Raw genomic sequence first — 288,358 nt, 5'->3', positions numbered from 1 at the left:
ATCTGCAATAAGTATCAAAAATATAGATTTATTATACTGCCTATAGGTAAGGCAATCATCACCATGATCATCACTTCTGGGACCACAACACTACCATTATTGAATCCTAGGCGGCATGCAACATGCATTAAGAAAAAGCCTAAACCCAATTCAATTCTGTTTCTGAAAAACAATCGTCACCACCTAAATGCAAACACACAACATATTGCTTAGTGGGCTGTTGATGTGTCAGAATGTAGAGGGGAGTCATAACTGGCAGGAACCATGACTGGCAGAACTTTGCTGTCAAGTCTACACTTAGAGTCTAGACCAGTATTTCACAACCTTTTTCTGACGGTAGCCCCCTTTCAACATTGTTTCCTTCCTGACAGCTGCCCCCCCTAAAGTAAAAATCAATGCAAAGCTGAGGTTCTACCCCCTCCTAATAAAAGTCCATGCCCCCCATCCTACCAGTAGAAAGGTACCTATTTAAATGTTTTGCTTGTAAATAGAACATGCTTTTTATAATTTATACAAAATACAATTACATAAAATGATAGGAACATAATGAAACGTTGTTAAAGCAGAAAAACATAGAATCCTGGAGCTGAGGGCCATCTTTCTAGTGCAACCCTGTGCAATGTAGGAAACTCAGCTAAAGCATCCATGGCAGATGGCCATCCAAGCTCTGCTTAGAAACCTCCAAGGAAGGAGAGTCCAGAAACTCCCGAGGGAGATCCATCTTCCCTGTATCATAAAAATTAAACACTTAGGGGACGCGGGTGGCACTGTGGGTTAAACTGCAGTTCGAATCCCCACAATGGGGTGAGCTCCCGTTGCTCTGTCCCAGCTCCTGCCAACCTAGCAGTTCGAAAGCACACCAAAAAGTGCAAGTAGATAAATAGGTACTGCTCCGGCGGGAAGGTAATCATGTAATTAAAAACATAATTAAATTATATTTGTTAGTGCTATAGCAGTATAACATAGACTTTAGCAGGAACTGTAGTGGATCAGAAACAGTGCTGATTTCAATGATGGGATGGACATTGCTGCCTTCTTACATCTCTACCCACAAAGCCCATTGGGCTCGATCCGTGTAAAGAACATTGTTGGTCCCAATGAAAGCAAAAGGGCTTAATTGAGCTGCAGTTCACTCATTCCGTTAGGGGACGCAGGTGGCATTGTAGTCTAAAGCACCGAGCCTAGGGCTTGCCGATTGGAAGGTTGGCGGTTCAAATCCCAGTGACGGGGTGAGCTCCCGTTCCTCAGTCCCAGCTCCTGCCAACCTAGCATTTTGAAAGCAAACCAGTGCAAGTAAATAAATAGGTACCACTCTGGCGGGAAGGTAAACGGCATTTCTGTGTGCTGCTCTGGTTTCACCAGAAGTGGCTTAGTCATGCTGGCCACATGACCCGGAAGCTGTACGCCGGCTCCCTCGGTCAGTAAAGCAAGATGAGTGCCGCAACCCCAGAGTCGTCCGCGACTGGACCTAATGGTCAGGGGTACCTTTACGTTTACCTTTTAAAACAACACTTATTTGACCCCAGTTGTTTGACACAGAGGGGAAACCTACAGATACAGTCCAAAAGCCACACAGGGAGTTTTAAAAATGAAATGGTCCTCACTGACCTTGTGCAAAATGATTTTGTCATCTGGGGGAGCCCCAGGAGAAAGCCATGCTCCCAATGGTTGCATTCTGGCATATCACTAAAAGTAAATGAGTCTTGATATCATACGCTCTCCCCCAGCATAGTCACAAAGAGGAGAGGGGAAGCATTTGCTCCCATTTTCATGCGTCACCACATCTGAACTGAGACAAGTGGTGGTGAGTTCTTTCTATGGTTTGTCCAGAGTTCTGAAGAAGTCAACTTCAAACTGTGGTTCACAATCCTGTCTTCTTCAAATGACCCATAGATAACACTAACTGCAGTTTTCATTTTGGATATGGCAAACCACAATTAGTTTAACATGGGAGCAAACGCAAACTCCTCAGGGTGTTACCGGAGGAGGAAAGAGCAGGCTAGTTGATTTAACGATAAATCATGGCTCTGGCATTATATCTGAGCCAGTTTACTTCTCCTGAGATGTTCCTTTCCTCAACTTGTGGCACCTGCTTTGTAGAACACACTGCCATATGAAGTTAGGCTCTAGCATTGGGCACATTTCATTGGATGCTAAAAACTTGACTATTTTTGCAGACTTTCCTAGAAGAATACATTGTCTTGTGAACGTTTAGAATTGTTATTTTACATGTTTTTACTTCTTTTTTGAGAACTGTTTTGCCTATTTTTACTTCTTGCATTTTTACTGATGTGTAATAGGGTATTTTGTAATGTTCAGCAAGTTACAAAGATTCCAGATAAAATAAACTCCATCTTTCCAACCAAGCACTTTCCCAAGGTCCCTGCCTACATTATATCACTTACCCATATTTTTCGCTCTATAAGACCCACCAGACCACAAGACGCACCTAGTTTTTGGAGGAGGAAAACAACAACAAAAATATTCTGAATCTCAGAAGCCAGAACAGCAAGAGGGATCGCTGCGCAGTGAAAGCAGCAATCCCTCTTGCTGTTCTGACTTCTGGGATAGCTGTGCAGCCTGCATTCGCTCCATAAGACGCACACACATTTCCCCTTACTTTTTAGGAGAGAAAAAGTGAGCCTTATAGAGCAAAAAATATGGTAATCACCTTGTCTCTTCACCTGCCTCTGAAGTATTACACATTCTTTCCCCTCCCACACAGTTTCTTAAGAACCCTCCTTTTTATTCACCCTTCCCTGTCCCAGTTCTGCTTCTCTGTCATTCTCCATAAGCATCGTCGTTTAGTCGTTTAGTCATGTCCGACTCTTCGTGACCCCATGGACCAGAGCACGCCAGGCACTCCTGTCTTCCACTGCCTCCCGCAGTTTGGTCAAACTCATGCTGGTAGCTTCGAGAACACTATCCAACCATCTCGTCCTCTGTCGTCCCCTTTTCCTTGTGCCCTCCATCTTCCCCAGCATCAGGGTCTTTTCCAGGGAGTCTTCTCTTCTCATGAGGTGGTCAAAGTATTGAAGTCTCAGCTTCAGGATCTTTCCTTCCAGTGAGCACTCAGGGCTGATTTCCTTAAGAATGGATAGGTTTGATCTTCTTGCAGTCCATGGGACTCTCAAGAGTCTCCTCCAGCACCATAATTCAAAAGCATCAATTCTTCCATAAGCATACATTCTACCTAATCCTTTTTCAGATTCCTCATTCTTCATCCCTTATCTCCCTGTATTTCCCTTCCACCCTTTTATGCTCTGGAGTCCCTGTTCCTTAGCTTCTGTACCCTCTGAACTACACACATGAAGTTTTAATCCCCAGCAAATTGTCAATAGTGTCTTCCCCCACATTGCAGGTTGTCTTATTCCGAAGCATGCTATGCTACCATATCAGCTCAGCCTACATGTGACAGACGCCAACTGCCACAATAAAACAAATTTGTTTTAAAAACATAAATTCATCCCCAACCAGTTTAAAAAAAAGAATAACCCAAAACAAATAATCAAATTAGACATCTATTTTAAGAGCAACAGAGTTCAAACACCATCAGAAGCAAACTTATGAATTCAGCGGTCAGGACTAAAAAATAATGCCTTCACTCGACAACAGATTTGGGGGTCAATGAAGCTGCAAGGCAGACTTCTCTGGGAAATGTGGAGTGCATGCTTTCAAATCACTGGAAAAGAGAAGACTGAGAGGAGATATGATCTCTCAAGGGCTGTCACATGCAAAGGGGAACAAGCTTGTTTTCTCCTGCTCTGGAGGATAGGACTTGAACCAATGGCTTCAAGATAAAAGAAAGGAGTTTCCAACCTAAACATCAGAAAAAAACTTTCTGTCAGTAAGAGCTGTTCCACTGTGGAATGGTCTCCCTCTGGAGGTTGTGGACTCTCCTTCCTGGAAGGCTTTTAAGCAGAGGTGGAATTGCCATCTGTCATGGGTGCTATAGCTGAAATTCCTACATTGCTGAGATGATCCTTGGGGTCCCTTCCAACTCTACAATTCTATCATTCTATGGGCATACAAGGTGATAGTGTATACACTAGATGTCCCTAACCCAGTGTGTCAGGAGTGTGTGCAGGAACCAGGCCCTGTGACTGGTAGGGCTTTGCAGGACTGGGACTTTCCTGTTTGTTCTGGAGAGGCAAGGCATGGCTGCACAGGTGAGGCTGATTGGTAACTCACAGCACCTGGTGGCCAGAGCCGGGAAGGGATATAAGGTCAGCATTTCCCTTTGGCTCTTTGCCACAACAACATGCTTCCTGCCTTGCTGCATTTGGCTTCTTGACTCCTTGCTTCCTGACCCTCGGGCCCTTGGCTTCTTGACTTCTTGCTTCCTGACCCTCGGACCCTTGGCTTCTTGACTCCTTGCTTCCTGATCCTTGGGCCCTTGGCTTCTTGACTCCTTGCTTCCTGACCCTCAGACCCTTGGCTTCTTGACTCCTTGCTTCCTGATCCTTGGGCCCTTGGCTTCTTGACTCCTTGCTTCCTAACCCTCAGACCCTTGGCTTCTTGACTCCTTGCTTCCTGACCCTCGGACCCTTGGCTTCTTGACTCTCGGCTCTCTGACCCTTGGCTTCCAGACTCCTGGCTTCCAGACTCTCATTCCTGCTCCCACCTTGCCGTCTTGCCCCCAGTCCCGACGTCCTCCTCCAGAACTTTGACCGCCCGTAAACCAGACCATGACAGTGTCCTCTAGATGTTTTGGAGTCCAACTCCCATCAGCCCCCGCTAGCACAGCCATTTATCACGGATAATGGGAGTTGTAGTCCAACAACAACGAGAGTGCAATAACTTGGGGAAGGTTGTGAGTCATCTTGCCTGGTGCAGTCTTAAAGCTGCTGCTCTCTGTGGTCCAAGGCAGAAGCCTTTCCAGTTCGAACCATTTAAGAACTGTTAATGGAGTTTACACCTGGAAACAGTCACTGGAAAAAAAGAGAGCTGCAGCCCACTCTCCTGCAAGCAGAGCTAGTGACAGGATGTGCATTAAAAAATAATATAGGGCAAGCAGCATTTGTGTAAAGTGTATAATGAAATAATGAAAAGACATCATGCGGGGAGAACAAAATGCCAGTGCTTTAAATAAAGAAATATGTACATTCAAGGGGATGCGAAATGAGTACTGCAGAAGTAAGGGGGGGGGAGTTCTTAAGATGCAACTACTGCATATGGGAACACTGCTCTCTAGAGTTGGAGGCTCCAATGTTTGCTGGCAATGCTCCTGACTGTTGCTGGCGATCATTTATTGGTGTCTGAGCATAGCCAGTTGTGTTTCACTTTGGGTACGCCTCTTCTTCGGTCTCCACTCCTTACTGTAGTTGGGCGGTGAATGGGCAAGTGGCAAAGGCTGGACTTGTTTTTCAGATAAAACACATGGCCATCACCATTTGCTGAATTATATAGAATGAGCTTCTAAGGAACCTCACTACACTCAAGCAGATTGTTCTTTTCAAATCCACCGATACGTTAAATTTTAAAATGTTAACGATAAACAAAGAGAGACACACTCTAAATCATCTTGGGCTTCTGGTCTTATCAAATCTGCTCAGGTGCATGCTATGGGCAACCATATCCACCCCCCCCCCTCCCAGTTTGCCTTGGGACTGCCAATTTTCTCTCTCTCCAGCTACCTCTGTTTCATATCACAGTTTTTATGTGACCATTGGTGTTCCTGGAGTGGCAGATGAATGATATTGAGGGCTGAGAGGGGTATGTGTGCAGCCATGATGCACTGATCTCACTTGGATGCAATGTGAATTTAATATACATCCCACCTGCGCTATGTACACCAGGGATGGATAGCCTGTATACCTGCATATGTTGCTGGACTCCCAACTTCCATCAGCTTCAGCCAGCATGGCTGGTGGTCAGAGGTGATGAGAGCGAGCAACAGTCCAATGACTTCTGAAGGGTTATAAGCTTATATAAAGGATATAAGCTTACATAAGGGATATAAGTTTAGGGAAACTTTTAATATTTGATGAATTATTGTATTTTAATATTTTGCTGGAAGCCGCCCAGAGTGGCTGTGGAAACCCATGTGGCGTATAAATAAATCATCATCATCATCATCATCATCATCATCATCATCCCCAGAAGCTTATATTTATTGTGGAATTTGGGTGGTTTAATTTGCCATGCTAGCAAAAGTTCCAGAACTGAAGTTGCACCGTTTCCATATAATGTGTCTGTGATCATTGTGGTTAAGAACATAAGGGCTGCCCAGATGAATGAGACTGAAAGTGGCAAGTTAGTTGCCTTTGGGAAGATTACAAGCAATATAAATGAGGTCCCATTTAACTGCCATGGGTAACAGCCACTAATAAAGCTCCATGCATTCGTCTCTCTCGTCTTTGATTATTGATGTAATCCTCCAGAATGTATTTTGTATAGTTAAGCATTTACTTCTATCTTCAGTACATTGTATTTTATTTCATTGCTATGGCTAGTGGCTGTCAGGCTTCGAGGAATCAGATCTCTCCCCGGTGGCAGCCCAGAATCAGAGAAACAACAAAAGTTCTCATCAAGCAATTTATTCAATAATTCACAGAGAACGGCGAAGGAATGCAGCCTTCCCTAATAATGGCATTGTTCCAAGTAAAGTCCCACTCCCTACACCTCCCCTATTTGATGTCACTCCTGCATAGGTTAATCTGAGCTTTCTGCCTATCAGCTCTCTGTTCTAATACCCTCAATGCCTGCCTGGTTCTGGGAGAGGGGAGGGGGTCAGGAATGCTTTCCAAGGACACTGCCAGCTGTCTGCCAGCTGTCTGCCAGCTGTCTCTCCCCTGGTGCTTCTTCTACTTCTGCTTCCTGCTGCTCCTCTTCCAATATTTCCCAGCTTCTCCTCTCTGCAGCCTCTGAACTATGCCCTTCTGCAAACCACTGTTCTAAATCTATGCTGTCCTCCTATTCTTGGGAAGGTTCAGGAGAAGGTTCAGTCCACGCTATTCTTCCTCAGTCCAGCCCCTGACAGTGGCTGATGCAAATAAAGATTCTCCCTCCCCCCCCCCCGTCACCAGCACATCTTGAGTTTGAGAATTCCATAAATTAGCAATTGTGCAATGTCAAAAGAAGTATTTCCTTTTTTCCTGTCCTAAACCCACTGGCAGTCAATTCCATTGGGTGACTCAAAGTCCTAGCACGATGAGAGAGACATTTTATTAAACTGGCTCTGCACTTACACCAGTCCACCTTCATGTGTTCTCCCAATGTCAACTCAAAACTGAAATGCCACCATTCAATTTTACTTCTCCTTAATTGGTATTATGTTGTAAACCACCCTGTGATCCTTGGCTGAAGGGTGGTATAGAAATTTAAATAATAGTAGTAATAAGACATTATTTTCCAAGCATTTTGCAATACATTTGAGTGTAGAGTACTTGGGATTGGTGGTGTGGTTGTTATATTTTGTAATTCTTTTATATACTATACTATCTTTTGTGCCGTCTTGTTTTTTGGACAGGTGGCATCAAAATGTTTTAAATAAGTAAATAGGACGTGACATTGTTAAAAAAATGTTTTAAATAAGTAAACAGGTCTGGAACTGGCATTCATTTCTCACTCATTTAATTTCTACATCTGTTGTGAACATGGCATGTAGTGTGAAAAGACTCTGCTAAATTGTTGTGGGCACAAAGAGCAAGCTAAAAAAGCAGTGGGCTGATTTTAGAAACTGCCATGATCCAATTCTATCATTGAGCACATGTTAGCAGTCAATACAAAACATCTAACCCTGTATTTTCATCATTCTAAACAGCAGCATTAACGCAGCCCCATCTGGATCAAACCAAAGGCCCATCACATTCAACAGTCTGCACTCTCAATGGCAAACCCGAAGCCTAGGGGAATCCCATAAGCAGAACCTGAGCACCACAATGCTCTCCTACTCATGATCCCAAATAACTGGTATTCAGGGGTGCACTTTATCTGTTTTTGGAGATAATATATACCTGTCATAACTAGTAACCACTGATGCGCCTATCTTCCATAAATTTGTCTAATCCTCTTTTAAAGCCTGCCAAGTGTATGGTCTTACCTACATCTTGTGTTACTTAATTCCATAGTTTAAAAGTGCTGTGTGAAGTTGAGCTTCAAGCTGTCTCTGTCCTGAGTCCCTCAGTCTTCACCTTCACTGGATGACCCAGAGTTCCAGCCTTATGAGAGCCGTGCAGGAACTTTTCTCTATTCATTTTCTCCATGCCATAGACAATCTAAACCAAGGGTCAGCAACATTTCCAGCCGTGGGCTGGTCCACCATCCATCAGACCATGTGGTGGGCTGGACTATATTTAGAGGGGGGTGAACTTATTCCTATGCCCCACAAATAACCCAGAGATACATTTTAAATAAAAGCACACATTCTACTCATGTAAAAACACCAGGCAGGCCCCACAAACAACCCAGAGTTGCATTTGAAATAAAAGGACACATTCTACTCATGTAAAAACCACACTGATTCCCGGACCATCCGCGGGCTGGATTGAGAAGGCGATTGGGCTGCATCCAGCCCCTGGGCCTTAGGTTGCCTACCCCTGATCTAAACTAAACCACTCATTTGTCAGACCGTCTTCTTTCCAGCTATCACAGATATCATCACAGAAGAGTCTCAAAGGCTTCAGTTTGAAGTTCACAAAAGTTTGCTGCTGCAGAAGCAACAGTGACCCAACACACAACGACAGGAAGTCCCACTGGGACTGGCTCATGCAGTTTTTAATCTACTGCAATCTATACATGCCTTCTTTGAAGTAAACCACATTGAGGGACTCAATGACGACATGTGTAGAGCTTGCAACCTTAATTTGTTAGATAGGATTTGCACCGGGTATAAATCTCTCTCTTTTTCATATCGAAAGAGATCATTCTGCAGCATATTTAGTAATACCTGCCATTGTGTGCTACAGATAAATGATGGGGTTAACTTTTCTACTAAGTATGCTATAGACCAGAGAACTGGTGAACCCAGTTTCACTGCTATAGTTAACTTTTCTGAATTGGCCAGAACAGAACAAAATCAATTCATAGGAAATACCTAGTCAATGTACTTGATTTATATCATTAGTAACTAATGTTCAAATTAGACAACATAGATTTAGAGACCTGGCCTGTGGAACCCCTGTGTGGTGAAAGTCCTAACAGCAATAATACAGGTTTCCCCCCCCAAAATAAGCATTTTTAATTGGCTTTGGTCCAATCACACATGATTGCAAAAGTCTAGAGATGCAAGGAACCATGGGGAATTTTTCCAACATCCCTGGAGGATTCATGTGATCTCAGCAGCACAAAAGACCTGGACTTTATGATTGCTCAACTCTATCACTCTTTTTTCTCTGTTTTGGTAGCAGAAGAAGGAGGGCCCCACTGCTCTCACCTGCTATAGGATCAGTACTCCAAAGAAGTATATATTTACGAACTAATAATAATGTAAGAGCCTAACATTTGTGTCCAAGTGTAAAACATCTTGGCAAAAGATATTTACTAGATAGATTAGATTGTGGCATTTCAACAATATCTGCATACATGAAAATGTCACTGTATATGTAACAGCTCTAAAACAAGAGTGTGGTGACAAAGGGGGATTTGAAATAAGCCATGTGTAAAATGTGAGGAAAGAGATCAACTTGGCATTTGAAATTAAGCCCACAGAGCAAAAGGGGGGAGGAATCAAGACAATTTTAAAAATGGGAAAAAATGAAAGCAAATGTCTCAGAAAGACAAATGTATGCATTTTCTGGGTTGTTGACTACCTACTATTTTGACCTTCTTTGTTGGCAGCAAATTATCTGATTCATGTCACAAAAATCTGAAAAGCACAAGACATCTATTTGGCTGCTTGCAGGTAAAAACAAACACAGAAACTTGGTGTACTAGGATGAGTGCTGATAAGTGTTAAAACCGATAAAGTGTTTGCTTAATTTGGGAATTAATATATTCCCTTAAAAGAAAAGTAGAAATAAAATAAAACCAAGGATGGGGAACATGTGCCTCTCCATAAATTGTTAGACTCCAGTTCCCATCAGCCCCAGAGGGCATGGATTATGGGAATTTTAGTCTAGCAACATCTGAAAGGCCACAGGCTTCCAGTCACTGGCCTAAGCCATGAGTGCATGCACAGATACCATGCAAAGCTATCTACCGGGCTCAATGGAGCTGTCCAGGGTTCTGTAGGATTTCTGCTCAGTTCAGATTTCTGACTTTGGCTCGTGATTGCTCACTGCCTGCTTCCCCAGCAAGCCCAGAAGCAGATGCAGGACTTGACAGAGACTAGCTAGAGTAATTGCCAACAAAGGTCCATATAGTTAAAGCTATGGTTTTCCCAGTAGTGATGTATGGAAGTGAATGCTGGACCATAAAGAAGGCTGATCGCCGAAGAATTGATGCTTTTGAATTATGGTCCTGGAGAAGACTCTTGAGAGTCCCATGGACTGCAAGAAGATCAAACCTATCCATTCTTAAGGAAATCAGCCCTGAGTGCTCACTGGAAGGACAGATCCTAAAGCTGAGGCTCCAATACTTTGGCCACCTTATGAGAAGAGAAGACTCCCTGGAAAAGACCCTGATGTTGGGAAAGATTGAGGGCACAAGGAGAAGGGGACGATAGAGGACGAGATGGTTGGACAGTGTTCTCAAAGCTACCAGCATGAGTTTGACCACACTGCGGGAGGCAGTGGAAGACACTCCTGTCCTGGCGTGCTCTGGTCCATGGGGTCACGAAGAGTCGGATATGACTAAATGACTAAGCAACAACAGCTAGAGTAATAGTGTGTGAATTCACTATCCTGCTTCAAGTTGATTAAGGCTCATAGGGGAAGTGGACATAATCAAGCTGAGACTCTTCTGGGAAGGTCAAATCAGGCAGTCAGGTCACATCTCCTTAAGCTAAACTCTATGAAATACTATTTTGATGCTCACATTGTTGCTGGTTTTTTTGTTTTGTTTTTGTCTCTTACCCAGGCTGATAGAAACAAATGGGAGTTCTTAGCATTGTACAATGTATGAAAAAATTATAGTCCAACTACTTCATTCATGAACTTGTGAATAAGGCCATCCAGTGAAAGGGCAAATCTATCAGGAAAAAGGGGTGGGTGGTAGACACAAGACAAATCATAATTAAGCCAAAAGATGAATAAAACCAGAACGCATTTTATCAAAGTTTGCCACTTTATTCCATCAATTTCAATGAGACTCTTTGCTGTTGCAGCACGATCTATCAGCCTGGTATTCCAATCATTGACTGATGGATTGCTGGAGGATTAATGTTGGGGTCATAATGAAGGAAAGAAGCTACCACTCCTCTTGATACCTATTAATCTTTGAAGAAATGATCAATGTCTTGCAGTAAAATAAAAAAATAAAAACAAGAGACCGATATATGATACATTCTCAATTACTTCTAAAAAAAAGTTCAGCAGTCTGTGCAACTGACAGATGAATCCTACAAGCCAGTTTTACACAAGGAGCAAAATCACATGGCCAACCTTCTTCTGAATTGTACCATTTGGCATTCTTATAAAGATAATACTATATATTGGAGCCCGTGAATCAAGTTGTCCACCAAAGCAATGAAAATTTCCTCCCACCTCCTACACATGCCTCATGCCCTCCCATTTGTCTCTGGGAGGGGGGGAACCCACAAACCCTCCCACCCCAAAAATAGCACATGGGGGGAAGGAGAGGATAGACTGTTACAACAAGCAAGCAGAAATACTTGCACAAATTGAGCAATTTGCTTAGCACTACATTGAATTCCTCAGAAAAAATGTGTTTAAATCTCGAGATTAAGTTATGGCCCTTTCTGATACCTAACATTTTCTCAGAATGTCACCCTCTTTTCTTTTATCAAAGTTCGGGCAAATCTAATTCAGAAATTCTGCCTTTCCCACTCACACATTTGATGCTCATCAACCATCCAACGGTCTCTTGGCTGGCTACTTTCATACCATGTCTTTTGTTGGAAAAATGCCCATTCAAATGTTTCCCTGCCCCAGTTTTGACTAGCTGTTTGATCCCAAGAGGTTGGGGTTTAGATGGCAGTCCTTAAAATGTTTCAAGTGACAGATTATGCTCAGGAACCAGCTGTTCACATATTTGAACAGCCAGCAGGAAATCTTTGGGCAGCTCCTGCATTAAAAAAAGAAAGAAAGAAAAAGAACCAGGGACTCTGCTGGTATTTTGTGACACTGTTTTTAATCTTCACCATTTCCACTGACAGGAGGATAATAGCGAGCCACAGGAGACCTGTCAAAACTCTACATCCATCCATTTTGCCACCAGTAGATCTAAACAGCCCAAACAAGCCAACCAAGCGGTCGTGAAACATAGCATTTTGGCTCTGATTACTACTTATTCTATCACGAATGCATTTACTGTTCAATCCCCAACCTTCCACCATAATTGCAAATTGCCTTTTCAGGTTTGGTATATAAAATGAAGGCAGAAACCAGAATTGTAGCCATGATCCAGTCACAATTAAACACTCCTGAAGCACATGGATTTTAGTGAAGAAGTTAAGGATGTGATTTTATTTCTGTGATCAAAAGCAATGGGATTTCAATGGGCTTAACTTTGCCAGGATTGTGCCTTGTGTTTTTAACTGCTTTGCTTCCCATATATGGTGTATCCTAATGGCCACCATGTGGTGAAACTTTTTCAGGGCTGCCTTCCCTTCTGCTTCAGCCCATACCAAGCCTACAGAATGAATGTATGTCCATTGCTGATGTGCAATGGCCAATGACTTTCTGTGACAATACACCAGGCACTTGGTCCTGATGGAGGAGAGCATCAATGTGTAAGAGACTGAGCTACAAATTAGAAATCTCTGCTTCAAATCTCACTTCTGCCATAACCTCGCTAGATATGCAACACACTCTCAATACACAATACACACTCTCAATCAGCCTTAAGCCCTCTGCAATATGATGGGGACTAATAGTGACTTATTCTACAGGATTGCACCTAGATATTGCATGCAGAACTCTTGAAGTGTTTAACCCTATACAAAGAAGGAGTATGATTATGATTATTCAAAGTGGGTCATATGAAATCCAGGATGCAGTTGGCAGCCAACTCACTCCAGGAAAGCAGGAAAGTAGAGTATGAACCAGATGCTCATGGGAAGTCCACAAAAGTCCCAAATGCTGTAAAAAGCTAAGTAAAGGACTGTCCACATCTCAGATTTGTATGGTACCAGTACTTGAAATGAAGGAACAGAGCAGTGTTTGTGAGGTGAGGTCATCTTCCTTCTCTGGGGAAAATTATTGGCATGGAAAGGCCAACTGTTTGCAAAGAGGTAACTTGAAATAGTGAAAATAAAAAAATTCCTTCCAGTAGCACCTTAAAGACCAACTAAGTTAGTTCTTGGTATGAGCTTTCGTGTGCATGCACACTTCTTCAGATACATGCACACGAAAGCTCATACCAAGAACTAACTTAGTTGGTCTTTAAGGTGCTACTGGAAGGAATTTTTTTTATTTTGACTATGGCAGACCAACACGGCTACCTATCTGTAATTGAAATAGTGAGTGAGAGAGCTGATCTTCTATAGTATGGTGGTGTGATGATTTTAATACACAAACAGAACTGAGTAGAAATCTGGAAAAGAATGAGAGTTCTCCTCAGTAGGTGGGTGATATTTTACCATCAGGCATACAGCCGTATAGCTTGGAAGTCTTCTTCTTCTTCTCTTTCTTTGGCAATCACTAGTAGCTGAGTAGGACTGTCTTTCATAAACACGGTTTTAACAATGAGTCTGTAAGTGACTGTAGAGGCCAGTTCTGGATCCACACATCCTTCCACAGTGGGGACATTGGTTTCTGGGCGGGAGTTGATCACAGTGTGGATTTGCCAAGCGTGCTTCCTCTTAGCACTTTTCTAATCTAATCTGGTGAACCGGTTTCACTTCTCCACTCCTCCACATGCAGCTGCTGGGTGACCTTGGGCTAGTCACACTTCTCTGAAGTCTCTCAGCCCCACTCACCTCACAGAGTGTTTGTTGTGGGGAAGGAAGGGAAAGGAGAATGTTAGCCACTTTGAGACTCCTTCGGGTAGTGATAAAGCGGGATATCAAATCCAAACTACTACTATTACTACTACTACTACTCTTCTTCTTCTTCTTCTTCTTCTTCTTCTTCTTCTTCTTCTTCTTCTTCTTCTTCTTCTTCTTCTCCCTTGCGTTGTCAGTGTTTATACTACATTTTTTTAGATTTGCCTTGAGACAATCTTTAAACCTCTTTTGTTGACCACCAACATTACACTTCCCATTTTTAAGTTTGGAATAGAGTAGTTGCTTTGGAAGACGATCATCAGGCATCCACACAACATGGCCAGTCCAACGAAGTTGATGTTGAAGAGTCATTGCTTCAACACTGGTGATCTTACTTCTTCTAGTACACTGATATTAGTTCACCTGTCTTCCCAAGTGATGTGTAAACTTTTTCAGAGACACAGCTTGGAAGTAGCACATAAACATCCTGACATGTAGTAGCTACTGCTAGCCCTTTCCATGATTCATTTTTTTAGTCTCATGGCCACCATTAGGGTGCATAGAATCCGTTTCCTCTGTCCTGTTGTCAATTTCGATACAATAGGTATATAGTTCAAGAGCCTGTTCACCTCTGAAAATCTTAAATGTTTCCATTGTGTGATGTTTATATAGTTCAGCACTTTCTCCCAAAACTTAGTGTGGGACACAGTAACAGCATATATTTCAAAGAAGCATTGTCTATATCACATGTTCAACAAAGAGCTACATTAGATAGTCCTTTCTTCTATAAACATAAGTATGGGTGGTAAAATGTCTCAATGGCTACTTACTATTATAGCTCTCTCCAGGATAAAAGGCAACGTGCCTCTGAAACCCAGTTGCTAGAGAACAGCAGCAGGAGACATCTCCTGCCCTCCTACCCTGCTTGTGGGCTTTCTGTAGGTATCTGGCTGGCCATCTGCTAGGAATCAGAATGCGGGACAAGACAGACCTTTGGCTTGATCCAATAGGGTTATTCCTATGTTCCAACCACATGGCTAATATTTCTAGGAAGGAAGTTATTCTGAAGTGATAGGGATTGGTAATACCTTCAATGCTCAGTGCATGGATATAGTTTAACACCTTTATCAACCACGCTAACAGACTTTGTTGTAACTTTAGGCTACCACCGAGTTCCGCTAACATGGCTGCAAATGTGCTAAACTATGCCTGCTATAAGTGCTAAAGAGTGTACTGAATCATGCAACCTAAATGGATTTTTAAAAGCCCTCTCAGTCTATTTTTAGTCCAGGCAGACCTTTTAGTCAGAGAGTGTGAAGTAGCAGCACTAGCACATGTAGACAGCACAAGAAAACAAAAGTTGTATGTTCTTTACCCTTGCAGCCATGCAGCAGGCTAGTAAAACAACTGTGGACTTAACGTGCAGAGATTGTCCAAGGGCAGATCATGAAAGCCTGTAGATCAGTGTCAGAAGTCATGCTACACATGCAAAAGGTCCTGGTTTGGTCATCTCCAGATATGTCCAGGGAAGACCCCTGAGCACATAGATGAGCTAGATGGACCAGTGGTCTGCCTTGTTCATCAACAATCACTGAAGAAGCCTCCAGAATGCAGGATGTGTGCAGTTTGCATTAGGCAATTCAGTCAAAGGATCTAACATCTTTTGTTACATATAGGTGGGTGTCAGATGTGGACAACTGAGAATTTAGGGATATTCCCTTGGTGGAAATGAGGAGACTGAGAGGAGATACGATATCTATCTTCAAATATCTTAAGGGCTTTCACGAGGAGGATGGAGCAAGCTCGTTTTCTCCTGCTCTGGAGGGTAGGACTTGAACCAATGGCTTCAGAAAGGAGATTCTGGCTAAACATCAGAAAGAACCTTCTGTTGGTAAGAGCTGTTCAACAGTGGAACAGTCTCCCTTGGGAGGTTGTGGACACTTCTTCCTTGGAAGCTTCTAAGAAGTTGGATGGCCATCTGTCATGGATGCTTTATGTCATGGTCCAGTTTAGGGGGAGTCACAGTCCCGGCTGAGGACACTGGGACCGGGGGCAAGACAGCGGAGTGGGAGCAGGAATGGGAGTCCGGAAGCCAGGAGTCAGGAAGTAAGGGTCCGAGGGTCAGAGAGCTGGAGGTCAAGAAGCCAAGGATCCGAGGGTCAGGAACCAGGAGTCAAGGAGCCAAGGATCATGGGGGGAGCGGCTGCCCACTTTGCCAACCCCCCGGAAATTGCCCTGCTGGGGTGATGGCACGCATGCAATTCCTCCTAAAAAAAAACTCAACAGTTGAGGCCATCTCCCCTCATCTCCCCCCAAATAGGGGGCGTCTTATACATGGGGGCATCTTATACACAGAAAAATACAGTAGACGTTCTTACTTGATGATCTTCTACTGTATCTTGCTTCAGAAATGCACAAGTGACAGCCATTTTCACAGCCAGTGTAGGAGAAAGAAAGAAAAAAGAATGACAGCCATATGTCACTGGGAGATGAAGAGCTCAATGAGAAATAAAAATGAAATGTATTGTATTAAACTATGCCTCAGAAAACAAGTCAAAAATAGGACAGATGAGAAAATGCAGCAACAAACTGAGACAAAGGTCACTGGATATTTATATAACTTTCATATGAACAAGTGGAAACAGAAACTAGCACCTATATGGGGAGAGCAGCTATTTTTGCATCTCATTTCTTTGTGCAGCCTAGGAGTGAATTGTCTCCTTTGTCAATTTACATTGCTTCACCACACCAGGTTCAAAAAATGACACCAAACAATAAATCAAGTGAATGAGATGGAGGAGAAACGCTCACTTGTAACCTATGGATAACACCAGAGTTAATAATAATAAAAAACTCACCAAGGCCAAGACTAATAATAATGAACAGAAGCAGTGCTTGTGTAGATAGCAGGCTCTCAGCTGAAGATTCAGTGGTGGAAATATCTGATCAAAAGGTAGGTGCTAACTTGAGGTATGTAAGAGTATAGGACATTTACTCCCAGGGATCATCTCCAGTGCTATTTTTCTTAAAAAAGAGGTGCCCGAACTTACCATGAATGCCTCCCTTGTTATCTTATACAGTGGTGTCAGGGTTACTTCCAGATCCTAGCTCACAGAGGATCACGCTAGCCAGCGGTTGTTGATTAAAAGTCTTTATTGAGTTACAGTCTCCATTCTTGAGCTGCTGCGTGCAACCCTACGCCTTATGCTTAGGTCGGCGAAGCTCCTTCTGAGTCTCCGCCCCTTGCGCACCAACTTAATATCCTAGCCCTGCTCCACCTTTTCCGCCTGACAGTTCTCCTCTGGGTCCCTCTGCCCCCCTGGGTCTCTCCCTTCCGGGATTCTTCTGACGCTGACCCCCCTGACTCCCCTGTCTCCTTGCGCCGGGCTTTAGGACCTGGCTCTCTTTCCGGGCTGCCTACTGCGCCACCTTCCTGTGCATTTGAACTTGGCGCGCGCGCCCAACCTTCCACTTTCCGTCTAACCGTCACTTCGCTCCCCGATGAAGGTGTGGCCACTCCTGACTCGTGCCCTCCCTCCTGTTGTGAGCTGCCAGCGCTAGTTCCCAGGCGCTCTTCCTCTTCCCTACTCTCTGGCGGTGACGTAGGTCCCGATCTCCAACTGCTCCCCTCTGAGTCCCCTCTGGCTCTTTCTTCCTGGGGTGTCCCCCTAGTCTCCCCCCTTGCCCTTGCCACTGGTGCTCCTCTTTGTGAATCTTCTGATTCACTGGACAGACTCGGAGATCTCGGGTCGTCGTCGTCACTCATCCTTTCTTCTGCCTCCTCCCCCTCGCTCTCTGTTTCCTCCCTTGCCCTCGCCTCTGCTCCTGAACCCCTGACATCCATCCCCCCCTCAAAGCCCCCCCTTCCCCCCTCCCCTCCCTCCGGTGCGGGAACTGGGTGCTGCAGTGTCAAAGGGACGAATGTCGGGTACAGTTCGCTTCCCGTGGCCGGCCTCCATCCGCAGACTCCCGGTTCTTCCTCCCTGCTCTCGTCAACGACGGTCACCTCTGCTTCCATCTCCGTGCCGCCGTGCTCGAGACCCTGGTTGTCCCCGAAAAAGTCCATGTCGGTCTCTCCCTCGCTTCCTTCTGTAGGCGTAGCTCGTCCTGGACCCTCCAGCCACTTCCTGCGCCACTGCTCCTCTGGTCGATCATCCCACCAATACGAGGGTTCTGAGGCAGACCCCGAGGGTGACCCCTCCGGGGAACGGGCGTCTCGTGTCGGTTCCTCATCCGAGTCGAACCCCCGGAATGTGCTGGCTGAAAGCGTGGGCGTGAAAAGCCAGTCGTCGAAAAAGTCCGCCGGCATTGGCCTATGGGGAAAGAGGGCATGAAACTCTTCCTTGAGCAGAGGTTCATCTAGAGCGTAGCCCGGCACCCAGCTGTTGGCATTGGCCGGGGTGCCCTCCTTAGCGAGAAGGTATTCTACCCCCTCTTCCCCCCATCTGGAGTCCAAAATCTCCGTGACTTCGTTGAGGCGCACCTCCTGTGCCACTCCCCGTTGCCTGGTTCCCTCTCGGAGCGGACTCGGCGCCGTGCCGGGTTCCTGAAACCTGTGCGGTGCCTTGTAGGGAGTGAGCACCGATCTGTGGAACACCGGATGCATTCTGGAACCCTCCGGAAGCGCCAGCCTGAAAGGTTGACCTGCTCTTCGACTTGGTAGGGCCCCAGTTGCTTATGCCCTAGTTTCTTCTTGGCCAACGACCTGGCCGGCACTGCGTGGGCTGCTAACCAGACCCAGTCTCCCACCTGGATCTCTTCGCCAACCCTTCTGTGTTTGTCTGCCTGCACCTTGTATGCGTGTTTGGCCAGCTCCAGGTGCCGCCGCAGCTGATCGTGAACCTCTTGCAACTCCGACGCGAACGCATCTGCTGTCTGCGGCTCCCCCTCCACCAGTCTTTCCAGTCCCGGGAAGGTTCTGGGGTGCCTCCCGTTGTTGGCGAAGAACGGCGTGACCCCCGTGGACACGTGCTTCGTGTTGTTGTAGGCGAACTCGGCGAGCGGCAGGTAATCCACCCACGTCGCAGGCTGTTGATTCGCATAGCATCTCAGGTACTGCTGCATGATGGCATTGACCCGCTCCGCTTGCCCGTTGGTCTGCGGGTGTCTCGCCGACGCCAGGTTGATCTTGACGTTTAGGAAGCCCATCAGCTTCTGCCAGAAGTTCGAGATGAACTGCCGCCCGCGGTCGGACAGAATAGACCGTGGCAGACCGTGAACCTTGAACACGTGGTCTATGAACAGTTTGGCGGTTTGTTCCGCCGTGGCCACCTTCGCACACGGGATGAAATGCGCCATCTTGGAGAACAAGTCCACCACCACCAGCACGGCCGCCTTGCCCCTCGAGCTGGGCAGATCCGTGACGAAGTCCAGGGCGACTCTCTCCCATGGCTCGACCGGAGTTTGCAGCGGTTCCAACAGTCCGGCCGGCGGTCTGTGCACTGGTTTGGCCCTCTGGCAGGTGTCGCACCTCGCCACGTAGTCCGCGACCTCCCCTCTCATTCCGGGCCACCAGAAATCCCTGGCGACTAATTCCACCGTCTTCTCCTTGCCAAAGTGCCCGGCAGTGGGCGCGTCGTGCAGCTGATGCAGTACCTTGGCGCGAAGTTCGTCTCCCGGCACGTAGATGGCCCCTTTGCGGATGAGCAATCCATCTCTCAGCTGGAACCCGTTGGTCGCTGCCGTGCCCCTTCGCATCTCAGCCATCTTTGCTTGCGCGAAAGAGTCATTCTGCAACGCTTGTCGCACCGCCTCCAGGTCCACTGTCGCCGCAGCGCACGCCCACACTGTTGGCGCGAAGATGTGCATGGCGGCCGCTGGCGTGGCATCCTCCAGATACTGTGGCTTACGGGATAGCGCGTCCGCCATGATGTTGGTGTCCCCCGGGACATACTCTATTCGGAAGTCGAAATTCGCAAAGAACTCAGCCCAACGTATCTGCCTCTGGTTCAGGAACTGTGCCGTGCGCCAGTGCTCCAGATTCTTGTGGTCCGTGCAGACCTGCACCGTGTGCTTGGCTCCAATCAGGAAGTGCCTCCATGCTTTGAACGCTGCATGAATAGCCAGCAACTCCCTGTCCCAGATGGTGTAATTCTGTTCGGACTTGCTGAGCTTCCTGGAGTAAAACGCTCCGGGCCTCCAAACCCCCTGCGGGTCCTTCTGCAGCAGGACTGCTCCGACGGCCCTGTCCGAGGCGTCTGTTTCAACTCTCATCGGCCTGCTAGGATCGACATGAAGCAGCTGTTCCTCCGAGGCGAAAAGACGCTTGAGTGCCTGAAAGGACTGCTCCGCCTGCGCTGTCCAGATGAACTTCTTTTTCTTGGAACTGAGCGTGTCTGTAATGGCTGCAGTCTGCATAGCGAAGCCTTTGATGAACTTGCGATAGAAGTTCGCGAAGCCGACAAATCGTTGGACCTCCTTCCGGTTGCGTGGGCTTTTCCAATCCAACACCGCTCGAACCTTGGCGCTGTCCATGGCGAGCCCCTTGTCAGACAACCTGTATCCCAGGAAATCCACCTCCGTCACGTCGAATTGGCACTTCTCCAGCTTGGCGTAAAGCCTATGTTGCTGGAGCCTGCTCAGCACTTCCCTGACGTGTCTGTCATGCTCCTGCTGCGATTCCGAAAAGATCAGGATGTCATCCAAGAAACAGACGCACGTCTTGTAGAGGAGCCCCGCCAACCCGTGATGCATGAAAGCTTGAAAAACGTGGGAGCCATTTTGCAATCCAAAAGGCATAACTCTATATTCGTAGGTGCCCAGGGGTGTGAACATGGCTGTCTTCCACTCATCTCCTTCCCGCATGCGAATCAGGTTGTACGCCCCTCGCAGGTCCAACTTGGTGAACACGCTGCCCTTGCGTACTTTCGCGAGGAGGTCGTCGATTCGGGGCATGGGGAAGTCCGACGGCTTGGTGACACTGTTCAAAATGCGGTAGTCCACCACGAGCCTTTTCTGGGGCGTGTCTCGCTTCTTCACAAAGAATACAGGACTGCCCCCCGCTGCCTGGGACTCTCGGATGAAACCGCGTTTCAAATTATGATCAATGAACTCCTTGAGTTCCTGCAGTTCGTCTTCAGACATGGAATACAGCTTCCCTTTGGGCAGCGCCGCCCCCGGCAGCAGGTCAATCTTGCAGTCATATGGTCTGTGGGGGGGTAGCTTGTCTGCCTCCTTCTCGCAGAAAACCTCCAAAAATTCTGCGTACTTGTGGGGAATCGCTTGCAGCGTGCCGAGCAGCAGCTGTGACTCCTCTTGCTCCCCTTCCTGCTGGGGCATGATGCAGTGTTCAGCACAAAAGGAAGAGCCGAAGGTCAGCTGCCTCTGGTACCAAGCCAGCGTCGGGCTGTGCCTGTCCAGCCAACTCATGCCCAATACGATAGGCGTGTCCGAGAGTTGAGTGACGTTGAAGCTGATAATCTCCTTGTGATTTCCAAGCCGCAGCACCATAGGTGGCGTCTGCTTCACCACTTGCCCCCCTAACAGCTCCCTGCCATCACCGTGACAACCTGCAGGGGCAGCGTGGCAGGCAGCAACTGTATAGCGTGCCGGTCGACAAAGTCCTGCCCTATGAAGTCTGCATTGCTTCCCGAGTCGACGGTGATTGGCACGTCCATGGTGATTCCATTGGGTAGCTGGAGCGATGCGGTGAGCCTCACTACTGGCTTGGGCGGGAGGGGGTCCATGGGCGGTAAAATCTCTGGGGACTGCTTCACTGACACGTCTGGCTGGGCCCCAGTGCCTCCTCTTCCAGCCAGACATCGTCGTTTCCCTGCTGTGGTTCTCCTTGCTGCGTTGCTGCAGTCACCATTGCTGAGGCTGCAGTGTGCTTGTGGAGCCTCCGGGGACACTCTTTCGCCAAATGGCCTGGATCCTCGCAGATGTAACACTTCCTGTTCCCTCTAGGAGGCTTCGCTTTCACTGCTGCCGGTGCTAGGGCTCTGGCTGCTGACTGAGCCCTTGCACTCCCAACCTCCATCGGTTCCACCCCTCCCCCTGTTGGGGGCGTGGATTGCGCACGCGCTGCTTCTCTGGGAAGGAAGGAGGAGCCCCTGGCTGGTTCGCGCCCGCTGCGCCCTTCGTCCCTGCTCCACGGACGTTCTTCCAGCCGCACTCCCACCGCCAGCGCCCTCTGAACGATCTCCTGCGTGGTCCGGGGTCTCTCCCCCCTCGCAATCTCATCTTTCACCGAGCTGTTCAAGCCCTCCCAAAAAAGGTCTCTGACGGGAGCCGAATCTCTGTCCCATTCCAGGGCACTGACCAAAGCGAAAAAGCGGGCATGATATTGCCGTACGCTGGCCCTCCCTTGTCTTAGTCCGTGCACCTCCCTTCGGGCAAGATCCACGTCAATGCTTGATAAAAAACAGCCATCCATCGCTTTAATAAAGGCGTCCGCATTTTGGAGCGCAGGATCCTTATCCCTCCACAAATTGCGCAGCCATGCTTTAGCGTCTCCATGCAAATGGGACATGATGAACCCCACTTTCTCTTGTTCATCTCTAAAGTCTTTGTGCAGTAGTTGTAGTGCACACATTACGTCTGCTCTAAAATTGGGGTACTGTTGCAAATTCCCATCGAAGTGCGAGACCAGACTGCCTGTGCGTCTCCCCAACCCAATCCCCTCTGATTTGGGTGTCTGTTGCCCCTGCTTCGTAAGCACGTCCAACCTGACCTGGAGATCCCTGTAGGCGGCCGCTGCGTCCTCCTCTCTCTTCCTGGACGCCACCGCCTCGGCAGTCAGTCGTGAAACCGCGTCTCTGAGTTCCGTTATTTGCTGTTCGGCCGTCATATTGTCTACCGTTCGTGAGCTTTCTTGTAGGCACCCGCTTTCCCTCCTCTCCGCGAGGTCGTGGATGTCCACAATTTGAAGAGAAGGAGCTTACTGTCAGGGTTACTTCCAGATCCTAGCTCACAGAGGATCACGCTAGCCAGCGGTTGTTGATTAAAAGTCTTTATTGAGTTACAGTCTCCATTCTTGAGCTGCTGCGTGCAACCCTACGCCTTATGCTTAGGTCGGCGAAGCTCCTTCTGAGTCTCCGCCCCTTGCGCACCAACTTAATATCCTAGCCCTGCTCCACCTTTTCCGCCTGACAGTTCTCCTCTGGGTCCCTCTGCCCCCCTGGGTCTCTCCCTTCCGGGATTCTTCTGACGCTGACCCCCCTGACTCCCCTGTCTCCTTGCGCCGGGCTTTAGGACCTGGCTCTCTTTCCGGGCTGCCTACTGCGCCACCTTCCTGTGCATTTGAACTTGGCGCGCGCGCCCAACCTTCCACTTTCCGTCTAACCGTCACTTCGCTCCCCGATGAAGGTGTGGCCACTCCTGACTCGTGCCCTCCCTCCTGTTGTGAGCTGCCAGCGCTAGTTCCCAGGCGCTCTTCCTCTTCCCTACTCTCTGGCGGTGACGTAGGTCCCGATCTCCAACTGCTCCCCTCTGAGTCCCCTCTGGCTCTTTCTTCCTGGGGTGTCCCCCTAGTCTCCCCCCTTGCCCTTGCCACTGGTGCTCCTCTTTGTGAATCTTCTGATTCACTGGACAGACTCGGAGATCTCGGGTCGTCGTCGTCACTCATCCTTTCTTCTGCCTCCTCCCCCTCGCTCTCTGTTTCCTCCCTTGCCCTCGCCTCTGCTCCTGAACCCCTGACAAGTGGTACCTCGGGTTACAGACACTTTAGGTTACAGAACTCGGCTAACCTAGAAATAGTACCTCGGGTTAAGAACTTTGCTTCAGGATGAGAACAGAAATCGTGTGGTGGCGGCACAGCAGCAGCAGGAGGCCCCATTAGTTAAAGTGGTACCTCAGGTTAAGAACGGACCTCCAGAATGAATTAAGTTCTTAACCTGAGGTACTACTGTAATGACAATGGCACCCACCTGAGAGCTGTTGGAACTGAGTTCTGGCAAGTTCCGGCTGGAAAAAAAGCCCTGGTCATTTCTACTGTATTTTGAGTGTCTTCAACCAGCCTTCTAAATTGATTTTTTAAATTCTTGGCCAGTATTCCTATTGAATTTGTTTATATGTATATATGTATATATGTTTATTTGTATATATGTCATGGTCTTTAATTGGTTTTATATGTGCAATTGATCAACTGTTTTTTATATAAGCAGCTGTGAAACCACTTTGAGGTGCTTCATAAGGAGTGATTCATAAATGAAAGAAATCATCACCGCCACCATCACTATCTGAAGAAATGATGTTGCCAGCATCATGACGTTGTCAGGAGCTTCACTTTACAAATGGTCACGGGGGAAGGGGAAGAAATAAATTGATAAAAGAGGCTTGCTGGGTCTTTTCTATCTTTGGGCGAGCCATTTCCATCATCTGCTATCCCATTTGGCCTCCGTCCCCCACAAAAGTGGTATGGCCCTAGCAGCAGAGTGAATTGGGCCCTGTGAAATGATCCTTCAAATGCTCAAACTAGCCCACCAAAAGTTTCAAGCATTCAAGCATATGATTCCAAGGGCAATTACCTCTGGTACTAATTTGACAAGGGTTTTGCACATGTTGACCTTTCGGGCTATGCCACTAGTACCAATTTAGGGCGCCAGATGTTTGGACTAAGAGAAATTAGCATAGCTGTTAGTCGATTCTAGCATGGCTTGGTGGTATAAATGTGTCTGACATTTGAAAAATTATTCACCATCGGTATCCTTTCAGCTGCTTCAATGTGTGTGTCTCTCTGTGTGTGTGTGTGGCAAACAGAGACCAATACTCAATTTATATGCCACACTTAAGAGCTGCTCGCAGGTGGTTCCTAGGGTATCTACTTGATAGTCCTGTTTATCTTCAAGGACAGCACTGCTTTGTGTGCCTTTATGCCATTCTCTGGGTCCTTTCTGTGTAAAAATAGTATTCCATGCAGTGCTGCAAGTGGGGGAGCTATCTTACGTGCCAACAATGGAGATAAACATTGTTGCACCACAGGAGATTTTTCCTACCCACAGGTAATACCCAAATGTGTGAAAACCGCATTGGCTCTCCCTGAGAAATCTGGCAAATTTTAGCACACTTGTTTAACTTTGCTTAATAGTCCTAGAGATGTTTTGCCTGAGAAAGATGGATAGCCTGGGTGTCAGGAGTTCAGCCTACACTCAAGTAGGACCCTGGCAGAGACACATGTCCCACTGGCATGTTCTCTCCCTCCTGGTTGATCGTTCGGGAGCTTCAAAAGCTTTCTTCAGCCTGAACATCACAGCGACCGATGCCAACAGACTTCGGCACACTTAGGGATCCGCAGAGTTTGCGCATCTCGCGTGACAGAACTCAGCATTTTGGCTAATCTACTTTATTTACATATAAACACACACGGAGCACTGCAACATGGCTCCCTCTCTCTCTAGCATCAGACAGCAAAGAGAAAAAGAGCCAAGCACAATAGTCCCACTTCACGGAACACAAACATCCTGTTTCTGTCACTTCCCACTTTGTGGAGTCAAAACATATACCGTCATGTGATAGGCAACAATCCCATGGCTGCAATCATGGAGCAGGAATTCTAACAAGTTCGGTTGGTTAGAGTGTGGTGCTGATAACATCAAGGTTCAATACCTGTATGGGACAGCTGTGCATTTCTACATTGCAGTGGGTTGGCCTAGATGATCCTCAGGCCCCTTCCAACTCTACAATTCTATGATTCTAAAATGCTTTAAAATCACTTCAAATTTCCCTTGAGGCTAAATCTGAAGGCAGCTTAGGCCTGGTTGAAGCAACCAAATCAGATGGGTGGGGTATAAATAACAAAATTGTTGTTGTTGAATAGGATATCCCAATTTTCTTCAAAGAAATGTTGGAGGGTATGGGTTGCACTGGACTTAGCTGTATCAGGAAGGAGGCGGGAATTTCTTGTTTCTGTTCTATCTTTAATAAAGGCAATAAAGTTCTCAGGTAACTTCCTTGTGGTCTATCAGCTAAGCAACACCCACACAGAATGCATCAAATGCAATAATGAAACTGGGAAGTAACAAGAACATGGTGCTTGAAATAGCCATAGAAGAACCCTTGTGGTCTCTTCCAACTCTATGATTCTATGATTCTATGATTCTATGAACATAAGAACTTGAATCCAGTTACAGATAGGTAGCCGTGTTGGTCTGCCATAGTCAAAATAAAAATTCCTTCCAGTAGCACCTTAAAGACCAACTAAGTTAGTTCTTGGTATGAGCTTTCGTGTGCATGCACACTTCTTCAGATACACACATGTATCTGAAGAAGTGTGTATCTGAAGAAGTGTGCATGCACACGAAAGCTCATACCAAGAACTAACTTAGTTGGTCTTTAAGGTGCTACTGGAAGGAATTTTTATTTTGGATAAGAACTTGAAGTAAGAGGAAGACTGCAACAACTGCTGCAATCTCTGAAGAAGATTAAGGTAGGGGATATCTGATGACTGATGGAAGTAAAGCAATTGCTGCGACAGATCTGTCAAAAAGTCAGCTGATAGCATGCTCTCTCTCTCTCTATATATATATATATATATATGAATTAGAAAACCCATGAAGAAGTGTATGCAGAGGAAGAAATAATCAGCAATCCTTCCCACATTTTTTCAACTCATTTTTCTCTTCTTTAGATATCTGCAAACTATTTTTTCCCTACATCGGTGGGGAGCCCCCTGAGTGGTCATTGAAACCCCCGACCTTAGGGTTTCACTACCCTACTGATAAGCATGGGACCAATTCGTATACACACCTGGCATATATTATGAAGATGATGGTGAAAGAAGATTAAAAGTGTGGGTTGAGCCTGTGGGAAAAGAGAAGATTCATAACGTAACCCTCAGTTTCCCCCTTCGTTCATTACAATCCACAGGGGTGTTCTCCTGCACTCACTTCACCACAGTGAAATGCTCTCTTGCGCAACTCCCATTCACTTCAACAGGACAAGTTCTCGGTGGCTTGTGCTCCTGGATAACATTCCATATTTCTTATTTGTTTGATATAGTGAGAGATGTAATTTCCAGAGTGTCCAGGATCAGTCAAAGGAACAGATATCCAGCATATTTATTTTTATTTTACTTTGTACCTCCAAATAGAAGCTCTACCAATTTGGAGCAGGGGTGACAAACCTTTTTCAGTTTGAAGGCCACATGACTTCCCAGGCAACTCTCCAGGAACATGCTGGTGGTGGGTGAGGCCAGAGACAAAAGGGGGTGGAGCAATAGATGTGTTTCCTATGGTAGCTACAGAGAAGTCAAAGATTTCTGTGCACTACCATCCACACACGTACTTCACACACAGAACTTGCAGGCACAGAACTTGCTCTTCAGAAGCTCATCAGGACAAGCGTCAAGGGAGGAAATGGTTAATCCCATTGTAGACACTTTCACAAACAGCCAAATTCCATTGCCGCCAGCCACTCTCTCTTCCAAAACAGATTGTCAATGTTTTCAGTGAAGTGATGGCTTATGGTTCCCGTTCCACACATTTGTCAGTGGCAGAGGTTTAAAAGAGTTGATGGGCATCGCTGCATCTCAGTTGACAAAACACATATTTTACAACCTACAATGTTTTCCTGCTCCACACGGCTGAGAATCAGCATTGCCAGAGAGTTACGGTCCTGTATCAACAGTTTAAGCATAACAGAATGGAAGGCAGCCAAAAACAGACCTAGGCATTTCTCAGAACAAGGATGAAAGGCTGGCCTTTTAATTGTTTTAATAAGCTTTCATCTCAACAGACAATTTTATTCAATTTTATTCAAAGAGTCTGGATTTACTTCTCATTTAAACAACTACTTAGAAAATAGTTGTCATGCTTACTCGCGGACACATGTACCTGACATGAACCTGATTCCATTTCCCGAGAGTTCTTTTAGGAACTATGTATGATCTGGGGGAATAATCTGGTCACGAGGGGAAATGTTTTCCTTTGCAGTCCCTATTGAAAGACAGACTGATATCCATCTGGTACAGCCATCTTAGAAAACTAACACCTGAGCCAAATTCACAAGTGCTAGCATGTGTACCTCAAGACTCTTGGTCTAGATAGCTAGGGCTGTCATACGTCCAGGTTTTCTAGGATTATTTTTTTTTTTTTTGATGAATCAGCAAACTGTCCAGGAAAACCCAGACACATGGCAAGTTGGGCTATTTTCACTAAAAAAATGTTTTAAAAAATCTAAGAAAAGCCTCAAAACATGAACTTTTTGGGGGAGATGTACAGAGTATCCCTGTAAGGTTTCCAAGACGTAACGGACAGAATCAAGACTTCGTAGGACTTAACCCAGAAAAGAGAGTTCATTAAGAGAAAGGCAAAGAAACACCCTGTTATGAATCTTGGCTTGTATTTAATGCCTGTTCAGAGTAGACCCACTGAAATTAATGGACCCACTTAAGTCATGTCCATTAACTTCAATGGATCTGAATAAGACTAGCACTGGATGCCATTGTTTGTCACAAAACGAGCATTTTAGGTTATCCCAGGAAGAGAGGGAGTGGATTGAGACTGGGGGCTTTGTGATGAGCTGAAGGACAAGAAAGGAAGAATTTGTGTGACGGGGTGAGCTCCCGTTGCTCAGTCCCAGCTCCTGCCAACCTAGCAGTTCGAAAGCACACCAGTGCAAATAGATAAACAGGTACCGCTGCGGCGGGAAGGTAAATGGCATTTCTGTGTGCTCTGGTTTCTATCACGGTGTCCAGAAGCAGTTTAATCATGCTGGCCACATGACCCAGAAAGCTGTCTGTGGACAAACACCGGCTCCCTCGGCCTGAAAGCAAGATGAGCTCCGCAACCCCATAATCACCTTTGACTGGACTTAACCGTCCAGGGGTCCTTTAACTTTACCTTTACTTAAGTCAGTCATAATTAAATCTGATTTAATTGTATGTGATTTAGACTGCAACCCTATATATATCCTACAAGTTCCATTAAGTTCATTTTCTATGACTCATTGATAAATCAGAAGTTGTTGGAAACCCTGAAAGTATACAGAAGACCCATAAGTGCGTTAGAATGGATCTTTAGAGAATCCTTCCATTTTCAACATGCATTCAAACAATGGGCTTTTAAAAAATAAGAAAAAGAACAGATTTTTACCGTATCAATAATTTGAGTTCTCTGTCACTTGAGGCAGGGGGAATAATCATTTTTCCAGTTTGCACAGTCCATACCTTTCATACACCAAAATGAACTGAATCTGCAATTTCTTTTTGCAGACCAGAAGATGTTATGTTGCTGCCTTTTTCTTGACAGAATGATCAGAGCAAAATTACATTCTGTTGACAAAAATGTAATGAAATGTATTTGGTCAACAAAATGAAATGAGAGGTTTGACCAAAGTAAAAATGCATCTTGTTCACCCAAAGGGCTCTATGGAGCCCTTAATTCTATGTTTCTGCCTATAATCTCCAGAAATTGGAACCAGAGCACTTACATTTAAGTGGAATCATATTATACTTTCAAAGTTCTGCTCTTGCTTGGAGTATTTCTGCAAAGATCTTCAACCACCTTATGCCTGAGTAGTTCTATCAGTAGCAATAGCAGCCAATTTGTTTTGCTCACTAAAGAGTGACAATTTGCAAAAGTTCAGTTTTAGCTTCGTCTCTCCATCTGGGGTCTTTTGGCTGCTGACTTTCAGCTTCCTAAGATTTCCCTCTACTGAAAGGAAATAGGAAAAAAGTTTGGATGGGAAGATGAAACTTGCTTTGTTTTTCTTGAGTGATCTGGACATCAAAAAAGACCCATCTTCAGTCTGGTCAACTCAGCTTCTTTGCTCACTCGAACCTATGGAAGATGAGAGGAGACTTGTCTTCAGGCTATCAGAGAAGCTTGTACTTGCACTGATCCATTTATCTCAGCTTTCCCCAACCTGGTCAAAGATTGTGGATGATGGGACCTGGAGGACAACCGGAGGGCACCAGGTTGTGCAAGGCTGATCCAGGTGATACTTTGGCAATGGTTCACTGATGATGATGATGATGATTCTGGTGGTTCTGCCCCTGCAAGAAGTGAAGTTACAGGGAACCAGGCAGAGGGCCTTCTCAGTAATGGCGCCCGCCCTGTAGAATGCCCTCCCATCAGATGTCAAAGAAATAAACCACTATCTGACATTTAGAAGACATCTGAAGGCAGCCCTGTATAGGGAAGTTTTTAATGTTTCACATTTTATTGTGCTTTTAATATTCTGTTGGGAGCTGCCCAGAATGGCTGGGGAAACCCAACCAGATGGGCCGCTGAGAGATCCAGCAGAACTAGGAAACAACTCTCACCTTTGTCCCTAGCCTGCCAGAGATCATCAGTCACTGCGACCAAGGCAGTTTGAGTCCCATGATGAGGCCTGAATCCCCACTGGAAGGGATCCAAATGTAAAGCTTCCACATATTAAAACAACTCTCTGGAAAAAACCAAGCACATCTAGGAACAATATTCCATCTCAGCCTGCTGCCTGCTACACTAGTTTTCTATTTGCGGGTAGGGTCTTCAAAACTTGTATCTCCCACCTGCAGCCTGAAGGGTTTCCCTTATTTCCCTATAGAGGAGATAGTCTTGGGCAAGGCAAATTATTGGTCAGAATTGATGCAAAGAAGATTTTTATATGTGCATTAAACAACTGTGAGTTAATATTTTTTTAAAAGCCAAATCCTGCATCTAATTATCTATAGCATTCTTTTGTTTAAACAAACCACAGTTCCCCAATTTTGGGCATCACAGGGAATCAAAAATGGAAGTTTTTGATCTCCACCCTACTGGGCTAAATGTATGCTTCCAAACTTTATACAATCTGTAGAGAAACCAGATAATAATGACGTTTGGGCTGAATTTATACAAAATATAGTTGTGTGTGTGTGTGTGTGTGTGTGTGTGTGTGTGTGTTTAGATAATAATAATAACTATACATTTGATAAGTATACATGGAATTGGAATTGTTAACTATTATAATGAAATAGTATACCTTTAATTTCAATTTGTTCAATTAAACTGTTCTTTAAAAATAAATCAGTTCCAGCCTTAAAATGTTGAAGAGATGCACCATTTCCAACACCAGCAAAATAGCCAATTTTTCTGAAGCAGTTTTAAACAATTGCTTCATCCCCCCCCCCTCCATGGCTAGTAACAATTTCTTACTAGATAGACCATTTGATCTGTATTCAGGCATTTTGTCTTCATGTTAAAAGGTTTGCCCATTATTCAGTGTGGTAAGGTTGAAGCTGGGGGAGGGGGAGATTAAGAGAAGTCTTTGTACTGCGCCCATTAAAAAGCATGACACATTGTGTTAAGACTGGCATGCTCCTATAGCGTCTGTCTTGGATAAGTAGGGGTGCTGTGAAATAAACTTCCTGTAATTAAGGTCTCAATGTTCAGCAATTCCAACAAGCATTCATTTCAAGATGATACTACTGTATTGCCGATGTTTCAGTTTTAGGGTAGATGAGCGCTACCTTTATATATATATATATAAAAAAAAACCCAAATCCAGGTGAACCTATTCATTATAATTATATTTAGACTTATTTGCGTCACTGAGTTCAGGTTTCACTGCTGGATACACACACACACACACACACACACACACACACACCTCTAAAACCAGAGGTTTATTTCAGCTGGAACGTGCTGGCACTCAGTTTCAGCATCTCTCAGATGAGCATGAGGGAGGTGTTCATGGTGAGTTCTGGCACCTCTTTTCCAAGAAAAATAGCACTGTCTAATACTGTTCCTCAGTAGCTTTCAAGCAGGCACAAGAGCAGTGGTATTTCTTCCCAAACTTACTCACACATGTCCCACAAATAGGGAAGTCAAAGAATTCTGTTCGAAGGGAAACGAGAATGGGAATTGCTGCAGTTGGCACGTTCATCCAAGGTTAGCGATGGAAATCATGCAAGTGAATACAGGAAGCATTCACTATTATTATTTTTTAGTCTGCATACGTTGGATAAATAATTGCGTTGCTTTCTGCCTTTCTTTTGACATTTCCCTTTGACTAAACCACAATGAAATTAATCACATAATTAAATCATATTAAATTGGAAGGTCGGCGGTTCAAATCCCCGTGACGGGGTGAGCTCCTGTTGCTCGGTCCCAGCTCCTGCCAACCTAGCATTTTGAAAGCAAACCATTGCAAGTAGATAAATAGGTACCGCTCCGGCGGGAAGGTAAACGGCATTTCCGTGCGCTTCTCTGGTTTCACCAGAAGCGGCTTAGTCATGCTGGCCACATGACCCGGAAAACTGTCTGTGGACAAAGGTCGGCTCCCTTGGCCAGTAAAGTTGCCAGCAGCTGCAGAGGAACAATGGGCCATTCTGGAGCTCTGAAGACTCAGCATCTGCCTGAGGATGCTGGCCAGACCTATATCTCTTGGAATTCATACTCACTGAACACAGGTGAGCAAGACAACAAAAAAATAATTCAGCAGCGATTTTGCGTTTTACAGAAGCATCAGTGCTTCCCACCTTCCTGACAGAAAATGCCTCACCTGAGAACATCAGAGCATTACCCATTTCTTTTAGCTTCATCCTATCGATTCCCAGCATCTTGTGATCAACAGCCACTATCTCAAGACCTCCTTCCTTCTCCGAGTGTTTCCCAAAGTAGAACAGTAGCAAAAACGTTTGTTCATTCCCCAACGTATGACCTTACACACTTCTCTTGTTTATAAAGCAAAGAATCAATGGAAACTTATCTTCATGAAATATTCACAAACCCACAGTAAAGTTTGGCCTATCTTTTCTTCCTTCCTTCCTTTCAGATGTGTGTATATATCTATATATATGGAATAATGCTTTGGAGACTTCAGAACTACAGAAAACCTAAACAAAACAAGAAGAAGCTCAGCAAAGCACATTCAGAGAGCCCCGATTTGGAACAAACCTGTGTGTAATCCTCTCTGGGCAGTAATTAGTTCATCACAGTCAACAGTCTACATCAGTGAAAGCTGCTTTGAAAGCTACTTGTTTTGTAGTGAAGAAAAGTGGGGTCAAGGTTATGCACCGCAGTTTGTGACTCTTTCTACTTTCAGCAAGGGGGAAAAATTGGCAGACAAAGACACATTATAGCAAAACCCTTGAAGAGATAGGATGCACATTAAGTTTTCATTATTTCCTCCTGCAGATAAATGCTATAAATACAAAAAGGAAATAAAAGACAAGGTTCTGCTCAAGGAACATTGCAGTTCAGGGAAGACTTGTTTTTATTCTGAATATCCACAGGATTGGTACTCTAGGGCAGAATTCGCTAACTGGAGCAGAGCTCAGTAATCTAAACATGCCGACATTTTATTTTTAAACACGCTTCTAGCATTCATAGCTGCATAAAAATGAAAGGAAATAAATATATGGGGTAGAATTCTATGCAGTAATACAGTTGTTCCATCAGTGCAAGTATTTCTGCTTGCAGATGGAACAGTTTCCCCTCTACACCCCATGGGCTGTTTTGTGGGTCCTCCTCCTACTCCAGAGTGGATTTGGAGGAGGTGTGGGGATATGCAGGGGGAGAAGAGGGGAGAACCCCATTGGACTAGCAGGCATCCTTGCGCTGGTTTCTAAGATGCTAATTGTGGGGCTGAAATGAAATCTGATCAATGGAAACAAGTGCAATGTGTAGCAGAGAGGGAGAGAGCAGGGAAGAAAATAAATAACAACAATACAGAAAAGTGGTAGAGACTAGGGGCATGCATTGACTTTGTGTGTACCCCGAATAATGAGACAAATTGGGGTGGTTGGCGTTACTGTGTCATCAGTGTTCGAAATTAGCCAGGTGCCAGGCACATTTTGCACCTAACAATTGGCCACTTGTGACCAAGTGGAGATGCCCAGGCACCACAATGGCACCTGACATCTCTGACATCTGGAGGTCCATGCCCGGGGATCCTTAGATCTTGACTGTTTTCACACACTAGCAACACATCCTGTAGAATGTGTTATCTTTTATCTGCACAATTGGAATGAGTTTCTGGAGCCAAAATGCTGCTTCTGTGCAGGAGCAGTGAACAATATTATAGTTCATTGTCGTAGCTTGTCTTCACTTACCCCACTCCACTATGAAGAATATTTTTACGTTATGAACGGTCTGTGCCGCCATTAAGAAAAAGAGGTCAGAACAGGCCAATATATATGTGGACTGACCCTGGATCAAGTGACTTTTCTTCTTGAAGTCCTCTTAAGTTCTTAATCTAGCTCAAGGATGTTATCTGAAGTAGCCAGGTGTTTAACTGCTAATCACAGTCAGTCTATCATTAGAAAAATAAGATTTAAAGAGCCATCTTGCTACAAAATGGAAACAAAAAATGGAGACATACTGTTGTGGCGACTGTAACCTTGGTTTAAGGAGCCATTTGGAGCCTGGCATATATATCTGAGTTTCTAACATTGTCATTAACAAGGCATGCCAAAGTATTCTTTTTTTCTTCTTCTGATTTTAAGGAATCAGTGGAATTACCTATATTGAAGTACTACTGAATGGAATGAGGAAAGATGCATAGGATTACACTCCAAATGTTGCTTCATCTTAGCAGACATGCTCCTTTAATGAATACAAAAATTATCATATTGTGTTACCTATATGTATGTTCTCTGTGTTTTGCATGAATCCTCTCCTCACTTAAGCAATGATTCTTCAACATCAACTTCGTTGGACTGGCCATTTTGTGCTGATGCCTGATTATTGTCTTCCAAAGAGGAGGAGGAGGAGGAGGAGGAGGAGGAGGAGGAGGAGGAGGAGGAAGAAGAAGAAGAAGAAGAAGAAGAAGAAGAAAAGTTTGGACTTCATATCCCACCTTTCACTCCCCTTAAGGAGTCTCAAAGCGGCTAACAATCTCCTTTCCCTTCCTCCCCCACAACAAACACTCTGTGAGGTGAGTGGGGCTGAGAGACTTCAGAGAAGTGTGACTAGCCCAAGGTCACCTGGCAGCTGCATGTGGAGGAGCGGGGAAGCAAACCCAGTTCACCAGATTACAAGTCCACCACTCTTAACCACTACAGCACGCTGGCTCTATTCCAAACTTTAAAATGCAACTACTCTATTCCAAACTTAAAAATGGAAAGCGTAATGCTGGTGGTCAACAAAAGAGGTTTAAAGACTCTCTCAAGGCAAATCTAAAAAGATGTAGTGTAAACACCAACAACTGTGAAACACTAGCATGCGAGAGCTCCAGTTGGAGAACAGCCTTTACCAAAAGTGTCATGGGTTTTGAAGACATTTGGACTCCGGACAAAAAGGAGAAATGTGCTAAGAGGAAGGCACGTTTGGCAAACCCTCACCATGATCAGCTTCCACCTGGAAACCTATGTCCCCCCACTGTAGAAGTATGTGTGGATCCGGATTTGGCCTCCACAGACACTTACAGACTCACTGTTAAAACCGTGTTTATGGAAGACAATCTTACTTGGCTATGAGTGATTATCAAAGAAGAAAAAGAATGTATGTTCTCTGTGTTTTGAATGAATCCTCTCCTCCCTTAAGCTCCTTCAGTACAATATTCCAGCTCCTCTGGTCACCTAGATATTCGGCATATCTAGATGCCCAGACTAACATAAATACTTCATACATACATACATCCAGATATTTGGTTGTCCCAATCTTGTTGTTATTTTTTCCTGCCAGGATGCTCACTATGTTTGATAACAGAGAGGTCCCACTATCATTTCATTTCCCCCATTTTTTAATGCAACTTTTTATTGCTATTATCTTGTAATTGACATTAATAAGTATTTCTAACAAAAATTAGCAGTCAAGATCAGTTTTCAAAAGACTCTGACAATATGAAAAAATAATTGAACACAAATGAGGGACTATAATTAAATACGCTATTTCATTTCAAAAATTGGGTTATAATATGCTAATTTACAATACTAATTGACAATAGACTGAGAATTCTTAGAGCATTCTAAACCCAAAGCTTACATGATTTCTTTGACAATATTCAATAAAAAATATTCTATCTTGTCAAAAATAATGTAATTTCTTTGTTTTTATTCCCTAAATAAGGGGTGGGGAATGTTTTTGACTCCTTATAAGGATCTACCTTGTGGCCAAAATTTGTCAAAGCTGCCCAATTGTCAAAATCCCTTTTGCTCCAATCTTAAAAGGGAGGTGGCTGTAGGCTCACACAAGCCTTTGCAAATCCCCCACCTTTGAGATTGGAGTCAGATTGGGGATTTAAGAGGAAAGCAGGAGAGGCTTTTAGAAGAGTCCCTTTCACTCTGATCTCAGCTGAAATGAGAGCATGGATGTACCTTAAAGCACTTCTCACAAGTGCTGTTTAGTCCCTACTCCATCAGCAGAGGAGTGTGGATTAAATCCTACTGCCTTGGGAACAAGGCAAACAGTCAATGCAGGATTAAACTCTGTCCTACTGCCCATCAGCTGACTGTCACCAGCTGATGGATGGGTGGGCATGTTTGGGGGAAAATCATCATGAGATAAACTGGTCTCCTTAGAAAACCAGAAGTGGCCCATGGATCAGAGCTTCTCCACCTCTAATTTAAATCTAAGAAAGTGTGTCAATTGAGCCATAGCAGCAAATTCCATTATTTTCCAAAGCCATTGTGTGATAGAAGGTACTGTAGACAATTTCCACTTCCTTGCAGATAATATTCTAGCAGCCTTTGGAAACAAATTTTAATTTTATATATTTCATATATATCCCACCGTTTTCTCCAAGGAGTTCAAGGTGGCTTTGTCCCATCTCATTTAATCTCCACAACAACCCTGTGAGGTAGGGAATAAGAGACTGGCCCAAGGTCACTCAGTGAAAACTTCATGGCCGAGGTGGGATTTGAACCCTGGTTTCCCAGGTCATAGTCAGACTCTATCCTCTATACCACATTTGTTCTCTCAAGATAAGCTGTAGCAGGAAGAAAAATGGCTGGTTTTCATGTCCAGCACTCCTTTGGTTTGAGATTTCGCCAATCCAAGCATTCCAGCTTTGAATGAATGGTTGCATAACATCATCAAAATTCATCAGCCATATGTAAAATGGAAACATCAGGCTGATAAGGGGTGCCATCTTGTAAGGAACACAGGAGAGCAAGGAGAGCTGTCTGTGAATCCAGAAGATTATTTGCTCTTCCACCAGGCCACCCAGGGCAGACCCTATGGGCAACATATTTTTGGTGTCCTAAAAGGGCAGGAAATTGCTAGTTATTTATTCTTACTGCCAAGGAGTGGGGAGAAAGGTGCTTGTGAGATTATCAGCCAGCTTTGGATACTATGCACCTTGACTTGTGGGTGAGGAGATACCTCAAGCAGCAAAATTTCTTGGGCCTTCTTCTTTCTTAGGAGTTGCTTAAATGCTTGAGGAAAGGACACAGTTGTTGGATGCATGTAGGACCTGTCATGGAATGAGTGTACTGGTTGCAGTGCATGCAAACTGGCAACAGTTCCAGGAAAGAGCTCTACTGATTCCTCTGTGGTATGGGGGTTCTACATTCTACTCCGTTTGTATGGGCCATGTCAATGTAAATGCCAAAAAAAAATTAAAATATTTTACTTTAAAAGAGATAATTTTCTGTAGGGCTTATACGCCTGTATTTACAAAGTGGTATTATCCTCTTAATTCAAGAGGTTTGAAGTAATATGTTTCTAGCTCCCTCGTATAAGAAAGGAGACAGTGTATGTTCAAAATCTGAATGGATGTGACTTGCATCAGCAAAGTCAAGATTCCCCATTCATTTAGTTGATTGAGCTGCTTAATCACCTAAGAAAACATGACCCAGAAGTAATCAAACTAATGAAGTTAAGAGCCCATGCAAATATTCTGAAGCTGTTACTTGCATTTGAAGATTTGCTGATGCGGACAAATCTTGCAATGCGATCAATGCATCAGACTGGTTCTGCCCTTCCAGAGAAACCTGGTCATCTACATACAATATTGGCAGCAATTTTGCTTCCGAACCAGCAAGGGTTGTTCAGTCACTAGCTCTCCATGTATATTCTGCATGGGAGGGCGACTGGGAAAACATTTTCTGCCCCCAACATACACACATTGAATGGAATGCCAGAAATGACTGCACTCTGCTCCCGGTTAGGAACGCCGTAATTTTTTGTTTCCAGATCTGTACATGTACAGCTCTCCTTCCTGGAATTCCATTGTGTGAAAACATTGGGAGCAGCAGCAGAGAATGCATGGACGTTGGAAAGGAGTTTGGATTGTGTGCCTCCTTGTGGGAAGGGAACATCCCACTTGGAGAGCATGCTTGCCCATCAGAGTGGACACTATGGGATTCAAATTATCAAAGCTTTATTGGAATATATACATGATTTCAGTAGGGTTCGATACAATAAAATGACTCATCAAAAACCTGCATCTAACACTTAAGATAATTTTGTAGAAAGATAGAGCACCACAGCAGCTACCCTTGGATCTAGAGAGCACCACATTGACCCTTCCCTAGATGTTGTAAGACTACAACTCCCATAAACCCCAGTCACCATAGCCAATGGTTAAGGATTATGGGAGTTGTAGTCCAAGAACACGTGGAGAGCATCACACCAGCTACCCATGAATTAGATGGCTCAATAATCTGTCCCTGTATAAGGCAATCAGGGGCATCTTGCCCATAGAGGCAAGTGGCATGGGGTGCCGGGGCGCCAAGTTCTGGAGGGCACCAGGGAAGAGGCGGAGGCTGGATGCGGCGCCTCCCAGCATCAGCTCACCGCCCTTGCCCACCTCACTGAAGCAGCGCTGCACCCGGAGCCTCTGCCTCTTCCCCACCGGAGGAAGCTGCTTCCCGCCTCCTCCAGCCCCGCAAAGCTGCCAGCAGCACCGTAAAAAGGTCAGCAACTCTGGGAAACGGGTGGAGGGGGAGCTGGAGGGATCTTTGCACCACAGCGCCAGATATATATATACTTAAGACGGCCCTGAAGGCAATTCCACATCCTCATTTATCTCTTGAACTAATCTACTTCCTATGATTTTATGAGGAGTAAGAAAAAAGCATGGAGTAGCAACATAGTAAATGAACTAAAAATGGACGTTGAGAACAAAAGGGTGACTGGTATCCAACTTTGAAAAATATAAAGTTGCTGTGAGAATAGGAAAGAATGCTGAAACCCCTTCAGCTGTTTTCCAAAAAGCCCAAACAGTGATCTCAGTTTAGGAGAAATGAGGTAAGTCTGTTCTTCTGCTTTACTCTCCTGAGGCAGAGCTATGTGACATAATCAGCAGTTATCAGCCCGGCACAGAGGGAAAATGAAACGACACAGCTAGCATGGGCTGGTGACATGGAATAATAAGATCTACCTCATCGCTCTAAGGGGGAGGATGAGGAATGGAGTGCAGTAATTTTGCACAATTGTAGTTCTTGCTTTCTTCTGTCATCATCATCATCATGTCATATATACACATGACACTTTACAGGGAACAAGAGAATTCCAAGGGTTTGCAATACAAAAACAGAGACAATGGATACAACAGAGGAAGGCAAGGGTGGTGGACACAGAGATAAAGAGGGGAAGGATCTGTGATTTCAGTTAAACATCCTTAGGCTTTGAGTAAGGTAATGGGACCAGCAACTTGTTCCCAAGGCCTCTTGATAAAGGTCTGAGAAAAGGTTTGAAAGAAGTAAGACAGGTAGTCTCAGAGAGATATTCTGGAAGGCAGTTTCGGACAGAAGAGGCAACACTGGAAGTAAAGGCCCACCCTCGCATTGTACAGTGGACAGAAGACAGCCAAAGCTCTTGGGAAGTTCAATCAGGCAGGAACAGAGAAGGAAGTAGTCTGTCAGACCGGGAAGAAGTTGGAGCTGATCCAGTCTCTCCTAAGAGTTGGCTAAGGGGCGGGCTGTTAGACCGTAAACAAAGCAAAAGACGCAAGGTTCAAAAATGCAATATCTTCTGTGGAACCCGGAAACAGTATTCAGAAGGGTCATCTTGATTGATGATCCCAGAGGCTATGTTACAGCCATCCAGAGCTATCTGTTTCTTCTTGCAATAAATCCTCCTTTTTAATTAACGACGCTTACTGTGTTGCTGACTCCATATACAAATCTACAAATGAATGAACACTGGATGCATGAATGAAGGCTGTGTTGGTCTAGACCAGACTTCCTCGGCCCTCCAGATATTTTTGGCCTACAACTCCCAAGATCCCTAGCTAGCAGGGATCACTAGCCACATGAACCCCTTCCCCTGCTTCTGCTCCTTCTCTCTACATGTACACACAGAAAGCATTTGTTTGATTATCTATTCCTCATTTCTCTTTAAAATAAATAAATAAAAGCCTATAAGTAAGAGGCAGCAGATAAGATTGAAAGGAATCATATCAGGGAGCAGGGAGATTTTGTGTCTCTGGGTGGAGGAGGCAGAGGAGCAAAAGCCAGGGGTCTCTTGGGGTGTGAGAGGGATGGGTAAGGATGCAAGGTGATAAAAGTTTTTGAAGGTAAGGACAAGAAGGTAGACTTGCCATCAGCCAAACCACTGTATATTGGATTATTGGATTGAGAGCCAGTGTGGTGTAGTGGTTAAGAGCAGTGGACTTGTAATCTAGTGAACTGGGTTCGCTTCCCCGCTCCTCCACCTGCAGCTGCTGAGTGACCTTGGGCCAGTCACACTTCTGTGAAGTCTCTCAGCCCCACTCACCTCACAGAGTGTTTGTTGTGGGGGAGGAAGGGAAAGGAGAATGTTAGCCGCTTTGAGACTCCTTAAAGGGAGTGAAAGGCGGGATATCAAATCCAAACTCTTCTTCTTCTTCTTATGCTGGGTATTCCCAAGCGATGAAGTTAACTGCACTTGTCCTGAGTTTTGTTTCTGGGGTTTGTTGTTATTCTTATTGCTGTCATCATTTCCCCTTCATTAAAACAGAAAGCTCCCAGGCAGCCTGTATGTGTTACAAAAACACGATCCTCTTTATTCGTATCTTAATAATCCTTTCGATTTTGTATATAGCACCCTAAGCGTGAAATGAAAGCAACCTTGTTAAATGTAATAGTATATTATAAAAACGAGAAGGGTGCCGTTTGGGAAAGTCGCCATATTATAGTAAAATATTGTCTCCCCCTCCCTGCATGAAATGTTGCACTGCCTGTTTTGATTGTGGAAATAACCCAAATATAACAAGGATGGATCAGACAAGTGGCTCAGCAGAGTTGGGCAGAAATACCATGATTTACGGATAGGGAAAATGCTGTAGAATAAATGAGTAGTCAGCCTAGTTTGTTGTACTGAAGAGGAGCGACATGATTCAAGCAGAATAAGGGATGAATTTTTCACATGGCAAATAGGAACTTATATATAGAACTCCCATCATAACAAATGACAAGAGCTGTCCATCTCATGTATTGCGCATTCCTTTAAAATACATTATAGAATGTCAGGAAATTGTATTGGTGGGGGCATTCTTAAGGTTTGTTTTATTGACAGGTGATGAGCAGGCTCAAGTTTTCCTCTTGCCATTGTATTGGCAAAGGCGTCAGCAGAAGTACAGTCAGTTGTGACTTTCGTTAGATGAATATCCTGTTGGTTTGTTTTTAAAAAATACATGTAAGCTTCTCTTATTGTAGACATATCTTCTGAACTAATATTGTGCAGTATTTGTAGGAAGAAGTATAAGCTACAGCAATCCTATACCAGCTTGTTTCGTAAGTCCTATTGAATTCAACAGGACTTATCTCTGTGTTGACATGTATAAGATATTATTTATATCTTGGGGAGTGGGTGGCGTTGTGGTCTAAACCACCGAGCCTCTTGGGCTCTCCAATTGAAAGGTCAGCGGTTTGAATCCCCACGATTGGGTGAGCTCCTGTTGCTCTGTCTCAGCTTCTGCCAACCTAGCAGTTCAAAAGCACACCAGTGCAAGTAGATAAATAGATACCACTGCAGCAGGAAGGTAAACAGCATTTCCATGTGCTCTGGTTTCCATCATGGTGTTCCGTTGCTCCAGAAGCAGTTTAGTCATGCTGGCCACATGACCCAGAAAGCTGTCTGTGGACAAACACCGGCTCCCTTGGCCTGAAAGCGGAGATGAGCTCCACAACCCCATAGTTGCCTTTGACTGGACTTAACAGTCCAGGGGTCTTTCACCCTTTGTAAAAAACCTTTATTATTTATATCAACAAGCTGGTGGCTTCCTTTGATTTTAACAAGTAACCAGCAATAAGAACACTATCCTCCACAGTGATGTGAGTCTGTATCATAGTCTATAATTATCTGAGATACAAATCAGATGCTTTCCTTTGGACCCTTCTCACACCACCCCATTCAGAAAGAAGGAATCCATCAGCAGTTAGAGGATGTGTATTCAACACCCATTCACTAAAGAGTTGGAGAGCACCATCCCTAGTTGCCTTGAGGTCCTCTTAAGTTTCCTAAGTATTAGGCTACCAGTGTTGTCACACAGTCTTTTTGGGGACCAGTAATTGTGCAGAGTAAAGGACTGTGTAAGTGTGAGTGAATGTGTGCAGGTGTAGGTAGACTGAGGACCAAGTGTGCAAGCTGGTGTGAAATTTATGTGGATACTGAGCAAGTGAAATCCTTTTAAATAGATGTTCATGTCGAAGTTTGTTCAAAAGTGGTATATAAATACTGTAGATAAAACAATAAATCTATCTTCTGTGTTTTTTTTGGTGCATCTAGACCAGGTATGGCCAAACTTGGCTCTCTGGATGTTTTGGGACTACAGTTCCCATCATCCCTCACCACTGGTCCTGTTAGCTAGGGGTGGTGGAAGTTGTTGTCCCCAAACAGATGGAGGGTCAAGTTTGGCCATGCCTGATCTAGACCAACACGGTCCTCTATAACTGGTAGCATCTATCCAGGGTTCCAGACTTTCACATCACCCACTATTTTTAGCTGGGGAGGCTGGGCCCTCATTCATCCGGATCTCATATAGGAGCCCTCCTACATCACAATGTTCATTTCCTCTTGGCACTGATGAAATTGAAGTTCCAAGGCATCATCTTCAGAAGCAAGAGACAAATCAGTTCATAGTTGTGCCCAACTTCAAGCCCTTTCTCTACCTCCTTCACAATTCATTCTGCCAAGGGAACTGAACTCTTTTGATAGGTAGATAGGTGCATATGTGTTAGTTGTAAGAAAGAAGAAAATATCCTAGCATTATAGAACAAATTATTTTCATCCCCAGGAGGGCATTGAACTCAGCTGGCTCACTGAATTGAAAAGTTGTTTTCTCAGCGTAAAAAACAGGGAATTCCCACTTCCCATATTTCTTGCTTCTGGTCATGCACATATTTGAATTCAAAACTATTAAACAGTTTATTACAGACCACTTCTGGAATGCCAACTGCTTAGGAGGAAAAAAGTGCATAAACATTTCTGTACGTGAAAAAGCTGATTACCTTTCTGCTATGCTTTATCTGTTTACTTTATAACTTGCCCAGTCCTAAAGCTCAGCATGGATAACAGCATTTCCTAATCTCATTAATCCTCACAATGACTCTGCAAAAGCAACTCACTGTTGCTTTACAGAAGGGGAACTGAGTCTAAGGGAGTAGAGCACTGAAGCTTCTCCAATGAAAGGATGGCTCAAATGGAGTTTGCAAATAGGTCTTCTCAGTTGATTGAAAGAACACAATGCCAAAGATGCTTGTTGTGGCATCATTTACAGTGCCTGTTGGGAAGTTCTTTGTTGTTTGTGATGCATTCGAACACCTCTTAAGGTACAGCAACCCCATTTTGCATTATGGTTCCTGAGATCAAGGAGCAGTTTTTCTTCTGTGTTTGGATACAATTGGACATCACTTTGAATCAAGATGGAAAACTGAAACTTTTAAAACTGTAGTGGGTTTAGCCAAATGTCGCATGATGGTTCCTGAGGTTCCTGAGCTGTGCTGATTATGGTAGAGCTGTTTCATTCAAGACCACACATCCAGAAAGCTCTCAAAGCAGGCTTTTTGTAGACAGGGAGAGGAAGGGGTGGTTTTTAATTTGAGCAGCTGGGATATTTATCAATTAGTATTTGCTAATAGGGAGAGAGAGCTTCAGTGGATAGTGTGAGTTTCTTTTTATAATAAACTTTTTAAAATTCTTAAACAGTTTGCATTTTTATTTGGGAATGGGAGGCAAGATTGGGAGGCAAATTGGCAAAATGTTATGGTGGAAAATGATGGACTGTGGATAGCATGTGTGTATTGCAACAGGAGAAAGAATGCAATTTGCTCAGGGAGAAAGGAAGGATTGCTTTCTCCTTAGGCTTGATTGCACAAGAGAGCCATTGGAAAGTGGGGGAAAGGGCTCCAGTCCAGTCCAGCTTTTGCTCTCTTTACTAAGACTTCAATTCTAACCGCACTGGACTTATTTCTGAGTACTTCTGTGTAGTCATGGTTATGACTGTTCTATGTTGTTTAAAAGGTAAATCTGCAACCCTAACCTCACTCACGTAAGAGTAAACCCCATTGAAATCAATAGGACTTACTTTTGAATAGATGTTGTTAGGATTACACCAGTGGTTCCCAACCATTCCCCCCCCCAATAAATTTTTATTATTTTCTCAACACAGTTTTATACAATACATCAAACCACATATATACTTTTAGTTCTGCCGAGCTTGTGACTTCCCTCCTTTCCTTCAGCAGGTATCCCTTATTCTTTTAAATCATGTATTTTAACCGTTTTGTGGCCATGCCCCACCTAAGCATCTCTAAAATCTTGATTCCCCCCCTCCTCGTGACATATAATTCTTATTATTCAAAAACTCCTATTCACATGGAGGAGGCCTAAAAGGCCATTAACTGTCAATAATTCATTCTTGAATTGCCTCCCTTAAAAATCAAATCAATGTGGTGTGTGCCCCATGATGGGAACCACGGGATTACACTGTAAACTGGTGACTTGCCCAGTGAAAAACTGGTGTTTTCCCCATAACCCTTGCATCATTAAAGTCTGCAGTACCGTCCAATATAGTAGGCAAAATTGCCTAGAACATATGCATATTAGAATAAATTCACATTAAAATGTGGATAAAATTTCAAGGATGCTTTAAAATATATACACTGTATATTGCAAACTGAACTGAATTTAATATTGGGAAAATGAAAAGCTTTAATTGCCAGATTTGCCCTAATAATAGCAAACAATAACTGTCAGGGAACTGACATCAGAGGAAAGGGAGGTGGTAGGGCTCCCAGAGGCTGGGAGGGAGTCAGCAGCTAAAGCAGGGACCAGCAGGGGGAGCGAGGGGTCTCTGGAGGAGGACCTCAGGAATGCTGAGAGAGACGCAGCAGCCAAGGCAGGAACTAGCAGGGGAGAGGGAGGGGTGAGAGACACGTCCAGCGAAAACAGCGGGGAGGTGTCAGAAGCAACCATAGGGAGACCCATGCTTCGCCGGAAGCTGCCACGTCGTGAGTCCAGGAGACGCGTTTCCGTTAAGGAGCTTCTTTGCTGGAAGTGCTTCCGCAGGCAGCCACTGTCAGACTCTACGAGTGACTAGAGCAGACATGTCTGAGGAGCTCTGTCACACACAGAGGTTTGTGGAGCCGCACAAACTCTGAGGGAGCACAATTTTAAGCACAAGCAGCTAATCATCCCCTCACAGCAGTCTGACAGTCTCTGTACGCTGCCTGTGCAGGAGAAAGCATCATGAGCGACCCAGCCGGAGCTGGAGGAGCAGGGGGTGGAGCTGGTCCAAGCTTGGAAGAAAGATACCGAGCATTGGAGGTCCAACTTGCGCTGCAGACGGCGAGGCTCGAGGAGAGAAGGGCTCAGGATGCAGACAAGAAGGGGAGAACCACGCAGTTCCCCAGAAAGGTACCAGGATTGGTGCAGAAGTTTGGGGGGGACCCCAAGGATTACCATGCCTTTAGGACAGAGATGCAATATGCCCTTAATGTGCAGTTTGATGAGTTCCCTGATGAGGAATCGCGAGTTGCTTTCGTAATTGGGCATCTTGAGAAGGGGGCGCGGGACTGGGTTCGACCCCTGATGGCAACGCACAATGACATCCTAAAGGACACTATGAAGTTCTTTCGTGCAATGGATATCATGTTTTCCAGCGATATTGAGGAAGGGGTGGTGCGCAGACAGCTAATGGCTTGCAAGCAGGGAAGCCGATCTGTCCGTGAGTACTGGACTGAATTTACCATGCTGATTCACAGATTGGGGTGGGATTTATCGGCGGCACCCATTCAGATGCTATTTGAAGAAGGTCTGTCTTCGGCTGTGAAAGACGAACTGTCCCGGAGCCCCAGGGCGGTGTCTATGGATCAGCTGACCAAATCTGCGCTGACCATAGGAGCGCGCCAGGAGGCAAGAGCCTTGGAGAGGCGGGAAGGGAGAGGGGAACGTTGGAAGGAGTTCCGCATTCCAGACATTCCTGAGCCAGCTTTCCCGCCGGCAGAGCCGATGGAAGTCGGAACAGCCCGCGCGCGCGCAGTTTCAAAGCCCAGTGAGGGGGCTAAGAAGGAGGGGAAAAGGGGTCCGGAAATGCTATCTCTGCCAACAGCCAGGCCACTTTGCCAGAGTCTGCCCCCAGAGGAAGGAATGGCAAGGGATGGTGGGAGCTGTTGAGGGGGGAGAGCCGGGAGAAACGGAGCAGGTAAAAGCCAACGCCTGGTTGCCACAGTCGGGACACTGCAGCCAGGCCAAAAAGCAGTGAAAGTGCCCGTGCCAGAAGCTCCTCGACCTGCTCTAGTGATTGAAGTGTCGCTAGAGCTGCAAAATGGACACCCCCTAAAAATAAAGGCGCTGTTGGACTCAGGCAGCTCCTGCAATTTTATGAGCAAGGAGTTTGCTGCTGAACACCAGATACAGACGATCCCTTTAAGCAACCCCCTGCAGGTGACCACGATCGATGGCAGGGAACTGTTGGGCGGAGGAGTCAGCTTGCAGACCGTCCCAATGATAATGAGGGTGGCAAGGCACACAGAACTGATAGCGTTTAATGTGGCCACCTTGGGAGGCGCTCCCATTATTTTGGGAATGAGCTGGCTAGCCCTACATGATCCGCTGGTGGGCTGGCATCAAAGAGTGGTTTCCTTCGGTTCAGCGCATTGCTTAGAACACTGCAAGGGGGAAAAGGGTTCAGCAGGGGCCCAAGCCACCCTAGCAGGGACTGAAGTAATGGAGAAGGTGAAGGTGCCACCACAGTATGCAGATCTCAGCGACGTGTTCAGCGAGAAGGAAGCTGACCAACTACCCCCGCATAGGCCCTTTGATTGCCAGATCAATTTACTCCCTGGAGCACAGCTTCCTGTAGGCAAGTTGTATGCCATGTCAGACAGGGAAATGCAGGAGTTGCGAGAGTTCATTGACAAGAACCTGAAGAGAGGCTTCATCAGAGAGTCCAAGGCAGCGGGGGGTAGCCCAGTGTTTTTTGTGGATAAAAAGCACACGGACAAGCCAAGACTTGTATGTGATTTCAGGCGGTTAAATGCAGTGACAGAGCCGGCGGCTTTTCCTATGCCCAGGATTGATGATATTTTGACCAGGGTGCGAAAGGGAAAGATTTTTACAAAGCTGGACCTAAGGTGGGTGTACAACCTGATACGTATAAGGAAAGGGGATGAATGGAAAACCACCATGTTTACCCCTTTGGGGGCATTTGAATATCTCGTGATGCCTTTTGGATTACAAGCAGGCTCCGCGTGTTTTCAATCGTTCATGAACCACGTACTGGGGCCTTTGCTCTACAAGAATTGCGTGGCCTTCCTAGATGATGTGTTGGTGTATTCGGAGAATGAGGAGCAACATGTGAGAGACGTCAGAGAAGTGTTGAGCAGGCTGCAAGCCAACAGGCTGTGGGTGAAACTGGAGAAGTGTCAGTTTCATACCAAGGAGGTGGAATTCCTGGGGTACCGCCTGTCAGACAAGGGGTTGGCCATGGACCCCGGCAAGGTTCAAGCAGTGCTGGAATGGAAAACACCCAAAACCAAGAAGGATGTGCAGAGGTTCCTAGGGTTTGGAAACTTTTATCGTAAGTTCATCCGAAACTTCGCCCACCTGACGGCGCCCATCACGGACTGTCTCAGCAGTAAAAAGAAGTTTGTTTGGACGGTGGAGGCGGAGCGAGCGTTTGAGGAACTGAAAAGGGCCTTCGCCTCTGAAGAACAACTTCTGCATGTGGATTTACAAAAAAAGCTGAGGGTCGAAACAGACGCATCCGACAGAGCCATAGGGGCGGTGCTTCTTCTGCAGCCGGGGAAGGAGGGGTCAGAGTGGCGACCGTGTGCCTTCTTTTCGCGAAAGCTGAACAAATCCGAGAGGAACTACACGGTGTACGACCGGGAACTTCTTGCTATTCATGAGGCTTTCCGGAGATGGAGGCACCTGCTAATTGGTGCACAACATAAGGTGCAAGTGTGCACGGACCATAAGAATCTAGAGTATTGGAGAACTGCGCGAGTGCTCAACCAACGGCAGTTGAGATGGGCCCAGGAGTTCTCCAAATTTAACTTTGAGATTTGTTACGTGCCAGGCCCAGAGAACGTTAGGGCGGACGCTCTCTCACGCAAACCTGAATATTTGGAGGGGGAGGGAGCACCCGAAGAGACCCATGTCATTCCAGAGGACCGCTGGGTGTGTGGGGCGGCATTGGTGGGGCAAAGGGAACTGGTAGAGGGAACGGTGCAGGATGAATACGCCCAGGACAAACTCAGGGGTCTCAGGAGGGAGGGAGACAAACCCGGGGGTTTTGAGGAGAGAAACGGGGCGTTGTACTACAAGGGAGCGTTATATATACCTGAAGGGGAATTGAGGGAAAAGGTACTCAAGCAACTGCACGATAGCCCCACAGCAGGGCATTTTGGGCAACACAAAACCATGTGGCTGGTTACCAGGGAATTCTGGTGGCCCAAGGTCAGGGAAGATGTGCGGGAGTATGTGAGAGGGTGTGACCAATGCCAACGAGCCAAGGGGGAGAGGCGGGCACCGGCAGGTTTATTAGAACCACTACCCACGCCTGAAAGACCATGGGAAGCAGTGGCAATAGATTTCATGACTGATCTGCCAAGGTCCAGAGGGAAAACAGCCATCATGGTTGTGGTAGACCTGTTAACCAAGATGGCCCACTTTATAGCCTGCTCACATGCGGTCACAGCAGAAGAAACCGCTAAATTGTTTGTAGAAAATGTGTTTAGGCTGCATGGCGCCCCCTTGAGGGTGGTTTCTGACCGAGGGAAACAATTTACTTCCAGGTTCTGGAGGAAGCTCATGAGCTTACTGCATGTAGAGGTTAATTTCTCAACTGCCCGTCATCCAGAAACCAACGGGCAGGCGGAAAGAGCTAATGGTGTCCTCCAGCAATATTTGAGGTGTTATGTGAATGACAGAGAGAATGATTGGGTGGAGAAGCTGGCGTTGGCAGAATTTGCCTACAACAATGCAGAGAACGTGTCCACGGGGATGAGCCCCTTTTTGGCTAATCACGGGTGCCATCCCCGAGCCTTCCCAGGGGGGGAAGGGGAGAACTGGAGCGTTCCAGCTGCAGAACAGTTCGTTGAAGAAATGGAAGCGATCCATCGCCAGCTCCAACTTAACTTAAACAGGGCTAAGGAGGAATATAAGAGGCAGGCAGACAAAAACAGAAGGGAAGGTGAAAGCATTAGGGTGGGGGACCAGGTGTGGCTGTCCACCCAAGGGTTACCATTCAAAGGGGGTTGTAAGAAGTTAAGACCCAAAAGGCTGGGCCCATTTGAAGTCACGCAGCAGGTCAACCCAGTGGCTTTCAGACTCCGGTTACCGAACCACATGAAGCTGCACCCAGTGTTCCACAGGTCGTTGCTGTCACCGTATAAAGGGGACAGAGAAGGGAGGGTCAATAGGGGACCAGCTATGGAGGAAAAGGAACACAGCTACCATGTAGCGGAGATTCTCGATTCCAGGTGGAAGGGAGATCAAGTAGAGTATTTGGTAATGTGGGAAGGGGAGCCGGAGTCGGAAAACACCTGGGTCATGGCAGAGGATGTAGATGACGAGGTTTTGATAGAAACTTTTCATCAGAGATTCCCTCGTAAACCTCAGCCAGTGGCGAGGTTCCGGAGGGAATACTTTGCCACCACCGACGAAGAAGAAGAGTTGGAGGGGTTCTCTGATTCCGAGGCGGAGGAGGATTCAGCGAGCCGGAACGAAGACCGATGGAGGGAAATGTTCGAGACGTCTGAAGATGAAGAGGATTCTTTTCGGGGTTTTAGCTCCTCACCGCCCAGAGGAGAGAGTAGGGGCGGGGGGGAAGGGGGCCCTGGAGGGGAGGTGGATGTCAGGGAACTGACATCAGAGGAAAGGGAGGTGGTAGGGCTCCCAGAGGCTGGGAGGGAGTCAGCAGCTAAAGCAGGGACCAGCAGGGGGAGCGAGGGGTCTCTGGAGGAGGACCTCAGGAATGCTGAGAGAGACGCAGCAGCCAAGGCAGGAACTAGCAGGGGAGAGGGAGGGGTGAGAGACACGTCCAGCGAAAACAGCGGGGAGGTGTCAGAAGCAACCATAGGGAGACCCATGCTTCGCCGGAAGCTGCCACGTCGTGAGTCCAGGAGACGCGTTTCCGTTAAGGAGCTTCTTTGCTGGAAGCGCTTCCGCAGGCAGCCACTGTCAGACTCTACGAGTGACTAGAGCAGACATGTCTGAGGAGCTCTGTCACACACAGAGGTTTGTGGAGCCGCACAAACTCTGAGGGAGCACAATTTTAAGCACAAGCAGCTAATCATCCCCTCACAATAACTATACAAAAATATAATATGATAAAATAATAATAGAGGCAAATGCAATGATTGAGAACAATGCAGGAAAAATGCCCTGAGTGAACATAGGATCTGGCTCTAAATTTGGAGTTTATCTGCTGTTCTCTCCCTCCCTCTCTGCTCAGCTTGCTGTGCAGCCTCCTCCTTTCCCCCAAAAGCCAGAATGTTTTGCTGGCATCCTGATCAAAAACCTACAAGGCAACCCACCGACAAGTCCCATCATGTGGGAATCCTTGCCAAATGGCTTATTCCTATTCATGAAACAAAGTCTGCCTGGCTGTCAGCTGGGTGAGGGAATGAGGAAAGAAAGCCCACATGAGCAGCAACCCCCTTAGTCATCTAAAAAAGACTTGGCATTGCAGAATCGAATCTTTCCAAACCATCCAGCTTCATCCATCGTTTCAAAAGGGGGAGAAAACCCAACAACTGAAGCCATGCAATCTTCAAATATGACTTTTTACATTTTAAAAAAATGTCAAAAGAAAGACTAAAATATTGACTCATTTTCGGTGCAATGATACTAATAATGTTTGCAGTTCCTAATAACAATCAGTTAACATACCAGGAAATGAGCCCTTATCAACAAATTAGGAACCATGACTGGAAATGGATGAGCAAGCTTCAGTCGCATCACTGCTCTACAATGGGCACACGAAGAAGGCATCGAAAATTTCTGTCTTCATTGTTCCTGAACTATTTCCATATCAATGTTTCCATGGTGGGTGAGTCAGAACATTGGAGACGCCTTGTCAATCTTAGCTTCACAACGGGCCAGCTCTGTCGTTTTGGCCACTTTTAAGCAACATTGTGCAAATCCCATTTAGTCCAGGGTCCAACTTCTTCTGGGCAACAGGAAAGCCATACCTATTGATGGCTTTTGGGGCTGGATGACCTGAGAACCACCAAGTCAAATTTGTCAGCTGGGTATGGAAGCCTGTAAAGGTTCTGACTCCCTTCCCTTTATTCTTGTAGGTGGTTTGTAAATAAACCCCGTTCCCAGAAGCTGCCATATAAGACTTGTGGGCTAGATTGGGCAGCGATGTAGTCTGGGTCACCTCGTCACTTTGGCTCAGGACCAGCTCCAGGATGGAGGGGACCCTCATCAAATGGAAATCTGCAGGAATCTTTCCAGGGGGGAGCAAAGATAAAGACTGAAAGGAGCAGCCTAGTTCCACACAAAAGCACAAGGGTTCGTAATCAACGTGGCACACAGCTAATGTTCCATCAGCACAAGGATTTTCCTTGCATGGCAGAACTTCCTTCCACCTTGCAGGTCCCCTAAATCTGTTCGGGGGGGTCATCCCAACCCTCCAGAAAAGATTTAGGGATGGCACAGAATCTGTGCATGGGGTTAGGGGAGAATTCTCAACATGCTGGCAAGAATCCTTGTGCTAGCTTCCATTAGCGCAACAATTTAGGTCAGGTATGTCCAAAGTCCGCTTCGGAGGCCTAATCTGGCCCGCCGGTTGGTTTAATCCAGCCCCTGCGGCAGTTTATTTCTTGGGGTAAAACCCTCAACATCTTCAACCCTCATGGCCCTTCACTTCATCAAATCTGGCCCCCTTTGAAAAAAGTTTGGACACCACTGATTTAGGTGAATATGGTTAAAAAAAAGTGACTGCACATTTTGCCTCATATTTCAGGTTCTACAAATGCTAGAAACTTGCCTCTCTCTTTTTAATGAAAGCTAGGAAACTTGATATCATGGTTTGGAGGGGCAACTGCCCCATACAACCCCCCTTCATGAGCTATCCCTTCAAGCCCTACCCAACCAGCATTTGACTGGACACTGATGAAATGAGAATGCTGGTCTACATGGCTTTATCAAAACTTGCCTAGCAAGACATGTTTTATCCACAATTGTATGAAAGCACTGGATTGGGGCAGCAAAGTTGGAATTGTGGTTTCTGCAAGGCGGTGGCCATTTCTTTCTTTCTGACATTATAGCTGAGCTATTTCTGTTACTTCACGCATGAGATACGCTGCATTCAAATCTAAAGCTAGCAATTTAAAATACAACTATAGACCGTCAGCATAAAAGCACTAACCTGATATTACTCTAACCTTTGCTGCTACGATTTGTCCAAATCATTTGGCTTACTGTAGAAATACTTGTTGAAAGTGCTCACGTTGAGCATGTAAGAACAGAGATACTGCACACCGCTATGAGCATGTTTGTACAACCTTACGAGGGCTTGGAGAACAGCATCAATCAAAACACACCCCATTGGCATGGTAATGCTCTGCTGGGTGAGCTTTTGATGAGGACTGGGGTTGCACTTCCCATTCCCACCGAGGCCCATGCTTCTTAATGGTGCTCATGCACAGCATCGCATCCTGCAATTTGCTTAGCTGCATAAGCACGTGCATGAATTACTTTGGGAGAAGGAACCTAATGCAAAAGAAACAAGGCAAGCTGTGCTAATGTACCAATGCTGAAATTAATTTATTAGAAACCCTCTGTCTAAAATCAGAAGACAAACAGCGTGAGGCAGTGGGGAGGAACCAACTCACAGAAGAAAAATGAAATGCAAGGCTCCGCCTTCCTGGTGACCAGGGATGGGGAAAATCTCACTTTCAATTTCACTTTCTCTCATTTTCTCATCCCCCCCATCAGCCAGTCACCCTTCCAAATCAGTTTGCAATCACTCAATCCTCATGAAAATTCATCACCATTTTAGTGTAATTCTCTCCCAAGAGGCAACTGTTTAGATCTGATTTTGTCTAATATACATATTTTTGCAAAGCATATTTTCTCTAATACAACACATTTGGGTATGTTTCTTTTTCTTGTCGTTACTAATGTAATGGGCTTCTATGCACACTTTACTCCAGTGTGTGCATTTTTTGTACACGTTCCTTGGCTGGAGAACTGTGCTGAAAAAATTGGCGAACTACGAATGTCAAAGACTGGCTGTGTTTCAGTTTGTGAATTGTTGCAGGAAGTGTGGTTTAGGCAGTCTACCTTTAAATGTGAACGGAACGTAATTTCTTTCCCATCCCTACTAACCACACTGTGGATTTGATCAAGAACAGGCTAATTTTCAATATTACGGAACATGGGTCTTGTCACTTCCAGGTAAGTCTGACAGCCTCTTGTCATGGATGGCATTTTTTTAAAAAAAGCAGAAGAAAACTAAGGCTGACAATTTCTGCCACCTGCACGTCCTCTTCTCAAAGCTTCATAAAATCTCCCTTCACAACATTTCCTTGTCTCAGCTTGCTGGGTTTCTTTTCTAATCAGAAGCAGAATCTTTTCTTCTTCCTCCTCTTCTCTGTTGAAAGCCAACCAGCCAAGTTCTACCACGATCCATGCATGGTGGAATCTGAATTTGACAGCTATTGTTAGAACATCACTTGAATGCTAAAGTTGAACTCATAATGCCAATGGAGCAAAGTAACTCTTCAGGCTTAGCACACAGCTTATGTTTGGATGAAGCGTGCCAGGGTGGGTGGGGGAAAGGATTGCAAGACAAAAATGTTATGCTATCCTGAGGCATTGCAGTGTAGTGATAGGGAACCACACCTTGTCTGCTCCCTGTGCTTTTCCATTGTGAAGCAAAAGCCATAACACTCTTTATCATACATGGTTTCAGGTTCAGTGCTGATGAAAACCTGTGTGCGTAAATGATGAGTCTGTACTCAACTCTCCAACCTCTTTAAGCAGATCTCCTTTCTTTTCAATTATATTTTATAAAGTTTCAACCCTTTTAACATATTCAACCAAAACAAAATTTCATATTTTCCCTTATATTTGTCGACTTCACACCCCATTTTCCATGAAGTTGTTGTCTCTCCCCTTCTGTTGCACCCTATCTTCTATTTATTAAATCGTGACCACTACATTATAACTTTCCATATTTTTCGCTCTATAAGACGCACCAGACCACAAGACACACCTAGTTTTTGGAGGAGGAAAACAAGAAAAAAAATATTCTGAATCTCAGAAGCCAGAACAGCAAGAGGGATCGCTGCGCAGTGAAAGCAGCAATCCCTCTTGCTGTTCTGGCTTCTGTGATAGCTGCACAGCCTGCATTTGCTCCATAAGACGCACACACATTTCCCCTTACTTTTTAGGAGGGAAAAAAGTGAGTCTTATAGAGCAAAAAATACGGTAATTCGTTCTGTTGTTCTCTGCAGTACCTTTGGTGAGGCAGTGCCCACATTGCGGAATACCTCCGATGTTCACAGAAGACGTTTCTTTTGCTGTTGGTTTTTTATTTCACGTTAGAGACTTTTATATTTTCCCAAGAAATCCTGTGTTAGTGACCTAGTCGTTTAAAAAATAAATAATCGGTCACTCAGTTTTTCTGCCTGTTTTACATTGTATTTTATTGTTTATATTGGGTGGTAGTCAACTGGATTTCACTCAGAGTAGATCCATTGACATCCATGAACATGACTAAGCTAGGTCCATTCATTTCAGTGGGTCTATTTTTTATACAATGTAGTTGGATGCTGCCCTCTGTTTTCCATTTGCACAATGGAATGTCCCCTCCCTCCCCCATGCAACCCCTTCCCAATCTGATCTGGATGTCTAGAGATGTCTAAAGCCCGGGGGAGGTGGATCTGGCCCAATCGCCTTCTTTTTTATTAGTAATTTCAGCATAACATTTTATCAAAAAAACATATCATCCTTAAATCCCCCCTATTCTTCCCTCCCTCCTCCCCAAAATATAGCCCCCCCTCCCCTCCCCCCCGGACTTCCCTCAGCTCCTCTCTCTAGTTTATCAACATATGTTATTTTCTGCATTTTACAAAGCTGTACAGATCCTTAATTTATCTATCTAGATGTTATCAATAAGAAGTTTGTGAATGTTTATTCAAAACCTGCCAAGGAGTCCAGTTCATTTTGTTGTTTCTTTAAGTACTTTGTAAAGGGTTCCCATTTATCTTTAAAGTCACAGTTATCCTTCTCATGTAGTTTTTGTGTCAGTTTTGCCAATTCTGCGTAGTCCATCAATTTCTCTTGCCCCAGTTCTTTGGTCGGGATTTCCTCGTTCTTCCATCCTTGTGCTATTAAGACTCTTGCCGCCGTTGTCACATACATAAAAATATTTTTCAGTTTCCTTGGCAGGTCTTTTCCTACAATCCCTGGCCCAATCGCCTTCTAAATCCGGCCCACGGACGGTCCGGGAATCAGTGTGTTTTTACATGAGTAGAATGTGTCCTTTTATTTAAAATGCATCTCTGGGTTTTTTGTGGGACATAGGAATTTGTTCATTATTTCCCCCAAAAAAAATCCAGCCCACCAAAAGGTCTGAGGGACAATGGACCGGCCCTCTGCTGAAAAAGTTTGCTAACCCCTGAGGAATCCTCAAACCTGCCCCCCCCCCCACCAGATGCACAGGAGGAGAAGGGAGGACGCTCCATTGTGAGATGCAACCCTATTTTTGGTATCCACCACTTGGACATTTTTATGATTGTGCAATAAAAATAATTAATAAATGTGAAATCAATGTATTTGTTTCTGGCCAAGATCCAATATGAATTCCATGCTTACTTGACTTGCCTTTTCTCCTACTGCATCAGCAGAACAGTATCTGAAAAAGTGTGCAACATGCACACAAAAGCTTATACCCAGAACAAACTTAGTTGGTCTCTAAGGTGCTACTGGACAATTTTTTAATATATTTCGACTGCATCAGACCAACACGGCTACCTTCCTGAATCTAGAACTAATAGATGTTTTGTGGGGGAAAGGTAACACTAGTAAAAAAGGTGGGGAGGGGGGTAAAACTGGTAAGAAATACTACTTGAATGCACTATTTATATTGCATTTATAAGTGCAAAGAAGCCATTGCATCCTCAAATGGGAATTCAGGCTCTCCCAATCAAAGGCAATACTGCTGTTTCTTAAACTCCCAAAATTTAATGTCATTTATATGAATGACCAAATAAATTCTTTATTTGCAATGGCTTCTCTGGAGGTGGGGCAACAAATGAACGGAGATCTTATGAAGGGCAGTATACAAGTCTAATAAACAAACAAACTGTAACCTTCTGCCCCTTTCTCTGACCTTTATAATTCCCTTTTATTTTTGTGCAATTGTGGCCAAAGAGCTTGGATGTTGTATCCTAGCATCCCTTTCCCTATTTGATCACAAAGGGTTCACCGATTGGTCACATAAAACACGTCGCCTTGGCTTGCTGACAAAAAGCAACTTTTTATCAAGCCCATTTTCCCCTATTGTTTTAAACAGGACCGTGGACACACACACACTCGCAAATAGAAAATAAGTCCCAGCTAAGCCACATGGCTCACACTTTAGATTAACCTTTTCATTATTGTCAAGATTGGATTATGTTCCTTCTCTGTTTGGGCATGCAGGCTTAATGCTTTTCTTGCGCCATTTGTGTAGCTGTCAATTTGAGTTTCACATCCCCATTTGTGTTTTATGACTTCATCTTCAAGAGGAATAAATGTGGGTCTTTGAGAGGGAAAGCCTGGACTAGGGGAGGCAGCAAATAACTATTCCTTCAATTGTCAATTACACACACCAGCGCAAGGCCAGATGGCTAAGGCAAGAGGACGGTCCATTGTTCAGCGATAATGATTTATATATTTATTTTTGCATCTGCTGGTTCGATTATAACTTAGTTTCCATTCACTTAGAGGCAACACAATTAAAGCTCCCCTGAAAAATTAAATCACATAAACCTCAAGTCAACTTTCTAGCGGGTTATGCTCAATAACTCTTTTTAGTGGGTTATGCTAAATACCTCAGAAGTTGAGTGAGATAATTGGCTCCTCAAGGCTACTGCTATAGATTCTGACCAGTAACAACTCTCCAAGTCCTTATGCAGAGGATTGCTCCTCACCCGTTCCATGACAACAGGGTGACAACAGATAACCTACAGGTGCATTGGAAACACATCCTCTGAGTAATGCCCCTTATGGAGCCAAAATGGCACCATCCAAGCAAATATCATCTGGCTTGGGCAGGGCAGGGGTGAATGCCTAAGGTATGCAGAAATACAAACCTGCACAAAGGGCATGCTCAGTGGCCACAGAATGCTGGCTCACAGTGCAGAAAAGGATGGATAAGCAAGTAATGGAGTACCCAGAAAAAAGGCATAATGATAAGCTTCTAGTCCACATTATTAGAGGCACCATGTGGGACGCAGGTGGCGCTGTGGTCTAAACCACCGAGCCCCTTGGGCTTGCCGATCATAAGGTCATCAGCTCGAATCCACGTGATGGATTGAGCTCCCGTTGCTTTGTCCCAGCTCCTGCCAACCTAGCAGTTCAAAAGCATACCAGCACAAGTACATAAATATGTACCACTGTGGCAGAAAGGTAAACAGTGTTTCTATGCACCAGAAATGGTTTAGTCATGTTAACCACATGGCCCGGAAAAGCTGTCTGTGGACAAATGCCAGCTCCTTCGGACTGCAAGTGGAGGTGAGCACTGTACTCCATAGTCGAATTTGACTGGACTTAACCATCCAGGGGTCTTTTACATTTTACCTATCTGAGGCACCACAGAACCTGTTGAGCAGTGCAGTAAAGGTAAAGGGACCCCTGACTGTTAGGTCCAGTTGCAGACGACTCTGGGGTTGCGGCGCTCATCTCACTTTATTGACTGAGGGAGCCGGCATACAGTTTCCAGGTCATGTGGCCAGCATGACTAAGCCGCTTCTGGTGAACCAGAGCAGCACACGGAAATGCCATTTACCTTCCCGCTGGAGCAGTACCTATTTATCTACTTGAATTTCATGCTTTCAAACTGCTAGGTTGGCAGGAGCTGAGACAGAGCAATGGGAGCTCACCCCGTCGTGGGGATTTGAACTGCAGACCTTCTGATCGGCAAGCCCTAGGCTCAGTGGTTTAACCCACAGTGCCACCCGCTTAGTAGTGCAGTAGTCTTCTCCAAATCTCTTCCCAACATGGGCTGGGCTAGTCTAAGAAACATTACAAGAGCCTCAAGCGCCCTTGCCAGTGTCCCACACCAACGCCCAGGCTCAAAATACTTTTCTTTTGAGCCTTCACTTTGGGAGCTCTAGGTTGAGTGGATTCCCTCACTCTTCTTCATTCAACCAGTCCCTGACATCTGGAGGGCCAAAGGTTCTCCACCCCTGATTTAAGGCAGCCTCTATATTTCAGCCAAACTTCCCTCGCAGGGTTGTCATGAGATAAAATGGGAGGTTAGGAAGAATTATGTGCAGCACCGTGTACACCATTTTGCAGAAGGCTGGTATAAATAAATTCCTTCAACATAATGGAGCTGACTGGGAATTAAATGTCTATATTTGACTTGCTGCAAGAGGATGACACCTAAAGATGGAAGGCAATAGCAGCAACCCATTCTACTTCAGTGATCATAGCAGCTGATAAATACAGTAGTGCAGAGCTGATATTATCATGTCTGTTGAATTCTTGTAAAATAGTAAGAGTGAGCAGCCTGAGTAATTCCTGGGAGATCAAGTCAGCAAGCTGGCTGATACCGCATCGTGTACCCTGTAGGTGGGTGTAATAAATTCATCAGACATGGACACCAAACAGCAGCCAAATGTGTAGGAGAATGACATTGCAAGCCCTGGAAGTGTTTCATTGTGCTGCTGCTGTGTGGATAGTCCTAAAACTAGGAGCAAGTTAGAGGACTTCAGGTTTCACTGGGCTGAATCTGCCTGACAATAATGTGCACCTACAAAACAATTAAAAATTTATGGCATGAAAAGTCATCTTTCCAGAGAGTTCATTTCAGGTGAGCAAAGCGTGTGTGTGTGTGTGGAATTCAGCTTAGCAATTTCGGGTGAACTAACAGACCAAGGGAGACCTCCATCCGTCAAGATGCAGGTGGTGCAGATCTTATCAGTAAACATTCCCCATCGATCACTGTGAGAGACAAAAGGTACTGGCCTTCTGCACACCACACAGGAAGAACAAGAACGTAGGAAGCTGCCTTATACTGAGTCAGATCACTGGTCCAGCTCTTGTATTGCCAACACTGACTGGCTGTGGTCCTCCAGGGTTTCAGATAGAGTGAGCCAGTTCATCCACTGTACCCCCACTGACATCACTGCCACCTTGCCTCTCCCAATCTCATTTATCAGCAAAGACCTTCACAATGAGAAACCAGGGACTCAGCTATACAGCTGCAAATAAAATGTTTTAAGTGTGTTGTAAGGTGCAATATACAAATGTGACACTAGATGGTGGTGGTGAGCTATGGCAAATTCAATATATTTTTCAAAACGTCCACCCAGGTAAGCAATGCTGCCCTGCTCTGTTCTACCAGCTGCTACTGTACATTGGGCATGTTGTATTTTAGGTAAGGTAAAAAGGTAAAGGACCCCTGGACTGTTAAGTCCAGTCAAAGGCAACTATGGGGTCGCTTTCAGGCTGAGGGAGCCGACGTTTGTCGACAGACAGCTTTCCAGGTCATGTGGCCAGTATGACTAAACCGCTTCTGGTGCAATGGAACACCATGACAGAAACCAGAGCGCACAGAAATGCTGTTTACTTTCCCACCGGAGCGGTACCTATTTATCTACTTGCACTGATGTGCTTTCAAACTGCTAGGTTGGCAGGAGCAGGGACCGAGCAATGGAAGCTCACCCCGTGGTGGGGATTCGAACCACCAACCTTCTGATCAGCAAGCCCAAGAGGCTCAGTGGTTTAGACCACAGCGCCACCCGTGTATTTTGTACTAGCTGTTGTTGGAGGGATTGAGCTGAGTTACTGATTTATTCCTATCTCCCCATTGTTGATTTGATGTCAACTGTGTTAGGCCTGCAGAACCATTAACTGTCTACCCAAATTTGCTTTGTGTGTTCTTGACCACTGAAAGCTACAGGATCCTGTCCTACAGCTGACTGGGCAGCTATGGACTTCATCCACAATGTTAAGTTTGGCACAAAATTTAGAAATTAGGATATGCCATGGAAACCAGAAATTCTGTTTCGCAAGCAGATGGGTTAAGGAAGGTAGGAGGAGGCCAAATCTTCAATTCAGATAGAATATAAACAATGATTGCTTGTTCTGTCAGTGCAATTATAATGCTATTCTTATGCCATTTTGAAACTGTGTCTGCTAAGGGCACTATAGAAATATCATGATCTTCCATATCCAGATAATATGCCTTAAATGAAGCATTGTGCACCAATAAACAGACTGATTTGTTTCCGTTGTAGTCTGTGGTCTTCATTGCTGCTTGTGTTGTGCTCTCTGTCTCAGGGGGTTGCTAGTGAGCAAATCTGAACCCTGATTAGAGGACCAAATGAACATTGATACACTTGTCTGGAATTGGACAGGTAAACAGTAACATTGATTGCACACACACCCAAATTAACATCTGTAGCATATAAAATTTTTTACCAGGGATAGGAGAATCTGTCCCTTTCAGTTTCTCAACTTTCCAGTCTTAAGTTCATAGTTTCACATCACTTCCACATGCCTCTGAAAAACAAATCCTAGGTCCTGAAGGAATTTAACCATCATTTTGTGTGAGTTTCTCCCAATATATACACCTGTGTGCAGTTTTGCCTAATACACACATTTCTGCAGTTGTCCAACCACATTCCAAATGGCATTTCCAATAACAATATCATCTTGTGAGGGCAGTGCATTCTGAAAGACAGGCGATCATAGAATCATAGAATTGTACAGTTGGAAGGGATGCCAAGGGTCATCGAGTCCAACCCTCTCGCAATGCAGGAAACTCAGTTAAAGCATCCATGACAGATGGCCATCCAACCTCCTGAAAAAAACCTCTGCTAATCTTTAGTCGGAATCCCCTTTCATGGAGCTTAAAGCCATTGGTTTGAGTCCTACCTTCCAGAGCAGAAGCAAACAAGCTTGCTCCATCTTCTTTGTGGCAGCCCTTTAGATATTTGAAGATGGCTAGAGATCTTTTAAATAAAAAGTAAATGAGTAAAAATCAAGGTTGAGACAGAAGGAACTGGCAATGCCTTTTTTATATAAATATCACCCCTAGATCAGACCATTTGAAGCACCACTTTCAGATTCCAACAAAACAAAATACAGTGGTGCCTCGCAAGACGAAATTAATTCGTTCTGTGAGTTTTTTCGTCTTGCGGATTTTTCGTCTTGCGAAGCACGGTCAAGTCGCAACTGCACCTCTTCAAGCGGTTTTAAGAAAAAGGAAACAAACTTGCAAGACGTTTTCGTCTTGCGAAGCAAGCCCGTAGGGAAATTCGTCTTGCGAAGCAACTCAAAAAACGAAAAACTCTTTCGTTTTGCGATTTTTTCGTCTTCCGAGGCATTCGTCTTGCGAGGTACCACTGTAAATTCCATCTTGGACTGGATTGTGCCTTATTCCCTCTTAGTGATGTTTATAGGGACAAATCCATAGTTCTTCCTGACAGTTGTCTAACCGCATTCCAAACGGCATTTCCAATCACAGTGAGCATGTAGGCAGGGAAGGAACAAAGATATTGCATGGTCCCAGCAAGAAAATTTCACCCAGATGCTGGATAAACATTTTCCATAAAACAGAAGGTACAGTGGTATCTCAGGTTAAGAACTTAATTCGTTCTGGAGGTCCATTCTTAACCTGAAACTGTTCTTAACCTGAGATACCACTTTAGCTAATGGGGCCTCCTGCTGCCGCCACGCCACCACTGCGCGATTTCTTTTCTCATCCTGAAGCAAAGTTCTTAACCCAAGATACTATTTCTGGGTTAGCGGAGTGTGTAACCTGAAGTGTCTGTAACCTGAAGTGTCTGTAACCCGAGGTGCCACTGTATTAACTGGAGAAAAACCATCTGCACCAAATAAGTAGCAACGGTGCATTTATCGTGTGGGGTGGGGGGGAGTAATCTGTAAAGGACCTCCAGAGGTCCTCAGGCTACAAATGTTCAAGGAGAAGGGGTTCATAATGGGAACAAGCATTGTTGAAGTAGACACTCTTTGAGTAGTGCATATAAAAAGGTTGATGTATATTTATGATGCTTGAGATCTCCCCTTGATCCCTTCACTTCAGTGGCAATTCACTTAAGCTGAAGTGAACTCTCACCGGAGTCACACGAAGCAAAGCACCAACAAGCGCCAAACATCTTTTCTCCCCCCCCCCTTTCCAAATGCAGACTTTACTTCAAACCCGACAGCAGGAGCAGCTGGCAACCATGATGAAAGCTGCGCTTGAATTCCTGTGACAGTACAAAACAGAGAGATTATTTTACACCCAGGGAGCTGAAGTTGCCGGCATCAAATGAGCCTCCCAGTCAAACAGAATGCTGCAAATACCTGTCACTGCTGAATGGTTGGAGAGCGCAAGGCTGGTCTTGCCAATGGGAAGGGGCCACAAGGAAAGCAGGCTGCGCAGCCACAAGGAGAGAGAAGCAGATAGTAACAGTTCTGTGCGCTTAAGTATGATACAATCTCAAGAGAAGATGAAGTCTGGTTTCAACAGGAAATGTGGCATACAAGCGAAGGGTACTAAATCTTCCCCTACTGTTAACTCCATGCAGCTCCTCTCCTCAAGGGCTGAGGGTCACTTCCAGGATAGGAGCTTGGCTAAGCTGGGAAAAAAACAAGGAGGGGGATAAGACCATATGCAGGGAAACAGTTCCGAATTCCTCACCTGGGCTTATGTACCAAAGCTCATTGCATGCAGAAGGTCCACAATTCCATCCCTGGCACCTCCAGCTGGGATGATCAGGGAGCTAGGGGCAGGAAAGGCTTCTGTCTGAGTTCATGAAGGTCCTGCTTGCAGTCACAGTAGATGATATTGGGCTAGAGAGTCCAACATGGTTAGGGAGGTGGGTGGTGCTGTGGTCTAAACCACTGAGCCTCTTGGCCTTGCCAATCAGAAGGTCAGTGGTTTGAATCCCTGCAACGGAGTGAGCTCCTGTTGCTCTGTCCCAGCTCCTGCCAACCTAGCAGTTCAAAATCACACCAGTGCAAGTACATAAATACCGTATTTTTTGCACCATAACACTCACTTTTTTCCTCCTAGAAAGTAAGGGGAAATGTCTGTGCGTGTTATGGAGCGAATGCCTGCGGGTGGCGGGGGGGGGGATCTGCTGCAGTCGTGAGCAGAGGATCCATGGTTCCCCTTCCTTCCCTCCTTCGTGGTTACAAAGCATGGATCCACATGGATCCTCAGGATTTTTGCACTGGGCTACTCCAAACTCACTGTCAGATCACATGTCTGTGGCCACAGCATGAACCATAAAAATCATATATCCATTATTTCGTTTAGAATTTTTTTTTCTTGTTTTCCTCCTCTAAAAACTACGTGCGTGTTATGGTCTGGTGCGTGTTATAGAGCGAAAAATACGGTAGGTACCACTGTGGCAGGAAGGTAAAGGGCGGTTCTGTGCGCTCTGGCTTCTGTCATGGTGTCCCGTTGCACCAGAAGCGGTTTAGTCCTGCTGGCCACGTGACCTGGAAAGCTGTCTGTGGACAAACACTAGCTCCCTCGGCTTGAAAAGCGAGATGAGCACCACAACCCCATAGTCGCCTTTGACTGGACTTAAGCATTCGGGGTCCTTTACCTTTACCAACCTGGTATAAAAGAGTTTTCTATATTTGCTGATGACCCACCCAGTCTGCTTCTATATTTAGGGAGTTTCCACTGAGTAGTATGGCTCAGTGATAGAGCATCTGCTTCAGGAGTTAAAGGTCTCAGGTTCATTTTTGGCATCTCCGAGAAGATCTCAAACTCAGGAGAACCACTTTCAAGAAAACCACTGCCACTCACTAGATGAATGGACCAACATCTTGACTCAAGCTAAGGCAGCTTCGTATGTAACATTGATGCCATTCTCTCCTTCCCCTTGTACGCGTCAAGGAACACAATATAAAACCATAAAACAGGATAATAAAGAATGACACAAACAGACGTTCAGTTTTGAATTGTACAATTATTGTTGGCAGCTAGGCTAGTAGCAGCGAGGCAATGGGGATTTCTGGAAGGAACACCAACTGGCACATGGCGTAAGAAGGAACAGCAGTTAGCTTTGATAGAAAAAAATGGCTGACAGATTAAAGTTTGCAAAAAGACCCATTTACAACAAACTGGTATGTGTTTATTATGTATCTAGTGAAAGGATCCTCCTTCACACTGCAAAATTTTCTGGCCAGTGGAATTTTAAACTATTATTTGTTTATTCGGTCAGGTAAGTGACTGAAACTGCATTGTTTTAAGGGCTGCCGACCTCACAGTAATCTGTAATTTCATCTCCTGGGGAGAGTAGGGCAGGTTGTTTGTTTTACGGTTCTTTGATCATTTGTAACTTGAGAAAAAGAGGGACGCGGGTGGCGCTGTGGGTTAAACCACAGAGCCTAGGGCTTGCTGATCAGAAGGTTGCGGTTTGAATCCCCATGACGGGGTGACCTCCCATTGCTCAGTCCCAGCTCCTGCCCACTTAGCAGTTCAATAGCACGTCAAAGTGCAAGTAGATAAATAGGTACAGCTCCAGCGGGAAGGTAAACGGTGTTTCCATGCGCTACTCTGGTTCACCAGAAGCAGCTGAAGTTATGCTGGCCACATGACCCGGAAGCTGTAGGCCGGCTCCCTCGGCCAATAAAGCGAGATGAGCACCGCAACCCCAGAGTCAGCCACGACTGGACCTAACAGTCAGGGGTCCCTTTACCTTTACCTAACTTGAGAAAACAAAACAACTAAAAAACAAAACAAAGCAGACATTCAGATGCTGATTCCAACTCCCATCAGTAATCCCAGGTAACTGGAGTTGGAAAACAATAATATCTGGAGGGCCACAAATTCCCCATTCCTCTACTAGATGAGGCCCTGATCCAGCAGGACACTTACATTCGAGTAACCAGACTGAAATTCATCCAGGACAAATATTAATTTGTACATAAAGCAACAGGCTGCATATTGAGCTGTTGCCTATAGAAACAGTCCTACACATACTTTCCTGGGAGCAGGCACCACTGAACTCAGTGGCACTTACTTCTGAGTAAACAGGCATAGGCTTGTGCTATCTTTACAGCATTTCCCAAGTGCAGGAGAGGGACATTCGCTCCATAGTCATGCTGCTCTAAGATTGCTCCCTCTTAGTTGTTTCAGTCCACACTCATGGAATAGAATGTTGTGTCATTTTAATGACTCTTAAGGGGCTCCTTCATTTATTTAAATTATTTTTAAAAACAACCACAATCAGGAAACCTTACTTATAGCTTTAGTGCACACATTAATTTGCTGAACGAATGAGCCCCCATTTAGACATCACCTCAAAACTGATCTACTTTTCATAAGACTTCCATCGCACCTTGAAGTGTGTGGGTACATTTGCCTCAGAAACACAAAACTTACGATGCTTGAATGCATCCATAATGAGCCACCTGTCACCTTATAAGAAGCACCAGGGATGGAGCGGGGGTAGAGACTTTACAGCCGAAGCTGACAAACAGGAAAAAACCAAAATCAAATGGAATCTTTATTTTCCTGATATAAATAAACACATCTCCCTTCCTCCCCCGTTTGATGCAAAGCTACTTCCGCTTTCAGATTCCTCCCCAAGGAAAGGCCTGGTGAATAAGATGGGAACAAGTGGGGCTTGATGCAAACAAAGTGCTGTCCTGTGGGGTGGTCCTACTTAGGGCTCTAGCCAGCCATGCCCTCCTGCAGGATCCTCCATTCCATTCCCCTTCCCCACTGGTTTTCTCCCTTGTGATCAGGGAGCAAGCTCAGTTCCTGCTGAGATAGAAAGGTTTGGGTTTTTTTCCAGTCAAGGAAAACCCATTTCTGGGTTTCCTCATGCTTGCTAATATACCCTTCTTGCATACACATGGTACTCTTTTGGTGACATCAAGCTCTACACCTGGAGAATGGGTGTGCCATTGGAGTGTAGTGATGGCTTCTGGAGTGAAAATGAAAATGGGAATGAGGATGGCAGGTTTCATTGGGCTCAAACTGATTGTCTGGGAGTGCTTCTAGATGGGTGGTGATTATGGAATGGAATGCTCTTCATGCATGCATGTCTTTTGCAACATTCACACCATAAATGCTACCCTACATTCCCTGCTCCCATTTGACCCATATTTACACTTTGGGCGGAGGTGTCTGATGTAGTAGTAGTAGTAGTAGTAGTAATAGCCTCTTAGGGACGCGGGTGGCGCTGTGGGTTAAACCACAGAGCCTAGGCCTTGCCGATCAGAAGGTTGGTGGTTCGAATCCCCGCGATGGCGTGAGCTCCCGTTGCTCGGTCCCTGCTCCTGCCAACCTAGCAGTTCAAAGGCACATCAAAGTGCAGGTAGATAAAAAGGTACTGCTCTGGCGGGAAGGTAAACGGCGTTTCCATGCGCTGCTCTGGTTCGCCAGAAGCGGTTTAGTCATGCTGGCCATATGACCCGGAAGCTGTACGCTGGCTCCCTCGGCCAGTAAAGCGAAATGAGTGCTGCAACCCCAGAGTCGTTCGCGACTAGACCTAACAGTCAGGGGTCCCTTTACCTGTACTAATAGCCTCTTGCCAAGTACCCATTTTGCAATATTCCAATACTAAGCTCCGTTCTGAAAGATCTCCACATTCTTTCACCCATTTGCAAAGACATCCAGGTTTGCCAAAAAGCTCCTTTAATAATATAATGGCACTCTCCCCATCCTGATGTCATACATTGGGAAGGAGGCGGGTGGGAAATTGGCTTCATCTCATTACTGTGGTGACATAGCTTACTGAAACTGCATTACCGGGATATAATGTGGCAGGCCTCCCACTTGCAAAGAGCTAGTGTGGCCGCAGATGACATCCTTAACTTATGCAGCAGTGCTCCATTGCATAGGTTTCAAGGCGAGGAGCATAAATTATTGGCCTTTCAGCAGAAGGCAGCTATGGCAATAACAATGATAGCCATTCCAACTGACTTTCAGTGAAAGATGCCTTCCGAATCATACACACTATTGGTTTTCACTTTCCATCCTTGTGCAAGGCTTCTGGGCTAGTGCCTCTTCTTTGTTGTTGTTTAGTCATTTAGTCGTGTCCGACTCTTTGTGACCCCATGGACCAGAGCACGCCAGGCACTCCTGTCTTCCACTGCCTCCCGCAGTTTGGTCAAACTTATGCTGGTAGCTTCGAGAACACTGTCCAACCATCTTGTCCTCTGTCATCCCCTTCTCCTTGTGCCCTCCATCTTTCCCAACATCAGGGTCTTTTCCAGGGAGTCTTGTCTTCTCATGAGGTTGCCAAAGTACTGGAGCCTCAGCTTCACGATCTGTCCTTCCAGTGAGCACTCAGGGCTGATTTCCTTCAGAATGGATAGGTTTGATCTTCTTGCAGTCCATGGGACTCTCAAGAGTTTCGTCCAGCACCATAATTCAAAAGCATCAATTCATTGGCAATCAGCCTTCTTTATGGTCCAGCTCTCACTTCCAGTGCCTCTTCTATACAACACCTATTATATTGCTGGCAAACCCATGGCTGGCAAACACGGGGGGGGATTCCTAGGGGGTAGAAGGCATGGGTGAGGAAAGGATTAAGCCAGGGATGGGAGAAAGTGGTCCTCCCTAAGAATAGAGGAACAGAATAAGACCCCCCTGGATTCAGCATCCTGCTCTTGTAGCGACCACCCAGATGTTTGTGAGAAACCTGCAAGCAGGATTTGAGCACCATAGCACTCTTGTGGTTTCCAGCAGCTAGCATTCAGAAGGACTACTGCCTTCTGATGTTGCCGAGCTGCACCACCCATCGTCCCTAACCACTGAGCCATGCTGTCTGGGGCTGATGGGATTTGAAGTCCAAAAAAAATTGTTACAAAAGTGAGGGGGGCTCCCCCTCTCTTTGCCGAGCGGTGGCAAGAACCCATGCTATTCCCATGGTCTGTGGTCCTTTGGAGAATTGAGGCATGTCAGAGACTATCACAGCTTCAAGAAATATGGTTTATTCACCTATTTACACCTTCAGTCTGCATGGAGGGAGTCCAGAACTTGCAGCACGGTCACTTCAAGAGGGACTTGTCCACCACAGCAGGACAGCCCTGCAATCCAAGGCGTCTCTCCCAGTCAGCTCTGCAGCCAGCCTGCCCAAAGATGGATCCCACTCTTTCTTACTCCTTTGCATTCCCAGAACCCTCTGCTACCAGGCTCCCTTTTCCTGTCACCTCAGACACACAGTTACCCTGGCAACCTTCCAAATCCCTGTCTCTGTTGACACCTCAGGACAAAGGGGAAGAACATTGAATTGCCCGTGGACCTCTTAATGGCCCTAGCTTAAACAGGTCATTTTGCATCAGCTAGTCCTGGTTTGTTTTTCTCCCTCCATGTCCCAAATCATAAAAATTCTAGCTTTTATTAATTTCTAGGGTCTAGGGAGGGACCCCCCAAATCTATAACAGTATCTGGACTGCCATATTTACAACAATATCTGGGCTCCTGACCACCATTTCTCCCTTGGAAATGACATACCCATTGCCTTGCAGAACATCCAGTTTGCCTCGAAATGACCTTGATGTGAAATCCCCAATATAGGTGTCACCTTCGTTAATGAAAAGTGTTATAGAAATGCGGGAAATGTTAATCTATCAGATTATAGAAATGTTAATCTATCAGATCTTCAGTCTGAGTTAATTCTCTCTCTCTCTCTCTCTCTCTCTCCCCCCCCCATGCATTTTTTCTATAGGGCTGTGGCAGGACAGAAGGCTCCCCCTTTAGCACTAATGCATTTCCCTAATAGCAAAGCTGTTCCCTAATAGATTTAAGCCAGGCCAGGCCAACTGGGACAATGGAATCAACCCCCACCTCCAAGGCTCTGTGTGGGTGGCATGCAGGCAATTATTTTTAATCGTTCACATTCATACAATGAAATGATTTGCCGGCCTGTAATTTCTGCCTGCCTATTAGCGCTGGTGGAATCTTTATTAGTTTGCTCATTATTTACTGTCTTAAAACACACACACACACACAACCCCAGCACTGAGACTCTTCCTTTGGCTAATAACCCACCTAGTTAAGAATGACTCCATTATCCTTCCATAACCTAAGGAGTACTGCATAGGCAACGTTCTCCATCTCCGCCGCGGAAGAGAGCAGATGGCCTCTCATGGCTCCCCACCGACCAGTTCTTAGAGTGGCTTTGATGTCAGCCAGTTGCCTGCCCTCTTCGGATGTGTGACACAAATACAGCTGGCCCTGAAGGGACCAAGCTGAACAACGGAAGCCGGAAAATTGACAGGGAAGGAGCAAATCTGTCTGTGAAGGATTAGTATTCAGGAGAACTGGCCAATTACTGTCAACGATCACCTCAGAAGGGCAACCAATGCACCAAAGTGGTGTGGTCTCTCGTATGCATCTTTCCATCTCACTGCTACTAACAGCTAACAACTAAACCACTCTTGCCTGGGAGTGCGCCCCATTGAATTCAACAGGATTTCCTTCTGAGCAGGCATGGTTCGGATCTCAGCCCAAGGATCTTCTGTAATGCTTCTCAGCTAATTCAGAATATGTAGAAGGGTCCTACAAATGTGAGAAGATTCAAGAGCCACCAGGGGATGTGGGAGAAATAGGATTCAGGTCTCATTTGAAGGTGAACTTGCCTAACTAACACATGTCAATAAATAAATACATGCATACTCAGGGATTCCTTAGCTATGATTCCTGCCTTGCAGGGGCTAGGACTACATGATCCCTGAGTCTACAATTTCATGATTAATTTCAATAGGTCTACTTTGAGTAAAACTGAGCTGAATGCCACCCTTGGATCCCAATCTATAGACAGATGCACCCGATACACTGGTTTGCAATTGTCCAATTGATGGAAATGTGTGGCGGGGTGTGTGGCTGTTCTGAAAAACATCATTCATCTCTCTGCCATTTGTGAATTGCACTCTGCTGTGTGGATAAACTAGGAGGGATAAACCAGGAAGGAAGAAAAGAGGTAGTAGACTTTTCCAAATTTTAACAGAGGAGTTTAACTCCCTGTTTGAATCCTGGGTGTTACAGAGACCCAACTGGCCTCAACTAAAAGCTAGGATTTGACAACATTCTTCCAGCAGAGATTCTGCAAGCATCCTCACTTTTGACTTTCAAGTGTCTCTCAAATACATTTGTGTGTGTGTTTGTGTGCTGACATGGTGTTGCAGCTGTTTAATTTTTGATTAGTCAGTCTCCTGAACTGATGATCAGTTTGTTGTTAGTGATCATAATAATTTTTAAGGATTGCCATCTTTTATAGTGCAAACTGCCTTATGGAAAGATGGTATAGGAGTTTTAAAAATAAACTTACGTCATAGTGCAATAACATCTGCATACCTCTTTGAACATACCGTATTTTTTGCTCTATAAGACTCACTTTTCCCCTCCTAAAAAGTAAGGGGAAATGTGTGTGTGTCTTATGGAGTGAATGTAGGCTGCGCAGCTATCCCAGAAGCCAGAACAGCAAGAGGGATCGCTGCTTTCGCTGCGCAGTGATCCCTCTTGTTGTTCTGGCTTCTGAGATTCAGAATATTTTTTTCTTGTTTTACTCCTCCAAAAGCTAGGTGTGTCTTATTGTCTGGTGTGTCTTATAGAGCGAAAAATACGGTAGTTTCCTGGCCTCGTTCTAATGTAGTCTTAATGGGTTGTCTGGTCCAAATCTTCTCTCACTGAGCTTTCTGAACTTAGTTGGCCATCTCTACCTCCTCAGAGAATTCTAAGCTGCAGGTGTCCCCACTCATTCAAAAGACTATTCAGGACAATTTTAATTGCTAAACTGTCTCAAAATGGAAATAATAATTATGATTGGGAACTCGGTTCTCAAATACCGACATCCGTTTAATGAAAAGTAAGTGCTGTTCTCTCCCTTTATAATGTGTTGCAATGAAAACAGCTTAGCTGTTATCCAAACGTAATGGGATAAATAATAGCTATCTAATAACTTTGGCTTTTGCTAAGGTTACAAAATTGCTCAACTCTTGTTCTGGTTTAGTGCTGATTATTAGGCAATTATATCTTTGTTATGTTTTATTATGAAAACATGTTGCAAATAAAGAAAGACGTTTTTCCATGCTGGTGCCCAAACACTAGAACTCTTTTCCTAAGCATGTTCTCCACTGCTATGCTTTTTGCACCAGGCAAATTGACCAGGTGTTTTCCTAGTTATAGGGATGGGGGAGAACTTTGATTCAGTTCACACTGAAAGGCAAATGGACCCAATTTGCACTTTTCAAAACAGTATGAGACCTGAACACAGCCATTCTTTGAAAGCCCCACTTATCCTAATTTTGCTATGTCATTCTCCAGTCAAGTTACAGATAGGTAGCCGTGTTGGTCTGCCATAGTCAAAATAAAAAATTCCTTCCAGTAGCACCTTAAAGACCAACTAAGTTAGTTCTTGGTATGAGCTTTCATACCTTGGTATGAAGGTATTCTTCAGATACGTTCTTCAGGTGCTACTAGAAGGAATTTTTTATTTATTCTCCAGTCAAGTAATGTGTACCCTCTAACATTTCCCTGATGAAAATAGGGATGTCCTATTCCATTATTATTATTATTATTAGTAGTAGTAGTAGTAGTAGTAGTATTATTATTATCCCACCCATCTGAGTAGGTTGCTCCAGCCACTCTGGGCAGGTTCCAACACATATAAAAACATAACATCAAACATTAAAAGCTTCCCTATACAGGGTTGCCTTCAGGTGTCATCTAAAGGCGGTATAGTTACTTATCTCCTTGGCTCGGGGGTCGCATAACTCCATACCCTTCAACAATTTTCTGATGAAAAGAGAGGTGTCCTAAGGAAAAGATGGGACATTCTGGGATCAAATCAGAAACCGGGACGGCTTCTGTAAATCCAAGACTATCTCTGGAAAATAGAGATGCTTGGAGGGTAATGTGTACAAAAATGCAAATGTCAGGTAGGGAATGGACCATTGCTCAGTGTAAGTAGGAGCTGTGGAGAGGGCAAAGAAGTCCTCCTTGATCAGAGACAGAGAAAAGATGCTCTGTGAGTCACTTGTTACGGATGACATAACAGGGTACTGTATGAAGACAGATTCTGTATATGTGGACAACCGCAGGTGGAAGTCATCTTGCACTCTATGTTATACAGTGGTACCTCAGGTTAAGTACTTAATTTGTTCCGGAGGTCCGTACTTAACCAGAAACTGTTCTTAACCTGAAGCACCACTTTAGCTAATGGGGCCTCCTCCTGCTGCTGTGCCGCCAGAGTCCGATTTCTGTTTTCATCCTGAAGCAACGTTCTTAACTTCAAGCACTATTTCTAGGATAGCGGAGTCTGTAACCTGAAGTGTATGTAACCTGAAGCATATGTAACCTGAGGTACCACTGTATTGCCCACTATACAGTCATACCTCATGTTACAGACGTTTCAGGCTGTGTGATTTTGGGTTGCACACCACGCCAAACCCAGAAGTACCGGAACTGGTTACTTCTAGGTTTCGGCGCTTGCGCATGCACAGAAGCGCTATATCGCGCTTTGTTCATGCGCAGAAGCGCCAAATCGCAACCCGCACATTCGCACACGCAGCGCTGCAGGTTGTGAACTTGCTTCCCACACGGATCACGTTCGCAACCCGAGCGTCCAATGTACCTTGGACCCAGGAGGCAATTTCTCACCTTACCGCCCATACAGGAAAAATGTCTCTCCCCGTCAGAGAAAGTCCTATGGCTTCTTAGTGATGTAAACGCTTCAGTGACTCACAAAGTCACCCTATTTGCTTTGGCGGCCAAAAAGATCAGAAAGAAGACCCCGGAAGATATAGCAGTGAACTGTAAGGGAGACACAGAGGCTATTATTTTTGGCGGTGCATCCCTTCCGCTTGTATTTATTTTTGATTCGGATTTGTCACGGCCAATGGCTAGCACGATAAGGTCATTTGGATTGGACTGGAGTCGCTTGTGAAACTGGCATTAGTCGATATTGGAATGGAAACAGGAAACCTCTATGCACAATTATTTATCCTGTTGCAATTCTTGAATACAAACCCATAACATTAACCATCAATGTGCAGGGCAAGATCTTCAAGAGAGAGAAACAACTCTGAATGCCAACATTTCCTGCCCTCCAACAGTCCCTCCCAGAAAGGAGATGGCTGGAGGTGCATCCAAGATGCTAATTAGTATACCAAATTCCCTTCTGGTTTCCTGCCTGGCTCAAACTCTCTCTCTCCAAATCAACTGCCCATCTGCCCATCATTTTCCAAGAGCACATCACAACATTTCCTGCCGAAAGAGCCCAATGAAATATCCATTTAGGCAGAGATCGCCAAATATCTGTTTTCCCCCTCCTCCTTCCCTTTATCATTCCAACTGTGAAGTTGCTCTAAGGCATTTGTCGAAATTGTTGCTTTTAAGCTGGCTTTTGTGGAGAAGGATTTCGTGACTCTTGACCCCTAGAGGGCTGTTCTTTGACCCGCCACTTTTCTTCGCCATCTGGCATGTTTACTTGAAGCCGACGTGCCAGGTCAGAGGTCAAGGCAGACATGTGGAAGGACAGCTTTGTCCTGAAGGTGGCAAAGAGTGAGTGGGCGCTCTTGAATATACTGCTGCTTATTTCCCCCAGCTGCTGAAACACAATAAGGCGAGGTCAATTCTTGTGGCTGAGGCTAAACTAAAATGGGGTTTACACACACACACACACACACGGAAAGCAAGCACACGAGAGCAAGATTGTGGAGCGTACAATGAAGAGGCATTCAATCTCTTTGGATTTTTAAAGCCCTCTTTGGAGGCAAACGGCAAAAGGCCCTTTTTTATAGGACTGTATTATATGTCACACAAAAGACTGGCCGCAGCCTTGAGGCCTTGAATCACGAAGATTAGAGGTAGGCCAGTTCGACTAAAAAGAGATATCAAGGTTCCAGCTGTCAGGTCAACATTTGTTTACATCCTCCCTCTCCACCCAAAGAAAGCCCTGCACAAATTGGTGCTTTTATCACATTATGTCTCTTAAAAGAGTTACAGGAAATAACCATTAAACACGGTGTGTTCCCTTAAATGAGGATACTCTTCATAAAATACAGCAGAGAGAATTGTGCCTAGGTAAACCAAAACCTATAATTTATTTTTTTTAAGCCTTGGGCCCACTAAGGTTTAAGTGCCACTGTTCCTTTCCAAACCTATTCACCATTTTAAGAGGAAGCCACATCACATATTTCACTCACCTTTTTTTTTTTTTTTTTTTGAAAATGTGGGCAGTGATATATGTGTCCTTATTTAGATTGCAGAGGGCTGGGGGGCAAGAAACCATGTTTAAAAGCTGCGGCTTTTATATCCAAGGGTACCTTAGTAAGATCAGCGATGGCAGCCAAACAAGCATCCTTGGGAAAGAAGTTGCTCAGTGTTCTTCCTGTTTCTGTGCAATGTACAGATGCAGCAGACAAAGGTTATAGGACAAAAATCATGTAACTATTATAGAGCTGGGTTTATTGAACTTGGTTTGGGGGTGGAATTTAGAAATGCATTTTAAGCCCTTAACTAGATGTCTCCTGGTAGCAGCAAGAATAATAGTGCCTAGATCAGGCATAGGCAAACTCCCATCATCCCAACTAACAAGACCAGTGGTCAGGGATGATGGGAGCTGTAGTCCAAAAACATATGGAGGGCTGAGTTTGCCTATGCCTGGCCTAGATATTAGAAGAATTTAGAAGTGGCATTCTTCATGTCTTGTTATCTGAAAGTCTAGCAGATTTTTTTGCATGACAAACTTACCTGAAGGTGTTGAGAGGCATGGGAGAATGAATATTGTTTAACGCCACCCCAATCTCCACGGCAGGGAGATATTCCTGGCGTTACAGATTTGTGTTTCCTTTGGAAATGAGGCAGAGTGGAGATAAATGGCTTATTTGTGCATATATATATATATATATATATATATATATATATATATATATTTGCTTTCGTAGATTTTCACGGGTACAGGAATGCAGGTTTTGGTGTCTTCGGGTGTCTTCCCGTGTAAGAGTCGGGGTGTCTGTGCGACGTTTCGACGAGGTCTCACTCGTCATCTTCAGCACCAGCCTGAAGATGACGAGTGAGACCTCGTCGAAACGTCGCACAGACACCCCGACTCTTACACGGGAAGACACCCGAAGACACCAAAACCTGCATATATATATATATATATATATATATATATATATATATTCCTGCAATGCAGGAATCTCAAATCATATATGACCAATGCCCATATATACAGCCCGAGACTACTGCAGAGAGGTTCGGAGTTCTGAGACCCTGAAAAAAGGTCTTGTTTCTCCCATAGGCAAAGTCCTGGATTCAAACAGGAATCAGCCATGCTCCCTGTCTCCTTTCTGCAGAATAAAAGCAGTGAGCCTGCCTTCTGCTGAGCCCCACACCCCACCTGTCGCTGCTAACAGACTCAAAGGTGTTTTCTCCCCAGCCCACAGCAATTCTGAATTTCCCCACACCCCATTCTGTCTTTCTTGCTAATTACTCAGAGCCCAGGGCGGGGCTCCCCTCCTCTGGGTCAACAGAGAGATTTTGCCTTGATGATGGTGGGTCATCAACCTGTCTTCATTTGCATAACCACTCGGCCATTCAGGCTGGCCCAGGCAGGGCCATCTTTACCCAGGGGTACACAGGGTGCGGGGCACCCGGGCGCCAAATTCTTGGGGCGCCACGCACCCGCCACTGAAGCCGCCTAAGCTCTTAACTATCTACCTGTTATGAAATAATAAATAATTTTGATCAAGCTAGAAAAACAAAATACATATATACTTTAAAAAAAGGTAAAGGTACCCCTGCCCGTACAGGCCAGTCTTGACAGACTCTAGGGTTGTGCGCTCATCTCACTCTATAGGCCGGGAGCCAGCGCTGTCCGCAGACACTTCCGGGTCACGTGGCCAGCGTGACGAAGCTACTCTGGCGAGTCAGAGCCGCACACGGAAACGCTGTTTACCTTCCCGCTAGTAAGCAGTCCCTATTTATCTACTTGCACCCGGGGGTGCTTTCGAACTGCTAGGTTGGCAGGTGCTGGGACCGAGCAACGGGAGCGCACCCCGCTGCGGGGATTTGAACCGCCGACCATGCGATCGGCAAGTCCTAGGCGCTGAGGTTTTACCCACAGTGCCACCCGTGTCCCGAGACATATATACTTAGGTATTACCGAAATGTATACCTACTGTTTCACTAAAGGACCTTTGACTTTGTACACTTATTTACCAAAAACACCAGCAGCGGCGCTTGTCATTTACAACGGTGGTGCTTGACTCAACGACAGCACTTGTCATTCTCAATGGCGCCGTGCCCGCAAAATTAACTCTTACATCAAAATATTATGTTACATGTTGTATTGAGCTGCTATGCGGCAGTGAGGTCAGAGGCATCTTTGACACGACTGATGTTTCTCCTAAGTAGGTGCCTAAGCAATACTTATAAGTTTAAGTGTGGTGTTGTTGTTATACTTAAGTATAATTGTATTGTAAATAAATGAGCAAATAAAAAAGTTGGTCTCTTTTTCCTCCTTTCTTTCATAAACAAGAGATAAGGCATAAGCATGGTATCTGACATAAGCATAATGAAAGTTAATTTGGGGGCTAAAATACATCTGGTGGTGCTGGGCGGATCTTTGCACCCCGGCAGCACATATGCTAAAGACTGCGCTGGGCCCGGGCATAGAGAAAAACGGTTTGGCCATTTTCATGCTAAATTCAATTTCTGGCACCCCAGGATTAGAAGGGGTGTCCAGGCACCCCACAAACCTGTAACAATACATTCACAGTGGATTGGTTTTATTACATACATGACTACAATAGTCTCTACCAAAAGGTGTCATGGACTTTGAAGAAGCACAAACACAGGACGAAAGGGAGAATCGAGCTGAGAGGAAGGCATGTTTGGCAAATCCTCACCGTGATCAACTCTTGCCAGGAAACCTATGTCCCCACTGTGGAAGGACGTGTGGATCCAGAATTGGCCTCCACAGTCACCTATGGACTCACTGTTAAGATCATATTCATGGAAGACAATCTTACTTGGCTACAAGTGATAGAGGAGGAGGAGGAGGAGGAGGAGGAGGAGGAGGAGGAGGAGGAAGAAGAAGAAGAAGAAGAAGAAGAAGAAGAAGAAGAAGAAGAAGAAGAAGAAGAAGAAGAAGAAGAAGAAGAAGAAGAATTGTGAGTGGTAAGTTGCATGGCTCATAACATAAATAAAGGTAACGGTAAAGGGACCCCTGACCATTAGGTCCAGTCGTGACTGACTCTGGGGTTGTGCGCTCATCTCGCTTTATTGGCTGAGGGAGCCGGCGTACAGCTTCCGGGTCATGTGGCCAGTATGACTAAGCCACTTCTGGTGAACCAGAGCAGCGCACGGAAACGCCGTTTACCTTCCCCACCATCATCAAGGCAAAATCTCTCTGTTGACCCAGAGGAGGGGAGCCCCGCCCTGGGCTCTGAGTAATTAGCAAGAAAGACAGAATATATATTTATCTACTTGCACTTTGACATGATTTCGAACTGCTAGGTTGGAAGGAGCAGGGACCAAGCAACGGGAGCTCACCTCGTCACGGGGATTCGAACCGCCAGCCTTCTGATCGGCAAGCCCTAGGCTCTGTGGTTTAACCCACAGCGCCACCCACGTCCCTATCATATCATAAATACCTAATGACAAATAATAAAATAATAATAAAAATAAATGCAACATAATGCAATGCCAGTCCAAGACATATTGAAGTGGGGCTTCTTACTGCATTTAGGACCTGCACTTATTTAAAGTCTTGCTGTAGTATTCAGAGACCAATTCCGGCCTTCAACCATTCTACATTCAACACCCACATCCACACCCCACAACACCACCTAAATCAGGTCACTTCTCCGTGATGCGCATGGCAAGACAGTGGTTGGATGCATTCCAGAGTGTGCTCTAGGACAACACTAAAGTCCCAAAAGGCTGGTGATCATTCCATGGAAACTGAGTGTGAATCCAAAGATTTCCCAGTATCCTTTGCAACACACATACACAAGCAGGGTTCACGGGGCAGACAGTTACCCTGTAGCAGACACATGAAGTGAAAGGGTCCCTCTAAATAAAAAGCTTTGCAAAATTTGTTGATTTTCTTTCTCTCTCTTTTTGCAAATATATAAAAAATGTTTATGCACGGGCACCTTAGGTTTGTATTCCAAAATACTCATTAATATATGAATGTGTGGACTAGTAGCAACTTCGGTGGACTTACTTACAAAGCTAAGTTAATCGGCTCTTTTCAAGCCATTCTTGGTCAGCAACGTCAAAAAGCAGTGGCAAAATGATTTCCATTTGAAGGAAGAAGAGCGAGAGATGCAGGAAAACACTTATCTCCAGGGGTAAGACAACTCAGCACTGATCTATTTTGAAGAGTGGTTCAGATCTAGCCCTTAATATTTATGAAGCACTTTGAGCACAGCCTGCTTTGTCTGCGGCAGAGTCTGCCTTCGTTCTTGCCATCCAAACCTCGCTTTCCTTGCAGCTGGAATCAAGCACCGCTGATAAAAGGGAAGCCCATTTGATGCGCAAATGGAAAACAGGATCACTGATCCTATGCGTTTTACCGAGACAAAATGCTCCCTGTGATTTCTGGATCAGACTCAACAGCTGTGCTCTCTTTGCACCAGTGGCAAAATCTCATCCATAAACATCTGAAAGACTGGGGGAATGAAAAGTTAACACGCCAGCTTCAGCTTCCAAACTTCTTTTGCACTGAGAAAATAGATTAAAGGACTTTCCATTACAGTGTGAATTGACTTTTTCTCTCCGTGAAGAATAATCTCCAATGCTACTCCTCTACCCCCATTTTAAATATTTGCACCACCGGAGAAAGAACTGGCCCCTATGGATTTAAAGGATTGGTGCAAGAAAGAAAAAGACATGTCTGGCCAAAATCCAGTTCTAGCTTTAATTTGACTAATTCACAGGTCGGTGGTGGCACTATGTGATCTTGTTTATTCTTCTAACTATAAAAGAATTTCCGCATCTCTTCTCCGGAAGGCACCTTCCCACACGAAATGTCCTTTCATCCATATTTAATACAGCAGCTATATAAAACTGTATTGATGCAGACTACAAATAAGGACATCGTTTGGGCCAGGAGTTTCATAATGTTCTTCCTGGCAACCTGCTCAATAAAGCAAACAAACAAACAAACAAAAACTCCAGGAACTGGATGTACCAGCCAATTGCAATATCGTTCTTTGCACCTTTTCTTTTTCTTGGAAGGTGAAAACCCCTCTCTCTTTTTTGTACCACGGTCATTTCCAATTCTTGTTCTTGTGCCTTGGGTGAAAGTTTCAAAGGTGAGGATGCTGAAGTGCTGGGAGGGAGGGAGGGACAGACGGATGGATGGATCAATGATAGATGGATAGATGATAGATGATGAGAGGAAGGGAGGGAGGGAGGAGGAGGATGATGATGATGATGGATAGATAGCTAGATGATGATGATAGATAGATAGATAGATAGATAGATAGATAGATAGATAGATATAGATAGATAGATAGATAGATAGATAGATAGATAGATAGATGATAGATAGATAGATAGATGATAGGTGATAGATAGATAGATGATAGATAGATAGATGATAGATATAGATAATGATGATGATAGATGATAGATAGATAGATGATAGATAGATAGATAGATAGATAGATAGATAGATAGATAGATAGATATAGATAGATATAGATAGATGAGGGAGAGAGAGAATGATGATGATGATGATGATGATGATGAGGATGATGGATAGATAGATATAGAGATAGAGATAGAGATATAGATGATATAGATAGATATAGATATAGATATAGATATAGATATAGATATAGATATAGATATAGATATAGATATAGATATAGATATAGATGGATGAGAGAAAGAATGGTGATGATGATGATGATGATGGATAGATAGATAGATGATAGATAGATAGATAGATATAGATGTCATGGTGGAACTGGGTGCAAGGTGCATGAGAGGAGGAAGGTAGAACATTGGTTCAATATCAACTGAGGTTAAGAAGTGGGGAAGCTTCTCCTATGCCACCAGGGATGTGTCAGATTGGCTGCGAATTGTCTGAGAAAACTTTCAGCATTGTCAGCCCTCACTGCTGACTAATCCACTGAGGTGACATGAGACGCAATGTGTGCTCTTTCAGTGTTTCGCTGTCATTTTGAGGGGGCTAAATCATCAGACCTCAGTATCAATGTAAAAAAAACAAACCAAGCTTAATGGCTCAAAAAGCTCTGACGTTTTCGCCAGGCCACCTAAAACCTTCAGAATTATCAGCAAACATTCGCCAAGTTTCAGTCATTTGCACAGATGTTGTGCTCTCCATTTTGCTCTGGAGGGATAGGAAGGGACCAATGGTTGACTTACTGGGGAGCTCTTAATTCCATTTTGTGTGGGGTACTTCCTAACCTGCCTGTTTGAATAAAACGTTTTGCTTTCCCTTCCAGGTCCCTGGGGAGCAAAGGGCAAGTCCCAATCTCCTCTTTTGTCATCAAGAGAAGCAGAGAGCCCACCCACAAACAGGCAAATTCAGTGAGGGAACTAAATTCAGCTTTGAGACATGAGAAATTTCCCATCATGCCTTCAAGACAGGCTGTATCAGGGCAGTAACTATAACAAATGCTCTTTAGTGGTCTAAACTTACCTTACTGAGACTCTTCTCTCCCTCCCTCCCTCTCTCTCTCTCTCTCTCTCTCTCTCACACACACACACACACACACCAAGCACTCGGAAATGTCAGAGCAACAACAACTTTTAGGTATTGCTCTGGATTCATCAGGGCAGAATCTGGAACAACGAAAACAAATGAGCAGGTGGTGTCAGGCAGTGGTAAAAGATCCATTAGAGAAATGCTACACCCAGGAAGCACATGAATCATCCAGTGAGCGCAAGCCTTATGCAATTTCTCCTTATGGGAGAGTTGCATCATGAAAGCATCAAGCAGAGTCATAGGCAGAGGGCTTGAAGAGAATGGAACGACGAGTCAAAAGCTAGGATGGATGCCTGCGTAGCCTGTTCAATAAAGTTACGTTAGGTGTTTGAAGTAACTCAGGGTGCCTGGGTATTTATCCACGAGCAACAGTATAATATGAATGGACATTATTCGAGAAGATCAGCTATGGATTCTCAAGCTCTTTCCAGTGTACAAACCATTCCACAATCCCTTAACTTACCTGTGTGGTCAGTTCAGCTAAGGTCACGGCTGCCCATGGAGCATCGCAGCTGTAGAGGGACCCATGGCAAAGGGCATACCCTGTATGAGAGTTGAGCAGCCTGTGCCTCTCCAGATGTTGATGGACTCCAGCCAGCAGAGTCAATGGTCAGAGATGATGGGGGGAATTGTAGTCCATCAACATCTGGAGGGCCCCAGGTTCCCCATCTGAAGTGAAGGACATGAGGCAGGAATTGATAATGCAGGTGAGCTGTGCACCTGCTGCATGCAAGCTGCCGGCCAGCCCTGTGGAGCCTCCTTTTATTGAGACAAATATGCAAACCCAAGCAGATACATTTTGGGCTGTGACCTTTACACATCTTCCGGTCCCGAGATCGTGGGGTGGTACAAAGTTATTTTGGCACCTGTTTCCACCGCGTCATTTTCCCCTTGCACAGTTTATGATGAAGGAGACAAAAGGTCTCAGGGACAAAGGTTACAGGCAGGACACTGCAGACTACTGAGACTGCAAAAGGTTAGACAGAGGGAATGATGTTCAGACAGCTGTGGCTTGTCTGGGGGGGTGCCCTGCACCCCAAGGTCACGCGTGCAGGCAGACTGTGGCTGCCTGCTGGTGGGGAGTGTGCTCCCTCCGGACCCCACTCCCCACTCCACGATCATCCCTACACCCATCCTTGTTCTATGGCTATGAAATATAGTCCAGTGGTATCCTGTCTAATGAAACTTATTGAATGTAGACATTGTCCTTTTTTGGCAGGAGAAAAACAGTTGTGACCCTGAAATTATGACAAGGCAGCATCTCATTTCACGCTCTTTTTTATTTTATTTATTTTATTTTATTTTGCCGATCTCTTTAAGTGTTACACAACACAAAATCCTGCCGGTTGAATCCTATGTTCCAAAGTTCTGCATCAGAGACTTGAATGCCTGTGTTTTGAATCCCTTGCCACTTGGGTAAACATTGTGCATTTCATTGGATATATAAGCCATTAAAGTCAGTAAACAGCAAAAAGGAATAAAACAGCAACTTACGTATTTTCGACACCTCTGAGTGAGAAGACGGGGGGTGCAGACACACACACAAGCCCCACTTTGCAGCAAGGAAAAGGAACAGATGCTCTCTTCTAAATACTAGAGCTTCAGTTGGGAATATGGAAGCTACAACACTAGCCATCTGTTTTAAACTGTTCTCTTTTAACCGTGCCCTCCTATCATCCTTTCTGAATGCAGGGCCATACAGTTCCAGCAGGGAGAATGAGACCCGAATTGTGTAAGGAAAGCATTTGCAAGTATTCTCTTGCCTCTGTTTTTCATTGGGGGTTTTTTGGGGGGTGTTGTTTTTTTTTAACCCAGCTCCTTGGGAATTATCCACTTTCAAGTTCACATATTGCAGTGTCCGCCACCCCTTATCTTTTTCCCTAGGGTATGCCAAAATGGTGCCCTCTGAATTCTACATCCTACTTGCAGGTAGGCAAAATGAGAGGGGGAATCACCAACTGATCTCTGGTAGGGCATGGAATACTCAAGCAGAAAGAGCACGAGGGGAGGGGGACGATCAGAACAGTTTCTTCTGATAAGTTGTGGTTCAGTTACAATGGCATCACGAGGGCAGGACTTTGAGGCAGAGGTCCAAGGCGCCACTTGAGACAGTTCGTCCTTGAGCGCTCTCCTTGGTTTTATTTATTTTATTTTAATTATAATATTTTTTAAAAAAATATTTATACAGTTGAAACAGCATTCATTCGTTACATTGTTATTTTGCGCTTTTGCTAAAGAGTCAAACGCAGTTGACAAAAGCATGGCTGCCATTGCCTTTCCAAGAGAACAAGGGAGGTGTTGATCATGCGTAACAGTGCCTTTTTCTATAGAGAAATAGCACTGGGTCCCCGTGTCAGTTTCAGTTTATTGGTTAATTTTTCTAGTAGGCCTGTTTCCTATTTGGTGCCATTGGTCCATGCTTACTCCTGACAGGTCTCTCCAGTGTCTGGCTATGATGTTTCTGACTGCTGAGAATAGGTGGGTTATGAGTTATTTGTGGTGTAAATGGGCATTATTGTCTTGGAAGATGTTTAGCAGGGCCAGTTCTTGGGTGATTTCTAATACTTGCTTAGTTATTTTACATATTTCTTGTATGGCTGTTAGAAGACCATACCTTCACTCCGGTATGGCTTCCCTTCATCACATACACAACCCAGCAAGACAACGGCAAGAACCACCAACAGCACATGGATCAATATGGCTAACCTGATTCAAAAACACCCACCCACTCCCTCAAAGGCGAAAACAACATTCAGCACAGCCAATCACAAACAAGCAACTGCACCCTTGGCCAACCACAATTTCTCTCACCACCAAAGGAACACGAGCGAATAGCAAAGAGAACCTGCACAAACGACGCCGACACAAAAACCCACACATACATTAAGCAAAATAGAAATATCGCCTCCCAACCCCACCCACCTCTTCTCCCCTTTTTTTCTTCCTAATGTAGCCCTAATGTCTCAACAAATGAAACTAACCTATGGAAAATGTAACTTGGAAAAAGAGACATTGTGCATGCCATTGTAAACCAAGAAAACTTTAATAAAATGTTTTTTTTTAAAAAAAGCACTGGGGGTCACCATTTCAGTCCAATCCATTATCAATTTCAGTTCTCACAAGAACCCTGTGAGGTAGGTAAGAATGACCCAAAAAGCTCTCTCTTAATTCACTCCCACGACCCAGTGAGTTTTGTGGCTAAGTGGAGCTGAGCTCTTGTCTTCCTGTTTTAAGTGCACAATGGGCTTTTCTAAGGGTTCTTTTGATAAAGCTTCCAAGCTAGGACTGGATTTCGGTTTGATGAGGCCCTAAGCCACTGAAGGTAATGGGTCACTTTACCTGTCCAGCTGTCCTTTGTCAACAACAAATTGTCACTGTTTTTTGTGTTGAATATATGCTATATGGTAATTTATTGACCTAATAGGTATCTTAAAATAAGGTTACCAGATTTTTTCAATGAATCTTGGGGACACTTTTCAACTTCAATGGATTTTGTATGGGGGCTGATTTGTAAATCCAGGGACTGTCCCCTGGAAACGGGGATGTCTGCTAACCTTAATCTAAAGCCATTTCCACATAACAAAGTACGTATTTTATCAAAGTAATTGTTGAACTGAAATACAATTAAGAGGAAGTATATTAATAGGGAAAACCATTAAGAGGAATTATATTAATAGTAAAATAATTATTAAGCTCTAACTGTATGTAGATTTTATTTTATTTGTTTTCTATCTTATATTTTGGAAATTGACATCCAGTGTTTTTTTTCCTTTAAATTTTTTTGGGGCCCCCAAGAGAGTGGGGCCCTAAGCTATAGCTTGTTTAGCTTATACGTAAATCTGGCACTCTTCCAAGCACTCTGAATGATAGAAATTCACAATGTGAAAAGTTAACCTTGCTTCTTGATCCTTGGACCCCTGACTTTGTGACTCCTTGCTACTTGATCCTCAGACTTCTTGACTTCTTGATTCCTGATCATTGACCCTTGACTTCATGACTCCTTGCTTTCTGATCCTCGGACTCTTGGCTTCCTGACACCTGGCTTCTGGACCCCTGCTCCTGCTCCCACCCCGCCATCTTGCCCCCAGTCCTGACGTCCCCTGCCAGGACTTCAATCACCCATGAACCGGACCATGACACCTTGAAAGCTGTCTGTGGACAAATGCTGGCTCCCTCGGCCTGAAAGTAAGATGAGCGCCACAACCCCATAGTCGCTTTTGACTGGACTTAACTGTCCAGGGGTCTTTTACCTTTACCTTTTACCTTTAGCACTCGCAAGCTGAACATCAGAGGTGGAAGGAACCATTAGCAGGCAGAATGCAGACTTCCAGCTAACACAGAATCCTTCTTAATCATTTGCGCCCTTCTTACTGTGGGAGATCACAGCACTAGGCACCCTAAGCATGCCATATGAAAAGAACAAGACTGTGCCCATGGTGCCCACTTCCTTCTGGATTCACGCACCGTCTTTGGATTAGGCATTTCAAGCAACTTAATTAAATGTTTGCTGCAATATAATGATCTATCATTTAGGTAGCCCTGCCATCTGCTTCTATCAGGGAGGGATGAATACCTTTCCCACTGCTAAATCATCTAGTAAAACCTGCCAGCAGTGCCTTGATAAGGTTACCTTTTATTTTTATTTTTATTATTGACTTGGCTCCATAGTATAAAAATACCTGGTGCAATAAAACACTGAAGTACTACCGGGGGGGGGGCAGAGAGGACTCTGGGTAATTGCCCAGTCACCTTTCCTGGCATGATGTACATGGTATTTATGTGAGATGCAGAACAAGCAAGACTTGGGAGGAAAAGGTATCACATGTCAAAACATGTCATATCTGGGAAAGAGAGCAAAACCAACCTATTTTCTGGGATGGCAAGTATTAAGATGGAGTACACTTTCAAGTTAAGGGGCAGGAGAGTGGCCAACCACAATTCTTTAAATTTTATTCATTTAAACACTTTCTATACTGCTTAACTGCAAAAGCCTCTAAGGGGTTTGCAAAGATGCAATAGAAAGTATGATTAAAAACGCATGCATGTCTTATTTGTTTGCTATAATTGTGACTTTAAAAAAAGCATACTGAATTCTTGCTTAATTGCTGTTTGTGTCTTTTTCCTTTCCCTTTCTTGTCTCCTTCCCATCCTACTTTATTTATTTGATGCTTTCAAACAAATATATTCCCCTGTGAAAATCCAGATGGCCCAGTTCAATGCAAGGACCATATCTCCTCAGCCTATAAAAACTTCTAGACGAGCTCTTAAGATACAGTCTTAGCAGTTGATCCTAGCAGAAACCTCAAGTAATCTGCAGCAGGGTTGTACAATTGTGGTGGAGAACTGAATCTTTGAATCCTTCTCTCACACTCCCAGTGCGTACAAAATAGCCTAGAAAAGCTTGTATTATGTTTAGAGAAAGTTACCATGAGAGTTTCCGTACGCTGCTCTGGTTCGCCAGAAGTGGCTTAGTCATGCTGGCCACATGACCTGGAAGCTGTACGCCGGGTTTTGGTTTTCTGAATGCAGGGGTTTTTATTCTTAAAAATACCTGCTACCGAAAGAGGCTTGGTGGAGTCCCGGGTCCAACTCAGGAAGATATTGACATTGTCCTTAGAAATGTAAGGCTTGGAGATGCCCCCTGCATATTATCCCAATTCACCTCCTTACTCATCCACCAGACAGAACCAAGGCACACCCCTCACAGACGAGTAGATCATTGCCCTTTGCCTCAGCAACAGCAACTTGAAATAAAAATAAAGGCATAGAATAATGGAGGGGGGAAGAGTAGATTCGTCTTCAGAGCACCAAGTCTGGATAGGAGTTCACATGTTTTACCCAGATGCCTTTGACCACTGCATGACTCATGAGGAAGCCGATATAATTCTTAAAGGTTAAGCACCACAAACAAATTTACCTCATGATGAGAAAAATGTCAGGGAAAAGAATTAATTAAATCTGAAAAGATGTCCGTGTGTAGCCAAAGACTTACCTTGCAGTTAAATCAAGATCTTACAGTCTCTAAAATGTCAAATTCATTTTTTAGAGCTGAGGAAGGAAGAAATGCAAAAGAAGAAATGGAAGGGCAGAACGTTCTGTGTGCAAGGCTGATAATAACAAAAACTTGAATGCTCACTATTTGATCATTTCTCCCCCTCCCCCCCCCAAAAAAATAAACATTTGGCATCGAAAGCAAGGTTCAGGGATGCAGTGCATCTTTGCAAACCATAAATGTTTGATATGAGATATAAAAACTGCTGGATGCAAAAGGCATTCCCGTTTCTGATTCATGTGGTTCAGAAATATTTTGTTGCACTTAAGACAGATGTACAAAACAAAAATGCGGGTGGCACTGTGGTCTAAACCACTGAGCCTAGGACTTGCCGATCAGAAGGTCGGTGGTTTGAATCCACACAATGGACCGCTGTCAGGGGTCCTTTACCTTTACATTAGATGCATGCATTTAACCTGCCAATCCACACATCAGAAAGGGCACATAAAATGTATATATTAGTGTAAATACCATGCTAAAATATAGAAATTTAGTAAATGATTAAATAAATAAAAATCCAATCCACATGTAATACTAAGGACATATTGCTTTGCTTCCAGATTTAATGCCATGACTCTTACACACACACACACACACACACACACACACACACACACACACACACACAATTCTAAGAGGTTTGAAGAGACCTTGGCAGTTTCTCAGATGACTCTTGATTTCCAGGATTCTCTGGGAAGATGGAATGAATATTAAACCAGCCTAAGTCTATGGTGTAGATGTGCTCGAAGATATACTTTAGCAGCTTCTAACATCTCACTGTGTGAAATGTGAACATGAAATAGGAAGAAAAAGAAAGAGGGGGTTTTCTGGTTTGTTTTAGGGAAAAAAATCAAACATGCCATCTGATCAGTGTGACTCTTTAAAGTTGTGGAAACTTTAGAGCAAGCTGTTCACAAACACATACAAACACACATTTTATATTGCAGTGGGACCACAACTTTATGCTCACTTTACATAAGCGGTCCCAACCTTACGTGGGATGGATGGTAGATAGATAGATAGGGAGCGTGGGGGGGGGGGACCCATTGTTCCTCATTCCCATTTATTTATTTCCCACCTGTTAACAAATTGGGTTTTCTTTTTCTTTTCTTTTCTTTTCTTAAATTTGATTTATTGATACTTATCCAAAGAAATATAGAAATACATCCCCATTGCAAAACATCCTTTTAATATAATATAATATACTGATATTATATAAAATGTTTATATTATATAGTGAGATGAAACAGCTACTTGATCTAAAAAAAGAGCAAAGTCAGAAGGAAGAAAATACAAGGAAAAAAGAGAAAGAGAAGGAAAAGGAAAAGGAAAAGAAAGGAGGGGAAAACTAAAGAAAGGTGGAGTGAAATAAAAGGACACTCAGTGGGTTTTCCTTGCTTAGCGGGATCTGGGAAGCAGTGGCTGAGGGGAGCTGAGGGGGCCGTTGCCCCAGACACAGCTTGGGGGGAGAGCAGCACTGTGCCCTGCCCCATCGTGAGCTATTGCATCCTCCTCGTCACCCTCCTCGGAGGGCCCTGGCCCTGGGCAGAGGCAGGGAAGGTCATGATCCAGCGCTGCTGGGAAGGTCATGAGAGGGCCCCAGTGTACCCATGCATATCCTTCCCAAAGGCTGGTGGACAAGTCTCCACCTTGCAGGCAGGGGTGGTGCTTCCAGGGGTGCTTGTGCACGTAGACCCTCCAAACAGAACCCTTGCATAAGGGGCAGGCCCACTGTACCTCACGCGTGCCCATGCTCATATTAAAGTTTGCCCATACAGTGGTACCTCTGGATGCGAACGGGATCCGTTTTGGAGCGCCGTTTGCATCCTGAGTAGAACGCAACCCGCGACTGCGCATCTGCGCATGCGTGGGTCGCCGCTTCCGGGCATGCGTGTGACATCATTTTGAGCGTCTGTGCATGCACGAGCAGTGAAACCTGGAAGTAACGCATTCCGTTACTTCTGGGTCGCCACGGAGCGTAACTTGAAAACACTCAACCTGAAGCATATTTAACCCGAGGTATGACTGTATATCTCCAAAACAAATTTACCTTATTTAACTTAAAAGCATTTATAAATGCTGCTTACTCTTTCAAACGGCCTCTTCCAAAAGGATTTCAGAAATAATATAGACATTATGAATAGTGTATGTAAGCTTTTTTGAGACCCATTTGGCGAGACAGAGAGAGAGAGAGATACAGGGCCATCTTTAGCATATGCGCTGCCAGGGTGCGAAGATCCGCCCAGCACCCCCACATTTAGTTTAGCCGCCCTTGGGGGGTCAAACTCTTTTGGGGGGGGAATCGCTCACCTGTAACAACGATGCAGTGGGGGAAACTGCTTTTGTTTCCTGACTTGTCGGGAATATTTGACGAAACGGAGTAACAAAGCGATGGGGGGGGGGGTAGGGACTTTTGCTCCATTGTTTTTCACTGCCAGCGATCGAGAGGGACCAGTATGCAGTAGGTACCATATACATTTGGCGTCACCCCAGAATTTGGTGCCTGGGTGCACCGCATCGTTTGCACCCCCGGTAAAGACGGCCCTGGATAGATAGATGATAAATAGATAGATAGATAGATGATAGATAGATAGATAGATAGATAGATAGATAGATAGATAGATAGATAGATAGATACTGCATGCCAGGGCTTTTTTCAGCAGGAACTCAGGGGAACTCATTTCCAACACCTCTCAGGTGGGCACCATTGCCATTCTAAGAGAACAAGGGAGGTGTTTGTGGTGAGTTCCAACACCTCTTTTTCTACAAAAACAACACTGTGTATTTTCTGTCCCATATATACATTCCCATCTATACTCCCACAAATATATATTCCGTCCCAATTTTCTGTGTCTTTTTTGTCTATTTTAAGTCCCATATACAGTGGTACCTCGGTTTACAAACTTGATCCATTCCGGAAGTCCGTTCTTAAACCAAGGCCGTTCTTAAACTGAGGCGCACTTTCCCTAATGTCGCCTCCCGCCGCCGGTGCCCTTCCACTGTTCGGTTTCTGTTCTTAGACTGAGGTAAAGTTCACTAACACTACAGGTACTTCCAGTTTTGCAGAGTTCGTATAACGAATAGTTCGTAAATAGGGCTGTTCTTAAACCGAGGTACCACTGTACATGGTGGGACATAAACGTCAAGATCAATATGAATAAATAGAGAACTTTGGCCGCACACACAAAAAGAAGAACTTCCTCAATCATGAGGTCTCTTAAGCACTTAAATATAGCCCTTAAATATTTCATAAGCCATGTCCCCCGTGTGTATACAAATATGACTCATTCTTTCTCTAATTGCCAATATGTCACTGCTAAATATACATATGCAGCTGACAGACTGCCCCACCATTTGCTGGTCGTGAGAGAGAGGAAGGTTGGCTTTTGGGGGGTGGCAGTGGGGGAGGGGAGGGCAGCTGTCACAATGGTATTGGTGCTCAGGCAGGCACAAATTCCATTATCTCAGTCTTATCCCCTAATCCCACCATTCTATGGAGAAGGGTTGTTACAGGCCCCAGCTGCTGTGCCCTGCTAGTTACCATCAGCTGCTCACCGCAGTGGACCCTCGAGGGAACGCTAAGTCTGCAGCTTTCGTCGACAGGCTACAGATGTTAAATCAGTCCTGCTCTTTCCTTGTCCTGCAGAGATACACACACAAAACCCACGAAACTTCAGCAAGACGGTCAACTATTGCATGTATTCTTTGCCACGAGGGAGTCATCCGTGGGCACATGCAAACATTCAAAGTGTTGGTGCTGACCCTGAAAGCCCTAAACAGCCGCAGCCCTGTATAGTATAGCTGAAGGAGTGTCTCCACCCCCATTGTCCAGCCCAGGCACTGAGGTCCAGCGCCGAGGGCCCTCCAGCGGTTCCCTCCCTGCGAGAAGTGAGGTTACAGGGAACCAGGCAGAGGGCCTTCTTGGTGGTGGTGCCCACCCTGTGGAATGCCCTTCCATCAGATGTCAAGGAAATAAACAACCATCTATGACTTTTAGAAGACATCTGAAGGGGGGCCTGTTTAGGGAAGTTTTTAAAGTTTGGTGTTTTGTCCTATTTCTACTATTTAGTTGGGAGCAGCCCAGAGTGGCTGAGGAAACCCAGCCAGATGAGCAGGGTATAAATAAATTATTGTTTATTTATTTATTTTCTTTGCTCGTTTTTTATTCTCAGCCACAGTGAACACATTCTTACTCCATTCTTAAGGAAATCAGGAAATCAGCCCTGAGTGCTCACTGAAAGGACAGATCGTGAAGCTGAGGCTCCAATACTTTGGCCACCTCATGAGAAGAGAAGACTCCCTGGAAAAGACCCTGATGTTGGGAAAGATGGAGGGCACAAGGAGAAGGGGACGACAGAGGGCGAGATGGTTGGACAGTGTTCTCGAAGCTACCAGCATGAGTTTGACCAAACTGCGGGAGGCAGTGGAAGACAGGAGTGCCTGGCGTGCTCTGCCCCATGGGGTCACGAAGAGTCGGACACGACTAAACGACTAAACAACAACAAGAAGGAAAAAGTGGGGCCTTCCGGGATCAAATCCAGGACTGTTCCTGGGAAACAGGGGGGCTTGGAGGGTCTGTGAGCAGTTCAATATGCTCTCTTCTCTGGCTTTGACCAGAAAATTGAAGGGTTGCAAAGCATCACAGCTGCAGGATGGCTCACTCCTTTCCTGGTTTCGTTCTGTTGTTCTTTTTTTTTTTTTAAGAATCCCTTTAAGCTCTTAAGATCCCACCACTGAAAAGTGCAATTTCTCCCTAATTGCCACTATCACTGGTAAATATACATCCGTGTCCCCAGGTGCTGAAGGTGAAGGAAATCTGGAGGCCACCCCCTTCAATCTGTGCTCATCAGAGATCTGCATAGATTACCCTGTCACCACCAGCCTAAGAGCAGTGATTGCATTTGCCTTCCCTATTACTTGAATTAGGGTCGGCCCACATTCTTTGGGGCCATTCATACATGGGGCAGGGCAAGGGGCATTCGAGACACACAGCTGCAGTGGCCACTTGATACTATGGATCTGATCATTTGTTTCAGGACCACAATTTGTTATGAAACTTCTTTGTCAGAATAACAGAAATAAATAAAGCAACTTATCAGAGGTTGGATAGTGGGGGAAACGAAAACACAGATCTATAGGTGTATCAGAAGCATTCTGAACTAGCTGAATGGTGCTTGCCATTTTGCTGGGACATGGCTAGATCCTTAAATGACTCTCTAGGTTCAGGGCTGTGGACCAAATTTGCATACAATCTGCATATGCTAATTGGTATGTACATATAACACACGTTTAGCTCAGCTTTTGCATGAGGAAAAACCAAATTTGGGCCTTTGGCAAATTAAGGTGGCAGTTGACCCAAACTTCCTGAAAAAGGTTTTCAAACAAATTATTTATTTTATTTATTTATTTATTAAAAAGGATGGGAGTAAGGAAAAAAAGGATGGAAGTAGCAAAACATCTGGGGCTCAGCAGAAAAGTTCCAGGGTTTGCACTGCCTGGGAGTCTGTAGGACATTGCAGACATGGATGGCCCTGTAGTCTAAACCATCGAGCCTCTTGGGCTTGTTGATCATAAGGTTGGCAGTTCAAATCCACACGACAGGGTGAGATCCCATTGCTCTGCCCCAGCTCCTGCCAACCTAGCAGTTCGAAAGTACACTTGTGCAAGTAGATAAATAGGTACCACTGTGGCAGGAAGGTAAACAGTGTTTCCATGCACTCTGGCTTCCATCACGGTGTCCCATTGCACCAGAAGCAGTGTAGTCCTGCTGGCCATATGACATGGAAAGCTGTCTGTGGACAAACGCCAGCTCCCTTGGCCTGAAAGTAAGATGAGCACCGCAACCCCATAGTCGCCTTTGACTGGACTTAACCATCCAGGGGTCCTTTACATTTATGTTTAAAAAAAGGACATTGCAGAACAGGAATGTGTCCCTGACACTTCAAGACTGCTTAGGAAAGTAAGCATGGAGCCAAGGAATCTTGCTTCAGAGTAGACAGGAGATTAAAAATTCCACCTTTATACCCCTCAGAGCGGGACGCGGGTGGCGCTGTGGGCTAAAGCCTCAGCGCCTAGGGCTTGCCGATCGAAAGGTCGGCGGTTCGAATCCCCGCGGCGGGGTGCGCTCCCGCTGCTCGGTCCCAGCGCCTGCCCACCTAGCAGTTCGAAAGCACCCCCGGGGGCAAGTAGATAAATAGGTACCGCTTACCAGCGGGAAGGTAAACGGCGTTCCGTGTGCGGCTCTGGCTCGCCAGAGCAGCGTTGTCACGCTGGCCACGTGACCCGGAAGTGTCTCCGGACAGCGCTGGCCCCCGGCCAATAAATGTGAGATGGGCGCACAAACCCCAGAGTCTGGCAAGACTGGCCCGTTCGGGCAGGGGTACCTTTACCTTTACCTTTTACCCCTCAGAGCCTCTTGAATTTGGATTACATTTCCATACTGATCTGGGGGTTTTTAAAAAAGAACAATGTGAGGAAATTATCTATTTCTAAGCAACAACAAAAGGTTTCAGAGGGACTTTTATATTATACATGAGATATCCTACATATCAGCTACATATCATTTACATTTGCATCTGTGTGTGAAAGCAAGAGGCAAGCTGCTAACAATTTCAATGCCTTTCTTTACAAAGTCGCAGTGTGTGTGTGTGTGTGTGTGTGTGTGTGTGTGTGTGGATTTAAATAGTCTCAAAGTTATTGTACATGAAGAAATAAATGCTAAGGGTTTTTTAAGCAGCTCACTTGAAAATATGAACTATTTGCAATTTAGCCATTACAAGCTTTTTCAGCTTTTGTTTCCTCCACATAACACTTAAACCTCATCCAAACAATGCCTGGCTTACTTGCACCCACTAATAATCTCCATAATAATATTCTCAGTGACAACTAACATATGTCTGCCCACCCAGAAGGAAAGGGCTTTCGCAGGACAGAGATCAAGGCCTTTGTGATGTCAGCAACCAGACGACCAATTTTTTCCGGTGCCTTTCCCCTCATTTGCATGCTTGAAAATCCCAAGCTCTGCAGACTGCAAACATCATTACCATTTGCTGGTACCTCACTAGTAACAGTAAGCCCCAGCCACTCTGGGCGGCTTCCAACAAAATATTTAAAAATACAATACAACAACAAACATTAAAAACTTCCCTAAACAGGGCTGCCTTCAGATGTCTTCTAAAAGTCAGATAGTTGTTTATTTCCTTGACATCTGATGGGAGGGTGGGCACCACTACTGTCAGGAGTGCGTGCAGGAGCCAGGCCCTGTGACCAGTAGGACTTTGCAGGACTGGGGCCTTCCTAAGTTTGTTCTGAAGAGGCAAGGCGCGGCCGCACAGGTGAGTCCAGTTGGTAACTCACAGCACCTGGTGGCAAGAGCTAGGAACGAAGTCCAACGAAGTTGATGTGGAAGAATCATTGCTTCAACACTGGTGATCTTTGTTTCTTCCAGTACACGGGCATCAGTTCACCTGTCTTCCCAAGTGATGTGTAAATTTTTTCAGAGACACCATTGATGGAATCTTTCAAGGAGTTGGAGATGGCATTTATAAGTGGTCCATGCTTCATCACAAGCATACAGTAAGGTTGGTACTACAATAGCTTTGTAAACAAGCATTTTGGTTTCCCTGCAAATGTCCCGGTCCTCAAACACTCTGCACTTCACACACACACACACACACACACACACACACATATGCAGAGTTGAGCAATAGGAGGGTTTAATTTGATTTCAGGTCTATCATGATGTAGGCACTTACCGTATATTGCCATTATCTTGTCCTTACATTCAGTACATCATCTCTGACGGGCTGGGATTGGGGACTGACAAAGTCATTTCAAAAGGCAAGATGTTACCAAAACAGCTGCATTTTGAGGAAACATTGGCTGTGAACAGGCACAGATGTGACCCCAAATAGTTGAAGATTTGAACATGTATGCAGAATCTCTCCCCGCGTACTTTCATATTGGAATCTTCCAAAAATTCAGCATAGCATTATCTGGGAAATCTGTCCAAGCTAGGAATCACAACAAACAGCATTAATTTGCCCAGAAGCCGTTCTTTTAATAGCCTGTCCTAAATTAATACCATTCCCCACAAAGCAAGAAAAACTGCAGCTACTCTGAAATTTATCACTGAACTAATAGATGCAATGAAATTAACCGGAAATGTGACAGTTACTGTGAAACTACCTATCAAGGATATATACTGTGAAATTGCCTTTAATCACACAATGCTAAACAGTTACTGGGACAGGAAAAGGCCAGCAGAAATTATTCATGTCATAGGATTTCGCGTGTAGAATAGCCCTTACAACTATATGTTTGTGAAGATAAGGATACAGTGTACGAAAATTGGGTAGCTTAAAATAAATGTTGCCTTGCACTGGAACATAACTGAACAGAAAGATTGCTGATAGATTGTGCATGGTTATCTTTTCTACCTACCCATCAAACACAGTTCAAAACCCTCCAGATTATTATTATTATTATTATTAGCCACCCATTTTACCAGATTGCCCCAGCTACTGTGGGTGGCTTGCAACAAATTAAAGCATTAGGCAAACCTAGATAAATAGGTACCACTGTGGCGGGAAGGTAAATGGCATTTCCATGTGCTCTGGTTTCCGTCCTGGTGTTCCATTGCGCCAGAAGTGGTTTAGTCCTGCTGACCACATGACCCAGAAAGCTGTCTGTGTACAAACGCCGGCTCCCTCAGCCTGAAAGCAAAGATGAGCGCTGCACTCATTCAACTGGACGTAACCATCGACGGAACCTTTGCCTTTACTGTTACTGGATGCAGTGCCAGATTTATGTATAAGCTGAACAAGCTAGAGCTTAGGGCTCCACTCTCTTGGGGCCCCCCCACAAGGGCCATCGAGTCCAACCCCCTGCCAAGCAGGAAACACCATCAGAGCACTCCTGACATATGGTTGTCAAGCCTCTGCTTAAAGACCTCCAAAGTAGGAGACTCCACCACACTCCTTGGCAGCAAATTCCACTGTCGAACAGCTCTTACTGTCAGGAAGTTCTTCCGAATGTTTAGGTGGAATCTTCTTTCTTGTAGTTTGGATCCATTGCTCCATGTCCGCTTCTCTGGAGCAGCAGAAAACAACCTTTCTCCCTCCTCTATGTGACATCCTTTTATATATTTGAACATGGCTATCATATCACCCCTTAACCTCCTCTTCTCCAGGCTAAACATGCCCAGCTCCCTTAGCCGTTCCTCATAAGGCATCGTTTCCAGGCCTTTGACCATTTTGGTTGCCCTCCTCTGGACACGTTCCAGTTTGTCAGTGTCCTTCTTGAACTGTGGTGCCCAGAACTGGACACAGTACTCCAGGTGTGGTCTGACCAGAGCAGAATACAGTGGCACTATTACTTCCCTTGATCTAGATGCTATACTCCTATTGATGCAGCCCAGAATTGCATTGGCTTTTTTAGCTGCCGCGTCACACTGTTGGCTCATGGCAAGTTTGTGATCAACCAAGACTCCTAGATCCTTTTCACATGTACTGCTCTCAAGCCAGGTGTTACCCATCTTGTATTTGTGCCTCTCATTTTTTTTGCCCAAGTGCAATACTTTACATTTCTCCCTGTACATTTCTCATCTTGTTTGTTTTGGCCCAGTTCTCTAATCTGTCAAGGTCGTTTTTAAGTGTGATCCTGTCCTCTGGGGTGTTAGCCACCCCTCCCAGTCTGGTGTCATCTGCAAATTTGATCAGGATGCCCTTGAGTCCATCATCCAAGTCATTGATAAAGATGTTGAATAAGACCGGGCCCAAGACAGAACCCTGTGGCACCCCACTAGTCACTCTTCTCCAGGATGAAGAGGAACCATTGATGAGCACCCTTTGGGTTCGGTCAGTCAGCCAGTTACAAATCCACTGAGTGGTAGCATAGTCAAGACCGCATTTTACCAGCTTCTTTACAAGAATGTCATGGGGCACCTTGTCAAATGCCTTGCTGAAATCAAGGTAGGCTACATCCACTGCATTCCCTTCATCTACCAGGCTTGTAATTCTGTCAAAAAACGAGATCAGGTTAGTCTGACATGACTTATTTTTCAGAAATCCATGCTGACTATTGGTGATCACAGCATTCCTTTCTAGGTGCTCACAGACTGTTTGCTTAATGATCTGCTCCAGAATCTTCCCTGGTATTGATGTCAGACTGACTGGGCGGTAATTATTTGGGTCCTCTCTTTTCCCCTTTTTGAAAATAGGGACAACATTTGCCCTCCTCCAGTCTGCCGGGACTTCGCCTGTTCTCCAGGAATTCTCAAAGATGACTGCCAGTGGTTCTGAGATCACATCTGCCAGTTCTTTTAATACTCTTGGATGCAGTTCATCTGGCCCTGGAGACTTGAATACATCTAAACTAGCCAAGTATTCTTGTACTATCTCCTTAGTTATTCTGGGCTGTGTTTCCTTTGCTGAATCATTTGCTCCAAATTCTTCAGGTCGGGCATTGTTTTCTTTATCGGAGAAGACTGAGGCAAAGAAGGCATTGAGGAGTTCAGCCCTTTCTGTGTCCCCTGTTTGCATTTCACCATCTTCTCCTCTGAGTGACCCCACTGTTTCTTTGTTCTTCCTTTTGCTACGAACATACCCATAAAAGCCTTTTTTGTTGCTTTTAAATCTCACAGTGCACTAAATTGCATTGACAACGCTGATTGCGTATTGCATTAATTTTACCCCACTTTTCTTCCAAGCTTCTCGAGGTGGCATGTTTCCATCACAGCTTTGTGACATTAGACTGAGAGACAGTGAACTGCCACAGGGAATCTGAAGCCGGGCCTCCCCAGTCCTAGTCTATTACAGTGGTACCTTGGTACTCAAACACCGAAACCCAGAAATAAATATTTCGGTTTTCAAACATTTTTTGGAAGATGAACGTCCAATGCGGCTGTTGGCTATTGTTTCCAGGGTGCCTGCACTAATCACAAGCTGTGCCTTGGTTTTCAAACATTTCGGAAGTTTAGTGCTTTTGTTTAGTGCTCTCTCTCTTTTTTGCTATTAATTTTGCATTTTTGTTTTTGAGGCTTTTTTGGTTAATTTGTTCTTGTGACTGTGTGGAACCTAGTTCAGCTACTGATTGATTGATTGATTGATTGATTGTGTGGTTGCAGAAATGGATAAAAGCCCCCCCCCCAATCCAAACAATGACTATAATCAGTGCAGGTAAGAAAAAAAATAAATTTTATTTTTTATCATCTATAATACTGTCTTATTTATTTTATGGTACAGTACACTGATTATTGCTTTCATTTTATGGATCAATGATCTTGTTAGGTAGTAAAATTCATGTTAAATTGCTGTTTTAGAGGTTGTTTTTAAAAGCCTGGAACCAATTAATCCGTTTTGCATTACTTTCTATGGGAAAGCGTGCCTTGGTTTTGGAACGCTTTGGTTTTGGAACGGACTTCCGGAATGGATTAAGTTTGAGAACCAAGGTACCACTGTACATCCTTCTTGCTCGTCTCAGACATGCAAACAATGATACTGACTTTATTCAAAAGAAGAGGGGAGGAAGACCATGGTGTACACAACCGTGACATTTTTCAAGTCTTTGTAACGATTATGGCTTCCAGGTCTGCCATCATTAGTGTCCAAAAATATAGATAACAGGAAGCACAGAACTATTTACCCCTTTTCTCAAAGCATTAAAGCAGTGGGGACTGGGATAGCTCAGTCAGTAGAGCATGAGACTCTTAATCTCAGGGTTCTGGGTTCAAACCCCACGTTAGGCAAAAAATGCCTACATTCCAAGGGGTTGGCTAGATGACCCTGGTGGTCCCTTTCAATTCCACAGTTCTGTGATTTATCTCAACAAGAGAAGCAGGTTTTATTTGTTTTTTAAACAATAATAGTAATAATAAAAAGTCTTTGCCACATAACTGATCTTAACTTTTTATTATTTATTGCACCAGTCATTACTAACCGCTATAAAAAAAAAAATAGGAGGAAAGTCATTTTCTTTTTTTCCCTTTTGGGCAAGATTGGCCTTTGCTGCTGTGGCAACTGCAGATTCCTGTATCGGAGAAATTCAAAAGCAAGGAACATTTTGACATTTAAGTGTTATTGCGCGAGGTCGGCTGAAAGGATGGACAGACGGCTTTTCGACATACACAGGCATTTGCCTTTTGAAGTTCCCATTGATTATATTAAATATTTATAAGATTTAAAACAAACACTCTAATATGCGGAGCTGAGATTAGACGTGGAGATTCTGCTCCCATTTCCTAGCATCCAGCCTTTATTTATTTAAAACAAACGAAAAGGCTTTCGGCATGGTTAAAAAAAGGGGGGGGAGAAAGAACACTCATTTTCTCCCTCATTAAGATAAAAAAAGGGATAAATTCCTTAGGGATTTGCTTATTTCCTCTCAAAGATCAGATGTCACTGCTGGTGGATGGCCTGAAATCGCTGTTTTAACTCTGGGCCACGCTTGCTTGCAGCTGGGGGGAAATGTATGTAACTAACTTCTATAAATCTGCAACAGTTCAGTGGTTCCATTTTTAGTTTACATATCTCGGCTATTAGTCATAACACAGAAGAACATAAAATAAGGGGGGGAATAACACCAAATTTGTTGCCATTTTTTTATAACTGATTATTATTATATGAGTGGTTGGGGGCAAACTGATTCCATTTCTGCTGTTGCACTGTAAAATATTCATTTCTCAACCAAAGAAGGTCAACCATGAGCTGTTTGGGACATCTTTTTGCCCAGGATTTCCCTGACCCATAAGATTTAATCTCTCTCCCCTTCCCCACCTCACCCTTTTGCTACTTGGTCAAATCTTCTCCATTTTGCTCACTTGCATAGCTTTTGTGTGTTTATATATTGCTGTTTTCTTGATTTGTTGATCTTCCTGTTTTAATGATATCTAAAGAAGCTACAGTTAGAACTGGATATGGAACAACTGATTGGTTCAAAATTGGGAAAGGAGTATGACAAGGCTGTATATTGTCTCCCTACTTATTTAACTTATATGCAGAACTCATCATGCGAAAGGCTGGACTGGATAAATCCCTAGCCGGAATTAAGATCGCCGGAAGAAATATCAACAACCTCAGATATGCAGATGACACAACCTTGATGGCAGAAAGTGAGGAGGAATTAAAGAACCTTTTAATGAGGGTGAAAGAGGAGAGCGCAAAATATGGTCTGAAGCTCAACATCAAAAAAACCAAGATCATGGCCACTGGGCCCATCACCTCCTGGCAAATAGAAGGGGAAGAAATGGAGGCAGTGAGAGATTTTACTTTCTTGGGCTCCATGATCACTGCAGATGGTGACAGCAGCCATGAAATTAAAAGACGCCTGCTTCTTGGGAGAAAAGCAATGAGAAACCTAGACAACATCTTAAAAAGTAGAGGCATCACCTTGCCAACAAAGGTCCGTATAGTAAAAGCTATGGTTTTCCCAGTAGTGATGTATGGAAGTGAAAGCTGGATCATGAAGAAGGCTGATCGCCGAAGAATTGATGCTTTTAAATTATGGTGCTGGAGGAGACTCTTGAGAGTCCCATGGACTGCAGGAAGATCAAACCTATCCATTCTGAAGGAAATCAGCCCTGAGTGCTCACTGGAAGGACAGATCGTGAAGCTGAGGCTCCAATACTTTGGCCACCTCATGAGAAGAGAAGACTCCCTGGAAAAGACCCTGATGTTGGGAGAGATAGAGGGCACAAGGAGAAGGGGACGACTGAGGACGAGATGGTTGGATAGTGTTCTCGAAGCTACCAGCATGAGTTTGACCAAACTGCGAGAGGCAGTGGAAGACAGAAGTGCCTGGCGTGCTCTGGTCCATGGGGTCACGAAGAGTCGGATATGACTAAACAACAACAACAAGATTTCTGAAATAGTGGCATATAAGTCATAGAATCGTAGAACTGGAAGGGACCACAAGGCTGATCTAGTCCAGCCCCTTACAATGCAGGAAACTTTTTTGCCCAGTGTGGGGCACAAACCCATGAACCCTGAGAGATGAAGAGTCTCATGCTCTACTAAAGCTAAGAAAGAAAGCTGAAGGCAAGGCAGGATGGTCATGTGTCCTACTTAACAAACGGCAATACTCTATTGGAGAGTGTCCCCTATGAAAGACATGCCCAATCTAAGTTAGCGTTGATGATAAAAACAATCACAAGAAGGCAGAACATGAGGCTTTGAATTTGCCCATCAGCAATGAACATCTGGGCAGCAGATTGAGCAGGCACACAGGTCACCTGGTGTAATAGGTATGAGTTACTCGTGCGTAAACTGGTGCCTTTCTCGGTTAATTTGCCTTGTTAAACCTTTCTGACTGCACAGCCCCTTCTCATCGTGGCTGCCTCAGTCACTGGCAAAATCCGTCAGTGGGCGTTTCTTGAACCTCTTCCAGCATAAAAGTTGTTTGACACCCAGTCTCCTCCTCCTCTCACTGCGCAGGAGTCTTCTGCGTAGGGAAGGCGTGGGTAGCGGAGGACCTGGGCTCTCCTCACTGATGTCCAGTGAAGAGTCCTGGAGCCCTCTCTCCACTTCCCCCGTCTGCCCCCCTTTATCCCTGGTGTTGCGCTGATTGGCTTCCCCCTCTACTGAGCTGTTTCTCCCCCTGCTGCTGGGTCCTTCGCCAGCATCATCTGGGAGCCTCCCCTTCGCCTCTCGCTCCGATGTCAGTTCCCTGACACCTGGCCACTAACTTCCCAACTATGACATGATGTATTGCATTTCTACAGTGCCCTACCTTTGTTTTCGTGATTCGTTTTTCCCATTTCTGGAGTTTTGGATTTTTGGATGTTTTATCAAGCATCCAAAAATTTCCCTTAGACATATCAAGACATAATATTTTTTTCCTTTTGTTTTATTTTATTTTGTTCCTTTTATTTTATTTTCTGTGGGGTTTTTATTATTATTATTCCTCCCCTTAGCTCCTCCCTACCTACCTTCCTTCCTTCATATCATAACCATAATACAATAATCTCTCATTCTTTCTGTTGCTCATACTTCAAACCCGGCTCACAAATTTATCATGCTATAATATTGCTTTAAAATAAACATTTCAGTATTATGAGGGGGGACGCAGGGGGACGCATACCCCTAAACGCTTTGTGAATCTTTGTACTTTTGCCTATTTGCTATATTTCTTTTTCCCAGTTTGAACTGTAAATTGGTGATTTTCTTGAGTCAAAATGAGAGTACCCCTAAACATTTTTTTAGGGGGGGAAGCACTGATTATGAATATCTGAAAAAGGCTTCCATTCTTCCAGAAAACAGTCATTGCTAAGTGTTATGTACTGAGCTTGGATCCTAGACCAATAGGCAGGCAGGATCCTAGAAGGCAGCAACCTGATTGGTCTGCAGGAGTTGCCCAATCAGGCTCCAGGAGGAAGTGACTCAGCAACCTGATTGGCCTGCAAGAACAATCCAATCAGGCTCCAGGAGGGGAGTTGAATCAGCCAATCACATGGGACCCATTGTGTAAATAATATATATATATAGCCAGAGGTTTGGGGGGAAAGGACTCACTGTTTACCATGAGCTGAAATAAAGAGCATGAAATCAACACGCAACTCTGAGTGTATTTCACTAAGTGCTCTTATTTTAGCTGTTAGCTTTGCTGATTCAAAGTAGTCCATCACTCACCCATTCCTCTTTTGTGGGAAGGAAAACATTTACCCTTCTAAGAGGGCCGGGTCATCTGCGTTCAAGGGCCAAGTCTCAGCTCATCTAAGTGATGGCGAGACCAGGTCATGTAAATGATGGAGGCACTTGGACATTTGGAAACAAGCTTGCCACCTAAAGCATCCCACCCACATTCCTCTGCACAATGCCAACCTTTTGTGGTGAATGTACAGGTATTCCACCACAGACAAATCAACCTCAAAAGTGTTTTGGTCTCAAAAGCAGACTGAAACATAAAATAAATTGGACACTCTGGGTCAGCGTTAAGAGTCAAAGCTCACTGTTCTTGTCGCGGCTAAATGGAAGAGTAATGAAATCCCCTCTATACAAGACTGGATCCAAAAGCTGACAGAATATGCCAAATTAGACGGTCTATCAGAAAAAATAAAGAATAAATCAAACCAGGAATTTGTTTCAAAATGGGAGGTTTTCAAAGAGTATTTGAAATGTAAATATAGCAGTCTAAACTCTGTTGCAGCATTTGAGGAACTTCAGTAATAAATGTAAGACAGATGTAAGAAATAAGATATATTAAGAAAAAGTTTAATTACGATAAAAAAGAGTCAAAGCTCACTGAAGTTCCGTGGACCTCTTCCCATCTGTTGAGGGAAATTTCGATTGTGTCAGATTGTATCTGTGAGCTGATTGATAGCATCAGGCTTCTGTAACCGGCAACGGTAGAAAATTTGCCGTGAAGAAACCTATTTCCTACCCACTTTAATAGACCCAGATAAGCTTCCTGCTGCTAGGAAAGGGTCTCTCTCCTCTCCTTCCTGAAGTATATAGGGCAATGGCAGTAGGAGTTGGCCCTGAAACTAACTGCAAGGATGGAGAACTTCACAATCAGGATAGCCACAGCAGAAATCAGCTGACTGTGACTCCCTCGCCTTGCCGTTCGGATGGAGCTTTGATAAGCAGCAACGAGATTCTGATTGGCAGCTAAGATATTAGGAAAGGAGACCAGTGCATTTCCTGTCTAGCGTTCTTCGGCATGGAAGAAGGAGCTCAGCATCCTCCTGAGTGTATATTTGTGATTAATTGTTAACACAAGCAGAGGAGGACTGTAGTGGTAAATTCTGACATGAAGGCATTTTCCATGACAACCCCTATAGCCTAAGGCTGGGTGGTGGTGCTGGGAGATTTTGGTTTGCTCCATAATTTGGAGCAAACCTTTCTGGTCCACACCCAGTAGATCATGGCTGGATCAGAATATAGACATACTGGACAACAACCATACGAGAAATATGTAAAAGAACTAAGCAAGTATTAGATATCACCCCAGAATTGGCCCTACTAAACATCTTCCAAGACAATAATGCCCATTTACACCACAAAGAACTCATAACCCACCTACTTTCAGCAGCCAGAAACACCCTAACCCAGCACTGGAGAGACCTGTCAGGAGTAAGCATGGACCAATGGTACCAAATAGTATAGGAAACAGCCTTACTAGAAAAATTAACCAATAAACTCAAACTGACACGGGGACAAATAGAAGAAGATGTCTTCACCCCAGTATGACTCCCCTTTATCACATACACAGCCCAACAAGACAACAACAAAAATCCACCAACAGGAGACAAATCAATATGGCTAACCTGATCCAAAACATCCACCCACCCCACTCACACATGAATGCAAAGACCACCACAGCCAACCACAAATGAACAACCACACACCTAGGCCAACCCCAACCTCTCTCACCACCAAAGTGAATACCACAGAACCTGCACAAGCGACGCTGACACAAAACCCCACATATATTAAGTAAAATAGAAACATCGCCACCTGACCCCCCCGTCTCCCCACCCCTTTCCCCTTCTTCTTCCGAATGTCTCAACAAATGAAACTGATCTGTAAAAAGTGTTACTTGGAGGAAGAGAGAGAGAGAGAGATTGCACATACTTTTGTAAACTAAGAAAATCTTTAATAAAAATACATTTTTTAAAAAAGAACATAGACATACAGATTAGATCATAGAATTGTAGAGTTGGAAGGTCATTGAGTCCAACCCCTTGCAATGCCAGAATCTTAGCTAAAGCATCCGTGGCAGACAGCCATCCAACCTATGCTTAAAAACCTCCAAGGAAGAAGAGTCCACCACCTCCTGAGGGAGACCATTCCACTGTCAAACAGATCTTACTGTTGGAAAGTTTTTCCCAATGTTTAGTCATAATCTCCTTTCTTTTAACTTGAAGCCATTGGTTCGGACCCTCCAGAGCAGGAGAAAACAAGCTTGTTCCATCTTCCATGTAATAGCCCTTCAGATATTTGAAGATGGCTATCCTATCTCATGTCTACGGACCTTTCTGAGCACGACTGACTTGACTTAGGCTTTTTTCTGAAGAGGTGAGCGGTCCTCTGCCCTAGCTGGGTTTGTGAGATTATCTGCGTAAAAAAGCTTAACACATTAGCAGTGCTTAGTTTGGGAGGACTGTTAAGATCTTGTGCCCAAATCTGCAGGGAGATCAGCCAAATATAAATTCAATTTGTGCCGTATCTATAGTTTCAAACAATATCAAAGTACAGAAGATCATTTTTAGCATTTCACCCTGCAAAATCCTGGACAGCAGATTTGCTAATGTTCCCTTTGCGAATTGGTGCTGTCCTTGCAAGCATTTAGAGCTGGAAACAGTCTCTCGTGTGTTTTTCTATTGTAGGTTTTATCAAAGATTTAGAGAACGCATAATATATACCCTTATGAGGCAGTTTCCTGGTTGATCCTTCGAGACCATTTTCAGTGTCTTCCTTGAGGGTCTAATAATTCCATTACTGAGCAGGTGGCATTATATCTGAATGTTGTATTATCTCTCAGAACTCCCAGGGCTTTTGTTCCTAACTTGTCACCTTTGTGCTTCTGAGGCTGTGATTTCTATTTGCTTTTTGTAGTTTCTTTGATAGCCAGTTGACCATAGTAAACATTTGATTGATTTTATGAAGAAGTCCAGTGTCTTCCTGGCTCTTTTTTCATCTTAATATGGTGCTTGCTACGTTTGCGTAAGTGTTTTGTAAAAAGCTTCTAGAAGTGACATTATGATGTGAAACTACTCCCTTGGTTCAGAGGAAAATAGATGGTTCCCCCCCCCCATGTAGCTGCGGGGAGAAGCCATTTTGTTTCCTCAAATTTGTCTCTGCTTCTTTGCTAGACACTGTATGGGGAAGGAGAGGCAGGGGGAGATGGTATTCCTCATCAAGGTTTTAACCTTTAAAGCCCTATATAGCCTAGGACCCTCATACCTATGGGACCGCCTCTCCTGGTATGTCCCACAGAGGAACTTAGTCTTCAAACAAAAACATCCTGAAGGTCCCAAGCCACAGAGAGGTTAGGCTGGCCTCAACTAGAGCCAGGGCTTTTTCGGCTGTGGCTCCAATCTGGTGGAACGCTCTGCCACAAGAGACTAGGGCCCTGCGGGACTTGACATCTTTCCGCAGGGCCTGCAAGACAGAGCTGTTCCACCAGGCCTTTGGTCAGGGCACAGCCTGACTCCCTCCTTTGGCAATCTTCACAGAACTCTAGCCCAATGGTTGCCATCAATTTGATTTGAATTAATTTTATAATGAAATGATTTTAGAATATTGTATTATTTTATTGTTCTTAGCCGCCCTGAGCCCGGCTTCGGCTGGGGAGGGTGGGATATAAATAAAATTATTATTATTATTATTATTATTATTATTATTATTATTATTATCAAGATGTACTGCAAAAGGGTTCCAATGCAAAAACAAAAACCAGCAATAAAAAGGCCACAATATTGTTAGGAGTTTGGGGTGTTCAGCTCTGTGACCAAACCCTTCTAATCCCTGTATCCAGTAAGTGCTAAAAACTAAGCAAGCCAAGCTAGTTTCCCACTGAGGAGATGGGGAAATAAGGGGCTCAGTGTGAGATGGCAAATGGCCCCCTCAGCAGAAAAAGCTAGAGTTGAGAGCAGAGTTTAGCAGTGAAGTAACCTAAAGATAAAGCTGGAGAGAAATCAGAGCAAAATCTGAGAGCAAGGTTTAATATCTGTTTGAATCCAAGGCTGTGGCTACGGGGTGCTAATGCTGTGAACCCGCTCCATTGTAGGCTCACATCTGTAATTATTATTGTTGTTGTTATTGTTATTATTTCTACCCTGTCCATCTGGCTGAGTTTCCCCAGCCATTCCAGGCTGCTCCCAACAGAATATCAATAATAATAATAAAAACATCAAACATTAAAGCAATAAAACATCAAACATTAAAAACTTTCCTAAACAGGGCTGCCTTCAGATGTCTTCTAAAAGTCTTCTAAAAGTCATATAGTTGTTTATTTCCTTGACATGCTGATGAGCGAGTGTTCCGTAGGGCGGGTGCCACCACCGAGAAGGCCCTCTGCCTGGTTCCCTGTAACTTGGCTTCTTGCAGTGAGGGAATCACCAGAAGGCCCTTGGCGCTGGACCTCAGTGTCCGGGCTGAACAATGGGAGTGGAGACGCTCCTTCAGGTATACTGGACCGAGGCCGTTTAGGGCTTTAGAGGTCAGCACCAACACTTTGAATTGTGCTTGGAAACATTCTGGGAGCCAATGTAGGTCTTTCAAGACCAGTGTTATGTGGTCTCGGCGGCCACTCCCCGTCACCAGTCTAGCTGCTGCATTCTGGATTAGTTGTAGTTTCCGGGTCACCTTCAAAGGTAGCCCCCCGTAGAGTGCATTGCAGTGTAAATAAACCATATATCATAAATACACCACAGTCTCTGCTGTGCCTCATTCCAAAAGGAAACACGAACCCTGGGTAATTGCCCAGAACCCCTGGAATCCTTTTGGGGTGGCATGCAACAATATTTATGTGGTTGCCATATTGAGGGCTGTGCATCTCCCAAGATGACTCTTCATTGGATACTGAGGGCAAAAACTGATCTCTACAATCCTGCAGAAGTTAACTTTCTTATCACAATTCTTAGTTAGGATCTGAACTAACAGAATTCATGATTAAATTAAGATTGGCATGTGAAACCAAGAGATAAGATGGGTATTGATGGATCTGCAGGGGAGAGGGAGTTCAGTCAAATGGCATCTCAACATTTCCGCTGGCTAAATTCAGAAATGCAGATTTCAGTGATTCAACAGCACTTTTTGGTGACTCTAAATAGTATTTTCTCTCCGCTCTCTTTTCTCCCCCTTCGAAACAGGCACACACAAAATTAAGTGACAGTTTGTGTGGCACGCAAGTGAGCACAATTAAGAAAATTCATATTGTCGCCTCCTGAATAGACTTGTCACATTAGTATTCAGAGTTTTTGTCTGGTGACAGTGAAGTATCAAAAAAGATCCCGAATTCTAAAAAAGAGGAAGAAGCAAAAAAATCTATTGTGCCACAAGATCTAATCTTTGTCTGCATGTAATTGCCTTATTAAAAGATTTGCAAGCGAACTCCTTCTGTGGTTCTAAAGGAGACGGAGAAGAAAAAGGCACGCCGCTTAAACTGAAAGAAAAGAAAATACACACCGCTAACGCCCCCCCCCCCAAACTCTTCTTATTATATGACAACAATGTGTAATCCAAACTAAAAGTTAGATCTGCAGCCTCCTAGCATTTTAGCAGCGGCAAAGACACAACCGTGGCAGTCTAGCATCCATGTGTGGTTTCATATTTAAGCCCAAAGGAGGTGAATTTGGCTCTGCATAGCTTTCAGCTATGCTTGGCAATATGAATTATGCTAGGTATTATCCATCTAGTCGCTGCATTTATATCCCATCGTTCCTCCAAGGAGCTCAAGGTGGCATATCTCCCCCTTCCTCATTTTGTCCTCGCAACAGCACTGTGAAGTAGGCTAGACTAAGAGACAGTGAATTCGCATCCCCCATGTGAGCTTCAAGGCTGAATAGTGACTTAGAATCATAGAATCATAGAGTTGGAAGAGACCACAAGGGCCATCGAGTCCAACCCCCTGCCAAGCAGGAAACACCACCAGAGCACTCCTGACATATGGTTGTCAAGCCTCTGCTTAAAGACGTCCAAAGAAGGAGACTCCACCACACTCCTTGGCAGCAAATTCCACTGTCGAACAGCTCTTACTGTCAGGAAGTTCTTCCTAATGTTTAGGTGGAATCTTCTTTCTTGTAGTTTGGATCCATTGCTCCGTGTCCGCTTCTCCGGAGCAGCAGAAAACAACCTTTCTCCCTCCTCTATGTGACATCCTTTTATATATTTGAACATGGCTATCATATCACCCCTTAACCTCCTCTTCTCCAGGCTAAACATGCCCAGCTCCCTTAGCCGTTCCTCATAAGGCATCGTTTCCAGGCCTTTGACCATTTTGGTTGCCCTCCTCTGGACACGTTCCAGTTTCTCAGTGTCCTTCTTGAATTGTGATGCCCAGAACTGGACACAGTACTCCAGGTGAGTACTGAACCCCAGTCTCCCAACACTTCTGATCAGTATACCATACTGGCTCTCTAGTTAATTTTATCTCTTTCCCTCCTCTCTCCCCTCCCTCCCCATTGCCCAATGGATTTAGCAAGCGAAGCCAGGGGGGGGGGCTACAATTTATGTTGCTAATAGGAGCAAGGCCACATTACTTGTCTGTCTTGGCCACCAACAGTTTCCGCACTCTGAGGCTTCCCATCAACAGAACTGCTCCGCAATTCAGCAGAAGAAACAGGAGTAATTGCCCAATATTGTCGCCAATGCCAATTGAATTTCATCTGTGTGAGTAGAAGGCAACTAATCCAGAATGCGGCAGCTAGACTGGTGACTGGGAGTGGCCGCCGGGACAACATAACACCGGTCCTGAGAGATCTGCATTGGCTCCCAGTACATTTCCAAGCACAATTCAAAGTGTTAGTGCTGACCTTTAAAGCCCTAAACAGCCTCGGTCCTGTATACCTGAAGGAGCGTCTCCACCCCCATCGTTCAGCCCGGACACTGAGATCCAGTGCCGAGGGCCTTCTGGCGGTTTCCTCACTGCAAGAAGCCAAGTTACAGAGAACCAGGCAGAGGGCCTTCTCGGTGGTGGCACCCGCCCTGTGGAATGCCCTCCCATCAGATGTCAATGAAATAAACAGTTATCTTCTCTTTAAAAGAAATCTGAAGGGAGCCCTGTTTAGGGAAGTTTTTAATATTTAATGCTGTATTGTTTTAACACTTGATTGGAAGCCTCCCAGAGTGGCTGGGGAAACTCAGCCAGATGGGTGGGGTATAAATAATAAATTATTATTATTATTATTATTATTATTATTATTATTATTATTATTATTATTATTATTATTGGATGACACATTCTTTTAGTCCTTTGGCCTATTCTCCCCATTCCTACACACACAGAGATATATAATCGCTTACTTTGGACTGTAGAGAAGGCATGGGACTGCCCCCCTTGCCAACTGAAATTGTTGCCTTAAAAAAACCACCCCACAGATAAAGTAACGAAGCATAATAGCACAGGCTTCCGTTATGGACAATTGTGTTAATTCACCCCATTCCCTCCTTGCACATAACATTCTCTGTATGAGAGAAAAGAGCGAGCCAAGACCCATTTTATTTCTTTGGGACGCGGGTGCTGTGGTGGTCTAAACCACTGAGCCTCTTGGGCTTGCCAATCAGAAGGTCGGCGGTTCGAATCCATGCAACGGGGTGAGCTCCCATTGCTTAGTCCCAGCTCGTGCCAACCTAGCAGTTTGAAAGCAAACCAGTGCAAGTAGATAAATAGGTACTGCTCTGACGAGAAGGTAAACAGCATTTCTGTGTACTCTCGCCCTTGTCATGGTGTCCCGTTGTCCCAGAAGCGGATTAGTCATGCTGGCCACATGACCCGGAAAGCTGTCTGCGGACAAATGTCAGCTCCCTCGGCCTGAAAGTGAGATGAGTGCCACACCCCATAGTCGCCTTTGACTAGACCTAACTGTCCAGGGGTCCTTTATCTTTTTACCTTTAGTTAAACTATGGAACTCACCCCCAAAGGAGGCAGTAATTAATCTGCAGTTATTAAGTTTGCAGATGATACTACCATAATGGGTCTAATTACAGATGGAGATGAATCAGCGTACGGGGGGAGGTTCAAAAAGTATCTACATGGTGCCTAGAGTATAATTTGCACCTAAATATTAGCAACACAAAGAAGATGGTGTTGGACTTTCAGAGCAAGAGAGGGGAACTAGCCCCGTTGTACATTGGGGAGGGGGTGCGGAAAGAGTCTCTTCCTTTAAATTCCTGGGAGTTTACCTTAGTGACGACCTCACTTGGAGAAACTATATAACTCAGGCAGTTAGGAAGGCCCAACAGAGACTCCATTTCCTCAGGGTCTTGCGAAAGAACAATGTTAAAATGTAAACAACCATTGATGACCTCCTTCTACCCGTCCACAATAGAAAGTGTCCTCTCATATTGTATCACAGTGTGGTATGCTGGCCTGACAGCCACGGACAGAAAGTCTCCACAGAGGGTGGTGAACACAGCGCATGATATCATGGGCTGTCCCTTGAGTCCATTAGATGACATCGCAAGGGATCGTTGCCTTAGGAGAGCGAGAAAAATTCTCAGGGATGATTCACACCCTGGCCAGCACCTCTTTAATCTTCTACCCTCGGGCAGGAGATATAGAAGTATAATCAGTCGTACCAACAGGCTAAAAAACAGTTTCTATCCATGGGCTGTTAGGCTGCTGCATGGAAAATAATATAGTGCAACTGACTTTCGGGGTTGGTGTGTTGTGCGACAAGCACACAGAGTGCAGTGAGAGTGTGTGTTTGTGGGGGGGGAGGGAGGCTCGGTTAATTTCATTGTACACAAGTTATACATTGACAATAAAGGTATTATTATTATTATTATTATTATTATTATTATTAGCAGGTGGACAGAGTGCTGTTGGGCTCAAGTCCTGATTGCATGCTTCCCACCGACATCTAGTTGGCCACTGTGAGAACAGATTGCTGGTCTGGGTGGGCTACTGGCCTGATTCAGCAGACTTTCCCTATGTTCTTAACTTGTAACAAATACTTTGACTCTGTGTTTGCTTATTTCCTCTGTTAAGTTGTGGGTGAACCTATCAGACGACACAGCGATTCTTCAAACAGCTCTTCTTTATTCACAGGCCAGGACAGAACTGAACCGAAGGACTCAGTCAGCCTGCTTATATAGAGCTCCAGTACAACGTAACTGTATCAACTTTCTAAAACTATCCAATCACTGAACGTCACTTTTGATCCTTCATTTGCATAACTATCTACAGTATCCCCCTGCTGGCCCAGGGTGAGAACTTCAGTACATAACATCCTCCGTCCTCCTAAACCAGGGGTCTGCAACCTTTAAGACAAAAAGAGCCACTTGGACCGAAAAAATAAAACTGGGAGCCGCAAAACCATTGCGACATTTAAAACAGTGGGGAGTGTCAGGGCACACAATGCGCCTCCTCCCCTCGCTAGTATCCGCCCCGGAGCCGCGGCAAAGGTGTAAGAGAGCCACATGCGGCTCCGGAGCCGCGGGTTGCTGACCCCTATCCTAAACCATTCTCCTTTTGCATTACGCCTTTTTAGATTGCAAGGCTGAGGGCAGGGGCTTTGCTTCCCCCCACTTCCCCCCCTTTTTTTAGTGATTTCATAGTGGAATAAAAAGTACATGCGGAAATAAGAGCTCCAATAGCAAGGCTCAGATTGCAATCTTATGCACACTTGCATGTTTTGCCTCTTGTGTTTCCATCCCCCCCCCTTCCAAAGAAGGTGCTGGTGTTTCCTATAGTCAGTGCACTCCACAGTCAGCCAGCTTGCAAGTTTGCTAAATGCCTGGAAGCAATCTTGTAGGTCTTCCCAGTTGAATGAATTATCCTTGCCTTTCTTAGTGAGTGTCTTAAGGAAGGTTATGCCATAGCCGTGGGGCCACCCCTAAGAAGGCCCTGTTTGACGCATCCAGAGAGCTTCCTTCACAAATACATAGTGCTCGGGAGCAGAAATTCTACAGCTCATTTTAGAAAATGGGGGGGGGGGTATACAGATTATCCTTCAGGTATACTCAGCCTAGATAATTTATGACTTTATAGAAGATGACTAGTACCTTGGGGAGGGGGTGTGTGACTAAAGGCAAATGAGCAAGACTATATCAGATATGTTCCCTACAACCAAGCCTCCCCCAGAAAGCTCTAATATTTAGAAATGTACAGATTGATAAATGGGGGGGGGAGAGTGATTTGGGGACCAAATGTTGATATAGCCCTGTGAGGGAAAATACTATTTTCATTCTCCTCTTTGTCCTTCGGTTGACTGCAATCCATTTAATAGCTGCAATTTTCATTGATGGGGGTTCATAAAATGGTTTGGGACTAATCATTGATTGTTATAAACATTTCATTCTTTAATCAGTAATTCCTATTGAGCTTCGCTGTAGTTAAAACGATTAATCACGGAGCACTGGCATTTAGCCCTTACATAACGTTGGAAAGGCTCTCCGATCTAGAATTAAGTCCGCTGTGCTTCCTAGAAGGCCTTATTTCAGCCCGTTGTCAGATTTAATTTCATTTTGCTCCGCTTTGTCTGTGTGATGGTTATTTTCAACAAGATACACTTGTGACCTGGTCTGCATCAAATATGGAGAAGCTTCTTCAGCAGCCTGAGGGCAGCAGTGTCTAATGGGGAGCCCCTAGGTGGTAGTGGGCGGAGCCAGAGGCAAATGTGGGTGGAGCAATGGATGTGACATAGACCATTCTACATTCTAGCCTACAGTCAGGCTTTGTAGACCAAGGGTAGGCAACCTAAGGGCCAGGGGCCGGATGCGGCCCAATCGCCTTCTCAATCCGGCCCTCGGACGGTCCAGGAATCAGAGTGTTTTTACATGAGTAGAATGTGTGCTTTTATTTAAAATGCATCTCTGGGTTATTTGTGGGGCATAGGAATTCATTCATTCTTCTTACTATTTTCAAAATATAGTCTCCCCCCCCCCACACATGGTCTGAGGGACAGTGGCCCGGCCCACGGCTGAAAAAGGATGATGAACCCTGTTGTAGACTAACCCTCTCAAGCACCTCCCTCATTCCAGGCAAACAAGAGAAGCATCGTCACAGCTCACGGACAGATTTCTCTCAGGCCAAAGGACTCAAGGAAAGCCTGGAGTGTCTGAAGTTTGGCCCCTGGACCTGGGGTTCTTCACCCCAGTCTATATAATAGAATATTTTTGCTGTGTACCTTCAGCTTGAATCGTTGAGGGAAGGAGGGGTTGCCAATGGAGAACTAGCTGAACAGATACCAGAAGACAAGGGCAAATGAAACAGTACAACCTACAAAAGCCATCCTGTTGAGCCAAGGAATTTGGGCATGGAAGGGACGTGGGTGGCGCTGTGGGTTAAACCACAGAGCCTAGGGCTTGCTGATCAGAAGGTCGGCGATTCAAATCCCCGTGACGGGGTGAGCTCCCGTTGTTCGGTCCCAGCTCCTGCCCACCTAGCAGTTCAAAAGCACACCAGTGCAAGTAGATAAATAGGTACTGCTCCAGCGGGAAGGTAAACGGTGTTTCCGTGCGCTGCTCTGGTTCGCCAGAAGTGCCTTAGTCATGCTGTACACCAGCTCCCTCGGCCAATAAAGCGAGATGAGCACCGCAACCCCAGAGTCGGTCATGACTGGACCTAATGGTCAGGGGTCCCTTTACCTTTACCTATGACGTCACAAGTGTTGGGATGAAGCTCAGAGTGCATTGAAAGTGGGTGGGTTAAGCATGGAGAATGTGTGAACCATTGCATGACCACTGAGAGATGAATATCTGAACAGAGCCTGCCAAGAAACCCTGCACTTGAAGTGGTATATTGAAGATGCTGCAGCCATCAAGTGATAACTACTCCTGGTTAACCGGGCTCAAACCTGCATGATTCATGTGTCTCCAACACATGTATATATCTCATTTACACATTACATTTTTAGGGATACACTTTAAAAAAAAAGTATACGTCAAAAAAATGTGAGAGTGGCATTTCAAAACACCACAGTTAAGTGGAGTGTATGCTTTTTACGCACAGAGAGAAAAGGGTGGACGTCCTCTTGTCTGCCTGCCTTCAGAAAGGGTTTCATTGAAGGAAAACCATCCATCACCGGAAATCTACAGCAGAGATAGTGAACCGAAATGGGCTTTCAGTTGCTGAAGACTATTCCCACCCCGCTCTTCTGCCTTTGGATACAAGTGACTGGGCTCTCTCTCTCTCTCTCTCTCTCTCTCTCTCTCTCTCTCATTATCATTCTTCAAAACCAGGCGCTCTCCCGATGATAATCGCTTGGATCTGTCTCCCCCATGCTTTCTGGCTGGTCTTTTTTTTGGGGGGGTGGGGGGAGGAGAAAGAAGAGGGGTGGTCTGCTGCTTCCTTTCTGATTGGTCACCCATCTCTCCTTTTGTTTTGGAGATGATTATAGAATTGACTTTCAAGTGCTGGTCTTTCCTCCCTACTTACCCTTATGGTACACCCAGCATCGGGCGCTTAGAAAATTCTTAAGACTTCTTTTATGTAAAGGTTGTGACAAAGCATTATGAGCTTGCAATGGTAAGTGCCCTTTTATTATTACAGTTTCTCTCTCTCTCTCTCTCTTTCCTTTTGCATTAGAGAACCACGGATCGTGTTTTCTTGGGAGAGCGTGGGGGGGGGGGGAGTAAGCGAGGCTTTGGGGGGTGGGACTGCTTCAGAATAACCACCCAAGCTCTTTTAAAGTGCACAGAAAGCGATACTGGGGAAAACTTCAGCTGTTTCTTGCGAAGCAAGGCAAAGGCTGTAGAATCAGTCTGCCTGCCTGCCAAAGGATTTTGCATAAATATTTGCAAAATATATGTGCAAATATATATATATATCTGCATATACGATATATGTATTGCATATCTCTGTGTATGTCTCTGTTCAGTCCAGAATCAGACCCACAACCTGAGGATTGTGTTCTGAATTCTGCCCCAGAGAGAACAGAGTCCAGTCATAACTAGCACCGCCCAAGAACAATGGAACTCCGTCTCCCATTCAAAAACTAGACCCGTCTTCTTCTCGCTTGCACGTCTGGTCTGTGTGTGTGTGTTTAACCCTCCCATCCATCAACTGGCATTAGCTCAGCGCTAGAGAGAAATTGACACGTACACCAAAGGCATTACCTAAATACCACGCAGCTCCTCACTCGAGCTGCAACCCGACGCATCCCATTCGACTCAATCGGCCTTACTCCCGAGTAGACCTGCCGCCTAGTAGGCTTCCACGACCGCTGAAAGGCGGAGGGAAGGAAAAGTCCCCAAGCATGAGACAGGGAAGCAACATCTAAACTTGCATCCTCCCCTTGCAGTCCGGTGGATAAATTGTGGTCGTATTAAATGGGGAGGGGAGGCGTCGGAAAGGACCTCAGGGCTGCTCTGCCTTAATAGTTGTATCGGGGGGCGGGGCCTTTCAAGAGGAGCAGTTTGTCTGCATCAGGGGTAGCCAAGCTGGTGCCCTCCAGATGTTGCTGACCTTTGGCCGCGCTGGCGGGGGCTGATGGGAGTTGGAGTCCAGCCACATCTGGCCAGCACCAGATTGGCTGATGCTGGCTGTTATGTTTGATGTGCAGCCAATCATCTCGTTTCTCCCGGCTCACTGTTTTTATTAGCTCCCGCGCCTTTAATAGCAGCTGAAAGTGCATATTTCAGGAAAGATAAGACTGATGCCCATGCTTCAAAAAAGCAGATCCAGCTGCTGTAAAAAAAACTCAAGAGAAGGCTAGGCTAGCTATCTTTCTGGATGATTGGCAGCTTCTCCAGCTACACTTTTATTACGGAAACGGGGGTCAACATTAGGACCATGTTTACCATCTCTCAGTGTGTGTGTGTGTGTATCAAGATGATGAGAAAAAGCACAGGAGACAGGCTTGGTTTTGAAACATTGGCCACCCGAAATATAGAAGCGATAAACAACTACCTGACATTCAGAAGACATCTTAAGGCAGCCCTGTTCAGGGAAGTTTTTAATGTGTGACATTTTAGTGTACTTTGTGGAAGCCGCCCAGAGTGGCTGGGGAAACCCAGCCAGATGGGCGAGGTACAAATAAATTATTATTATTATTATTATTATTATTATTATTATTAGTTTAGAAAGAGGGACATATTCAAAGCAGCTGAGAAACACCATCTTAAGAAGAAGTTAGTTCAGTGCCTTGTTCCTTTATGCATCTAGGTAATTGATACTTTAAGGCCAAAATTCACCATTTCAAGTACTGATTCTCTGAGAAATTTGGCTGCAATTACCCACCTCCCGCTGACCGCAATGGAGGCAGGTTGCAAGAAGCTGGAAGCTGGACTCTGGTTTCAGATTGCATCCTGTTGCTGCTATTATTATTTTTTCAGCAGCTGTAATTGATGCATTCATTGCAGGCCAGATCTGCCGCCCCTGTAGATCCTGCTGGCTGAGGCAGTCTCCTCACTTTGCCTCATGGCTGGACTGGCCCTGTTTGGGAAGTTGTATCCCCCTATATTCTAAATGAAATCAACTCGAAAACAGACCACTGTGCTCCTCGCTGGAAAAAAGAAATCAAATAGTGTTATGCTGAAAAATTCTAAATACCTTTGATTCCATTTGACAGAAGGCACATATGAGTGGTCTTCAGTTTTACTCAAGAGTAGGTCCTAAGTAATGTTAGGCTTATCAATTTCAAGAGGTCTGCTCGGAATACCACCCTATGTAAGCCAGAGTTGCCGCCAAAAATTGGTTATCATTGTTTTCCTTTAAAAGGGGCAGGTGTGTCCAAAGTAGGCCCAGAAAGTGCTGGAAAGGGATGAGGTTTACATGGAAGGTCTGCCATCTGGCCTTGACATTGATCACACCTCCTTATCCATCAGAAAACCTCTTAATTGGTCCAAGATGAACTTTGCCCCCAAACTGAACACTCTGCATTGCTTGATGTTTTATCATGTTTTTAATATTCTGTTGCAAGAATGTCCAGAGTTAGAAACAATAAAATTGTTGTTGTTGTTGTTGTTGTTGTTGTTGTTGTTGTTGTTGTTGTCCCTGGAGTAGTTTTTCTGGAGCAGAAAATCTAGTATACAATGGTACCTTGGTTTACAACCATAATCCGTTCTGGAACTCCATTTGTAAACCAAAACAGCTTGTAACCCAAAGCGCTTTCACCAATGAGGCCTCCCCCCCAAAATTGTTTGTAATCCAAAAAAAATAAATGGGTTGTAATCCAAAACAAGGTTGCAAACCGGGACACGCACTTCCGGGTTTGATGTGTTTGTAATCCAAAAAGTATGCAAACCAAGATGTATGCAAACCAAAGTACTACTGTACATGTTTAGTATACACATATACTCCTAAGGCAATATACTCCTTGTGATTATTGAAAGACAGGAAGCACATGTGAGGAGCACATCAGACTGCATTGTATATGTCTCCACTTCTTGTTAGCATCTACAGTGGTACCTCTGGTTATGAACTTAATTTGTTCCGGAGGTCCGTTCTTAAGCTGAAACTGTTCTTATCCTGAGGCACGCTTTCACTAATGGGGTCTCCCAGTGCGTGTGCGCCGGAAATGCATGATTTCTGTTTGCATCCTGGGGCAAAGTTCGCAACCAGGAGCAGCTACTTCCGGATAGCGGAGCTCATAACCCAAAGCATTTGTAACCAGAAGCATTCGTAACCAGAGGTACCACTGTACTGACCTGACAAAGAAAGAGGGCGTTGTTTGGTTTTGGAACAACAAATAGTGTTTACAAGTGATGGCAATATGAACTGCGGATGAGGTTTTTGTCAGTAACTACTAACGAAACCTCAAGGAGGTCCTTCCTCTTGGACCAAGCTCTCTTGAGCCAGTATTGGGATGTTAGTTGAGATGTTGATGGTAGTTGGTTAGTAAGTAGGAAGCTATTCTCCTGTTCGTGCAAGTTTTGCAAGATTTGGGGATTGCGTCTTGCTATCTCAAAATACAAAAGCTTCAATATACTGTTAAGGGGAGGTCAGATGGGGAAGGGCGTCTTTTGGTGTTACATGGCATTCATGGTGTGGGAAGCTATCCCTGAGATGATCCCTAGCTGTAGAAATTTCTTATACAACAGTGTGGGAAAGGAACCCAAATTTACCCTTATTCTGCATGTGCCAAAACAGAACAAAATGGTGCACTCATTGTGGAGGGGGGGGGAATTATTTCTTGAGCAAACTGACAAGCAAACTGTGAAATCCTTTTTTATGACTTTTGTAAAAGGAGTGTGAGATTTGTGTGATTTATCATGTCCAAAAATGGGAGGTTTGCAGAATTGTGCAAGTGTTGCAATTACACCTGTGCGGCAGTCGCACAAAAAGGCATTTCAGTACCCAGGAGAGCAACTCACCAACCAGAAAGAAAAACCAGCCCTGTGCTCCTAACAGATGCTTGGGCAGCCAAAATGAGCAGCAGAAACAAACAAAAAAAAAAGGGTATGGTTGCATCTTTCTAAAGTTTCTTTTTCAAAACCCTCCCCTCCCCTCCCACCTAAAAAGCACGAGTGAAGAAGTGAAGCTTAAGGAGATTGCGTTATTTCAGTTTTTTCATTGACTTAGGGAACGTAGAAATGTTGCCATGTCTTGATGATCTAGATTAGTGTTATGAATAAAGTGGAAAATACATACCAAAAATAAAAACAACTAACACATTTGATTGTTATTTAAGCTTTTGTGGACTAGAGCCCACTTCATCAGATGTATGGAGTGTGATCTTCAGTTGTTGGGGGTGTTGCACACACATACACACACATATGTGAATGTTAATGTGGTGGTGTTGGGGAATGTAAATGTTGTGGGTAAATGGCAATGGAATGCACAGATTAAGTCTACAACTGTTGGCAATGTTGGCTGGGGCTGGCTGGGCCAGTGGCGTAGCGTGGGTTGTCAGCACCCGGGGCAAGGCAAGTAATTTGCACCCCCTAACCCGTGGATTTGCGCCCCCTAACCCTAACCCCCAGATGTTGCGCCCGGTGCGGCCGGCCCCCCCTGCACCCCCCACGCTACGCCACTGGGCTGGGCATCCAGCATCATGTAGAGGGCAACAAGGTTCTCAGCCCTGCATTACAGGATGCCATGCTCAAAGTATGTAATTCTTTCGAGAAATTTGTTCCTGTTCCATTTACAGGAAATGTATAAACACAGCTCTTTGGTTTCCTGTTTGCAAAGGCGTACAGAACTCAGAGGAGGCATTCTACCATGTAGGAGAGATCAGTGATATGATCATCTGACTTTTTAAAAAAAAAACAGCAGCAACTTTAAATAAGTTGTGTGGGGCTCTGGTTTTGAGTGGGGAAGAAGTGTTCACAGGAGATATGGCAGGTATTTGTAGAATTTGTATTGTTAAAACGGAAACGGGTCAAACCATCGCAAGAGGTTGGATAGTTAGAATGGAATGGTCTCAGGGGTAGGCTGCACATTTTTTATATTATTATTATTATTATTATTATTATTATTATTATTATTACTTTGTCAATAAAATAAAATAAACCACAAAATCGGAAGGGGAAGGGGAAGGGGAAAGTAGTGTTCAGAGGTGGGGCTTCTGTGACTCATGCCTGTTTTCCATCCCTTGGAGTTCCTGGTAAGTGGGGTGGGGGTTAAGACAAAGGTTTCAATATTGTGCCTGTCTTTTCTTATTGCATGGCTAATAGCATCTTGAAGTGTGTATAGCATTCCTCCTCTGATACATTCAAGAATAAATAATCTTTCATGCTTCATAATAACTACAAATTATCAGCAAAGTTTATCTGCAAAGGGCATATAACACACTCCCCTCTTTTTAAGACAAGGGATTTTCTTACTTTGAATGGCATAGTAATAATTATACTACTACTACTACTACTACTACTACTACTACTAATGTTATTATTTGTATCCCGTCCATCTGGTTGGGTTGTCCCAGCCACTCTGAGTGGCTTGCTGCTTATATAAAATCAGACATTAAATGCTTTCTGATACAGAGCTGCATTCAGATATCTTCTAAAAGTTGTATAGTTATTTATCTCCTTGACATCTGAAGGGAGGGTGTTCCACAGGGCGGGGACCACCACCGAGAAGGCCCTGGTTCTCTGCAACCTCGCTTCTCGCAGTGAGGGAACCGCCAGAAGGCCCTCGAAGGAGGACCTCAGTATCCAGGCAGAACGATGGGGGTGGAGATGCTCCTTCAGGTCTACTGGGCCGAGGCCGTTTAGGGCTTTAAAGGTCAGCACTGGCACTTTGAATTGTGCTCGGAAACATACTCGGAAACCAAGCAGAAACACAAGTCAGCTGTTCACTATGGCGAGCTGCATTGCATTTCTGTTTAAATTATAGCAATAATTTCCAAATTGGCATCAATACATATAAATTAGAACTTGCAAATATCAAGCAAATATGTGCTATATCCTTTGACCTCTTTTATGGTTGCTGTGTTTCCTCTCTTCTGGCAAATTGTAAATGACCTTAAGAACATAAGAGACCTGCTGGCCCAGGCCACCAGCTCATCTAGTCCAGCATCTTGTTCTCATAGTAGCCAACCACATCACAGAATCGTAGAATTATAGAGTTGGAAGGGACCCCTAGGGCCATGAGTCCAACCCCTTACAACAGGAAACGTGACAAAAGATACTTACACCTTCCAATGATCCATGCACATATCCTGGAAGGGACAGCTGTGTCGATGTTAGAACTGCTCGTTATAATATTTGAGAACTGATGTTAGCTTGGCAGCCTATGAAAAAGCAAATATGTTTGTGAGAAGCCCACAAGCAAAATCCAAGTGCAACGCTTCTCTCCCCAGCCGCTCAGTGTGTAGAGCAGGGGTCAGCAAACGTTTTCAGCAGTGGCCGGTCCACTGTCCCTCAGAACTTGTGGGGGGCAGGACTATATTTTTTGGGGGTGGGGAATGAATGAATTCCTATGCCCCACAAATAACCCAGAGATGCGTTTTCAATAAAAGCACATACTCTACTCAAGTAAAAACACCAGGCAGGTCCCACAAATAACCAGGAGATGCATTTTAAATAAAAGGACACATTCTACTTGTGTAAAAACACCAGGCAGGTCCCACAAATAACCAGGAGATGCATTTTAAATAAAAGGACAGATTCTACTTGTGTAAAAAAACACTGATTCCAGGACCGTCCCCAGGCCGGATTTAGAAGGCGATTAGGCCAGATCCGGCCCCTGGGCCTTAGTTTGCCTACCCATGGTGTCAAGCCTATGAGTTGATACATCCAATGGCCAGCATGGAAGGAAAAGAAATATGTGAGATGCTTAGCCATGTCTACCTGAAAAGAAGTGAGATGGCTGACAACTTGGCATCCCACTTTGTTCATTATTAAATTGATATCCCACCCTCCTCTGATACTTCCCTACCCTCTCTCCTAAAAGATGCTCAGGCTGGCAAATGCAGACAACTCCATCACATGTGAGTTCACAACAGGATTTTTTTCCTCACCCCCCTAAATGCCTCCAATTCTGGAACCAGAAACAAAATTAACTTAGACTGCAGACCTATACACACTGCAGGGGTAAATTCCATTGAACTTTCTGGTAGCAAGGGAGGTGGGTGTTGTGCGAAGAAGTGATTCCAGCAAGCACAGCTTTCCCTACCCCACAACAATAAGCTGCTTAAATGCTCTCTTATGCCCAACTCTTGCAGATACAGGAGCTGTCTTGCCCCATGGTCATATATTTTAATTTTTTTAGCGACCCTAAAAAAGAGGCAAATCAGCAAAACGGGGTCCTTGTACTTTGGAAGGAGTGGCTGGTTAAGAATGTTGTGCTTCCTTAGGGGAAGGGGCGAATCTATTTTTGACTGCCATTTGTTAGCAAGTCAAGCATTTTCTTCTAAAAATATGCCCAGCTCTGACGTCCTGGCGGGTGCATTCTAAGAATGCAGCGATGTCTTTAATGTAGGAAAGCACAAGCCCGGTCATCTATGCTAACCATGCTGTTTTGGACACATGTTGTGGAAAGGGATATCCAGTTTTCTCAATTTCCCTGCCCACCAGCAAACGATGTCCTTGCACTTAATTCCTCCCCACACTTTTTGTTGGTTTGTTTCTAAGCAAGCAGGCAATTAGATTTCACATTAAACTGAGCAAGCATTGATGGGGTTTTGCATGCTACAGTGCATTGTATTGTTCTGTGCATGTGAAATATGAAACAGATGGCCAAGGGAGCCCAGGAAAAGAAGTGTGTATGTGTGTAGGGTGGGGTGGGGGGAGAGGGAGAGGGAGAGGGAGAAGGAACTTGCTGTGCCCTTTTTAATAAGACCTTAATGTTAAGCGAAGCGGCAGCTAAGTGCTTTCTGAAACACAACTTTTTTGATTACTGTTTACTTTATAAAAAGACAAAATGTGTGTGTGTGTGTGTGTGTGTGTGTGTGCGCTGTGTTTGCATAGTTTTCACTGCAAACTAATGCCATTCAGTTACTGAATTATCACGGCATCTTTCCCATGCAGTTGTTTGCTCGAAACAGAACAGTGCAATGAGACAGAGGATCCCCTAAACACAACAGGATCTCAACCTATACGTTTGTTCACTTACTGCAAGAGTCACATCAGTTACCCTGCCCGCTTCTGTCCCTAAGTACCCCTGTCATGTATCCATCAGAAGTTTGCCCACGAGCGAATGCAGCTGGGGGGGGGAAAGAATGCTCACCACCCTGGTCTCTAGGCAACCTTCGGCCCTCCAGATGTTTTGGCCTACAACTCCCATGATCCCTTGCTAACAGGACCAGTGGTCAGGGATGATGGGAATTGTAGTCCAAAACATCTGGAGGGCCAAAGGTTGCCTATGCCTGCTCTAGACCATCTTAATGATTGCCTTCTTAGTTACGATGCATGGGCCTCAGTTTGCCAAGTACTGCAGACACCCCCCCCCATTTTTCAAAAGCCAAGCCATGGGCCCCCTACTTTTGAAATGTTGATTTTATGGGAATGGTGCCACAGAACCCCCTGGGTGGGTTATGCAGACCCAGGGGTGGAAGAAGGGGGGTGCAGTGGGGGCAGGTCACCCCAGGTGTCACCACTGAGGGGGGTGACAAAATGGTGGGCGTCACTCACCGTGGGGCCTGGGAGTGACATGGTGGCTTGGGCGTGCACAGGCTCTGTGCTGCCTAAACGGTCCACCTGCAGCCTCCCCCCAGCTGTAGGGCTGCTGAGTGGGAGGAGGCAGGCAGACTCTTCAGAGGCCCCATGGAATGTCCTGCCCCAGCTCACCCCGCCCCACAGGTAGCTGGCCATACCTCTGGGCACAGGGCACATGCGCCGCCCCAGGCGCCCAATTGGCTTGCTCCACCGCTGTGCAGACCACCGGCCCCCCCCCCTGGCATACGTGGACCACCAGTTGGGAACCACCGCCTTAGAAGATGTTAGAAACTTAGGCTGCACACTGATAGACACTTCATTGGAGTAAGCTCCACTGGTCATAGTATCCTCTACTTCTGAGTAAATCAGGGTTGCTATACGTCCAGAATTATGTCCAGAATTTTTATTCTGCACATCCGCCCAGGGATGTTTGTACTTAGGACATAGGATGCTGCCTTGTATGGAGTCAGACGATCACCTTGTTGAGTCATGTCTATGTCAGTAGCCTTTACCTTTTTCAGACCCAAGATTCACCTTTAGGTCAGCCCAAACATGCATTTGGGGTCTCGTTTCTTAATTTAAAAAATGTTTTTGTATGATGGTAGTACAGATTAGGTCATCTGGGTCCCTGCTTTACCTGAAATCGCTTGAGATTGAACCTGCGACTCTTTTGCAACAGACTATGTGCTTTGCCACTGAGCTAAATCCTGTCACTTTGATATAGCCTTGCTGCCTTGGGGTATCTTTTCTAAGCTCAGCTGCTTTGCATGTCCTGTTATTTAGGAAAATCATTCAAAATGTTGTCTCCTTTTTATTATTAAAGGGAGAAAGATGCATGTGAAATCCTCTCGAACTCATTTTGCTTGTGATACTGAATAGCATTCAAATGAGAATGATCTTCCCAAAATTTTTGTTTTTAATTTTTTTTTGCAAGCTTGCCCAATCCAGCTGTATATTTTATATGCTAATCTAAATTCTATTTTTGTTCCCCTTGGGGGTTTTAAGTGATTATAATTGTTGCTCTTCAAAAGCCAAACAGATGATGATTGCTGCTTCAGGAATATACCAAAAAGAAACTGGCTTTCATTAAACCTGCTCATCCCTCTTTGTAATTATCCCTATTTTATCTCACTAAGAAGCGGGAGGGAAATGGCAAGTATAGTTCAATGAAGGCACTTTGGTTATTTAAACACTGCTTTTATTGAGCTAACAGGGGGTGTTAAAGGGGAATTTCCAGGAAGAGGAACTGTAGCCTATAGCCCAGTTACCTTTCCACTGGAGACTAGAGAACCCTGAGTCAGCTTGGAATGTAGGCCAGCCAAGAATACTGCAGGACAGATGCCCCTTTTCAGCATCTCTGGAAAGAAAGAAAGGGAAGGAGGGGAGAAGAGAGAATTTGCTAAGCCCAACCTCAGAGATATGGCTATGATAGCAGACTGACAGATGTTTTGCAACACATCTCCCTGCCTGCCTGCTCTGCTGGAAGTTTCATTATAGTAAGCAGCGCATCATTATGGGAGTCAGAGGAGAGAAAGGAGATGCAAGGGTTGGCAGACGGGATACTTTGAGTATTTCTGGACAACCCATCCTGATTTGCTTGCAGGGAGATGAGATGGTGTTGGCTATTTCCAAGCCTCCATTCTGATTTGTTTGTATCAAAGCAAACATGATCTAACTCGCCAGTTTCTTTCCCTACCTGATTTTTGGGGGATTAGCAGTGTTTGTGTGTGTGTGCAAGGCTATAATTGTACAACCTGACTTTCCAAGTGTGTGATTGAATCTCACCCGAAAATAGTCACAGTGCCCTGCAAGTGAAGAATAGTTTAGAGCACAACAGGCTTCCTCCAATTTGTCAAATCTTGCTTGGGAGACTGAACAACATGCAGATTATGTTTTTAAGGAATTAAGTACAGCTAGTGTTTGATTTCTCAAAGAAGAGAAGACCATCTCGAAACATGACCCTCTGATCTGCTCATTGTTCCTCCCCAAGTGGGGACTCATTGCAGTTGCTCAGTCGTGAGAGAAATGTACTTTGGGTCTGTTCAGGGACACTGTCGTTTCTTCTTCCTCTGCACCTTAGAGGGTCTGTTTATTGAGCATTCATCCTGATTGCCTTCTGCAAAACTTCGCCTGAGGCGAGGCAAAGTCCACTCTTTTTTTGTCAAGCTTTCCTAACTGCAAAAACCACTTTCCTCATTGCAAAAATGTAAGTGGTTTTAAAAAAAGTGGGTTTGTTGCAACTTTAAACCACTTTAAATAAACCTACATTTCTATGTATGCGATTGGATCCTTCCGGGGGGGGGGGAGAGAGTTAAAGTCTGGATGTGAACTAGGATTTGGCAGTGGCACTGAAAACAGTTGTTGAGGCTGTGTCCTATTCAGGGGTGGAGGAAGGGGTGTGTGGCAGGGGCGGCACACCCCGGGTGTCCACACAGAGGGGGGTGACAAAATGGCGGGCGGCACTCACCGCAGGGCCTGCAGCACGCCCGAGCCACGCATCTCTCCTGGGAGTGACACGGCGGCTTGGGTGCCCACAGGCTCCACATTGCCCAAACGGTCTGCCCGCCACCTCCCCCTCAGCTGTAGAGCTGTAGGGCGGCTGAGTGGGAGGAGGCAGGCAGACTGCGCAGAGGCCCCACAGAGCATCTCACCCCAGCTGGCCCTGCCCCCGCGAGTGGCTGGCACAGGGCATGCACGCCCCCTCAGGCGCCCAGTCGGCTTGCTCCACCGCTGGCTGGTGGACCCCATACTGAGGGCTTCCACAGGGGCAGCAGTGGGAAGCTGTGAGCTGCCATTTTAAATTTCCCACAATGCCCTGGAAGTACCCAACAAAGCATAACAAAAGATGTAATGGGGGATTTCAAAGGATGGCTTGTAAACTTGGCCTTTTGGCACAGGGGACGCAGGACAGCTGGCAGAAGCAGTGGGCACTTCTGGGGCACTAGCAGCTCCCTGGCAGTCCTTGACCTTGGTGTAGCTCATATCTGCAGTGGTTAAAAGCCACGTGAGGTAGGAATTACTACATCATCTTAATTTAATAGAACTAATGTAGAGAAATGGGATGCAGGTGGCGCTGTGAGTCAGTGGCGTAGCGTGGGGGGTGCAGGGGGGCCGGCCGCACCGGGCGCAACATCTGGGGGTTAGGGTTAGGGGGTGCAAATCCACAGGTTAGGGGGCGCAAATCCACGGATTAGGGGGCGCAAATTACTTGCCTTGCCCCGGGTGCTGACAACCCACGCTACGCCACTGCTGTGAGTTAAACCATAGAGCCTAGGGCTTGCCAATCAGAAGGTTGGCGGTTCGAATCCCCATGACAGGGTGAGCTCCCATTGTTCCGTCCCAGCTCCTGCCAACCTAGCAGTTCGAAAGCACGTCAAAGTGCAAAGAGATAAATAGGTACCGCTGTGGCAGGAAGGTAAATGGCGTTTCCGTGTGCTGCTCTGGTTCGCCAGAAGCGGCTTAGTCATGCTGGCCACATAAAGCAAGATGATCGCCACAACCCCAGAATTGTCCGCAACTGGACTTAACGGTCAGGGGTTCTTTTACCTTTACCTTTTAACACAGAGAAAGATCCAGATATCTCCTGGAATGTAATGCCTTTCCAAATATTTGCGGCACTTTTAAAAAAGGAAATCGAATCAAAACAACCTCCCTCTGCACTTTATATACAACATGCAAGCCTCGCATGAGTCTTTATGCTGCCATCCCGCTTCTCAGATGCCTACTGTACTCTACGCGAGTTACACCACTGGGCTGTGCCATTTATCTTACACCTTTCTGCTTCAGGCTTGCTAATGCTGCATTACCTTTTCATAAGCCCAAGATTGCCTGTCAAGGAGATCTGTAAAAGCAGGGCTGTCAGCGGATTTCCTCCTCCACCCCGTCTCTCCCCACACACCCCTTTACCAGGAGACAAGCTGTATTAGTTGTGTGACAAGACCGCTCTTCTATTTTGGAAAGGAAGGATTTATTCCAGGGCTGTGCTCTCGTGCATGGCAACAGCCACATCACGACCGGCGTGCTGAGTTTGGCAGAGAGTGGGGAAAGCATGCCTTTTGCAAGACAACACCGTAGGTCGGCAATTCAGAATACAGGAGCCTGGAGGAGCTCCTTCCCTCACCTGCTCAGTGTTTCAAATCACATTGGTCCTCAAGAGCATCTCAGGCTCACTAAATAACGACCGGCCCTTTCCACAACATGCACACCCAGCAGTGAGGGACACACATCTATAAGGAACCATATAACACTGGTACTGAAAGACCTTCATTGGCTCCCAGTACATTTCTGAGCACAATTCAAAGTGTTGGCACTGACCTTTAAAGCCCTAAACGGCCTCAGCCCAATATACCTGAAGGAGCGTCTCCACCCTCATCGTTCTGCCTGGACACTGAGGTCCAGCATTGAGGGCCTTCTGGTGGTTCCCTCACTGCGAGAAGTGAGGTTACAGGGAACCAGGCAGAGGGCCTTCTTGGTGGTGGTGGCTGCCCTGTGGAACGCTCTCCCATCAGATGTCAAGGAAGTAAACAACCAGCTGACTTTTAGAAGACATCTAAAGGCAGCCCTGTTTAGGGAAGTTTTTAGTGTTTGATGTTTTATTGCTTTTTAAATATTCTATTGGGAGCCGCCCAGAGTGGCTGGGGGAAAACAGCCAGATGGGCGGGGTATAAATAATAAATTTTTTTTTTTTATTATTATTATTATTATTATTATTATTATTATTAGTCTGCCTCTCACAGGAAAACCCTCTCAGCATTCAAAGACCCTCAAGCAAAAATAAAGCAAAACATGGTTGTTTGGATCCTAACTAAGCTCCCCTGATCAGAAGGGCTGTGTGAGGAACCCATTACTCTGCATGACTCCTATTAAGTATATTTTAACCACCACCGGTTATCTTTTGGATTTTGTGTGAGGGAAATCTTAGATAATTGGAGATTCAGGCCAAAGTTGAACCAATAAGAAATATTTATTTTATAGAACAAAGTGGATAAAACAAAGGCTGTATCAGGTGGTAATGTTATTTCAGGAAACAGTGAACTTATTAACAATTGTATTAAATCTAATGCAGGCTTCCTCAACCTCAGCGCTCAGATGTTTTTGGCCTACAACTCCCATGATCCCTAGCTAGCAGGACCAGTGGTCAGGGATGATGGGAACTGTAGTCTTAAAATATCTAGAGGGCCGAGGCTGAGGAAGCCTGATCGAATGGATGTTATAGGCTTCCAAACAAGGAAGTAAATGCATTGTTTCTTTCAACCTTCAGTCGCTTAAGTTCAGTTATTACACTTCAGGTAGTTGTTAAAGGTTTCCAGACTAGGAAGAGAAGGAGGGAGGTGTTCATGGTGAGTTTCAGCACCTCTTTTTCTAGAAAAATAGCACTGAGTGGAACGTTTTCACCTGGCGCCGAAAAATATATAATGAAGGCGCCAGGTGAACTTTCCTGAGGAGAACATTCCACAAACAGGGTGCCAATACAGAGAAGGCCCCATTCTCGTGTTGCCACCCTCCAGACCTCTCAAGGAGGAGTCACATGGAGAAGGGCCTCAGATGATGAATGCAGAGTTAGTGCTTGTTGAAAAATTGTGTTCAGAAACAGAATTAATCTGGAGCTGCCCAATCTGATCTTGAGATGATTCTTCGAATGAGCTAAGGGGACACAATAAATAGTCTTGAATAAAAATGTTTTTGGATAAAGGCATCACATTCACTTTCAACAGATTATTGATTACCCACACTCAGTTTGTGGAGGTGGGTGTGAACGTCATGTAACAGAGACTGGTTTACAACTGCAAAGGGGAAATGTATTTTTCTGTAGGATCCCTAGAATTTGAGTAACCCAAACCCAGAAATCAATATGGACAAGGCGCAAAGCAAACAAACATGCAAGGTGACTGCAGAAAGACATTTTTTTAAAAAAACATAATCAGTGGAAGTTTGTTGCACTCTCTGGGTATCAACCTGAACTGATTTGCTGCAAAATCCGAAAGGTAAACTAAATGCATTTATTTAGCATTGCGTGAGTGCACTAATTTCAGGCGCAGGCGTAAGGGAGTTTAATTATAACCATAGTTCCTTGGGAGTAGGATACATTCAACTTGGTGAGACTTCTCGGTAAACATGCATAGGAAAATAGCTAAATAAAACTGTTTCACTGAAGTGAGTTTAAGTAGACTTTACAGCCTTGACGCCAGAAAGCATCTTATGGAAAAGCTATCATTACTGCGAGGGTGAAACAGCCTAACTGCCATATTTTAAAAACTACCGGTACATCCTTGAAAATGCTGTGAGAGAGACATCCTTGCCAAACATAAAAAACCTGCTCCTAAGTAAATATTCAAATTTACTCAAAATACACTGGGAAGAAAGCTGAAGAGTTTTTTTGTTTGTTTTTAGCTAATGAAAAAGTATGAGGGTTGTTTATTTCGCTTTCTTTCTTTTTTCTTTTTTCTTTTTTCTTTTTTATTTATTGAGTTTATATGAGTTTATTTTCAACATATACACCCACACTTGTAAAACTGTATAATCAAAAGAAAAACAAACAAACAAACAAACAACAGCAGCAACAGACAAAACAACAAGAAACAAATGAAAAACAAAGGAATACAAATAATCCATAGGTAGGAAAACTTATACAGTACAGATACTGAACTATCTATCTATCTATCTATCTATCTATCTATCTATCTATTTATCTATCTATCTATATACCATATTTCAGTTCTTCTTTTCTTCTAGTTGACTTCCTTCATCCTCTGCACGGTTCTCTTTTCATTTTTAGTAAACTGCCTCCTTCTTAATTCATTATTACCCCTTTTTTTACAATTGTTAACTGAAGTACCATAAATTATCTTGCAGAAGTTAATCACTATTTTGCTTTCTTTCGCCCTCCTACCAAAAGGAAAGCCCCTCTGATGAATTTTCTCCAGATCTTTGCCTGGCACCATTCCCTCTATCCACAAGGCTAGGTCCAGAGGACAATAAAGGAGGCAAAATGGCAGCCAGCTTGCCAACTGAGCTGTTGTTGTTAACTACCACTCACAATAGGGACTTCAAAATAAACTTGGAGGGAAAGGGGATAGGAAGCTGCGTGTGACACAGCTCTTGGTGAGCTCCTGCCATAAGAAACTGTCAGAGAATTTCTCCTACTACCTGGAGAAATTTAGTCCTCCCCAGAACAATTACTCCACCCCAAGATGGGGTGTCCACAGCTCTGTTTCTATAGAGCTAGGGATTTCTTTGTATTTTCCTAAACACTTCTTAAATTTATATATGTTGTTAACAATTATCATACATTTTTGTTGTTGTTGTTTAGTCGTTTAGTCATTTAGTTGTGTCCGACTCTTCATGACCCCATGGACCAGAGCACACCAGGCACTCCTGTCTTCCACTGCCTGCCACAGTTTGGTCAAGCTCATGTTAGTAGCTTTGAGAACAATCTCCAATCATCTCGTCCTCTGTTATCCCCTTCTCCTTGTGCCCTCCATCTTTCCCAGCATCAGGGTCTTTCCCAGGGAGTCTTCTCTTCTCATGAGGTGGCCAAAGTATTGGAGCCTCAGCTTCAGGATCTGTCCTTCCAGTGAACACTCAGGGCTGATTTCCTTCAGAATGGAGAGGTTTGATCTTCTTGCAGTCCATGGGACTCTCAAGAGTCTCCTCCAGCACCATAATTCAAAAGCATCAATTCTTCAGCGATCAGCCTTCTATATGGTCCAGCTCTCACTTCCATACATCACTACTGGGAAAACCATAGCTTTAACTATATGGACCTTTGTTAGCAAGGTGATGTCTCTGCTTTTTAAGATGCTTAATTAATTAACACTGTGCTTCTGTGGAATGCATATAGCACTTAATGACAAAAACAGGCTTACTCTTCTACTCCACTATATTTCCAAAGAGCAGCTTATATATGATTTCCAGTGAGTCGTTCCTTCAGGACCATCCTTTCCTTGCTTCAGGGTGGGAACTGAGCTGTGGGTTATCAAACCCACAGTGGCTTATCTTCTGCTCATTCATCTGCATGATTCCCTTTGTTGCCTAGTTTAAAGGCCTACTTTACAGGCCCGTAGCCTGTAATATGTGCAAAGCACTTTGGACACTTCAAACGAACTCTATAAATGCCAAGTATTCCTCATCTTTTGTATATTTACAAAAATGATATTTGCTTCCAAAAGGTCATACAGTTGTTCCACAAATACCACTACTGCTCTAATCTGACTGAGCCTACGGTTCTCAGATACACTAACAGATAAAAAAAACAGTATGAATGTCATATGTTGTCACCATAAGTGATGATCGGATGCAGTCATGTATATATGTAATTGGGAGGAAAGGTTATTTGGACTTTTGGCCGGATAAGCAGGAAAACCATCCCATTGTGCTCTCTCTCTCAGGTCAGGCTGTAAAACCATAACTTTTGTTCCTAAGGTTATACCTATACTTTAAATATGTCCCAGTCCACAGTATAAATCGCTCTTATGCATGTGATCTTATTACCTTAAGATATAATTACACAGTGCTCCAAAATATAAGGAACGTGGAAGCTTTTTTTAAAAAAAAATTAAGGTAGTAACTATCAATAGGCAATAGCCATTATTTTACAGCTCTGTATCATTAGCAGAACAATTACAGCAGAGGAGAGATCTTTTAGCACAATACACACTCTTCTCCTTTAGATAATTGCATGAAAACATAAAACTCATGCTTGTGATAATAAAGTGCTTGTGTGGCTGGTTTTAACTTTTCATATCATAGGTGCATGCCAATCTTTCCAATAGTTATCATTCCTCCTCGCTCCTCCCTAATCCTTCTTGGAAGAGCTTTGCCCAGTTGGTACATATAATTCAGAGTCATAGAGTTTACTTGCTAAAATGCTCAGAATGTTTCAGTATGAGTACGTTTAGGGAAGCTTTTAGTGTTTGATGCAATACTGTATTTTAATATTTTGTTGGAAGCCGCCCAGAGTGGCTGGGGAAGCCCAGCCAGATGGGCCTAGTATAAATAAATTATTATTATTATTATTATTATTATTATTATTATTATTATTGAGTTCTCATACTGATCTGCAGTGTTAATGAACAGCAACAAGCAATGGTAACCATATAATTGACAATGGTTGTGCAGCACTTCTTTTTTAATATAAAAAACTGTATTAACTGTATTCGCAACTGTATTAACGGTGTTAAGAAAAAGGAAACAAACTTGCAAGACGTTTTCATTTTTCGTCTTGCGAAGCAAGCCCATAGGGAAATTCGTCTTGCGAAGCAGCTCAAAAAACGGAAAACCCTTTCGTCTAGAGAGTTTCCCGTCTTGCGAGGCATTCGTCTTGCGGGGCACCACTGTAGCTCTCCAAGGTACCAGGCTGAAATCTTTTCCACTCCTACCCGAAGCAGACATAGGCAAACTTGGCCCTCCAGATGTTTTAGGACTACAACCCCCATCATTCCTGATGACTGGTCCTGTTAGCTAGGGATGGTGGGAGTTGTAGTCCCAAAACATCTGGAGGGCCAGGTTTGCCTATGCCTGTGCTAAAGATCGAGCCTGGAAACTTTTGCATGCTGAGCAGGCAACTACCTTGCTACAGCGAAAACTGAGCTACAGCTGCTCTGGAGGCCACAGCCAATTGTAACAAATGAGCATTCCACCCTTGGCATACAAGTCAGTTTGCGCCAAAGAGCATGCATCAAACAGCATAAAAAGCAAGCAAATTAGACTTACATATCATGCTGTTTGAAGTTACTGTCGCTCTGTAAATAAATACTGGTATCTACTCATTTGTGGACAGGCGATTATCTTTTCCTTTATTTCCTCTGCAAATAGTTCTGGGAGCTTATTGATGCTGCGGAAAGTGAGATAGATACCTCAGCTACAGCCACCTGTTCCCTGTCTTGGGTGCACATTATTTGACACAGGCTAATGGCAAACATGGGACACGGGTGGCACTGGGGTTAAACCACAGAGCCTAGAACTTGACGATCAGAAGGTCGGCGGTTTGAATCCCCGTGACAGGGTGAGCTCCTGTTGCTCGGTCCCTGCTCTTGCCAACCTAGCAGTTCGAAAGCATGTCAAAGTGCAAGTAGATAAATAGGTACCACTCTGGCAGGAAGGTAAACGGCGTTTCTGTGCGCTGCTCTGGTTCGCCAGAAGCGGCTTAGTCATGCTGGCCACATGACCCAGAAGCTGTACGCCGGCTCCCTCGGCCAATAAAGCGAGATGAGCGCCGCAACCCCAGAGTCAGTCACGACTGGACCTAATGGTCAGGGGTCCCCTTTACTAATGGCAAACATGGAGCATGTCCCGTCCCCCACCTCTGCTGGTGGAATATTAGAAAAACAAAATGGTAACTGTGAATGTTCTTATTGATTCTGATCCAGACTTGACAGAAGTCACCTATTGTTTGCTATGCCCTTAAGCTGAGTAGTGCTAGCCAAAGTGGGCCCAAAAATGCAGGACTATGCCATTTGGTGCAAATGACAACGTTGCACAAATTACATGGCTGCTTGCTTAGACACCTGGGTCAATGGCTCCCCAGCATTTGCTATGAAACCCACTGCTGGGATTTCATCTTCTGGTATCAACTCTGCCTGCACCCAGTAAACCACAGGCACCAAAGCAGGAGCCAAATGCTTTGTGACGCATGGTGCACACTTTCTTTCAGCTCATCAGTATATCCCAGCATCTGCAAAAGTATGCCTAGCTGAAACCACAAAGAGGACCTTTTCACTGGCCGTACGCAGCCTCTGGAACTCTATCCGACAGGAGGCTGGTCTGGCCCCCATTTAAATGGATTTCCACTGGATGACTGGATGGGAACATCCTTCCAGTACAGTGGTACCTCGGGTTAAGTACTTAATTCGTTCCGGAGGTCCGTTCTTTTTTTATATATAAATTTTTTATTAGTTTTTCACAATTTTTATAACACAAACATAACACAATAAAAACAAACAAACACATAAACAAACATGTATAATTTCAAATCCTTATTTCTTAAACCTTACTTCACCGACTTCCCCATACCTCCCCTTTCTGCATCCCAATTTCTAAATTCGTTTCAGCAAATCCTCTCCCTTAATTTTATCCAATTTTCCCTTATTCTTTCCCTTTACTTAATCTTTTGCAGCTGTAATCCCCTTTTTTTCAAAAACTTCAACATTTTAACATTCATTAATTTTACAATGTTTCTTAAGATATATTTTAAATTTCTTCCAATCTTCATCCGCCGTCTCTTTCCCCTGGTCACGGATTCTGCCGGTCATTTCAGCCAGTCCCATATAGTCAATCACCTTCATCTGCCATTCTTCCAGAGTGGGTAGATCTTGTGTCTTCCAATACTGGAGGTCCGTTCTTAACCTGAAACTGTTCTTAACCTGAAGCACCACTTTAGCTAATGGGACCTCCTGCTGCTGCTGTGCCACCGGAGCATGATTTCTGTTCTGAAGCAAAGTTCTTAACCTTAGGTACTATTTCTGGGTTAGCAGTGTCTGTAACCTGAAGCGTATGTAACCTGAAGCGTATGTAACCCAGGTACCACTGTATAGGAGGACTTTGGAGCCACAAATGGTTTTAAAGCAGCTGAGCTGAATGGTTTTACTGGCTGAAGATACCTGGTTGTTTGAAAATCTGCTTTGTACTTTGTGTAGGCGTGTTCTGCTGTTTGGTATTTTTTAGGCATTCTGTCTTATTGCATGCTTTGACTTATTGCTATTTGTTGCCTCGTGTATTTTTAGAGAAGGGGTGGCTAACGTTTGACTCTCCAAACATTCCTGAACCACAGTTCCCATCATCCCTGACTTCTGCCCATGCTTGTAGGGCCAATGGTAGTAGGAAGCCAGTGTACAAACACACTGACCAGATGTTTTATATACATAAATATATAACTAGACCAATGTTTCCCAAACTTGGGTCTGCAGCTGTTTTTGAACTACAACTCCCATCATCCCTACCCAGCAAGACCAGTGATCAGGGATGATGGGAATTGTAGTCCAAAAACAGCCGGAGACCCAAGTTTGGGAAACACAGGTTTAGAGTGACCAGATTAGTGAACAAGTCATAAAAGGCTGGTTGTGTCCATTTAGAAATTTAAGTGAAGACGTTAAAAGATAAAATAAATCCTATGAAATCCCCAGCTATGCTGGCTGCCTAACCATAAAATATTTTCTGTTCTAAATTTTGAAAAGGTATGCTCCATTACAGTGTATCTCAGCAATCTTAACAATAAGCCTGTAAGGCCTTGCAATGTTACTTTTCTTCCTCCATTGCAAGGTGCATTGTCTGAGAAAAAGGAACTTGCTGGTGGCTGTCCCATGTATTAGGGAAGGGGCTGAGATTTGCAGCGGCAACTTTCACCCGCTAGACCACTCTCTCCAACCTTTCCATCTTCAACTAAATAAACAAAGTCTCATTTCAACAGGAGCCCGTTTCCCTGCTAAAGCAGGGAAGAGCCGAGTCCTTGACACCATTAGCCTTTCCAACAGGATTTGTTGCTTACACAAACATATGGCTCATTTTTCTTACACCAATTCAGTAATTATTCCAAAGCTCATTAGTCAGGCTCTCCCCCCCACACACACACCTTCAGAGAGGAGTTGGCAAATTTATGATCCCTGGGAGATGAAGTGTCTGTGTCTCTGTGCGGTACGGGGAGAGAAGCCATCTTCAACACAGCACTACACCTGAACTTATTGAGGCCTTTTATTTAGATAAACTGCATTAGCACGCGTGCACACCCAACATGCAGTCCCCATTTGTCTTTCAAAGGAACGACGCTGTGCGTGGACTCACAGTGCGGTTGTGAAGATGAATTTTGTTGCGACGAGGGACTCCTGTCTCCAGCAGAACACGAGATCCCGCTATTCCATGCCTAATCCAGGGGCCATTTAAGGACATGGAATATTGGCTTCTTGACTCACTCTCTCTCTCTCTCCCGAATCAAGGCTCGCGGGAGCCGCTTCTCTCCTTGCAAGTGGAAAGGCATTGCACAATATACGTGCCCTTTAAGTGTCCAGCCAGCAACGTGCTCTCTAACCCCACCTACCCACCCCACATCTCAACTTCTTAATTTCATAGAACTGTAGAATCGGGGGTCATCTAGCCCAACCCGCTGGAATACAGCGCAGCAGGTGCGTGTAAGCATATATTTGGGGGTGGGGAGGGCTTTAATTCTTTATTTGCCAGAGCAGAACGCAGCTGGGTCTGTGCTTGCTGCTTGCTCCCTTACAGCACCGGGCTGGCCTTGTGGAGGCGAAAGTTTGGCGCATTGCAAACTCGCCTCCCTTCATCCTTCTTCTCCCCCCCCCCCTTCCATCCCTGCTCAGCCCGCCGCCCCATTCAAGTGATTATCTGTCGAAGACCTCTAGAGCCATCTCCATCTCTGCAGCGCGCTGATAAGACAGCTGTTTCTCTCGCCGCCGTGTCTCTCCGGGCCCCGGTCTGTCTTTCGGTACAAACTGTGGCTTTGTTACCCTGGCCTGCTGCTGTCACTTTCTCTGTTGTGCGGGGCGTTTGATCCGAGCACAAAAGGGGGAGGGTGGCTGGGTGGCTGGGTCGAGGTGCGGGGGGTTGCAGAGTGACAGAGACTAAGGGAGGGAGAGGGAGAAGGGGAGAGAAAAGAGATGGGAATGATCGCCTGGCTGATAGGCATGGCTTTGCGGCGTGTATCCGCGCCCAAGTTGCAGAGAAGCGGGGGGGGTGTAGGGGGAGAGGGACCCCCCCTGCCCACAAGCAGCAAGCCAGAAACTCCCCCGTCTCCCTCCCCCACACCCTTAAAAAAAAACCTAGCAAATGGGGAGGGATAACAACGAGAAAGCAAGCAGATGGCTTCCTCCAATCTGAATCCAAATAACGATCATTTATCTTCCCTTTCAAGAAGTTAAGAGATTGCTCGTGCCCTTGCCCGGAAAGAATAATTTTTTAAAAGCAACCCCTTCTTCGCAACTGCCTTTGTACATACCAAACATTCACGGGGGTTGTATGTGGGGGGAGAAAAAAGCTCATTTGTATTCAGGCTGCATCATCATCATCATCATTTTAATTTTTTATTTTTTTTAAAGAAGAAGAAGCGTTGCTTAGTCAGGCTCGCAACTCCTAAACTTGCTGCCAACATGTGCAGCGCGAGTCTAGGCGTGAGATATATATACTGTATATATATTTCACACACACGTGTATGATTTGGAAGAAATCTTCATTGGGTTCAGTTGGACTCAATTCTCGGCAAGAGGCTTAAGGCTGCAAGCTTTCGTGTCAGCGGGACTTCCTTCCAAGTAGCAACATCCTGTCAGTGTCTACTCGGAAGTCAGCACTGGTTTATCCCCAAGGAAGTGCGGAGCCCAAGTGGCGCTCCGAAAGACACTCCGAAACAGGCGTCCACTGAAAGGAACTGAAACGGAGCGTCGGAACAAGTGAGTCAGTTGAAGCTTGAGGCCCGTTCGGTGGCTATTTTGCAACAAGGAAAGAAGCAAGACTTTCTCTCTCCAGTTAAGAGACAGAGAGAGAGAGAAGTTGCAGGAGGCAGTGTGTTGAATTAAGCAACGCCTAGACCATTTCGTGCGCTGGAGCCCTCTCGTTTATTATATACTTCCTTTGCGTTTAGGGAGCACGCCCAGTAAACATGACCTTATGAGAGCCCTTTCAAAAGGAAGCTCTTTTAAAGACCGATCTCTCAACTCGCACAATTTCACACATGGGCAGTACTATCGCCTTGAGATAACATGCTTTCCAAACGGAATAGACAGTTACATCTCAGATATTATTTTTTCTGCTGAAGTCCCCTTCCCGTCCCCGCTCCCTGTTTGAGCGTGGGCAAGCGAGCCTCTCTTTCTAAGCGACGCTCTTTACGGCTCTTGTGAAACAGTGGTTTTCTAAAAGAGAGTTTGTGTGTGTGTGAACTTGGCTCTTGGCTGCTGTGTGACTTCCTCGTTCGCCGACCGTGGGAGACGGCTGAGAAAGCAAGGCGAAAGAAGTGAGCTGCTTTGGCTAAGGCGCGTTGAGCACCTCTGTCCATGGTCCTGAAACTCCCCAACTTTAGCTTTAGAGTGGAAACTGGAGATTAAGAGATTGCCTAGATTTGGGGATGGTTCCTTTGCTTTCCCCACCCCGTCCAGCCTCCCAAAAAGTGTTATTCTCCCACATGAAATGTACCTTCCCGGGCAGGCGCGTTAAAAACAACTTGTTTATTTGTTGTTGTTGTTGTTTTCTTGAAATTGCTAAGATCCTAAATTATTGAGTTTGGTTTGCGTGTGACTGGGTGGTAGCAGGACCCACTCAACTCTAAAAATTACGTTGCCCGCGTCCGAAAAGTGATGGTGCTGTTATTTCTGAAGAGCACAGTTGTGTGTGTTACTTTTTCTTTTGTCGCTGTGTTCTTACGTAGAAAAAGCAGCTGTGTAACCAGAATGAGAGTCTCTTTATTTCTTTGTGTTATGTGTCAAACGTTGATGTCAGAAATGTGGTTTCTTCTACAAAGTTTTAAAAAATCAAAAAAATAAAACAAAAAAAGATGAGGATCATCTTTTGCCTAAACACGAATGGGACAGGAGAGGGACCCGGCGATAAGCCTTCAGGTCAGTCTGATGGTTGAGAACTTCTACTTAATTTCACTTGCTACCTTGCTAAGTGTTTTTAAACTTACGGGTGCATTTAAAAGAAAAGAAAAGAGTTCAAACTAGCGGTTAACATGGCATTTGCACTGTGTACAAGGTTAGCAGGTGGCATCTTCTTTTAGACTCTCCATGTAGTCCTTCGGTAAAGTTGACGAAACCCCATTTCTTAAGTTAAAACAGGAATAGAGAGAGAGAGAAAAGATACACACCTTCGAGGGATTTCTCTAGAGCAGCTGCTTTTGAAAACTTAGCAAGAGTATTGTTTTTAATCGATTCCACTGAAGACAGAATGCCACTTTGCTGCACGTTTTAATCAGCTCTGGCATTTCGCAAGGTTACTCTCCTTCCTATCTTCTCCAAGGCTGCCAACTCTCCCCTTAAAACATCTCCCCCCGAAGTTAGTCACTTAGGCAACTCCAAAGAGAGTTTTGTCTTACTTCTTTCAGCCTATCAATAGTCCAGGTTGCCGCTGCTCTCCATTCTTCCTCCTCCTCCACCCAAACTCGTCCTTCAAACGCCGATTTGACATATAATAATCTGGCTTCATCAAGAGATGCTCCTGAATGAGGGGCGTGTCTATAACACATGGCTAGAGTGTTAAAGGGAACAAAAAACAGCCTGGCTTTCTTGTTCTAATGATGGCATCACTAGTGAAACAAAGGTGGTCATAATTAGGCAGAGCCCACATCTGAAATTTCAAAAGCAACAAACAAAAAGTCCTGGTGTTTTACGGGACACCAACGTTGGAAATGTAACCCCACGTTCATCGTTGAGTTGGGTATCCTTTTAAAACTTAACTAAGGCATCAGTCATAAAGACAGCACTGTTCTGTTTCTCCCTCCCCCACCTCTTCTGTTTTAGGGTTTCAGGATCCATCCCATCCCACATTCCCCGAAGAGGCAGACAGCGTTTAAGCAGCTAGCGTTATCCCAATGCTTCACAGTACCAACTTCAGCCCAAGGGGAAAGGTTCGTTTGAGGATGAAGCGCCCATTTCAGTTCACCTGAAGGCGGCTAGGCGGTGTAGAAATGAACACGCACACATACACACACACCCTCCATCTGACGTCGATTGAATCCTGCTATTGTAGGGACCAAACAGTCGGATAACCGACGGCTCTGGCATCCGTCCCTTTCATCCCTTGTAAACACTTAAGGACACGCTCCCGGGGGTCCCAAATTAACATTAATCTCACGGTCCCTACCTACTTTCTGGCACTCCTCTCCACATGCAAAATGTTCGGTTGTACTTCGGGTGGGGGGGGGAGGGAGGGGCATATAATACCGCCTCCCCCGGGGGCATAGAGTGCTTAGATGTTACACGTCGCGGTTCGCCCCTTCCTCCTTCCCTCTCCCACCAAATATAGTCTAGAAGGCATTTCCGATTGGAGAGAGAGCGAGAGAGAGATTGAAGTACAAGAGAAGGACACGGAAGGGCAAAGGCACGGAAAGCTGCTGCGGTGTACCCACCGGGGGAGGCAGAAGGAAAAAAACCATTCTCAAACAGAATTAAGTCAGAACAATCGGCAAGGAGGGCGAGTGGAGGTGTGGGGGGGGAGTCTTTGCTTTCCCCCACCCCCGCCACCACCATCATCAGCACCTCTCCCTCCGCCCTAGCATCTTGGAAGGGATGGCGAGCAACTTTCCTGGACAGGAGGGAAGTTGAGGGCGGGAGGTGGGAGGCAGGACCCTGAGAAACGCTTCTTAGGCAGCCTGGGAGGGGGGCAGATTCATCTTAACAGGCTTCTTCCTCCTCAAAGGGAAGACCGGTAGACGCCCTGTGAAATTAAAACGCATGGCAGATGCATAAGACTCTGCAGTTGGGATGGAGCTGCTCCCCCCCCCCCTTTTTAAAGAAAGAATTTTGTGTTCTCCCGGTGAACACAAGTCCCTACAAGTCTTCAAGGTGTGCTTCCTTGCTTCCTTCTCTTCAGCTGGCTGACCTACATAGTGGCAGACCGTGTGTACTGGAGGGGGTGGGGAACGTATAATTGTGTATCTCTGTGTTTGTGTGTGTAAGAGAGGGGTGCCTACTCTTTGGTAAAGAGAACTCGTGACAAACCCCCCAAAAGAGGGTTAGACCAGACCTCCTTCCTCCTTCTAAAGAATCGTGGCAGCAGCATCCGACCTAAACCCAGCCGATCGAGCAGTGCTCCAACCTGCTGTTGCAAAAAAAAATAATAATGTGGCAAGCATTGCCAACGTCTTGCATTTCGTCTGGCGTGTGGAAGTTCCTCTCCCAAGGAGACAGAAAGACAGACAGAAAGGGAGGGCGGGTGCTGTGCAAGAGAAGGACAAGGGGAGGAGAGGCAACTTCGCTCAATCCTGCGCTGCTCGCTTCCTGCGCTGCCTCTCCCCTATCTCTCTCTCTCTCTCTGCCTTGCCTGCCCTGCTCGGCGCAACGCACCCTTGAAACGGGACTCCATTGAGCCCTCCGGAGTGACACGGCCCTGCGGCCAATCCGGAGCAGCCTCTCCGCCGGGGCGGTGCCTGCCGGAGCCTGCCGGACCAATCGGGGGCTCCGCAAGGCCTGCGAGCAAGCTCAGCTGTCCCTGGCTCCGGCGTATACTTCCGCGCGTGGCACTCGGGATAGGTGGGAGAGCCTGGCGCGGCTGCAGAGACACATAGGCGCGCACCCTCGTGCGGAAGCAGAGGAGTGCCGGGTGATACGGTTCCTATAAATCTGTGCTCCACTTCGCCTCCCATTTAAGGCGTCCTCCCCCCTCGTGCCTGTTCTCACTTAAAGAGATGCAGCAGCCCACTTCGATTGGGAGCTGCTAGAGCGAAGGAGGCAGAGAGAGGGAGGCAGCCTTTTAGGAAACCCTCCTTTCATCCCTTCTTTCCTTTGTTCCTACCTTTTATTTCTCCCCCCCTCCCCCCCTTTTTCTGTTTAGTTGTGTTGTAACAGGGGAACCTTCGCTCTTGCCACGCTCCTTATTTTTTAAGTTCTTCCCCCTTTCTTTATTTTTTCATCCCCCCCTTCCCAAATTTCTTCCCGCGCTGTGGGAGCGGAGAAAGAAAGCAGCTTTTAATAATAATAACAATAACAACAGCAACAACAGCAACAATATATATATATATTTCAATCTTCTTTTACGTTTCTCCGCCCCCCTCCCTCCATTTTTTATTTTCTTCTGTTTACAACTGTCCGCAATTTAGGTTTTGGGTGTTGTCGTGAGACCTTCCCCCTTTTGCTTCTTACTCATCTTTATTGGGACACCGCTACCTTTCCCCCCTTTTTTTCTTTTTTCTTTTTCTTTTTCAAAACTGAAGCGAGAAAGGTAAGTTGCGCTTTTTTGTTACTATATTATTATTATTATTATTATTATTATTATTATTATTATTACTCTTGCTGTTTCGTGTCTCTGCTAACCCTTAGGGTGGTTACCTCGCCCACAGAGGGAGGAGGACCAAAAGTGGTAGACAATTAAGTTTACCGCACACACACTTCTGTGCTCGGTTTTCAGCGCTTGGTGCCCCCTGCTAATAGGGTTAGAGACCCGCTGCACCGTTGTAGAAATATCTGCATGAGACAGAGCAGTTGGTAGAGGATGATATACGTTATATATGTCTATTACTTGCGTTTAGGCAGCTAGGTCTCACAGGGAGCAAAACGCTGGAGGAAAATACAGTAGCTTAGCTGGAGGTGTAAAGTTCACAGTCTTTTTAAACAAAAAACAAAACAAACCACCTCTGATGGTGAAACGCGTCTCTCGCGTTGGACCAGCGGAAAGTACCCAACACACAGGGCATGAGGATGAATGAGTGGAATGAGCATCGCTTTGAGGAGCTTAAGCCCGGCGTTTGCAGATCAGACGGGATAAGCTCGTCGCTGTAATTGCATTAGCCAAATAGCATTGGGTGGCTTGGAAAGAAAGAGAAGGTGGAAACGGCGGCGGCGGCGGGGAGGTGGGTGGGTAGGAGAGACAGAGGCGCGCACACACAGCAGACAAGAGACGAGATGGGAGAAGCAGTAGCTTGATATTGGCGAAAATTTGCAGATCCTGGTGTGTGTTAGCTGTCAGAGCTGCTGTCTGGAGATGTGCCAGGATATATATATATATATATATATATATATATATATATATATATATATATATATCTTTGTGTGTGTGTGTTAAAATGGGGAGGTGGCAGCAGGGTGGGAGAACCAGACTTTTAAAGAACCTTCCAATGACGATTATAGCGCTCTGCAGGGAGAGTTCCGCTTTTATATCCGGGAGACACGATTTTCTTTGTTCTGAGGAAGCTGAGAAGGGTGGTGAGTTGGGGGGGGGGCGAGGGAGAGAGAGAGAAAGATGCTTCAGCTCTTGATGCAGCCGAAAGACGTCCTCGCCGGCAGCCCGGCTCGCGCACCTTGCTTGGGCGGAGAGCGAAGCGTGTCCTCGCGTCGCTGTCCTTGGTCCTGAAACTGCGGCTGCGAGGGCGGCCGGCTCGAGAGCCCAGGAACCAGAAATCGGTCCCCTGGAGGCGAGGAAGCGTAGAGTCAGCCGGGCGACGAGACAGTCCTCCCACAGTCCCCTCCTATTGTGAAACTGATATCATGCTGGAGAGGAGGCGAGGCGTTCGTAGTCCCCAGCCCGCTCTCGTTTCGCCTGGTGTCAGCATTTGGGGGAGAAAGCGTCTGCTCCTATGGTTTAATGAAGGACACACACACACACACCACTCCCTCCGCGTCCTTGAATATTGCATGGAAGAAGTTGGTGGCAAAAGGTGGGGGACATGGGGCGATGAGATTATGGCAGTCTCTCTTTCTCTCTCTGGTGTGTCGTTTTTTGGTTATGTGTGAGTGGCCGCAGGCTCGCCCCGGGGCCTTGGATTTCGGCAAGGAGCGGCTCCGGCTTGCCGTTGTAGCTTAATTTATGCCCAGCACGTTGCTGTGTGTGTGTGTGTGTGTGTGTGTGTGTGTGTGTATGTATGTATCCACCTATTTCGCTTCCGGGAAGCATTTAACGGTAGAGCTCTATCACTCTGAGCAAATCGGCAGCCTGGGCGCCCTGTTTCCCCTTCGGTTTGTTCCAGGTGGGCAGCAAAGGAAATTGGGATCGAAGCGCCGAGATTTAATTAACAATTGAAGGGTGGTGGTGGGGGTTTTTGGTGCTTGTGTTTTTTAACCAGCTGCCTTCAGGGTGGGTGGGTTTTGGTGGTGTTGTGGGGGTTTTTTTTGCGGGGGCGACTACGTAGAGCTAGAGAGAGAAACCCAGGAAGTGTCAGTGTGTTATATTTCTGAAGCACACCCCTTGCATGCCTTGGAGCCTGCTTATCAGATATTGCTCAGAATATCAGACGACGTTTTATTCGCCCTGCACAGCCTCGGGATGCGCTCAGGCGCGCGCAAGGCTGCAGTGTTCAAAGCTCTGGCCGCGGCGGTGGGGGAGACATTAGTGGGACTCATCTGGAGCAAGTGGCTGAGGGGTTTGGCAGCGTCAGATTTCCCAAGAGGGTCTCTCCGCCCTTCTTACTTTAAACGAGGCTCATTGTAATAAGGAACCTTCTTCTGGAGGGGTTTGGAACGTGCTTCGTGTTGGTGGTGCCCCTCCCCCCAAAAAACCGCTTGGTCTTTCGTCTTCCTGCGCCAGCTCTGCTAGCTTTTAAATTTCTCCTTCTCAGGCCACGCTGCAAAGTGACATTGCCAGGCACTCAACGCTGGGAAGTTGAGCTGCTCTCTTTGTGGAAGGCACGCTTTTTGAGAGAGAGAGAGAGAGAGAGAGAGAGAGAGAGAGGTATAGAATCCAAGCTCAGCGTGACCGTTGGCACTTACAACCGAGCGTAGTTAATATTTGGAGTACTGGGGCTACAACCACCCCAATACAGCTGGTTGGGAGACGGGTGGTCACCATCAGTAGTTGCAGTAAAAACGTGGAAAGCTTATATATGCTACGGAAGAAGGCCAAGTGCTATAGGGCAAATGTTTTGCACGCTCGAAAGTTCCCCGTTCAAGCCCTTCATCAGGAGGTCGGGCGTGTCTGAAACTCTGGAAAGCCGCTACCTGTCAATCTGAGCAACACTGGCCAAGATGGGATCCATGGCAGACTGCCTGGGCGAGGCGGCTTCCTAAGGAGCTACTTGCTTCTTTTTCTGTGGTGGGTGGGAGCAGATGGCCTCTGGGTAGACCCCCCTCCCTCCCCAAGAAGCCAGGCGGACCTTATCTGCCCTCCTCTCTCCACCACCCAACAGAAGAAGCTCTGCTTTGGGGAGTAAGATGGCCAAGGTGACTCCGAAGCAGCTCCTTCCCCGAGTCCGCCTGCCTAGTAAAACCGGGCTGTAGGCCTGCGCTGAGCGCGCCTCGGGGGCTTCAAGGGCGCGCCGCTTTAAGGGAGCTTCCATCCCGGCTCTGCGCCGGCTAAACCTACCCTGCGCAAGGCTGCAGGTGAAGGAGATCAGCTTCCTGGCAGAGGAAGGACGGGCTCCGCTAGGGGGGCAGGTGCGAGCAATGCCACCTAATTGTCTGGTGAAGGTCAAGCTATGTATGGCGGAAGCCGGTAGCAAATAACGCTGTTGCAGTCGGTGGGATTTAGAGCTGCCTCGAGGTCAGGACACGGTCGTTCCGCGTTTACGAGAGCTGCTGCCGATTTATTGAATCGCTACAAAGCTGCCCTTCTGAATTTGTCTCCCGTGATTTCCTGCGCCGACGGCGCGCTCTAGGTGCGGTCCAGCTGGCGCGGAGCGCGCGCGATCCTGAAGCCACTTAACCCGGCCCTTCTTGCATTTCAACCGAGCTTTAGGCCCGTTGACCCCCAAAGGAGCCAGCCCAAGCAGCTGCCTTCGCCTAAGCGAGACTGCCATCCTTTTCCGTGGAGGGCCAGGCCCCACTGAACTCGGTGGGGCTTGCTTCCCGTGAAGTGGGCTGCTGCACCCGGTCCTTAGAGAGAGAGGGGGGGGGGGGGCGTCGAGGCTGCAGTTCGGCTCCTGCTTTCTGGACCTGAGGGGCGCTGCTGTTCCGTATTCGGAGGGTTGGACAAGGACGGAGGTCTCCACAATGCCCCTCCAATGCCCTTGAAGACAGTCAAACGCCTTTTCCAACTCCTTAGAAGTCGCTGGTGAGAAAGACTGCGCACAGGGCCATGACCACACCTATCTAGAAAGCACTTAAGGCAGCTGAAAGCTAAACATGTTTTTAAGGCAGGATGCCTGCAACCCGCCCCCCTCTTTTGTTCAGACCGGCGAATCTTGGCATGACGGCTTAAGTGCTTTATGGACGAGAGCCACCAACGATTTCCCTTCACGTAGCTCCATAGTCTCCCATTAATCTTTCACGAGATGTTCTGCAGAGTTAAGAGGCTTGGTGGATTACAGCCAAAAAGGCGCTCGTTCGACACAGTTTACTCCGGAGTCATTGACTTGAGCTGTAGGACGACGGCTTCGAAAGCAGGGCTAGCTGCTTACTGGCTTCCCGTGCTTAAGCTGAAGGAAGTCTCGTCGAGTTCAGGGGCGCTTTACTCCCAAGGAAGTGTGCGCACTAAATTGTACCAAACGTTCGGTTATACAGCCGCGCAGCCCGATTCTGTGCACTTGGAAGTCGGTGCTAATGAGTTTAGTGGGACTTGTGCCCACCACGCCTGCATGCCTAGGATTGAGCCGCATTAGGGGTTGGCTTCCTAATAATTGCGCATATTGTTGCATGGCTGTAACCCTCCGCACCTACAACTGCGAGTAAGCGCCATGTAACTCGGAAATATTTTCCTCCAAGTATGTATGGCTGTGAGCTTAGCATAGGAACCAACTCCTAGGGGCCGAGGTCCCCCCAATAAATTATTTCAGGGGGCTGGTCCCTAATAGTAGTAGTACAGTAGTAGTAATTATTATTATTAATACCCCGCCCATCTGGCTGGGTTTCCCCAGCCACTCTGGGTGGCTACCAGCAAAATATAAACACGTAATAAAACGTCAAACATTAAAACCTTCCCCATACAGGGCGGCCTTTAGAGGTCTTCTAAAAGTTGTGATGGACATTGCCATTCAAATGGTGTCCTTGTCATGTGATTGATTCTGTGGGGCGGAGCTTACCTTGTCCCCCCAATATTTCATTCAAGTTGGCACCCCCGGAGCTTCGGATAGCCTTCTAACAGCCCGGTCCTATTCCAGCTTCTCCCAGAAGTAAAGCCATTGATTTTATTTACTACACTGTTGCCATGTGCAATTAATTCCTATGGAAAACAAAGGGAATTGTTTCCAAGCAAGCCCACGACCATATTCACCATCTGACACCATTAATTTCAGCAGGATTTATTTTCTAGCAAGCGTGCATAGAATTGGGCAGTTTCCCCCCAACCTGGCGCATCTCCCCCACTAACTTTGGGACTTACAACTCCCATCATCCCTGAACATTGATCATCCTAGCTGGAGCTGATGGGAGTTGGCGTCTTAACATCCGGAGCGCAGCAAGTTGCAGGGGGGAGAAACTGAGGCATTGGGGGCATCAGGCTGGAAGCTGGCTGCGTCCCACCCATTGGACGAGCCTGTGATATCAATGGTCGTCTTGGGCATCAGCAGAAATAAACTCGGCGCCAAGGCTTCCAGCCAAGGCATCATATTAGGCTCTCGAAATGGAGCTGCTGTTGCACTAGGTCCAGAGCTAAGGGTCTCCTAATGCCTACATTAAGGGGGGGGGGACTCCAACCCGCCCCCCACAACCTGTCTTTCAAGCTTAAATATGGAGCTTAACTTGGGGTTGGATTGAGCCCGCCTTCCCCACTGTGGCGCAGGCGCACTTCGAAAGCACCCCCTGCTGTCACTCAAAAACTGCTCCAGGGGGCCGTTCATTTATTTTATTTTTCCCGCCGGCGCCCGACTGGGGTTCTGTGCTAGGACGTTGCTCGCTTGCACCGAGAGTATTCTTGCACTAAAAACGCCGGAGGCCAGATTTTATTTTATTTCTGCAAGGGTGCACGACCGGCTGTGATGACCGCTAGCAGACACTGCAAAGTTAGTATATTGCAATAAGTCTTGGGTTGCTTTTTAAGAGGCAGGGTTTTTTTTTTATATCGACATGCAAGCTATTTATCTGTATTGAAAGCGAAACAGGATTTTAGGCCAATCCTGTGCGCACTTGCAAAAACACCTCGCTTCTTTCAGTAGGCCTTCCAAAGCAGTATGCTTTAGGTACGCGGTTTTAGTTTGCAATCCTCGACGTCTACCGGAGAGTAAGGCTGATGTGACTTCTGCATAACCATGCATATAGGTTTATGTCGTACTTAATTTGGAAAACGTGGCTGGAATTGCAGTGGCGTCCGACCGTTTGCAGACGCGAAATCTTAAACCAAGTCCGCAAGGTTCCGTGCAGTGCGTAACTCCATCCGGATCTGGTCAGATGCAGGCGTTAATGGACAGCGTTTCTTCGTAACGAAAAGCCCCACCGACCTCGCGTTAACTTGCACATACGGTCCCATTATAACTGTGCAGTTTCTGGAGAGCAGGCCGTGTTGAGCTCGGCGGGGCCTCCCGGAGACAGCTTGCAACGGCTGCCTGGCTAGGAGAACTTAAATAGGGAGGTCAGAAAGTCGTTGCAAAGGAGACCTTGCTCGGGCAATGCTTTTTCTTCTTCCTCTCTCGTAGTAGCCGCGGGGCTGCCGTCGGGTTTGCAAAACGGGGGCGATTTTCAACGTTGGTGCGAAAGTAACAGGTCTCCGGTTGCAGGGAGTCGCCTGCGCTGCGTTTGCGCCCTTCCTGGGGTTGCACGTGGGGGAAAGGCGGGGCGGAGGAGCGCAGCCCAGGGGCTGGAGTGGCCGCGCGCGGGGTTCCGAGGGCGCGCCTGGCGCCTCTGATTAGCGCCCTCCCTCCCCTCCTTAGCAGCGCGCGCGCGCGCGCGCGCAGGTGTGAGGTGAAGCGGCCGCAGCTGCAAGCAGTTGGCTGCGGTAGGGTAAAGGCAGGTGCGCGCGCGCCGCCCCGCGTCCTCCGCAGGGTTTCTTCGGAAGGGCGCCAGAAACGTCGGAAGAAGACCGTCGCCTTTTTTGACCTTGGTCAGGTTAGCTCTTTATCCTCGGGAAGTTAATTTTTCATTTCTTTCCAGCTAGCCAACAAGGCTGTTTGTGTGGAGCTGTGAACGGCTGGTCTTCCCCTTTTGTTTCCTGGGGGGCGTGTTGGTGGGTTGGGGAGGGGTTGAGAAGGGGATGGCGATTTTTAAGTTTCTGTTTCCTTGCTTTTTCTTTCTCTTGGTGAAGGTCGTTCTCTTTGCTAGTGGCTTGGGTAAAGGTGCATTTGAAAATCAGGATTTCGTGTGAACGTGTGGCTTCTGGGAGTGCCAGAGTTGTAAGCTGGTATGCAAACCAGAGGGCATATGTTCATTTGCACATATTCCAGGAAGGGCTGTAAATCTTTGGTAAGAGTGCATGCTTTGCACGTGGAAAATCCCAGGTCTAACCCCTTTGCAACTTCCAAGTAGGACTGGCAGAAGCTCTTGCCAGAAATTCTGCAGAGCTGGTGCCAGTTATTGTAGAGAAATAAAACCAATAGTCTCCACTTTGTGAAAGGCAGCGTTCTCTGTACGTGCAGAATTCCTGATTCTCCCCCCTTTCAGAATGCTGTGTTGGCATTACAGTATGCGGAGACCAAGTATTTCAGATTTCCAGAATTTTTATATATATGCAGGTTTTGGTGTCTTCGGGTGTCTTCCCGTGTAAGAGTCGGGGTGTCTGTGCGACGTTTCGACGAGGTCTCACTCGTCATCTTCAGGCTGGTGCTTTCGGCTTCTTGTTACTGGAACAGAGCAGAATCTGGTGTTTGAGTTCCTATAAATACTGTTGAGGGGTGTGGTGTATAGCCTCCAACGTTCTGGGCAGAGAGGAAGTTCCTAGATTAGTGTGCCTCTTCTTCTTTTGTTCCTTAATTACTTGAGGGATATCTTGAGTGATTTCATGAGTGATATTCTGAATACCACTGGGTGGGTCATTAAGTGTAGATTAGTTGCTAAAGCTTTTGTGTCTTGACCTCTTGAGCTTGTGAAGAGTTTTTCTGAGAAGATGGCTGTGCTGCATTTAGTTGTGCTCTGGCTTGGCTTCGTGTATAGGGGCGAGCTGTGGTTTTGTGCCTTGTGCCAGCCAGATCTGTGTAGGGATTGCAGGGGGGTGCAGATGAATATATATATTCATCAGCACGTTGGGCAAAGCTGGAATGAGAGCTCAAGGAGGTGCACTCTAAACTTCAAAGAGGAGGCTGTAGCCGGTCAGATTGCACTCTTGTGAGAACAGCTCTCTGCGTGCCGCCCCATAGGCCCTTTGCAACAACTTAATGATTATTTTTTTTTGCTATCGGGAATCAAAGCAAAGCAGCTAATAGTCAACATTAGCTATTATTAACTGCTGTTTGACTCAGAACCTTGAGGATGAAGCTGTTTAATGTATTCAGTGCAATTCTTAATGACATTAGGGTTGCAACTTTGAGCTTGGAGATAAGCGTCAGTGGGGCTTCCTTCTGAGGAGATGCTTGAAAAATCCCAAGTCATCCGAGTGCTTGTCGTGCTCGCCGATCACAATATTGAAAGTCAGGAGCAGGTTTAAAATTCTGTGTGCAGATTTTTCCTCCCATCAAAAGACTTGGGTATTCTTTTAAAATAAGAGCTGAACGTTTGGGGGGGGGGAGTTTTCCCCCCTTTTTCTTTCAGGTAGAGGCAAATTCTCCCTGTGCGTGTGGCTGCACACATTTGCTTCTAGAGAGGCAAGTGTACTATTCCTATGTGCCATCTTGCTGAAATTACTCCAGAAATCCACATTGACTTTCAGTCCTTACTGATGTTAGAAGGAATCTCTTGCTAAAGGCTGCAGATGCAGAGCTTTAATTTCCTTTTAGGGAGAAATTATTGTAGTTAGACCTTTTGAGACTGGGGCTTTCTCAGGTCTTCTGGTTTGGGTATGGGAAATATGCAGGTTTCTTTCAGTACAGCTGAAAACCATTCAGCATAATTGGAAGTAGAGTTCAGGAGAGGCAGATGGCTTAAGATCACAAAGAGATGAGGTTTGCTAGAGTCTTGGATTGGAGGCAATATTTGAGTGAATGCGCTTGCATGGGAAAGATAGTGTCTTCTCAAGTCTGCAGGAGGACTGTGTTTAAATGCTTGGCCACAAAACTGGTGTTGTCCTTTCCAAAACTGAATAGTTAATGGGGCGTATTCTAAAGTCAAGTTCTGTTGATCTGAATTGACATTGTTCGTTAGCTCCGGAGAACAGCTTGCCAAAAGTTTTGGAGAACAACTTCACCTTCCTTCCTCATTTGCCTTTCTGGCTGGGGCTTAAATTTCATTGAAAGCAGTGAGGATTATTTAGCATCCGTCAGATTGTGCAGCTGATGAGGCAAGTCTTCTTTAAAGCACTACTCTTCCTCTATGACAGCAACATCTGATCATCCAGATGTTCCTGGACTACAGCTCTTGACCGTAGCTGGCATATCCAATAGCCAGGGGTGCTGGAAGTTGCTCAGTAACAGCTGGAAGCCCAAAGGTCTTCACGCCTGTTCTTGGCTAACTGGTAAGAAATGGTAGTCGGGGATGAATGTGAAAACACACCCACCCAAACTTTTATGTCACATCTGCTTCTCTCGTGACACATAGCACACTTCCATTAAATTTATATCACTTCAGCCAGCATATTTCCCTCAGGATAGACTTCCTCTGTAGCTTTAAATTAGGAGTGGGAAGCTTGGGCCTTGAAAATGTTTCTGGATTCAAATTTGAACCGCCCATTGGTCAGGCTGGCAGGGACTGATGAGTCTGACAACATCTGGTGGGCCACACATTCCCCATCATTGCTTTAAATCGTATAGTAATTCTTTGCAAGGGGAGGGATATTCCTGGCAATCTGGACTCTCATTTCCCACAAACTTTGGCATTGGAGCAGTGTTTCCCAAACTTAGGTCTCCAGCTGTTTTTTGGACTACAACTGCCATCATCCCTAGCTAGCAGGACCAGTGGCCAAGGATGATGGGGATTGTAGTCCAAAAACAGCTGGAGATCTAAGTTTGGGAAACGCTGATCTAGTGTGCAGAAGAGTAACTTTAGCCAGTTTATTAGGGTTTCATAATTTTATATTGCAAAGAAATCCCCTCAAACTGCTTTGTCGCGGTCAACGCTTGCTGTTTAAACCATCCCATCATGTATCTTTGATTTTAGGAAAGTGGTGGTATAAGAGTATTTATATTGAGCAGTGTTCACAGCATTTGAGCCGCTAAAGGTCAAACTCGGAGCAAGCTCCAGAACCGGGTTTCATTACTTGTCGCTTGCAAGACCGAAATTCAGCCCAGCACCGTGCATTGGGATTCTTCCAGGAAATGTTGTTTTCTGCCGCCTGTGGGCGGTATTGTCAAGCTGGCAGACCACAATGTTTAAGGTTGGAGGGTTGCGTTTGGCCTGCTCTGCAAGCAAGATTATGGAGTGCGGCTTGCATTTCAAGTAACAAGGGGAACCTTTCGAATGGCAAGTCCTGTAAGAAAGGCTCTCTTCTGTTGGTAAGAGGCATCGTAAGCAGAGCTACTGACACAATTTATGGGATGCCTTCAAGCCGGAACTCGATTCCAGCACTTCTCAGGTGGGTGCCATTGCCATTATAAGAGAACAAGGGGTGAGTTCCGGCACCTCTTTTTATAGAAAAATAGCACTTGGGTGCCTGTATAAAGTAATCTGAGCTTGATTTCATAATTAACCGTAATGTACAAGTGAGAGCATGATGAGTAATGTGTCAATTTGCAGAGCCAGAGGAATGGACTCTTTATTTTCCCAATATAAATGGGGAAATAGCCGGTTGACATCTTCTTTTGCCTTTCAACTGGTTGAAGCAAGTGGCTCAACTTTGTTAACGTCTACTGCTGAGAGTTTGACTCATTACCCTCAACCACTCCTACAGCCTTGCTTTAGAGAAATGAATCACAGAGGAGAGGTTATTGGCTTGGCAGTGAGCTGAAATTGAAAATGCCACGTTGCAAAGAAAGCAAGCAGTCGGAGCTGGATTTGAAGAGGAGGAAATTGCCAGTAGACACAAATCTGCCTTCTGCCCACACCAAGCCTGTAATACTAAAATTAAGGTGGACCTTTGGCTCTCAGAGAAGAGGTAGAGAATAGAGGCAGATAATTCAAAAGGGGGGGGGAGGAACTTGTGTGTCTGTTTAAGTGCAACATGGGGACTTAATACATATGGGGAACAGGACAAGGAATTGAAAGTTCCCAAGGTTATGTACACAGAAACCTTGAACTGATAAGATCTGCCCCTGAAACGAAGCAGTAACTCCAGTTTGCGAGCTGCCAAACTTTTATTCATGCACAAAAAGTTGCATTCCATTTGCAAAGCTCTGAACCAGAATTGGTCATCTTGGTGTTCTGGTGAACCCAGTGCCTTTTGCTCTGTTTGCCTATTGGACAATCTCCGGGTACTTTGCTGCGGATTCAGGCCCAGATTCTGACTCCCAGTTGTTTTAAAACAACGCCTGACAAAATGACCCCTTTCCTCACAAGTTGTGCTTCTGAAATTAAGAAAGGTTGAGGCTCAGTTCCGGTATTCCACACAAATTCCCGAGCTCTGAATTCTTTAGCGTGTCTTTTGCCGCTGACTCTGTTTTGGGGTTCTAGTAAAACAAGAAACCTCAAAGTGTATCCCACAAACCTGAAGTATGTGTGCCTCTACCCTGTTTCTGGGATTCAAATACAGTCATACCTCTAGTTACATACCGCTCTGGTTACGTAACTTTCAGGTTATGAACGCAGCAAACCTGGAAGTGTTTACTTCTGGGTTCGCTGCACGCGCAGAAGCGATCTGTGCGCTTCGCACATGTGCAGAAGCGATAGGTGCGCTTTGCGCATGCGCAGTAGTGGCACTCTACTTTTCAGGGTGCGAACGGCACCCTGGAACGGATCACGTTTGTAAGTAGAGTTACCACTGTAATAGTTTACTGGCAGCAGGAGCATCCCCAAGCAGCTTAAAATGAATGGTAGGTTTATGTTTCAGAGAGCAGAAGTGGTCAAAGGTGAAATTTAAAACAAAAACCGGAGAACACCAGCAAACTAAAATAAACAATATGAGGTGATTGGTAATGGGTATTTAACTTCATTTCTGTCATATTATCCCCCCCGCCCAGCTAAAAAAATCAAGAAAGGATTAATATAAAGGGAATATAACAGAATGATGACTTTTACTTAGGAGGAAATCTTCCTTAGAAAAAAAAGAAATGCATTTTGGACTTCGGGGGCAATGAAGTATGAATATTTGTCCTCTTCAGTTGGTAGAGTGTGAGATTCTTAATCTCAGGATAGTGAGTTCGAGACCCACATTAGGCAAAAAATTCCTGTATTGTAGGGGGTTGGACTAAATGACCCTCATGGTTCCTTACAGCTCTTCAATTCAGATTTTACTATCCTTCTTTTCCCCATACAGTGGTACCTCGGGTTAAGTACTTAATTCGTTCTGGAGGTCCGTTCTTAACCTGAAACTGTTCTTAACCTGAAGCACCACTTTAGCTAATGGGGCCTCCTGCTGCTGCCGCGCTGCCAGAGCACAATTTCTGTTCTCTTCCTGAAGCAAAGTTCTTAACCCGAGGTAATATTTCTGGGTTGGCAGAGTCTGTAACCTGAAGTGTATGTAACCCGAGGTACCACTGTACTTGGTTTTTAATGCGCCAGCGGCTTTTTCTAAACATTGGTTTTATTGCGCAAAAGTTTAATTTTTGAATTGCTTCCACGTTTGTGTTTGAGCAACCGTTTTAAATTTTAGCAAAACTGATCAACTTGCAGCTCAGTCCAATGCATGAGTACTCGGAAGGTCTGTTAAATTCAAAGTCGTGTAAATGTGATTGCAGCTTTAGTGGCCAGTTAAGATCATCACACGATTGCTACTGTATTAGTCAAGGATAAAAAACAGATGACGTTCAGATCTGCTCCGGACTGAATTTTGTGTGTGTGCAATTATTCTGCAAGTGCCCCCCTGCATAATTAAGCATGGAATTTCCATTTATGCAGATGGGTGAGGATATATGCATTCTGTTGACAAAATGCATTTGGCCTTTTGCTGCACTCGGTGTGTTGTACACCAACTTGCCTGACAGCTGTGATGTGTGGTGCCCAGACGATTTCAGATCTTTGCAAGATGAATCAGATGTTTGGAGGGGGGTGGGGTGGGGGAGAGAGGGTGGGACTATATGTGTGAATAGTTGAGTTGTGCAGGCAAACCTTTAAACAAAGATTGAGAGGCATCTGTTTCCAGTTTGAAAATAATAATAGTAAATTCACCCCTAGATAAAATGTGTTTCGAAGCTCTTGAGCAGATAGAGCGAAATACCTGAATGAAAAGGTATTTGCTTGTTAAGTAATCCTATGTCTAAAAGCCGAATGAATATACTCCATTGGTGTTTCAGGTGTAAGTCAACTTCCTAGGTTGCTGCTTTTAATATTTCTCTGTGTGGCAAGTGAGATCAATTGTCAATGACCTTGAGGATGGAAAAGAGTTGTATTGTCATTTAAAGGGTTTGAAATACCCTTTAAATTCCCCCTTACAAAAGCCGTGTTGTAGATACACTTCAACTGATGTTTTCTTTTATGGTGATGCTTGTCAGCTGTAGTGGATTTGTGTGTGTGTTTAAAAAAGGCTTTTTATTCTGCTTCGGCACTGCAAAAAAATTAGTCTTGAGTGAAGCCAGAAAGCCTGTTTTTTTAAAATAAATAAAAAAATAAAAAAATGCCAGTTGACATTTGAACAAGTCTCTCCTTTATTAGTCAGGTTTGTGTGTAATCTGTGGGTGGTACGCAGTTAAATCTTGCTCAGAGTAGACCAATTAAAGTTAATGGACCTAACATTGTCGTATTAATTTCAGTGGGTCATCTCTGAGTAAAACACAGTTGAATACCACCCTATACCAAAAAAACTACAATAAAAAGCTCAATACGGTAACCTGTTTATATTATGCAAATTAAAGACACACACATAATTTTTACATTTTGCATAATTACATCAAACCCCCCCCCCCAGCTATGGGGATAGGTAGTGTTGAAGGCAGCAAATCTTCATGCTTAACTGGGAGTTTTGCTCAGCATTCCCTTCCAGGTATTGCCTACATGAACTCTTAAATATATCTTCTCAACCCCAAGGGCTCTTCAAGGAAACGTGCAATTTTCAGGATGCTAAATTCCATGCCCAGCTCCACATTTCTCACACTTTGCTGTTTGTGTTATGCTCTGTGAGTTTTGGTGCAAGCTCAGTTCTCTCTTGTGAAGCAGAAAGCTTCTGACATTCAGATAAATCCTGAGACTCTTGCCTGAAATTCGTAGTCTCCCTCATGAACTTCCTGTAACAATGAGCATTGAGACACATGGTATACTTTTTGTTTCCTCTTTGAAATGGCTCCTAAAAGCCTGTGACAAACTTGCCCAGGCCCAAGGCATGGTATTCCCCATTCCTCTTACGTTCTGCTTTGTTGTGAACGCAAAATAATTAGTTGTACTTCAGAATTTGCAGCCATACTGAGAAGGGAATTTCTCCTGCACAGTCTTTACCACCCATTGTAAAATATTGCATGCGTATATGATCATGCTTTGCTGGATTGCCTGCTGAAGGTTTTTTCTTTTGGCTTGCTTTGCTGATCTCTCCTGGTGAGAGAATCTGCAGTTGACAGATGGTTTTACTTGCATTTTAAATATCCATGGCTGTTTCTCTTCTCCGGGTGAATATTTTGTTTTCCGCAAATGGTTAAACTTTCTAGAGGTTAAGGTTTCTGTTCTGTATCATTGACAGCGATGACTATTCTTTGCTTCTCTTGCTTGCCCTGGGCACAAATAAATACAGAGCTAGCTTTCTTGTGAGTTTTTAACATTGCATTAAGTATTACGGAAGAGGAACCCAAAACCGAATTTTGAATTCAGTTCTGTTCTTGTTTGGGGTGTGTGTGTGTGAATTATCTAGATTTCTGGTTGGAATGGCTGTGTGTTTATGTCACCAGGCTACTGAAGCAGAAAGTACCTTTTTAAGCGGACAACAATATTGTACCCCAAACATTTGTTTTAAAACAATGGAAGATGCGGTAGTTAAAAGCAGAACAAAAAACCACATGGGTGTGCTGGAGAGCAGGGACTGATATTTTATCCCTTTCTGGAGAGAGAAATTGCCATTATGCTGCCAGTATTTGAAGATCATCCTATGCTACTAGCCCAGCAGGCGTTGTTGTCAAATTGCTGGGACTCCAGCATCTAATGGATTACAACTGGAGCTAGACTTCTGTAATATCTGCCAAATTACACAAACAGAAAGCAACTGCAGGCTTGCTATTCTGCCTTGCTCGACACAGATAGTTTTAGCAAGTAACGTTCAGGTTTGGCCTGCAATTTCTGAGCATGTATTCTTAGGAAGTAAGCTCTGTTGAGCTTGGGGAATGGGCAGCAGGGTTGGTTCTTAATAAATACGCTTAGGTTTCTGTGGCATTTGGCGAGGTGTTTTATTATTATTATTATTATTATTATTAATTTTCTATACTGCCCTTCATCTGAAGATCACAGGGCGGTTTGTATTATAAAAACACACAGTTTCCTGCAAGATTTTCATTTCAGCTCTTCAGACTCCGCAGTAGTGTTAATATAATCTGCGCCTTTTGTGGTGTGCAGCTGAGATTTTAAGTAGTCTTCAGGTGCGTTAATGCTATCCCAGACTAAAGAGAGGTTCGGCTAAAAAGCCACTTGGGGTGTATAAAGCTCCGGAAAAGGTTTGGCAGACGTCTCCTAGGACCCTGTTCTGTTGGAAGATTCAGAACAGGCAAAGGAAGTGTGCACAGCACATTGTTAAAACTATGGTATTTGCTTCCACAATATATAGTGACTAAGCACTAAACTTGCTGGAAACTTGAAATGTGTCGCAGTGTAAGTGTATGGGAGCAACTGTAATAAAAAGTATTATTATTAATAATAATAATAATAATAATAATAATAATAATAATTATTATTATTATTATTATTAATACCCCGCCCATCTGGCTGAGTCTCCCCAGCCACTCTGGGCGGCTTCCAATCAAGTGTTAAAAACAATACAGCATTAAATATTAAAAACTTCCCTAAACAGGACAGCCTTCAGATGTCTTTTAAAGAGAAGATAGCTGCTTATTTCCTTCACATCTGAAGGGAGGGCGTTCCACAGGGTGGGCGCCACTACTGAGAAGGCCCTCTGTCTGGTTCCCTGTAACCTCACTTCTCGCAATGAGGGAGCCGCCAGAAGGCCCTCGGTGCTGGACCTCAGTGTCCGGGCTGAACAATGGGGGTGGAGATGCTACTTCAGGTATACAGGACCGAGGCCGTTTAGGGCTTTAAAGGTCAGCACCAACACTTTGAATTGTGCTTGGAAATGTACTGGGAGCCAATGCTGTTAAGTACAGAACCTAGTTACGGTCCTTGGAGTTCCTGTTTGTTTGCTTAAAAAAAAAAACAAAAATGTTTGCTGGAATCCTAAAGGGCATTCCAACCCTCCTTAAGTCGGGGTTTCCCAAAATTAGGATGTATAAAATGTTTTGCTAATGCAGGGAAAAGTCAAAATATTTATCTTTCTAGCTTTAGTTGGGAGGGAAACATGTTTAAATTGGACCCGCACTGGAGGAACTAGAACAGGCACCCCCAAACTCGGCCCTCCAGATGTTTTGGGACTACAACTCCCATCATCCCCAGCTAGCAGGAGCAGTGGTCAGGGATGATGAGAATTGTAGTCTCAAAACAGCGGGAGGGCCAAGTTTGGGAAATGCTGCTTTAGAGTGTTTCCTGCCCCCCAAAAAGCTTCCTGCCCCCCCAAAAGCGATAGAGTTAGTTTGCATTGATTGAGTGTTTTGGCACTTAAGACCTTGATGTTGGGAACAGGGTACCTATGGCCATCACAGATGTCCCTGGATTTACAGTTTTTGCCCATCCCTGACCTTTGGCCATGTTGGCTGGGGTGGGAGTGCCAGCATTACCCATCCTTGCTTTTATGCTAAGTGAAAACAGCAAGGAGTCTTGCAGCGCCTTAAGCTAACACGTTTATTTTGGCATAAGCTTTTTTGAGCGCTCGCTTCATCAGACATATGATATAATCCCACATTGCCAGGCATATATGCACACATGGTGAGAGGATGGAGAGGCGTTGCAGGGGGGGGGGGAGGGAGGCAGAGGAAAACAAAATGCAAAAACAGAAAGGAAGAACACAGTGATAAGTTAGTAACAGCAAATTAGTGACAATAAACCAGGCTGTGTTGCTGATAACACAAACATCCTGTAAAGTCTGTAATTTCAATTCAAGCACCGGTGATAGATATTGTTTCTGTCCTTTTTGCATTTTGTTATCTGCTGGCCTCACTCCTCTCTGTTCTCCCTTCCCTTCTTCACCCCCCAATTTATAATTCTGTGTGTATAAATAATGCTTCTGATTTGGGATTTTACTTCATGTGAATTTTAGGTCTACAAAAGTCATAATAAATGTGTTAATCTTTAACATGCTGCAAAAGACTCTCTGTGCTGCAATGGGCTGACATGACTGCCCCTCTGGAAATTTATTTATGCTAAGCAGTGTTTGTGTTGCATGGGGCTGCCGTGGAAGTAATTACGGCTTACAAATGATTCCAATGGAAAACACTTTAATTTATAATTTTAATTATAACTTGGAATTCAGTTCTGCTCATCCTGCAGGCACATCCTTAAAATAGATCGATGGTTTTAGCACCAGGAGTGTGCAGGGTGTCCCGCAAATAAGAAAAAGAAAAAGAAAAAGACAGAGATCCCTGTCCCAAGCAATTTGCAGACCAAATTGAAGAAGAAGAAAATATGAAATGCCCAACATTTGGTACTTTCGTTTCTGCGCTTTTTAAGGCACCCAGTGTGGCTGGGGCAACCCAGTCAGATGGGCAGGGTACAAATAATAAAATAATTATAATAATTACAGTTGGTATACTGCTGTCAGGATTCTTACTAACTACATTTATTTACTTGGAAGAAAGTCCCATTGATTTCCATAGGACTTGCTCCCTGAAAAGCTGCATAGAATTGCAGTCTCCATAGTTTAGTCGCCAGCAGCAAATTCTTGAATGCATGGCAGCTACTGTGTTAAAATGGCCTAGGGATCCCCCCCCCCCCGTACAATATTGCAGTTGTGAAAACACATTCTGGAAGTATGGAAACCATCTGAAATTTCCAGACACTTCCTTTTTAAACACACACACACAAACATATATATATATAGTCATTTTTATTCAATTTTCAAAAAATATAAATATGCAACAAAAAACAGTACAGAATCCAAATATCGAGATTACTCTGAATCTCCTGGCTTCCCCCTTCCCTTCCCTGGGTTCTTTTAGTTCTGTTTTCAAGTGCATATCAATACTTCTCCAATTTTTCATCTTCCTAAGTTACCTATACATTCTGTTACATTACAAGTATATTTAAAATCCTGCTAATATTTTGACCTGCTTACAATGATTTTGTATATACATTATAAGCAGAGGTCTCCAGACTCTTAAGCTGTAGTCAGGCTTGGGCTACAATGGGCATAGGCAAACTCGGCCCTCCAAATGTTTTGGGACTACAGCTCCCATCATCCCTGACCACAGGTCCTGTTAGCTAGGGATGGTGGGAGTTGTAGTCCCAAAACATCTGGAGGGCCGAGTTTGCCTATGCCTGGGCTACAACCAAGTACCTCAAATAATTTTTTGGCTAAGAGATACGATATGCATACTTAGAAATTAAGTTGCATGGATTTCAATAAGATGCCTGCTGAAAATGAAGGTGTCATTTCCTGTTTATGTAACTTCATGCTAGTCCCATCCATTAGAGGGGTCATGGACCGGCTGGATTCTGAGGGGTGGGGGTGGAGGAGATGCCAGCTTGGGAACCCCCCAAGGGAAGAGGTCTCAGAGCCCATGGGATTGGTGGTGGGACGATGACGAAGGAGAAGAGAGCAGCTCAGACTAATACTAATAATACCCCACCCATCTCTGGGTGGCTTCCAGCAAAATATAAAAGCAGAATAAAACATCAAACATATATAAACTTCCTGATACAGGGCTGCATTAGGGGGCTGATGTCTGAGCATGTGATGGAACAGTGCAATGCATTAATGCATGAGACGACTTCCATTGACTTGTTTCTAACCTGAGTATTGGATCTGTTTAAGCATCATGGACCGGCTGGATGCTATGGGGTGGGTGGGGGGCAACAGCTGGAGAACCCCCAAGAGAAGGCGGCTCAGAGCCCTGGGGAGTAATGGTGGGATGATGATGATGAGGGAGAAGAGGGAGCAGAAGGAGGAGGTGTTGGAAGTGGAAGGGGAGAACAGGGTTTAGTGAGCAGGAAGAGGCTGGGGCAGAGAGCAGTCCAGAATAGAGGCAGGAGAGGAGGAGGAGGAGGAGGGGTCAAGAGGCACAGATGAGCCAGGATGCAGGAGAAGCTGGGAGGTCTCCCCCTCCTACTGTGACCATCTCCCACCCCCCAACCCGGTCTCACAGAACAAGAAGAAGTATGAAGAGGGCAGAGCCAAAGACAGATGCTTCAACAGAGTCTTGGATTTCCTGGGAAGGCAGGGACCTTCATTCCCCACAACTGCCTCATAGGGGATGCAATAATAATAATAATAATAATAATAATAATAATAATAATAATAATTTTATTATTTCTACCATGCCCATCTGGCTGGGTTTCCCCAGGCACTCTGGGCAGCTTCCAACAGAACATTAAAAACAGCATAAAACTTCAAACATTAAAAACTTTTCTCTAAACAGGGCTGCCTTCAGGTGTCTTCTAAAGTAGTAGTAGTTCTCTTTGACATTTGGTGGGAGGGCGTTCCACAGGGCGGGTGCCACTACAGAGAAGGCCCTCTGCCTAGTTCCCTGTAACTTTGCTTCTCGCAGTGAGGGAACTGCCAGAAGGCCCTCGGTGCTGGACCTCAGTGTCCGGGCTGAACGATGGGGGTGGAGACGCTCCTTCAGGTCTACTGGGCCGAGGTCTTTTAGGACTTTAAAGGTCAGCACCAACACTTTGAATTGTACTCGGAAACGTACTATAAATGTCTTTAAAGTGTCTTCAGAAGTACTTAAAAAACTCCACACCTATGAAATACCTTTTTTTCTTGTAAAATGAGCAAAGCATTTTGATGTGAACATTTTTTTAAAAAATATGCTTTATGCAAGCTGGTTTAGTATTAGGGAATGGACATTTACTTGGAGATTAACGTGCTTGTATAAGGCAGTGTTCTCATGCATGCAGGGCTAGGAGCTGGCTGGAACGCTCTGTAGGATGTTAGTATATTAATACATTTCGGAACCAGCTTTTTCTCCTGAAAAACACTTCGGTTGTTCTGACGAATGTGTGCTGGAGCATTTGGTGCTGGGTTTGTAGCACACTGATGTGCTTATATACTTACTGCATGTATAGCTAGAGGGTTCTGAAATTGTCTTTGGTGCAGCAGCCCCAAGATAACATCTTTGAGTCGCTTGCTGTTTATAGTGTCTTGAGATTGCAGAGAAGGAAGCACAGAATAGTGTGTGGGTGCTCGGAATGAAATCCTGGGACAGGATTGGATGCCACTGTGCCAAGAGAAACCGGAAGAACATTGTAGGGTGGAATAAATTAGCTTAATGTTTCACCAAGACTGCAAACCGCAAAGAATAGTATCAAAAGCACATTTGACCACGTGCATTGTGTTGCATTTCAAATCCAAGTGAAGATTGTGTGCCTTATAGTGGTGAACATTGGAACTTCAAGGGGCATTTTGGACAGTTTTGTGGAAGAAGCTTCTAGTTCAGGCATCCCCAAACTCGGCCCTCCAGATGTTTCGGGACTGCAGCTCCCATCATCCCTGACCACTGGTCCTGTTAGCTAGGGATGATGGGAGTTGTAGTCCCAAAACATCTGGAGAGCCGAGTTTGGGGTTCCTTTTCTAGTTCCTCCAGTGGGGTCCAATTTAAACATGTTTTGCTTTCAGAAAGCTAGGAAGATAAATATTTTGACTTTTCCCAGCATTAGCAAAACATTTTATATGTCCTAATTGCAAGGCGGAGAAGGATATTTAAGACTTGATTTGCTTTTTTCTATATGTGCAATTCACTGTAAATTTTGAACCTGCAAGCATAATCAATTAAAAGGTAGGAGGCGGGTATTCTATAATTTTATCAAGTATTTTCCCCCCCAGAGTCTGAAATGCGCAGTGGGCTCATATTAACAGCTTGCACCTGCCATTAACTTGCAACTAACGTAATAATGGATTCCCTTGCCATTTTCAACAACCTTTTTGTAATCTGTCTAATCAAGGGCGTACAAAATTCCAGTCTCTAAAATTTTCCGTTAGAAAAGCCTCACAGTTTTTCTGTATTGAATTTTTTTTTTCTTATAGCAGTTTGGGGAGAGGAAATGGAAAGAATCTACTGAACTCCTTTTACCATGCCCATGTCAAGGACTGAAGTTAAAAGTACTTTGAAAAGTGATGCATCTACAGTGTCATCAAGCTGATAATAAAAGCAGAACACTCTTTTATATTCAAGAATGGCAAGCAAATTTCCATCTCTCATTGGCACCACGCTTCAATATTTTCGGCTCTCCCTCACAGTAGAGAGTGTGGCGTAGTCCTGTGCATCTAGGCTGCTTAAATGCAAAAGACAAGCAGGAATAAAACCTACTGAAAAAGAGTTGTGCATTTAAATGTGCAAAAGGTGGCCCGCAATCTCAGCAAAAGGTTTAATCACTGAGGGGTCTCTGTGGTCAGTCTAGCCTGTTGTGAGGAAACAGGGACTTCTCTGCCAAGTTTTTATCACTCCTCCAACAAACGTCTCATGGCCACAGATTCCTCGTCTCTGGGTGAAAGTTTCTAAACACTTTTTTAAAAAGCAGCCCTTCGCAGAGAGTGCTAGTCAAAACAAAAACGCATTTGGGTTATCCAGTGATTAAATTGTAAGTTTTGTAATTGGTTTTTGCATCCCTCCCAACCCTTTTGGGCTCGTTTTTGGAGTATAGCCTCTTAAGCGAGACAATTTCGTTGGAGCCCATGATGAGGGATTTCAGCTGTCCTGTTGGGCTTGGGAATTTTGGTCTGGTTTGCATTCAGTCATAATTAAAATCAAATAATAGGAACAAGCAGCGTAGTTCATGCTGCTCATGACCAGCGCTGGAATTTCGCCAGGAGCTTTTTGCACATGGCTATAGGCACTTGTGACCAGGTGAAGATGCTCAGACGCCAGGATGACGACTCCACCATCTGGAGGTCCATCCTTAGATCTCGACTGTTTTCACACACTAGCAACACAGATTTTTTCCCATTATATTTTGTCTGCACAATCGGAATGAATTTCAGGAAACAAAAAGTCATACTGAAAAATACAACTTTTGAGCCGCCTGGCCTCCAAAATGGCAACTTGGGTGTTCTGTTTTGGCGACTGGCAGCCATTTGGTGCCTAGCTTATACAGTGGTACCTCGGGTTAAGTACTTAATTCGTTCCGGAGGTCCGTTCTTAACCTGAAACTGTTCTTAACCTGAAGCACCACTTTAGCTAATGGGGCCTCCTGCTGCTGTCGCACCGCCGGAGCACGATTTCTCTTCTCATCCTGAAGCAAAGTTCTTAACCTGAGGTAATATTTCTGGGTTAGCAGAGTCTGTAACCTGAAGCGTCTGTAACCTGAAGCGTCTGTAACCTGAAGCGTCTGTAACCTGAAGCATATGTAACCCGAGGTACCACTGTATATCTAGAGTTTCTAACACTGCTTATGATGATAGAAATGTACTATTTTCAAGTGTGGCAGCTGCACTTAGTTGCTGCGGATAATAACTGCTAGTAGACCTATCCTCCAGATACTTGTTTAAACCTCTCCTAAACCCATCTAAACATGACCATATCCCGTGGCAGTGAACTTGACAAATGCATGTTTTGAGAAATTCTTCCCTTTTGTCCTTGGTGTGAAATACTGCAGTTCATTGGGTAACCGTGAGCTCTGTCATGAGAGAGGATTCTCCCTGCCTGTTCCCTCGGTGCTATTCAAAATTTCACACATCTTGCCCCCCTTCCCCAAGAAAACCTAAAAAAGGACCAAAACACTTTCCAACTTTCCTTGAAAAGGAAGGTTTTCTTTCTCAGACAGGGTGATCAGAGACAACATTGAAAAATACAACCTTAATAATAATTTATTTATATGGCACTCAACTGACTGGTTTTCCCCAGCCACTCTGGGCAGTTTCCAACAAATTAAAACACAATACAACATCAAACATTAGGAACTTACTCAAAAGGAAGCCCCGCTCATCTCGGTGAGACTTAAGTTTTGTCCACATTTCCGCCTGTGGTGTGCTTCGAAAGTACGGGTCTGACCAGTCGCCATCCTTTGCTCCTTTCCAAGGGAAAACTTGCTCTTTAGCGATAAAGGTAAAGGGACGCCTGACCATTAGGTCCAGTCATAGAATCATAGAATCACAGAATCATAGAGTTGGAAGAGACCACAAGGGCCATTGAGTCCAACCCCCTGCCAAGCAGGAAACGCCATCAGAGCACTCCTGACATATGGTTGTCAAGCCTCTGCTTAAAGACCTCCAAAGAAGGAGACTCCATGACACTCCTTGGCAGCATCTCCTCGTGGCCGACTCTGGGGTTGCGCCACTCATCTTGCTTTACTGGCCAAGGGAGCCGGCTTCTGGGTCATGTGGCCAGCATGACTAAGCCGCTTCTGGCGAACCAGAGCAGCGCACAAAAATGCCATTTACCTTCCCGCCGGAGTGGTACCTATTTATATACTTGCACTTTGACGTGCTTTCAAACTGCTAGGTTGTCAGGAGCAGGGACCGAGCCACGGGAGCTCACCCCGTTGCGGGGATTCGAACCGCTGATCTTCTGATCGGCAGGTCCTAGGCTCTGTGGTTTAACTCACAGCACCACCCGCGTCCCTTCTTTAGCGATAGTTTGCAACAAATGGCAATCGGTGGTGGCGGCAGGAGTCCGAATTGCCATTTGCTCTGCTTGAATGCCAAAAGAGCATTTTTCCCTGGGGTGGAAGCAACAGGACAAGAAGTGTTGATAAGCCCACACTCCCAGGCAAACATGTATGCAGTTTGAATTTAAGGCTTAATTTGACATGTTTTATCTGGATTGAGTGCAGTAACGATGCAAACTTTTCGAAAAGCAAAGCAAACCCTTCCTGTAGGGAAAGGATTATGTGTTCTATAGGGCTGAGCGATGTCTGGTTTTCAACGTTGTGATACATCGGCAGCAAAGCATTGCGATATACCGATATATCATGATGTTTGAAATAAGGATGTATAACTATATAGAGGTGAATGGGGTGATGTTCTGGGAATTGCTGCTACTTAGGGGGTCCAAAACCTGATACATTTTTACTTGCCTTTAAAACACTATTACAATTGTTACTTTATAGTACGCAGCAACAGGGGCAGCAGGAATCAAGAGAAAAGCGATGGCTGGCTTCATGGTTTTTCCCATACCACAATTTTTTACATAGCATAAACACACATATCGCGATTTGCGATATATCACCATGCCGAATATTATGAAACCGTTGCTACGATGTGGACTTCAGACTGATTTTTGCATGGTGTATTGATACATCATCCAGCCCAAGTGTCCCAAAATTGCTCTCTTTGCTTGCTTATTTATTTTCTCTACTTCTTAATATATTAAAAATACCTCTAAGCGGTATACAAAAAAATCCCAAGAAGAAACAACACACAACTTAAGGAAAACATTACAAAAACACACAGTTGCATATGAACATGTCACATTAATGCAAGGCGACTAATATATGCAAATCAACGTTGGTTCATTTTCTTTCAGAAACACCCTCCCTCTTAATCTCCCAGGTTCTCCTTCAGAGTCCATGCAAACTCTCAGCTCGCCCACAAAAGTCTTGCAATAGGAAGAGTTTCTGGAAACGAGGCATCACCCTAATCTCTCACTCTAGACTTGCTTTTTACGGACAGGCACAAGGTGTGTGGTTCTTCCTTCAGGATGCCTACTCAGGTGTCCCTTTAAAGGTGCAGTCTGCAAAACCAGTTCCACGTACACCAGGTTTGTTGGGTTTCCCGGGGGGTTCAAAGGATGGGGAAAGCCCCCCCCCCAGCTCTTTCTTCACCCTCTCCTTCTCTTCTAGCTGCTTCTGAATTGAGTTATGTGCAAAGCCTCCCCTCCTGCCCTATGGCTACATTTGGGGTTAGGAAGCGCAGTGAAAATCTGGGGACGGTACAGTGGTACCCGTAGTTGCATTCCTCTTTCGTTACGGTTTTTCGGCTTACGAACGCAGCAAACCCAGAAGTAAAGACCCGGAGGTTCACCACACGCGTATGCACAGAAGCATTCCTTGCACATGCGCAAAAGTGATCTGTGTACATGGGCTTGATTGCGCCGTGCACATGCGCGGAAGAGGCGCTCTAGTTGTGGACTTTTCGGGGTGTGGATTACACCCCAAAAATAATTAAGTCCACAACTAGAGGTACCACTGTATCTGCTTGCCTTTGGCAAATGACTCTTTGTGAGCCAGAGTTTGGCTTTCTGGCTTGTGCAGTTTCTGTCCCAAAGTTTTAATGCCTACTGATGTGGTTGATACCACTCCTTCGCTTTTTGCTCTCTGTATAAATACAGAATGAGACATGGAGGAAGCTATCCTCTCAAGCGATAGCTGACAAGTAGGTCTTGTGCAACCAGGCAACCCCGGTTCGGTTAGATTACATTGCTGAATTTGCACATTTTAGATGTGAGTGCTTAACTACTATAGTTGAATCTAGGAAGTCAAACTGAATCCGTTCCGGAAGTCCGTTCGACTTCCAAAACATTCGGAAACCAAGGCGCGGCTTCTGATTGGCTGCAGGAACTTCCTGCAGCCAATCGGATGCTGCGGAACCTCCGGCGGACATTCGGGTTCCAAACGGAACACTCACTTCCGGGTTTGCAGTGTTCGAGAGCCAAAACGTTTGACTTGCAAGGCATTCGACTTCCGAGGTACGACTGTATTCTTACTTCCACACCAGAAACATTGCCACTACTATGTAAATTTCTGTTAATTAAAACACCCACAGTAATATTTCAGTTGTGAAATAAACTAGTTTCTTTTGTAATCATCAGGCATATTTTCATCAAAGACTTCTCCCTGAACCTTCCCAGTTTCTAACAATATACAGTCATACCTCTTCTTGCGAACGCTTCATGTTGTGTTTTTTCGGGTTAAGAACGCAGCAAATCTAGAAGTGTTTACTTCTGGGTTTCGCCGCACATGCAGAAGTGCTCTATCACACTTTGCACATGCGCAGAAGCCCTGCTCCGGTTACGGACTTTTTGGGGTGTGAATGGCACCCCGGAACGGATCATGTCCGCAACCAGAGGTACCACTGTATTGTTGAAATACTTGGCAGAGTGTTGCTTAGTCTTTCAGTGGAGCTAAAGGATTTGGGTATATCAGGAAGGGGGCAGGCAATCTTTGTTTCTGCATGCACAAGTCTAAACATACAGATACTCTACACTTTGAATTAGATAAAGGTCGGCTCTGTTTATATTGGCTGGGAAAGTGCCTAGCGTTTTCCAAAAAAACAAAAAAACCCCACAGAGGTGCAGCTCTGCTTGTTTCTGAGCTGTTCAGATTAATTCAGTACCTCCTTCCATCGTAAAATGTGTTTGTCCCTTCCTTGCTTGCTGGTACAGCTAGTGGCAATAAGCAGCTTGAATGAACTAGGGAGACAGAGACGATGTATCCCTGAAAACTGCTAGTGGCTCTCACCCCCAAAAACTTTTTGTTCCAAGGTGGTTTTCTGGGGAAGTTGGATTAAACAAGCTGTTCTTACTAGATTAAAATCTGAAAGCCTAAATAGGGGAGAAATTGAATAACAGGCAGGGTGGATAAAAATCAATGATTTTTTAAAAACATCAGATTTTTTAAATTATTTAAATCTGATTTTTAAAATAAAGTGCTCTTGGAGGTAAAATTTTTCTAAAGATAGTTTTCTGTTTAAGTTACATTATAGTCCAAAGGCTTTTCATCAGGAAATAAGGATTTGTTTAAAGTTTTTCATGTGCTAAAACTCAGCCCTAAGTTTGTTTGTTTTTAATCGTTCTACCACATCGGTTAACAAACATGAATACTTTGCTATAATGTCATTGTTTTATTTAAATAAATTGTTGAAATTGTTATTAAAGAAATGATTATTTTTTTCCTTCCAATAAAGTACAGCAGAAAAGCTGTCCAAATATGAACAATAATTTCATAATTATCTGCCTATGTATTTCTGATAGTATAACCAAATCAGTAGTTTTTGATATTTTGACAACACGAGTAGGACTGTATCCCGTTCTGGGTTCATGATTTGCATTTTGCTTTTAAATTTTGTCTCGAATTTCCCTTTCTGCAACGTAGCAGGCAATGCGCCCTGGCCTTTAGGCCACAGGAAATTGCATCACTGTCCTTCAGCTCTCGCTTGCCGGGAACCGGCCGCCTATAATTCCTCAAGTCATGACACTGGTGATGCCACGAAACTCTGAGAATGTGTAAAAACAAGAACACCTTGCTGTGAAAATCCACATGTCAATGTTGTGGTGTGATAGCCACCACAAAGCCAGATCCCCTCCTCCCAGCCAAATTCTACATTGCACAGATGGTTTAGGATTTTATTATCATTTACTTGATCTAAGGCTTCCCGTTTCATTGGCGCAAGGTGAGAGCTAGCCTTACAATATAATAATAATTTATTATTTATACCCCGCCCATCTGACTGGGTCTCCCCAGCCACTCTGGGTGGCTTCCAACCAAGTATCAAAAACAATACGGTGTCAAACATTAAAAACTTCCCTAAACAGGGCTGCCTTCAGGTGTCTTTTAAAAGTAAAATAGTTGTTTATTGCCTTGACATCTGGTGGGAGAGCGTTCCACAGGGCAGGCGCCACTACCGAGAAGGCCCTCTGCCTGGTTTCCTGTAACCTCACTTCTCGCACCGAGGGAACTGCCAGAAGGCCCTTGGTGCGGGACCTCAGTGTCCGGGCAGAACAATGGGGGTGGAGACGCTCCTTCAGGTCTACTGGACCGAGGCTGTTTAGGGCTTTAAAGGTCAACACCAACACTTTGAATTGTGCTCGGACACATACTGGGAGCCAATGAAGATCTTTCAACACCGGGGTTATATGGCCTTGGCGGCCGCTCCCAATCACCAGTCTAGCTGCCACATTCTGGATTAATTGCAGTTTCTGAGTCACCTTCAAAGGTAGCCCCATGTAGAGCGCATTGCAGTAGTCCAAGCGGGAGATAACTAGAGCATGCACCACTCTGGCGAGACAGTCCGCAGGCAGGTAGGGTCTCAGCCTGCGTACCAGGTGGAGCTGGTAAACAGCTGCCCTGGACACAGAATTAACCTGCCTTGGGAAGAGCAGTGGCTCTTTCTCACCTCTCTTGCACCATATTTGAGTAGCAGCCATCACCTTACATTGGCAAGATGCCTCACTATAACATGCTGTATATTGGAATGCTCCCAAGGCAAGTGCAATAGCCGGAGAGCCTTTCTGAAAAGCCTTCTTTGCGTTTGACCTTTTCAAAATGGTTTGAAGGTCTCTTTGCTTTTTCCCCAGTGGTGAGTGCTTTCCCCCTCTCCCTGAATTGCAGAGAACTGGGGAGAGCAGATGGGTGTATCTTCCTCAGTGCTGGAATCAACACAGGACTTAGGCAGGGGGTCTAATTCGTGTGGAAATTTGTGTGAGTGCTTCCCCCCCCCCATCCCTCTGACATGGCTGTGAGAAAGAGATCAGGAGCTTTTGCTTCCATTTTCAAAGAACAGTGTTTTCGTTTATGTGCTTGTTTTAACTTGGACAGTTTTTGGTTAATCTTGGCTTGTTCATTGAAACGAATATGAAGCTTTTGCCTTGGCGTAATATTGGCTGTAATGGCAGTTGATGAGAAGCAATGGAAAAAGGTAAAAGTAGAAAAGGGGGAACACGTATGACAACTGCTTGGGGTTTGGTTTGTCTGCTTGGGAGCTTGTGTGTGCATCTCAACATGGCTTTTGTACAGCATTCGAAATTCACCAGGTGCATTTTGTGACCAAGTGAGGATGCCTGGGCACCAGAATGGCCTCGGACATCTCTACCACCTGGAGGTACATGTCTGGAGATCCTTGGCTCTGCACTGTTTTCTCTCACTCATACCACGCATCTGCTAGAATTCCATCCATCCTATTTTATCTGTACAGTCCAAATGGATTTCAGGTACCAAAAACGTTTGAGCTGCCTAGCCCCCAAATGGCAGCTAGGTATTCCCATTTTGGCGGCCGTAACCCTGGTTTAAGAAGCCATTTGGCACCTAGCTTATATATCTGAGTTTCCAACGCCGCTTTTGTGGTTGACGCAGTGCAGGTGTGAGCATAAGCAGTGATTGATGTGGTGCTATAGGAGAGAGTTGTGCTGCCACAGTTGTTGGCGTTTGTGCTTTCGTTGATAAAAGCTGAACTTGGTAAGAAGGAAGTTCATTTTGACTTCAGTTTTATGATATGTACTTGTGTTTGCTTCTCTTGTGTCAATGCACTCTTTTTATTTTCTTTCATGGTTGCATGAAAAAATAGTCAAACTTTCGAAACAACCCCCAGTTGAATATTTATTGTGTATGCCGGTAGTCTGGAACGAGCTCTTGCTTGATTCGATGTTGATAGAAATAAAATTCGCTTCCTTGAAAGGATAAAAGTGGAAGTCCTTGAAAGATGACCTTCTTTGCCCATCTATTCAACCTGCCACTTGAATGTTCAAGGGGATTGTGGAACCCCAATGAGTTGTGCGTCCAGAAGGCACCTGTCAACAAAAACCAGCTCACAATATGCAAGACCCTTTGGGGTTGGGAGCAAATATTTGGCATCTTTTGTGTGTGGGGGGGGCAAAGTAGGTAAAATTGAGAACTGTGGTAATGGACATAAAGCATAATTGCAGGCTGAGTAATTACTTGTTTGAGCAGGTTACCCCAAGGCGGCAATTCAAAGATAATCACATTTTACTCTATAAGTACTAGCGGACCGAGAGCTCCTTTCTGCCTCCTCCTTCCACCTGGGATTAATGTGATTAGACTTGAATCCAATTGGTGCCTTAAAATGTGGCTGAACAGTAGGCTTATCAGCAGCTACCTAAATCCATCTACATCACCTCATCTGATTTCCCATCTATAAAATGGGACTAAGGATTTTTCTTTTCTTTTTTGAACAGATAAGGATTGTAAAGCTCTGGCACCTAGAGGTTCATATGGTTGTTTTCAGAGTACTTTATAATCAGTGCTGGATTTCCGTATAAGCTAAACAAGCTATAGCTTAGGGCCCCGCTCTCTTGGGGGCCCCCAAAAAATTTAAAGGAAAAAAGCTGGATGTACATTTCCAAACTATAAGATAAAAAAATAAAACCTACATACAACAACAGTGTTTTGTGTTGTGTAGGCTCCTAGGATGTAAGTCATGGGCCCCGTCTGCTAGCCTGCCCCCTAAAGTATCACTGGCTTGCTCATTTCTATGTATAGGGTGCCTACGTTCTGCATGTGCAAATGGCTTGAGATACCTATTAGGTCCATAAATTAGCATATATCCAACACAAAAAACAGTGACAATTGGTTGTTGACAAAGGACAGCTGGACATAGAAAGGGCCCCATTACCTTCAGTAGCTTATGGCCTCATCAAACCTAAATCTGGCCCTGTTTTAACAGGTGCAGTGTTGCCCAGTGGCCTCGTTCATCTTTCTGTGAGATGGTTTCTGGTATGTGGGACATGCAAAAACTGCTGGGATGGACCCTTTAGTTACAGGAAAGTTTTGGGCTCTTGTTTTCTGGCGTGTTTATGAATGTCTGCATTACAAACTATTAATTAGTAACTGTTCACCATTCTAGTTTGCTCTGCCTTTTTAAAAAAAATTAAAAAGCTGTCAACTTCAAATGTTAATTCACCAAAGTAGCTTCTCTTCAGTGGCTTTTGTTAGTGAGAAAGAAAAGTGATTTTCTAGTTGAAACTGTTTAGCGTGGATAAAAAGGGCAACTGCAGAGATGCTATTAATCTCTCCCCGCTGTATTCTTGGAACGCTTTCATGAAAGTTCTGCGTTCCAAAGTTCCAACCATGAAACAAAACTTGGGTTATCTATGCAGGGCAACTATGAAGTTAAATAATACCTACTCGCCTGCTCTCATCCGTGCAATTCTTTTTTTCCTATTAGGGTCAGCTAAAATAGCAGGCAAGCATTTTGAGCCCAGAACTCTTCAGGCTAGATAAGCAGGGGGGATATATTATTATTATTCCAATTAATATTATTAAATATTGTTTTACTCCTGAAGGCTTTATTCCACAAGTCAATACATGGTATAAACATAGATCAAGTTACCATTTACACACCTCAATAAGGTACATGGCTAGGAACAAGCTAACACAGAAATTCATCAGGTATAGCTCCTGTTAACTGTAGCTCCATGATAAAGTGTACTTGTTGAGTTCATGGATGCAGACCTCAGTGTCTGGGCTGAAAAATGGGGGTGGAGATGCTCCTTCAGATATACAGGACCAAAGCTGTTATAGGGCTTTGAAGGTCAGCACCAAGACTTTGAATTGTGTTGACTTCACACCCAAATTTATTTTCCTTAATCATATATTGACACGATGCATCCTTGTTTTTAGCAACTAGTCTAAATACCACAGGTGACAAGAAGTTTCATGCAAGCAGGTTAAAGGAGGGGAGGGGTTTTCTGTAGGCTCCTTAGGCCACGAAGAGACGATGCACACGATCCCTTGTTGGGCTGGCATTTCTGAAAATGGCTCCCCCCATGTGGTGAGGGGCCTGTAAATAATACAGCAACATAGTGGCATGGATATAGAGATAAGTGATGTCTTAACTGGCAGGTCAGATGGAAGCCAGTTCTTGTTCCCTTAAAATTGCTATGCAGAATTGGCAGTACGTTGCATTTATGATGCAGGCAGTATTGCTTTTCTTAGTGTTTATAGGCCTGATTTAAGTATTCAGTTAAGGAGCTGTACTGAACTAAGACTTCTGGGGGTTTATTTCATTGTTGGAGTGGGGTTGTACCTGTTTATTGTTTGGTAGAAAACGGCCCTAATTAGGTAGGTGTTTGGAAGCAAACATTCATCTCAACAAGGCAGTTGTCAAAACATTTTGGTTGACCTACCTAGCCAGTACCCAGGATTGAGTTCTAGACTGGGGTTATTAAGCTGTTAAGCGAAATGTACAAAGCAAATGTAGGAATTTAGTGAAGCCTTTCCAATGTAAGATTTTTACTGTTTGCTTTCTTGCTTATATTGTGCCAGCTGTTTTCTTTCGTTCATTGAAACAAAGCCGTGGCTCTGGGGAAGAAGAGAAGTATAAAAGTTGCAGGAACGATGCTTAACACCTATAGAACTCATACAATAAATTGGGTGGGTTTTTCCACCAGGAGGGGGGCTCTTTTGTATTATACCACATTGCCATGCCATCTCAATTATCCATAAATATTGGACTACTTTGGTAAGCATAGTATACTCTGTTGGCAGCGTTCGAAATTAGCTAGGAGCCAGGCGCATTTTGCACCTGGCTGTCGGCCACTTGCGACCAAGTGAAGATGCGTGGGTGCTAGGATGGCGCCAGACGTCTCCACCATCTGGAGTCGCATGCCTAGGGATCCTTGGGTCTTGACTGTTCTCACACACTAGCAGCACATCCTGTGGGATTTTATCTGTTAAATGTTACCTGCACAATCGGAATGAATTTCAGGCCAAAAAAAGTCATATTGGGGGGAAAGAGTTATCTTGTAAAGCTGGCCATTTTTCAACAGTGCAAGTGGTAATATAAGTGGATGCTAACTTTTTAGGAGGGAGATGCTTAAATTTCACTGCAAAGAGCTGCACTGCATGTTAAGAACTTGAGTCTCTGCAGAGATGACAAATTCGTAATTGTGTACTGGGAGGAATTGTTCCTGACAATGTTCTGACAAAAGTGAAGTGTCCTTGGGTTGCTTTGGCTTGTTTGCCTCAGATCCGATGTGTTTCTTTATTGTGGTTTAGAGCAGAATAATGATGTTACAAGAATTAATTGGTCTCGCAGTGCACTTTGTAGTACACAGGCCAGCCATGTATTGGTGCCACATTCCCTCTTTAGATAAACCCGGCTTCTCAAGTCTTGGGCTGTTAAAGATAAGGTTTGGATTAAAGGAGATGCTAACATGTGAGTGGGGGGAATGTTCAGTGGATTCACTGAAGAATGACCCATCTGGTAGGGTTGTTGGACATAGTATAATTTATTAAGAAGTACACACAGGTGGTGCTGTGGTCTAAACCACTGAGCCTCTTGGGCTTGCCAATCGGGCTTGCCAATCAGAAGGTTGGCGGTTCAAATCCCCACAATGGAGTGAGCTCCCGTTGCTCTGTCCCAGTTCCTGCCAACCTAGCAGTTCGAAAGCACACCAAAAAAAGTGCAAGTAGATAAATAGGTACCGTTCCAGCGGGAAGGTAAACGGCGTTTCCGTGCGCTGCTCTGGTTTTGCCAGAGGTGGCTTAGTCATGCTGGCCACATGACCCGAAAAACTGTCTGCAGACAAATGTCAGCTCCCTCGGCCAGTAAAGCGAGATGAGCACCGCAACCCCGGAGTCGTTCACGACTGGACTTAACTGTCAGGGGTCCTTTACCTTTTTTTTTTTTTTTTTTTTTTACAAATGTTTAGGATGTTTAAGCTCTTTGGGGAATGAATACACATGAATGAATGAATGAATGAATGAATGAATGAAATATACATACAGTGGTACCTCGGTTCTCGAACGAAATCTGTTCCGGAAGCCCGTTCGGGTTCCAAAACGATTGAAAACTGAGGTGCGGCTTCCCATTGGTTGCAATAGCTTCTTGCACTCATTGGAAGCCGCATCGGGAGGCGTTCATGATGAGTTCTGGCACCTCTTTCCTAGAAAAAATAGAGTGCACATGCTGTTCAGTGTTTTGCCCAGTGGTTTCTCATTGCTCATTTGCTAGTCTTGAAAACTTGAGTTCTATAGTAAAACAGCTGAGATAAGTGCATTCCTTAAACCTTGCCTCTACCTTCCACCTAGTCTCAATTTCATTTCATTTTTCATTTCACTTTTAATCTGTAGACCGCTTTTCTATATCACTACATACAAACACACGGCACTTTACAGCAACAAAATAGACAATAAAGAACACACACCTAATAGTAATCTGATCCAATACAAAAAGTCGTAATAAAACACAACTTTAAAATTGAACAATGTATATGAAATAAAGTATCAATAATCTGTTAGAATATACACAATAAAATTGACTCTCGAAACATCAGCAAATAATAATTAAACAGAAATTCTCTTAACGATTACAATAAATTGTTGTAAAGTTAACAACCAAGCTATCCTGATGTATTTAAATACTTCAGGGTCAAGCTTCCAGCTGTAGAGGTAAAACATTTGCCATATATTAGGAAATAGCATAGCGTTTCTATCTTTCCCTATGGTGTTTTGTTATAAACTTGGTAACTTCCATAGAAAGTGTCTCGTGGCCTGTTAATTATGGGGTGACTTTCTTTGGCGCTGTTGTGTAAATTTGCCCTGAATAATCAATTCCTCCAGACCTGACTTCTTGCTCTGGAAACAAGCTAAAGTAAAGCAATGTGTGGGTTCTCCGGGAAACCTTTATGCAAATCAGGCCAATTTGCATAAGGTGATTTCCATGAGATAATGTTCGCTTTTGCATTGCAAAATATTCTGATGCCCTGGAGAAGAGTGATCTAGTAAACAAAGCCAAAAACTATGAAACTGCAAAGCTTGACTAATACTGCATTCTTACCGATAAACTTACAAAAGTGCGTAAAACAAAACACTAGAAAAAATTCCACCCCACGATTCTGCTGGGGAAATGCCTAATACTGCTTGGATTTTGTGTCGGATCACATGACGAAGTCATTTTCTTTAACTGATGCTTGTTTTATGAGTGACTCAAAGCTTATGGGACTGCAACTTTCATTCATTATATCTGAGGCCTGCATATGCTTCTAAAAAGGACAACAATGTGGAAGGCTTGTGTCTGTCTTCTAAGAGTCAGATAGCTGTTTATTTCCTTGACTTTTGATGGGAGGCCATTCCACAGGGCGGGCGCCACTACCGAGAAGGCCCTCTGCCTGATTCTCTGCCTTCTTCCTTTATGCAGAAGCCCAACTCTGGGATTGTTGTAGAACTCTAGCATAGGAATTGCATCTCTGTCCTCCCTCACCTTGAGTCTTGAGCCTGCAAGTTGTGCACATTTAACATGTGCACATTCAGATTCACATGCTTGGCAATTAAAAATAAATAAATCAAAAAGAGTGGATATCCAGGGAAATTTTTTTCTGGCAAGCCCCTCCACCCTTCCATTGAACCCAATGTGTTTTGACTATATGCAATTTTAGCTTTAGGCGTGATTCCCAGAACATAATTCCTACATAAGTTTACTGTGCCTTGACATGCTGGAGTAATATTTGGTTATCATTTGACAGCCGCAAGAGCTACAGTGGTATCTTGGTTTTCAAACTTAATCCGTTCTGGAAGTCCGTTCCAAAACCAAAGCGTTCTAAAACCAAGCATGCTTTCCCATAGAAAGGAATGCGAAACGGATTAATCCGTTCTGTACTTTTAAAAACAACCCCTAAAACAGCAAGTTAACATGAATTTTACTATCTAACGAGACCATTGATCCATAAAATGAAAGCAATAATACAGTTCACAATTGTGTGAAAGCAGTCACACAATCAATCCATCAGGTGCTGAACTGGGTTCCACACAGTCACAAAAACAAAACAAAAAAGAGCTGCAAAAACAAAAACGCAAAATAATTAGCAAAACCAGACAGACCTCAGCGTAACACCCAAAACAGAAGTGCGGCACATAAAACGGAGCACGTTTGGCTTCCGAAAAAAGTTCGCAAACCGGAACACTTGCTTCTGGGTTTGCAGTGTTTGGGTTCCAAGTTGTTTGAGTTCCAAGTTGTTTGAGAACCAAGGTACCACTGCATATGCTTTCATAGTTCTCTCCAATAATCCCATCTCCCAATAATCAGGGGAACCTCATGTTGACTTTATATCCTCTTTATATATTCTCTTCTGCTTGTTGGGATCCTTTCTAAGAAACATGGGCCCACCTGTAACCTTATCTGTTTGTGAGACAACTACAGGCTTCATGTATGCCCCCACTGTGGTGCACATCTTTTGGAAAAACTGTAGCATAATCCATCTTCTGGACCCCAAGTTTAGTTTGACACTTGGCAGCAATTGCGTTCAGAACAGCGCTCAGAATTCCCCAGGCGCATTTTGCATCCTGTAGAATTCTATCTGCACAATCAGAATTAATTTCAGGAACCTAAAAGATTTTTGGGAAAACAGGACTTTCGAGGTTTCTGCCCCCAAAATGGCAACTAAGCATTCTGTTTTGGCGACTGTAACCCTGGTTTAAGGAGCCATTTGATGCCGAGCTTATATCTGAGTTTCTCACATTGAGTGTCTAGTGAGCAGGTGTGAAAGCTTTCCAAGTAAAGCTTTTTGAAATTCAGACAGAATCAAGGTCTTCAGCCCTGTGATCTGCTGAGAATTCAAACCCTTGCAAGCAACTCAGTACTTCTATAGTAATATTGTACTTAATCATCAAAGGACCCAAACTGCCTTTCATCATCTCTTCCAATTGGTGATGTTAAGGCACAGCAACTACAACCAAAAATTGCAGGTGCCTTTTTTCCTGGGCTCTTCAGAGTGGAGCATTTCCCACTTAATAGCCGATATTGCAGAAGGTGTAAAGGTTTGGTTGCAGTGTGAGGGTATTTGGTGGCGAGCTTTGGTCTCCAGTGGTGATTAGGCGTTGGTTGATCTTATGATGGGGAGGGGAAGTGCGGCCATTACCTGCCCCTCCAAGCTTAAGGGTATCCGTTAAAGGAATCTGGGGGTGTGGCTCTTGTCTGAAGCCCGGGGTGGGGCTAGGGCCATGCTATGAACCCATCAGAAACCCAGGGGGAGCTTGAGTTGGTTTGCATTGACGGGGCTCCCCCTACCGGTGGTTGACCCTTACTGGACTCCCTGTGTGATGAGCAGGAGTCAGATATAGTCGAGTCAATTCCAGTGCCTAAGCCAATACCGCTCACATTCTGAAACCCAATAAAGTTGTGGCCTAAATCTGCCCAATAACCATTGACCTAATATCCATGTCCTTGTGTCTTATTCATCAACGAGGGGGTGGCTTCAGGGTCTTGACATGCAACCAAAAATTGCAGGTGCCTTTTTGCTTGGGCTCCTCTTAAGTTTGAACACTGGTGCATCTCACAACTGCTGAAAGCAGGATTTTGTGTAACGCTGTGAGATTGCCAGCTTTGTGGACCGTATTCTTCATTGATGAGCAATAACACTAGTCAAACGTTCTAAGCTGCTTCTCTGACAGGCTCCACTGGTGGTGCCTCGATTGGCTGGCATCTTCTTCCTTTCCTTCTGTTCACGCTTCCCCGCAAAGGTGCCCTTCGTTGCCCATCTGGTTATGTTTGTGCTCGGAAAGACAATGTCTCCAAACATTGCTGTTGTGTGTTCCGCAGTGCTAGAGGGAGAGGGCACCCCAGACTTGAGAGCTTTGTCATCTGAGAAAAGAACAACATGCTAGGCTCAAATAAGAGGCATTTTGATGGAAGTGAAATGCTCAAAGCCATTCTCGAAAGCTGGCCTGTGAATGATAACCAAGACGTCCCGATTTTATTATTGATTGATTGATTGATTGACATAGGACGACTCAAATATCAATGACCCCTAAATGATGATCAGTGACGGACCAAGACATTTTGACACCTGAAGCGAACCACAAAATGGCATCCCTCTCCCTGCCGGGGAAGAAGGGGCGAATAAAGATTACGTTGGGAAGAAGGGGGCAGTAAAGATCTACATTGGATTCTGCTGCCCCTGTGCATTCTACTGCCTGAGGTGGCTGCCTCACCTTGTCTCATGATTGGGCCACTCCGGTGAACATAAGGAAAACAGCTTAACAAAATAACAGAATGCAAACCCCAAAAAAGGAATAGGCAAGGCAATATAATGGAACATAACTTCAGAGCATCTTCTCCATCGTCTTTCATTTTGGTGACGGATGAAGATGTACCTTTTTACCCAGGATTTTGGGGAAGGGGTGATGTATATTGGAGATATATACCGTATTTTTTGCTCTATAAGACTCACTTTTTCCCTCCTAAAAAGTAAGGGGAAATGTGTGTGCGTCTTATGGAGCGAATGCAGCTGCACAGCTATCACAGAAGCCAGAACAGCAAGAGGGATTGCTGCTTTCACTGTGCAGCGGATGATCCCTCTTGCTATTCTGGCTTCTGAGATTCAGAATATATTTTTTTTCTTGTTTTCCTCCTCCTAAAACTAGGTGCGTCTTGTGGTCTGGTGCGTCTTATAGAGCAAAAAATACGGTATATGTTTTGATAGCGGCTGTTGCTGTTATTTGCTTTTGTATTTTGGCTTCCTACTTTAGTTATGCTTGCTTAAGTTTGATTCTGATGTCAGTGTATATCTGCCGTGGGACCTCTGGGTGAAGGGCAGATGATAAGCACTTTTAATTAATAAACACGTGGCCCTCGAGATTGTGCTTGCACTTTAACTGACTGATGGACAGATACTAACATTTGTTAATCACTGTTATTATTATTATTATTACTACTATTAGTAATTGCCCACCCTTCACCCTAGTGCATGACAATGGTAAAACACAATCTTAAAAACAGTTTAAAACAAGTTAAATAAACATAAATAAGAATATTACATATATAAATATATTATGCAAATGAAAACGTTACATTAAAAACATGAAAAATCTCCAAGGTTGCCTAGTGATGGGTGGGTATGTCAATTTGGTTTTCTTGGTTCCTCATTTTTCCGCTCTTGAGTTGTTCATACTTGCAGAACAGTTTTGCTTAAAAAAAAAACCCTCATGAGAACTTGTCAGTACTTTAGTGCATATTTCTCCTTATTCAAACATTTTTTGTAGGCAATTTTGCTAAATGTGCATGTTTTCGCAAAGCAATCTACTCTAACATAATGCAATTTTACCTTCACTAACAGTATGCATTTTTGTACACATTATTTGGATGGAAAACTTCATTGCAAAATTCAGGGAAGCGTGAATTTTGAAGGATGGCTGTGTTTTCATTTAGTGTATTGTTTTGGAAAGGGCAAATTAGGTCGGGTTGCCTTTAAATGTCAACTGAATCAAATTTAACCCCCATCTCTATCTGTGGCAAGTAAGAATCACATTTCTTTCTTGGGTACCCAGACAGAAATGCTTTCCTGAAGATGTGGTGGTTCTCTTTTTAAGGCTACAGAGGAGTCACTTGAAAATACAGGCTAGTTTTTTTTTCTTAAAAAAGCTAAATGCTGTCTAATAAATCATATTGTGGTTGTTCTCCTTCTATGGCGGCAAGTGTTGGGTGGTGTTCTGGGCCCAATTCAAAGTTCTGGCTTTGACCTATAAAGCCTTTAATGGCTCAGGAACGCAATACCTCGAGGACTGCCTCTTTCCATATGAACCTACCTGGACCCTGAGATTATCTTCTGAGGTCCTTCTTCCTGTTCCACCTCCTTGTGAGGTCCAGAGGATGGCAACAGGAGAACGGGGCCTTCTCTGCAGTGGCTCCCCATTTGTAGAATGTTCTCCCCAGGGAGGTTCACCTGGCGCCTTCATTATATATTTTTAGGCACTAGGCAAAAACGTTCTTCTTTAACCGGACCTTGGGCTGATGAATATTCTACAGCCTTTTACATTTATCTGTGGGAAGGAGGGGCTATTGTTTTGGTTTAATTATTTGCTTGTGTTTTATCCTGTATTTTATTCTGTGGACCACCCGGAGATCTTTTGATGAAGGACAGTATATAAATGCAATAAATAATAATAATGTCGGTTCTCATCCGCCAAAGCCAGCGTGACCAATGATTAATCTCCCCTAGTGCATTGATATAGTGGTACCTTGGTTGTCAAACTTAATCCATTCCGGGAGTCCGTTTGACTCCCGGATCTGTTCGAAAATAAAGGTGTGGCTTCCGATTGGCTGCAGGCGCTTCCTGCACACATTTGGTAGCGGTGTCGGATGTTCGGCTTCCGAAGAACGTTTGCAAAACGGAACACTCACTTCCAGGTTTGCGTCGTTCAGGAGCCAAAAAGTCCAAGTACCAAGGCATCCGACAACCAAGGTACAATTGTATTTTTGTGTGGCCAAGTCAAAAAGTGGGGTGCTTAGCTCTTCCCTACCCAAGCTGAGGGACGCGGGTGGTGCTGTGGTCTAAACCCCTGGGCCTTTTGGACTTGCCGATCAGAAGGTCGGCAGTCTGAATCCTCGCAACGGGGTGAGCTCCCCTTGCTCGGTCCCAGCTCCTGCCAACCCGGCAGTTCGAAAGCACACCAGTGCAAGTAGATAAATAGGTACCGCTGCGATGGGAAGGGAAATTGTGTTTCTGTGCGCTCTGGTTTCCGTCACGGTGTCCCGTTGCACCTGAAGCGGTTTAGTCCTGCTGGCCACATGACCCGGAAAGCTGTCTGTGGACAAATGCAGGCTCCCTTGGACTGAAAGTGAGATGAGCGTCGCAACCCCATAGTCGTCTTTGACTGGACTTAGCAGGGGTCCTTTAGCTATGAAACAAGAAGCTAAACACACGGGGCAAAGCAAATGCTGAAAGGGACATTGCAGAGATGGTTTAATGCTCACTTGGGAATGTTCAGGCCAGCCCCACACCCCAATTCTTTGGTGCCTAAAATGTTCATCTGCAAGCATTTGACACAGCCCCAAATGTTAGGCAGAAGCGCCTATCTGCCAGTGAAAACATTTGCCAACTCTGCAGAATGTTGCGGCAGAAGCGGTTTAGTCCTGCTGGCCATATGACCTGGAAAGCTGTCTGTGGACAAACGCCGGCTCCCTCGGCCTGAAAGCAGAGATGAGCGCTGCACCTCATAGTCAAATCCAACTGGGCTTACTCTACCTTTATCTTAGCCAAGCTGGTACCATATACGTAGCTCAGTGGCTTTCCCCTTGTGGGAAATGAGTTAACTATTGGCTTCTGGTCCAGCCAATGTTTGGGAGGACAAAATACTTGCCTACAAAACCCCAGGCGGTCTTCCCCAGGGAATGCTTACTTTGTATGAACTTCAAATCATGCTTGGGCATCTCCCCAGCCTTTGCTTGTCTTCTTCCTTGTCCGTGGTTCTTGCCATGAGACTTCATGAACTCCTGAGATTAAGTATTTGTTTTGAAATGGACTCCAAATAATCTGTTCTCCTCCTCTTCCTCCCTCTCTGGTTGTGCACTGTCTAGCAAAGGTAGAATGTGTGTGTGTGTGTGTGTGTGTGTGTGTTGTGTGTGTGTATATATATATATATATATATATATGCAGGTTTTGGTGTCTTCGGGTGTCTTCCCGTGTAAGAGTCGGGGTGTCTGTGCGACGTTTCGACGAGGTCTCACTCGTCATCTTCAGGCTGGTGCTTTCGGCTTCTTGTTACTCCAGTAACAAGAAGCCGAAAGCACCAGCCTGAAGATGACGAGTGAGACCTCGTCGAAACGTCGCACAGACACCCCGACTCTTACACGGGAAGACACCCGAAGACACCAAAACCTGCATTCCTGTACCCGTGAAAATCTACGAAAGCAAATATATATATATATATATATATATATATTTCTGCCTCCCCTTTAGCTTTTTCCTGTAATGATGCATTTGCTTTCAATACTTCAGGAGAGGCGCAATGTGTCATGTCTGCTGCCTTCTGATAAGGAAGCTGCCACAGAAGAACGGCCTTGAGGAAGAGAGGGGGGAAAAGAGTTTGATCAGAATAGTGTGCTGGGTTTGGGGTTTTTTAGCTTTGTCGTAGTCGATCTACCTCATAAGCCAAGGAAAAGAATCTGATTTGAGCCTGGCTTGAATGTAAGAAAGGAGGATAGATGGACCAAAGAGGGCAAATAACTTTGCAGGTAGTATTTGACCCTGTTTACGTCTATTGGGTTTGCTACAGCCTGATCCAGTTAACATATTCTCCTAATGTTCCTTCTCTGTAGGATAAAAAAAGCCCAAAACCCATTCGTTAGTAATGCCAACGAGATAATTCTTTAGGGTGCCCTGAAATTGCTTTCTAAAGTGGGTTTAGGGTTGTTAAACACGCTGCTGTTTCTGTACCCACCTATTGAAACTGGATTAAGAAGCTGGGACGCCTTGCACTTAAGGAGAATGGTTATTTCTTCTTTTCAATGTAATAATAATAATAATAATAATAATAATAATAATAATATAATAATAATAGATAGGGATGAAAAATATCTTCCTGATATTTTTCCTTTGTGCAGAGCTTGCTCATCCTTCTTAAATGGATTTCACCTAGTGTTTGCACAGAGCTTCCACCTCTTTGTTTTGTATGGGGAAACGTAGCAAAATTGATAGGCCCCATTGCTGAGGTCTGCTCTCCATGACTTGACGGAACCAGCTGGTCATAGATTTGGCATTGTGCATTGCTGCCGTGACCTATGGCCGCATCAGCGCTGGTGGATTTCTGCTGGTGTAGCTGCACTTAAGTTTCATCTGGTCCTCCTTGGCCAGCATTTTCTTTAGAGAGTGCTCCCAACCCTTTGGAGCTGATTTTGAGTGTGGTGGTGGTGAGGCTGCAGAGAGGGAAGTTCTGTTAGCACACATCCCTTGCTGTTCTGGAATGGGGACATTGGATACCTTTGGCCACAACAGCTGCCTAGCTTATTCTTCATGCTTCAGGCATGAGGGAAGAAAGTGTCTTGAGTCTACCATGACTCTCCTGGCTAAGGAGGAACAAATCTGTCCTTTTCAGGTTTTCTTGGATTTCTCATATTTCCAATCTTAAATTCTGTTTGCCATATTTCTGTATCAATTTTCAAACTTTTCTTTAAAAAAAAAATCCTCGTGAAAATAAATAAGCATTTTAGTGTGGATTTCTCCCAATACGTGCAAATCCCGCTATCTGAACACTTGTTATCTGAAATCTGAGTTATCCATTCCCAAAGAATTCTACCCAAACCTTGCTCCACAAGCAGCTGATTCAAATAACCAAACAGCAGGATTATGCCTACTTCCGTCCTTGTTTGTGTTTTGCTGGTCAGCCATTTCAGGCAGAAAACCATGGAGAGGGAGGGTGAGAGATCGGAGAAATCAGTTTTTCCTTTGATCGGTTTTTGTTGATTGACTCCAGCAGTTTCGGGCAGAAACCATGGAGGGGAAGGAGAGACGATGGACAAATCACAGATTAGAAACATTTCTGTAGGAAATAATGGAAACAATTAACTTGTTATGCAAACTTTTTCCTAATAAACTTTCCTGAATGGGAACGCACTGTGTTTGGAAAGTGGGACTTTTTTTGCATGCTATCTTCAATATGCATTTGTGTGTGCATTTTTTAACATAGTACATGGCTGGACGACCACCTTGCAAAATTTGGTGATGTGTGAATTTTGAAAGTTGGCTGTGTTTTGGCTTGCGTATAGTTTCAGAAAGTCCAAATTAGGAGTTTATTTGAAGACTGAATCTAATTTCTTCCCCATCCCTACTTATGAGTACTACAACCATGTAGCTGAAAGATATTGAGTGTTTTTAGCAGTTGGTAGAGCATGAGATTCTTATTCTCGGAGTCATGGGTCTGAGCCCCACGTTGGGCAAAATATTCCTCCATTGCGGGGGGCTGGACTAGATGACCACCGTGGCCCATCCAGCTTGACAATTCCATGATGCTATATACCCCCTCCCTGCCACATTCATATCCTACTTACATTAGGAACAGAGTCTCTTTAGTCATTCTTAACAGAGCTACCTGCTTCCTCCTTATAGTTTTGAACTGCCAGAAAGGGGGTGATATGAACGCAGGAGTTCCACTTGGAGCATTTGATCTGAGTCCATTGAGACCTCTTTATTGCATTGTAATTGTGGGAATGTTCAGGGAGGCAGGAGAAGGATTGTTGTTGTTTAGTTGTGTCCGACTCTTCGTGACCCCCTGGACCAGAGCACGCCAGGCACTCCTGTCTTCCACTGCCTCCCACAGTTTGGTCAAACTCATGTTGGTAACTTCGAGAACACTGTCCAACCACCTCGTCCTCTGTCGTTCCCTTCTCCTTGTGCCCTCCATCTTTCCCAACATCAGGGTCTTTTCCAGAGAGTCTTCTCTTCTCATGAGGTGGCCAAAGTATTGGAGCCTCAGCTTCATGATCTGTCCTTCCAGTGAGCACTCAGGGCTGATTTCCGTCAGAATGGATAGGTTTGATCTTCTTGCAGTCCGTGGGACTCTCACGAGTCTCCTCCAGCACCATAATTCAAAAGCATCAATTCTTCGGCGACCAGCCTTCTTTATGAAGGGTATATTGTATGTTAATATCCTTTCTAACTTGCGCTAGCAAGTTTTTACTTAGCAGAGTTTTACATTCCCCTTTTAAATGCACAGTGGATAGCTGGTTGCAGGCTTGTGTAAGCCTCTCTGTACCATAAAATTCAGTATTGAATTGTATGTTCCTGGTAAGTTCCCTTATATTCCTTTTAAAAAGAATAAACATACCACAATCTTGTTTAAAGTATATAAAAGAAGTTCACTCACATCAGTTTGCAGTGGGATCCCTGAAGGCAGACTTAGTTACAGATAAATGCATGTGAGTCTATCCCATATGGGAATAATCCCAGTGTCCTCTGTTGGCTGAAAGCCAACAGGGTATTTCTAGCTAAAAAGCTGCTCCAGCGATGGAGAGTGTGTGTGCTGCGTGCCTTGTCCTTTTGTTACCTGCACAGGTAAGGTCACGCCCATCTATAGTCACATGCAAAGGAAGGATTTCCCAGCCAGGAGGAAACAGGAAGTTTTCAACTGGCTGGACCAAACATTCCCCTGCATGTCCACTCTAGGAAAACAAGGAATGTTGTACTTGACTGCTCCATATCCCACAGTAATGACATACAACAAATTAACAAGTTTGCCATTGGGGCTTCGGTGTTGAGAGCATTTTGTAATGCTAACCTGTGGCCTACAGCCTTCAGCAGACGCTGCAATATTATCTCCTGAACTCAGCACTGAGATGGTGTGTGTGTGGGGGGGGGGGATAAAACCCCTCTACCTGCTTTTGTGATATGTTTTTAATCTTCCTGAGATTGGGAGATGAAGCCCCCTTCTTGCTCGTTTGAGAATACAGTGGTACCTCTGGTTGCGAACGGGATCCGTTCCGGAGCCCCGTTTGCAACATGAGCAGAACGCAACCCGTGCCTGTGCGGGTCGCGATTCGCCGCTTCTGCGCATGTGCATGATGTCATTTTGCGCGCATGCGCAAGTGGCAAAACCCCTAAGTAACCCTTTCTGGTGCTTCTGGGTAGCCGCGGGATGCAACCTGAAAACGTGTAACCTGAAGCAAATGTAACGAGGTATGACTGTAGTCATGAAAGGCAATGTCTTCCCTCGTCCCAGTTCTGGAAAGGAGCCCTGGCTCCGTCCTTGGGGAGGGGCAGTTGTGTGTATTTGTGGTGCATGTGTGTGATATCTTGACCACACACTTACCCTGGCGCATGACTCTTGGAATAGCAGACCGGCTTCATAGCTGAGGAAGTCTGGCAGCCCCTCTGCTGCAACGCAGTAGAAGGATTGGGACCCTGCTATATTCAGTGGGGATTTGATAGCTGTAACCAACAATACTTTCGCAGAACCGTAATAAAAGGATTTAAGTGCTTCACTCTTGGGAGCTGACTGCACGCACGGTTTCTATTTAAAGTTGGGAATCTGTATTTTTTAGTGGAAGGGAGCTTGTCGCTCCAAATTAGCTCTATTTTGAATGCTGAAACTGAATTACTTTTAAGACACACCTATTTCCCACTCCTTCAGCAGTAAATCTGTCAGCGTCACTGCATGTGGTGTTCAGTGGGTTGTGTCTTTGGTGTAGAAGAGGCTTCTTTGGGCTGGAGGGAAAAGGCAGCCCCCCGCAAAAAAAAGGGGGTGGATAGGATTCCTCAGGACAGTGTGGTGGGCTTCAGGAGTAAAGAGGGGATTTTTGCAAGCCATCGCTGTCTTCATTTTACAGAAGCTGCCTATCGAACAAAGATCCTTTCCTGGCACAACTGGCATACCCTCCAGAGCAGGCTTCCTCAACCTCCAGATGTTTTTTGGCCTACAACTCCCATGATCCCTAGCTAGCAGGACCAGTGGTCAGGGATGATGGGAATTGTAGTCTCCAAACAGCTGGAGGGCCGAGTTTGAGGAAGCCTGCTCCAGAGGGTTGTCTTTATTCAGAGCTTCTGTTTCAAATATTCAATTTTGAGGCGGGGGGTGGGGAGGTAAAAGAACAAAATGGGTTTGTTCCCCTTTTCCCCTGCAGTACTGAGGAAGTACTCATGAAGTACTCATGAAGCTGCCTGGAAGGGGAATTGCTGATGGCTGTCATTCAACTAGTGCTATTTCTCTGTCGAAAAAGAGGTATTGGAAACCACAGTGAACACCTCCGTTGTTCACTTCTAATGGCAATGGCGCTCACCCGAGGTGCTGGAACTGAGTTCCAGCTGAAAAAAACCCTTGCACTGTATTATACTAAATTTATTTCTGAGGAATAAATGTTCCCTACCGAGGGCCTTCTCTGTGGTGGCGCCCACCCTGTGGAATGCCTTCCCATCAGATGTCAAGGAAATAAACAACTATCTGACTTTTTGAAGACATCTGGAGGCAGCCCTGTTCAGGGAAGTTTTTAATGTTTGATGTTTTATTGTGCTTTTAATATTCTGTTGGAGCCGCCCAGAGTGGCTGGGGAAACCCAGCCAGATGGGCGGGGTAGAAAAAATTTATTATTATTATTTATTAATTTCAGTAGGCCTACTCTTATTTGTGTTGTTGTTTAGTCATGTCCAGGGGACGCGGGTGGCGTTGTGGGTAAAAGCCTCAGCGCCTAGGACTTGCCGATCGAAAGGTCGGCGGTTCGAATCCCCGCGGCGGGGTGCACTCCCGCTGCTCGGTCCCAGCGCCTGCCAACCTAGCAGTTCGAAAGCACCCCCGGGTGCAAGTAGATAAATAGGTACCGCTTACCAGCGGGAAGGTAAACGGCGTTCCGTGTGCTGCGCTGGCTCGCCAGATGCAGCTTTGTCACGCTGGCCACGTAACCCGGAAGTGTCTCCGGACAGCGCTGGCCCCCGGCCTCTTGAGTGAGATGGGCGCACAAACCCCAGAGTCTGTCGAGGCTGGCCCGTTCGGGCAGGGGTACCTTTACCTTTACCTTTAGTCATGTCCAACTCTTCGTGACCCCATGGACCAGAGCATGCCAGGCACTCCTATCTTCTACTGGTCAAACTCATGTTAGCAGCTTCAAGAACACTATCCAACCATCTCATCCTCTGTCATCCCCGTCTCCTTGTGCCCTCCATCTTCCCCAACATCCAGGGAGTCTTCTCTTCTCATGAGGTGGCCAAAGTATTGGAGCCTCAACTTCAGCATCTGTCCTTCCAGTGAGCACTCAGGGCTAATTTCCTTAAGAATGGAGAGGTTTGATCTTCTTGCAGTCCATGGGACTCTCCAGAGTCTCCTCCAGCACCATAATTCAAAAGCATCAATTCTTCGTTGATCAGCCTTCTTTATGGTCCAGCTCTCACTTCCATACATCACTACTGGGAAAACCATACATTGGTACATATAGCAGCTTGGTGGGATTTTAAGCCCTCTCCAATGCACAAAGTGAGTCTGATTCATTTTGCTCTCTTCCCCCAAGCAGTTTTAAAAAAGTAAATAGATGGAAACTTAAGACACACACTCTTAACCTAACATGCAGCTTGGCTAGATGACTTGCGTTGCTGTCAGTTTTGATACTGCAGTAAGGATACCAATGGATGGCCATCAAAAATTCCCCTCAACAGGGCAAGTTTCCTCCCCTCAGTGAGTGGCCATTCTACCAATTTTGAGCTACAGGGGTGGGCAGAGAATGTCTAGGCAGTTGTGTGCTCATCCTCTTTTCCCTCCCAGCTCCAAAGCCTGGAGAACCCCCCATCTTCCCGTTGACCTTTTCTGTTCTACATTATTCAAGTCAATAATGGGGAAGAATTTGAGACCACTGGCTGAAGGGACTCGGGGTTTCTCCAACTATCTGCAGCCAATTGGATACTCAACAACCAAGCTGCCAGAGTGTGGAGGAGTAGAAATTGAGAAGAAGAAATTGAGTAGAAATTGAGAAGTAGAAATTGGTAATTCCAATTATTGACTTGGCATCATACTGCCTTTGCAGGGGTCTACAGCTTTTGGTTAGCATTGCTGGCAAAGTGCGCCACAAGGCTTCAAGTAGGTGATGATCCTAGTGCATTGGGGGGAAAACCAGTTCTGTGCACTGTGTCTCCTTTTAAAAAGTTAGACTAGCAATTCCCAGAGCTTCTACAGATGCAAACTAGGGCAGCACTATTAAATTACGACTCCCGTGGCTTGAAGCACCTACACAGAGTGGGTGCAGCTGTTTCATCTTTGACTCATGCTCTGGCATTCAGCACCCCCTGCCCAAGTTTTAATCGGGGTCTCCTGAGAATAGCCACCAGAATAACACAGTCCCTTATTAAATACACATGCAGTGGTACCTCGGTTTACGAACTTAATCCGTTCCGGAAGTCCGTTCTTAAGCTGAAACATTCTTAAACCGAGGCGCACTTTCCCTAATGAGGCCTTCCACCGCTCGTGCCCTTCCACCGTTTGGATTCCGTTCTTAGACCGAGGTAAAGTTTGCAAACTGGGACACTACTTCCAGTTTTGTGGAGTTCGTAAAATGAATCTGTAGTTCGTAAACAGGGCTGTTCTTAAACCGAGGTACCACTGTATATGCACATGTGTATTTGTACATAAATACTTAATATATAAATGAAAATAAATGTATATCAGCAAACACAATATAATAGAAGACAGTGCTGGACTGTTACATAAAAGCGATTGCAAAGCTAAACATTGAGTACATTGCTTACAGAATGGATATCCTTATTTCAGGATAGAGTGATAACACAGCCATGCAACTTCAGATGTTCTCGGAAGAATGAGATTCTCTCGGTTCGCTTCAGTCCGGCTTCAGGCCTAGCTTTGGCACTGAAATGACCTTTGATCACCCAGGTCAGGGGTCTGCAACCCGCGGCTCCAGAGCCGCATGTGGCTCTTTTACACCTTTGCCGCGGCTTCCGGGCGGATACTTGCGAGGGGAGGGGGCGCATTGTGCGCCCCGACAATCCCCACTGTGGTGGGCGCTGTACTGGCTGTGACGTCGCATGGGGGCGGTGTGTGCGTTAGTCACTCACCGTCCCGACGTCACCTTCCCGCCCGCCACATTGTAAGGGGCATGTACGCTGGTCACTGCATTGAAAGGGGGCATGTACGCTGGTCACTGTTTTGAAGGGGAGTGAAGAACACACACACACAAAAAGGTAACTTGTTAATTTAACGTTTATTTCTATGAGGAGTAATTCTGAGGGGTCAAACAAAGAAATAATAAAAAGTGACAATAAAGTTATTTTTATAATGACGATTTTTGCGGCTCCCAGTTTTTTTTTCCCCTTCGGAAACGGGTCCAAGTGGCTCTTTTTGTCTTAAAGGTTGCAGACCCCTGACCCAGGTGGTCTGGAGAAAGACAGGAGGAGTGTGTCCTTGGTTGCGTCTCGTTGATTTGTCAACGACTTTTGATACCGTTGACCATGGTATCCTCCGGGGAGAGGCTTTGTGGGATGAGAATTGGAAATACAGTGACGGTGCTTGTTCTGCTCCTAGCTGTAAGATTGCCTCTAAAGCGTAGCATGAGGAGACATTTGCTTGGTCTCATGGAAATTGTGTAGTGGGGTTTCTCAGGATTCCATCCTGTGTCCCATGCGTGCGCGTGCGTGCGCGCGCACACACACACATATAGCTGCTGGGAGAGTTCATCAGAAGATTGAGAATGTGAGGCCATCGATATGCAGATGATACATAGAAATAAAGTTGCATGTATTGTATTGTGTATTGAGGCATAGCTACCTGTCCCCTTCACCTGCTAAAAATATCTCTCTCTGCTTTGGGTACAGTTCTGTCCTTCAGTCTCTTTTACAGATGTAAAAATTCCTGGAAATTCTGAAGCCATGGAAAACTTTTTTTTTTTTTTTTTTTTGCTTAACAGACATTTTGGAGAAAATTAAACTATGCAATAGCCTTGTTGTTGTTAAGCATTCTTATACAGAGAAAATCACTTTGTTACTTTAAGAACACAGCATGTATTTATAATTTAGTTTCCCATAAAATTCCCTTGTCTGATAATAGGAAAAATACGGGTCACTCGGGCAATAATTACCAGTCAAATTTGCTTTTTATGTTTCCTGTTGCAATTGGAGGGAGAACCTAGCATCTCAGGATGTACTGGTGGGCTGGATGCAGGCCAATAAACTGAAGCTGAACCCTGAAATGTCAGAGGTTTAATGTGCCCCAGGTTCTCATGTCCAGTAGGGTTGGGTGATATATTAATGCATCATCCAAAATCGGTTTGAAGTCTGTATCGTGATACTGGTTTCAAAAATTTTGACCTGGCAATATATCGTGAAACATGATGTGTGTTGTGTGTGCTTTGCAAAAATCACAGTGTGGGAAAAATCGTGAAGCCAGCCAATGTCTCTACATAGCTCCATCCTTATTTCAGACGTTGTGATATATCAGTATACCAGTGTTTAGCTGGTGACATATTGTGATGTTGAAAACCCAGATATTTCCCAGCTCCAGTGTCCAGGAGCTGGGGGGATTGCCTGCCCTGGATTGGGTTGCACTCATCCTGTTGGGTTCACAACTCGTTGGGGTTCTCCTGGATTCAACGTGGTCACTGGAGGCTCAGGAGTCTTGGTTCAGCCTGGACACAGATCTAGTACCGAGGGCCTTTTGGCAGTTCTCTCATTGCGAGAAGTGAGGTTACAGGGAACCAGACAGAGGGCCTTCTCAGTAGTGGCGCCCGCCCTGTGGAACGCCCTCCCATCAGATGTCAAGGAAATAAGCAGCTATCCTATTTTTAAGAGACATATGAAGGCAGCCCTGTTTAGGGAAGTTTTTAATATTTAATGCTGTATTGTTTTTAACGCTCGATTGGGAGCCGCCCAGAGTGGCTGGGGAAACTCAGCCAGATGGGCAGGATATAAATGATAAATTATTATTACTATTATTATTATTGGTGGCTAGGAGTTTCTTTTTTTCCAACTCTAGATGGATCGCCAGGTATGACCTATTTTGGACAGAGGTGAGCTGGCCCCTGTACTCCATGCTCTGGTAACTTCCAGATTGGATTATTGCAGTGCACTCTACGTGGGGCTGTCCTTGAAGACGACCCAGAAACTTCAGTTAGTCCCAAATGCAGCAGCCGCATTATTGGCTGGGGGTTCCATTTAGATAAAAGCATCTCTACTTCACATGCTAATTTGTCGATAGATTGTGTGGGTTACCAGACTTTTTATTAGATTCTTTACAGTTGCTGAAAATCTGAGGCAGGTGAGAAAGCTCAGCAGAATGTAAAATTCAAGTTAAAGAAGAATTTATTCTAGCAGTCACTAGCAGCATATTATGATCAGCAGATATCAAGGGGCTGAAACATACTACGCAACATAGAATTAGTTGTGTCCTTTTATTTGAAATGCAGAAATTGTACTTGACACTATAATTTGTTGGGAGATGAGAAAGCCCTAGAATGCACACAGAAAAAGTCCCGTGCACATAAAAATCTTTTCTTCTTGCCAGATATCTTCTCAGTTCTTCCCACCATAAAAACTAACATTCTTCTGCAAGGTGTAATTTCAGAATGAGTGAAAGAGTGTTTTAAAAATGCTAAAACGCCTTAAAGAGCAAACACACACCTGCCACTATTCTTAGATTCAAGATTCAAAAGGTATGTGTTTTCCCCATCTTAAAAAACAAACAAAACACCCATTAGCTTTCTTCCATGTACTAAGTACTAACTACTAAGGCTTGTACGGTAGCTCTAAGCCCAAATCTAACATCTTTGTTATTGTGTTATCAGTGTTGTCTTGTTTCTGTGCTCTTTTCTTGTTTGGCAAAGACATGTACAGTTGCAGAAGCTTGCACAATGCGTGTATTTATTATTTTGGGGGAAAACAATTTCTATTCACAAACATACCACGAAGTCGTGTGTGCTGTTAAGGTATTTATAATGGATCTGGAGTTCCTTGAAGTGTTAGGCGGTTTAAATTTGATAAATATTACAGCATCTTCAGTTTCCCCCCAAACTCTTTTCAGTTTGGTAACTTTGGGAGCTTGCGCTGAGCAGAACCGAGAGATGGGCTCTTGAGAATTGTGGCAGTGATGTAAGCGTTCTGTTTTCTGAAGGTAATAATGGATGACAAACAAAATGGAGTATGAATGCAAGCTTAAGTATACGGGGCACATTTCGTAAAATGCTTTTATAGGTGTTTCGGGAAGGGATGCTTTCAGAATCCTAGAATAGCAAGCTTTTTGATTGAGTTGTCAAATGGATTTGGGGAAAGTGGGGCCATTTTGTTTCGTTTGTTGGGTACTTACCTTGTGAATGTAGGGACGTGGGTGGCGCTGTGGTCTAAACCACTGAGCCACTTCGGCTTGCCGATCAGAAGGACGGCGGTTCGAATCCCCGCAATGGGGTGAGCTCCCGTTGCTCTGTCCCAGCTCCTGCCAACCTAGCAGTTTGAAAGCATGCCAGTGCAAGTAGATAAATAGGTACCACTGCGGCGGGAAGGTAAACGGTGTTTCCGCGCGCTCTGGTTTCTGTCATGGTGTCCCACTGAGCCAGAAACTGTTTAGTCCTGCTGGCCACATCACCTGGAAAGCGGTCTGTGGACAAATGCCAGCTCCCTTGGTCTGAAAGCGAGATGAGCACCGCAACCCCATAGTCACCTTTGACTGGACTTAACTATCCAGGGGTCCTTTACCTTTACCTTTTTACCTTGTGAATGTGTGGCTGTAACGAAAGAGAATCCTTGTAGCTGAAGGGTAAAGGCACAAGTGCCTAGTATTTATGAAAACTGGAGAAAGGTCGCACAAAGGAATTAAGTGTGACTCTTGCCCATACTGCCTAGTCAGTGTTAGCTAGGATAGAGTGAGACTATCTTGGTCTGTTTCTGAGCAAATTGTCAATTCTTCTGTTCCTTCAGTCCGATTTTTTGGCACAACGACCTGCTCAGACTAATAATAATAATTAATAACAACACCCTACCCATCTGGCTGGCTTCCAGCAAAATATAAAAACATAATAAAACATCAAACATATATAAACTTCCTGATACAGGGCTGTGTTACAGGGACTGATGCCTGAGCATGTGATGGAACAGTGCAATGCATTAACACATGAGACAACTTCCATTGACCTGTTTCTAACCTGAGTATCGGATCTGTTTGAGTGTCATGGACCGGCTGTGTTATGTACTGAAGTTCTCACCCTGGGCCAGCAGGGGGATACTGTAGATAATTCAGGTCCACCTATGCAAATAAGGGATCGAAAGTGACGTTCAGTGATTGGATAGTTACAGAAAATGGTTACTGTTACGTTCTAGTGGAGCTCTATATAAGCAGGCTGGCTGAACCCTTCAGTTCTGTTCCGGCCTGTGAATAAACAAGAGCTGTTTGAAGAATTGCTGTGTCATCTGATATGTTCACCCACAACTTAACAGGCTGGATGTTGGGGGGGGCATCAGCTGGGGAACCCCCAAGGGAAGAGGTCTCGGAGGCAAGGGTTTGGTGGTGGGATGATGATGAGGGCGAAGAGGGAGCAGACTGGAAGGAGGAGGTGTTGGAAGCTGAAGGGGAGAACAGGGTTTAGTGAGCAGGAAGAGGCTGGGGCAGAGAGCAGTCCAGAATAGAGGAGGAGGAGGGGTCAAGAGGCACACATGAGCCAGGATGCAGAAGAAGCTGGGAAGTCTCCCCCTCCTACTGCAACCAGCTCCCCTCCTCTCTGGTCTCCCAGAACAAGATGAGGTATGAAGAGGGTAGAGCAAAGGAAGGCAAGAGAAGGCACCTCAAGTTGCTGGGAAAGTACCTTGGGAGAAGACTCAGAGTGGTGGGAAGGTGGGGACCATCATTCCTCGTAACTTCCTCACTGGGGCAAAATCCCCTGAGAAGATTTCCGTGAGCACTAGGTCTGAGCTATCTTGGTTTCCTGGAATAAAGAGTTCACTTCACTCATGTTGGGTGTTTTATTGCTGACCTGATCCCTGATATTAAGGTAGCTGCAGCGTGCCATTTTTTAAATGGAAAAAGCAGTTTTCATGACTGAGCACATATAGAGATGTGAGGGCCTGGGCAGCGGCAGGGATGGGATGGGATGTAGAAGAAAAACACCCCTTTGGGTGGAACATGTCTGACTATGGCGCGTGAAAGTGTAGAGAGGCGTGCTTTAAGAAGTCTATAACTATGACGACAAATACAAAAGCAGAAATTGATAGTGATTGTTCAGAAAACAAAACACATTAAATTTCATGTAGTATTCATTGAGCCTTGACTCTCACCTCTTCTTTTTTGCACTTCTTTCTATGGAAATGAGTGTAGAAGGAAAACACGGTGGCATTCAGTGCTAGCACTACTCAAGAATTGAACCCATTGGCTAACATGGGTTTGTGAGTTTCAGTGGGAAGGAAGGGGAAGTTTGTTGTTTGAGTGGAAACGCAAGTGTTGGATGTAGCTGCGACTAGGAAGTTCCTTGCATTTAATACTTTCTTTGCCAGATAAGCCCTAGTGTAAAGCAGATACCTTTATATGGCTTTCCATGCACTTATAGCAGTTGTACATTAGCCATCAGATTTCTTCTTCTTCTCCTCCTCCTTCTCCTCCTCCTCCTCCTCCTCCTCCTCCTCCTCCGGAGATCACTCATAGGCGAGTAAGATTGTCTTGCATAAACAAGGTTTTAACATTGAGTCCGTAAGTGACTGTGGAGGCCAATTCTGGATCCCCATGTCCTTCCACCATGGGGACATTGGTTTCTGGGTGGGAGTTGATCACAGTGTGGATTTGCCAAGCATGCCTTCCTCTTAGCACATTTCTCCCTTGCGTCCTGAGTTCGAGCGTCTTCAAAGCTTAGGACACCTTTGGGTAAAGGCTGTTCTCCAATTGGAGCACTTGCAGGCCAGTGTTTCCCAATTGTTGGTGTTTATACTACATTTTTAGATTTGCCTTGAGACAGTCTTTAAACCTCTTTTGTTGACCACCAGCATTACGCTTTCCATTTTTAAGTTTGGAATAGAGTAGTTGCTTTGGAAGATGATCATCAGGCATCTGCACAACATGACCAGTCCAACGAAGTTGATGTTGAAGAATCAATGCTTCAACGCTGGTGATCTTTGCTTCTTCCAGTACAGTGTTGTACATTGACCATCAGTGCTTCATTTGAAACTGATGGTTGCAGAATGCAGCAGCAGTAACCTATTCCACCTGTAACGTGGCCGTTGCACTAGACCCCCTATTACTTTCCAGGCTGACTCAGTGTGGGGGAATCTAAATCTTAACAAGACATTCACAGCTGGATGCCTGCATATTGCAGTTTTGTGCCCACACTTCAGCTGTTCCTAGTTACGAGGGGTGCATCCCATGTACAAGGTCAAAGCAGCATCTGTTTGAAGTAGAGGGAGAAGAGGAATAGAATCATAGTATTAAAGGGGGAAAGGTAAAGGGATAGTTAAGTCTAGTCAAAGACGACTATGGGGTTGTGGTGCTCATCTCGCTTTCAGGCGATTGTCCACAGACAGTTTTTCGGGTTATGTGGCCAGCAGGACTAAACCGCTTCTGGCGCAACGGGACGGAGACCAGAGCGCATGGATATGCTGTTTACCTTCCCTCTGCTGTGGTCCACATTTATCTACTTGCACTGGTATGCTTTTGAGCTGCTAGGTTGGCAGGAGCTGGGACAGAGCAATGGGAGCTCACCCCGTCGCAGGGATTCGAACCGCCGACCTTCCAATCAGCAAGCCCAAGAGGCTCAGTGGTTTAGACCACAGGGACCACAAGTCATTTGTAGCCCAACCTCCTGCAACACAGGAATTTACATTAAAGCATCCATGGCGGACAACCACCCAACCTCTGCTTAGAAACCACCAAGAATCTGTTCCACCGGCAAACAGCTCTGAACTGTCGGAAAGTTCTTCCAGACGTTTAGTTGGGATCTCCTTTCTCGGTGACCTGAATCCACTGGTTCTTCGCATCCTAACCTCCAGAGCAGGAGAAAACAAGCTTGTGCCATCCTCCATGTGACAGCCCTTCAGATATTTGAGGATGGCTAGCCCATCTTCTCATATCCAGGGCAACACCGATCAACCCAGCAACCTTGTCCTGACACAGTGTTGTCCCGCAGCTCCTTTTGGAAATGATCTCTGGTGGCTTTGGAGGCAAATGCAGCTTGCTGATGTTGCAGTTACAACCATTCATTGGGATTTGTGTGTGTTTTGGATGTATTATACGCTGCTTAAACTATTTTTTGGAGAAAGCGGGATGCAAAATAAGAGGTTTGTTATTTAAATAGATAGGCAACCAGTGGCAAATCTGACAGGAAGAACAGACTTGATATCTGCCCCCCCCCCCCCAAGAAAATAATAATAAGGTGGCTGACTGGCTCAATTGCTCTTTTTACAATTTGCCTTAACTTAGCTGGGGGGGTTTTTTGGGTTTCTTTTGGAATTGGAGTTGAAGAAAGCCTTTCCGTCCCCCTTGTGGAGGGTTGTGCAAATTTTAAAAGTTCCTCTCCATGTGCTGCTGCTGCTTAATTCAGTGCACCACCTGAAATCTTCAAAAATAAACCATATCCAGTTTCTCTTTACTTTTTCTCTCTCTTCCTAACATCCACATATCTGTTTACCGGAGTTATTCCACTGACACCAGTCATGTTGGCTTTGACCAATTTTTTTCCAGAGAAAAATCCAATGGGCTCCACCCCCACCCCCCGTTAATTGGTTAGTTTTAGACTTTTATTCTTCCTTCCTTTCTGGAATTTTTGGTTAACATGCATAATATATATGCATGTGGAACAAGTAATTCAAGGCAGGGTACCTAAAGAATTTTGCAAGTTGGCTGATTTTCACAACCTTTAAATACATCAGTAAACCAGCATTTCAAAACATTTTATTTTTTAGGGCGTATTCCTGCAAACCTTCCATGCAGGAAAATATATCAATGCATAGCATGAAGTAAAAACAACAACCACCTAACATAAAAAATTAAGTGACTTCTATCCTAAAACACAAAGAAGCATGCTGTTGAATTTCTCACATTTATATTACAAGCATGCTATTAAAGATAACTTCTAAAGATTAACATTAGTTGGACTATGACACTAAAACACACTGTACACTTCTTGACATGTTACCTAATCGGCCATTTCGGTATGTGTGCTTTTGGGTATTAGAAAAGCACTTGAGAGATTTATACCATATGCAGATTAACATCAGTTTTGTTTGCTAAATATGTCTGACCATCTCAATTGAATCCCAGTCAACTTGGGGCGCAGGACAAGTTTCCGGAAGGCTCGGTTTTCCGCTTAAACCCATGAGAAGAAAAAAGCTGTTCTGAGAAAGCGTATTCTCCATCATGGAGAGCACGTGTTGCAGTTGGGGCAACCAAGACACCCCTCTTTTGCTGGGTAGGTTAGTATAGATAGCCACAAATCTGATTGGGCACCCCTCAGTCGTTGGGGAGAATTTGGTGTAGCAATTTTATGAGTGACTGCTGAAGGGGCTGTTTATTCCCTGTGCGCAGCATTGAGCTTCCTCTTTTTGCTGTGCACATTGGATCACCCGCCCACCCTACTTATAAAAGTTGCATCTGCAATATTTGTTCAATCATCTATTAAACCTAACCAGGCTCAATTCAGATTCAGTCACAGAAATCATACCCCACGCTGTCTGAATTGACAAACGAGGGTTTGTAATTGGTTTGTAATAATGGTTTGTAAACGAGAATCAGAAACCTGAACTGAACTGAAAAACAAGAGCTACAGAGCGTGTTCTCCTTCATGGAGAGCACGTGTTGCGGTGGGAGCAAACAAGACATCCCTCTGTTGCCGGGCAGGTTAGTTTGGATGGCCACGAATGGGCACCACTTGGTCGTTGGGAAGAATTTGATGTTGCAATTTATGATTGACAGCCGAGGGGCTGTTTATTTCCTGTGCGCAGCATGGAGCTGCCTCTTTTCACTGCGCGCATCGGATCACCCGCCCACCCTACCTATATTCAGGGCTGTTCACGTTGACCTTGCTATGCCTGTCATGGGGTCGTCTGCTTTTGGGGCCTGGTAGGAATTTTGCCATTTGGCTGATTGGCCGGTGCCATTTGGTTTTTGCCTACTGCGTAGCAAATCGTCACAACTTGTAAGGTTGCGGTTAGGCATGGTAAAATTTGGTTGGTGGAGGGGGCATGGTGGGCTGTGCCTGCCCCTCCAATGCTACTGCTGCAAGGGTATTCTGTTAAAGGAATCCAGGGGCTCGCCATGCTCTTGTCTGAACCCCTGTCAAGGGGCTAGGGCCACGCAAGAGCCCCTGGGAGCATTTGGGGAGAGGTGAGGGCCTGGCGCCCAGCTCTATGCTCTCCCCAAAAATATTTTCCCTTACTGACTTTCGCAGGCTTGCGGATGTCAGTTCTGTTCCTACCTTTAGGCTGGAACAGATAGTCGCGAACCAATGCCTAAGCAACCACTCACATGCTGAGATCAATAAAGTGGCCAAAAATTATGCCAAAAACCTTAAAAAAAATCTGTGTGAATTCTGTCTTTATTTGAGGGTGGCTGTGGGATCCTCGACATGCAAAAAAAACCCAAAACAGGACGTGTGTTCGTCTGGCATCTTTGTGTGGGTTCCAGCCAGGGTGTATTTCATTTAAATCAAATCAATTTATTTTACTTTTTGCCGAAAGTCTCATTCTTGCTGGTGTAATCTTAATATTTGCAGCCAGATGAAGATTTCATTTTTGGAATAATAAATGTTCAGAGTAGTTTTCACAGTTATATCAAAAATTACTGATTTCGTTATACTGTTAGAAATACAAAGACAGGTAATTATGAAATTATTGTTTGTATTTGGACATCTTTTCTGCTGTACAGTATTACCTCGAAAGATGAGCGCCTCGCAAGACGAAAAACTCGCAAGACGAAGAGACTTGCGGAACGAATTAATTTCGTCTTGCGAGGCACCACTGTACTTTATTGGAAGGAGAAAAATAATCATTTCCTTAATAACAATTTAAACCATTTATTTAACTGAAACAATAACATTATAGCATATGTATCCATGTTCATTAACTCATGTGGTTAAACGATTTTTTGATTTTTTTTTTTAAGAAAACAAAACCTTAGACTGAGTTTTAGCACATATGAAAAACTTAAAGCAAATCCTTATTTCCTGATGAAAAACCTTTGGACTATAATGTAACTTAAGTAGAAAACTATCTTTAGAAAGATTTCTCCTCCAGAAGCATTTTATTTTCAAAATCTGATTTAAATAAACGCCGGCTCCCTCGGCCTGAAAGCGAGATGAGCGCCACAACCCCATAGTTGCCTTTGACCGGACTTAACCGTCCAGGGGTCCTTAAGCAGATCTTCCAGGACTTTGATCCAAGATGGAACAATCAATTTTTTTCAAATTTTCAAATTATTTTTCGAAGTTTTTAACAAATACAACATAACACAAAAAAACCAAAACATATAAAAAACATAGAAAATTTCTTCCAATCAAAACCCAAGCTAATTTCCATTGTTAAGTGACTTTCTCAAATCCTTCCTAACTGATTTTCATTAGGTCTCATTTTAGCAATTTTCCAGTATTCATTATCTAATATCATTAACTAGTTCGAATTACTAACTTCCTTTCTTTTCCTCGTGATCTCAATCCATAATATTATACAATTCAACATATTTTAATCCTAAGACAATTTAATACTTGCAAGTATTTCCACTTACATAATATTATAATATTTAGCTAGATATTCCTTAAATTTCTTCCAAGCTTCTTGACATTTCTCCTCTTTCTGATCGCGGATTCTTCCAGTAAGGTCGGCCAGCTCCAAAAAGTCCAACATCTTCATCTGCCAATCTTCCACTGTTGGTATTTCTTGGGATTTCCAGTTTTCAAGATGGAACAATCTAGTGGACTTCTACCATTGCAGTTAACCTTGAAGCGAAGATTCAGGAGACATGGCTTGAACAAAGTAGTAAGAGGCTGTAATTAGACCGTGGTGCCTCTTATGATCCATGCACGAGCAGTTAAAGCTGACTCATTCACATGCCGGTCTTTAAAAGAGGTGGGTTTGCACTGGAAACCTGTAACATGGGGAGGTTGGTGGCTCAATACCTGTTTGCTTGAGACCCCTTTGTCCTAGCCCCAGGTGAGCAGATACGTGGCTGTTACAAACCCAATAGGCTCTTTGTGTAGTCAACTTTCTGTTGTCTGCTTGATGGTGTCTCATCCTTGTGCAAAAAAAGCTCAAATAAATCTGTTGCGGAATTATATTGGGCATGTACATTGTGTTTATTCAGTTCCTTCTACTTTTCGATAGCAAACCTTTTGATCTGGGGTCAAGCCACTTCTCTGTGGTCCTCAAGCAACTTAAGTCACTAAACACTCTTAAATTTACAGCACTTGGAGAATTAGCTTATGATTTCTCTTACCATAAAGTTCATTTGGAGATGTGTTCCACTGAAATCAGCAGAATTTATATTTTGGAAGATGAAAGGGCCTGTAATACTGGTGCAAGCTCTCTTTCAGTGCTTTTCATGGTCTCTGCGTTTTTCAGGGTCCAGAGAATTTAGACATGACTTGGCACATCCCTTTTCTTGTTCACATATTTAAGCCAACATGGAATTGAAGTAGTTGTACTATTTCGTCCTTTGGGTCGGAATGAATCCACAACCCTGGAGATTAACTACTCAGTCTTGCCTATCTCTGGTGGGCCACGTTCTGTATTTAGCAGGTGTTTCCTTGAGATTTGTGATGCTGGGGGTGGGCAGGGTATTCAAGAAAGCAGCCCTGTATGGGGCTAACAAGTGCATGAATCATTTAGCTAATTATTTTCATTGCTGACATGCTTTATAGTGCATCATCCCCTAAATCAAAGGCAACTAAATTGGTGGCCCCTGGATGCTGTTAGACTACCATTCCCATCATTATCATCTAGGATGGCCAATGTTCAGGGATGTTGGGTGAGTTCAGAAACATCATCTTAGCTACCCATGCCTTACCTTACTTGTAGTAAGTAAAATTAGAGCTTTTAAGATTATTTTAAAAGGTTAAACCATCAGGTACCCAGGGTTGCTTGCTTTTCTGTGTTTCTACAACCCAAAATGCAAGGCATTCTAAGTAGCTTCTGCTTCCTGCAGTGAGAATTCTCTTGCTCTTCTGTATGTTGCACAATGGGTAAACCTGGGTGTTTTATCACTCAGTGCACACCTGGCAAGGATCAGCTGCTAATCCTGGTGTCTTCTCCATAATTTCAGGTGGACTTTAGGTCCAGCTTTGGTACCAAAATAGCCCTGGTTGTTCTGACAAATGGCCTTTGCTAAGAAAAGGACAGGGCAGTGAGATCCCTGCTTATCTTTTTGTGGATACAGTTGGACCTTGGTTCTCAAACTTAATCCGTTCTGGAAGTCTATTCCAAAACCAAAGCATTCCAAAACCAAGGTGTGCTTTCCCATAGAAAGTAATCCAAAATGGATTAATCCTTTCCAGACTTTTAAAAAACAACCCTTAAAACAGCAATTTAACATGAATTTTACTATCTTAACGAGACCATTGATCAATAAAATGAAAGCAGTAAGTGATGTACTGCAGTCACACAATCCATCAGTAGGTGAACTGGGTTCCGCATGGTCACAGAAACAAAACAAAAAGAGCCACAAAAACGCAAAATAAATAGCAAAAGCATACAGACCTCAGCGTAACACTCAAAGTGGAAGTGTAACACTCAAAACGGAGCACGTTCAGCTTCCGAAAAATGTTGCCAAGCCAGAACACTTACTTCCGGATTTGCATTGTTTGGGTTCCAAGTTGTTTGAGTACCAAGGCATTTGAGAACCAAGGGACCACTATATTATAGATACTAACAGCCACAGTGCTCTTTCAGATAGCCTCTCTGGGTTGCAAGTTGGGGACACGTTTCACAGTGGTTTCTTTACTACATCTGATTCCAGAAGGTGGCACTAGACAGCTGCTCCCTGGTATTTATGCTATGAAGTTCTAAGTGAGCTCATCTGGATATTTGGAATAAATTTGAACCTCAGCCTGTGCAGAAATGGCGAAACCGACTGCTTAAAACCAAGAGGACAACATGGTGATATTTTCATAGAAAGATGGAGGCCCATTGGTGGGCAACCTATCAAATTATCACTTATATGAAATCACGTGCAGGATTTGAGAATGGAGCAACAGAAATTGTAGAGAATGGATTTTAGGGGCTTAGAAAATAAATGCAGATGTCTTTTAATGCAGCTATTGAGTGGGATTTTTTTTTTAAGAAAAGACATCGGGGAAGGAAGGACGTAAAGTCAAGAAGAAAAGGTATAACAAAAAAAGCCACATACTGATATATATATATGATTGGATTTATGTAATAATTTGGAAGGTTTAATAAAATCCATTACGCAAAAGAAAGGAAATTGAGCCTCAGCTGTCAACTGGTTCTTCAGGTGCCAGTACCAATTGAGGTACAGAGAGAGGAGCCTTCCTCATGGTAGAGTGCTGCCTATGAAATGCTTTCAAAGAGGGTCACCTGTATTATCGTTTTGGAACAAGGTGAAGGCATTTTGTTTTAAATTTTAGTTGTTTTTAAGAAGGGTAAACCCCAAACCGAAACCACAACAGTAGCTGAAATACGTATTGTTAACGAAACTTTTCAGCAGAGATAAGTTTGAACTTCTTATTTTTATTTTAAAAAACCCAAATTGGAAATGGATCTTGTTTTCAGCTGCTTTAGATTTCTTACTGAAAATTCGTATTCTGTAATGTGTTATTCTGGTGTTTTGAAAGGCACACTGATTTTTTATTGGAAGGTTGGGATATATACCAGTATAGTGTAGGACTGGGAGATACCTGGTTTTCTACGTTGTGATATACCACCAACTAAACATCGCAATACATGGATAAATCACAATGTCTGAAATAAGGATGGTGCTTTCTATATATTGGCTAGCTTCATGTCCCACCCCCCAATCTTGACTTTTGCATAACACATACATACACCCATATACATGATTTGCGATAATATTGGCAGGCCAATAATCATGAAACCAATATCACAATATGGACTTCAAACCGGTTGTGGATGATATATTGATACAGTAGAACCTCATGTTACGTATCATCCTCCTTGCGAACGCTGAGGATTACGAGCCCCGCCAACCCGGAAGTAGATGCCCCTTGTTGCGAAATTTGCCCCGGGATGCGAGCGGAAGTTGCGCACCTGGAAGCGCCATTAGCGAAAGCACACCTCATGTTAAGAACGGTCTCGGCTTAAGAACGGACCTCCGGAACGAATAATGCTTGTAACCGGAGGTACCACTGTATATTGCCCAGCCCTAGTGTGGCATAGTGGTTAGCATTGAATTAAGGACCTAGGAGATCAGAGTTCATTTCCACACTCTGCCACAAAGCTCATTGTGTAACCTTGGGCCAGTCACAGTCTCTCAGGCTAATCACAACCTCATAGGGTTGGTGTGAGGATAAAATCGAAAGGGAACAAACCACGCATGCCACCTTAGGCTGCTTGGAGGAACGACGGGATATAAATGGAAAGAATATAAGCCTATGATATTAATAAAATCTGTATTGCAAGTGTTTGCAAACAGCAGCTGTTTGCATCCATGCTTCACATTTTTAGGTGTAAATGAAACACCTTTGGTGAAAAAGTGTGTTGCATGAGACAACACACTTCTCGGTTGTGTGCCCCTTAACAAGCAAACCTCGATCTTCTGCTTTTCCTTCTTTCTTAGTCTTGAGGCATAATTTCCGGAGGTTATGATCACATGTGTTTAGCTACTTACATAAATACTATATCTTCCGGAATAGTGGGATGCTAGGGGAAGGAATTTGAGAGCTGGTGCGCGATGTAGTGCCATCTCAAATGGTCTGAAACTGGTATCGCAATCTGGAAGCCATACTGGTTTCAGACAATTAAGCAATATTATCGCCCAGCTCTACTGTTTATTTTTATATTCATTTTTCTTTATCTTGTTCTTTTTCCTTTCCCTTTTTCTTCTTTCTCTTTTTTTTTTTTGCCCTTGGATTCATCTTTTAGTTTGGACCAAAAAAAAAAGACATTAGACAATAATCTTTGTATTTTTCTTCATGAACCTTAATAAAAAATAATTAAAAAGAAAAGAAAATGATGACATCCCCCCCCCCCCATTTCAGCCATACAAAAGTACCTCTTGTTTAAACGGTTGCAACAACCCTACATGGGCTATTGATGAAATATAGCCGGGCTTTGTAGAAATGCAGATGAAAGTATTCTCATGGAGCAGCCAAATGTTTTAATGCAAATTTTTCAGGCACAGAACTTTATGCAGTGGTCGGAAGGCATTCTGAAGTCTCACTGAGGATGCGTTATTGTTAATGTGGCTCCTTGTAAGTCCTATTTTTTTAAAAAAGGTTGCACACTGTAGTTTGTACCTAGACCATATAACACCAGGCCTGAAAGACCTCCATTGGCTCCCAGTACGTTTCCGAGCACAGTTCAAAGTGTTGGTGCTGATCTTGAAAGCCCTATATGGCCTCAGCCCAGTATACCTTGAAGGAGCATCTCCACCCCATCGTTCTGCCTGGACACTGAGGTCTAGCTCCAAGGGCCTTCTGGCGGTTCCCTCACTGTGAGAAGCCAAGTTACAGGGAACCAGGCAGATGGCCTTCTTGGTCGTGGCGCCTGCCCTGTAGAACGCCCTCCCATCAGATGTCAAGGAAATAAACAACTACCAGACTTTTAGAAGACACCTGAAGGCAGCCCTGTTTAAGGGAGTTTTTAATGTTTGATCTTTTATCAGGTTTTTAGTGTTCTGTTGGGAGCCACCCAGAGTGACTGGGGAACGTTGCTTCTGCTGTAGCTTTCTGCCTTTTCAAGAGGTTAATGCCAGGACTTGAAGCACACTGCGAAGCGTTTTAGTGTTTTCGCAGTTTGACGGCACCCAATAAACAATGAGAGTCCAAGATATTCAAGAGGCTTTTTCCTCCCACGTACTGTTTCTAGGATTATGAAGAAAGAGGAATAGTGGTGGAAAAGCTTAGATCAGATTGGCTGCCCATCCCTTCCCAGGTGGGCAGTGGCGTAGTGTGGGGGGTGCAGGGGGGGCGGCCGCACCGGGCGCAACATCTGGGGGTTAGGGTTAGGGGGCGCAAATCCACGGGTTAGGGGGTGCAAATTACTTGCCTTGCCCCGGGTGCTGACAACCCACGCTACGCCACTGCAGGTGGGCAGTGGTTGTGGACCTCACCTCTGTTCACCATCCCCAGCAACTAGAGCCCACATGTCTTGCCAGCACTTAGGGGAATTCCCCACCTGGCAGAATCAAGGAAGAGGGGATTCCCCACCAAAATGCTGGCATCAAAATGGCCAGTAAGCTCTGGATGGGCAGTGTTTTGCCGGCTGGCTGGGCATTGGCTGTGGGCCATGTTAAACTTGGTGCCATCCTATTGAGTTGCAGGTAAAAAGTGAAATAGCCTGGATAGCTCAGCTGGTTTGAGCATGGTGATGATAGTGCCAAGGTTGTAGGTTTGATGTAGGTATGGGACAACCGATGCTTCTGTGATACTGCAAAGGCTTGTGTTTGATGAGCAGACTAGAATAAAATAAAATAAATAGCTTATACCCTTAGCTTGAATTTACATTATTGCTCCGTTTCTGTCCATGGATATGCAGGTCCTTAAAATGGGGGCGCGAGGGTGTTAAAAGGTATACTAGATGCAAGCAATCTAAAAATAGGCTGACTGTTCTTGTGAGAACTTTTACTTCGACTTTCGTTTTTATGTTTAGGTTGCGTGCAGCTGATACTTAAAATTTTGTGTCAAGGTAGCTAAAGTCTAAGGATCATTGGGCATGTTGAATTTGTGCAGACAATCTCCATTACCTGCGTAAAAATGAAACAAAACTGAAATTTCATTATGCACCATACTGGTCACGGGCCTAGCAAAACGTTTATCCCTATTTTCCCCAGTGCCCCTTCATGGGCTTCCACTGGCAGAAATGGGGATAAACATAGGCTCATTCCTTGGCTTAAATAATACTGGAAGAATGTGGGATTTGCCAGTCCTCTTGTGAGTGTTGTGTATTTCTACCGTGGGCCTAATGTTGCATTTATCGCCGCTTGCCATAACATGCTGATTTCTTATCGCTAAAAGGCGATTCACTTTGTTTCTTAAACATCAAGGTAGGACATTTTTCTATGTGTAAGCAATAGTGGTGCTGATTCAAGAACACACCATTACTTGTTCCTAGAGTTGGAACACATCCTAAAAGTTTCCAATGTTCTTGTTAAATCGATTTATTTCGGTTGCTGACCAGAGTGGTGCTTGGAGTGTCTGCTGTCCTCCTTCCAATGACTTGCTTGTCTCTGCCATGTCCTCTGTGCTTCCATACAAACCTCAAACCTCAAATCTCTGTACATTAATTGCTTGGTTTGCATTCTGATTGAATGGGTGTTTTTGTAATGTTAGAAGAGGGATTTTTCCAAAGTCTGCAGTTTATTCTTGAGACAATTTCCCTTTAATCTTAAATGGCCCGTGTTGCTTCTGTGCACATTAAGAGTATGTACAATAGTTCTCTTGAAGTTTTTCATTTCCACTTCCCCTTATTCCTGGGAAATTTCCTTGGCAATTTGTAGAGGAGTGGTTTCCTTTGAAGGAGCTCTTTCTTGTCTTAATAGTGAGAAAGATTTGCATGTCGAGGTCCCCAAGCCACCCCAATAAAACGCAATTCACACAGAATTTTTGTTTAAGGTTTTTGGCATAATTTGGCCACAACTTTATTAAAATAGAAAAAATGTGACTGGTTGCTTAGGCATTGGTTGCGACTGTTTGATCCCGCACAGGGACAGACTGACATTCGCACGCCCGCGAAAGTCAGAAAGGGAAAACATTTTGGGGAGAAAGATGGAGCTGGGTACCATGCCCTCACCTCTTCCCAAATGCTCCCAGGGGCTCTTGCGTGGCCCTAGCCCCTTGATAGGGGTTCGGACGAAAGCATGGCAAGCCCCTGGATTCCTTTAGCGGAATTCCCTGCTGCGGCAGCATTGGAGGGGCAGGCACAGCCAATCCTTACCCCTCCACCAACCAGTTTTAACCAATGCCTAACCGCAACCTTACAAGTTGTGATGATTTACTACGCAGTAGGCCAGAACCCAATGGCACCAGCCAATCAGCCAAATGGACAAAATTCCTATCGGGCCCTTCCCCAAAAGCAGACGACCCCATGACAGGCATAGCAAGGTCAACGCGAACAACCCTAAATATAGGGAGCATGGGCAGGTGATCTGATGCGCGCAGCGAAAAGAGGAAGCTCAACGCTGCACGCAGGGAATTTAAGAGTTCTGACTGCCAATCACAAAATGGCAACATAAACTTCTCTTCCAATGACAAGAGGAGCCCAATCGCAGCAGTGGCCAACTACCTTCACCCGCCCAGCAACTATGGGATGTCTTGATAGACCCCACTGCAACACATGCTCTCCATGAAGGAGAACATGCTATTTCACATGTTGCATATTATTACAGAGCACAGTAGCAAGAACACAGAGATGGAGGTAGTCGGCTTCAGGACATTGTATTTCTTTGCCAAATATTTTGTATTGGTACCCTTGCCATTGCAAATATTGCGGGAAACAATTGATAGGTTTCCTGCTGCCCTCCGGAAAGGCTATTTGAGGTGTGGGCTTCAGGGGAAAGGAAAGACTGGTTGTGTACAACAATATCACCAGGCGCATTTTGCACCTGGTTATTAGCCACTTGCCACCAAGTGAAGGTAGATGCCCAGGTGCCAGGACGGCACCTTGACATCTCCACCTTATGGAGATCTTTGGATCTTGACGACTGTTTTCACACACTAGCAACACATCCTGTAGAATTCCATCTGTTATATCTTACCTGCACAATCGGAACAAATTTCAGGAACCCAAACCATTGTATTGGAAAATTCGACTTTTGAGCCGTCCGGTCCCAGAATGTCCACTAGACATTCTGCTTTGGCAACCGTAACCCTGGTTTAATGAGCCATTTGGCGCCTGGCTTATATAGCTGAGTTTCCAACTCTGGTTGTGTAGCCTGCCTTCCCCTGTTGAAGGTCTGGATATAGTTCTAAGCAACCATCATCTTCTGGCTTAGCCCAGAAAGAGCACAGCCTTTTTGTCTTTGCTTACCATTGTATTAAAAGCTCACAGTACCACTGAAGCTGCTGACATCTTTTATTCCTTTGGAAGAATGTAGGAGATTTTTTTTTTAATGATATAGTGAAGTGTGATGTGTCTTCTAGCGAATGTGTACAATGACATGACACTAAATGTATCCTGTACCACTGCTTTTATCAGGTTTGTCAAGGTATTACATGAACAGCTAATAAATGTCATTCCTGTTCAGTATGTGTTCCATCTCGTGTTGAATTTTTCCCAGCTTATCTCATTCATATTCAACTTGTAACTTGATAATTCTGTCCTTGGAGGATTCACTATTTTATAGCAGAGTGTGTGCTTTTTGCAGTGGATAGAGAAAATTCTACAGCTTAGGTGCCTTACCACTTAATTGAGGCTATATACGTAGTGGTGCAGATTTGTGAGCAATCCAGTGAGCTAGTTGACTATTAATATACTTAATTTTGCAACGGCTGCATATTAATCTTAACGGTTTTGAACTTTAGACCAAATAATGTCTGCAATATGAAAGTTTAAACCTGCCACATACATGGTTGTCTGTAGCACTTGCATTGTGTATGTGGTAAAGTGGGATTCCCTCCTCTTTTTTTGTAAATTGGAAGATAACATTTTATTTCAAGCTCTTGTTGTGCTACAAATAACCTAACGAAAGCTGTGATGTTCAGTAACTCCTTTCCCATTAGCTAGGAATTTTTGTGGAACTCTCTTTGCAAGACCGAGCTAAGCTCTCTTCAGTTTGGCCTGTGTGTGATTGAAAGCCAAAAATTAATTGTCCCAAAGAATGAATTGGCTCCAAAAGGCAGTCTCTCCCCCCCCCACCCCCGATGCTGTGTTTACATACATGTATCTATGTTTTAACAGGACAGATTGGCATACAGTCGTATTTTGGCAAATGCATCCAGCTTGGAAGAGTTAGCAAAGATAGCTTTGTGTATTCATGGTTCTGTCTTTAAAAAAATTCCTTCTGTCCAGCCTTGACTATCCTGCCAGCGCTGACCCAAGTTCAGAAAGCTGTAATCTGTTGTAAACGACACATTAGCAATATTTGTCACTGCCTAGTTTTGCAAAATTTTGAATCCTGGCAGGTTTACAATTTGCATGGGGCCTAACTTAATTTCTCTGTGTGCCTGGGAACAACGCATTATTGAAGACCATTTATTTATAGTGGCTCTGTTGTTCCATCTCTGTAATGCTTTTCAGCTCTCACTAATGCTTCCCAATAAATAACACACTGAATGAGGGTGCTATTACGACATCAAATTGAACAAAGCAACTTATATCCTACTAAGGATATTATTTATGAACAGGGTGGATTCTAACAGAGCTAGACGGCAACTGATATGTAATTTAGAAGGCTTTTATTAAGGGGAATATGTATAAAATAGCCCATGGACACACAATTCAGCTACATTTTCTCATTCTACCTGTCTCCATTAGGCATTTAATTCCCTCTCCCTGCCTGCCCCAATGTGCTCATCGTAGACACTTGTCTACAACACATGCATTTATTATACATTTAAGCAGTGCTTTTTTCTGGGGGGCACGCAGGGGTACGCATACCCCTAAACACCTTATGAATCTTTGTACTTTTGTCCAATTTACTGTATTTATTTTTCCCAATTTGAACTATAAAATGGTGGTTTTCTTGAGTCAAAATGAGAGCACCCCTAATTTTTTTTTGGGGGGGGGAAGCACTGGGTTTAAGGCTTGGGTGCAAACGAAGCTAGCTTGTGCCACCTTTTTTTAAAAAAACCAAGCTTCTAAAAAAAAGTGTCTTAATTCATGCAAAGCAACAGCAGCGGCACATTAAACGAATTTGAAAAAGATTAGATTGGAATTGCCTGAAAATTCTATTAAGCCACACTGCATGGACGTGCTGGGAATAATAAAGACAATTAACGGTAAATTTGTACAAACTGATTTGTTGCATTATCTTTTGCTAATCTAACATACGGTACTTTTTGTGTCCATATTGCAGCCGGCAACTCCAAACTAACATGGCAGTCAGACTGTGTGATGTGGCTTCTCTGCTTAGAAGTGGTTCGTGGGCAGCAGAGCCTTGGACTGGGGTCTGTGGGATTTTTTTATTAAATTCTGTAGGATAATTTTTGACATGTTAAAAAGTAGTGCTGAGGCCATACCAAACCCTTCAAATTACATTCGGAATACCTCTGCATATACCACACCTTCTCTTTAAGTTTTGGTGCAGGAATCAGTCTGTATCCCTGGTTTTGGGGGACGGGGACTCTCAGGGCATCCTCTGAACTTGTAAAATATACAAGTGACTTCCTCGAATAACGTCCCCCCGACTTTCCTCATAGTATACTGGAGTTGAACACCCAAGTCAACATTTGATTTCAAAAGAGCAAAGCTTGCATTAAAGCTTTTATTTGGTATGGTCTGAATGCTGAATAACAGTAACTTTGGAGGGGGAAAAAATATTAATGTTGTGTATTTTTTTGGTTACTGATGAAATTAATAGAATTCCATTCAAATTACTTTGGCCGGTAAAAAAAAGAAAAAGAGAGGAAAAAATATATATTTATATCAGGAACTGTTGAAAAGCCTGATCTGTATCAGGTGACATCTAAGTTTTTATTCTGACACCTTCAGTGGGATAGGAACTATGTGTTAAAATACAGATTTATTAGCAATGTATTTTTCTAGAAAAAGTGATGGATCTCACCATGAACTTCTCCCTTGTTCTCTTAGAATGCCAATGGCGCTCACCTGAGAGGTGCTGCGGTGAGCTCTGGCCCTGTTTAATAGCATTGCTTTATTTGGAACAGCGCAGATGGTCTTGTAGCTGAGACATAATTACAGAACATAGAATCATAAAGGGACCACTAGGGTCATCTAGTCCAACCCGCTGCAATTCAGGAACCTTTTGCCCCACGTGGGGCTCGAACCCACAACCCTCAGATTAAAATCTCATTATCTAACGATCGAGCTGTTCCAAGGAATCCAGACTTCTGAATCTGTTCATTTGAATGATGGTCTAGGATTTCACTCTTGCTGTCTGAATATGAAAATACAATATGCAGCTATATGATGATACCGTGGTGGTTGTTTTTTTTGTTTGAAGAAGCCTTTTAAAAATTGTTTTCAAACAACGGATGCTTAAAAAACATATTTATTTTTAGAAAGAACAATGTTTTGGCCCAAGTTATTCAACTTCTGGCAGGTATAGCTGGAATATTTGAACAGTGACTTGCTTAAGGTGTTCTTGGTCATTTTGTGCATAGGCAGTTTAGTTTTGCTTAGAGTCTTTTGTGTAGAGTTTATCTTGGTTGAAGTGAAAGGATTGCTTATCCAGAAGATGTGGTTCTTTAAAAATACACACTGAAGAGATTTTCTCTTTTTTTCCTGGAACCCAGTTATCTCCTGGGTTAATCCATAATCCTCTCATCCCTTCGCAAAATATGTGCAATTAATGTAAATACAGGCTTATTCCCATTATTGTCAATATACAATTGTAAGTCTTCTTGAACTTCCCAAAGGCAGAAAAAAGGCATGTTTTGCCAAAAGGCAAATTGCTGACTCTAAGCTGGAGGTTCCTTTGTGGAGCTTTAGGGTAGAGAACAGTTTTACTGGCGCAAGTTGAAATAGGGTTTGTGTTTTGTATTGGGAAAAATTTAATTGAAATTCTTTAAATTGATGAAATTCGTCAGATTTGATTGAAATCTCTGAGCTGTAAGATGTCAGCAGTACCCAACGATGGCCAAGCAGTAGCAAACCTTACATTGAAATGAGTACACACATTTAGAATAGTCATATCTTATATGAGCAACTCCAGTTCTTCTGGTGGACAATGTTTGAGGTTAGTCCAGTTTAACTAGAAGCATAGATACAAAGATCTCTGGGAACATTGGGAAGAGCAGGCGATGTCAAAATACTTGCGTAATAATTGATGGGTACACCTTTTCCTATCTTAGAGTCACCGGCAAAAAAAGGGCTTATGTCAGAAGGCAAATGCCCACTTAAATGCAACATTTTGGAACAGAAATTCGTATTTTGCCAGCATTGTGACCAATGCGGCTAAATCTCTTCAATACTGCAAAAGTAACCAAAACAGTACATTGCTTCTAGTAATGCCTTTCGTAAAGTCTGCCATTGATTGCCATTGTTAATTTAGCTTTTGCAATCACCATTGAAATTTCTAGTTTGTGTTTTCCTTAGCTGAACAACTCTGGTGCTTCATCTGAATTTTGTATTTGCACAGTTAAATCTTAGGATTTACTGAAATAACAGCACTGGCTTAGGGGGAAAAATATTTTTAATCCCTTGCTGTCAGTTAAAGCTCATGGGATTTCCACCCCAGCCCTAACTTATAAAATCTTTCAGTAGAACCTTTGTTGTTGTTTTTTTAAAAAACTTCTAAATGGATTTTATTGCTAGATAATTAAAACTATTTCATTTTATTGTTAAGACCATTATTGCAGACCTGACAGCTGGGCACTGTTTTATAGTGACAAAGCTTTTAATTCTTGGCTAGAATCGCTAATAGATTCTGAAATATGAATTCTGACAGTTCCCATTTTCTCTGTTTTTAGCAGGTAATTGCTGCCATGGAAACACAACTGTCTAATGGGCCAACTTGCAATAACACAGCCAATGGTCCTACTACCATAAACAACAACTGCTCATCACCAGTTGACTCTGGAAACACAGAGGACAGCAAAACCAATTTAATAGTCAACTATCTTCCTCAGAATATGACACAGGAGGAGCTCAAAAGTCTGTTCGGGAGCATTGGCGAGATAGAATCCTGCAAACTTGTAAGAGACAAAATAACAGGTACGTAAGCACTAGGTTTTTGCATATGCACCGACACGTACATGTTGCTGCTTAAACAGGAGTCTGAATTGCATTACTTCTGAATTTCAAGGGTGGTGGTGGGGAACATGGTGTTTTATCTCATCTGTAATGTGAGAAATAGAAAGCTTAATATCAAAGAATAGTTTGCAAAGGCTTTTGGAGAGCAATATTTTGTCGCCAAGGCAACATGCATGTTCCATCTTCTTAGCAATTCTTGGTTTTCACTACAGAAAAATGAAGTCTTGACAGATTTTAAAACTGCCTGCTTGTAACTTAATTGTTGTCATGGGGCGAGGGTGACGGGAAAACACCAGAAAGTGAAGCTGACCTTTGCAATTCACCTTAAATGTTCTGAGAAAAAGATCAAATGAATCATGTGTGGACGCGTCGGGAAACTTTTAAAATTGGCCTTAGATCCCTTGATCCTTCACAACCAGTGCAGAGCGCAAAGCTAGCAATGCGGAGCTGAAAATAATTTTCCTTTAAGAAACCCAAGGGTGCCACTTTGGGGTTAGTAAAATAAAGGTCTTAAATAAAAGTGGAATTTAGGATCAGAAAACGCCCAAACAGTTTACAGGTACAGATGCCCAGTGAACCTTAAGGAACAGGAATCAGTATTTTAGTCCCAGTTGAGGAAGCCACATGGTACTAAACAGCCCCAGCTGTTTGCTGCTCACAGAAGTAGACCATGTGAAATACCATTTTTTTCCTAAGTTTAAAATTGGGCATCGTCTTATACACAGAATGTTGCAGTTAATTTTTTCTTAATTTTGGGCTCAAATAATAGGGTTCGTCTTATACATGGGGGCCTTTTATACATGGAAAAATACGGTACATAACTTGAAGGCAGGGATTTGCAGGTCTCTCTCAAGTGCAGCAAAGTCCATCGACTTCAAGGCACTGAATCCATCCTGTAGTTTTCCAGTTCATTATGGGTCACCCTTGGCAGTGAAACCGAAGTTTGTTCATGTGCTAATAGTTTGACAAAGTCCCGCCCCCACCCTGACTTTGTCTCAAGGTTCTGCATTTGCATTATTCTCTTGGCAGCGTCCAAGTATTGTGTTCCATCTTTCCCCCTCTTTGTTCCCATTCATCACCCTGTTCCAGAGTTGGCTTCCATATTGACACTTGGATCTTGGAATCTCTCCTGAGCTTTTGGGCCAAAAAAGGCAGCAAGGAAGCTTAGTTGTTGTGACTCTCCATTGCTTGAAACGAATTGTGCTTGCAGCTGGAAAGTTGGGTTGAGTAATTGGCAGTATATAAAAAGTTAGCCACTTAAGTGATTTTTTTATGGGGTGGGCATGGTTTGGCTTAATGCAATTTATGGAAGGGGATAGAAAGTGTGTGGTCCTTGCTAAGTCTTGGTTCTGCTTCCCAACTGCACATTCACTGCTTGTAATTGATAATGATGTTGTTGTTGTTTAGTCGTTTCTGACTCTTTGTGACCCCATGGGCCAGAGCATGCCAGGCACTCCTGTCTTCCACTGCCTCCCGCAGTTTGGTCAAACTCATGTTGGTAGCTTCGAGAATACTGTCCAACCATCTCGTCCTCTTGTCCTCCCCTTTTCCTTGTGCCCTCCATCTTTCCCAACATCAGGGTCTTTTCCAGGGAGTCTTCTCTTCTCATGAGGTGGCCAAAGTATTGGAGTCTCAGCTTCAGGATCTGTCCTTCCAGTGAGCGCTCAGGGCTGATTTCCTTCAGAATGGATAGGTTTGATCTTTTTGCAGTCCATGGAATTCTCAATAGTCTTCTCCAGCACCATAATTCAAAAGCATCAATTCTTTGGCGATCAGCCTTCTTTATGGTCCAGCTCTCTTGATAATGTAAGAGCGTCTTTTTTTGAAAATCAAGAATTGCAATTCAAGCCAAGTTGTACTTAGGAGTTTTGAGGGGACTCCTGTCCAGTCAGTTTCTGCAATGGATAAAACAATAAGCCTGGGTTTAAGAGGCTGTGTGGAGAACTAGTGGCCCCCTCACTGAAGTGAGGTGGGGAGCATAGAGAATACTTTCTTCTAGGGCCAAGGGAAAGGATTGTACCATTCTGTTGGCTTCCACCACCTCCCCAGTTCCTCTGTCTGAAGAAGGGGCAGATGAGGCCCTTATCAGACCAAAGCATGCTGGGCTTGCTCGTTGACTGACAAAGTTCCTGCACCACCACTGTGGTAGGAAAAGGCTGAACTAGCTCAGTAACTTTTGAGACCCCTACTGAAATCAGTTCTGAATTGCCATGGCAAATTGCGAATTTCCTGCTCTGCCTCTTGTTGGGCAACCAACGTTGAGGGAGACGGCGAGGGCGGAGGTAGGTATTTCTGACTTGCAGTATGGTCATTGGAAAACTCTAGGGAGAGATCTGTCAAAATTTGTAGCCTGTTAACAGAATCCTGTGCTGCGGACATTAGGGGCTCAACTGATCATTATTTGTAACAATTGCAAACCAAAAGACCAGGTTTAGAAACTACCAGAAATAAAATTTACAAAATAGGCAGCTAGGATTTCTGCATGCTTTGCTTCGCGTTATACAGTGGTCAAAAATAAGTATATTTGGAAAGAAAATTCTCCATATTGTAGTCTTGTATTGCAACTGTAGTCTTCAGTTCATGCTTGCTGAAATAACCTGTTGGTGGCAATGCTGGAAACAAGGAAGACTGAATCTGATCTCCAAGTTTCCCTGGGGCACTTCCAAGCCCTTTATATGTTACTGTTACATTTGAGATATATATATCTATATCTACATCTATCTATCTATCTATCTATAGATATATATATAGAGAGAGAGAAAGAGAGAGAGAGAGAGATATGTGTGTATGTGCATGTGTGCATGTGTTTGTGTGCGTGTGTGTGTGTAATGTAGATGTATATATGTGTGTGTGTGTGTGTGTATATATATATATATATATATATATATATGCAGGTTTTGGTGTCTTCGGGTGTCTTCCCGTGTAAGAGTCGGGGTGTCTGGGCGACGTTTCGACGAGGTCTCACTCGTCATCTTCAGGCTGGAGCTTTCGGCTTCTTGTTACTGGAACAGACTTCTCTGTTCCAGTAACAAGAAGCCGAAAGCTCCAGCCTGAAGATGACGAGTGAGACCTCGTCGAAACGTCGCCCAGACACCCCGACTCTTACACGGGAAGACACCCGAAGACACCAAAACCTGCATTCCTGTACCCGTGAAAATCTACGAAAGCATATATATATATATATATACACACACACACACACACATACATATGTGTGTATGTGTATGTATGTGTGTGTGTGTGTGTGTGTGTGTATACACACACACACACACATTTATATATATGTATATAAGAGAATGTCCAGTAGCACCTTAGAGACCAACTAAGTTTGTTCTGGGTATAGGCTTTCGTGTGCATGCACACGTCTTCAGATACTTAAATTTGCATTGCGTCTCGTTATATTGTGTGCAGAGTAGCTCAGCTCTTCCAGAACCGTTACCCCAACTTCTGTACCTCTATGGGGGCCAGAGTATGGTGTCTATACTCAACTATTAGCTAAGATTATCATTCTTTCCTACTCGGCTAGCTTCCCTTGTCCTTAAGGGTGAATTTCAATCTGCATGGTCTCAGGCAGTTACAACTGAAATTTTAGCTCTGGGTTTTCCCCTTGATCATTTGCTCAGAATGGGTTTTGGTCAGGCTAAACCAGCCACCAGGCAGCGTATGACTGACCTAGAACGCCAAAGTGGTCTGGGTAGGCCTCACTCCTTTATTGTCAGCGATGGTAGCAGGTACCATCCTGGATTAGTATAATATATTGACTGATAAGACAGTCCTAAGTGATAATAATAATAATAATAATAATAATGATGATGATGATGATGTAACAATAATAATAGTGTAGTACCTTGCCCATCTGGCTGTATTGCTTAGCTCATTGGAAAACTAGGTCTCTGTCTGCCGCTTTGAGATTGTTCTGTTCCACACTTCATCTCTTCTTAATACAGTGGTGCCTCGCAAGACGAAATTAATTCGTTTCGCAAGTTTTTTCTTCTTGCGAGTTTTTCGTCTTGCGAAGCATGGTTTCCCATAGGAATGCATTGAAAATCAATCAATGCGTTCCTATGGAGACCGTCCGGGGACAGAGGGGAAGCGCCGCGCGCCTTCCTCTCTGTCCCCGGACCTGTTTAAAGCAAGGGGTGGCGGGGAGAAGATTGCTTCTCCCCGTTGCCTGCCCCGCAATCTCCGGAGACAGAGGGGAAGGCGTGCGCCTTGTTTTAAAGCAAGGGAAGGGGCAGCGGGGAGAATCGCTTCTGCCCGTTGCCGCCCCTTGGTTCAAAAGGGGTCCGGGGAGAGAGGGGAAGGCGCACACGCCTTCCCCTCTGTCCCCTCTTTTGAAGCAAGGGGCGGCGGGGAGAAGATCGCTTCTCCCCGTTGCCCCCCTTGGTTCAAAAGGGAGATTGCGGGGCTGTCAACGGGGAGAAGCGATCTTCTCCCCGCCGCCCCTTGCTTCAAAAGAGGTCCGGGGACAGCGGGGAAGACGCGCTGCGCTTCCCCGCTATCCCCGGAGCTTGCGGGGCAAGCTTCGTTTTGCGAAGCAAGCCCATAGGGAAATGCGTCTTTCGAAGCGGCTAAGAAAACGAAAAACTCCTTCGTCTAGCGAGTTTTTCGTCTTCCGAGGCATTCGTCTTGCGGGGCACCACTGTACTAAAGAATTGGGGAAGATGGCTGCCACCTTTATTTTTATGCCTCTTTTATGAGACTATAGAAATGGGATCTGAGGGTTTGTGTGAAGGGTTTCCCTTGGAATTCCCTGGTCACTTTATGGGGCGAATTCATGATTCACGGGCTGGCCCTTACGTGTTAGTTGTTTGGCACAGAAAGAGGAAACACTAATCGTGTTGTTTTTGTGTGATGATGTTTAATGCAGTAGTGGGAGCTTGCGCAAGTTTCAATGATATGGCTGCATTTCCACATAACATGACAACGTGTAGTTGATGTGGCACCCTTGAGATGCCGTGGAAGTCTGGAAAACACAGTATCCCAAGAAATCTATTGATTGTTCGAAAACAACTGGTATCTGTTTTCCATAGACTTGACTTTCTAAACAGTGAATATTTGAAAGATGCCAGAACGGTTCAGCAGAATTGCTCCCGAGTGTCTTTTTGGTTACAGATCCCACAGCGCTCCTTGGTTTTCCAGGGAGCTGCTACAAATGATGAATGTGATCGGATGTCTTCTATAGAGCACAAATGGTGTAAAACTCAACACAGAGAATAGCAAACATGGCACTGTTACGACTGTTTCTCAATAAAGCTTTACAGTGGCACACCCTGACACACCCTAGTATTTCAAAAAACCAAGGATCATGGCGGTGTTTGTGTGGAGAGTATGGCGCAGCAACTCAGCGTCCTCAGTGGTCCTGACATATAGGGAAATGGGAGAGACAAAGACAGAAGAGAGGAAGGAAGCAGACGGAGAAGAAGAAGAAGAAGAAGAGTTTGGATTTGATATCCCGCCTTTCACTCCCTTTAAGGAGTCTCAAAGCGGCTAACATTCTCCTTTCCCTTCCTCCCCCACAACAAACACTCTGTGAGGTGAGTGGGGCTGAGAGACTTCACAGAAGTGTGACTGGCCCAAGGTCACCCAGCAGCTGCATGTGGAGGAGCGGAGACACGAACCCGGTTTCCCAGATTACGTGACTCTTAACCACTACACCACACTGGCTCTCGAGAGATACAGGCAGAAGAAAAAGCCTGGATCTGGAGTGGATCAAGCAGAAGATCCATTCCAGCCATTTTCTTCTGCCTGCCTGTCAGTCTCATGACTCACCACCTTTTTATGGAGAGAGATCTATGGGGCTAAGGGACTGCTTTCGTGACAAGCAAGCGAAAAGGAGCCAGTATGTTATTACATAAGTAAAATTTAGTTCTTCATTAAAAAAAAAGTTTAGTTCAGTTTTAGTTTCTTTAGTTTGATAAATATTCACCTTAAAAAAAATCATTGGCTTCATTCCCTAATTAAATGCATTGTGCATGACTACACATCTAAAACCAGGGACTTGTCCATTTCTCTTTTGTCAACAAAAGGAAATCCCTGTTTCCACTAATTTCATCTGTTCCTCACACTCCCTTTCTGACAGAAGTTCAGTTAAGGGGATGCGAATTGCCTAGACACTGAGGTCCAACTCCCAGGGTCTTCTGGTGGTTCCCTCCCTGCGAGAAGCAAAGTTACAGGGAACCAGGCAGAGGGCCTTCTCAGTAGTGGCACCTGCACTGTTTAACACCCTCCCATCTGATGTCCAGGAAATAAACAACTATTAGACTTTTAGAAGACATCTGAAGGCAGCCCTCTTTAGGGAAGCTTTTAATAATTGATGAATCACTGTATTTTAATATTCGGCTGGAAGCTGCCCAGAGTAGCTGGGGAAACCCAGGCAGGTGGGCGGGGTATAAATTATTATTGTTGTTGTTGTTATTATTATTATTATTATTATTATTATTATTATTATTATTACCTGTCCAATATCTTCAGCAAGTAGTCTACAATCTCCTCATCATTCTATTAGCTCATATTTGACTCCATCCTCATCCAACTGCATCTCTAGCCAGTTTCTTGTTTGTTGTATTTAAATATGTTTTATTGTGGGTTGCATGTCTTTAGCGATATGCTCCTTTATTATTATTATTATTATTATTATTATTATTATTATTATTATTATTATTATTATTACTGTGTTTGCATCCCTTGTTGTCTGCCTGGCTGTGTGTGTGCATGCCCTCCAAAACTGTATTCCTTTTCATTCTCCTCATTTGAACAAGTCAACTTCCATTTTCTGAAGGAAACCTTTGCCTGTATTAGATTCCTTGACTCTTTTTGTTAATCACGTTGAAGTCCTCTTGGGTTTGGTGGTGCCTTTCCAGATTGGAGTTTATATTGTAGCCGAGCTGTAATTGTGACTTTGAATAATTCCCATGCATTCTGAAGAGATCTGCTTCTTGACTTCCTTTCAACTTTTGTTTTACCAATCCCCCTCATTTTTGAGATGTTTCTTCTTTGGAATTCAAATGTGAATGTGCCAGACTTTCTTGGCAGTTGTCCACTTCCATACGCATGTGTGGAATTTGTTAACAATTCAGCCTTCGTGTTGTATGGTTTTGGGGTTTTGTCTAGCAGGGGTGTGTTTTGGGGATGGGAGTCACTTTTCAAAGAAGTGGATCATTTCCAGTTGGTCCAGGCTCCTTAGTTTTTTCTTAATAGTTTATTTAAAACTTCAAGTCTCAACCTGAAAGAGAGTTTTAAAAGGATCTCACCACCCCAGGTGAATGGGCATCAATACGGCAAACACAATTCATTGTAAGCAAGTCTAAATTGAGGCACAGTGAAGCAAAAAATATATATCTTACTTTCACATAAACATGCACGGGGTCTGAACTGCGGAGGATTGCCCAAAGTTTTACAGCTGGGGGGAGGGGGAGAGAGAGAATTGCCAAAAATGCTCACACACAGCATTGACACTGACAATCCCCGGCAGCCGACAATCGCCCACTTGCCACAGCGGCAGCCAATCGCAAACAGACCCTTTCCCAGCAAAAAATCTCTTACCTGGCTGAGAAAATCTATCCGCTGGCAATCGTGTGCAGGGCTGTCTTTAGTAGACATGGTGTCAGGATGCAAATATCTGCCCAGAGCCCCCAAATTACCACAGGTAGTGTGTGGGGGGGAAGCTGTGCGCTGCCAGCCATTGGGGGGCCGCAACTTTCCCCCATGCCGCTGCGGGAGAGCAATCCTTGCAGAAGCTTGGGAGGGAAACTGCGTGGCGGCCAGGCATAGAGTTGGCGGGGCGCAGCTTCCATCCTAAGCCTCTGCAGGGACCGCTCTCCTCCCACTGAGGCTTGGGAGGTTAGCTGCATGCCCGCCAGCCATATGGTTGACAGGGCGCAGCTGGCAGACATGCTGGGAAAGGGGAGGCCGCTGGCAAAGCCGCGCAGCTCCTCCACTCGCTGGGCACCCCTGAGAGGCTGGCGCCCTGGCGCAACGAACCACTAAGCCCTATGGGAAAGACGGCTCTGATCGTGCGCATCCCAGAATAGCAGCTGCCAATCGTAGCAGCGGCAGCCAGTCCAATGCTTTTGGTGTGCATGTGGGAAGGATTGATTTGAAAGCTTCCAATGGCATTCCTTCATCATGCCACCCAAATGATCAAGGGGGTGGATCACGAAAGGTTAGGGCAGGCACCCCCAAACTCAGCCCTCCAGACGTTTTGGGACTACAGCTCCCATCATCCCTAGCTAACGGAACCAGTGGTCAGGGATGATGGGAATTGTATTCCCAAAACATCTGGAGGGCTGGGTTTGGGGGTGCCTGGGTTAGGGCATTTGAGTATATTTAGAGAAAAGGTAAGAGGATGTGTACTTGAAGTATCTAAAATTACACATGGTGGAGCAGTAAGTGGATAGAATAATAGTAATAATAATAATAATAATAATAATAATAATAATAATAATAATAATAATAAATTTATTATTTCTACCCCGCCCATCTGACTGGGTTTCCCCAACCACTGGGTGGCTTCCAACAAAAGATACATTAAATACATTAAAACCTCAGTCATTAAAAACTTCTCTAAACAGAAGGAAATCTTTTCTCCCTCTCTCTGAACGCTAGAGAGAACCACTGAGCATTGGATGATTCGGTTCAGGCAAGAGAACAGACCTTCCTCACACATTGCACATCTTCTCCCAGAGGAGCAAGTAAGGGCCACCAGCTTGGATGAAATTAATGCATGGATGAGACTAGTTTGGAGGACTGATCCAGAAACCCCTCCTTACGTTCTTCACTCTCTTGCACAAAGTCACAAAGCTTGTGCTTCAGAACGGTTTCTGGCTTCTTCACTGGGTTGGTTTTCAGATGAGAAAACAGCCTCATGGACGCGGGGCCTCGTCATGTCCCCCACGTATTGTCAGTTGGCAGAGGTCCTTCGGTATCTTGGGTGTGGCAGTGGCAACACGGTGTGAAGAAGATCTGCCAGTCTGTCTTGTGCAGTTGCTAGCTGTCTTCTCTTGATGCCCAAATAGCATAGGAGCTGCATCCCTATTGCAAATTGTTCAACCAACCAGCTAACACCAACACTTGGCTGTTGTAATTCTAAATGGCTTTTCTGTCTGTAGTTGAACCTGTACATTTTAGCTTTTGTATCGTTAATATACTCCCTCCTCTTACTTGTTCATGTAAAGGTGCAATTGGGGGTGTGTGTATAATTCTTGATTTTGAAGAGGTAGCAGAAAACTTTTATTAGAGCAACTGAGGCTCATTCTAATCTTACTTAGCCTAGCTCAGGGGTCGGCAAAAATTTGTAGCCACGGACTGGTCCACTGTCCCTCAGACCTTGCGGCGGGCTGGAGAAGTGGCATCGGGGGGGGGGGGCTGGAAGAAGAGGCAAGAAGGGCAAGTAGTCCTGTAATATAGTGATAAGTGTTTCAACAAGGCAATATACCTGTGAACAAGAGGTGGAGACTTGACAGCTTTCCAGGGGGGTAGCTCAGCTGAACAGATACTTTGCAGATAATTTGTGTCTCCTGCTTTTTCTCTCTCACAAGCCAGCAAACTCTTTCAGTTTCACCTGGTATCTTTCCACTTAGAGCTCAGCTAATTATGCAGAGCCTGCTAACAATCCAGGAGGGACCCCCCACGGCTAGACACAATCAAAGAGCCAGCAGCAAAGTAAACGGAAAAAGTAAAAGAACTGGAAAGCACTTACTTCCTTCCCACTCACCCCCAAAAGAAGGGGAAGAGTTTTTATTTTTATTTTCTGCTGGTGTTTATGTTGTAGCTTTCCTCCATATTAAGAAAGAATGGTATTTTTTTAATTTAAAGGAGTCTGTCTTTTTGCTTGGGACGTGGGTGGTGCTGTGGGTTAAACCATAGAGCCTAGGACTTGCCGATCAGAAGGTCGGTGGTTCAAATCCCCGCGATGGGGTGAGCTCCCGTTGCTCGGTACTTGCTCCTGCCAACCTAGCAGTTCGAAAGCACGTCAAAGTGCAAGTAGATAAATAGGCACCGCTCCGGCGGGAAGGTAAACAGCGTTTCCGTGCGCTGCTCTGGTTCGCCAGAAGCGGCATAGTCATGCTGGCTAAATGACCCAGAAGCTGTACACCAGCTCCCTCGGCCAATAAAGCGAGATGAGCGCTGCAACTCCAGAATCGGTCACGACTGGACCTAATAGTCAGGGGTCCCTTTACCTTTACCTGTCTTTTTGCTTGCTTGCTTGCCCTGCTTCCATCCCTTTGATAAAAAGGGAGAGATTGGTGGATTTAGGGCTTTTTGGAAGGTGGAGGGGAGAAGATTTAGCTGGATGCCTTATGTTGAAATGGGAGTTTTGGTACTATCTGAAAATGATGGGGAGAGTGTTTAAAACTAGATCCATCAGTCAGAATGAAAGATCCCTCATCTCTTCACACCCTTCTCTCTGTTTCCCTCATCAGCTTGGCTTCCCTTGTAAACCAGCAAATTGGAAGTGGTCACTTTTCAAAGTGCTGCATTTTGGGGGCACACCCAAGTCCACAGAATAGTTCAGAACTTTAGTGGAGCCCCTGATCTGACTTGAGACACCTTGTTGACTGGCCAGTCCAACATAAGGAAAAACTCACCTCAATCATCCCATTCACCTTGTCATTGAGGATGTACACAGAGCTAGTACAGATGTCTTCTACAACCCAAGCTGGGCTACAGTGAGGGCAGGCAATCCTTGCCCAGGTGGTCTTCCTCTGTTCTGCCCACCAAGAGTCTTTGCTCATCGCATCCAGGGGTGCCTTTTTTCAAAGAGGGCCATATTTGATGAAGTGGATGTGCATGAGGGCCAGCCAAAGTTGTTGGGGGCCAGATTAAATCAGATTAGGCCCCTGAAACGGACTTTGGACATTCATAGTCAGTTGTAGAGCAAAAATGAAGAAAGCTAGGAGTTTCTTTGGGATGTGTGATCAGTGTAGACTGTTGTGCTACATGGAATGTGGTCAGTGGATTGCCCAACATTTGGGGGCTGCATTGGGAAGGAATGTACTCGTGAAAGTACTGAATATTCAGCCCTGGCGAATGTACAGAATATTGCGTGTACCAAATATTAGTACTCCTTAGTACCGCCGAGTTCAGTTGCTTTCACTGGCTGATGCGGTGATTGTTTCATCAAACGTTATTTCAATAAATATTCAAACAATGGGCAGAACACTGTGTTTTTGAGTAGGTTTAATAATAATAATAATAACAATCCAGAAATAGCACTTTTCCTTGATATCCCATCACACCGGTCCAAAACAAAAGTAGCTGATCCAATAACCTTAAAAAAAAAAGTTATGAATTTCTCATGGTGCTATTTTTGCCCCAAGTGCTGAGTTGTACATAAGGCATTCCATGCTCCTAAAGTGATACATAAATTCAGAGTTTAATAAGCAAATTAGTTTTGTACCTGTTTGCATTCCCCAACCCCTTCTCATTCGTACTTTTCCAGAAAGTGGTATATTTCAAAATTTGGAGAGACGTTTCCTTCTGTTGGTGCAAACGGTCAAAGTTAATGTGTGTACAGTGGTACCTCGGGTTAAGTACTTAATTCGTTCCGGAGGTCCGTTCTTAACCTGAAACTGTTCTTAACCTGAAGCACCACTTTAGCTAATGGGGCCTGCCGCTGTACGATTTCTGTTCTCATCCCGAAGCAAAGTTCTTAACCTGAAGCACTATTTCTGGGTTAGCGGAGTCTGTAACCTGAAGCGTATGTAACCTGAAGCATATGTAACCCGAGGTACCACTGTATGTGTTTTGTTTTTGTTTTCTTTTTAGTAGATTACTCTAGTTGATCAAAATTTAAAGGAAATCAATTGCTATTGGGTGACTTCTTACTTCCCCACCCGATCTCATGCTCTTATTACGTAAGATTGCCTGCACCCAGCACCCCCCAAAAAGGATGGACTTGGAAGTTTTAATAGTTGAATAAAACATTGTGTGCTCAGAGTTTAATATTTATTGATGAAATACTGTATAAATAAATTACCTGCTACAAGAAAGCCTTCTTCCCTCACTTGTCAGATCTTTAGCTTTGACTATGTTAGAGTTTAATTCTGAAGCTTGCCACTGGAATATCTTTAGAATGGCTCCATTAACGTTTACAGTTTCACGGTTTGGGTTTGTAATTTCTCTCTCTCCAAGTGATGCAGCATTCTTGTATGATTCATTATGCATGTGTTTTTCCTGTAGCTGTTAATGGGGAAAAGCACCAATTTGCTAGGGGTTTAGAATGTGTAAAACTTCTCCAGTTTCTGAATTCATAATTCATAATTTGAACTGCGCCTTAATTGTCTGGTTTTTAAAAAGGCCTCCTTTCACTCTCAAATGTGCAAAAAGCAAACACTGGAAATACACACACACATGCACACACACATTTTAAACATCTGTGCTTAATGGTATTAATGGCCTGAAATTTTGTGTCTGGCATTCTGAATTGCCCTGTTTGTGCTTGTTCCTTTTTACTCATTTCCTTTCTTGGTGCCTTGAAGCCCAAACACTTCTGTTCTGTTTTAGTATTTAAAATGGGGGGAGCGTGGTTACTCTGGCTATGCATTAGAGAAAGCTCTCCCGCTGCCTTTCAAAGTCCAGAGTCAGAAGCAGATTAAAATGATGCTTTGGGAGAAATTTTACCATTGGATTTTTGGGTAAAGGGAATTACGTATGGGGTATGTCAATTTCCTCTTTGATCTCCCTACATTCCCTGTTTGCTGTATCATTCTCGAATGTCATTTTGGGTGGAATGGGCACGGGGAATTTTGCCTTTTCAGAGAAGTATCTCATGGAAAGAGTGGAGGAAGCCAGTTCGTCTTAATATCCTACAATTCTGCAACATTTCATTAGATTGGTTTTGTGCTGTGATCTTACCTGCATCCAGTATGTTTCGCACATGAATATTTAAGAGCTTGTTTTTGTTTGTTTTTTGCTTATGCCTGTGTAGCAAAATGGATTGTTCCCAAACAGGGGTCAGCAAACTTTTTCAGCAGGGGGCCGGTCCACTGTACCTCAGACCTTGTGGGGGGCCGGACTATATGGGGGGGGTGAACGAATTCTAATGCCCCACAAATAACCCAGAGATGCATTTTAAATAAAAGGACACATTCTACTCATGTAAAAACACGCTGATTCCCGGACTGTCTGCTGGCCAGATTTAGAAGGCAAATGGGCTGGATCCAGCCCCCGGGCTTTAGTTTGCCTACCCAGGTTCTAAAACATTATTAACGATAAGTTTTTTAAAAAGAAAGCAAAAGTTCAGGGGAGTTTTGAAAGCTGTGTGGTTTGGTTTTGGTTGAGTTAGGTTAATTCCTTAGCTCGTGAAGTTTCTATTTCCGAAGTTGCAACGATGATTTCACCAGCGTGTGTACTTCATTGTGTTCAAATTCTAATATACAATAATAATTCTTGACTCATTACAGCTGACAGTCTGAATGATTTCCCTGTTGTTTACTTGTCAAAGGCTGATATTTTTATAATTACCAAGCATGGGAAACATAATGGCATGGATGCATAGCCAGATGAACATAATTTACTTAACTTGTGCCTTTAGACTTGAGTGCACGAACTCGTTTTTATTTTTCAGAAGCGGAAGAAAACTCTATTGGTAGCAGAGAGGCTGCTGTATAATCCTTCACATCCCTAAAGTATGAAAATGAAGAAATATGTTTAAAACTTTACATTTGCCTCGGGCAATTTAGGTCTAATTTGATGCATCTCATTTTCTTTATCTTCAATAGTTGTTTACCTTTTCTATAGTGATTTAACAAATCTCCATCTTTCTATCTCAGAATTAAAGTTGAATGTTCTGGGGTGTGCAGGTTAGTTGTGTAAATTCTCAGTTCATCTCTACTCCTGATCACTTCCCTTGCTTTGAGCTTCCTAGCAGAAATATGCTCTAGTGGTGAGGTGGGCTGTGTGTTTGGGTTTTTTTGGCAGATAAGACTTGAAAATCTCCCTGCTTTTTTTTGGGGGGGGGTGCGGATGGTGGCTAATGGATTGAGGTTGAATATTGACAAGGCAGTAGTACTGTTTCTGCAGGACAGGGGGTGGGCAGGTGGGAGACGACTCCCTGGTCCTGAATGGGACCTGGTGCACAGCCTGGGAGTTATTTTGGTCTTACAGCTGTCCATGGAGCTGCAATTGTCCATGGACAATTCTGTCCATGGGCGGCTGTCTACCATCTCCATTTGAGACCCTACCTGCCTGCGCCCTGTTGCGCCAGAGAGGTACATGCTCTGGTTATCTCCCACTTGGACTACTGCAATGTGCTCTACGTGGGGCTACCTTTGAAGGTGACTCAGATATGACAACTAATCCAGAATTCAGCTGCCAGACTAGTGACTGGGAGTGACCGCCAGAACCATATAAGTCGTCCTAAAAGATCTTCAGTTGGTCCTGGTATGTTTCCGAGCACAACTCAAAGCCCTAAATGGCTTTGGCTCTGGATACCTCAAAGAGTGTCTCCATCCCCATTGTCCAGCCCAGACACTTGAGGTCCAGCTCCGAGGGCCTTCTGGCAGTTCCCTCCCTGCGAGAAGTGAAGTTACAGGAAACCAGGCAGAGGACCTTCTTGGTAGTAGCTCTCGCCCTGTGGAATGCCCTCCCATCAGATGCAAGGAGATAAATCACTACACAACTTTTAGAAGACACCTGAAGGCAGCCCTGTTTAGGGAAGCTTTTTCATGTTTCATATTTTACTGTGGTTTTATAATTTGCTGCAAGCTGCCCAGAGTCAACCCAGACAGATGGGCGCCATGTATATAAATTATTAGTATTGGTATTAGTATTAATTAACTTCATTGCTCCTGCTTTGTCGCTTTCAGATCCTGCCTCTTTCTGCACCAGTGGTCAGGAGATGTGACTCCAGTTTAGAATTTAAGATGCAACAACAGCTTTGTTGATAAGAATTTTAAAATATCCGCAATGGATTAAAACATAACCTCTAAATTCCTTTCCACTGGTGTAGATTTATATTAATCTGAGACACTGGAGCACTTTCCTTAAACCTTTCTTAGCACCTGATGAGTTGTCTTCCTGTTTAAGGTGGGTCCACTAGCTGTTCATAGGTATTTATGCTGCTGTCACCCCCACCCCATACCACTGAGTGGTAAATTGGACAATCCTCACGTGGACTGCCTGTTCCAACTCCTAAACCTTGAACCCATGATGTCCATATGTGAGGATATCCTCTTTTATCCTGCTAAAAATGGCTCAAGGGACTCCCAAACTCCACTCATACCTTCCTATGCTTTGTGAAGGTTCTATTTAGCCTTCTGCATTTTTTTAAAACCAACTTTTGTACTGTGTGTTGTTGTTGTTTTTTGTAACCTGCCCTGGGACCTCCTGGTGTCGTGCGGCTAAGAAATCTAATAAATAGTAATACTTCTACCCTTGCCAGTATGGTTTTGCTGAAGAAATCCCTTCAGCCCTGGCCACTGTAAATGGGCTCTTGGGTCCCCAAATATTGGCAACCAGAATTAACCCATGTTGGGTTGTTGGTGCTGGACTAAATGCAACAGGAGGAAGAGAGCAAGATCCCTTCTCTTTTTATCATTTCATAACTTTGTAGCATCTCTTCTTTCTCTAGGTAAGCTGGGTGAAAAAGTGCTCTTCTGTGGGAATGGGGAAAGGAATAGGATGTATACACATACACACACACACACACACACACACACATACAGAGAGAGAGAGAGAAAGAGAGAGAGAGAGGATATGATATGATATGAATCTAATTCGTTCCAGGGGTTTGTGCACACCCCAAAAATTTCGCAAGAAGAGGTGCTGCTTCTGCGCATGCGCGCATGGCAAAACCTGGAAGTATACACTTTTGGGTTTGCTATGTTCGCAACCCGAAAGTTACGTTACCGAAAGGTAATGTAACCCGAGGGTCCACTGTGCGTATGTGTGTATATATATACACATATACACAATCTTGCTCAACAGAGTAGAGTTGAACATGCATTTTTTCTGTGGGGTGATCCCCTATAGTTTTACCTTCTTGGTACTTGGATTGCTGTGACTACTGGGGTGCTTTTTCTGATTACATATAAGTGTTTGGTTGGTTGGGATCTGGAATAGAGCCATCTTGACAGTGGCACCTCTACCCTCTGAGATCAGGCAAGTGCCTACTTTGAGTTAGCAAAATTTGTGGTTCGTTGGCCTTATGGATGATCCAAGAGTACGACTGGCCGATTTAGACATGAAATTGACAAAGCGATTTATTTAAACTTGGAAGTATTTTGTTAATACTTTCCACAGGCTTTGTATTGTATTGTGCTTTGTGGCCAAAGGGTGGGGTATAAATTCTTCAAATAAGTCTTCTGCAGGGTGGAAATGTGCACACAGAGCTTGTCTGCTGCTAGAATTGATCATTTTGGTACAGTGGTACCTCAGGTTACATACATTTCAGGTTACATACGCTTCAGGTTACAGACTTCACTAACCCAGAAGTAGTGCTTCAGGCTAAAAACTTTGCTTCAGGATAAGAACAGAAACTGTGCTCCGGCGGCACAGCGGCAGCAGGAGGCCCCATTAGCTAAAGTGGTGCTTCAGGTTAAGAACAGACCTCCGGAACGAATTAAGTTCTTAACCCGAGGTACCACTGTATTAGTATAAAGTAGGCTTCCTCAAACTCGGCCCTCCAGTTGTTTTTGACCTACAACTCCCATGATCCCTAACTAGCAGGACCAGTGGTCTGGGATGATGGGAATGGTAGTCCCAAAACATCTGGTGGGCCAAGTTTGAGGAAGCCTGGTATAAGGCTCAGTTGTTTGTCATCTTTTTAATTTTTAAATTGTCTCCTCCATTCTTCTTCAAAATTTTATGGTCCTGGGATGGGTCACAAAATAATAACTCAAATAAGAATAATAAAACCATTTAAAATGATTTAAGAATAGCATTAGAAAGCAGATGGCAACCGTCAGTATAGCTCAGACATTGTCTTCCTCTCTCACACCCATACTTGGTGTTTTTTTTCAAGGAAAAGATGGTACGCATCCTGTCCCCCACTGCACCCCTGCCATCGCCATTTGCCCCCTACCTGCCCCCTCGCCCCTTGTGGCAGCAAGATGGTGGTGGAGGGAAAGAGGGGACAGTATGAAAACATTAGGATTGTCCCAATAGTAGGGAGACGCAGAATAGAATGGCTTCTATGTCCTGTAGGCCAAAGTTGTAGTGTTGGGTTCACAAAAGTTGTATATTAGGTAAAGCAGCAATCTTTTCTGAAAGTGATAAAGTTAAGTACTGATACATAGCCAGACTACTAAAATTGCTAAGCAGTTAATTGAGAACAAAAGTTATTTCATGCATTTAAAGGGGGTATCTCGGGAAAAAGTGCTGGGAAAACAACAAATAATTTTTATTTTTATTTTTGCCTTTTCCCCACATTGATTTTGTTTGCTTTTAAATGTGTGCACTTGAACTAGGATTTTTTAAAAAGGGGGGGACCTTTGGCCAAACATTCATTTTCAAACGTTTTTGTTTGAAAGCTTAACCAGAGATTGGGGAATTTCATTTCCCAACTATAAATGACTTTCAGCTTGTGCTATATGACAAGCGATGCATTATTAATGTCCCAATCTTGGAAATTCTCTTCGTAGCAAAGGTTTGAAATTGAACGTCCACTGGCAAAAAGTTTTTCACTGATCCACACTAGACTTCCACATACCCCTTTGAGATCGTTTCAAATGAAATTTGTCAGATTAAAAATAGTAGCTATGCAACATTTTGGAGGAGAGAGTTGCTTCCCATATTACGTTTCTAAGGTGTGAGTACGTTAGGCGGTATCTAGCTAACTCATTCCATCAGTGCAAGGATTTCCACTTGTTCAAAAAACTTCCCCTCTGCACTCCCTGCTCCCCCCCTTTTTTTTAAAAAAACAAAACTGTTCTGGGGGTTCCCCGATCCTTTGGAACAGATTTTTTTTTGGAGGGAGGGAGAAAGTTCTGTTGTGAAAGTAAAATCCTAAATTGCCTTCGCTACCACGAGCCCTTCCTCTCTGCTAACATGTCATCAACTTTCAGGGGTGGGGTTGAGCGATACATTGTGATATATCACCCAAAAACGATTTGAAGTGCATCTCATGATTTCGGTTTCCTTCCTTCCTTTAAAGATTTACCACTGTGTTAGCTTTCATGGATTGCATCCGTTTCGTGAAGTTATTATCGTTAGTTGGTTGAGAGAGTGAAAGGTAAAAAAATAAAATAGTGGGCCCAGATGGCTGAAAATACCATCAGCCTTGCTTTGCAAGGCTAACCAGGACTAGGGCCAGTAAGCACACAGCCATCAGAGGCCAAGGCATGGGGAGACGCAATATTCAGAGGACAAGCATCTTGGGATGTAAACAAGTCACAATGACCATTGTCAGTAGGCTTTGGCGTAGGCCTTGGGTGTATACAATGGTACCTTGGTTCTCAAATGCTTTGGTACTCAAACAACTTGGAACCCAAAGACTACAAGTCAATGTTCCGGTTTGCAAACTTTTTTCAGAAACCGAACGTGCTCTGTTTTAAGTGTTACGCTTCCAATATTAGTGCCACACTTCCATTTTGAGTGTTACACTGAAGTCTGTCTCTTTTTACTATTTATTTTGCGTTTTTGTGGGTCTTTTTTGTGACTGTCTGGAACCCAGTTCAGCTACTCATTGATTGATTGATTGTGTGACTGCAGTACATTGTTTATTGCTTTCATTTTATGGACCAATGGCCTCATTAGATAGTAAAATGCACGTTAAATTGCTGTTTTAGGGGTTGTTTTTAAAAGTCTGGAATGGATTAATCCGTTTTGTATTACTTTCTATTGGAAAGCGCCTTGGTTTTGGAACGCTTTGGTTTTGGAACAGACTTCCAGAATGGATTAAGTTTGAGAACCGAGGTACCACTGTATACTGAATCGTCCTGGCTGGCTGATGGTTATTTGTTTGGCAGTCAAACCTGGGTTATGGATCACCCGATGATGATTGCCACACACATGAGGAACAAGGATATAGTTTGAGTGCCTCACTTGTAGTTCTATAAATCATTTAATGTGCCAACACGAATGGAAGTTATTAATTTTTCAGTTGTATAAGGGATTCTTATTTCGACCGGAATGTAATTGAAATTAATAAGATTTTGGAACGCAGAAATAAAGGAAATCATCAAACCCTCAATTCTAGCACGGGGAGGGGGGGAACCTAAATTATACAATTCTGTATTTGATTTATTGGTATTAGTAATTGTATTATAATTTGGTGTTGTTATAATGAGGCTGTTATTGGATTGTACATTCATACCTCATGTTACGTTTGCTTCAGGTTATATTATTTCAGGTTACGTCCCGCGGCGACCTGGGTTTCGCCGCTCGTGCATGCGCAGAAGCGCTAAATCACGCTTTGCGCATGCGCGCAAGCTCCAAATCGCGCTGCGCACCTGCGCAGATGTGGTGCTTCAGGTTGCGCTCTTTTCAAGTTGCGAATGGGCCTCCAGAACGGATCCCGTTTGCAACCGGAGGTACCACTGTAATTGAAAATAAATAAAACTTATTATAAAAAAAGATCACCCTATGACGGACATCAGTTCGGGTCAAGCCTTCCAAGCTCACCATCTTGGGCGGGGATGGGGGGCTGCTTTGGCCCATTAACCCCTGTCTGGGCATCTGGACAGAAGCAGCTCCCCCTGATCTCCTTTAAGGGGGCACCATGAATCCTTACATAAAGAGAATCAAATTGATACATTCTAATGTCTAGTTAAGGGACGCGGGTGGCGCTGTGGGTTAAACCACAGAGCCTAGGACTTGCCAATCAGAAGGTTGGCGGTTCGAATCCCTGCAACAGTGTGAGCTCCCGTTGCTCAATCCCTGTTCCTGCCAACCTAGCAGTTTGAAAGCACATCAAAATGCAAGTAGATAAATAGGGTAAACGGCGTTTCCATGCGCTGCTCTGGTTCACTAGAAGTGGCTTAGTCATGCTGGCCACATGATGCGGAAGCTGTACACCGGCTCCCTCGGCCAATAAAGTGAGATGAGCGTCACAACCCCAGAGTCAGCCACGATTGGGCCTAATGGTCAGGGTTCCCTTTACCTTTAATGTCAAGTTATTCTGTGATAACAATACAGTGGTGCCCCGCAAGACGAATGCCTCGCAAGACGGAAAACTCGCTAGACGAAAGAGTTTTCCGTTTTGGAGGTGAGTCACAAAACGAATTTCCTATGGGCTTGCTTCGCAAGACGACAGTGTCTTGCGAGTTCCTGCTGGGTTTTTTTCCTTTCCCCCCTTTTTCTAAGCCGCTAAGCCGCTTATCAGCTGATCCGATCAGCAGATAAGCCGCTAATAGCGCTAATCCGCTTATCCTTCAATGGGCTTGCTTTGCAAGACGAAAAAACCGCTAGACGAAGAGAATCACAGAACGGATTCTTTTCGTCTTGCGAGGCACCACTGTAATGGAAATGTTCAGGCTAACAGCTGGGTATTCTGAGAGATCAGAATATTCTCCCACTGGCTTCTGAACATTTCCATGCCTGATTTTCCAAATTTATTTTTGTTTGTCCTTTTGCTTTACAGAATGACCTTTTCATTTCTTCTGGAACAATTTCTTTTTAACCTTGAAAGTTACAATCCACCAATGTTAAGAGAAGGGGATAAGAAATGGCCAACATTGCTCCGGTTTCTGCCCTTAGCACAAGGGGAGTGGAGCACATAATTTTGGAACTGAAATCAGTGCTTTATGGAAATGCAAAGAGCTGCAAATGTTGTAAAAAAATTCACTTGTGCACATGTACACACACTTATCGCAGCATTGGGGGAACCTGAAGCTCACAGGCAAAATTGGACCCAGCAGTGGTCGCAATTGAGTCTATGCGGCAGATTTTCCCCAAACCACACCTACCTGCTTCATAACTGATGGTGTATGTGAGGGGTCTGCAAACTTTCAGCAGGGGCCGGTCCACTGTCCCGCAGACCTTGTGGAGGGCCGGACTATTTTTTTTGGGGGGTGGGGGATGAACGAATTCCCATGCCCCACAAATAACCCAGAGATGCATTTTTAATAAAAGCACACATTCTACTCATGTAAAAACACGCTGATTCCCGGACCTTCTTGCGGGCTGGATTTAGAAGGCAGTTGGGCATGATCCGGCCTTAGTTTGCCTACCCATTGTGTATGTGATGTCAGGTAAGGGCACGGCTGCAAAGGAGCAACACGAAGCCTTGAAGTCTGCTTCCGATTGTTCCTCAAGGAGTCAGGGAAATGCTTCTTTTGCCTGTGCAGCTTGAAATCAAGCCTTGCGAACAAAGGAAAGCTCTTTGCCAGGTGTCATGGTGATGCCGGGTGATTCCTTGACAGTTTCATCGCTGTGCTCTTTGCATCCTTCCTGTTTGGACTGGTTCGTACTAGAATTTTGGAACTTTGCACCTTGCATGTCTGTGGCATTTAGCATAGTTGAGGGTGTTCTTGGATCATAACTGTCAACGTTTCCCCTTTTCAAAGGGAAATTCCATTATTCTGAATAGGATTCCTTGCAAGAAAAGGGAAAAGTTGATAGCTATGTCTTAGATACCTGCCTCTTTGCCCACTGTGTAACAGTGCTGTTGGATCTGGTATACAGCCGTTTCTGGCAAGGTTGAATGCCTAACTCACATTAATTTAATTTAATTTCTTAGGTGCCTACTACTAAAAATAGTTTTGAGGTGACTTACAATATATTATATATATATATATCTAATACACCGTACTTCACAGTGGAATATGCATGAGCTAAATCGACAGTGAAGTGCTTTTCCTGAAGAGACATTGATCAAATTGGATTGCATCTCTACTTTAATATTATACCGTTACCTTAAGTTTAGCGGTGCACTTGGGGGCGAATGATGTGTCCTTCCAGAGAATGGCTCCTGTCTCGTTCTCCTTTTGCTAGCAACCACTGGTTGTTCGTTGCCATTTCAGTTCCCTCAGCAAATGCTAGAGCCGTGGTTCCCAAACTTTTTTCTCTTGGCCACGCTTTCAGAATAAAAATTTGCTTCGCGCCATACAGAATTTTTCAGAGATACGAAATACCCTGGAAAACAAACAAACACAAACAAACAAAAACTCTTAGCAATGCTTGATTTATATGGGTAGGCAAACTAAGGCCCAGGGGCCAGATCCGGTCCAATTCCTTCTAAATCCGACCCGCAGACTGTCTGGGAATCAGCGTGTTTTTACATGAGTAGAATGTGTGCTTTTATTTAAAATGAATCTCTGGGTTATTTGTGGGGCATAGGAATTCGTTCTTTTTTTCTCTCTCTCCAAAATATAGTCTGGCCCCCCACAAGGTCTGAGGGACGGTGGACCGGCCCCCTGCTGAAAAAGTTTGCTGACCCCTGATTTATAACATAAAACGTAACTACTTTATAATGTGATCATCCAAAAAAGTATGACACAATGTAGCTACATAAGAACATGAACCATTCCCAATATATAATTTTAAACGACGACTAGGATTGTCCTCAATATCACTTAGAGGCGTAGAATTGTAGAGTTGGAAGGGACCACAAGGTGTGTCCAGTTCAATCCCCTGCAATGCAAAAATATTTTGCCCAACATGGGGCTCAAACCCACGACCCTAAGATCGAGTCTGATGTTGTACTACCTGAGCTACATAAGCACACCTCCAATACTCTTGTTCTCATTTTGAAAAAAAATATCTATCCATATTCTGCAAATAAAAATAATAATTTTGATACTGTACTGTACTATGTTGAAATATTTAAATGTTCCATTGATTGTTTTTGAATCTTCCCACCCCGCTTTCCGTGCTCTCCTGCCACACCAGGGTGGCGTACCACACCCTTTGAGAGCCACTGTGCTAGAGCATACTTTGCATGTGGGTTAAACCACAAAGCCTAGGACTTGCCGATCAGAAGGTTGGTGGTTTGAATCCCCGCGACGGTGTGAGCTCCCGTTGCTCGGTCCCTGCTCCTGCCAACCTAGCAGTTCGAAAGCATGTCAAAGTGCAAGTAGATACCTTCTGGCAGGAAGGTAAACGCCGTTTTTGTGCGCTGCTCTGGTTCGCCAGAAGCGGCTTAGTCATGCTGGCTACATGACCCGGAAGCTGTACGCCGGCTCCCTTGACCAATAAAGTGAGATGAGCGCCGCAACCCCACAGTCGGTCACGACTGGACCTAATGGTCAGGGGTCCCTTTACCTTTACCTATGATTGCAATGCATTTTTGTATTCTTGTGTATTTTTTCACACTATATAGAATTGTTAATCTCATTTACTATGTAGCTGAGGCAGGAACATGCCGTAGGATTCTTGGGAGCCCTTTTCTGGTGGTAGTCCTTCCATCGGCGCAACCACAGGAGCCCGCCCCATCCCTCTAAACATTAGAGATACTGGGCTGCTTCCCGCCGCTCCACATGTAATGTTCCTGCTCTGTAGCATCTTTCATGTCTGACTTTATGTCACCATCAATATAATACATATTAATAGTTTATAGGTCTTTTATGGTGACAGTCTGCTTTCCTATTTGCTATGCGCACAGGTAAACAAAATAGCATTTGATACAGTGGTGGCTCCCACTGGTAGAAAGAAAAGGGACTACAGTGGTACCTCGTGGGATGGGATCCGTTCCAGAGGCCCGTCCGTAATATGAAATGCCCGCAACTTGAAGCGTTCCAGGCGCGCGGCACAATTTGGTGCTTCTATGCATGCGTGAGCGGCGAAACCTGGAAGTAACCCTCGCAACACGTCTTACGGTTCTCTTACGTTCCCCTTTCTCTATTCTCTGTACACATTTGATTGCACCCCACTGTATAAGTCCAACACAATCATCAAATTTGCGGATGACACAACAGTGGTGGGGCTCATCAGTGGAAACGATGAGACTGCTTATAGGAAAGAAGTACAGGGGTTAATTCAATGGTGTAAAGAAAATAATCTTATGCTTAACACCAAAAAAACCAAAGAACTCATAATTGACTTTAGGAGAAAGAAAAGTGTATTGTTACCATTGCACATAAATGGCGAGGAAGTGGAGAGGGTTGGTAGTTTTAAATACCTGGGCATTTATATCTCGGAGGACCTCTCATGGACTACAAATATTAATATGGTTGTGAGAAAGGTGCAGGGGAGGTTGTATTTCCTGAGAATGCTCAGGGGACTGAATCTATCCCAGCACCTACTCCTGTCCTATTATCATAGTACCGTCGAGAGTGTCTTAACCTATAGTATATTATCGTGGTATGGGAGCAGCTCTGAAACGGATAAAAAAGCTTTACAGCGAACAATTAAAATTGCCCAGAACGTTATTGGGCTCCGACTACCAACCCTGGATGAGATCTTCACGTCTCGCATCTTAAAGAAGTCACATAACATTCTGAGAGATCCCACCCACCCTGCCCACAACTTCTTTGAGCTATTGCCTTCGGGCAGAAGATATAGGACAATGAAAACACGAACCACACGCCTTCTGAACAGTTTCTATCCAAGAGCCCTGATTGCACTAAATAATGATCTCAGGGCCAGTTGCAAGGTTTAGTAAGTAGGGAGAGGAAGGAATGAGATAGGTTTAGGTTATGTTATGCTTTTAATAGGTCATGCTATATTCTAGATTGTGTATGTTTTATAGATTTATAGATTATGACCAAATAGGATGAGAGCTCGGAGATACGTGCAAATGTATATGTGTATCCGGTCTTTGGGTGGGTGTTTGATTTTCGTTGCTGTGCATACTGTGTATATACGGACAATGACAATAAATTATCTAATCTAATCTAATCTAAACCCTCCAAAATCATATTTTTGGAGAGTGCAGGAGACTTTGGGAAGAAAGAGGGAATTGATAATAATAATTATTTATTATTTATACCCCGCCCATCTGGCTGGGTTTCCCCAGCTACTCTGGGCGGCTTCCAACTGAATATTAAAAACAGTACAGCATCAAACATTAAAAACTTCCCTAAAGAGGGCTGCCTTCAGTTGTCTTTTAAAAGTAAAATACCATATTTTTCGCTCCATTGGACGCACCGGACCATAGGAGGGGGAGAACAGGGAATTTTTTTTTTCTTCTTCTCCCCCTCTAAAACAAGGTGCGTTCAAGGTACATTCACCAGAGCTTGTGGTGCTAGCGGTGGGGGGAAGCGCTGCTTCCCCCCACCGCCAGCCTCAAAGATCCCTGAAGCCTTTGGAGCGCAGCGCCCCGCTGCCCTACAGAGGTTTGCGCGCAGCCATCCCCAAGCTAGAGCAGCGAGATTGAGCCCTCCGTCTCGCTGTTGGGAACAGCCTTGCTAGCTTCTGCAGGACAGCGGGGTGAAGGCACCGTCCCCAAGCTAGAGCAGCAAGACGGAGCGCTCCGCAGTGCTCTGTCTTCCTGTTCTGGCTTTGGGCTTAGCGGCGCAGCCTGCATTTGCTCTATAGGACGCACACACATTTCCCCTTAATTTTTTGAGGGGGGAATGTGCGTCCTATAGAACGAAAAATACGGTAGTTGTTTATTGCTTTGACATCTGCTGGGAGGGCATTCCACAGGGCAGGCGCCACTACCGAGAAGGCCCTCGGCGCTGGATCTCAGTGTCCGGGCTGAACGATGGGGGTGGAGACGCTCCTTCAGGTATACAGGACTGAGGCCGTTTAGGGCTTTCAAGGTCAGCACCAAGACTTTGAATTGTGCTCGGAAATGTACTTGGAGCCAATGCAGATCTCTCAGAACCGGTGTTATGTGGTCCCGGCGGCCACTCCCAGTCACCAGTCTAGCTGCCGCATTCTGGATTAATTGCAGTTTCCGGGTCACCTTCAAAGGTAGCCCCACATAGAGCGTGTTGCAGTAGTCCAAGCGGGAGATAACTAGAGCATGCACCACTCTGGCAAGACAGTCCGCGGGCAGGTAGGGTCTTAGCCTGCGTACCAGGTGGAGCTGTTAGACAGCTGCCCTGGACACAGAATTAACCTGCGCCTCCATGGACAGCTGTGAGTCCAAAATGACTCCCAGGCTGCGCACCTGGTCCTTCAGGGGCACAGTTACCCCATTCAGGACCAGGGAATCCCCCACACCCGCCCACCCCCTGTCCCCCAAAAACAGTACTTCTGTCTTGTCAGGATTCAACCTCAATCTGATGGGAACATGCATGTGTCCACAAGTAAAAAACCAGTGTATCAGAAAGGATATACACGCTATGCCAACTATCAATATTTATTATATGCGACTGTAGCCTAACATGGAAGCTACCGTATTTTTCGCCCTATAGGACACACTTCCCCCCCTCCAAAAATGAAGGGGAAATGTGTGTGCATCCTGTGGGGCGAATGCAGGCTTTCGCTGAAGCCTGGAGAGCGAGGGGGGTTGGTGCGCACAGACCCCTCTTGCTCTCCAGGCTTCAGGAAGCTCTGCGCAACCCTAGGGAGACTGGCGCGACTTCCCACCAGGCTCCCTAGGCTTGCGGATAGCAGGCTGTTCTGGGGGCTTCCCCCCGCGCCAGCCCCGCCCCTGGGGGGGATTAATTTTTTTCCCCTTTATTCCCCCCCAAAAAAACCTAGGTGCGTCCTATGGGGCGGTGCACCTATGGGGTGAAAAATACGGTAATTACATAGTAAGCAGGTACCTCTCACCAGCCTCCAGGTGTTTTTGCCTGCCTGGAATGCGATGTTGACGTTCAGTGATGCCTCATGGCCGCAAGGATGGAGAAATGTCTATGTGTGGGTGCCCAACTCCTCTGATGTCTGTAGGGTCTACAGTGGTACCTCAGTTTAAGAACTTAATTTGTTCTGGAGGTCTGTTCTTAACCTGAAACTGTTCTTAACCTGAGGTACCACTTTAGCTAATGAGGCCTCCCACTGCCGCCGCACGATTTCTGTTCTCATCCTGAAGCAAAGTTCTTAACCTGAGGTACTATTTCTGGGTTAGCAGAGTCTGTAACCTGAAGCGTCTGTAACCTGAGGTACCACTGTACTGTATTAAGTCATATGGATCACTCCACTCAGAAGACAGTCTGAGGGAGAAGGCACTGGCCTCTGGTTAAAAATGGGACCCCCACCCTGATAGAAAATGTGTTTCACATCTCATAAGAAGAGCTCACCCGCAGAAAGCTTGGATCCATTTTCCCAGGCTCCCTGAATAGAATACCTGTCTATATATCTAAGTGTAGTTGCTGTATGCTAACTTGTGCTTCAGAAATTCCAAGCGTTGTGTACCTGCATCTGTTTAAAGTTTTGTGACAACTTGCACTATTGCTGTTCTTCTGACAATAGCATAGTTTGTTTGCATGCTTCAGTGAGTACTTGGGAAGTAAATTAGCTGGCAACTATAAATTATTTTTAAAGTTACTTAGGCTGTCTTTTATTTTGTCTTCAGTGTAAAATAGCTTATCTACCTCTTGCTAATAAAGGCTTAAGATACAAATGTAGTTGCTTGCATCGTTGGGTAATAACATTTTTCTTCCCCTTTCTCTTTTTTCTTTTTTACAATCAGGACAAAGCTTGGGGTATGGATTTGTGAACTACATTGACCCTAAGGATGCTGAAAAGGCGATCAATACTCTGAATGGATTGAGACTTCAAACCAAAACAATAAAAGTATGTAGATCTTTTATGGGGGAAATTAAGTGCTACTGGAAGACAGTGCCCATTGCTATTTGTGCTATGTGTTTCCAAAGGCTATACCTGGCTTTTGAATTGGTGGTTTATTCACAAGTCTTTAATTCCTGGGGCCCATACTACCAGTTTGCATATGCAAGGATATTCAGGACAAGTTTTTACCTCCATAGCAGGCATTTGCAAATATTCTAAAATGGCATCCTTACACTTGGTAATTTACATAGTGTTCTAATGTATAGATGCTAGGAGAGGATAATGAGTTTAACCACATAATCATTGCCGCCGCATAATAGTCGCACCCCCTTTTTCCCCAAGCCCTGAAATCGGCCCCAAAGCATTTACTGCATAATAGTTGCAGGCCAACTTCTGAAGCTCTGCTAAACCTCAGGTCCCCTTCCTTTCCTCCTCGACCAAGAGCTCCTAGGGGGAGCAGAGCAGGTGGGAACCTTTCTCACCATCTTCCTTTTTTTATCACCGTTTTGGCGGCAACCAATGCTGGGGTCAGCTGGGTTCTGTGGGCCACAGGAAGATGCGGCGGGCGCTAGCAGACCTGGCTGCAGGTGGTGCCATCGCCTCTCGTTTTCTGTTCCCGCGGCTTTCCTCGCTGGAACTTCCTGTCCGGACTTGGAGCAGCTGTTCCATTCTTGCAATGCAAAGTATAGAGTGGTTTCGTTCACCGTAGAGATTCCGTTAGACGAGGGACGCCTCTTGAGTCAGTAGACTGAACAAGAGAAGGGAGGCTTTGCTTTTACAGAAAGGTATTTCCATACAGAAAGTCTTTCCATTCCCTCTCCCTGCAGTCACTTTAAGTGGTGTGTTACAGAAATACACCCCCTCGGATCCACCTGCTATCATCCCCACTTTTTTCCTTGTATGATGGCTGCACCCCCTTTTTTTGAAAAGAAAATTCAGCATTAAAAACAGGACCATTATGCAGTGAAATACAGTATATTTATTAGAGATGATCCTTCCTTCCTCACATTTGTGAATTCAGCAGAATGCACCCCTTTGCATCTTAAAAGGGAAGTTTAGATAGGCTCACTGTAGCTTTTCTGTTTACGTAATCCAGGATGCTTTAAGGTATTTTCACCTTAAAGCAATAATCGCACAAACAAATCATGTAAAAGGTAAAAATTTACTCATTTACTCACTCAGGATACTTGTTAAAGAGTAACAAGTACAGCAGCTTTGTTCTGGAAGGCTTAAAATGGCAATTTGGTTGCAAAGACATACTTAAAAGGTAAAGGTAAAGGGACCCCTGACCATTAGGTCCAGTCGTGGCCGACTCTGGGGTTGCGGCGCTCATCTCGCTTTATTGGCCGAGGGAGCCGGCATATAGCTTCCGGGTCATGTGGCCAGCATGACTAAGCTACTTCTGGCGAACCAGAGCAGCACATGGAAACGCCATTTACCTTCCCGCCAGAGCGGTACCTATTTATCTACTTGCACTTTAACGTTCTTTCGAACTGCTAGGTTGTCAGGAGCTGGGACCAAGCAACAGGAGCTCACCCCATCAAGGGGATTCGAAACGCCGACCTTCTGATCGGCAAGTCCCAGGCTCTGTGGTTAAACCCACAGCGCCAGACATGCTTAAGACTAGCTTAAAATGGTTTCTGAGTAATGGAGCTCAGGCATGCAGATGGTTCTCACATTTATGGCTTGGTGATGAGAGGACAAAGTGCAGAGAGGAGGTGGCCTGGCCAGGTGTGGAGGTTATATGTGGCTATGCCTTCCCCTCCAAACTTACTGGGGAACTGTACACTTCATGCGCCTATCTAGCAAACATGCGTGGTCAGTTTGACTGCGTTGTAAACACCCCCACGAGCGTGTTACTGATACTGAGGGCCACCTTCCTTGAATGTGCTACGCTGTTTTGCAATCCATTCCCGGGAATGTTTGCCCGGTTATTACCTGGAGCAGGGGTCAGCAAACGTTTTCGGCAGGGGGCCAGTCCACTGTCCCTCAGACCTTGTGGGGGGACCGGACTATAGAAAGAAAGAAAGAATTCCTATAACCCAGAGATGCATTTTAAATTAAAGCACACTTTCTACTCAGGTAAAAACACGCTGATTCCCAGACCGCAGGCCAGACTTAGAAGGCAATTGGGTCGGATCCAGGCCTTAGTTTGCCTACCCATGACCTGGAGCCAAGCACGAAGCTTTCTGAGTACAGTGTGTTTGTGTGTTGCCTGCAGGGTGCCACCATTTCCACTTCAATGCATATAGTGGCCTTGGCAGTGTGGTCATGCTTGTGTTCTCATCAGGACTTAAACTAAAACTTTGCCTTAGAAATTAACCACTTCCTCCTCCCTGCTGAGGGACGAGGGTGGCGCTGTGGTCTAAACCACTGAGCCTCTTGGGCTTGCCGAGCGGAAGGTTGGTGGTTCGAATCCCCGCGACGGGGTGAGCTCCCTTTACTCTGTCCCAGCTCCTGCCAACCTAGCAGTTCGAAAGCACACCAGTGCAAGTAGATAAATAGGTACCGCTGCAGCGGGAAGGTAAATGGTGTTTCCCTGAACTGGCTTCCATCACAGTGTCCCGTTGCGCCAGAGGCGGTATAGTCCTGCTGGCCACATGACCCGGAAGGCTGTCTGTGGACAAACGCCGGCTCCCTTGGCCTGAAAGCAAGATGAGCACCACAATCCCATAGTCGCATTTGACTGGACTTATAACCGTCTAGGGGTCCTTTACCTTAACCTTTACCTTCACCCTCCCTGCTGATCATGACATGGCAGCATTGCACTGTGTGCCTTCTGATACGGTGATGGAGAAGAGCGAATCTTGATGGAGAAGGTGGACTTGGTGCAAAGACCTCAATGCTACATGAGACGTAGAAGCCAGAAGGCTACTTTTTAGGCATCCCTGGACCTTGGCGGATTTGATGCACATGGTCACCAGACTTTAAACAGTGAGATACTATGCTTTCTGAAGAGAAAAGCATAACACTGGGTGCATTTTTAGTCACAACCACACATTGTGAAGTGAGGTGGGCAACCAGAGATGATACCAGGAGAGAAACTCCTCGCTTCTTCAGCCAAGGCAATTTGTCCTCTCTGCTCTCTCAGAAAAATAGAGGAATCTAATTAAATTTACTAGACTTCACTAACCTACTTAGTTGTTGTCACCTCTAGGCAGGACATGTTATGGTAAGATAAAGCAAATTGGGGCTTTTGTAAGTTGCATTTACAAAATGCTCATAGAGAGAACTTAAGAGTAGGAATATTGGAACAACTCTTATTTATTTATTTAGGGTTGGCTAATAAATAAAAAAAAACCCTGTCTTTAAATCCACAGTGCAGGTTAGAATTAATTCCTCAGGGCAAAGGCTAGCCAAATATTCTGTTTTTCTTTCATGGAAGATTTCTTGACATGACATTTCTTTTGAATTGTCAATTAATGTGTATATGTATAATTATCACCTGTCAGAGGAATATAGCTTTTTTAAAAAAAATAAACCACCAACCTTGATTTTAACTCTGTGGGTTTTCTTCCCACTCAACAGTATTTAAAAAATCATAAATGTATTGCCATTACGGAGGTGTTGGCAAGTAGGATTTGAAACATTTTTTTTTATTTTTTTACGCAACTGCTCTAAAGTTTTAATAGTTACCTATGCAATAACTGTCCCAGTTGCTGAAATTGTATATTACCACACCTGGTTGTGAAATGCAAATATTGGTTCATATAAGAGTCCGATTAAGGAACTTGATTTTTAAAGGGTATCTAAGCTCACAGACCTACATTTATTTTGCTCTTTTTGTTTCCTGTTGCAACAACTCTTACTGCTGAAGAGACAATCCACTTTTGAGTTTAAAACTGACTTGCCTCTTTGGTAGCGAGACTGATGTTTCTTGCCAAGGGTTTTTATTTCTAGGTAAACCTAAAAAATGTAGGCAGAAGAGAAGTTGGAATGCACATGCTTAAAAGTCACATTGCACTTAAATAGGCTTCTGTATTTAAGGAAGGTGTTGCAATCCTGCAAACGTCGGTTTGTCACCTTGCTTCTTGGCACTTGGAAGCAACGGCTACTTCAAAACACATATGCTGGTGTAATAAATTGTTCTGGTGCCACCTGTATTCTGCAAACACCTGAATTTATGAACGTGCTTTTCAGAACGGGATAAATGCTTGAACTACAGTTGTGGGGATGCCGGTGGCGCTGTGGGTTAAACCACAGAGCTTAGGACTTGCTGATCAGAAGGTCGGCGGTTTGAATCCCCGCAACGGAGTGAGCTCCCGTTGTTCGGTCCCTGCTCCTGCCAACCTAGCAGTTTGAAAGCACGTCAAAGTGCAAGTAGATAAATAGGTACTGCTCCAGTGGGAAGGTAAACGGCGTTTCCGTGTGCTGCTCTGGTTTGCCAGAAGCGGCTTAGTCATGCTGGCCACATGACCTGGAAGCTGTACGATGGCTCCCTCGGCCAATAAAGCGAGATGAGTCGGTCATGACTGGACCTAATGGTTAGGAGTCCCTTTACCTTTACCTTACAGTTGTCCAACGTTAGAAAATATAGATAACCAAATATACTTTGCGGGAAAGTAGCACTGCCTCTTTCCAGTGTGCATATTTGAAGAAGAGAAAAAACAGCCGCAGAAAATCTTATGCAACTGAGAAGTACGGCTTGGTAGACGCCAGTTTTTAATGGTGATCTTTTCCATTAACCAACGTGTCAAGAGAAAGGTGAAATATGTATGCATTGTATAAAAATCCCCTTAGAACATCTGAAGGAAATGAACTGTGAAGGTGAGGAAGGCGCCCCCTTTGCAACCTGTGCAGTTGTACTTTCCATATTAAAGAACATTGATCCCAGTGAGTGGCAAAAGAAGGTCCTATTTGGAGGTTTAATTAAAGTGAGTGAATTTTATTGATGCTATCAATCAGCGGAGATTGAGGGAAAGGGCTTGGTGCCAAACCATTTAGTGCTCTTGACAGGGTAATTAAATACCACAGGACTGTACTCTCAAGATAAAGTGAAGTGCTTCTGCAGATGTGAGGGAGAATAACAATTTGTGTTGGGACCAAAAAAGAAAATAAAGTCTAGGTCCCTTTCTAAATTGTCTACACGGGTTTAAAAAATTGTGATCAGAATTGTTTGGACCGATAGCAAATATCAGTCATATCACTGCTATTTTTCTAGAAATCGGGTCTTCCCTTAAAGAGGGCACGTATTGTGGTGAGACCTGGAAAACCGATACCCTGTGTTGTGGGTGGATATGATTGGTCAGCCACAACACCCGGTTGGTAGGTCCCTCGAGGCTGGGTGCAATCTGGCCAATGGGACGCAGTCCAAACAGTTTGAGGGACCTATTTATGCCCATGCACGTGACTCAGAGCTTCCTCTTTTGGCGCGTGCATTCAGAACACCCACCCACCTCTCCATACTTTTAGAGCTTTGTGCTTGACCTTCCTATGCCGTCGTATGTCATCTGTCATTGGGACAGGGGCACGGCAGGAATTTTCCCCACTTGGCTAATTGGCCGTTGCCATTTGGGTTTCTCCTGTCGTGTAGCAAATCATCACAACTTGAAAGGTTGCGGATAGGCTCTGGTTCAGGTGATAGGGATGGGAGAACGCTCTCACCATCCTTACGTGAAGGGTATTCCGTTAAAGGAATCCAGGGACTCGATGGTTTGGTCAACCCCTGAGAGGTGGTTGTTCCCGTGCCTGGGTCCAGGGGGACATTTGGGTGGCGGAGATAGCCCGTTCCCATCTGTCCGCTTATCCAGGTGTTCACCCTAGGCTGACCTATGCTGGAACCCTGGCTCAGCGCTACATGCATGGCAGGGAGCTAGTTGAACCAGAGCCTATGCAACCAGTCACTTTCTGTAATCAATAAAGTTGTGGCCTAAATTCTGCCAAAAACCAAACCAAAATTTTGGGTCAAGTGTTAATTTACTTAGGGGGGAGGTTTCTGGGTCTGAACACGCAAATGGTTCCCCCATACTGATGGAAAATGTGTTTGATATAACAAAAATATTGTCATAAGCATCCATGAAACAATTTATTTACATTTCTTGCAGGGTGGATTTGATTTGATTTAAATCAAATGGATTTAAATCACGATTTAAAGCACTAGTCGGTAAGGCTTGATTTAAATCACTAGTCAGCAAGACTTGATTTATTTATTTATTTTGCAGAAAGACTCATTCTTACTGGTATAATCTTAACATTTACAACCAGATGAAGGTTTCATTTTTGGAATAATAAATTTTTGGAGTGGTTTTTACAGTCCTATCAAAAATTACTGATTTGGTTATACTAGAAATACATAGACAGATAATTATGAAATTATTGTTTATATTTGGACATCTTTTCCGCTGTAGTTTATTGGAAGGAAAATAATAATAATTTTCGTAATAACAATTTAAACAATTTATTTAACTAAAACAATAACATTCTAGCATATGTATCCATGTTTGTTAACTGATGTGGTTTAAACAATTTAAAAACAAACAAATTGAGTTTTAACACAGATGAAAAACTTAAAACATTCCTTATTTCCTGATGAATAGCCTTTGGACTATAATGTAACTTAAATAGAAAACTCTCTCTAAAAGATTTTTTTTCCCCAAAAGCATTTTATTTTAAAAATCTGATTTAAATAAAATAAAAAAACCTGATTTAAATTTTAAAAGTCTGCTTTTTTAAAATAAAAAACCCCATTGATTTTTATCCATCCTGATTTCTTGGGAGTTGTCTTGAGCATGAATGCGTGAAAGCGGTGTATAAACCACAGTCGGGGAACCAATAGCTCTCAAGATATTGCTGTACCACAACTCCTATCATCCTGACTATTAGGCTATGCTGGAATAAGAGCTGTTTGACAGTGGAACCGTTTTCCTCATGAGGTTGTGGACTCTCCTTCCTTGGAGGTTTTGAAGCAGAGGCCGTTTGGACTGCGTCCCTTTGGCCAGATTGCACCCAGCTTTGAGGAACCTACCAATCGGGTGTTGTGGCTGACCAATCTCGCCCACCCACAACACAGGGTGTCGGTTTTCCAGGTCTCAACGCAATATGTGCCCTCTTTAAGGGAGGACCCGATTTTTAAGCAGAGGCTAGTGCACGCTCCCTCGCGGGCAGCCTTTTGAGTGGAGCAACCCATACGACTTAATAAAGCAGACCCCACAAACATTGTAGTTCGAACCACGCACACGAAAAGACATTGTTCCATCCTTGCAGGCATGAGGCATCATTGAACTTCAACAACGCCTTCCAGGCCGGCAAAAACACTTGGAGGCTGGTGAAAAGCATCTGATCTCTGTGCCCTGCATAAGATGATATGCCTTTCCACGTTGGCAAGCTGGGAAAACAAACAACACAGCTTGAAATTTCCCATAACCTACGAAAAGCAATTTGATATTGTTTCAACACGTTTAGCTTGCAAACCTCTTGCTCTCTCTAGTCCAAATCACTGAGATATCAACAGGAGGAAATAAATTTGATTAGTTTAAAGCGTAGCAAAGTCCATTACAGCAGCGGCATTGAAACCAAGGCAGCGTGTTGGTCTTGCGCAAGGCCAACTCTCTCCATGTCATGCAGCAAATAGCAGTGCTTTCGTGAGCACCATTCAGACATGGAGCCAATCTGCAGCTGTGAAGGCAAGGGGAAAGGAAAACCGTCAGGAAAACCATGGGCAGGGTATAAATCATAAAAGTTGTTGTTGTTGTTGAAAATGCAAGAACAAGATGCATTTCTGCAACTACGGGGCACTGCCATTGCCACAAGTGAAAGAAGGATTTAGGGCAGGCATAGGCAAACTCGGCCCTCCAGATGTTTTGGGACTACAACTCCCATCATCCCTAGCTAACAGGGATGATGGGAGTTGTAGTCCCAAAACATCTGGAGGGCCGAGTTTGCCTATGCCTGATTGAGGGCCTTTTCTGCTTGCTGGCTCAGTTGGTAGGTTTGTTTCTGTCCTCTTGACAAAACCTCAGATTTGATCACCATGTGATCACCGTGGCACCCATTCCTGGAATCACAAGTATTGGCCTGCCACCTTTGCAACTGTTGGTATTTTAATTACTGTACAGTCTCTAATAACACATCGGTGATTTATGATTTTTGTCTTGGATGACAGGGCTAGCCTTTCGTTGGATGAAATGGCAGGCCCAGCGTTGGCTTAAATGCTGCCGTCTGGGTCCTTGTTGCCGGCTGTGAGGGCGATGGAAAACATAATCCATGAAACTCTACAAGTCTGTGATTCTCTTCTCAGTAGAGGCCCCAAATGCTCAATTCATGCGTCACAAGCATTGAGGGCTCTGGGGGCAGAAAGAGGGCGCTGCCTGCTACTGCTGTACTTCTTGTCCTGCTTCCCTGTTGATGGTTCTGGAAATTGTAAAAAAGAAAAGGAAAAGGAAAATATATCTTTTGCTTTGGCTAAATGAGATCATAGTTGAGCTTCTATTTATAACTTTTATTACTAACAGCAGTGTTCGAAATTTGCAAGGCACCACACGCATTTTGCACCTGGCTATTGGTCACTTGTGGCCAAGTAAAGAAACCCAGTTGACAGGTCATGTAGCTCCTCCAAATGGCAACTAAGCATTCAGTTTAGGTGACTGTAATCCTGGTTTAAGGAGCTTGCATATCTGAGTTTCTAACACTGACTAACAGTAGTGTTTTATACTAACCCCCAATGACTCACGCATCGCTGTGGAGAGGGCGTACTTGCCTCCCTTTTGATGGATTATCGTTTTTCCAAGTTTCTCCCTTCCTTAACTAATTGATCCTTTTTTGTCAACGATGGCTTTTCATTTCATTTCATTTTGCTAGAATCGGCCCATATTTATTTATTAACGCTGAAGGTGAAAGAAATGGCGTCAACAACTTCTGTAACCATCGTGTCTCAACACACAATTTAGAGAGCAATTGTGAAAAACTAGGACATTTAAATACACTTCTAAGTTATTTGGTATAGTTTGCTGGCATTGGATAACCTATCCGATCGGCACAGTACCAGTTGCAGAGGATGCAAGGTTGCCCATCTGGCTTTGAAAGGAAAAGTAGTCTTGCACAGTTCAATCTTTCCGTTCTTCTTGTATGGCCATTTGCATGACGGAACAGCAAACGCTTTATTCTCATCCCACAGGTTTCCTATGCGCGGCCAAGTTCAGCTTCCATTAGAGATGCAAATCTGTATGTCAGTGGTCTCCCAAAAACTATGACCCAGAAAGAATTGGAGCAGCTATTCTCCCAGTATGGACGTATCATTACTTCTCGTATTCTAGTAGACCAAGTCACTGGTAAGTCGACACCTGCGCCCTACTGTCTCTCTTGCTTTTCTCAGCCTGGCAGTTTGTGAGATATTCCAACTTCCAATACAGCAAGCCTGCCTTCAGAATATATCAAAGGTATAATATATGGGCCAGAAAATACAATTTTCTGCCGGAATTTTTCATAAATATGCATGGACTAAAATAGATTGTAGTGTGTAGTCAGCCAGCCCTGAGTCATTTCCACCTCGAAGGTGCAGGTTTTGAAGCCTGTTTCATGCCTTGTAATAAATTTACAGCTGCTATAATCCTCATTTCCAAGCCGCCGAGTGAAAATAGTCCCTGTACTCCTTATAAAGTGCTAATAAACAGTCTTAAAAATAAAATAAGGAAAGCAAATTCTTACACGGAAGTGCTCTGCTGTTATCTTAGGCTAAGTCTACATGAAATGCAAACTAGTAATTGCTACTTAGATATTTTTTATATATAATGTTGCATTATCCTCGTGCTGAAGAATATTAACTGTTGAGATCTAGAGGAAAACAAATCCCACGGGTTTAAAAAAACAAGTCTGAAAGGCATATTGATTTGATGCATAAATATTAAACTCAGTCTTAACTCTCCAGGCACTGCCATCCTAGTGAGCATATTGCTCCATATTTTTTTCTGTTTCTGATATAATATAATCTCAATGAAGTAGACTAATCCATTAGAGGGGCTGGAGAATGGAGCACCCTTTCTCGTTATTAAGGGTTCAGGAATCTTCTGTTTTCTCCCAACGCATTTCAAAATCCTAGGAAAATATACAGCAAGCTTTCCTATTATCATTCTTCCATAATTTCCAAGCTAGATAGCGTTTTCTTCAATGCCACGAACAAAATTTAAAATAGAGCTGGGGACTTTGTGACCATCAGCTGCTTTTGCTAAACCAAGGTTTTGATTTGAACAGAAAGTAGGTTTCTGTGCACGGGTCCCAGTTCAGTCGTGGAACTGCACATGTACAAAGGCTAAGTACCACACTTTCCCGTATATAAGACTAGGGTTTTGTTTTTTTATTAAATAATTGTGTTAAAATTTGGGGCTCGTCTTATACACGGATAGTGCATGGGTTTTTTTTTCTTAATTTGGAGTCCCCCCAAATAGAGGGTGTCTTATACACAGGGGCGTGTTATACACAGAAAAATACGGTATGTAAGAACATTACCGTACTGATGGATCACCCAAAAGCATGTCTTAGACCAGCATCCCATTGGGCTGTGGTAAACCCAAGAGGCAAGGTTAGAGCACCACGTATTAGTTACGTTCATAACCATGATTGCGGCTGTATTTAAGCAGATTATTCTGTATTGCAACACAGGGGTTTGTTTTTGCCACCATTAACATAACCATGGTTATGCAGCTCAATGTGGTGCCTTCTGGAACCATGGTTATGGAACCATGGTTATGCAGACATACTTTGTAGAGAAGGACACATTATCCACAGGCCTGCTCTTTGTCTGCTTTTTAAAAAATATGCATCGTCACAGTATTACACGGGAATTGCCCTTTTCTAATGAGTTATTTCAGTGTTCCCTAAAATCCCCTCTTCAAAAAAACAACAACAGCAGCTCCTTCCAGGGGTGTTACTTAAAAACAATGTGTGTTTCTAAAATATGCATTCAGTTGGGGGGAGGGATTGTAAAGTTTTCCTGTGCTTTGGTAGACTCTGAAACTTCATTTCATTAGCTGCTGATTAGGACGTACTCCCAGTTAACATTGCGGTATGGAAATCCACATTAAAATTTGTTCTGAAGGAGGGTAGATAGAGTTGCAACATAACATAGCCATTGACTAGGGCTCTAGGTGGGGTTGTGCTGTCGTGTGTTGTCTTCTCCGCTGCCGTATGCATTAATCCCGTCCTTCCATATGACACGTGTGATTTTGCATCTCGCTGCTCGTAGCGGTGGGTGCAAAATCAGGAATAGCCTGAACCTAGGAAAGGCAGGTCCAAAGAATTCTCCCTCTCCACCACACACAGATTGGGGCCAGCGTAGAGCAGAGTAACCGTGTGTGGAAAAGCGGGAGGCAAAAAAAAATAAAATAAAAAAATTAGCACGCAAAAAAGCAAAATGGCGTGGTTTTGAGTAGAAGTGCCTGATCCTGCAGATTAACCAAGTTGCCTAATACCAGTGCCTTACCTTGTGCTAATTAAACAGCAGCTTTCAAGAGATTCAGATGGGTTTTTTTTACCCATCCCTACCTGGAGATTCCAGAGTTTGAATCTGGAGGCCTTCTGTGGCTCCAGAAGGCTATTGTCTTCTCTGATCCCTTAAACTTAAGTGTTAACATTACGTTGAGTGTGAAGCAATCTGTGTACCGCTTAATAGGTGAACATACCTCTAAACCAGAAGTTTCCAAACTTGTTTGGCCTACCGCCCCCTTTTCAGGAAAAAATGACTCAGCGCCCCCCTGGAAATCTACGAGTCAAGCCTGGTGGCTCAGTCCCATCTGCCCCAAGGGTGGGGCTGGTGCCACAGCCCACCTGCCATTGGCCAAATAGGCAGGGAGAGAGGCTACAATCCACTTCCCGGGCCTGGGTAAAGCTGAAAAGGGTTCCCCCAAGCCTTGAGAGCCCATTGCTTGACCACCAAATCCAGGGGAGGTATTGTTGCTGTCTTGCAACACCTCCTGACCTGACGGTAAATGTCATTACACAACTGGTGAAACGTGTAAGAACAGTCCCCCCCCATTTTTCTTTCTTTCCTTATGCTACCACCTCCCCCTTGTATTTATTCAACGCCTGCCAATTGCATCCAAGGCTACTATTGCCCCCCTGGATCGTTCCAGAGCCCCCCCGCCCCCCACGAGGGTGGTATTGCCCACTTTAGGAAACACTGCTCCAAACAGTGTCCAGAGAACTAAAGAAGAACAAATGTTCCAAAATTATGCAATAAAACAATGCAACATACTTACACACACACACACACATACATCTCCTCATCCTTCTGACACACCTCCCCAGTGAAGATATTTCCACCTGCTGGCGCTTCCTTAAAACTCAACCCATCTTTCCTGGCTCTCACCAGGTCCTGCACAGACCCACAGATCACCCCAAAAAATGTGTGTCGAAGAGGGTTCCTGGAACCTGCTGACTTCAACCTAGTCCAGGCATGGCCAAACTCGGCCCTCCAGGTGTTTTGGGACTATAACTCCCATCATCCCTAGCTAACAGGACACAGTGGTCAGGGATGATGGGAATTGTAGTCCCAAAACAGCTGGAGGGCCAAGTTTGGCCATGCCTGCCCTAGTCTCTCACTCTAGGCTTGCTTTTTTGGGGAAGGCACCACAGTTGATGGGTGTGTTGCCTCCAGTATTCCAGCTGTTATTTATACCCAGCCACTCTTTTGCACTACAGTTCCCATCTTTCATGACCCACTGGCCTTGCTAGCTGGGGGTGATGGGAGTTGTAGTCCAAAAACAGCCGGAGACCCGAGTTTGGGAAACAAGTGTGTTACAACCTTGGTGGGGACAGGAACCGCCTCTTCAGCTTCTACGATAACGATATTCTTTATTGTCATTGTCCCATACAGAACAACGAAATTGGGGGGGGGGGGATAATCTACATAAGGCATTCAAAACCAACAAGCCTTCTATCCCAGCCTGGTTAGCCCCCTAAAACCTCTGATACCCCATTTTTAAAAATACAATACACTCCCATAGAGACTCCTTTCAATGTGTTTAAAACCAAAATCGCATTTGGATAGAAACTGTTTCTCAGGCGGCTAGTCCTAGTCTTTATAACCCTGTACCTTCTTCCAGAAGGCAGAAGCTGAAAGAGATAATTTCCAGGGTGCGCACTATCCTGCGCTATCTCTGCAGCTTTCTTGTGGCACCTGGAAGCGTAGATTTGACGCAAGGTGGGAAGAGTGCACCCAATTATTCTCTCCGTAGTCTTTACAACCCTGGACAGCATTGTTTTTTCCCTGGACAGCATTGTTTTTCTGCGGCTGGTGTTGTCCTCCGTTGCTTCATACGGCTTGTTGGCTTACATGTAGCTGTGCAAATGGGGGTTCTGGGTGTGTCGGCATTGTTTTGGAAGAGAGCAGTGAACGAGCCTTCTACCTTTATGCAGGAGTTTCAAGGGGTGTGGGCTTCATCCGGTTTGACAAGCGGATTGAGGCAGAAGAAGCCATCAAAGGCTTGAACGGACAGAAACCGCCGAGTGCCACAGAGCCAATCACTGTAAAGTTCGCCAACAATCCAAGCCAAAAAACAAACCAGGCCATCCTTTCCCAGCTGTACCAGTCTCCAAACAGAAGGTACCCAGGACCTCTAGCTCAGCAGGCTCAACGTTTTAGGTAAGTGGAAATGTATAGGAACCCTCTTGAGACCCCCCAACCATTCGGTCCGAATTTTCCTTTGAACCAGGTTGTCCTCTCTCTGGTAGGAATTGCATTTCCTCATATGAGAGTTATTGAGTTTCTTAAACTTTTGTGTGTGTCTGGAAGGCATAGCAGTCAACACTTATTTAACAGCACTGCAATCTGTTAGCAGCTATAAACAGAAGAGTTTAAGCCGCTAATTAGTAACGCTTAAAGAAATGGGGAAACATTCTTTTTCCAACCAGGGTTTTAGGGTTATTTTTAAACTTCTAGAGTAAATAATTCTACTAAATCAGACATCTTTCTCAACCATACAATTCTCTTTATTTAAAAGTTTGCCTTGAACATTGTCCATTCTTCTCTACTTTCTGGATCGTCCTTCTAACCTTGCCCTTTTTCTTCTTTTTTTCCTGTGGAAAAAATGGTGGTTTTTTTGTTGTTTTTAAGTAGTTTGCACAGTTTTTTGTGTGGGTCTCTGTTCCTGTGGCACAGAGCTTTGCAGCCATATGTTTTTCTCTTCTGATATTTTAGTGTACTGAAAAGGACAGATGGTGTGAATTGAAACAAACATTGTGTTGATCTACATTCAGTAACTGCTTTAGGGTTTTCTATTTAGTGCCGTGCTATGAGAGATTTTGTGTTATGTGCATATGCACACTTGCACATGCATGCTCTGAACTTTGACACTGGCTTGCACTACAATCTAGGTTTTCCAGAAAGGTTATAAAGAGTTGGAGTCAGCAGAGAATTGCTGCAAAGTAGAGCAAAAACAGAATCGGATGAGTTGGTTTTCCTTCAAAGAAAAGCAGAATACTCACATTGGGGAGAGAAAAACCTAGGCTTTGCCAGGACTTTAATTTTAATGTTTCAATTAAGCACCTGGCCAATGGCATATTTAAACGAAATCCAGGCAACTTCTTTGCATTTTGTTCCATTAACTTTGTTCACCCTTAAAAGCGTTCGTCCTGGCGAGCTCTTCTATCGGAGCAAAGGCAGTTGTTTTTATTCAGTATTCAGTGGATTTTTCTAATCTTCCTTGAGGTTTTCTTTTGGTTTTTGTGTTTTTCTCATCAAAGGATACTCTTGTCAAGCCGCTGAATATTGAATAAAAGTAGACTTGCCCTTTCTCCATAGGCAGAATGCCTGCTCCAGTACTGAGTGCCGGGGCAGAGGTAGCACAGCTCAGAAGAGGAACCCCAGAATGCCCTGTGCCTGAAGTTAAGGCCATTGGGGAATGACTGCACTGACATGAAAAAAGAGGTAAATAAACTCCTGCAGAAATGGCGACTGCCAGGGTTGGGACACACACAATGCCACCGTGGCCTTTTCAAACCCCCTGAGCAGTCTTTCTCCAACATCCCAGCGGCCCAGCTGTCCCCTAGATCACCTGCAAGCTTACAAATTGTAAGTGGTATTCATTGTGTTTTGAGTGGCGGCAGCTGGATCCGAAGGGGAAATGTGGCGTGTGTGCTGGAATACGCAATACTTGTTGGGAGATGTTGGGATGAATTCCGAGGGCTGCACCTGCATTCCTTAACGACTTCCAGAATAGGCTTGCTTTGACCACTGTACCTTTCTCACAGTTTGAAAAAGAGAGAGAATGTTGGCCTTTGTTGCCAAGGCATCCTTCAGCACTAATTTTGTGAACCGGAGTGGTTTCACCCCACTGTTAAGTTTTCAAATGAGATGGTGCCCTCTAGATGTTGTTGGGACTCCAATTCCCATCATCCCCAGGCCGCAGAGCCAGTGGTTAGGGATAATGGGAGTTGAAGTCCAACAATAAATGGAGTGGGCAACTGCGAGAAGCGAAGTTGCAGGGAACCAGGCAGAGGGCCTTCTCAGTAGTGGCGCCTGCCCTGTGGAACACCCTCCCATCAGATGTCAAACAGATAAACAGCTATCGGTCTTTTAGAAGACGTCTGAAGGCAGCCCTGTTTAGGGAAGCTTTTAATATTGGATGAATCATTGTATTTTAATATTCTGCTGGAAGCTGCCCAGAGTGCCTGCGGAAACCCAGCCAGATGGGCGGGGTATAAGTCTTTTCTCCTGAACCCAGAGCCCGTTAAAAAATCAGAACCCCCATTCCATTGGTTTCCATCGCGTAGCAATGTCAGGAAACAGTAATGGCACACAGGGAGAGGAGAAGAACGTATTTCTCTCTAGGACTTCCGCAAGTTCAGTAGCTACACTGGCCTATGGGACTTAGAACCCAGTGTACCTGCTACTCAGTGTATCAAAGTGGAAAAAGAGAGGGGGCCAAAACTACCTTCCCTCTGTGTTGACTGCTGCTCCTGCTGCCATTTTGTGGAATGGCATGGGCTGGTAGCAGGCAGGGAACTTAAGGCTCAGAACTTGATCCCAGCAGCTTTCAAAGTTTTCCTCTAGCTTAATTTTGGCTTTTCACACCTCTGATTTTAGTTCTGGACACTACTGCCTGTGACTCGGAAGCTAGTTGGACTATTTTTCAGTGGGGGGTTAATTCCTGGTTGCATCCTTTGGCAAGCCCATGCAAGGGGCGGGGGCCGCCAGGTACACTTGACCCGGACCTTGGAGGGTTAAGCTGGCCGGGGGCTGCTTTTTCGTTTGAGTTTATAACTGTGTTCTAACAAGACTCCCATCCTGGGCTTCAGACAAATTCCTCACGGGCCTGTCCTTAGGTTTGTAGCCTATTCACTGCAGGGATAGGATAGCTCATGATGCAATGCAGAAGATTTTCAGGTGTGTTTAATCAGCTCCAATCTGGCACTGGAATTCCGCCCCCCCAGCCCCCGGAAACTGTTACACCTATGTATAACTCCTCTACCACAGATAACTAGTCACAGAAGTTGATAAATGTCCTCTTACTCAGTTCCCTCAATTAAAACTTTTCCATTTTAATTAAAATTTCAATTAAAAATTAAGACAATCCGTTTCACTTGGACCCATGTTTCTGATGGCGTATTACTTCATGCCCAAACACTTTGCTCAACGGCTTAATTCAAACACGAGGCAAGTTTTTCCATGCTTTATACTAGAGCAGGATGAATGTATCAGCACTTTTGTTGTCTGGAAGTTGCCAGAACAATACAGTTCCTTGATAATGGATGATCCATCTTACCCTTTTCCACATCACATAAATGTTTCGCAGCCTTTGCAATCCGTAATGTCCTGTAGCCTCTTGCTCTTACTTCTAAAGTGATTTGAGAATTATGCTGGTTTCTTTTAATCTGAGGTCTCATTTCTAAGTGGAGGTCTTATCCAAGATTTTACGGGGTTCCCACTGTGCATATACCAGTGTCTAGATCTGCAGTATTTATACTTTAACCTCCCAACGAACGTTACATTTTAAGTTATATTTAGAATACAGTAAAATAAACAAGACATAACATACACCTTTGCCTCACCCTAATAAAATTTCTGCAAGTTCTCAGCTGCCACTTGGCTGCTCAATTTCTGGGCCGCCAAAGGTCTAGGAAATATTCCTGGTCCAGGCAAGTTCCTGACCCCCCCAGGTGGAAATAATGACACACAACACTATTATTAAGGTTAATGGGTTAAAAAAGGCCACAACTTTATTGGTTACAGGTGATGAGTAGTATTGGCTTAGGCATTTGTCCTAACCGACTCTATCCGACTCCAGCCCATCTGCTTGAAGTCCAAGAAGGGCTAACCACCAGTAGGGGGAGTCCTGCTGATGCACAGCAACTAGGAACTCTCCTGGGGTCACCGCTAGGGGTCATGCCTTAGGCCCTCACCTCCCCAGGCTTCGGACAGGGCCACGCCCCCCAGAGTCCTTTAATGGACTACCCTGCAATATGTGGGGCAGGTGATGGTGTTATCTCCCCTCTTCCATCTACAGAACAATACCAATGCCAAGCCGCCAATACCCAGAAAGTTGTGACGATTTGCTATGAGGTAGGCAAAAACCAAGTGGCTGGTGCCAATTTGCCAAGTGGAAAAATTCCTACCAGGCCCCTCAATGGCGACCAATCAAAGTCCAGAGCAAGGTCAAGGAGCGAAAACCTCATAGGGCGGGAGGGTGGGAAAAGCAGGAACAGCTGGCGGGTGGCAAAGAGGGAGATCCCCAGCCGCATCCTGCCCACGCCCCCGAGCCAGCCGATTGGCCAACCAGGGGGTGACGTGGCTGGGAATCCCCCCCCCAATCACATGGGGCTGGCCTCCGTGGCCACTGACCAAGTAAGTGTCCAGAAATTTGTGCGTGTAGTTAATGGCATACTGACAATCTCAGATTAATTCGATGAATGTTTGAAGACATCTGAAGGCAGCTCTGTTTAGGGATGTTTTTAATGTTTGAAGTTTTATTCTGTTTTTAATGTTCTGTTGAAAGCGGGGGAAACCACTAGAAATAATAAAATATTATTATTATTATTATTATTATTTTAAATCTTCACCAGTAAATGCTGATACAGTGGTACTTTGGTTCTCAAACTTACTCCTCCATTCCACAAGTCTGTTCCAAAACCAAAGCGGTCCAAAACCAAGGCACACCTTCCCATAGAAAGTAATGCAAAATGGATTGATCCATTCCAGACTTTTAAAAACAAGCCATAAAACAGCAATTGAACATGAATTTTACTATCTAACAAGACCATTGATCCATAAAATGAAAGCGATAAACAATGTACTGCAGTCACACAATCAATGAGTAGCTGAACTGGTTTCCACACAGTCACAAAAACAAAAGACCCGCAAAAACAAAAACACAAAATAAATAGCAAAAACAGACAGACCTCAGCGTAACACTCAAAATGGAAGCGTGGCACTCAAAACAGAGCACGTTCGGCTTCCGAAAATTTTTTGCAAACCGGAACATTTACTTCCAGGTTTGCAGTGTTTGGGTTCCAAGTCGTTTGAGTACCAAGGCGTTTGAGAACCAAGGGTCCACTGTAATTGCCTAATTGTCAGAATTCATGTGTATCCCCCTGCCCCCCCCCAAATGAAGAGATGTGTATCTCTTGGCATTCACAAAACTTTGATTTTGATGAATCACATGTCAGTTTAGCTATTAAATTTGCTGAAAGGCAAGCATGGGCAGTAGACTTTGGTGGCTTGCAAAAATTATTTTAAAAACCCTGCTGGAGCTCATGATTTGCTTGCTCATCCCACGATCACGTCTAGTCTGAATGGAGCTGTAGTTCGCAGGGTTGTTGGTTTTTCTTAAAAGTCTCACCAGGGGCAACAATGAGATGAGGACAACATCGAAGTGTGTAATGCGGTTTCAGAGGCTATTCAAGACATGTTTTCTCCAAAGGCAACTGAGGGACATAAGAACCTATGTTCCTCTCGGACCACTTCTAGTTTTCGTATGGTGTTTTCATCTCCAGAGGATTTCTTTCCATAAAAGGCAAAACCATTAATTCCAAGGCGATGTCACTGCTCATACATCTCATCTTGAGGTGATCAGAGTGTTTTCATAGTGACAACTTCCCTTCACTCGAACAATTTGTGTAATTAAGTAATTTATTCCATAGGCTGATAACATCAAGTGCTTAACATAGTCTTCCATTTACTTCTATAATTGTGCAAATGAGTTTGTGCATAATTACCCACAGATATTTGAAGGTTGTGGTAGCGAGGTCTAAAACAGAGCTTCTTATTAGGAGTTTTGGGTACGGGAATTGGGTCAAAGTGTGGACGTGTTCGGTGTGAAAGTGGCTTGTGTTGGACAGGGAATTATGGACAGAAACACAGTCAGACTTTGGAACCCGGACGTCTGACGCGGCCTCTGATTGGCTGCAGGAGCTTCCTACAATCAGAAGCCACGCCTTGGTTCCCGAACGTTTTAGAAGTCAAACGGACTTTCGGAACGGATTCCTTTCGACTTCCGAGGTATGACTGTATGAATGCTGCTATCCTTGTTGTTTAGTCGTGACCGACTCTTCGTGACCCCATAGACCAGAGCACGCCAGGCACTCCTGTCTTCCACTGCCTCCCACAGTTTGGTCAAACTCATGCTGGTAGCTTCGCGAACGCTATCCAACCATCTCGTCCTCTGTCGTCCCCTTCTCCTTGTGCCCGCCATCTTTCCCAACATCAGGGTCTTTTCCAGGGAGTCTTCTCTTCTCATGAGGTGGCCAAAGTATTGGAGCCTCAGCTTCACGATCTGTCCTTCCAGTGAGCACTCAGGGCCGATTTCCCTCAGAATGGAGAGGTTTGATCTTCTTGCAGTCCATGGGTCTCTCAAGAGTCTTCTCCAGCACCATAGTTCAAAAGCATCAATTGTTCGGTGATCAGCCTGCTTTATAGCCCAGCTTTCACTTCCATACATCACTACTGGGAAAACCATAGCTTTTACTTTACGGACCTTTGTTGGCAAGGTGATGTCTCTACTTTTTAAGATGCTGTCTAGGTTTGTCATTGCTTTTCTCGCTGCTATCCTAGAATCCTAGAATTGTAGAGTTATTTTATCCAATCCCCTGCATTGCAGGAATCTAAAGCATCCATGACAGATGGCTATCCAACCTTTGTTTTGTGGCTGGCTTGATAATTGGATGAATGTATCATATGAACAAAGACCAATGTATTTTGTAGCCTGTAGATGCTCCTTTTTCTAAATAATGGGACTAAAGCAGGCTTGATCCATGAGCCACTTCCTCCTAAGGTGACTACCTTGTTACGGAAATTAAATTTCCTTCAAAAGAAGCCAATAAAGCACACACTTTTATGCTTGGGAAGTCAGGATCTTTCATTATACTCAAAAGGCGCTGCTTCCAGTTTATATTTTTAAAACTGCTTTTAATCATGGTTGTGAGCACATTTGCAAAGGCAGAATGAAAGATTTGAAAGGCAGAATGAAAACAAATCAATTTTGTTACATATTGCCACTTAAGTTTTATCATTTATTAATTTTAGAAATTTATATGTTGCGTCTCGGAATTCCCTGAGTGACTTTTCAACACACACAAAATCAGAAATGCAATAAACATTTTCTAAACAGAGCATTACATTTGGGAAAAGGCGACTGGCCTCATCACTCAACTCTCTGATTCTCAGGGTTTAGACCAGGCGTAGGCAAACTCAGCCCTCCAGATGTTTTAGGACTACAACTCCATCATCCCTAGCTAACAGGACCAGTGGTCAGGGATGATGGGAGCTGTAGTCCCAAAACATCCGGAGGGCCGAGTTTGCCTATGCCTGGTTTAGATGCTCTGCTTCAAGACTGCCACATTCTTTCCTGTGCTTTTGCAGACCTGTCCACCCCAAGTCTACTCTTTAATTGACAAACAAACCCTTTAGGTCAGGGGTGGCTAACTTGTGGGCCATATGCATCCTTTATTTTTTAGTTTTCCCCACAGATTCGTACCTTACATGGGTTCCCTGGACTTCATCAAGGCCCCTAGGTGATTTTTCAATTGATTTCCATTATGTAATAACTCCCCCCCCCCCGCAGAAAAAGAGAGACTCGGGCAGCTTAGTTCCATGTTGTATGTGTGTGCTTTGTGTTGGTTTCCGCCGCTCATGAGCAGTGCTTCTCAGCTGCCTGTGAAGCTATCAGCAGCACGATCATTAGCCCTTCCATATTCGGATGAACTCTTCCTTCCGAAGAGGGATGACCTGTCACCATCACTCTCAAGAGCCGCTGAAGTGCTGGTTCTTAAGGATGATCATGAATGATTGTCTCTCTTCTGAAGACATCGGCAGGATTACTAGAGCTCTTGGTGTGTGAGGGTTGGCCAACTCTCAAAACCACTCCTGCTTTAGTCAAAGCTCAGAAATACGTGTGTGTGTGTGTGTGTTTAAAATCCAAGTCAACACCAGCTTAGTGTTGCATCCGTCATTGTGAGCAGAAGGCAGCACACAGGGCAAATCTTTTCACTTCTGCTCCTCCCCGTTGGTTGGCTGGTTGGCATCCTTCTGTCTCAGGCGAAAATGGAAGAGAGTGTCTTCAGGGTGAAGTCAAATTGTTGGGAGAGTTATGGCGCCTGCTGTGACTGTGGAGACCGATACAGGAGAGACATGTTTTGTTGCAGACGGGGAGACGAAGGCATCCTGTTGTGCTGGTGCAAGTGTATCATGGTGTTTCTTCTCTCTGCATTCCTCGCAGCGGTCATTCCTCCTCTGGTCACTGCTGCGTGGAGACCTGACCTCACTGATTGTCTCCAAGGCCCTGTGGTCATCTGCAAGGGATTCCCACATGGTGGGGTTAATGTTGCCAGCCTTCCGTGTCAATTTTGCAATACAGAGTTGGTCCTCCAATCGCCACATCCATTTTGAGAGTGGATTAAAGTGACTTAGTATTAATCAAAGTTGGTGCCAACCTTTCACTCAGCCAGACACAAGCAAACTGACCCTCCAGATGTTTTGGGACTACAACTCCCATCATCCCTGACCACCAGTCCTGGTAGCTAGGGGTGATGGGAGTTGTAGTCCCAAAACATTTGGAGGGCCGAGTTTGCCTGCACTCAGCTATACTAAGTGTATATGTTCTCAAGTGTGGCTTCTGAATTCTCAACAATAAGTGATACAGTCCAGCACTGACACAATCGGATATCTCTATCACTCTGATTGAGCATAAAACTTCGTGATTTGCATAAGATGTTCATGTTTCGCAGTGGGTTAAAAGTAAAATCAAATCTGCATTCCTTTGTGCAAGTTACGCTGGCACGGTAGAAAATGTTTGCAGTTTGTGGCAGCACAGTTGACATTTAAGCAAGTGTCTCTGCCAGGGTATAAACATTTGAAGATAAACCCATAGCATACTATTTAATTGTGGTACGAGAAGGTAATGTCTTGTCGTTGGAAATCTTGAGGAACGGACTTTAGGAAACGTGTGCAGAGTAACTTAATATGTGTTTCAGCCCAAAGGGCTTTCTGATAATGGAGTGAGAGTGTGGACAAAATGGTCTGGTCCCTCATGTAAAGACTTCTGTGTGAAATTCATTTTCTGAACCAGTATTTAAATACGTGTGTTCTGTCACTTTTTTAAAAAAACAAACACCTAATTGTCTTGGTAGCATGGAATTGGAAAGCCTTGTTTTATGTCCTCCCGAGGCTGAGCTGCTCTTTTGCATAAATACCTAATGAAAATTTAATCAAGGCTGGCTTTGTGGGGATACTTGTAGGATCTCTCTGTAGGGGGGGGCGGGGGGCAGAGGAGGATGCAGGTAATATGTATTGATTGTGCATCTTGAGCCTTGTAAGTCTGTTCTGTGAGAAGCCTTTCAAGATCCAACTAGCAACTTGCACTTGAAGGTAGACGACCCAAAGACTGAACACTTTGCTAAATGTGTTTTGCAGGTTGGACAATCTGCTCAATATGGCTTATGGAGTAAAGAGGTAATGAAGAATTGTGTTAGGTCCATAACGCTTAACCCTTCCTAATAATAAATTATACTGTTTTCAGTTGAACATACTTTGGAGCTAATTTATTTTAAGTTGCATTGTCTCTGCATGTTCAGACATTAAACAAAAGCTATTTTTATTTCAGTACATCACTTAACACATTCTGTCTCTTCATCACATCCATAATTTCAACAGCTTCCAGCATTATTTTCAGTGGTATTTGTCTTTTTCAGTTAATGGCTGGCAATTTATTAATCTTTATCGCATTGCCTTTTGTATCATTCTAGCATTCTGCAACAACTTGGGGCCTTTCTGCACTAGAGTTTTGCTTATTCAGCCTTTCCCACCAGTGCCAATAGTATTGTATCTGTGCCAGCAGATGGTCATAGATCCATGGAATTGGAAGGGATCCTGTGGGAATCATTTGGTCCAACCCCCTGCAAGGCAGGAATATGCAATTGTCCCATAAGGGGACCAAGCCTGTAACCTTGGCAATCATGAGCGCCACACTCGAACCAATTGACTTGGTGCAGTGATAATGGCTATGTAACGCAGATGCAATTCTTTAATGCTAAAAGTACTTCACGTGTATTATCTTGGTAAATCTTAACGCATCCTGCAGGGTGATAATATTTTTGTATTGCAGCTATGGGACTGAAGCTTCACAAATAGTGAAGGGTTGAAGTAGACATTTCATTGCAGGTCTGCATTTTTAAAAAGAGACAAGTATTTGGATTTCTAATACCCAGTTGTCTTATGGACACTTTTGTTCTCGCTTTTGTGGCTAAGGCAAAGTTTGACCAGTCCGCAAACGCCTCATTGAGTGTCCCAACAGGAAGGAAAAGTGTGGACAACTAGAAACTAAATAATGTGTCGCTGTTAATCAGATGTGTCACTGTTAACATCTCACTAGGGCAGCAGGGGTCCGACTAGATACTGCACCATATGACAAGGGGGATCGATAGTTCACAAGGCTATAATAAAGGAACAAAACAAAAATATTCAGTAAATGGAAGACTTGCATCTCACAGCAGATAAGTTCACTGCAGAAGAAAGGATTAGATGACCCTAAGAGTACAGCCTACAAATAACTTAATTTTATTAAACTTCTTTACAAAAATATTGACACCAGTGCTAGGCCAATATTTTGCCCCCTTGGAGGAGCTTTTCCCTTCGACTTTTGTGTAGTGGCAAGGTGATTTCCTGAGAAAGCGAATTGGTGGGAATGGCTGCAATTGGCCTCATTTTTAAGAGTATGAGGAAGCTGAAGGATACCTTTGTTTTTCTTCTACGTAAAAGTGCTGCTCCTGAAACTTTCACGCTGGCTTCCAAGCGCCGACACTTTCAGCACTTGTCAACTGTCTCCTGGCTTTGAGGCACACGCCTCTCACGTGTCTAAAAAAGACCCACTCCAAGCTGAGAAGTGTTGGAAGGAAGCCCACCCTGAGAAGTGTTGAGCTACAGCAGGTGGCCTCCAGGAGACACACAACTCTTTCATGCCTCAGCACCGAGCACAGTTGAGGCCCAATGCAGGCAAACAGCAGAATTGTCTTGTCGAAGGGGATCCACAAAGCCTGGCCAAAGCCTTAATGAGAATTCCTTGCCATGCATTTTTCTTGAGTTGGGCTTGTGCGTCCTGCACTCCACCTAGTTTGAAAACTGCTGTGCTGCAGCAGTGAATGTTTGCAGAGGAGCAACTCCTAGGGGCTGAGATCCCTTCACCACCACCTAGGTAATGGTAAAGGGACCCCTGACCGTTGGGTCCAGTCGTGACCGACTCTGGGGTTGCGGTGCTCATTTCGCTTTATTGGCTGAGGGAGCCGGCGTACAGCTTCCGGGTCATGTGGCCAGCATGACTAAGCCGCTTCTGGCGAACCAGAGCAGCACACGGAAACGCCGGAGTGGTACCTATTTATCTACTTGCACTTTGACGTGCTTTCGAACTGCTAGGTTGGCAGATGCAGGGACCGAGCAACAGGAGCTCACCCCGTTGCGGGGATTCGAACCGCGACCTTCTGATCGGCAAGTCCTAGGCTCTGTGGTTTAACCCACAGCGCCACGCACGTCCCCACGCCACCACCTACCCCCCAATAAAACATTAGAAGGAGCTAGGGCCTCCTAAAGTTGATGGCCACTGCAGTTCAAATGGGGTGTGTGTGTTCTGTGTCACGCGATCGATTATGTGTGGCAGGACTTACCTGGCCCTCCCCAATATTTCATTCAAGTTGGCACCCCCAAACGCATGCTTTGCAGGCGCTGAAATCAATGCATACCTGAGGCACAAAACTAGGCAGAAAGGCTCTCAGTTTAAACTTGTGCAGCATGCTGATACCATGTGGAAGTAGACTGCATTTTTAAATTCATGTTCTGAACTTGCCTTCTCCTTAAAATAAAAAATCTCCTTTTTGTCTCTCTCTCTCTCTCTCTCTCTCTCTCTCTCTCTCTCTCTCTCTCTTTCTCTCTCTTGTCTTTGCCCCTCTCCGTTGGTTAGTAGGTTTTCTCCAATGACCATTGATGGAATGACCAGTTTGGCTGGGATCAATATCCCGGGACATGCGGGGACCGGGTGGTGCATTTTTGTTTACAATTTAGCTCCCGATGCAGACGAGAGCATCCTGTGGCAAATGTTCGGACCCTTCGGGGCCGTCACCAACGTGAAGGTCATCCGCGACTTCAACACAAACAAGTGCAAAGGCTTTGGATTTGTGACTATGACAAACTATGACGAGGCGGCCATGGCTATCGCCAGCCTGAACGGATACCGCCTTGGAGACAGAGTTTTGCAGGTCTCGTTTAAAACAAACAAAACGCACAAAGCCTAACGAGGTGCCCTCGGCCCAGTTTATATTTGAAAACTTATTCGACAAAGGCAAGTTAAAAGAAACTTTATACATTAGTAAATGTCTTTGTAAGTCAGTGTTGAGATGGGGGGGCGGGGGATAAAAGACTAGCATCCTAAGAAATATGCGAGATTTTTTATTGCTAGTATTTGAATTAAAATAAAAACTTCTTAAATATCTTATGTTTGAATATGGACAAGAGGTACAGGGTTTTTACCTGTCACATTGCATTCTATTGCCTTCTTTGAAGAAGGCGGAACCTTTTAAAATGTTTGAGCTTAAGGGAAGACGATTTCTTTTACACGACTGCCTTGAACCTGTGAGTAGTTAATTGAGGCTTTGTGTTAACGATCCTTGAGTTAGTTTAGTCTTACGTTGTGTTTGATTTACACTTTAATGCCTTGCAGTTTAGTCTGTTCAAGAAAAGTGTTTCGAAGTTTACATTTTTATTTATAAAGTTTGAAAGTATTTATTTTGTAATTATTATTTGGGTCTGGGGGAAGGGGGGGTGGTGCATTATAAAAGCTTATTGTAAGATTAATGGAGAACTTTTCGTAAAGCAGTACCTTGCCAAAGAGATAAGAGCCTCTTTGATGTGGGTTTAAAAAAACAAAACAAAGCATCTATTTTTATAAAAAAGAGAAAATTTGGAGAAACTTTTTACAGGTCCTGGAACAAATATTTTGACTTGAATACTTTGAGAAATCTCTTCATATGACACCTAGTGAGCTTTTAAAACTTACCAGGAAATTTGCAGTGGTTGGGGGAAAAAAACACTTTAGAGAGATTTATGATGTAGAAATTCTTTAGAGATCTTTGTTACTCAAGAAGTTGGAATCACTGAGAAATGCACTGCTGGTTTTGATTTTGTAATCGTTGGTGCAGTCTCTGAACATCCTGGTTACTATGTGATAGGTGGCTCACATTAACTTGTGTGGTTTTGAAACAAAAGGAGAAAAAAAAATTAAAAGTATATAAGAGCAGGCAAGAAATTTAAATTAACTGAGATAGGGAAAAAAAATCTGTTCTTCCTATAGAATTCCCTTCAGATAGAGCTCATGGTGTTTAGTGATGTACTTCCAGTATTGTTTGAAGAATTGTTTTGTCTTAAAAAATAAAAAAAAGATGTTTGCACACGGTTTGCACCAATGGCAGACCAGGAAAGAAGCAGTCTTGCGTTGGATATATTTGAAGGTATTTTGAAAGTTACGTTCAAGGCTAACACCTGAGCTTTGTGTAATGTAAATAATATCTTTTTTTGTTTTATGAACCTCTTTTCAGCTGATAACTTTTGAGTTTCCTTCTGGTTTTTTCGTTTTCCCTTATTTAACATGCCAAGTGATGTTCAAAATTCTGAATGTTTTTGTATGTTTCCTTTTCCTTTGTATAAATGGCATTAAGATTGTTACTTGAGGTCTGCTTAATTCATTTCTGTTGTCCTGAGGACTTGAATTTACAGTGTATCAGATACGTTGCAAATTTTGTCTGTAGATAGTCTAGCTTCAGCTGTTTATGGTGATGCTACATTTTTGTTTATAAATATGTTTGTGGTAAAAAAAATGAGTATAACCATAGGTTTTGAACAAATTCCTTACATTTTTCATACCAGAATCATAAATACCTGTATGCTATTGAAATTTAACTTTGTATGACGCTTAAAAACACTTATTTGGGGAAAATAATAAAGACTTTACCATGTATGGAAGAAATTTAAGGTCAAAAAAAGTACAAATATTTTCTGATTAGCATCTAGCTTATAATAAATTTTTAAAAAGCTGAAGGCCGGCAGAGCCTTTTCCAGGATGCACTGACAAACTATATAGATCCGTCCTGCTTTTTGTATAAACTGAGATGCTCATTTGCTTCCCCTTAGAACCAAGCAATGTGCTATGCATAACATTCTTGTACATGATATTTGCAGTTGCTTTCCGATTCTTATTTTTTAAGAAAAGAATTGTAGTTATAAAATTTTCAGTATAGTACAGTACATTAAAAAAAAAAACAACTGTGAGAGAATAAAGTGTGCTAAAGTGACAAACGACTTTTCTCATGCCGGACTCATTCAATGCTCTTCGGATCAATTGGCTTAATCCTAATCCCACACTTGTGTTGGGATCCGCATTAACACAAATTCCCTGTGCTTCAGAAGGTGATGGAGTTCCATGGTGGTGATGGTGGTTGGAATGGGTCCAGCACCTGGTACCTGCAACCTTTGCCGCTTTATACGGCTATAGTGAAAATCAAAATCAAAAATCCACTCAAATAAGGGGCATCGATGAGAAGGCATGTGTCTGTTGGGCTTCACTTTGCACTGTTTATCAGAGCACTTAATAAAATGTAAGGCTGGTATTTATTTGAAGTTGTACAGTATGACTTAATTCACATCTGTTGGAGTAGAAAAAATATATATTCTGTTGAGTATTTAAAAACAGGCTGTACATGTTTTCTTTTGTGTTTGGATCCTTTGTACTTTTTCATGTTCAGTACATCAATAAACAAAAGTTGAAGGGAAAGAACAGTGTGGTACAGCGGTCTTTACCCAATTTTGTTTATTTTTTGAGTATGCTGTCGTGGGCCTAAGAGTAGTCACACACACACACACACACACACACCCATTGGTTTGAGGAAAGTGGGTGTTTCAGTCCCACAAACTCACATGCACCCACAAATGGGGCAAGTTTGCATCCTGATCTTCCCAAGCGTTTTCTTCAAGATGGCAGGTGTTAATACAAGCTAGGAAGGGGGCCTAGAGAAGTGGATGTGATTACATACAGTGCCAATCTGTGTTTACAGTATTAAAATAAAAGCTGCTAACCCCCGAGGCAGTAGAAATTTCCTCTGATGAGCACCTGAGTGGTAGTTTGCTCAGCAGAGCTGAGCCTGAAGTCAAAGCCAGGAAGAGAGTCAACAATGGCAGATGTTATATTAGACTTATACAGTGGTACCTCAGGTTACATACGCTTCAGGTTACAATACACTTTAGGTTAAGACTCCGCTAACCCATAAATAATGCTTCAGGATAAGAACTTTGCTTCGGGATGAGAACAGAAATCGTGTTCTGGCGGCACGGCAGCAGCGGGAGACCCCATTAGCTAAAGTGGTGCTTCAGGTTAAGAACAGTTTCAGGTTAAGAACAGACCTTTGGAACGAATTAAGTACTTAACCTGAGGTACCACTGCATAGTACAGAAGTCTCCTTTCTTTTTAAGGCTTGCAGGTCTTTCCTAGAATAAAGAGTGAAGAATGTATGCCGATGTGTTGGTGCTATTTTGACTGCCATAACAACTTTTTTACAATGAGTCGAGAGAAGCAGCAGAACCTGTCCCCCTGCTCAAGTTTCTGCAATCTCTGCATGGTGGGGAGGGTCTAAGAGAGAGGATGGATGGATGAATGGCTACCATGCTGAACCCATTGAACCTAGGAGTCTAGTGGACGTCAACAAGCGCAGTCAACAAGGAAATGAGCTATCGTCTTGCTCCATAATTGTTAAATATCTGAGATAGGGCTGGGCGATACCTGGTTTTCAGCATCGTGATATGTCACCAGTTAAACATCATGATATATCGCGATGTCTGAAATAAAGATGGAGCTAGCTTCATGGATTTCCCTGCATCGTGATTTTTGCTCTTGTGATTTGCTGCCCCTTGCATAACGCAGGAGATTGCTGAGCCAGCAGAGTTAACAAGGGGGTGCAGGGATTGAGAGAAGCATTGGCTGGCTTCATGGTTTTCCCCACGTTGTGATTTTTGCATAGCTCTCTCACTCTCTTCCTTTTACACGCAGACACACACACGACTCTCAGTATATTGCCAGGTCAAAAATTATGAAACCGTTATCACAATATGGACCGGTATGGGTGATATATCACGCAGCCCTAAGAAACATCATGATTCGTGATATGCAGTGGTACGGAAGCACTTACTTGCAGGTTTTCGGCGTTCGACAACCGAAGCCATGTCAAAAATAATGAAAATGATACCACACTATGGAGTTCAAATCGGTTTTGGATGCTATATTGATATATTGCCCAGTCTTAATCTGAGATGAGCTAAATTTTGGGAGCGGAGGAAGCAGGGGCAGAGGAAGGGGGTGGCGGGGGCGGTCCGACCCGGGTGTCCCCACTGAAGGGGAGACAAAATGGTGGGCGGCACCCACCGCAGGGCCTTCAGTGCGCCCAAGCCACGTGTGTCTCCTGGGAGTGATGCGGTGGCTTGGGCGCCCGCAGATTCCGTGTTGCCCCAAATGGTCTGCCCGCCTCCTCTCCCTCAGCTGTAGGGCGGCTGAGTGGGAGGAGGCAGGCAGACTCCTCGAAGGCCCTGCGGAGAGTCCTGCCCCGGCTGGCCCCACCCCACAGGTGGCTGGCCCCGCCCCTGGGCACAGGGCACGCACACCGCTCCAGGCTCCCAATTGGCTTGCTGTCTTTACACACACTGTTAATTCATCAATCTCATTGCATGTCGAGGTCCCCAAGCCACTCCCCTAAATAAATCACAATTCACACAAAAAGTTTTGTTTAAGGTTTTTGGCATAATTTTGGCCACAACTTTATTAAAATACAATGCTTAGGCATTGGTTACGACTATCTGTCCCCACGCCCGGGGACAGAACTGACTTCTGGATTCCAGCAAAAGCCAGTAAGGGGAAACAGTATTGGGGAGAGAATGGGGCTGGGCACCATACCGTCACCCCTCTCCGCATGCTCCCAGGGGCTTGTACGGCCCTAGCCCCTTGCCAGGGCTACGGACAAATGTGTGGCAAACCCCTGGATTCCTTTAACGGAATTCCCTTGCAGCAGCAGCATTGGAGGGGCAGGCACAGCCAACCACATCCCCTCCACCAACCAAATTTTAACCAATTGCCTGACCTGCAACCTTACAACTTGTGACGATTTGCTACGCAGTAGGCAAAAACCAAATGGCACCAGCCAATCTGCCAAATGGACAAAATTCCTACCAGGCCCCTGCCCCAAAAGCAGACGACCCCATGACAGGCATAGCAAGGTCAAACGCAACAGCCCTAAATTAGGGCGGGTGGGTGATCCGATGCACGCAGCAAAAGAGACTGAAATGAGCTGTGTGCCATGAATATATAACCTTTGGGCCAACCCACTAAATGGTAACATCAAAATCTCCCCAACAACCCAAATTGGCCCAATCACAGTCATGGCATCCAAATGGTCCCGCCCAGTAACCAAGAGGGGGTGTCCTGTTAGACCCCACCGCAACACATGCTCTCCAAGAAGGAGAACACGCTTTACGGTCTACACTTGTTGGCTGCCTTTTAAAACAAAGTTTCAGACAGAGATCTCTCCTAGTGCCAGGGGTTGAACTTCAGACATTCTGCACACACACTCTGTGTTCTACCACTGAGATAATCCTTACCCACTAAAAATGTTCAGTACTGTAAAGACAAGAGATCATTTTCATCGGAACAGAAGTGCGAATGGCTTGTTTTGTAGAAAGGTGCTAAATTACAGTGTTCCTTGTTTTCATATGTTGATGTGTGCATGAACTGCCACAGACACCTGACTTGTACCTGCTATTTATTTCATGTTTGTTTACCATCAGCGTAAACCCATAGCAGTGTGTGCTGAAACTGGGACCGCAGTCTTTAATCAGCAGGTTAAAGCTTTCATATGATTATGAAGTGGTAGAGGCCACTTCTAATTAGATGGAAAGCTGAGGATATTCTTTTTTTTTTCTGGCGGTGTGTCAGAGTGATAGGAAACGAAAAAGAAAATATTGAAGATGGCCTTGAGTGAGCGGCAGCTTTTGTTTTGAAAAAAGTATAAGATGTCTTGCATCCCCTTCACTATCCTAAAAAACAAAACAAAACAAAATGTCAATGATCAGAATGCTAGCTTGCCATTCCAAATATTCATTTCTTGAAAAGAATAGAATACAACTTGAGAAGAAATGGGAAACATCAGCTATAAAATGCTTGGGGGAGTGGATCATCTTTTGGGGGCTGGGAGAAATAGTTTAAAGCATTTGGAGCTCTTTAGCTTAACACTGCTGAGATTTTGATGTAAGTGATTTGAATAATACATTTTAACACTAATGCTTGTTTATCAAATGAAGCTGCTTGGCAGCCGCTTTAGAAAATAGTAATTTTATTTATTTAACAATGTATGTCTTTTTGGATTGTTTAAAGTAGCTTACAGGGCTTTCTTTTTTTTAAAAAAAAATCTAGCTCAGTGGCATTTCACTTGCATAAAACTAAATAGATCTTGACTAGTAAAACAAAAACATGAAATCCAGCTAGCAAAGTAAAGGATCTCCCCCCCCCCCCTTCCAAAATCTCTTGTTTCATTTACTCTCTTTTCCAGTGATACCCTTACGGTTACGGCAACAGATCTTTTCCCTTCTTAATAAACCAGGGGTGTGGAACGCATGACACTTCAGCAACCAAAATCTCCCCCAGCCAATATAGCCAGTGGTCAAAGATGATAGGCGAACTGCCTGGAGAGCCACCAACCAATTCTAAACCACTGCAGTAAATGGGTCTCATCCAGTGTTCATTGACTCCAGAACGTCACCCGAAGGGGAAAGAAACTCCCACTTGTATAAACATGAGCAATATCTCCCTACTTTAACCCCTAATCCATGGATAGGCAAACTAAGGCCCGGGGGCCGGATCCGACCCAATCGCCTTCTAAATCTGGCCAGTGGACAGTCCAGGAATCAGCGTGTTTTTACATGAGTAGAAGGTGTGCTTTTATTTAAAAGGCATCTGTGGGTTATTTGTGGGGCATAGAAATTCGTTCATTTTTTCCCCCTTCAAAATATAGTCCGGTCCCCCACAAGGTCTGAGGGACAGTGGACCAGCCCCCTGCTTAAAAAGTTTGTTGACCCCTGCGCATTGTCTCTTAATTTTTTCAGTATTCATAATTTACAGAAATCCCTGCCACAAGGTGTTGGCAAACAAGGTAAAGAGAGAAAAAGAGTTGCCGCCTCAAAGTTTTTACACATATGCAAAGCTTTCTTATAGGATATATTGGGGGTCTCCCCGACCCCGCTCATTTATTTTGGGCACAGCCTTTGTCTTCCAGCTTCCTAGCCTTGTAAAGGAATTCAGCAAAAGACTCTTTGTGGCGCAAGAGAGATCCGAATCTTGGACTACCCAAAGATGGACAGGCAGTCAACTGTGCCCACCAGCCCAAGTCCTAGTGAACCCACCTAAATGATCCCACTTGTGGGGTGCTGGGATTCTTGTAAAGATCTCTGTGTGATGTGGCTTTCGCCCACATTTCTACTTGTGCCATACCTAGAAAGGTCCAAGCTCTTTTCCAGTGGAAATCCCTCTCTTTAGTAGTGGTAAAGGTAAAGGGACTCCTGACCATTAGGTCCAGTCGTGGCCGACTCTGGGGTTGCGGCGCTCATCTCGCTTTATTGGCCGAGGGATCCGGCATACAGCTTCCGGGTCATGTGGCCAGCATGACTAAGCCGCTTCAGGCGAACCAGAGCAGCACACGGAAACACAGTTTACCTTCCCGCCAGAGCGGTACCTATTTATCTACTTGCACTTTGACATGCTTTCGAAATGCTAGGTTGGCAGGAGCAGGAACCGAGCAACAGGAGCTCACCCCGTCACGGGCACCGCCGACCTTCTGATCAGCAAATCCTAGGCTCTGTGGTTTAACCCACAGCGCCACCCGCTTCCCTTTAGTAGTGATAGATTGGAGCAAATGGCAATTTGGGGGAAACCCAAATTGCTGTTTTTTCCAGTTGGCAATACGAAGTGTGTGTATTAGGGCTGAGTGATATCTGGCTTTCAACATTGTGATATACCAGGCATGTTCAACTCTTTAGAGACTGCAATCTACTCCCAGTATAATAAAACTGGCAGTGATCTCGCCATTGTCATTCCCTTGGTTGTTGAGCTTTTTTTAGGTGGAGACACCAGAGTTGTTGTTGTTTTGGGGGGGAGAGTGATTCAGCTTTTTGCGGAGAGGAGTGCATTAAGTCGCAAGCCAGACAGTCTACTCGCCGCACATCTTCTCCAACTCTGCCACCGACGCAGGGACTACAACCTTTCAAAGCAGCAGCGCCGATGGGACAGAGCGCCGGGGGCAGGGGGTGTATCAATCACTCAAGAGCAACTGGACAATCACTTTTTTAACTACCGTGATTGACGGGGGGAACACAGTACAAAGTACTGCTTAGTGAACACGAGAGGTCGACATCGTACACCATCCATATGTCAGACCAGCTCGCTCTTTACCTCCTTTCTTCCTCCCTTGATGGGGAAAAGAGTCTCGTCTGCTATCCAAGCTAGATGGCTAAAAGGATCCATTTCGTTGGCTTACGTTTCCCTCTACCTATTGGAATCAAGGCTGACTCTGTCAGGCCTACAGCAACCCCTGCAGCCCTCTCCCTTAATGCCTCTCTACATTAGATTGGCAGAGCACCCATATGGTTGCCACATTCCACGGCGGGTGGCACTGTGGTCTAAACCACTAACCCTCTTGGGCTTGCCGATCAGAATGTCGGCAATTTGAATCCCCGCGACGGGGTGAGCTCCGGTTGCTCTGTCCCAGCTCCTGCCAACCTATCAGTTCGAAAGCACACCAGTGCAAGTAGATAAATAGGTACCACTGCGGTTAGAAGGTAAACGATGTTTCCGTGCGCTCTGGTTTCCGTCACAGTGTTCCGTTGCACCAGAAGCAGTTTAGTCCTGCTGGCCACATGACCCGGAAAGCTGTCTGTGGACAATCGCCGGCTCCCTTGGCCTGAAAGCAGAGATGAGCGCTGCAACCCCGTAGTCACCTTTGACTGGACTTAACCGTCCAGGGGTCCTTTACCTTTGCCTTGCATTCCTTTATCATGACATAATTGACACTTTCACCTCCCCTGAGGCTGCCTTTTGCAGGAGGCCATTACAGTATGTCCTTCCAGTCAGCTAAACAGCAGCTTTCTATTTTCCCCACCCTTCATGGTTCCATAGGCACAACCCAATTTGGCCTCAGCTTTTATGGGGTCTCCAGAAAAGGCTTACCGTGAAAGGTATTTCTGGATCCCGTACTTGGGCCGTCAGCAGCTGTTTATTCTGTGGTACCTCTATTCTTGTATGTATTTTCTGATAGTTTCTCCATCATACTTTTCTGCCTTTCTTACCAGGGAGTCTCAGTGAATCTTTAGGCAACATTTCCCTGTTGAAATCCGTCTCCCACACTATACTAATACCAAATCTCCTCGCTTTCTGGCTTGTTATCTGAAAACTGAGGGAGGGAGGAGCGAGGAGGAGGCAAGATGACAGCTTCCTGTTTGTGGTTTTTTGCAAGCTTGCAATGTTGCCTATTGACCGCCAGGCGGCACAAAACCTGACCCCCAATCTTGGCGGCAGCTTTTACAGGATCCAAAAATACCTTTCGCGGTGAGTAGTATCCACTGAAAACAAGGCAGGTGACAATACAGTGGTACCTCGGAAGTTGAATGGAATCAGTTCCGGAAGTCCATTTGACTTCCAAAATGTTCGGAAACCAAAGTGCGGCTTCTGATTGGCTGCAGGAAGCTCCTGCAGCCAACCGGAACCCGCGGAACCTACATCAGACGTTCGAGTACCAAAAACGTTCGTAAACCAGAACACTCACTTCTGGGTTTGCGGCATTTGGGAGCCAAAACGTCCCAAGTACCAAGGCGTTGGGGGTCCAAGGTACGACTACAGTTTTTGTTGTTCTGGTCTTCACCAATGCAGATGGATTGTGAACCGTTGCATTTAGGCTGGCCAGCTGGACCTTAGACTTTTTTTTTTTTTGCATTTTGTTTGTTTGTTTGTTCATCAGTGGTGCTGCCAATTCACTGCAGGGTTATATCTCACATCAGGTGGGAGTTTTGCAGAGGAGGAAGGTATTTCTTTGGTCATCACGGTGGTGCTTCTGGCAAAGCCCAACCAATTACCTGGTGGAGTACAGGGTCAGGTTTAAGGTGCTCGTTTTGACCTTTAAAGCCCTATGCGGCCTAGGACCCATGTACCTACAGGACCACCTCTCCTGGTACGCCCCGCGGAGGACCTTAAGGTCCACAAATAACACTTTGGAGGTCCCAGGTCGCAAGGTGGTTAGATTGGACTAAACTAAGGCCAGGGCCTTTTCAGTACTGGCCCCGACTTGGTGGAACGCTCTGTCACAAAAGACTAGGGCCCTGAGGGATTTGGCATCTTTCCGCAGGGCCTGCAAGACAGAGCTGTTCCACCTGGCCTTTGGTTTGGACTCAGTCTGACCCTTATGTTTCCCTCTCCTTATGGTTTTGATCTATAGGCTACTTTTAAAATGAGGCTGCATTTTAAATTGCATTTTAACCTGTATTTTAAATTGGGGTCCCCCCCCATTATGTTTTTACTGAAATTTTAATGGTGCTAGCTGCCCTGAGCCCAGGGAGGGCATGGTATAAATAAAATTTATTATTATTTATTATTATTATTACTTGGATTGAGCCAAGGAGCCAATTCACACATGCAGAACTTCAGGCATGAGAGTAACTGGGCCTTGAGCCTGGCTGCTGACAGCACTCTCTTCCAGCCTACGCACATGAGTGCAAAAGGTGAGCGTAGGACCAAAAGCGATTCGATTATATTTACTGGGATGATTAAGACAGTCCTCTGAATAGCTCTGCCTGCTTATGTTTGCTGTGGAGTGCAGGTACTTTCTTATGGTGATCGTGCTTGCCTTGGTGATTGGATGGGAACAAAAGCTTAGTCATGATCAACACTTCACCCAGGACCCAGGCATAAAGAGGAATGATCATACTGGTACTTTTCCTCATTCCATTTTCCTCTGCGTACTGTTCTGGAAAATCTTTTTTTAAACACTAATTACTGGGTATGATATAAAGCGCCCCACTTCAGGTGAAATAACGCAAGAGCAACATTAAATCCCTGCATTTATCATGTCAATAGAAAGCCCATTTTCCTTTATAACAGGGTTTAAGAAGAAATACCTCGCAGGGGATAGGTAGCGTCACTCCTGAGTGGTATTTTTAAAGACGCTGCGATCCCCACGGTGGATATTTATATTTGCAAATCAAAAGTGTACGCTCGAGATCTCTGGAAACCTAAGGCGCAAGTGACCTGCGTTAAGAGACCCAAAAGGTGCATTCTTGGCTTGTAAGTGTTAAAAAAAGTATCTCATACCAAGAGCTACCCAATGCAGCTTTCTTGTGAGAATCCCAGCAACCACTGGGTGTGATGGTCGCTTAGGTGTGTCCACTGGGACTTGGCTGGCTTCCATAGTTGACCTCCTTGTCCACCTTTAGGTAGCCCAATGTTCTGATTTCTCTTGTGTCTGTTCCATCCAGGAACACTTCGTCCATCGTCCAGGTCACTGACCCCTTTCCTTATAACAGGGTTGCAGGGGGTGTGCTGCTGTTGTCTTCCCCTGCTGTGCCCCTGGCCCTCATTTTTGCCTGTGCACTCCTCTGTTTTGAACATTAAAGATCTGGGTAGAAAACGCGTGCATTCCAGTTCTTCCTCCAGTGGGAACCAAGACATGAGATTCCCCATCCCTGCTGCAGATGAGTGTTCTTCACCCTTGGGTCCCCATATGCTGTAGGACTACAACTCCCATCATCCCTGACCCATTGGCTTAGCTAGCAGTGGATGATGGGAGTTGTAGTCCTACCACAGCCGGCGACCTAAGCCTGAAGGGCACTTGTGTAGATAATACTGAACTGGATACACCAGCTTCCTGTTACTAAACAGGACTGTTCTTTCCAAAAACTCACACCAGAATAAACCTCTTAGTCCTCCTAGTTCTGCTGGATGGCCTTGTTGTATTTGCTGCCTGTAACAGATTAACATAGCTCTGTCTCTGCAGCTGAAGTACCATTTCTAGGAACGGCTGAAAATGGAAAGCCAGATATTAATCTCTCTCCGCATCCTCTGATGTTGACAAGTGGTGGAATGTGTTGGTGGATTTTGGGGGGAGACAGACCCACCCTCTTCCCAAGTCTTTCTGTTGTGCAGGCAAAACAGCTCAAACAGTAAGGCTTTAACGTTTGAAAGATGTATTAATATTTCACTGGTTAAAGCATCTTCCCGTAGTGATTGTTTGTTCTTTTTGTAGCTGGGAGCAATTAGCTGGAACAGTTGCTGTCGCAGCTGTTAGATGGCTTTCCCTCCAACAGTGATAATAAAGGTTTGGGGGGGGGGTTGTTCTCCTTCAACATGTGTGCAAATGTGTAGAGTTACAAAAAGGGGAAAAAAGTTTTTCTTAAATACGCATCGTCTTCAAGGTAACACGGAGAAGGCAACCAGCAGGTGCATTTGGAATCAAAACACACAGCTTGGTCCATCGGCTCAGTAACATTGCCGTCGTTTGAAGCCTGCCTTTGTATTTGCTGATGTGAAATGCATGTTGCAGAGCCCTCTTCGGAAATAACCTCTGTGTGACTTCTTTTCAGAGAACTAATTCTTTTCCTTCTGCCCCTAAATGACTCATTTCTGGATTCAGTAGAATTCAGTAAAGGTTCTCTTGTTCTCTCTCTCTCTCTCTCTCTCTCTCTCTCTCTCTCTCTCTCTCCCCCCCCCCCCCGTTTCTTTCTCTTCCCCCTCTATATCCCCCTGCCTATTGAGCAAACAACTGGCAGGTGTACAAAATAGCATTGCTAATTACCTTGGCATGTGCAAGAATTAAGCAATGAAGAGCATGAGTTGTGAGCTGAGGCGTCCTTGGTTCAGATTTCTGCTCATCTAAGAACTCGGTGAGTCCCTCTCATGATGACCTAATCCTCTCCCACTTCAGACTACAAGTGAGGCATCTTGAGCAAATGATCCTCTATACATGACAGCATCTTCCAGTCCTTCAACCAGCTAATTGGATGTATTCCATACATCAAGCGTTTCCAAACTTTTTACAAAGAGGGCCAGATTTTATGAAGTGAGCACGCGTGAGGGCCAACCAAGCTTTTTTTAGGATTGAAGTTGTGGAGCTTTTTTAAGGATTTTACTCCAGGATATAAAATAAACTGCCACAGGGGCTGGATTAAACCGACCAGTGGGCCAGATTAGGCCCCCAAAATGGACTTTGGATATGCCTGCCATACATAAATAGCTGCCCGCCACAAGTAATTGTGAGGACGCCAGTTTGGCTGTTGTCCTGCTGTTGTCATGTTTGTATCTAAATCCAACCCTTAACTAGCACTTTCTCTTTGTTTGGTTGCTTTTGGTTGTTTTCTTTTTCTTAAAGCTGTCAAGAACAATAAACTTTTCCTTATTACGGAATCGCTCTTCAGATCGGCGTGTTCCTTTATAAGAGCAGATAACTCTTGTCTTTCGAGAAACATTGTTTATCCAAATCCGCGGACCAGCTGAGGCCTCTTGGTTTTGCTATGCCTGACTCAGAGATATTTAACTGTAATGTGTTGTGACTGATCCCAAACGCATGTGTTAGCTATGGCTACTTGCCACCGAGTAGGGAAGTGAAACTAAGTGTTGTTTATCAAGACAAGAAGTGATACCCAAATGAGACGGGGAGGTGTGATTCTAATTTGCACCTCTGTTTCAGTTTTGCTCTGAGGATCTGCATTTCTTTGTCAGTGTGTTTCAGAGCACTGACAAGGGGAGACGAACCAAATGTGCTGCTAACAGATGCAGCAGCCAGGCTAAAATTCAGATTGCTTTGTGCCTGAACGAGAGACATTTCTTCCCCCTCCTTGCATGTGTTACTAAGCAGGGTGCCATATTTTGGTGCACCGTCTCTGTCAGAATCCATGAGCATATAAACACTGGATAACAGTTCAGTTCCGTAAAAGTGGAGAGCTGACACTGTGGAGCAGACAGTGTTTGACGCAGTCCAGGAAGACCCAGGTTCAAATCTCTGCTGAGCCCTAAGCTCACAGGCTGATCTTCAGACAAGTTGCTTCCTCTCGGGGGCGACTCAACTTTGCCATGTTGCGAGGCTAAAGCAAATACAATTTGCATATTCCGAGCTGCTCAGCATAAGGTTGGGATAAAGAAGGGGGTGAATAAATAAAATATGCTTAATCCTGACCAAGGTCATGCCCCTGTGCTTGCAACAGCCGATGGGAAATCGGCCGGGAAGGAGGCGGAGAGCGAAGGTCTGCAACCGGCGCCCACCGGGAAAGCGGTTGAGCGGCCATTTTTTTAAAATTAAATGCAATATTAATCCTAAAAAAATCCGGAATGCTTAATTTCCTTCTAGCAGTGGTGCAGCAATAAAGCTGTCAGCATATTTGCAAAGCTAAGCAAGGTCTGGTATGGTGGCAAATTGGAGCGGAGCAAACCACGTGTTGAGATGGCTATGTTATGGGAGGTTCAACTCAATGACCCTTGTGGTCTCTTTCAGCTCCACAATTCTGTGATTCTATGGTACTATAAAGAAAGCAGGGACTCTTGATTTGTTCCCTTTGAGTTCACCTCGACCAGGAAAGTGTCGCACAGATGCTAGAGCCTGAAAAAGAAGCCTAGAATCATCAAATCATTGAGTTGGAAGCAACCCCCAAGGGTCATGGGAGTTGAACCCCCTCCAGTGCAGGACTGGCTTGCTCTAACTGGACGTAGAGTCGGGGAACCTAGACTTTCAATACCTGAGCCCATAGTCGTCTTCCTCTGCCCCAGGAGTGGCTAACCTGTAGCCTTCCATATTTCTGGACACCAGCTCCCTTCAAACCCAACCAGCATGGCCAATGGTCAGCAATGACGCAGAAGTTGTTGAAGTGACCCTCGTTCCCCAGCCCTCCTCTATCTCCCATCTACTTATCCTGCCACACTCACAGCCTGGACCCTAAAGATCTGGGAACTGAGACTGGAGCTCTCCCTTCTGGTCCTTCCTTGTTTGTTTCTGCTTTTAACTACTTGCCTACGCCTCTGCTTCAGTCTCTTTTGTCGAAACATCAGGCAACGCAAGGAGAACCATGCTGTCCAAGATCTAGTATGATAAATCCGTCTGTCTGCAGTTCCCCAAATACTAACATGGCAAGGATACTTCCACTCTGAAGGTATGGCTGCATCAGCTGTTTGAAGGTAGGTTCTTGCTTTTTGCTTGAATACATGCCGCCCAGTCTTCTTGTAATGTGTTTATACTAATCCCACCTTGGAACACTCTTTTCCCTGTTTACAGCATCATGTTCACACGGCTTGGAGGTACTATCCCAAACACATCAATGGTCAGCAGTTGAGAGGATACATCACAGTACACCCGGCAACCTTCAGGTAAATTTTTGGCACAGATGGGCCTGTGTTGGGGGAATTCAATGACTTAGCTTTGTATGCAATGTTGGTTATTCCCAGAGCGAGCCCTCTGAGGTTAATGGACATGACTAACTTAGGTCTATTAATTTCAGTAGGTCTACAGAGTAGACCTTAGTTGGCTATCTGCCTACCTGCCTGCCTGTCTGTCTGTCTGTTAGATTCCTATACAGCCCTTCATCCAAGGATCACAGGGTGTTTTGCAATATAGAAAGACCAAAATAAATACAGAACAATAACCCTGGCTCTCAGGGCCATTGATTGTTTAATTCACCAAAAGGTCTGGGAGAAGTGGAATGTTTTTGCCTGGAAATACAATCCTTAGTGCGTGTTATATTCAAGAGTATAAAAGGTAAAGGGACCCCTGACCATTAGGTCCAGTCATTGCCGACTCTGTGGTTGCTGCGCTCATCTTGCTTTATTGGCCGAGGGAGCCAGCATACAGCTTCCGGTTCATGTGGCCAGCATGACTAAGCCGCTTCTGGCGAACCAGAGCAGCACATGGAAACACCATTTACCTTCCCGCCGGAGCGGTACCTATTTATCTACTTGCACTTTGACGTGCTTTCGAACTGCTAGGTTGGCAGGAGCAGGGACCGAGCAATGGGATCTAACCCCGTCGCGGGGATTCGAACCGCCGACCTTCTGATCGGCAAGCCCTAGGTTCTGTGGTTTAACCCACAGCACCACCCGCGTCCAAGGGGTTTTATTTTTTGCTTTCATGTGATTCCTTAAAGAAAAAGCAAATCTTATTCAAATACGGAATGCTGTGATTGAAACGATACCTGTCTAGACTAGAATACGTGATGGAAGGTTAATCTGAACACGGGCTTTGCACTTTTCTGGTTGATTATAGACCAAGGAAACATGGTCATATGGACTCCCATTGCATAAGATTTTCTTGGGAAGCCTTGCTCTCCATGCTGCTGTCTTTGGGCAGAACTTCCCAAACTTTCCACATTGGCTGCACACTTTTTTAGACATGCATCATTTCGCGACACAGCCATTCAGTTTTACTGGCAAGGTTAAACTAACCCCTTTCCAGCCCTGGGAGGAGCATGGGGAGTGTTTGCACCTCACACTAATGTGCTGCGACACACAGTTTGGAAAGCTCTGGGTTGAGGGGCTTGAAGAAGCAGAAGTCCTTCTGCTGATGCCACAGTTGTGGAACTCCTCTTTTAAGGAGACATGTCTGGCCCAACCCTTGGTGTAGAAACAAAACTTTCCTCTTTCAGAAGGGTGATGATCATGTTCATTTTAAAATAATAAGAATAAGAGCAGTAAGTCAACTGATCATGGGAACGTTGAGTTGTTTTGCTGTTTCCGAACACAGTTCTTTTGTTTTTAATGCATATTGCCAACTGCAGATGTTGAAGCTCATAGGAGGAAATTTCCAATATCCCTGTGTCCTCAGATGTGCCACTTTAGTTTCCATGCTGCATGCTTGCTCCTAATGGTTTACTTGGAGAGCTTATAGGTTTTATGAAAGCGCATACGTTTTTAATGCTTGCTGTTCAGTTGTGTTTTTATATTATGTTGGAAGCCGCCCAGAATGGGTGAGGCAGCCTAGTCAGATGGGCAGGGTATATAAATAATAATAATAATTAATAATCATTTATTTTGATAGTTTTATGGATTAGCAGCATGATGTAGGCCTATATTAAAGAGAGAGTTTTGGGAAATAGACAAAATTAAATAAATTTCAATCCTAAAAAAAGGTTAACAACTTTGGTCGGCCCTCACAGCCCTTCGCTTCTGGCCCTCTTTGAAAAAAGTTTGGACACCACTGGCCTATATATAGTAGGAATATTTGAAATGAGAGTCACCATGGCGTCCTCTTTTTTTGCTCTTCAAAATATGGCAACCCTACTATGTGCTATGCACATTTGTGCCTTATTGGAAGGCAAAAGGCTTGCATTTTGCTTCCAAAGAGCTTATATTTAACTTTTTAGGTCAAGTGCGCTTTTGCAGAAGGCTGTCGGGAGCGTGATAGTCGAGAACATATATTTCTGCTGCACTTGTCAGATGTGATTATTTCTAAAGGCTAGCAATATTGCAGCTGAAAGTATTGCTATGTAAACAGAATTTACTGAAGCGCCATGTAACAGAAATAAAGGCATCTTTGCGCATTAGACCTAAATAAATGCCCATATATTTTGTTTAAAAAGCTATTTTAAAAAAAAACCCTCCAGAGTCCTTTCTCCATTTAAGGTTGATCACTGTCCCACCCCAACGCAGATATCTGCATATCCACTGTACTTTTCCGTGTATAAGACTATGTTTGTTTATGCAAAAATCATACTAAAAAGTTGGTGTTGTCTTACACATTTCCGAGCACAATTCAAAGTGTTGGAGCTGACCTTTAAAGCCCTAAACAGCCTCTGTTCATGATACCTGAAGGAGCGTCTCCACCCCCATCGTTCCCCCCGGACACTGAGGTCCAGCTCCAAGGGGCTTCTGGTGGTTCCCTCACTGTGAGAAGTGAAGTTACAGGGAACCAGGCAGAGGGCCTTCTTGGTAGTGGCACCCACCATGTGGAACGCCCTCCCATGAGATGTCAAAGAGTCAAACAACTACCAGACTTTTAGAAGACATCTGAAGGCAGCCTTGTTTAGGGAAGCTTTTAATGTTTAACAGACTATTGTATTTTAATATTCTGTTGGAAGCAGCCCAGAGTGGCTGGGGAAACCCAGCCAGTTGGGCGGGGTATAAATATATTATTATTATTATTATTATTATTATTATTATTATTATTATTACACATGGGTACTGCATAGGGTGGACGTTTGACTGGTTTCTGCATCAATGGGTGGTGTTGATTGGCTGAAGTTCCGGCAGTTGGGTAGGCGATTTCAGCTTCTGCCCATGATGTGACAGGCAGGAGGCGTATTTAGCGATGCGTGTCGGTGAGCAATTTCTGGCAATCCCCCCCCCCTTAAAAAATCTCAACAACTCTGGGCAATCCCCCCCAAATAAAGCTCAACGCCCCTGTGCCATCTCTCCCCCCCCCATTTTCTTTAATTTGAGTCCCCAAAAATAGGAGTCATCCTATACATGGGGTGGTCTTATAGACGGAAAAGTACATTACTTGCTGGAGAAGTGGGAAATGATTGTGACAGGGAGCACGGGACTGGGTGACCACCCTCCAGCAACACCCCCAGAAGGTGGAATAGAAAATTTCCCAGCCTCTGCTTTGCCAAACTCACCTCCCTCCCATAATTCCAGGAGTGTGACTCTTTATTGTCGCATCTGCACCACACATTTGAAGCACTCTGATGCCACTTTCACAGCCATGGGTTCCCGCAAAGAATTCTGGAAGCATAGCTTGTTGAGAGTTGTTAGGAGACCCTTATTCCTCTCTCAGTGGTACAAAGTTTCTGGGAAGAGGAATTGTTTGTTAGACTATTCCAGGGATCAGCAAACTTTTTCAGCCGTGAGCACTGTTCCTGAGACCTTGGGGGCGGGGGGTGGGTGGACTATATTTTGAAAGGGGGGGGGAATGAACAAATTCCTATGCCCTACAAATAACCCAGAGATGCATTTTAAATAAAAGGACACATTCTACTCATGTAAAAACACACAGATTCCCATTCTACTCATGTAAAAACACATTCTACTCATGTAAAAACACACTGATTCCCAGACCATCTGCAGGCCGGATTTAGAAGACGATTGGGCCAGATCCGGCCCCCGGGCCTTAGGTTGCCAACCTGTGGACTATGGGAATTGTAGCTGTGGGATGGAGGGATTTGTGGTTTCCTAGCACCCTTTAAAAACTTATAGATCCTAGGATTCTTCGTTGGAAGCTGTGGCTGTGAAAGTGGTATAAGGGTGCTTTAAATGTGATGCTGCAGGTTGTGTTGGGTGAGAATAATAATAATAATAATAATAATAATAATAATAATATACCCTATCCATCTGGCTGGGCTTCCCCAGCCACTCTGGGCGGCTCCCAGCAGAATATTAAAAACACAATAAAATATCAAACTTTAAAAACTTCCCTAAACAGGACTGCCCTCAGATGTCTTCTACAAGTCAGATAACTCATGCAATGAGCGTTTTCTCTTTAATTAGGGTTGCCATACATCTGGATTTTCCCAGACATATCTGGGATTCCAGTGACAGAATTAGCGTCCTGGGATAATTTTGGGAAATCGGCAAAATGTCAACAACTTTGCCCGCAAAAAGCTCAACAGCTTTCTAAGAAAGAAAAAAAAAGGCAACTTTTTGCGTCCAGATTTTTACTACTTAAAATATGGCAACCCATAACTGATCCGCATGTTTCTGGGTTTTTGTGTTACCTCAGCTGGGTTCCTGGAACAGTTCTCATCTCTGGCTCCCAATGCATGTATGCTGGGTACTTTTCTTCCCTGACTCAAGCTTTGCCACAAAGCAGAGATTGCAAGGATAGATAGGGAACATGGGCTTATACCAAGTCAGTCTGTTGG

The 288,358-nt window shown here is 44.6% G+C and overlaps 1 protein-coding gene across 14 annotated transcripts; it reads left to right on the top strand.

Annotated features, from left to right (window-relative positions):
• The first annotated feature begins 115,174 nt into the window (after positions 1–115,174).
• ELAVL2 (ELAV like RNA binding protein 2) lies at positions 115,175–271,223 on the top strand. Of its 14 annotated transcripts, none has more exons than XM_082205059.1 (8): positions 115,175–115,290; positions 212,627–212,717; positions 215,202–215,445; positions 242,891–242,994; positions 252,101–252,254; positions 256,336–256,561; positions 265,823–265,861; positions 268,359–271,223. In XM_082205059.1, the coding sequence occupies exons 1-8, from the start codon at positions 115,277–115,279 to the stop codon at positions 268,687–268,689; spliced, it is 1,203 nt and encodes a 400-aa protein (XP_082061185.1). In that variant the 5' UTR covers positions 115,175–115,276; the 3' UTR covers positions 268,690–271,223. The 14 variants fall into 14 exon arrangements, with proteins under 14 accessions (XP_082061185.1, XP_082061183.1, XP_082061180.1 ...); XM_082205057.1 differs by lacking the exon at positions 115,175–115,290 and adding an exon at positions 142,555–142,673; XM_082205065.1 differs by lacking the exon at positions 115,175–115,290 and adding an exon at positions 148,145–148,317 and having other exon boundaries at positions 215,205–215,445.
• Positions 271,224–288,358: the final 17,135 nt, after the last annotated feature.

Source organism: Podarcis vaucheri (assembly GCF_965113315.1).
Source record: "Podarcis vaucheri genome assembly, chromosome: 17".
Lineage (NCBI taxonomy): Eukaryota > Metazoa > Chordata > Lepidosauria > Squamata > Lacertidae > Podarcis > Podarcis vaucheri.
Note: the sequence above shows the minus strand (reverse complement) of the source record. Positions and strands in the feature narration are given on the sequence as shown.

Bases quoted from the DNA above. Each gene is read 5' to 3' on its own strand.
- ELAVL2 (XM_082205059.1), top strand. The intron at 242,995-252,100 runs GTATGTAGATCT...CTCATCCCACAG, and splicing joins TTCAAACCAAAACAATAAAA to GTTTCCTATGCGCGGCCAAG. The intron at 252,255-256,335 runs GTAAGTCGACAC...ACCTTTATGCAG, and splicing joins TCTAGTAGACCAAGTCACTG to GAGTTTCAAGGGGTGTGGGC.